Source organism: Salvelinus sp. IW2-2015, linkage group LG9, assembly GCF_002910315.2.
Source record: "Salvelinus sp. IW2-2015 linkage group LG9, ASM291031v2, whole genome shotgun sequence".
Lineage (NCBI taxonomy): Eukaryota > Metazoa > Chordata > Actinopteri > Salmoniformes > Salmonidae > Salvelinus > Salvelinus sp. IW2-2015.
This window is the reverse complement of record NC_036849.1, coordinates 1-271586: the sequence shown is the minus strand read 5'-3', so window position 1 is coordinate 271586 and position 271586 is coordinate 1. Positions and strand designations below refer to the sequence as shown.

Genomic DNA, 271586 nt, shown 5'->3' with positions numbered 1-271586 from the left:
GGGTCCAGTGCCAAGCTCATCAGAACTATTACCATATTGCTCACTCTACAAATCCTTCAGATCTTTATGAGTGCATAGAGGGTTAAAGATCATGGACCAAGCCATATTGCAATAGGTAGGAACTACCAACCCATGATGACTATAACCAGGGTAATGTTAAATTAGGGAACACTGAAGCAAAACGTTTCAAAATCCCCCGTTTGAAAAAGGGAATGACGTCGCTCTGGATAAGCGAGTCTGCTAAATTACTCAAATGTAAAACATACAAACAAAAACAAGCATTTCTTATAAGACAAACAGATAGTACCCCTACTACCAACCTGTTTAACTCAATTTCAGACTGTTTTCTTCCATTTCATGACAAATTAACACAACCCAACAAAAGGTAGGATGAGCCAGTGTTGTCAAGGCCCTCCACTGGTACTGACCTGTGGATGAGCACCAGGCCCACCTGGCCTCTCAGCCTCCAGGCTAGAGTTTGGGCAGTGACCCGGTCAAGGGCCACCGTGTGGGGCTGAGAGAAGAGGAAGAGCAGGGGCACCTGGAGGTGGCTGTGGACCATGTTCACCTCTGAGGGCTCCACTGAGGCCTCACTCTGATAGGGAGAGAAATTGTAAACTTTTTTAATCCCAGACATGAACAATAACGACAAAAAGACGGAGCAAAAATCACTAGAGTTCCAACAACAAGGGATATATGTATTCTGCCTGTAGCCTAAGAATCACTAATCAAACTGTTGTCTTAGCATGAAGGCTGTTTTATTTGCTTGTTTTGAATTTTGAAGTTATCTTTGAAGTGAATATATTGTTGATAAGGGACGCATAGACACTGTGGCAGGGACTGCCAGAAGTAGGGTGGCTCCAGTATTCACTCTGTCTGAAATCATCCACCAGCTAGGGAGTAGAGACTGATTTGAGACTGGGCAACCTGGCTTCTCACCACCAGTGGGGCTTCCATCAGCTGGAGGAAAGTGTAGATGTGGAGGGTGGTGAGGGCTCTCCTTAGGGCCGTGTGTGGACAGGGGTCTGAGTGCTGGGACTGGGACGCACCCTTACAGTGCAGGAACCACAGACCTGCTGTCAGAGATGAAATATCCTCCACCCTGCAATGTAGCACAAGAGGAAGATGACACCAATAGTCGTAATATGCCGAATTGTAAATTGTGCACAGGCACCTACCCTTTTGTGTGATCTGAAAGAAAGAGATGAGTGTAAGCAATATTGGAATAAGTATATTTAGGCTATCAATGACTCGGGTATCCAAACTTTCAGATCTACACAAAATGTCTAGGGGTCATTTGGGAGTTGAGCAAAAGTCTAAGCCATATACACTGCTCAAAAAAATAAAGGGAACACTTAAACAACACAATGTAACTCCAAGTCAATCACACTTCTGTGAAATCAAACTCTCCACTTAGGAAGCAACACTGATTGACAATAAATTTCACATGCTGTTGTGCAAATGGAATAGACAACAGGTGGAAATTATAGGCAATTAGCAAGACACCCCCAATAAAGGAGTGGTTCTGCAGGTGGTGACCACAGACCACTTCTCAGTTCCTATGCTTCCTGGCTTGATTTTGGTCACTTTTGAATGCTGGCGGTGCTTTCACTCTAGTGGTAGCATGAGACGTGGTCTACAACCCACACCCAAGTGGCTTCAGGTAGTGCAGCTCTCATCCAGGATGGCACACAATGCGAGCTGTGGCAAGAAGGTTTGCTGTGTCTGTCAGCGTAGTGTCCAGGCATGGAGGCGTACCAGGAGACAGGCCAGTACATCAGGAGACGTGGAGGGGCCGTAGGAGGGCAACAACCCAGCCAGGACCGCTACCTCCACCTTTGTGCAAGGAGGAGCACTGCCAGAGCCCTGCAAAATGACCTCCAGCAGGCCACAAATGTGCATGTCTCTGCTCAAAACGGTCAGAAACAGACTCTATGAGGGTGGTATGAGGGCCCGACGTCCACAGGTGGTGGTTGTGCTTACAGCCCAACACCGTGCAGGACGTTTGGCATTTTGCCAGAGACACCAAGATTGGCAAATTCGCCACTGGCGCCCTGTGCTCTTCACAGATGAAAGCAGGTTCACACTGAGCAATGTGACAGACGTGACAATCTGGAGACGCCGTGGGAGAACGTTCTGCTGCCTGCACATCCTCCAGCATGACTGGTTTTGGCGGTGGGTCAGTCGTGGTGTGGGGTGGCATTTCTTGGGGGGCGCGCACAGCCCTCCATGGGCTCGCCAGAGGTAGCCTGACTGCCATTAGGTACTGAGATGAGATCCTCAGACCCTTGTGAGACCATATGCTGGTGCGGTTGGCCCTGGGTTCCTCCTAATGCAAGACAATGCTAGACTCAGTGGGCTGGAGTGTGTAAGCAATTCCTGCAAGAGGAAGGCATTGATGCTATGGACTGGCCCGCCGTTCCCCAGACCTGAATCCAATTGAGCACATCTGGGACATCATGTCTCGCTCCATCCACCAACGCCACGTTGCACCACAGTGGAGTTTGGGGATGCTTTAGTCCAGGTCTGGGAGGAGATCCCTCAGGAGACCATCCGCCACCTCATCAGGAGCATCCCAGGTGTTGTAGGGAGTCATACAGGCACGTGGAGGCCACACAACACTACTGAGCCTCATTTTGACTTGTTTTAAGGACATTACATCAAAGTTGGATCAGCCTGTAGTGTGGTTTTCCACTTTAATTTTGAGTGTGACTCCAAATCCAGACCTCCATGGGTTGATAAATTTGATTTCCATTGATMATTTTTGTGTGATTTTGTTGTCAGCACATTCAACTATGTAAAGAAAAAAGTATTTAATAAGAATATTTCATTCATTCAGATCTAGGATGTGTTATTTTAGTGTTCCCTTTATTTTTTTGAGCAGTGTATATAGAAAGAGGATTCTAGTTACCTTGTCTTGGTGCAGACCCATTTGGTCATACATTCCATGCATACCACATAGGCATCTACATATATCATCCAGGGTTATTAGACATCTGACTTTCACACAGAAGAGGGAACGATGTTTCAATAGCATATTCTTTCATACACCGTTTCATCACGGTCATGTTCAGTAGAGAGAAAACAGTTTGAAACAAGAATGAAAGGGGATGTACATCCTGTATTTGACCAATATTTCTCTCTTCTTTTTCGTTAGACTTGGGCGGTATCCAGATTTTCATACCTTCATAAAGACCTTGTGCCATCCCTGGATATTTGGTAATACAGACACTGAACACAAGGGGCACTATTTTCAAACCCCACTGAGGCTCTGTAATCTGAAGGTTAGCAATGCTAACAAGTATACGTAAATGTCCATAGCTAAATGCTACTGAGCGCATTGAGAGCATCTTATACAGTCTCAAACTATTTGCAGGTTAGACATCCCAGCTCATCAAGTTATACAAGTAACTAAAAAACTGCAGATTTTAGACAGTTAACCCTTGTAGTTATAAGATATCTAGTTGGCAAACGGTTGTGAACAGACTGCAACTATATACAGTGGTTGCTCCACTAAAAGTCTAGCAATTATGCTGCGGGGTTTAGAGGTAATTTGTGGTTTAGTACGGTACCCTGCGTCACCACTTCATTGCTCCAGACCGAAAAGCATAATCAGTGCTCTTACTGTGTCTGACAATGACTGGGCGACAAACCTAAATAGAAACTGATAATTGTGCACGACTTCAGAATTACTGACTAAAACTGTTGTTACTAAGGTTATTTTACCCTTACTGTAGTACTTTTGCCCACTTCCGACCAGTCACATTGTACAGTGTCTGAGTGGCGCAACGGTCTAAGACACTGCATACCGTGCAAGCTGTGCATACCCGTGCCGGCCTTAACTTTCCTCGCTCAATTTACGTTATTTGAAAAAATATTGGATTTTTTTTAAACAAAGCAATTATTATTATTATAAAAGCCCATTGGATATTCTCACAGATATTTAATAGCCCTGTTATTAGCAGGACAATATATATTGGTCATGGTTCCCGAGTGGAGCACAATGGGATTGCCTTGCAGTTCTCCAGCTGTATCCACTGAAAGCGCGCAAGGTTCAAGGCACAAGAGCAGGGGACACGGGACGGGCAGCAGAGCTACGCACAGAAGACCGACCTAGCCCATAGGGAAGGGAGGAGGAGGGTGGGGTGGACCCCCACCCCGGGTAGCACAGAGTAACAGGCTGACTACACCGCTCGCATCGAGGGTGTTGCAAAATAAATTTTGAAATCTATATTATTCAATTATTGAGCCAACAAGCATCTGCGTTGCGAAGAGCTGAAGTTAGTTCTATTTCTGACGCAGATCGCACTGCAAGTCCTGCCTCTCCCATTTCCTCATTGGGTTATAGAAGCAGGTACCCACGTGCCATCTCCTCATTGGTTATACCCACATGGGTGACTGAAAGACAAAATAGGTCAGTGGCGGATACCTAATTTATGAAAGTTGCCAATCGCAATATAAAGTCAAGAGAAGAGAAAGCTTGGAAGGAGGAGAGATGACTAGAAACGATTCGGTTGACCATTTAATGTGTGGATTAATTGGTGGAGTAGAGGACCTTGTGCATTTCAGGTAAAATAACAACTCAATGTTTATATCCCAGGACAAATTAACTAGCTAAATAGGACAAATTAGCTAGCAAGTGCAAGCTAGCTAGCTAAATTGCCATACATGTTTAATGCTTTTCGACCTGTCCCCAAATTAATATAATTGGTTCAGAGTTTGTTTTGATATTTTAACCTGCGTTTTGTGATCGCGTTTGTTGTGGGGTGACAAAATACATTTATGCACGATGGCGCATGCACACAGTCGGTTTGGTTTCCGTGTAACACTTTAAGGGGCATTGCACTAATAATGGCGCTGACTAGGGAAACGTTCCCCCTGTTCTGTTCTTAGTGCTAGTTCAAACTAAAACAATGTAAATCAATTTTATTTTCCACTGAATCTCTGTTTGGATATTGATTAGACTACAATTATACAGTAGCAATGTTATGCTCTTAGTGTCACCTTTATTTAAATAGCCCAGTACTGTACTCCCGACCGTCACATTGTACAGCGCCATATTTTCCTTTCCATCCTAACGGAAAGGAAGAGTTTTTTTTGTTTTTTTCTTGGAATAGAAACACCATAATATTAATTTAGCAAAATTTCTTAAAGTCAATCCCAAATACTATGTGCTTATAAAAAAAATAAGTTTTAATGAGCAATGCGAGCATAGGCGAGGGAGCTGAACAGGGCGGGATTAAAGTTTATTTAAATCCTCTGTAATGTGACGCGAGTGACCAATCAAAGCGCACCATAGTTTCCAACCTCTACTGGATTGGCTGACAATGGCTGTTAATAAACTCAGCAAAAAAAGAAATGTACCTTTTTCAGGACCCTGTCCTTCAAAGATAATTTGTAAAAATCCAAGTAACTTCACAGATCTTCATTGTAAATGGTTTAAACACCGTTTCCCATGCTTGTTCAATGAACCATAAACAATTAATGAACATGCACCTGTGGAACGGTCGTTAAGACACGTTATGCAATGAAGGTCACAGTTATGAAAAATTAGGACACTAAAGAGGCTTTTCTACTGACTGAAAAACACCAAAAGAAAGATGCCCAGGGTCCCTCATCTGCGTGAACGTGCCTTAGGCATGCTGAAAGGAGGCATGAGGACTGCAGATGTGGCCAGGGCAATAAATTGCCATGTCCGTACTGTGAGACGCCTAAGACAGCGCTACAGGGAGACAGGACGGACAGCTCATCGTCCTCACAGTGGCAGAGCACGTGTAAGAACACCTACACAGGATCGGTACATTCGAACATCACACCTGCAGAACAGGTACAGGATGGCAACAACAACTGCCCGAGTTACACCAGGAACGCACAATCCCTCCATCAGTGCTCAGACTGTCCACAATCGGCTGAGAGAGGCTGGACTGAGGGCTTGTAGGCCTGTTGTAAGGCAGGTCCTCACCAGAGATCACCGGCAACAACGTTGCCTATGGGCACAAACCCACCGTCGCTGGACCAGAGAGGACTGGCAAAAAGTGCTCGCCACTGACAAGTGCTCACCCCTTTGTCTCACCAGGGGTGATGGTTGGATTTTCGTTTATCGTCAAAGGAAAGAACGTTACACCGAGGCCTGTACTCTGGAGCGAGATCGATTTGGAGGTGGAGGGTTCGCCATGGTCCGGGGCGGTGTGTCACAGCATCATCGGACTGAGCTTGTTGTCATTGCAGGCAATCTCAACGCTGTGTGTTACAGGGAAGACATCCTCCTCCCTCATGTGGTACCCTTCCTGCAGGCTCATCCTGACATGACCCTCCAGCATGACAATGCCACCAGCCATACTGCTTGTTCTGTGTGTGATTTCCTGCTAGACAGGAATGTCAGTGTTCTGCCATGGCCAGCGAAGAGTCCGGATCTCAATCCCATTGAGCACGTCTGGGACCTGTTGGATCAGAGGGTGAGGGACATTTCCCCCCCAGAAACATCCGGGAACTTGCAGGTGCCTTGGTGGAAGAGTGGTGTAACATCTCCCTGCAAGAACTGGCAAATCTGGTGGAGTCCATGAGGAGTGCAGTACTTAATGTAGCTGGTGGCCACACCAGATACTGACTTATTGTTGATTTTGACCCCCCCCCCCTTGGTTCAGGGACACATTATTCTATTTCTGTTAGTCACATGTCTGTGTTACTTATTCAGTTTGTCTCAGTTGTTGAATCTTATGTTCATACAAATATTTACACGTTAAGTTTACTGAAAATAAACGCAGTTGACTGAGAGGGCGTTTCTTTCTTTGCCGAGTTTACGTAGCACTACCTAGCACCCACATTAGGAGGAGTGACACTTGTATAGTATAAACGGACAGTAAGTGACTCAGGTCTCTTGTCGTTGTGTGCTTGTAAACAAACACCACGTGACTGGGGATTACCGTCATAATGAAAAAAAAAAAATATATATATATATATACACACTGCAAGAGTTGACTGCAGGTGTTTCCTTAAAAATATTCACATTTATAAAAACACTTTTCCAAATAACTCCCGTATACACGTCTACTCTACTGCCCAAACCTATTTTCCTTTGAAAATTGTTTTGCCACGCTGTTCCCTACTGAACACAGCCCAGCTTTATCTTGTGACTGGGGAGAGGTGGCCTCTTTAGCTTAGATGGGGTTCCCGAGGGGACTATGGATGGAAGAACACTAACCCCATGTTCGTCAGCACTGGGCCTCCTGTGGTCAGCACAAACTGGTACTTGACTCCGTACACAAACGCTGTCTCCATCAACGCTCGGTGCTCTGGATAGAATGACAGGGACGTGAAGGTTACACCGAATGACAAAAATCAAAGAAGTTGGTACAAAGTGTTAGGCTGCACTAAAATGGAACCAAGGGGTTGAATAGCTAAATCATTTTCTATAGCTTTGGATATAAAGAAATGTATGATATATGAAAACTACTTTCATCCTCGGCAACAAGTCGATAGTCAAATGGATTTCTCTTAAATCTGAAAACCCATGCTGGGTGAAAGCAATATGCCCTTTGAGATGAGGAAACAGACTAATTGAGATGCACCCCTTGTGGTTTCCTTCCTTATTATTAACCTTTTGAGGTAGTGTGGGAGACTGGACCTTACCTGGTAAGCCCAAGACCTGGACATGGCCTAGCACAATGTCAGCCTTGCCTTTAGCTGCCCTCTCCACTGACTGTAGCTCAGCAATTGTATGGACGTACCTCACCTCGTCAAAAAGCACAGTGCTGCGAGAGGGACAAGTCACATGCATACCATTACATTACATATATATGGCCATTCAAATAAATAAATTCCCTCGCCTAGCAGGTTACTGTACACAAATTAGTGAAATGCATTCGTACATGTTCATGTTCCATTGTGCAACAGCACTCAAGATTTACTCAACCCTACAATACTTCAAATGAATAAAAAGTCATACAGTGCTTTCAAAGGGTATAATTTATTGACTGTGCGTCACAAAATAGCACAATCAATAATAGAGACTCTGCAAGCAAAGTGTGTGGGAGTTTCTATTCATTATGTACACACAAATTAAAAATGGTATGTCATTTGTCAGTGTACTCTATATCGTACATGTTGAATTAAAGAGCAACTGCCCCTAAAAACCAACGTATATATATTTTTTTTAAACAGCCTATGAGTCAGAAGCATTTATTATACTGTCAAAATTGACTACAAAGTGTAAATAGGTTAATATTGGTCATAAAGTCAGTCTCGTCCAAAACAGTTTTGTGAGACTTGTGGTCGTCATTGCATCACAACGTAAATGAAGGTTGGGTTTGTTTCAATCCTGCCCACAGCTGTCAGCACACAAGTAAACATCAATTCGGATGACCCAATCATAATGTGTTTGGTAAATTTGGGTTACCTTTGGTTAAATGAACCAAATCTAAAATGAGGCCAAATACAGAAGTGCAGTCACCCTTTAAAGTGACCGGTAATTTCTTGATACACTAATTTTATTTATTTAACTTCGATCTAACAACCAAGTCAGTTAAGAACAAATTCTTATTAACAATGATGGCCTAGGAACAGTGGGTTAACTGCCTTGTTCAGGGGCAGAACTACAGATTTTTACCTTGTCAGCTCAGGGATTCCATCTAACAACCTTTCGGTTACTGGCCCAACGCTCTAACCACTAGGTTACCTGCCGCCACGGGTCTGTCAAAGCCTATTCCTAACAGTGAGGCTACAGCGCATCCGCTGAAGCGAGAAGCTGCCTAAAGCCAAGCTCAAAGTATGGATTAGCTCAAATAACCCATCAGTTGTCTCCATTATTTGTTACTTGGAGACACCATCTACAAAGACACTGACTCGGCAGGCACCGACTTACTGAGTTGCCAGAGTTCCAAAGGTGAGAGTTATACATCGATTGACCCCTAGGTGAGCTACTGTACTCCCAGCTTAAGTTAGAAGTCGCCCCTAACCATAGATCTAGGATCAGATTACCCTACCCTTAAAGGGCCAACCTTTAAGCGTTATCCCCGCCACTGTTTCAGTAAAAAGCTGAGGGATGGGTCTGGAGAAATGTAGTCACTGAAATTCATAGTCATGATATCACAATTATAGTTTTAACCATATTTTGAAGCTATACAGCATTTTATTTATTATATTTACAAACATTGGAATAGAAGCTTATCTGAATTCTTATGGGTACGACAGTTAAACTAAGCTCATGAGGCATTTATAAGTCACATTCTTCAAGAATATAAGAATCAAATGGGTACATACTGTATCATAAATGTTTACAAGTGTCCAAAAATGGATGTAGCAAGCAACTGCTGATTGCCCCTTCAACCACTATAGAGGTTTTACAATATCTAACCCTGTATCAGTGTTTAGGGGAAATGTTTACAAACTCTTTACTCACAAGAGAACGTGAGAGACTATGGCGTTCACGTCGAAGACGGTGTCTGTGTCGAAACTCTTCAGGACATTGCCACCCCTGTAAGACAACAAATAATATAGTAGTTATTTGTTCATTTTTGTGAGAAACATCTGTTCATCTTAAACCATAAGGTGCGTTCTAAAATTACATTGTATAGGTGTAATATGCATGTACTGTTAGCACAATATTTAATTAAGCTGCTTAAGATCCACAATGGATATACAATACACACCTGAACAAATAAACTTTTTTCATCAGCTTCTCTCCAGTGCAGTACTTTTCTATGTGTTCATTAGTACAATTTACCTGCAAACATGCATAGACATTGAAAACAATTCATTTCAAACAGATGTTTCGTTTAGTTTGCTCTTCACATAAGTGTACTTGTAGTGCAAAACTGATCAAAGTGGTCAAAGAGAATACCTGGACTCCGGGTCTCTAACAGGAGGCCTTTGGCAGCCAGCAATGCATACTACAGCTGACAACTATACAGTCCTTTCAAAAACCCATACCATTTCTTATAGTAACAATATGCCAGTGAGGATTTGTCTTACTTGTTGTGGAATGAACAAAAGTTGCTCCAATTTGCAAGTAGAATCAACAACATGCTGTGTTCTCAAACAATCCAGCACTCCAGTGATGTCAAAATAAAATTATTTTATATGACAGATATGAAAATATATCTAAACAATACCACTACAACCTCCCAAGGTTCCCATCAATATCTAATTTCTCCTTGTGCAACATTGACTCAGCAAAAGCCAGTGGTGCTTGAGTAAATCAAGGGATAAAGATTTGTGTTGGTTACCATAGCAACTGAAATACCATAATCTTCTAGAGCATCTGCAGACTTCTCCAGCTGTTCAATGAAGAGACCTATGGTTGGATTGACTTGTAATCAAAAATAAAAATAAATGGAATTATAAACTGTGGGGTTAGAATAGTAAACAATTGTGTTAAATACATTATTCAACTGCACTACAAAAGGCAAACATACTGTAATGAAACAAGGAAATAGCACGAGGTAACTAGCGAGCAGTGAACCCAATGACAAATGCCCTAACCAATAACCACAACAACAATTATGATATAATCCCCATGGGGAAGGTAGTATGGCAATTATTAACTAGGGTCATTACAATACAATTTAGTATTTTATTAACCCATACCTAGGTAGGCTCATTACAATCTCAGAGTGAGTTAACCCTATTAGAGCAGTGGCTAGCGAGTTTGCCTGCAGGCTGAGAGACCCTGGTTTGAGACACGCAAGTGTGTTGCACTATCGTCGTTCGTTACATACTAAATCCCTCCTCGCGTGCGCCTCTCCGAGGGCCTCAAGGGTCCCATCCAACTCCTGACACCAATTTAGCAAATGGTGCTAGTGCAACGCCCCTTGCAAGTCTTGAACCCGGGCCTTCCAGACACTTTGGGGAGATTAATGTCCCTACCTGAGCAAGGGTCGTGAACTGCAATTGTTAGAGTATTCAGTGCAATATGTCCACCAGCAAGTCTACAGGGCATCTTGGGGGCTCATATTTTTCTCGCCTGTTAATGTCACTTACCTTGTTTTCCAAAGTATATAAAATACATCTTTCCTGATTGCATTTTCTCGAAAAAATGGTCAGCTGTGTGTTCAATGAGTTTTGAGGCATTTCCAGTGGTGCACTGCTCACTTTTCGAGCAGAGCAAAAGTATGACGACACATATGAACCATGCCATGGTCGATGAAGGCTCGAACCTAACAGATCAATTGAACCGACACAATCTAGTAGAAATGAATGGAATTAAGTTACATTCTACGATGCAAGCTGTCTATGTCTGTTATGGCATAACGCCTTGGCTCCGCTATTCAGCTAACGTTACCTAGCTAAAGTAGCCAGACAAGGGCCATTTAAATTCCATGACCACGATATGGGCACTCTTAATACATTGCAGAAGCATTTTATATAACTAGCTTTTAGACAACTTACACGACCTGGTAACGAGCAGTTTTTTTCACTTGCTTTTTGTGAAATTATATAGCTAAACTACCCAAGTGAAAGAGGGATTCTAGAACATTTTTGCTGTTTCATCTTCCTGTGTCCCACCTAACTAGCCAATCAGAGTGATGGATTTTTAAAAGCAGTTGACAGCCAATCCAAAATTAAGAGACCTGCACCTTCAGAGCTGACATCATTGCAAGCCAATCACAAAGAAGGATTCTGGAGGCTGGGTACCATACTGACCAATGTTGAAATAGTGGGTGGAGAGAAAACTCTACATGGTGATATGGACTGAAAATGGACACCATTATGGTTCTATTGCGAGGCATTTCAGTGATTTCAACGCAATGTGTGATGGAAAGGGAGCCAAGATGGCGTTGATTGATAGCTAGTTCAAGGCTGCAGCTTATTGGTCAGTAGGCGGGCTCTAAACTGCAGCTTCACTCAGCTGATCTCTCCCTACTTCACGTCCCCTTTTTTTCCGGAGTTGTTTTTTTGCACAGATGAGCTGCTTTGCAGAGACTGGAGGGTTTTCTTGTTTGTCTGTTTTATAGCTATAGCTGTTAAGTCATCCGTTCTGTCGCTAACCCTCGGATTTATGTCGGTAGGTGGTTAGTTAGTTAGTGTAGTTTTATCAAGCTCGTGCTTTTGTTTTTGAGTGGACATTAAAAAAATTATACCAAATTCGTGGAAAATACATCAAAAACTGGACCTTCTACTATTTTAGAATAAAACATTAGATATGCTTATTTAAGTCGTTGTTGTTACACTTATCCGTTCGCTATGTTGTTGAAAGAAAACCAGGTCAGCCTAAGTGTTTTCACGTCTGTAACGGACTCAAGTGATGAACCGATTCGAGCTGCGGTTCCTCCGTCTGTGGAGCTCGGACTCACCATTGTGTATACCATCCTATATTCGCTACTTTTTGTGTTTGTTTACTTGCAACTTTGGCTCATTTTGCGTTATGGACACAAGCGCTTCAGCTACCAGAGTGTCTTTCTTTTTCTCTGTTTGCTGTGGTCAGCGCTAAGGACTACATTATTTTCATTCTACTTCAAGAACGTTGTCCAAGCAAACCAGTTGCAGCCTTTGCCTTACTGGCTGTTGTACTGTTTTCCAGTATGCCTCCAATTTTTCACTCTGTGTCTGCTCAATCTTTATTTTGCACAGGTAAGTGCATGTTGATACATTTTCTGATGTTGTAAAGTCATGTTTTTCATGTACACACAATCAGACGTCTGTCATACGTCATCTTTATTATAGGCCTATCAACTAAACATGTTTATCATATTTTTTTGTACATGTAATTTATCATGCTAAATTTATGAGTAAAGAGTATGTCTCCAGACAATATGCCTATAGGGCCATTTCCATGTAAAAGGACCCATGAGCACCAACATGTAAAGTTCACAGGCGCACGACAAATTGGGTGTCAAATGAAAGCTGAGTCTGTATTTTTGAGAAATTAAGACAAATATATATTTTTTTACTGTTTTCCATCCCCAAAAAATTACAAATAAGAAACGGTTTTGAATTCTTGTCAGACAGATTGAAAAGGGGTCTTGTATTTTTTTTTTTTAAGATATTAGAAATACATCAAAACACAATAATGTGGAAGTTAAGACCCCAGCCAACTAATATCAACATATATTTAGTTTAGGGGGGGAAATTCTGCCTTTAAGAAACATTGCCCTGTGCCTTTAAATTCCGTTACCAAAAACACACATATCTTGAAGATATTGTCTCATTTATCTCCCTCATGAGGAGGGAGGATAATGAAAGTTCACAGAAGTAAAACGTAAAGGTAGAACTATGAATCAGTTCGAGTGTTTTTACTAATATCGACTTTGTTATTAATTATTAAGTGATTAAAATCGGTAACACAATTTCCGAAAAATTGCTAGCTACAATGGGAAATCATAGTAGTCACAAGCCACAGTTGGGTCATCTCCTTTCCACTGGCATAGTACTGTTATGTTCAGCTGATAACTGTTTTCTTTCTCTTTCTGTCATCTGATGGTCAAAGCAAGAGTGTGAACAGTCTAGACAACCCCTCTCTCTAATTAATGCCACCTCTCCCGGATCTTACTAACACCTTTTAAAAAATATAAAAAATATTTCACCTTTGTTTAACCAGGTAGGCCAGTTGAGAACAAGTTCTCATTTACAACTTCGATCTGGCCAAAATAAAGCAAAGCAGTGTGACAAAAACAACAACACAGAGTTACACATAAACAAACGTACAGTCAATAACACAATAGAAAAGAAAAATAGAAAATCTATGTACAGTGTGTGCAAATGTAGAAGAGTTAGGAGGTAGGCACCTACCCATGAGCCCCCTCTCTTTCCATTTACTGTAAGCAGCATCCTCACCCACTGAGCACCGACCAACACCGGATGTCCATGCATTTTGAAAAGTAGTTGACATTTGGTCAGTCCGTCCTGCCCTTGATTCCAACATCCAAGGAATGTCTGGACCGGCCTTCATTTGGCCCAAACATAGACGTTCAGATTTGGTCTGAACCAAACATAGACGTCTATGTTTCACAAGTATGGACAGTACAGTAGAGTAGAGCGCAGTACAGCACATTAAAGAAAAGTATAGTTCAGTACTGTACCGTAAAGAAAAGTAGAATATAGTTCAGTACTGTAGTGTAGAATATAGTGGAGTAGAGTTCAGTACAGTACACAGTAGAGTTCAGTATACTGTACTGTACTGAACTATACTTTACTTGACCTTCCTGTACTGAACTCTACTGTGCTTTACTCTACTCTACTGAGCTCTACTGTGCTGTACTTTTTTAGTGGTGGAGCTCATTAAAATAATAGTAAGTGTGTAGAATAATACCCAAATATGCAAAGGAGGATATTGCATATTTCTACCTTTGTCTACCTATTTAGGATACATCACTATCAACTGGAAAAATAGTCTCAAAACTAACCTATAGTCATTTACAGGAAAATCCAGTTCAAAAGAGTAGATCTCCTTTGCATACTAAAGCCAACCCTGGTATCATGACTATTCACCTGGTTCCCACAGCCTCAAAACCTATCTTGTTTGTCTAAATTTGACTCTTATCACATCTGAAAATATTTTGATGCTTGCTTCCAATCAGCTCTTCTTCACACTGTAGGCTACAGCAGTCACTCTCACGCACCCTTTCTCTTGTCTTTGTTCCACTGTGGACTGACTCACTGCGCACAGCAGCAACAACAACCCTCAAACCTGTAAGACAATCCCTACTGTGTCCCAGAGCAGTACTGGCAGCCTCTGTGTGGCATATGTCCATCGCTTGGAGAGGAGCAAAGAGAGGGGTGTGTGAATGTTTTTCTCTCCCCAAGTCTCAGCAAAGCGAAGCTTCTCTTGCTCGAGCGAAAGGCTGCAAGTGCACTGATACCGCCACTAGGTGGCATTTAAACACGGTAGCCAATCAGAAGCATAACATCACCCCTTTCTTTGTCCTGTACTATTCCAGTCACACAAAAAGAGGTTTGTAGGCAGCGAGCAGTATAGGAGTAAAGCGCTCTAGCACTCTGCCTCACATATAGCATAAATCATCTGAAGTCTCCAAATATCTGCCAAATCTGCCAAATATAGACCCTTTCTTGTGAAGATGGATAAGGATGGTCATAGTGTATTGGAGGGGTTGTTGTGTGAGGGAGATGGGGGGGTCGCACCTGGAAGCATCCCATTACCGTTGGCAGTGACCTTCATCATCTGTTCAATGTATGTTCGTCATGAGTTTATGAGGACAATCAGTGGAATATCCCTTGGTACCTGCTGTTGCAATTTTCAAATAACACATGCCCCAATTAGTTGATGATTTGTGTTGACAGTCCGTATGGTGCATCATGATGACAGTTCTGATTGAAATAGGTCATCTGTGGGTAACACTATAATATACCTAGGTAATTGTGGTAATCCAGTCAAGTTGGTGATTTGCTCATTTTTTTCTTTGTTCTGACATTAGGGCCGGGAAGATATCAGTATCGCGATACTCGTTGTTATCGCGACAAGGAAACAAAACACGAAGCATATTTAACTTCTTTAGGAAAACAGCCCCTAATGTTGGAAACACACTTCATTATGTTCTCATCCAGAGTCACAGTTATTTATTTTCCTGGTTTTAAAGGACCAAAGAGTTAGGTCTGCTTCGTGTTTTCATTTTTGCCATGGGAAAGATATTGCAGTACTGGTATCGTCACAGCCCTATCTGACATGGCATTCCATCAAAGGGAGGCTAGGTCTGGAGTTGTTGCCATAAGGTGTGTGTGTTGACTGTTTCACAGACAAGTCAGGTGTCAAGGCCTTTTTGTCCTCTTTTCCGATGACACAGCCATGCATGAGGTGTCATGTGCTTTTATATTCCCCTTGTAAAAGTCTACCTCTATCCATCCTCCCTCTCCCCCCTCTCCTCCTCCCCTCCCACCTCATCCCAGGAGATGGGGGCGAAGTGATAACCAATTCATTTGTCAGATTACACTTTCAGCAACTCTCCTGGTTGCGTGGCAGAAACACATTATGGCTTGCTGTGCCTTGAATACCAACTGTTTACATTAAACAACCATTCCCCGGTGCATGTGATCTGTACAAATTGCTGTCTGGCCTAATGCATGCATTGCCGGAGCCCGGCTGGCTGCTGTGTGCTGTTACAGTTAAACTGACATGTGACTTATGCAACAGTGAAAAGAGCAGAGAGAAAAAGCGAGGGGGGGAGGCGAGAAAGAGACAGCAAAATGGTACCATCTTGACTAAAGACTCTTTGTCATCAAAAGGCGTGTCATTCTCTGCCCAAACTGGGAAATATTGATTCCAACTTTTAGGGGATTCACTCTATTTCAAACACCTGAGAATAAACAAGTGTGTAACAAGTTAGCTGGTGTGTCCTTGCAAAGATAATGAGTTCCGACTGGATATCGCTATGCAAGCACTGACGATATAAATGATCTGAGAGCGGAAGATTGAAGAAAAACAGGAGACTACCCGAACTCCAACACAGACAAGTGGTCTCGTGAAGATTTCTTCACCACTATTGACTGATTGGAGCGGTGTTGAACGTAGTACTGTGTAGTAATGTTTAACTATCTAGGCCAGAGTTGCCACTATGACACAGTATTGGCAGCCAAAGCCCTATGAATTCTACAGACCTGGCTGTGGGATACAGATACCCTACATTTTAGGATCAGCTTTCCCTCCCCTAATCCAAATCTGGGGAAAATGCAAAACTGACCCAAGATCTGCGTATTGGTGCAATTTCACCCTACATACACAGTGGAAGTAGGTAACCAGACCAGTCCAACAGAGCTCTTATTCACCGGTATCGTTTGTTTCGTTTCGGAATACCAGGATTCAGGAATGTTGTTTTGTTTCTCCCCCTGGACTTGCCTGAATGTGGTTATCAATGAAATCAAGAAATTGTCCGTCCTTCGGTTTTTCTTCCGTCGTGATTGCAAATGAAAAGCATAGCCCATTGATTACAGTTTTTGAGGATGTGGATAGGATAGTTAGTCTAGCTACATCGGCCATATAGGTGCATGTCTCTGCTACCTCTGTGGTAGCTTCTGCTTATGCTCCTGAGAGTGGCATGAATGTGACTGCCCGGCCGCAGGTGTTGCACAAACGTTTGTGTAACATTACACCAGTCATTTACATGTGACCTGTGACTCAGACAGTATGGGCCATGTGTGGAGTGTCATCTGCATCTGACTCAACAACATTTCCACCATGAGTTTCCTGTTCCTCACAACCAAAATCTCCTTTCTTTCTTTCGAATGTCTATCTCTGTTGTTCTCTCTCCCAGTCTCGCTCTCGGTTTTTCGATCCGAGTCCCTCTGTTGTTTTCTCCCTCCCAGTCTCTATCTCTTTCTCTTGCTCCCTCTCTTAGTCGCTCACTCTCTCTCTCTCTCATTTGCTTTTTCTCTCCCAGTGTCTCTATTTTTCTCTCTCTCCCCTCTGTGAGTGATGGAGAGAAGGCTGGGAACCGGGGCCTGTCTCTGTTTGTCTACCTCCGGTTGGACAAACAGGTTTTTCTTCGTAGCAAGAGGACCATGCATTGAAAACAGAGGCCCTTGCAGGTCTCAGTGTTTTTGTCTGTCAGATTATCGTGTTCAAGTTCCAGTCAAATGGTTTTTACAGCCTGTCCACAAGTCATGAATGAAACTGGGTTAAGGCCAGTCGTGACGTTGTCAAAGCCAGCGCTAGACCCTGAGGACACAATAGAATCTTGCATTCCTCTGACTTGAAGTCATGACCCTGCATATCTTCACAATACTGAAGTCATATAACCTACGGTTCGATCTCTCCCATATAAACATCTGTCTGCTGAAATCTGCATCGTGTTCATTAGGGACAAAAATTTTATGAAACATAGTCAAATGGGGAGGTGCCTGAACTTCTCCAATAAGAACAATGCTTTTTTGTTTGTTTTATTGCAAAGTGTTGTGTGACAGTGTGCGCTACTGAACACAACCCAGATGTATTAACCCAATGGGCTTCCTTTCCTATTGCATCAGTGCAATAGTATCCTTCCTTATGCTCAAAATACGTTTTTCTCATCTACTACTCTCAGCTTTAGCCCTCAACTGAAAGCTTCTAAAGTTTAGATGTGTTCCTCTGTGGCTTAATTAGTAGAGCATGGCGCTTGCAACTTCAGGATTGTGGGTTTGATTCCCGCTGGGGCCACTCATACAGAAAATGTATGCACGCATAACTGTAAGTCACTTTGGATAAAAGTGTCAGCTAAATGGCATATATTAATCGATATTATTTATAAAGCTGTTACTACAATCATAATAACTTTTTTTTTAATAACATACGTTTTTGAGAAATCTGCGTAGACACATCTCCCAGATTTGATACCTCAGTATACATTGATCTTTACCTTAGAGTCAGTCCACTGTGATTGACTGAAGGATTACATTACATTAACCCTTTACACTCATGGAAATTGGCATATAAGGCAAAATGTAAATGTTTCTAACAGAATAAATATAAAATGCATTTTGGAGATTATGGGGAAATTTATTAGACCTAAGATTACTGTTGATTTTATGTGCATTTTACACTGTACTTATTGAAGCATTTTTCAAATAACAAAATCTGAAAATACTCTGGATACATTCAGTAATATAAAGAAGAATATTCCTTGAATTTGTGGGGTAGTTGCAACATAAGAAAAAAAACTATTACAAGGGTTTGAGTGAGAGGACTAACTGGTTTCTCCAAGTGGCTACACATCTCTCCAAACGGCACAGTTCCTACGTCATTTTAATGCACTTTATGACTCGAGGAAAGAAAGAACCTTCAAATATAAGGGCCTTTTTCTTTGTTGCTCTACTAGCTTTGCTGTTGAGGAACAGAAACAAGCACATTGCCGTTTTTTGGGGTTTGGAACACAGCTCTGTATCCCCACCATAACACAATTACTGTTGTTGTTTACTCAATGCAAAAACATTCCATTATAAGTCTTGATCTGGGTCAGGTGGGCAGAATTTGAACTATTGCCAACATGACTAGCTAAATTATAGAATATGATCTTTTTTTATGGTATTTTACAGATCTTACAGTGTTAGGCTTTCACAAGGCACTTAATTGAGTCATGAGGGCATTCGAGTGCGTGTTCCGCAACTAACTTTCTTCACAATACGGCTCATTCTGTTCAGGACAACCCGGGGTATGACGCGTGTCATTCTACTGACTGTACATCATTCATAGCGATCATAAATGTTTCTACTATAAATGAAATGAGTTTACATTTTGAAATGTGAAATGCACATTTGTACTCACCCGTGTGTGGGTTTACTTGCATGACATCAAAGCGGTATTTATTATAATCCTCAACGTCTCATCTTTCAGAACACATCAACTCCTCTCGAATTTACTGCATTGCCCTCACTCAGATAGCAACAATGGGGATGGGGGCATCTTTTTGTTGCGCTTGGTACACACATTTAGAATGGCTCAGTTGAAACCCATACAGCACGGTAAAGCGAACAGACTGAGCTCTGACATCATATATAGTATGTTACTGTACAGCCACTGCGTTCCAATTGAGGCACATTTCAATGACCAAATCTACCAATTTTAACCCGTGTACACGATGACAGGGGCTGTGAGTGTAAAGGGCTACGGGATGCTTCTGCAGTTCTGAATGGGTTGTTCATCCTCATAGAGAGGGAAAAGGTCAACAGGAAATGATGTGTTAAGCCCCTGTAAATCTGCCAGAGAACCACAGAGACAGCCAGGGATAAAGAGGGTAATTTAGTTGAAGAAGCTTATTATTTTTTTTAGCTGAGTCATCAGACAGACGCATTACCAAGAGTGTGTCTGTGGGCTTCCTCACAGTTAACCCATAGTTATATAAAAGCTATGCCAAGACTCCCTGCCTAGTGACACAATAGAAGATAGGGCAAAGCTTGATAATTAGTTGAATATTTGAATCAGCTGTGTAGTGCTAGGGCAAAAAACTAAATGTGCATCCCTTTGGGTCCCGAGAATCGAGTTTGGGATACCCTGAGAGAAGGCATTTTTCTGCCGAGGTGTAGGTAACTGTTTTGTGTTTGTATTACTATGCAGTATATACATTTTTATATAATATATATTTTTGGCTTTTTACAGCTTTATCTCCCCAATTTTGTGATATCCAATTGGTAGTTACAGTCTTGTCCCATCGCTGCAACTCCCGTACAGACTCGGGCCAATTGTGCGAAGTCTCATGGGTCTCCCGGTCGCGGCCGGCTGCGATACCGCCCGGGATCAAACCCGGATCTGTAGTGACGCCTCAAGCACTGCAGTGCCTTAGACTGCTGCGCCACCTGGGACGCCTTTTACTATGCAATATTGATCTAAGATTATTTTATCTCAGTAGATATGGGCCATTCTACAGAAGTGATGCAGTGATGCACATTTTTATCCTATTTTTCCCCCCCAAAAATCAGCACACATATCTTCCATCATATGTCAGGTAGACATAAATACCACTCACACACTTATTTTGTGTTGCATATTTGAAATATTTACCTGAATTCCTTACCACCCCACTAAATTTGTCAATATCAAAACAACATAGTGAAAAAGTTGCAATAAAGGGAGAACCATGCACAGTAGTGAAAATTTTTATGCCCAATGCAGCCATTTTTATCTCAATATCAAATCATTTCTGGGTAACAATTAAGTACCTTACTGATTGTTTTCAATCAAAATGGTGAAAAAGAAACAAATAATTTTTTGCTAGGTACTTAATTGAGAGAAAACAAATGCCTGCATTGGACATTCAAGAGTGGTCAACTGGGTTGTCAGTGAATATTGTCTTCTTCTTCAAATTGGATTGCCTATGGTTTATAAACCAAATACTAAGTTAATATTCAGTATCATGCCAAGACCAAGATTTATACCATGACATTGATCCCATGATCCAGACCCAGTGAGTTGAGACCATGACAAGTTAAAGACCGAATGTATGTGGTTGTAAGAAACTTAAGTAGAGTAAACTTGAGTAAGGTACAGTAGATCACAGTACAGTAGGGTACAGTAGAGCACAGTAGAGTACATTACAGTAGAGTATAGCACATTATAGACATCTATGTTTTGGCCAAATATATCTCAACGTTTGGGCTCTTGGAGGGTTGGAGTGCTCCTGCTGGCTATGCATCTCAATATTCTACACTTTTTCCTAAAGTGTGTACTTGTCCTCTACCCACATGGTGCTTCTCTGTGACTCAGTTGGTAGAGCATGGCGTAGGCACATTTAAAAGAAGAGATGGCTTCAATGGTGCTGCCTGTGCAGTCACAGACGCCATAATGGCACAAATACAAAGATGAGCTCTCTTAGCTGTCAATTATTTTGTTTGTGATTGTTTTGTTTATTTTGTACTTCAAAGAATCCCTGTAGCTAGCATATGGCTGGCTATCTTCCATTTGGACAGATGTATACTGAACAAAAATATAAACGCAACATGCTACAATTTCAAAGATTTTGCTAAATTACAGTTCATATAAGGAAATCAGTCAATTGAAATAAATGAATTAGGCCCTAATCTATGAATTCCAGTCTTTCCCCACAAAATGGCGGTTGGACGAACTACCAAATTTTCTAAAACGACATTGGAGGCAGATTATGGTAGAGAAATTAACATAAAATGATCTGGCAACAGCTCCCGTGGGCATTCCTGCAAGTCAGCATGCCAATTGCAGGCTCCCTCAAAACTTGAGGCATCTTTGGCATTGTGTTGTGTGACAAAACTGCACTTTTTACAGTGGCCTTTTGTTTTCTCCAGCACAAGGTGCACCTGTGTAATGATCATGCTGTTTAATCAACTTCTTGATATGTTAGACTTTCTGGTGTGTGGATTATCTTTGCAAAAGACAAATCTTCACTAACAGGGATATAAACAAATGTGTGCAAGATTTGAGAGAAATATGGGGGGGGGGTTCTCATGAAAGATGGAACCAACACTTTACATGTTGCATTTATATTTTTGAGATAAAAATAAGCTTTTTTATTTCTGCTCATGAAACATGCGACCAACACTTTACATGTTGCGTTTTTATATATTTATTTCCCAGCAAACATATGTTTTAGTCCCAAGACCGTACTTCACATATTTCTTGAAATATTAGATCAGGGATGGGCAGCTGGCTTGGCACAGGCCACCCACTTTTGTATGCCCCGCAGATCAATTTCCACATTTATAATTGTTTTGGAGCTCAGTCGAGGTCTTAACTTAAAGTTGAGAGTTAGTGTAGCAGAATACTCAAGGTGCAATTTAGAAATTTGGTTGTGCTCAGCACTTTTTCTCTTGTCACTGACATTCACTCAATTAACCCATGTCAGGAATTATTTTTACATTGGTAAGTTAGTCTAGCCAGCTATCTAAACTAGAGGTCGACCGATTAATCGGAATGGCCGATTTAATTAGGGCCGATTTCAAGTTTTGGACACCGATTTATTTTCTTTATTTTTTTTACACCTTTATTTAATCTTTATTTAACTAGGCAAGTCAGTTAAGAACAAATTCTTATTTTCAATGACGGCCTAGGAACGGTGTGTTAACTTCCTCGTTCAGGGGCAGAACGACAGATTTTTACCTTGTCAGCTCGGGGGATTCAATCTTGCAACTTTACAGTTAACTAGTCCAACGCTCTAACCACCTGATTACATTGCACTCCACGAGGAGCCTGCCTGATATGCGAATGCAGTAGAAGCCAAGGTAAGTTGCTAGCTAGCATTAAACTTATCTTATAAAAAATAATCAATCAATCATAATCACTAGTTAACTACACATGGTTGATGATATTACTAGTTTATTTAGTGTCTCCTGCGTTGCGTATAATCGATGTGGTGCGTATCGTTGCTCCAATGTGTACCTAACCATAAACATCAATGCCATTCTTAAAATCAATACACAGAAGTATATATTTTTAAACCTGCATATTTAGCTAAAAGAAATCCAGGTTAGCGGGCAATATTAACCAGGTGAAATTGTGTCACTTCTCTTGCGTTCATTGCACGCAGAGTCAGTGTATATGCAACAGTTTGGGCTGACTAATTTGCCAGAATTTTACGTAATTATGACATAACATTGAACGTTGTGCAATGTAACAGGAATATTTAGACTTATGGATCCCACCCGTTAGATAAAATACGGAACGGTTCCGTATTTCACTGAAAGAATAAACGTCTTGTTTTCGAGATGATAGTTTCCGGATTCGACCATATTAATGACCTATGGCTCGTATTTCTGTGTGTTATTATGTTATAACTAAGTCTATGATTTGATAGAGCAGTCTGACTGAGCGGTGGTAGGCAGCAGCAGGCTCGTAAGCATTCATTCAAACAGCACTTTTGTGCGTTTTGCCAGAAGCTCTTCGCTGTGCTTCAAGCCTATCAACTCCCGAGATTAGGCTGGTGTAACCGATGTGAAATGGCTAGCTAGTTAGCGGGGTGCGCACTAATAGCGTTTCAAACGTCACTCGCTCTGAGACTTGGAGTAGTTGTTCCCCTTGCTCTGCATGGGTAACGCTGCTTCGAGGGTGGCTGTTGTCGTTGTGTTCCTGGTTCGAGCCCAGGTAGGAGCGAGGAGAGGGATGGAAGCTATACTGTTACACTGGCAATACTAAAGTGCCTATAAGAACATCCAATAGTCAAAGGTTAATGAAATACAAATGGTATAGAGAGAGATAGTCCTATAATTCCTATAATAACTACAACCTAAAACATCTTACCTGGGAATATTGAAGACTCTTGTTAAAAGGAACCACCAGCTTTCTCAAGTTCTGAGCAAGGAACTTAAACGTTAGCTTTCTTACATGGCACATATTGCACTTTTACTTTCTTCTCCAACACTTTGTTTTTGCATTATTTAAACCAAAATGTTTCATTATTTATTTGAGGCTAAATTGATTTTATTTATGTATTATATTAAGTTAAAATAAGTGGTCATTCAGTATTGTTGTAATTGTCATTATTACAAATAAATAAAATAAAAATCGCCCGATTAATCGGTATCGGCTTTTTTGGTCCTCCAATAATCGGTATCGGCGTTGAAAAATCATAATCGGTCGACCTCTAATCTAAACTTGTAGTAATCATGGTCAAATTATGACTGGGGGGTCCTACATTGATTTTGTTTGTCACTCTCACTCAGATATCATATTTAAAGCTGCAAATATTTCTTTCCACCCTATGTCAACATTTCTAAAATTGCAGGGCCGATTAAAATTATTTGCTCAAAACAACATTTCACCTAGTGCCCCCAAATGGCTAGGGCCAGCTCTGACTACATGTGTGGGTATGGATGTGGATACTCACCCCCATCAAAGTTGCCCATCCCTGTATTAGATGTTCGGTAGTGACACAAATACATTCAGATTTACCAACTTGCTCATTCATTTTCTCCCAAATGTTTGCAGACATACTCACGATAAGGCCATGCTAAGACGAGGAGACAGGTGCAATTCCGTCGACTGGGGATATTTGTAGGATTGTGGTTTAAGGCACATTCATTCTACTGTCTTTCAATGTGTGTTTCGATAGTGACATCAAAAAGGTGGGACAGCGTTCTTTAGAGAAAGTACTAATTAGATAAGTCAAATCAAATTTTATTGGTTACATACACATGGTTAGCAGATGTTATTGTGAGTGTAGAGAAATGCTTATGCTTCTAGATCCGACAGTGCAGCAATATCTAACGGGTAATATCTAACAATTCCACAACAAAACCTAATATCTGAAAAATTCCACAACAAAACCTAATACACACAATCTAGTAAAGGAATGGGCTGAGAATATATAAGTATAAAATATATGTAAGTCGCTCTGGATAAGAGCGTCTGCTAAATGACTTAAATGTAAATGTAAATGTAAATATGAATGAGCAGTGACAGAGCGGCTAAGATGCAATAGATAGTGAAGAATAGATAGTGAAGTACAGTATATACATATGAGATGAGTAAAGCGAGATATGTAAACATTCTTAAAGTGGCATTATTAAAATGACTAGTGTTCCATTTATTAAAGTGGCCAATGATATCAAGTATGTAGGTAGGCAGCCGCCTCTCTGTGCTAGTGGTGGCTGCTGTTTAACAATCTGATGGCCTTGAGATTGAAAAACAGCGTCTATCTCTGTCCCAGCTCTGATGCACCTGTACTGACCTCGCCTTCTGGATGGAAGCGGGGTGAACAGGTAGTGGCTCGGGTGGTTATTGTTCTTGATGTTCTTTTTTGCCTTCCTGTGACATCGCGTGTTGTCCTGGAGGGCAGGTAGTTTGCCCCCGGTGATGCGTTGTGCAGACAGCACCACCCTCTGAAGAGCCCTGTGGTTGTGGGCGGTGCAGTTGCCGTACAAGGCGGTGATACAGCCCGACAGGGTGCTCTCAATTGTACACCTGTAAAAGTTGGTGAGGGTTTTAGGTGACAAGCCACATTTTTTCAGCCTCCTGAGGTTGAAGAGGCGCTGTTGCGCCTTCTTCACCACACTGTCTGTGTGCGTGGACCATTTCAGTTTGTTGGTGATATGTACACCGAGGAACTTAAAACTTTCCACCTTTTCCACTGCTGTCCCGTCAATGTGGATAGGGGGGTGCTCCCTTTGCTGTTTCCTGAGTACTGTATCTTTCAATATATTATGCAACAGGTGGGTCTAATACTAGATTCTGATTGGTTAAAACCGCGTTCCAGACGGTGTCTATTCCACAAGTTACCACCGGCTAAGGCTATGACATTAAAATGCCTGTTCACTGTTCCATCTCACTGTCTCATTAGCCCAGCTAGGCAATTTATAAACGTGATCTCCACTGTAAAAAGCATCTAGACATTTGTATTAACCTTGCTGTCTGTCTGACATTTGCAACATTGTGTCAAACACTGATTCAACCACAAAGACCAGGGAGGATTTCCAATGCCCCTATTGGTAGAAGGATAAAAAAAGCAGATATTGAATATCCCTTTGAGCATGGTGGAGTTATTAATTACACTTTGGATGGTGTATCAATACACCCAGTCACTACAAAGATACAGGCATCCTTCCTAAATCAGTTGCCAGAGAGGAAGGAAACGGCTCAGGGATTTCACCATGAGGCCAGTGGTGACTTTAAAACAGTTACAGAGTTTAATGGCTGTTTAATGGCTTTCCAGACAGATTACCAGTACTCAGAGCATGCGCGGACAAACTGGCAAGTGTCATCACTGAAATGTTCAACGTCGACCGAGTCTGTAATACCTACACTACCGGTCAAAGGTTTTAGAACGCCTACTCATTCATTGGTTTTTCTATATTTTTACTATTTTCTACATTGTAGAATAATAGTGAAGACATCACAACTATGAAATAACACATATGGAATCATGTAGTAACCAAAAAAAAGTGTTAAACAAATCAAAATATATGTAATATTTGAGATTCTTCAAAATCCACCCTTTGCCTTGATGACTGCCAAGAATGTGCAAAGCTTTCTCTCAACCAGCTTCACCTGGAATGCTTTTCAAGCAGTCTTGAAGGAGTTCCCACATTTGCTGAGCAATGGTTGGCTGCTTTTCAATTTGGTTGAGGTTGGGGGATTGTGGAAGCCAGGTCATCTAATGCAGCACTCCATCACTCTCCTTCTTGGTAAAATAGCACTTTCACAGCCTGGAGGTGTGTTGGGTTATTGTCCTGTTGACACAGCTGACATAACTTGTCATAACCTGTGATAATATAGTCATAACACTGTCATTACACGACTGTTTACACCTGTAGTGACATATATTGCGTTATTTTATGGATGGTTATGACACCTGGACAATGGCAATTTTAGCATGTACATTTTGGTGGGGCAAGCAACAACAAAAAAATTGGGGGATGCATGCCAGCAAAGCCACTACACAACACTAAGCAATACATTAATTGCACTATAACGGTGACAAACGGTGCCCACAAACCTTTAGGGTCTACATAAAGCTGTCCCAACAGCAGAGTCGCAACAGCAGTCCCAACACATCATCGGAGCCTTGTCTGGCAGCGAAACCGTTCATTCAGCCTCATTTACTGCCTTTAAAAAAACATAGCTGATATGGCTGACTTGCTTAAACAAATGTGGTTTCTACTAACAATTGAGATATACAAACTATGGCATAAGGGGACGATTAATTTCGATTAAGACATTAATGAGCGAGCTAGGATGGACGTAGTCAATATAACTTTGTTCAGCACGTTTGAAATGTATAATGACTGAATTCAGAAAATGAGCCATTCTTACAGTATTCTCCCTGTACACCAAGTCAGAACCGTAGAATAAATAAAGGGCATATAAGCAGACAATGAAACTTTTACAATATTTGATCATTACATTTCTCTAAAACAGGTTAAAGACTACATGTGCATCGACCAAATTATTACAAATCATATCAATTACAAATCATATCTCGCTTTACTCATCTCATATGTATATACTGTACTGTACATGGGCTACTAACAGCTTACTACACAACATACACTTAGTATTACTTTCTTAGCTACAGTATTCATGTCTCCCTGGCATATTATATAATTTATGCAGCAGCATACAATTCATTTTTGGACTCACCTTGTTGTGCTGTACTCACTTGAACAGGAAGGTGGTGCGGCGGTCCTTCGTGGGCAAATTTTGCCATCAAACCTTGTCATCAATGTCTGGCATTCTCTTGATTTATTGTGCTTTCAAGACAACTGGGAACTCGTTAAAAAAAAATCATTACTGACGTTAGTAATCTTCAGGTCGTAATTCTAGAAAGAGGCCCAGTTCCCGACTTACAATTCGAGTTGGATGACCGTTCAAAGGTATTTTCCCAGTCTGAGTTTTTTTTTCCTCCTGAGTTCCCAGTTGTATTGAACTCACTGAAGTCAGATTTCCCAGTTCTGAGTTAACAGTTTTGAGCGCGGCAGAAATCATGCCTCATTGATGGCATGGCCAATGTTGAATGTTAATCATGTTAAGTTTGGAAAAGAGACTTGAACCGGGAATTGGGACCACACACCCACTCCACTGAATAGCAGGCTAGTGATTGCTTTGCTTTGCAATGCCGATACGTTTTATCTCCAATTTCTCTTAATTATTTATCTTCAGATGACAAGAATTGAAAAGGATTTGCCAGTAGATTGTCGACTTGATTCATGACTGCTAGCTAAGATTTTGAAAGTATGATGTTGACATGATCAGTCCAATCTAAGCTACTGTAGATATAACTTGATTTGACATCATTTTATCTGTGGCCAATGACCTTGAGCCTTCTTGGATGGGCACTTCTAATGTAACTCTTTGGCAGCACCCAAGGGGCTTGAATTTTCGAGCTCTACTTTTAGATTTGGCAGTGACGTAGTGTCCCCATGAGTGACCCAACACTGAGCCAATCACGGCGCAACTAGAGAACATTACCAAACCCTACACTCTGTATTTTCCGCTTGCTGCCCCACCACCACAGAAAGCACTGAGCTAGGCTGAAACTCCTGCATTTTGGAACTGCCTTAAGAAAGCAAAAAAGAGACCATGTTTGGAGGCTTTATTAACTCAATTATTATTATTATATATTTTTTTACATTGCTTGCAAACTGATATGTGACACGTATTAATGCCAAAATAAGATGCAAAACAGGCAAACCCCCTCAAAAAATATATATATATCATTATGTAATTTTTTTTAAATTGCAAAAAATGTGGGGCTCAAAACAGGTGGGGCTCCTGTGTCACTTTACTTGGACTAAAACATAGTTTTTAAATCATATAAGCCAGATAAGCCTATTACGTGCATGCCCTTATGTCAGTCATCAGTCCTGCTCCTAAAATCTGCTCCTGTATTCATCCAAGTCATCAGCAACAGAGCTTTGCGGTAGGTGTGTGTCTGAAGTCAATGTCTGTGCAATTACAATGATCTTATATGATCAATTTCAGAAAATGTTATATAACATAAACATACTGTTGACAAGTACGCTTTGGTGTAATGGAATGTTTTGCCTTGTGTGGTAGGTTTTGTGGGTTTTGACGCTCTTGTGTAGGTGTCATAACCAGCCATAAAATAATGCAATATATGTCACAACAGGTCTAAATATATGTCATGACAGTGTTATGACCATATTATGACAAGTTATGTCAGCTGTTATGACATATTATGGCATGGTTATGAACATGTCAAAATGTGTTATGATTCTGGGTGTCAATAAATGTCCTACATTTTGTAACTTTTTTTGTGGGGTGGGACTGCAATTTGTAACACTTCTGTAGAATCACCCATATACAGATGCTACCTGAGTTTCACACTAGAGAAAAGTGCCTCTTATCTGTGGTGGTTGGAAGTGCTTGAGTGCGATAGAAAGAAGAACAGAAAGCAGGAGAGATTAATGCTGCATTCATAACCAAGTGGGAAGGTGGAAATGACCAGTTGTGAAGTGGTAAATACCAGTTGGATGCATTCACGGGCTTTGAACTTAGCTAATGGCCAACAAGCTGCTTCAACCATAAACTAAAAGTACAGCTACAGTATCGTGCTTGTAACCAAATGATAGTGTTCAAAAATCATATTCATAGATTGCTTTTTTTGTTGTTGCATTTAACTGCTGAAAATGTTGATATCAAGGTAATTTCCTTAGTATGTGATGTCAGAGGTCAGCATGTGGAAGAAGTCAGAGCTCAGGGTTAAATATATGAGTTTCCCACTAGTAATTACTAGTTGGAGGGATGTTCAAGTGGATTTTTCCCAGTTGTATGAGATAAATACCACCTTCCCACTTGGTTATGAAAGCAGGGTAAGAGGAAGAGACGTTCGTACGGTGGAGGGGACAGGAGGTCAAGGTAACCTTGAGGTACTGCAGGGTGGACGTCTTGATATTGGATTCTTGGTTAATAGGGAAATGTGAGGGTGAGAATACAACAAACACATCTTTGGAGAGGAAAGGGTAAGCTAACCCTGAGGTACTACAGGGGTGACCACACACACACACACACAGTGACAAAGTGCTGTTCAGGAAAATAAAGAAATATGTCCTTTGTGGCAAAGGAGAGAGGAAGAGGAAGGATAAACCAAGATAGCGTGCAAAGCAAACCACAAGAACCATATACATACAGTGATTTTCAGAACAGGTTCTCAGTAATATGACACATTTCTGAAAAAGTTCACATATTCAGGGCTATATCTTAACAAACCTAAAGCAATGGTACATCTAAGCAATGGCGGTAGTGTTATTAGGTCGGGGGGTGAGTCAGAAATATTTTTGCTATTTTCACAACCGGAATTATGAGCACAGTAGGAGGCGGTGGCGTGAAAGGGCTGGGGTTTGATGAATAAACAAGTCGTAGGCGTGATGAGGGCTTGGCCACTTATCAGCCAATCAACGTGTTCCATGGCTTAATACTGAATGTGTTTGTCTCGAGTTCTGTAGGTTATTGAAGGTCTTTGCGTTGTCATCAACTCCAATTCGGCTGGGGGACGGAATATTCTCCTCCTTGTCCATTGTGGCTGATGCTACAGTTTATTAAATAGCATAGGCCACAGTAAAATAATATGATCCAGTGTTTGTTCAATAGCCTATGTTTGGAGTGTTGGCAGTAGACATTGTTGTAATTGTTTTCAATGAGCCTAGCCTAGCCAACATGTCTTTATGCATCGCACTTCTCCTAAAATAGAAAATACTTGGCTTCCGTAAATTGTATTGTATGTGTGATACATGTTTTATAAGCAATATATAGCCTAGGCCTACTTTTGATACTGCAATATAGGACTGAATAATTTAAATAAGTTTGGAGGTGCGCGTCTTTGGTAACCGCATGAGTCTCTCTCTTTTAAAATGGGGATGGATACTTGAACAAGCGAAATGACGTATGCAGGTGGGCATATGTGTGTATGTTTTAGGATGTGCAGTATATTTTCAATTCAAGCCACTCTAACATATAGACCATTTAAACACCTTTTATGGTTAGGCTACTTTTCAAGGCCAAGATTTCTTTTTTAAAGGCATGACGCATTGCTGTTGAACCAGCCTTCGTTATAGTAGCCGAGGCCAAGGGTAAGGGTAGCCTATGAACAGGGTTGGGGGAGTAACAGATTACATCATTGACACTTCTCTGTTTTCTAAATGACATTCAAATCAGCATTGAAAAAGGCACAAGTTTATGTTTGTTCCACCTGAGTGTGTCGGACCACAAGCCACTATGATGACACACCAAATGTGTTTGATCAATCGCGGGAAAAGAGCAGGAAAAGGCTTTTGGAAGGCTACAGTCCAAGCTATGTCTTCCAATGGTGCGATTGCTATCGGCATCCAAAGATTTTCCAACTTGAATAAACGCTTGGAGGTAAGGATGAGAGGAGTGGTATAGTCTACTTCAATACGGATATCACTTATTATTGATATCTGCATAGCGCATTGATGTGAATCACACTGCTGCTCTCTCATTTAGCTATTTGCGCCTTGTGGATTGTGATTGTTGTGGATGGCTGTTCAGAAATATAGATGTGTATTTGAACCCAATAATGATTGAATTCAAGAAGTTTAAGCTGCCTGTCAATCATTGTTATTGAAACCAGTGGACAGCCAGTGAAAAATGAGCTCTTGCAACAGCTGCTGATCCCAGCCTATGGAATAAAAGTGGGGCTTTTATTGCTCAATCTAATTCATGGTGATAATTTTTTTTATCCATAGGCCTAATGGACATATGCTCAAACTCGCACACTTTTGATAGACTTATTGTCACGGATACCCCCGGTACTGCTGCTCATTCTTTTCACCAGTTCCGGAGGTCTAGGTCACCGGTTTTCTAGGCTTCACTGAACGGGATTCATTATCATCAACCCCGGACTGTCTTGTCTGATTACACACACCTGGTTCCCATTTCCCCTGATTAGTATGTTATATATGTGCCCTCTGTTCCCTCTGTCTTTGTCGGTTATTGTTCCCATGTTTGTTGGTGGTGTGAGTACCTATGCGTTTGTGCAGCTGTTATGCTGCGTGCTTTATATATTGTGTATTACGGGTATCGTCCCATGTCGTTCAACAAGGTTTACCCTCGGTCTTTTGTTTGGGTACAGCCCATTGTTTTGTATACGTGCTTGTTTTGGGTGTATTAAAAAACCCTATTGTGTTTTCCTGCACCTGTCTTCAAATCCTTTATACCGGCATGACACTTATAGGGGCACTCTGTAGTTGTTACATCCATTTTTTGACTTATAAATTATATTAATGTAAAGATTAGTGGTGGATTTTAACAGTCTGATGGCCTTGAGATAGAAGCTGTTTTTCAGTCTCTCGGTCCCTGCTTTGATGCACCTGTACTGACCTCGCCTTCTGGATGAAAGCGGGGTGAACAGGCAGTGGCTCGGGTGGTTGTTGTCCTTGATGATCTTTATGGCCTTCCTGTGACATCGGGTGGTGTAGGTGTCCTGCAGGGCAGGTAGTGTGCTCCGGTGATGCGTTGTGCAGACCTCACTACCCTCTGGAGAGCCTTACGGTTGTGGGCGGAGCAGTTGCCGTACCAGGCGGTGATACAGCCCGACAGGATGCTCTCGATTGTGCATCTGTAGAAGTTTGTGAGTGCTTTTGGTGACAAGCCGATATTCTTCAGCCTCCTGAGGTTGTGGTCCCGTGTGGCTCAGTTGGTAGAGCATGGCGCTTGCAACGCCAGGGTTGTGGGTTCATTCCCCACGGGGGACAGGATGAATATGTATGACCTTTCCAATTTGTAAGTCGCTCTGGATAAGAGCGTCAGCTAAATGACTTAAATGTAAATGTAAATGTAAGAGGCACTGCTGCGCCTTCTTCACAACGCTGTCTGTGTGGGTGGACCAATTCAGTTTGTCCGTGATGTGTACACCGAGGAACTTAAAACTTACTACCCTCTCCACTACTGTCCCGTCGATGTGGATAGGGGGGTGCTCCCTCTGCTGTTTCCTGAAGTCCACAATCATCTCCTTTGTTTTGTTGAGTGTGAGGTTATTTTCCTGACACACACTCCTAGGGCCCTCGCCTCCTCCCTGTAGGCCGTCTCGTCGTTGTTGGTAATCAAGCCTACCACTGTAGTGTCGTCCGCAAACTTGATGATTGAGTTGGAGCGTGCATGGCCACGCAGTCGTGGGTGAACAGGGAGTACAGGAGAGGGCCTAGAACGCACCCTTGTGGGGCCCCAGTGTTGAGGATCAGCGGGGTGGAGATGTTGTTACCTACCCTCACCACCTGGTGGCAGCCCGTCAGGAAGTCCAGTACCCAGTTGCACAGGGCGGGGTCGAGACCCAGGGTCTCGAGCTTGATGACGAGTTTGGAGGGTACTATGGTGTTAAATGCTGAGCTGTAGTCGATGAACACGCATTCTCACATAAGTATTCCTCTTGTCCAGATGGGTTAGGGCAGTGTGCAGTGTGGTTGCGATTGCGTCGTCTGTGGACCTATTGGTCGGTAAGCAAATTGGAGTGGGTCTAGGGTGTCAGGTAGGGTGGAGGTGATATGGTCCTTGACTAGTCTCTCAAAGCACTTCATGATGACGGAAGTGAGTGCACGGGGCGGTAGCGTTTAGCTCAGTTACCTTAGCTTTCTTGGGAACAGGAACAATGGTGGCCCTCTTGAAGCATGTGGGAACAGCAGACTGGGATAGGGATTGATTGAATATGTCCGTAAACACACCAGCCAGCTGGTCTGCGCATGCTCTGAGGACGCGGCTGGGAATGCCGTCTGGGCCTGCAGCCTTGCGAGGGTTAACACGTTTAAATGTTTTCCTCACCTCGGCTGCAGTGAAGGAGAGCCTGCAGGTTTTGGTAGCGGGCTGTGTCAGTGGCACTGTATTGTCCTCAAAGCGAGCAAAAAAGTTATTTAGTCTGTCTGGGAGCAAGACATCCTGGTCCGCGACGGGGCTGGTTTTCTTTTTGTAATCCATGATTGACTGTAGACCCTGCCACATACCTCTTGTGGCTGAGCTGTTTGTAAGGACACACCTCAAATGGTGCCACCCCTCCCACCTCAGCGCAACGAGGTGATGTTAGACAGGAAAATTGTCGAACCTGGCATTAGGGCTGGGAAACGCAAGTGTGACATTTTTTACGTGACGAAATTGCAAACTAACGTGCCTTTGACGCTTGTGCCGCCATAGCCTCAGCAGAAAATAGAGCCCTCAGTCTTAGGAATAACTTAAGAGGAAGAGATATGAGGAGAGAGGGGGATCCAAACTTTGGTATGCTGGTGGCGAGTCTTCTCACATGCATTGCCTGACACCTAATAGTGAAAATGTCTGTATGGACATCAGAGAGGACGATAATTGTTTTCATCGGCATGGCCTTATTTCTATTACAGCATATTGGATGACTGTCATTCATATTCCATTCACCCAGCTCAATGTAACATTGATATATTTAGGCTACTACATGATACTCGAATGTCTCTACTCATCATGAGGTTGCTACAACCTAGCCTATGAATGAAGGTTTACAAAGTAGGTGCACAGGTCAAGATCTTTTTTAGTAATCAAGGTGAGAGACAGTGACATTCATTACCGCCTTGCACACACTTGCCTGCATTTAGCTGATCTAGGGTGTAATCATTAGTCCAACAGTTGCAAACGAGTATCTATTGGTTAAATTCAGGTATGTTTATCCCGGTTTTGTTCCGTTTGCTTCCATTTCAAAAAAAAAATAATTCAATAGAATCGATGGAATCAATACACCCCTGATTACACGCAAACACAGTTCACTTTCATAGCAGCCAAATACAAACAGCATGATCACTTTTCTCATTGTAATTCGTTCTCGCATCTACGCTCTCGCCTCCTCTCTCACTTCAGTTCACAACACATCAGCTGTCTGTGACCAGGCGAAAAAACCTTTCCAAGCCAAACCTTCATATGATAACCGCTAACGGCTACACACAGCCTACATCGTTGTCACCATATTATCTAACGTCATAGTCATCATAGATGATAGAACTAACGTATTAGTAAACCCACTACAATCATGCAGTACAGTCAGCAAGCACTTTAGCAGTTACATCGGTGGGCCCCGGTGGCAATAAAATAGTAAAACCAAAAGCTTACATTGACTTGGAAGAGTTCCAGTGTTGAATAGCCATAGCCAACTAGCTAACATAGCATCTCTCTCTGTTTGAGCCTGGTGTTCGAGTAGGCTAAACTAGCTAAGTAAGTGAAAAAATAACTATGAAATACAACTAGCACTCTCCCTCTCTTTCTTGTCCTTCATCTTTGAAGAAATGTTTGTTAATTAAAAATGAACTATTGCCTTTCTCTCTGTTTTAGTCAACTACTCACCACATTGTATGTACTGCAGTGCTATCTAGCTGTAGCTTATGCTTTCAGTACTAGATTCATTCTCTGATCCTTTGATTGGGTGGAAAAAATGTTAGTTCATGCTGCAAGAGCTATGATAGGTAGGAGGAAGTTGTCATAATTAATGTGTAAGTCTATGGGGGTGAGAACCATGAGCTTCCTAGGTTTTATATTGTCAATATAAGTCAATGTACCCAGAGGACGGAAACTAGCTGTCCTCCGGCTACACCATGGCGCTACCCTACAGAGTGCTGTTGAGGCTACTGTAGACCTTAATTGCAAAACAGTGTTTTAATAAATTATTTGGTGACGTGAATATATTTATTATAGTTGTTGTTATTATTATAAAAATATATATTTATTTTGTGATATGCTGTTGGTAGTACACAGTCTTGTCCCATCGCTGCAACTCCCGTAACGGACTTGGGAGAGCCGTGCGTACTCCAAAGCACGACTCCGCCAAGCCGCACTGCTCCTTGGCACAATGCTCGCTTAACTCAGAAGCCAGCCGCACCAGTGTGTCGGAGGAAATACCGTACACCTGGCGACCGTGTCAGCGTTCATTGCGCCCAGCCCGCCACAGGAGTCACTAGCGCGTGATGGGACAAGGACAACCCAGCCGGCCAAACCCTCCCCTAACCCGGATGAAGCTTGGCCAATAATTGTGTGCCGCCTCATGGGTCTCCCGGTTGCGGTCGGCTGCAAATGTTTATTATAGTTTTATCAAGAAGTATAGCTTTTTCAATGTTTCACCTTTTTTTTATGATAAAAAAATATATATATGAACTTCACTGAGGATGACGGTCCTCCCCTTCCTCTGAGGAGCCTCCAGAGACATTGCCTAAGCTACATTTATATTCACTGTTGACAGTCAGATCTACTATAGTAAACAACACATTTGCCCAATCCTGGGTCCTCTGACTCAGTGTTGTTTCTCACTGACCTACTTATGGGAGTCATGTTTACATGTTGTGCTCACGAATACACTCCTGTCTGTCACTCTCAAGATAGGGTGTTTACTCACACACACACACACACAGCTTATTTATTTCTTATTTCTTATTTCTTACTTATTTCTCTCAAGTGTAGGTAACAGGTAAATACATTGCTCTTTATTCTGACTCAGCACACGCACAAACGGTGTGTGTGTGTGTGTGTGTGTGTGTGTGTTTCCATGTTCATGGGTCGATTACATATCATATTGAGATGCAAGGGAAAGCTGTCCTTCCTTCTGTTTCCATAGAGGTGTTTGGATGTTAGTGGGCTTTCAGTGCACTGCACAGGGGATAGCTGGAGGCAAGGGGAGCATGGCACACACAAACACAGACACACACGCACACATAAACTGGTATACATCCTCTGTACCAGGTTGTTTTTCCTATACGTCATTGTACACACACACCCTCTGGTCATCTCCAGGGACATTAAACACAAGTGCAGTTTCACTGTTTATTTGGGTCTGATTTCCTCCACGTTAATACTTCATGTCACAGGAGAAGGTCTGTGTGGGTCAGAGTGATATCAACAGCTCGACCTACCTAGATAACTGGGCTCTCTACTGAACAGTGGTTGTTGTTGGGATACTGTTTTGTGGTACACACACAGTATCTTCTATACATTGTTCTTACTGTCAGTCCTCATAGTCTAGCTTCCAGGGAAGTCTATAAACAAGTCAACCCTTGGTCCAATGAAGTGGGTAGTCCTCTGGTTCTCTGAAGCAGTGGTTCCCAACTGGTGTGCCTTGATGAACTCACAGGTGTGCCACAACATTTTTCCTAATCTTGATATAAAAATGACAACAAACTCACCACATGTGACCTGTGGAATGCACATTACATTTTTACTTGGGAGCACTAGTGCTGGTCAGATAACACATTAAATGGCACATGGTTACATCTGTATCATTGTATCATTGTATCTGTATCAAGTCCAGTGCACTCAGGCAGTTTTTACATCTGTATCATTTGAGGGCCAATGAAAAGTAATTTGTATCATTATACTTAATCTGTGTAATCCATTAGCACAGACAAGTCTGATTAGGCTTAGCCAGAGTCATTTATTTCTTAATTCTAGGGCTAGGCGTCCCGCTAGAGGGGCAACTTCTGGTGAAACTGGAGGGCGCACAATTCAAGTAAATAATCATAAAAATTATGGATATTAAACATTTGGGTGTGTATATATATATCTAAGTGTATTATCTGGTGAAAGCTTAAGTTCTTGTTAATCTAACTGCACTGTCCGATTTACAGTAGCTGTTACAGCGAAAGCATGCCATGCGATTGTTTGAGGACGGCGCCCCACATCAAAATATTTTTCCACAGGTTTCATAAATTCACAAATAGCAATTAAATATTCACTTACTTTTTGAAAATCTTCCTCTGATTTGTCATCCAAAGGGTCCCAGTTATAACAACATGTAGTGTCGTTTTGTTAGATAAAATCCTTCTTTATATCCCAAAAAGTCTGTTTAGTTGGCGCCATCGATTTGAGTATCTACCCCTAAACTAATCTACCACTAAACTTTGTTTCAACAAGTCAAAATACGTTTCTTTTTACTCCTCAGATACCCTAAAATGTAATCAAACTATAATATTTCTTACGGAAAGAAGTATGTTCAATAGGAAACCGATTTTAGCATGTGCGTCCTGTCTTCATGGCGCGCGCAAACATGAATTTCCAAGACTGTGTCCCTGTACTAAAACTGATATTTCTTATTCATTTTGTAAGTTACATGCCTGAAACCTTGAACATAGACTGCTGACACCCTGTGGAAGCCATAGGAATTGCATTCTGGGAGATCATTTCCAGTATGCCCTTATACTTGTCATTGTAAGAGCATGGTCTCTCTCAGAAGAAAAAAATTCCGGTTGGTTTTTCTTTGGAAACAACAGGCAATTTACTTTGGGCACGTCATTCAGGCGGAAATTGAGAAAAAAGGGGCCTAGCCCTAAGAAGTTAATAAATGGCTCTGGGCATAGCTATACCACATCCTCTGCCATAGAAACAAACAGAGCATGGCTTTGTGTCCATGGTTGCACCTTTACAATACAAAACCTAGGAGGCTTGTGGTTCTCACCACCTTCCATAATTATGACAACTTCCAGAGAACATCCTCCAACCTATCAGAGCTCTTGCAGCATGAACTGACATGTTGTCCACTCAATCAAAGGATCAGAGAATGAATCTAGTACTGAAAGAATAAGCTACAGCTAGCTAGCACTGCAGTGCATATAATGTGGTGGGTAGTTGACTCAAAGAGAAAGACAATAGATGAACAGTTTTGAACAAATTAATTTATTCTAAAATAAAGGAGAAGCAAGAGAAAGAGCTAGCTATATATTGTGGTAATTTCACATTCTCTTACCTAGCTAGTGAATTCAGCTGGGTAGTTTAGCCTACCCATCACCCGGCTCAAACGGAGAGGGATGCTAGATAGCTGTCTATGGCTATGGCTATTCAACACTGGAACTCTTCCATGTCAAGGTAAGCTTTTGGTTTTATAAATGTATTGCCATAGGGCCTGCCGATGTAACTGCTGAAGTGCTTGCTGACTGTACACTGTACTGCATGATTGTAGTGGGTTTACTAATGCGTTAGTTCTATTAGCTATGTTGACTATGACGTTAGATAATATCGTGACAATGATGTAGGCTGTGTAGAGGTTATCATATGAAGGTTTGGCTTGGAAAGGTTTTTTCGCCTGGTCAAAGACAGCTGATGTGTTGTGCACTGAAGTCCACAAGCAAAGGGAAAAGTTGAGAGAGGAGGAGAGCGCGTAGATGCGAGAACAAATTACAACAAGAAAAGTGATCATGCTGTTTGTATTTGGCTGCTATGAAAGTGAACTGTGTTTGCGTGTCGATTCTATTGAAAAACTTTTTAAATGGAAGCAAACAGAACAAAATGGGGATTAACATACCTGAATTTGTCCATTTGTCCACTAATTTGCAACTGGGGTACTAATGATTACACCCTAGATCAGCTAAATGCAAGCAAGAGTGTGCAAGGCGGTATTGAATGTGTCAATGTCTGTCACTTTGATTACAAAAATGTATCTCGACCTGTGTACCTACGTTATAAACCTTCATTCATAGGCTAGGTTGTAGCAACCTCATGATGGGTATATGGAACATTTGAGAATCATGTATTAGCCGAAACAGATCAATGTTACATTGAGCTGGGTGAATGGAATATGAATGACAGTCATCCAATATGCTGTAATAGAAATAAGGCCATGCCAATAAAAACTATGAAAATATTTCAAATAAACCCTATTTAATCTATTTTAAAAATTCTGTCAGAAAAAACACTTGACAAAAATATAAATGCAACATGCAACAATTTCCAAGAATTTACTGAGTTACAGTTATAATACAATTCATTTTTCTGGTTGAAAGTACTACCAAATTCTCTAAAACGGCATAGGCGGTTTATGGTAGAGAAATTAACATTAAATTATTTGGCAACAGCTCTGGTGGACATTCCAGCATGCCAATTGCACGCTCCCTCTTGAGACATCTGTGTCATTGTGTTGTGTGACAAAACTGCACATTTTAGAGTGGCCTTTTATTGTCCCCAGCACAAGGTGCACCTGTGTAATGATCATGCTGTTTAATCAGCTTGATATGCCACACCTGTCAGGTGTATGGATTATCTTGGCAAAGGAGAAATGCTCACTAACAGGGATGTAAACAAATATGTGCACAAAATTTAGCAAAATAAGCTTTTTGTGCATATGGCAAATTTCTAGGATCTTTTATTTTAGCTCATAAAACATGGGACCAACACTTTACATATTACATTCATATTTGTGACTGACCGGCTCAAATCGGTCTTATGTAGCAAAATTTTTAATTGGTAAAAAGTAGAGACTCAGAGCTACAAAATGGGATATCATACAGTGCATTTTTGAGGAACAATGGGAAAGTAATTCTGCTTTGAAAGTAGATCCACTTGTAAACTCACTTTTGAGAAAAGGGACTTTGATTGTTTTGGTACCTACTGCAGAGCTTTCCTTTGTCTACACCCCTTCAGCATTGTTCACACCCTCTTAAGCCAGCCCACCCATCTCTTTTAAGGATTCACATGTCAGGTCATGTGCTAAACAGTGAGTAGTGTAGTAAAGATTAAAACTAAAAGTTTTAGTAGCCTACAATAAGGAAAAATTCCAGGTAAACAGAAAGTGTCCAGATGAAAATATTTGATAAATATTAGATGACACTCAGACACACTTGTCTAAATTGATGGGTCATGTGAAAGAAATGCTATAACCCCCAGCCACATCCAGTGGTGGAAAAAGTACTACATTGTCATACTTGAGTCATTTTCTATTAAGATATCTTTACATTTACTCAAGTAAAAGTAAAATTCCCCCAGTAAAATGCTACTTGAGGTAAAGTCTAAAAGTATTTGGTTTTAAAAAATACTTAAGAATCAAAAGTAAAAGTAAAAAGTTCCTTATATTAAATCAGACAGCCCAATTATTTGTAATATTTTTTTATTGACGGATAGCCAGGGACACACTCAAACACATAATTTACAAACAAAGCATTTGTGTTTAGTGAGTCTGCCAGATCAAATGCAGTAGGGATGACCAGGGATGTTCTCTTAGAAAGTGTGTGAATTGGACAATTTTCCTGTCAAAATGTAATGAGTACTTTTGGGTGTCAGGGAAAATGTATGGAATAAAAAGTACATTATTTTCTTTCGGGAATATAGTGAAGTAAAAGTATCCAAAAATAAAAATAGTAAAGTAATGAACAGATGCCCCCCCCCCCCCCCCCCACAAAACACTAAAATAGAGAGCTCTTTACACCACTGCCAAAATGCCACACAACACAAAAATAAAAATAATCTATATACTGTTACACACACACTTTTCACATAGTATTCCTTATATAAGTTAAGGCCATGCAACATGAGTTAACCTGAGTGAGGTGCACATGTACAGTATATGAACAGATGGATGCACCATATACACTGCTCAAAAAAATAAAGGGAACACTCCAAGTCAAACACACTTCTGTGAAATCAAACTGTCCACTTAGGAAGCAACACTGATTGACAATAAATGTCACATGCTGTTGTGCAAATGGAATAGACAAAAGGTGGAAATTATAGGCAATTAGCAAGACACCCCCAATAAAGGAGTGGTTCTGCAGGTGGTGACCACCACTTCTCAGTTCCTATGCTTCCTGGCTGATGTTTTGGTCACTTTTGAATGCTGGCGGTGCTTTCACTCTAGTGGTAGCATGAGACGGAGTCTACAACCCACACAAGTGGCTCAGGTAGTGCAGCTCATCCAGGATGGCACATCAATGCGAGCTGTTGCAAGAAGGTTTGCTGTGTCTGTCAGCGTAGTGTCCAGAGCATGGAGGCGCTACAGGAGACAGGCCAGTACATCAGGAGACATGGAGGGAGCCGTAGGAGGGCAACAACCCAGCAGCAGGACCGCTACCTCCGCCTTTGTGCAAGGAGGAGCAGGTGGAGCACTGCCAGAGCCCTGCAAAATGACCTCCAGCAGGCCACAAATGTGCATGTGTCTCCTCACACGGTCAGAAACAGACTCCATGAGGGTGGTATGAGGGCCCGACAGGTGGGGGTTGTGCTTACAGCCCAACACCGTGCAGGACGTTTTGCATTTGCCAGAGAACACCAAGATGCAAATTCGCCACTGGCGCCCTGTGCTCTTCACAGAGCTGTCACAGCACATGTGACAGTCTGGAGACGCCGTGGAGAACATTCTGCTGCCTGCACATCCTCCAGCATGACCGGTTTGGCGGGGGTCAGTCATGGTGTGGGGTGGCATTTCTTTGGGGGGCCGCACAGCCCTCCATGTGCTCGCCAGAGGTAGCCTGACTGCCATTAGGTACCGAGATGAGATCCTCAGACCCCTTGTGAGACCATATGCTGGTGCGGTTGGCCCTGGGTTCCTCCTAATGCAAGACAATGCTAGACCTCATGTGGCTGGAGTGTGTCAGCAGTTCCTGCAAGAGGAAGGCATTGATGCTATGGACTGGCCTGCCCGTTCCCCAGACCTGAATCCAATTGAGTACATCTGGGACATCATGTCTCGCTCCATCCACCAACGCCACGTTGCACCACAGACTGTCCAGGAGTTGGCGGATGCTTTAGTCCAGGTCTTGGAGGAGATCCCTCAGGAGACCATCCGCCACCTCATCAGGAGCATGCCCAGGCGTTGTAGGGAGGTCATACAGGCACGTGGAGGCCACACACACTACTGAGCCTCATTTTGACTTGTTTTAAGGACATTACATCCAAAGTTGGATCAGCCTGTAGTGTGGTTTTCCACTTTAATTTTGAGTGTGACTCCAAATCCAGACCTCCATGGGTTGATAAATTTGATTTCCATTGATCATTTTTGTGTGATTTTGTTGTCAGCACATTCAACTATGTAAAGAAAAAAGTATATAATAAGTATATTTCATTCATTCAGATCTAGGATGTGTTATTTTAGTGTTCCCTTTATTTTTTTGAGCAGTGTATTTATGTGGTGGGCATTTGATACGGTCACATGATATTGTTGTGGTATGTCACAAAATCATGTTATGGCCACAAATATTAATTTTATATATCAATATTTTGCTAAGTCTTGCTAAGTGGATGGGTCTCTACAGAAGGTGTAAATGGTACAGCCAAATGGTTACTTGCATAGTAGCAATATCAGAAATAGATAGTGTCAATATAAATAAAATATACATTATGTACACAAACAATATCAATAACAATAGGGATAGACGAGGTAGTTACAGTTGAAGTCAGAAGTTTACATACAATTAGGTTGGAGTCATTAAAATTAATTTTAAACCACTCCACAAATGTCTTGTTAACAAACTATAGTTTTGGAAAGTCGGTCATTTGAGTCAATTGGAGGTGTACCTGGGGATGTATTTCAAGGCCTACCTTGAAACTCAGTGACTCTTTGCTTGACATCATGGGAAAATCAAAAGAAATCAGCCAAGACCTCAGAAAAAAAATTGTAGACCTCCACAAGTCTGGTTCATCCTTGGAGCAATTTCCAAACGCCTGAAGATACCACGTTCATCTGTACAAACAATAGTCCGCAAGTATAAACACCATTGGACCATGCAGCCATCATACCGCTCAGGAAGGAGGCACGTTCTGTCTCCTAGAGATGAACGTACCTTGTTGTGAAAAGTGCAAATCAATCCCAGAACAACAGCAAAGGACCTTGTGAAGATGCTGGAGGAAGCAACAGTTACAAAGTATCTATATCCACAGTAAAAAGAGTCCTATATCGACATAACCTGAAAGGCAGCTCAGCAAGGAAGAAGCCACTGCTCCAAAACTGCCATAAAAAACCCAGACTACGGTTTGCACATGGGGACAAAGATCGTACTTTTTGGAGAAATGTCCTCTGGTCTGATGAAACAAAAATAGAACTGGCCATAATGACCATTGTTATGTTTGGAGGAAAAATGGGGAGGCTTGCAAACCGAAGAACACCATCCCAACCGTGAAGCATGGGGGTGGCAGCATCATGTTGTGGGGGTGCTTTGCTGCAGGAGGAACAGATGCACTTCACAAAATAGATGGCATCATGAGGAATTAAAATTCAGATAGTGCTGATGACCGGTCCGTCTGAACCACGCATGAACAAGGGAATCTATTTTTGGAGAGCCGATTTAAAAAAAAAAAAAAAAAAAAAAAGTAAGACATTACAACCTTGCACAACGTCAATTCACCTCCCAAGTTTAGATGAATAACCTCATACAATGCAATGAAAATGATATTCACCTGAAGTCCTGATACTGCTTGATCTGTGGCAGCGGCCTGAAGTACGGAGTCAGGTGTTGTTGCCAGCCATAGCTTTCCACCAGCACTGTACCATCCTCCAGTCCAACCAGCTGTGGTATGTGAGATCAATAAAAGTAGTGCCAATCATGTTGGAGGTCAGGAAGACATGTCTGGAGCCGGTGATCAAGGCACCTCCTTGCCATCCCCAGACTCTATGTAGGGTCTGTGGTAAACTATTCCTCCAACATCATGTAGCACCCAACTGGGTGATGCCAGATAAGCGCCGCTAGGGCGCCAAAGGATCACTGCACTACTGGAAAAGTCTTGGAGTAACCACTTTGGAGATCCGCACAATTTCAACAAGATTTTACAATCTCCAAGCCAATTCTTCTGTTTTTCAAATTAAAACAATGGCTAAGTAGCTAGTTAGCTGGCCTCTCAGTTATCTTAGCACACCAACTGACTAGCCAGTCTTAAAACTGTGGATCGATTATATTTATAATCAATACTAAATAAGCTAACAAAATAAATGAATAAAAAAATACGTAAAAATAATACTTAAAAACAATACACATTTACAGGAGCTCTCTGCCTAGGCAGCTACTATGGCGCCATGGCAACTATCAAACTCATAGATCCATCAAGGTGTTCCACGGTTCAAAAAAAGCTTGGGTACCACTGCTCTAGAGTCAGAACACTTTCCTGAATCCTGACATCTCTCTAACCTCCCTGCTGTCTGCTTTCTATTGAACTTCTGTTTATCTGAGTTAGCCTCATTGAGAAAAAAAATCTGTTTTTCACTACCATCGTAGAACCTTAGCGGTACTTTCTCATGGATCTTCGCAGGATGTTTTAGTTTCCGATGAGACACCCAAGAAAAAAAAACATACCACCAATATTCCCTCTAATCTTTTTTGGCATTGAGCAAATTTCAGGTCCCGCTTTGTTACAATTTTAACATTTGCCAAGTAGAATACTGTGGCTGTTTGATCATAATGTAGGCCTACCAGAGTGGCCTACCATCAAAAACAGTGGAGAAAATGCACCCCATAACATTTTAACATGGAAATAGCTATTCTATCATTCAGCCTACAGTAGCAGCCAATGTGAATCCTGACTCGCTTTTCAAAGATGTCTAGAAATTAAAGTTTTTTTTCTCTTGTAGAAAGCAATCACTCCCATATTGGTGACTGCAAATTATCTGTAACTGGGCTAATACATCTTTAACTAGCAAAGGATATGAACAAAATGTGCACAGGTGGCTACATGCAAATGTTGCTTTGATCTCTAAACAAGTGTATCTACTCACGGCCACAGCTGTAAACACAGTCCAGTTCAAAGTAAAAGGCACAGATCCATATATGGAAATGCAATTTGCATATAGGCTTACTACAGCTCTGATTGGTTATGCCGAACCGATCTACGGGCAGTCATACACAATAGAATCCTACTCCGATGCGTTAAGCCTTTTGTTTCGGTATGTTGCATTGAAAGTGGCTAATATTGCATTGATTTGATCACAATGTCCACGGTTAAGGGAAATGTTGATAGTGTTAACTAACATGGAAAACTCGAAAGTTGAGTGAAGTTCAATCTCATGCTTCTCTCCATGGGCTGATATTTCCTCTGCGCACACGCGCAGCTTAGTGGGGACATTGCCTACCATTTATGCTAAGAATCAGGTGACTTAGATTGACTGACAGACATTAACAAACCAATACTCAGTGTTGTAGACAAGTAATCCTAGCCCAGGAGTCTGAGAATTTAGTATCAGGCTGAAATACAAACAAAATGTTGCTCATTTTCGCAAATGTTTCACTCTCAAAATGGAATGGTGAACAAAATTCAGTGTGGATTCCCGGGTAGCTAGTCGAATAGGGGACAAGCAGGAATTACTAACAAAGGTGTCATGCCATAGGGGGCATGTTTAAAAAATGTGTCCTGTTAAAAAAAAAAAAAAAAGGATATACATTTTTGGGTTTCTCTGTAATACCACAAGCCACCTAGCAATTTTATGAAGATGACTTTAGCTTGCCCACATAGGTTCCCAATCTCCCAACCTCATAACTAGCTACCAATAAGCCATTTCAGGTCATCAATGATGTTAGTGGCTAGCTTGTCTAACTATCTTAGCTAGCATGCCTGCTGGCAAGGTTGGTAGACATGGTAGATGCAAGCCATTGTTTAATGTACTGAATAAGACTCACATTCCTTTCAATCTTTCACCCAGAGTTTAGCAGAGTTGTAGAGCAGCATATTTAGTTTCATTTTTTTTTTAAAGAACCACCAGTCAGGAGGATACAAACAGCTCAAGAGGTATGCTTAGATATGCAGAAAAATCAACATTTTTGACATGGAATTAAGCATAATGATTATGGCTCTAGCGTGCAGGGAAAGGGTGTTTACATTTTACTTTTTCAATTTAAGGACACGGACCTAGCCCCGCCGAATCATCCTCACGTACTTTGTGCCCCCACAGATTTTTAGGGTGCATGACGCCCTGATTACTAACCCTCCTTTCCCAGCTTTGTTGTCTGCCTTCCACCTCAGCCCTCTCTCTATCTGGCCCAGTCCAGCCTTCGTCTGCAATCAGATTAGCTTCAGGCTTTCTGCCTGGTTGGTTGACTGGCTGGCAGGCTGGAGAGACTGGGAAACCTTCACTACACAGGTGTTAATCCTTTCCCAAACCCCCTCAACACACTGACACAAGCACTCTGACACAGACATGAAGAGGAAAATTCAGATGCACACATAGACACACACACACACACACACACACACACACTTTTACACAGACATGTACAGGAACATTCAGATACAGACCCATAAACTAGTACACGTTCTCTGAACTGGGTAGTATTTCAACACATTATTACATTGCACACACACACACAACACACAATGCATGCTCATGAACTCTGAACCTGGTCATTTGCAAGGTATGTATTTTAGAGCACACAACATTTTAGGCCCACACACACACAGACACACACACACAAACACGTCCTCTCCAATAAATAACTGTCAGCATCAGGTGATGTGTAGAGTTCAGTGTCATGGAATCCGAACCCTCTCGTTCTCTCCCAAAGGTGTCAGGGAATTTCGACACAGACTCTGAATTTCACAGTTGTTCCCTAAGTGGACTAGGTCAGCACGTACCCACTCTTCTACCCTTTCCACATTTTGGAACTTCCTTCAGCCCTGGTCCTAGCTTCCATTTTTAGGGAATTCTGTTGAGGATACTGATGTTTTGTGCCCCTATTTGACTATTTTCACACTATTGTGCTGATCCGAGTTCGCACTATTGTGCTGACTCTGTTTTTGCTTCACATTATACTTTCCAGCATGGTTCCAGTAACTATGGTGGATGTGTGCAAGCCAGCGAAGTACAGCTTGGCTCGGCTTAGTATTGTGAAAAGAGTATTTTAGGTTCCTTTGCGAGAAGAGTTCAGTTTCTGGTGGTGCTGACCATTCCCATAACAAATCGGGACAGTAATGTAGACACTGGACACCCCTATAAGTGTTAGAATATAAATGCCAGACAAACTATTTTTGTGCACTTTTTTGTGCAGGAGTCAGTTTGTAGATTCTAATTAGAATCCCGGGCCATGAGGATGAGTATCTAGAGAAACACAAACGTATACACAATGAAGAGAGCTGAGTGCTTGCAAAGCTGTCAACAAGAGTACAGATGGACTATCCAAATAAAGTGTTACCTGTTTGTTTTATACTTAGTGTGTGAATATTGAAGCCTTCAAGGTGTTTGTGTGTGTGGCTTGCTATAATTCTTGATTCGCAGTGGCTGTTGATTCACTCAAAATGTGTTAAATATCTAGTAAGGTGTGTCACTCAACTGTCCATAGTGTCAATTTATTTTATTTATTTTTATTTAACCTTTATTTAACCAGGTAGGCAAATTGAGAACACGTTCTCATTTACAATTGCGACCTGGCCAAGATAAAGCAAAGCAGTTCGGCAAATACAACAACACATAGTTACACATGGAGTAAAACAAACATATAGTCAATAATACAGTGAAAAAAATAAGTCTATATACAATGTGAGCAAGTGAGGTGAGATAAGGGAGGTGAAGGCAAACAAATATATGTATAAATAAATAAAAATATAAAAAAGGCCATGGTGGCGAAGTAAATACAACACAGCAAGTAAAATAAAAAATAAAAACACTGGAATGGTTGGTTTGCAGTGGAAGAAAGCGCAAAGTAGAGACAGAAATAATGGGGTGCAAAGGAGCAAAATAAATAAATAAATACAGTAGGTAAAGAGGTAGTTGTTTGGGCTAAATTATAGATGGGCTATGTACAGGTGCAGTAATCTATGAGCTGCTCTGACAGCTGGTGCTTAAAGCTAGTGAGGGAGATAAGTGTTTCCAGTTTCAGAGATTTTTGTAGTTCGTTCCAGTCATTGGCAGCAGAGAACTGGAAGGAGAGGCGTCCAAAGGAAGAATTGGTTTTGGGGGTGACTAGAGAGATATACCTGCTGGAGCGCGTGCTACAGGTAGGTGCTGCTATGGTGACCAGCGAGCTGAGATAAGGGGGGACTTTACCTAGCAGGGTCTTGTAGATGACCTGGAACCAGTGGGTTTGGCGACGAGTATGRAGCGAGGGCCAGCCAACGAGAGTGTACAGGTCGCAGTGGTGGGTAGTATATGGGGCTTTGGTGACAAAACGGATGGCACTGTGATAGACTGCATTCAATTTATTGAGTAGGGTTTTGGAGGCTATTTTGTAAATGACATCACCGAAGTCGAGGATTGGTAGGATGGTCAGTTTTACAAGGGTATGTTTGGCAGCATGAGTAAAGGATGCTTTGTTGCGGAATAGGAAGCCAATTCTAGATTTAACTTTGGATTGGAGATGTTTGATGTGAGTCTGGAAGGAGAGTTTACGGTCTAACCAGACACCTAGGTATTTGTAGTTGTCCACATATTCTAAGTCAGAGCCGTCCAGAGTAGTGATGTTGGACAGGCGGGCAGGTGCAGGCAGCGATCGGTTGAAGAGCATGCTCTTATACACATCTAGATGTGTATAAGAGACAGGTCCAGAGTAGTGATGTTGGACAGGCGGGCAGGTGCAGGCAGCGATCGGTTGAAGAGCATGCATTTAGTTTTCCTTGTATTTAAGAGCAATTGGAGGCCACGGAAGGAGAGTTGTATGGCATTGAAGCTCGCCTGGAGGGTTGTTAACACAGTGTCAAAAGAAGGGCCAGAAGTATACAGAATAGTGTCGTCTGCGTAGAGGTGGATCAGAGAATCACCAGCAGCAAGAGCGACATCATTGATGTATACAGAGAAGAGAGTCGGTCCAAGAATTGAACCCTGTGGCACCCCCATAGAGACTGCCAGAGGCCCGGACAACAGACCCTCCGATTTGACACACTGAACTCGATCAGAGAAGTAGTTGGTGAACCAGGCGAGGCAATCATTAGAGAAACCAAGGCTGTCGAGTCTGCCGATGAGGATGTGGTGATTGACAGAGTCAAAAGCCTTGGCCAGGTCAATGAATACGGCTGCACAGTATTGTTTCCTATCGATGGCGGTTAAGATATCRTTTATGACCTTGAGCGTGGCTGAGGTGCACCCATGACCAGCTCTGAAACCAGATTGCATAGCGGAGAAGGTATGGTGGGATTCGAAATGGTCGGTAATCTGTTTGTTGACTTGGCTTTCGAAGACCTTAGAAAGGCAGGGTAGGATAGATATGATATGCTTGTCAATGACAAGCACTCTCTCTCTTCTTTGCTCACACATTATTTTTCTCTCTCATTCTCTCTATATTGCTCTCGCACACACACACACACACACACACACACAGAGAGATATAGCTCTGCCAGGGGAACAAGTGTTGGGAACCCATTGTACAGGCACTTCACCACAAAGTCAGATATCAAAGATCCCCCAGACAGAGCTCTGCTAGGGTGACCAGTGATACTGATAATAACAGCGTGAAATGGCCTGCTTTGAAGACCATTGATATATGGGAGAAGCATCTGTGAGAGAATGTTTTCTGGATCTCTTTCATCATGATGGCTGCCTTTTTTGTGTCAGTGTCTTTTTTGATGATGTTTTGTTAGAATCTCTGTTAGAGATTCAGGGCAACATTGCCATAATGCAAAATAATTGTGCAAAGTGCAAAAATGATGAAGCTATAAAAATGTCACCCTCAGAATTTTAAAGGCCGCTATTTTGTCCCATGGCACAGTCCGAGACAATCACATTCGACATGAAATACAAATAGAGGACAGTTTCCTTGCCTTGTTAACATTATCCTCATGTTGTGTAAACTGCTGTATCGAGGAATGTGTTTATAGGCCCCATGATGGCTCTGTGCTCTACTCTTTTTGCTCTGGGACTGCTTCATCAGTGAAGATTAGAAAGAAGGGAAGGGACACAGCGGTTCAGAGGTGGAGGAGAGTAAAGAGCAGAGGGAAGAGGAGAAGAGTCTGTCTCCCCCGCTGCTCCCCCTCTCTTCATCTGGCTTCCAGCCAGCCCCACAAATTTAGCCAAGATTTTAGGCCTATCTGGGCACAGCCTCAGTTATAGACGCTGACTGATAATTTCTCAACAAGCCTCTGTGGCAGAATGCCAAGGCACTGTCACTAGAGATCGTAACCCCATCGGTGTCTGCGTCCCCCGACGGTCAGTCCGCAGATGTTGCAGAGCGGTTGGGGTCTCCTTTGTCCCCAGAATTGTACCCTTTTCACACTATTGTGCTGTCCCAAACTGTACTGGCTTGGATCTTTTCTTTTCACATTGTCAGCAACTATGGTGGACCGTGGATGTGTAATCAGGGCAGCTCAGTACAGCTTGGTTGGGCTCGGCTCTGTTCAGCTCAGTAGTGTGAAAAGTACTTTGAAGACCTAATACTGATTGCATGTATTCAATGCTTTACCCCCTTTCGTAGCCCACCAGCCCGGCACCCACCTTTGTGATTCATGTTGGTGTCTATTTCTATCTGTTGTGAGTGCCACTGCTGCCACCACATGCTTTTCTGTGCTCCTCAGCAATATCAATGTGTGAATGTTTAATGATGAGTAAACTGTTAATAACAATGTGTCCCTTCTCTGTCTCCCCAGGTAATGTTTAAAGCCAAAGCAAAATATTCTCCGGAGCTCAACAAATACAAGTTAGTGGAATATTTGCTGACTCTGTGTCTGGGTTCGTCTAACTGAGTTTATACTGATTGGGGTGAGGCGAGGGACAATGCAGGGGAGAGGATGTTGGGCAGGAGGGAATCAAATGGCCAATAACCCAAATGAAAGCTTGTGTATGGGAATGGACAGTGTTTTCTTAAAACGATGCCATGAGAGTTGAAATGCCATGGCTGTTTGAAAAGACACACAATATCAAATAAAATCATATTTATTTATATAGCCCTTCTTACATCAGCTGATATCTCAAAGTGCTGTACAGAAACCCACCCTAAAACCCCAAACAGCAAGCAATGCAGGTGTAGAAGCACGGTGGCTAGGAAAAACTCCCTAGAAAGGCCAAAACCTAGGAAGAAACCTAGAGAGGAACCAGGCTGTGAGGGGTGGCCAGTCCACTTCTGGCTGTGGACTGGAGATGGTGGAGATTATAACAGAACATGGCCAAGATGTTCAAATGTTCATAAATGACCAGCATGGTCAAATAATAATAATCACAGTAGTTGTCGAGGGTGCAGCAAGTCAGCACCTCAGGAGTAAATGTCAGTTGGCTTTTCATAGCCGATCATTCAGAGTATCTCTACCGCTCCTGCTGTTCTCTCTAGAGAGTTGAAAACAGCAGGTCTGGGACAGGTAGCACGTCCGGTGAACAGGTCAGGGTTCCATAGCCGCAGGCAGAACAGTTGAAACTGGAGCAGCAGCACGGCCAGGTGGACTGGGGACAGCAAGGAGTCATCATGCCAGGTAGTCCTGAGGCATGGTCCTATGGCTCAGGTTCTCCGAGAGAGAGAAAGAGAATTAGAGAGAGCATACTTAAATTCACACAGGACACAGGACACGAGAGCCATGTTGCCACCAAAGGTTTGAATGATCCCATTCTAGTAAGAACGTACTAGAGTGTCATTTTCATGTTATGTTATTCCCTTAAAGTGATTTGTAATTGGAATAAATGGTAGCAATTCGTTCAGATACTCAAGAGCCCAAAACCAAGTTGGCCAAGCTCTGTACAGTATCAATGATTGACTTTCACTGAATGCCTAGAGTGTGTTATTGTAGATACAGTGGAATGGACTGATGAAGTAACCTTGATGAAGTCTAATAATGCCTCTGAGCTTCGTCTCAGCTGTCTCCACCCTTGGCTGTTTGATGTGGACTGGGGAAGGTGGTGTCTGAATTTCTGGACTAATAAACACTTTGATCACCCAGCCGATTAATGTCTGATGCGAAATGAAAAGCTGCAAACTCAAATCCCCGAATCCACCACACCCTCCTCCCCCCTTTCCATCCCAGTCCTCTACAATCCCCAGCACCACACACGTAGGCACACACACATGCACAAATGCACACGCATATTCACAAACACAACCCATACACACATCCTGCAAGGGGGGGGGGGGGTAAAGGAGAAGAGCAGGTGGAGAAGGCAAAAGGGGGAACTGGGAAGATTGACTGAGCCAATGCAGTAGAATGAAATGGGGTTTTGGGTGTTTTAAGCTTTATTAATTTATTGTTGTGTAGAATTATTGTAATGTTGTGTATTGTAAGCTAGTTCTTGTACCACCTATAATTGTGTTTTTTTTCCGCAGGTTTCCCATGCATCTGGCGTTCATCTCTGCCAGCCTTTTCTTCCTCGTGGTAAACCTGACATGCGCAATGCTGGTGCAGGGGGGCATAGGGGGTGGCATGGGGGGCGAGGCGGGCGAGGCAGAGGTGCGGCAGGTGGTGCTGGCCCGGGTGCTGGTCAACGACAGCCTCTTCGTACTCTGCGCTATCTCGCTGGCCGTGTGCATTTTCAAGATTGCCAAGATGTCCTCGTCCAACGTCTACCTCGAATCCAAGGTACTGGACGGTCCATCAATCAAGCATTAAATCAATCAATTAGCCAATAAGTCACTTAACCAATTAACCAACTAACCAATCAGTTACTTAATCAATCAATTCATTGATTAATCATCTTTATCATCCCTTAGTGCTCTAGAGGTGCACCATACGGCAGGTAGCCTAGTGGGTAAGAGCATTGGGCTAGTAACTGAAAGGTCGCTGTTTCGAATCCTGAGCCGACTAGATGAAAAATCTGTTTGTGCCCTTGTGCAAGGCACTTTACCCTAATTGCTCCTGTAAGGCGCTCTGGACAAGTGTCTGCTAAATGACTAAAATCCCAAAAATGTAATACAATATCTCTCTCTCACCCTCTCCCTACCTACGCTGTAGGGTACGTCAGTGTGCCAAGCTACTGTCATAGGTGCTGCAGTCATCCTGCTCTACACGTCCAGGGCCGGCTATAACCTGGTGGTGGTGGCTCTCTCTCCAGAGAACCGTCCCAGCGCCTTTAACTACAGCTGGTACAACGTCTCTGACCAGGTAGGATAGCCGTGGTTAGGAATACACACACACGCGTAAAATGTTGACGATGATCATGAAGATTGTTAGTGTTAAGTCGCTGTGAGAGGACTAGGGGCGTGTGTGTGAATGTGTGTCCGGCCTGTTCACCTTCAGTGAACCCTGCTGTCCTAGATATTCAAAGCTTGCTGTTCTGCCAGCCAAACAGTCACCCTGGGTGACTGACATAATTAATCATCTATTATAGGGCTGATCAGTCTGCAAACACTGTGTGTGTGTGTGTGTGTCGGTGTCGGTGTGTGTGTCGGTGTGTGTGTGTGTGTCGGTGTCTGTATGATTAGGCTATGTCTGCAACTAATCGGCAGTCACATCCATTCTGCGTTAGTTGCATAGATGAAAGTTCAAACACATTTTTGGGGGGTTTTCTCTGTTTCTCAACAGTGCACACGTGTATGCCCAATTTAAGTGTCAATGTGTGTACAATGTGGATATGTCTGTGCCAGTCTGTGTGTGTTCTGCTTTTACATGACTCTGTGTGTGTGTGTGTGTCTGTGCGCACGTACGCTCCGATGAGCGTTTGTGTTTGTGTGCGTGCATGTGTTTGTGCCTGTGAACACTAAGCTCTTTTATATGACTCTATATTTAAGCGTTTATCCCACTTATACAACAGTTGCCAAAGAAAACAACACTAAAGCACACATGTACTGGTAGAAATAACATGTTTTCAATTATAATTTCATTTTGATAACTGAATTCATACTTTCTCATCTATCAACAAAATCCGGTTGTTAGATCTTTAAGGACGAGCACTATATGTACCATATGTGTGGATGAGTCCCTCTGTGTGTATCTGTGCATACATCTCATGTTTACGACCATTCTCCATAGTCTCCCTTCTAAGTTGACACTTGGCTTGAGTTCAATCTGTCCAGAAGACATTGATGACAGAGCCATTCTATCCAGATCTGTTTGCTGAGTGGCTGAGAGCTCTGTGGCTTCTGCAGCTATAATCCATTTGAGGGGAGTTGGGAGGATAAGGGCTCTGTGGGGGAAAGGTCTTCATTTGTCTATAAATAACCCAGCTAGGCCAGGCGAGGAGAGGGGGGGATCACAGCAAAGGACTGCCTGGTGCTAGTGACCTAGATCTGGTCTCAAACCCTGAGACAGACGGCCCTGTACTGGAGGTTTTCCTAGTTCCCTAGGCCAGTCTTGGGCCACTGCGTGTGTTTGGGTGACTGTCTGTCTTGGTTCATTGGTTTAAATGTGTCTTGTGGAGGTAAGTGTGTCACAATTACATACACTCACAGACACAGACACACACACACACTCACACTCACGTGTCTTTATTTCTGTTTCTATGTCTACAATCTTATCTATCCACGTCGGTTTGTGTCTGTATTTGGGATTATCTGAGAAATTATCTTAAAGTATGTTTCTGTCTCAGTTGAGGGCTGACCCCATTTTGTCGAATGGTCGATTGTTTGGTTGATAGGTTGTTGGTTGGCCAAGATTTTTTTCTGTTGAGTAGTCACAAACAATACTGTGCAAAAATATAAATGCAACATGCAACAATTTGAATGATTTTACTGAGTTACAGTTCATATAAGGAAATCAGTCAATTAAAATCAATTAATTAGGCCCTAATCTATGGATTTCACATGACTGGGCAGGGGTGCAGCCATGGGGAGCCAGGCCCAGCCAATCAGAATGAGTTTTTCCCCACAAAAGGGCTTTAATACAGACAGAAGTACTCGTCAGTTTCATCAGCTGTCCGGATCGCTGGTCTCAGACGATCTCACAGGTGAAGAAGCCGGATGTGGAGGGCCTTGGCTGGCATGGTTACATGTGATCTGCGGTTGTGAGGCTCGTTGGACATACTGCCAAATTCTGTAATTATGGCTTAGGGTAGAGAAATTCGCAGGCAACAGCAGTGGTGGACATTCCTGCAGTCAGCATGCCAATTGCACACTCTCTCAAAACTTGAGACATCTGTGGCATTGTGTTGTGTGGCAAAACTGCACATTTTCTTTTCCCCAGCACAAGGTGCACCTGTGTAATGATCGTGGTGTTGAATCAACTTCTTGATATACCACACCTGTCAGGTGGATGGATTATCTTGGCAAAGGAGAAATGCTCACTAAAAGTGATGTAAACAAATTTGTGCACAAAATTTGAGAGAAACATTTCTGGGAAATTTTATTTCAGCTCATGAAACATGGGACCAACACTTTATATGTTGAGTTTATATCTTTGTTCAGTATATATACAGAGCATTCGGAAAGTATTCAGACACCTTGACTTTTACCACATTTTGTTACGTTACAGCCTTATTCAAAAATGTTTACAATAATTTTTTCCCCCTTATCAATCTACAGTCGTGGCTAAAAGTTTTGAGAATGACACAAATATTAATTTCCACAAAGTTTGCTGCTTCAGTGTCTTTAGATATTTTTGTCAGATGTTACTATGGAATACTGAAGTATAATTACAAGCATTTCATAAGTGTCAAAGGCTTTTATTGACAATTACATGAAGTTGATGCAAAGAGTCAATATTTGCAGTGTTGACCCTTCTTTTTCAAGACCTCTGCAATCCTCCCTGGCATGCTGTCAGTTAACTTCTGGGCCACATCCTGACTGATGGCAGCCCATTCTTGCATAATCAATGGTTGGAGTTTGTCAGCATTTGTGTGTTTTTGTTTGTCCACCCGCCTTGAGGATTGACCACAAGTTCTCAATGGGATTAAGGTCTGGGGAGTTTCCTGGCCATGGACCCAAAATATCGATATTTTGTTCCCCAAGCCACTTAGTTATTACTTTTGACTTATGGCAAGGTGCTCCATCATGCTGGAAAGGGCATTGTTCGTCACCGAACTGTTCCTGGATGGTTGGGAGAAGTTGCTCTCAGAGGATGTGTTGGTACCGTTCTTTATTCATGGCTGTGTTCTTAGGCAAAATTGTGAGTGAGCCCACTCCCTTGGCTGAAAAGCAACCCCACACATGAATGGTCTCAGGATGCTTTACTGTTGGCATGACACAGGACTGATGGTAGAGCTCACCTTGTCTTCTCCGGACAAGCTTTTTTCCGGATGCCCCAAACAGTCGGAAAGGGGATTCATCAGAGAAAATTACTTTACCCCAGTCCTCAGCAGTCAAATCCCTGTACCTTTTGCAGTATATCAGTCTGTCCCTGATGTTTTTCCTGGAGAGAAGTGGCTTCTTTGCTACCCTTGTCACCAGGCCATCCTCCAAAAGTCTTCGCCTCACTGTACGTGCAGATGCACTCACGCCTGCCTGCTGCCATTCCTGAGCAAGCTCTGTACTGGTGGTGCCCCGATCCCGCAGCTGAATCAACTTTAGGAGACGGTCCTGGCGCTTGCTGGACTTTCTTGGGCGCCCTGAAAGCCTTCTTCACAACAATTGAACCGCTCTCCTTGAAGTTCTTGATGATCCGATAAATGGTTGATTTAGGTACAATCTTACTGGCAGCAATATCCTTGCCTGTGAAGCCCTTTTTGTGCAAAGCAATGATGACGACACGTGTTTCCTTGCAGGTAACCATGAATGACAGAGGAAGAACAATGATTCCAAGCACCACCCTCCTTTTGAAGCTTCCAGTCTGTTATTCGAACTCAATCAGCATGACAGAGTGATCTCCAGCCTTGTCCTCATCAACACTCACACCTGTGTTAACGAGAGAGTTACTGATATGATGTCAGCTGGTCCTTTTATGGCAGGGCTGAAATGCAGTGGACATTTTGGGGGGGGGATTCAGTTAATTTGCATGGCAAAGAGGGACTTTGCAATTAATTGCAATTCATCTGATTACTCTTCATAACATTCTGGAGTATATGCAAATTGCCATCATACAAACTGAGCCAGCAGACTTTGTGAAAATTAATATTTGTGTCTTTCTCAAAACTTTGGGCCACGACTGTATATACAGTACCAGTCAAAAGTTTGAACAGACCTAATCATCCCAAATAGGGCTATCTTCTGTATACCACCCCTACTGTACCTTGTCACAACACAACTGATTGGCTCAAACAAATGAAGAAGGAAATAAATTCCACAAATTAACAAGGCATACCTGTTAATTGAAATGCAATACAGGTGACTAGCTCATGAAGCTGGTTGAGAGAATACCAAGCGTGTGCAAAGCTGTCATCAAGGCAAAGAGTGGTTACTTTGAAGAATCCAAAATCTAGAATATATTTTGATTTGTTAAACACTTTTTTGTTTACTACATGATTCCATATGTGTTATTTCATAGTTTTGATGTCTTCACTATTATTATACAATGTAAAAAAGAAAAACCCTTGAATGAGTAGATGTGTCCAAACTTTTGACTGGCACTGTATATGTATAGTTTAAGCTAGAGATGTGTTTTTTGCATTAGAATGCATCTCAATCCACCACATCCAACGATCGTCTGTAGCTTCCGAACTGTTTGGCCTACAAACTATTATGTGCGCTTGTGTGTGTATTTTTTCTGTGTTTCATTTCTCTAATTGTTGGATCTGTGTGTGTTTTCCCTCCAGGCAGACATAGAGAAGATCAGTGGAGAGGCCTACATCATCTTTGGGATCATCCTCTTTTTCTGGGAGCTGCTACCCACCAGTCTGGTCGTGGTCTTCTTCAGGGTACAGAGGCCCAATCAGAACCTAGTAAGACCATTTACTTCATGTATACTATCCAATCAGTACCTAGTAAGACAATTGACTTCCTGACGGTATACCAGTCAATCAAGGAGCTAAGGCTAGGCGATATGGCCTAAAACTAATATCTAAAAAGATGTCAAACTTATGGGCGATTCACGATATATGCTGTATCTCGATTTGTTTTACGTTTTCTCTAAATAAGCTTTGTTGTACAATTGAACGTAAAATACACTTAATTTAAAACAGTCAGCAATAATCTAATGAATTCAGAGCTTGTGAGATTATACCTAGGCTGAATATATGCGGGGTTGGCAGGTAGCCTAGGTCACAGCATTGGGCCAGTAACCGAAAGGTTGCTAGACCGAATCCATGAGCTGACAAGGTAAAAATCTGTCGTACTGCCCCTGAACAGTTAACCCACTGTTCCTAGGCCGTCATTGTAAATAAGAATGTGTTATTAACTGACTTGCCTAGTTAAAAAAATAATAATAATAAAGAAAGTATGCCTTCCATAACCATAAGACCCAATAATAATGTCATTATTTGATCAATGTAGTTGTACCTGCTTTTTTTGTTGTTGCAATAATCACTGATCTGGCTTTCAGGTCTGTCTATAAAAATGCCCTTTATGTTACACATTTAATCAGAACCATGCATAATGCACATTCACTAATAATGTAGCAGGCATTATAGAAAATGAACACCGGTCTCATTAACAATCTCTCAAGCACAAGCCCACATGCTGGTGAGTAGCCAGCTAATATTTATATTTCAAGTTTAGCCAACTTGGATCTAGGTTTAGTTACACAAGCTCTGAATTCAGGTAACAAGGCAAAACAGTTGAACTGTTGTGAACAACCTTCTGTCCGTCTCCAACTGTTTGAACAGCATGCTAGCCTGTCCTCTGTGTTCACATGTTGAAATCACTACCTTATTTCTCAGAATGAGAACAAGTTGACAATTCCTTATATCATTGTTTTATGCTTGTTGCGCATTTATAAAACACAGACTAAACAGCCAGTATATCTTTATCTGACTAAAATGCCGCTAGTGATACGTCGTACTGTAATGCGCGTGCGACAAACTGAGCATTCATTTTCCAGAATGAATTTTCATTGTACATCTGTTTTAGTATGTCTGCTCTGCTCGAAATTTGAGGCGTTGGTATGGTTCGAAAGGTTACCTTCTCCTCTATTACAGTAAAATAATGTCACCATGCGTTTCGGTGTCCATATGACCGATTCTGTTGGACCAAACCTCAAATGCAAATAGCGAGTGAAAACCGTTTGTCGAGGCCTCCCGAGTTGCGCAGTGGTCTAAGGCACTGCTAGCTGTGCCACTGGAGATCCTGGTTCGAGTCCAGGCTCTATTGCAGCCGCCCGCGACCGGGAGACCCATGGGGCGGCGCACAATTGGCCCAGCGTCGTCCGGGTTAGGGGAGGGTTTGGCCGGCAGGGATGTTCTTGTCCCATCGCGCACTAGCGACTCCTGTGGCGGGCCGGGCGCAATGCACGCTGACACGGTAGCCAGGTGTACAGTGTTTCCTCCGACACATTGGTGCGGCTGGGTTCCGGGTAAAGCGAGCAGTGTGTCAAGAAGCAGTGCGACTTGGCTGAGTTGTGTTTTGGAGGACACGCGGCTCTCGAACTGTCCCTCTCCCGAGTCCGTACGGGAGTTGCAGCGATGGGACAAGACTGCAACTACCAATTGGATACCACGAAAAAATATTATACAAAAAAAACTTTTGTCAGAGAGGTAGAAGTGATCTCTCATTTTTGTTGTTGTGGGTGGGGGTGGGGTGGGGGGGGGGGGCTTAGGAAAAAGATGCGAAGCGAGAGGTTTCGCTCGCAAAATTCTGTCAAAAATAAGCCCTATGCGCTCATTTTGAATTGTCCCAAAGGTCTGCCTTTGGGACAACGACTCCCATTGTTAGGGCAGAGATATGAGCATCTCATCATTACATACAGATGTCTGGTGTAAATGGGAAGGTGCACAGTACAGAAGGAGCGAATGAGACGAGACCAAAAAGACAATGTGAACAAGCTGACATAAACGCTCATAAAACTGAAAAATATCTTTAAAAACTTGATTCTGCGAGACAGGCATTTGGAATATCGCTCAAAAACATACATTCAAATTAATTGGATATATTGCCCAGCCCTACAAGGAGCTCACATTAATCATATGTGTTTCAATGCACATTAGTCAAATATTTGCCTACCTCGGTACAGGGTAGCTTAACACAGCATTAGGTTCTATGTGGCCTTTATTTTAATCTTGTTCTCAGTTTCTCTCATCTATACTGAGCAAATACATAAACGCAACATGTAAAGTGTTGGTCCCATGTTTCATGTGCTGAAATAAAAGATCCCAGAAATTACTCTCAAATGTACAAATTTGTTTTACATCCCTGTTAGTGAGCATCTCATTTGCCAAAATAATCCATCTACCTGACAGGTGTTGAATATCAAGAAGCTGATTAAACATCATGATCATTACACAGGTGCACCTTGTGCTGAGAACAATTAAAGGCCACTCTAAAATGTGCAGTTTTGTCACACAACACAATGCCATAGATGTCTCAAGTTTTGAGTGAGTGTGCAATTGACATGGTGACTGCAGGAGTGTCCACCAGAGCTGTTGCCAGAGAATGTAATGTTAATTTCTCTGCAATAAGCCAACCCCAACGCCGTTTTAGAGAAATTGGCAGTCCGTCCAACAGGCCTCACAACCGCCGACCACATTTAATCACACTAGCCCAGGACCTTCACATTCAGCTTCTTCACCTGCGGGATCGTCTGAGACCAGCCACCCAAACAGCTGATAAAACTGTGGGTTTGCACAACCAAATAATTTCTGCACAAACTGTCAGAAAACATCCTAGGGAAGCTCATCTGTGTGCTCGTCATCCTCTCCAGGGTCTTGACCTGACTGCAGTTCGGTGTTCTTTGGGTAAATGCTCACCTTCAATGGCCACTGGCATGCTGGAAAAGTGTGCTCTTAATGGATGAATCCCGGTTTCAACTGTACCGGACAGATGGCAGACGTATGGTGTCATGTGGGCGAGCGGTTTGCTGATGTCAGAGTGCCCCATGGCAATTTGAATGCACAGAGCTACCGTGACGAGATCCTGAGGGCAATTGTCGTGCCATTCATCACCTCATGTTTCAGTATGATAATGCACAAATATGCCCCATGTCGCAAGGATCTGTATGCAATTGCTGGATGCTGAAAATGTCCCAGTTCTTCCATGGCCTGCATACTCATCAGACATGTCACCCACTGAGCATGTTTAGGATGCTCTGGATCAACGTGTACAACAGCATGTTCCAATTGCTGCCAATATCCAGCAACTTCACACAGCCATTGAAGAGGAGTGGGACAACATTCCACAGGCCACAATCAACAGCCTGATCAACTCTATGTGAAGGGCTGTGTGAAATGGTGGTCACACCAGATACTGACTGGTTTTCTGATCCACGCCCCTAACTTTTTTTTTAAGGTATCTGTGACCAGTCATATGAAATCCATAGATTAGAGCCTAATGAATTCATTTAAATTGACTGATGTCCTTATATGAACTGTTACACAGTACAATCTTTGAAATTGTTGCGTTTATGTTTTTGTTCATTGTAAATTGACATTCTGTCACAATTGTTGGAATAAATGGACCAAGGTGCAGCGTGCGTAGAGTTCCACATGTTTTAATAAATGAAACTCACCAAAACAAATACAGAAACAAACGAAACGTGAAGTAATGGAATGCTCACATGCACTACACAAAAACAAGATCCCACAAACAACAGGTGGAAAAGGCTGCCTAAATATGATCCCCAATCAGAGACAACGATAGACAGCTGCCTCTGATTGGGAACCATACCAGGCCAACATAGAAATGCAAAAACTAGAGTACCCACCCTAGTCACACCCTTACCTAACCAAATTAGAGAATAAAAAGGATCTCTAAGGTCAGGGCGTGACACATTAATTTATCAGACAGGTGCAAGGTACAACCACACTGACTTTGAAACGCAAAGAATGACCGTTTAGTCATTTAGCAGTGCTACTTTTTCATACTGGTCCCCCGTGTGAATCGAACCCACAACCCTGGCATTGCAAGCGCCATGTTCTACCAACTGAGCCACATGAGACCCATAGGAAATGATTTGGTCCCACATACATGTACCTAAAACTATGTACTTACAAGAATATTTCCAGTCTTATTACTATGGTATAAGTTCATGTAAATTCTTTCAGAATGTTTTTCTTGTCATATATTACTTATTAAGTTGTGAGTGTGTCCTTTTCCCCAGGCACCAGGAGGAATGATCAACAGTCACAGCTTCAGTTCCAAGGCCTATTTTTTTGATAACCCCCGGAGGTACGACAGCGATGATGACCTGTCCAAGAGCAACAACTCCAGAGCAGATCGACCGAGGTGGGTAACAGGCTACTCTATCACCTATAACATCCTATATCGCTCAACTAAATTTCCCTGTAACATCCTAAATATCGCTGGTGAAAATTTGCCTGTTACATCTTTTACCCCCCACAGTCACCTATATCATCCTGTATCCCGCGTACACAATGCTAACATCCTACATTTCAGCTATACAGTTGCTTATAGCATCATATTTCCCTTGTACACAGTCATCTATAACAACCTACAGTGCCTTCAGAAAGTATTCCTACCCCTTGACTTATTCCACATGTTTGTTGTGTTACAGCCTGAATTCAAAATTGATTAAATCAATTTCTCTCAGCCATCTACGCACAATACACCCTAATGACAAAGTCAAAACATGTTTTTAGAATTTACACAGTATTCATACCTGAGTCAATATATTTAATACATTTTTAGCACACAATCTTATTCAGAGCGAGTTACAGTAGTGAGTGCATACATTTTCATATTTGTTCGTACAATACATGTTAGAATCATATTTGGCAGTGATTACAGCTAAGAGCTTTGCACACCTGGATTGTACAATATTTGCACATTATTCTTTGAAAAACTCTTCAAGCTCTGTCAAATTGGTTGTTGATCATTGCTAGACAGCCATTTTCAAGTCTTGCAATAGATTTTCAAGCCAAATTAATTCAAAACTGTAACTAGGCCACTCAGTAACATTCAATGTCATCTTGGTAAGCAACTCCAGTGTATATCTGGCCTTGTCCTGCTGAAAGGTGAATTTGTTTCCCAGTGTCTGTTGGAAAGCAGAACCAGGGTTTCCTCTAGGATTTTGCCTGTACTTAACTCTATTCCATTTCATTTGATCAGCAACAACAAAATACCTAGTCCTCCCTGATGACAAGCATACCCATAACATGATGCATCCACCACCATGCTTGAAAATGTGAAGAGTGGTACTCTGTGATTTGTTGAATTTTGTCCCAAACATAACGCTTTGTATTCAGGACATAAATGTAATTTATTTGCCATTAAAAAAAAAAAAAAAATTCTGCTTTATTGCAAACAAGATGCATGTTCACTCTGTCATTTAGGTAAGTATTGTGGAGTAACTACAATGTTGTTGGTCCATCCTCAGTTATCACCACCATTAAACTCCGTAACTGTTTTAAAGTCCCCATTGGCCTCATGGTGAAATCCATGAGCGGTATACTTCCTCTTCGGCAACTGAGTTAGAAAGGATGCCTGTATCTTTGTAGTGACTGGGTCTATTGATACACCATCCAAAGTGTAATTAATAACTTCACCATGCTCAAAGGGATATTCAATATCTGCTTTTCTTTTACCCATCTACCAATAGGGGCATTGGAAAACCTTCCTGGTCTTTGTGATTGAATCTGTGTTTCAAATTCATTGCTCGACTGAGGGACCTTAAATAGAATTGTATGTGTGGGGTAGAGAGATGAGGTAGTCATTCAAAAATCATGTTAAACACTATTATTGTCAATACAACTTATTTTGTGACTTGTTAAGCAATTTTTTTCCTCCTGAACTTATTTAGGCTTGCCTAAATGGTTGAGTGGTTGAATACTTATTGACTTAAAACATTTCAGCTTTTCATTGTTTGTTCATTTGTAAATATTTCTAGAAACATAATTCCACTATTTTGTGTAAGCCAGTGACACAGAACCTCATTTTAAAACATTTTAAATTATGCCTGTAACACAACAAAATCTGGAAAAAGTCAAGGGGTGTGAATACTTTCTCAAAGCACTGTATATGCACCACAGTCACCAATAACTTCCCATAGTCCCTTAACACAGTCGCCCATACAGTCACATATAACATTCTACATCCCCCAGGCAACCTAACGTCTTATATCCCCCATACAGATACAATGCTGAGTTAAGCCTGTCCCTTCCATTCCACAGTAGTTTCCTGTCCTCGACGCCCCAGTTGGACCCCAGCTGGTACAGCTCCACCCAGAGGAACGGCAGCCTTACGGGGATCCCCCATCTCCCCACCGGCCCCCAGACCTCCACTGCACCCCTTCTCCTAGCCTACGGCAACATCCAGACCAACCAGCACCATAACTACTATTCCACCCCCCAGAACTACTATTCTACCCCCCAGAATCACTACTGCACCCCTCAGAACTAACCACCCCTGCCGTCCCCAGTAGATACCCCTGAAAGTAACCCGGAAAACACTCAGGAAGGGGCGCTCCTGACTTTCAGCTCCATGGCTACGACCCTCTGGGTTACCCTGGCGATCCTGTGACTGGCGCTGTGTGGCCACGCCTCCCTCATTCCAGCTTTCGACCCGGTCCCACCCCACCAGGGCTACTTAACTACCCGTCTTGTTGTAGGCATGGTGACGACCTTTGGGATTTCTGGGGCCAGACGAAGGGGAGATCATTTGAGGTCAGTGGTGGTTAGGGAGTGGTCAGCTGAGTGATATTCCTTTTATTAAAAAAGCTTTCCAACATGTCTATTACCATAGTCCTGGAACAGAGGTCTGCTACCCGACCCGAGCCAAACGGGCCCCGACATTATACATCAGGTTAGGGCCAGGTAGGATCTATTTTTTTCATCAATAACTAGAGAACGGGCAGGGCTCGGGTATCACTAGATTGATCACTAACATTTTGAAGCTGAACCATTTGTGCGTGCTCTGCTGCGCAGTACAGTCATATTTAACTAAGTTCTTCAACCACATTACATATAAGACAGGAGAGATGATTTCACAGAAAATAATAATGTTCCTGGAGTTTTTAGGAGTTTAGAGTGACGAAAAGTAGCCCAAGCAGAGCCATTACTATGGATACTCAGACTCAGAGCCACCATGAGCTGAGCGGATGCAGAGCGAGTGACAGACAGGGAGGAGCAGCTAATGGATTTACAAACTGAGGAAGTTATTTCTGATTTTGGGTTTTTGGCAGGGCCTTAAATTTGGCAGAAGCAATCGGGCCTGGGTAGTGTAGGGCCTGAACGTTGTGGGCATGGGTAGGGCTCGGGCTTTGCATTCATGTCCGTGCAGGGCTCTTTCTGGAACATTGTACTATTCCTAAGAAATGTTTGTATGGAAAGGATTGTGCTTCTCAGCTTTTCCACACACACATACTGTATGTTTGTCGGACATCAAACAGAAAAGTTAGTCCTCTATCTCTTTCAAGGACCAGACAAGTACATGGACCAGCACTTTTGTTTTTGCACCCCAAATTTCCTATTTTGCTTTGGTCCAGTGGGCAGTTCTCCCCGCTGCCCCTTGCACACAGACTCCCCTCCATGAGTCGGGAGGTGACATTTGTACTTGAAAAAATCCCCGCACTTCACATTCTGAGGACAAGACCCTGGCTTTAATGTAGACTTGGATCTTTATACAATCTCAGACTTTGTGTTCCTTCCCTGGACCATGTCTCATTTCCCTGTAAAGACCAGTTGTTATCTGAGCAATGAGACATCCATGGCCATGTCCTTCTAAACCAACACCAAACGGGGCTAGAATCATGGGCAATGCTCTCGGTATTCGAGCCCAATGTGCACTGGGACACCGTGGGAAGGGTTAATACTTTGTGTGTTTGAATCTTTCACACGGTTAAAGACTGTGTGAAAGAGGAAGGCCACTTTTGCCAAAGAGCGCACAGATCGAGAGTCGGGCCTAAAATGTAGTCTCGAGCCTCCAGCTTTCCTAGCTGCTTGGGAACTCCGTTTCGACGAGAGGCCCCTAATGGAGAATAGACTGTGGGGAAACAATATGTTTCTGAATGAATTTTCTGATCTGGACCCAGTAAAGTGAATGTACGGACTAAGTGTGGATCGGCGGAGTGATCAGATCAAAGTGTTGTGGTCCAGTTTCACAGTACACTAGGCTACTCCCTGCAAAGCCCTAGCAAGGTCCCAGGTCAGTTTGTGCTGTCTTTACAACTCTAATGGTCATTGTCGCCAGACAGCACAAAGATATCTGGGACCAGGTTAACCGGTGACAGAGAGGGATAGATGGGCTTAAAGACGCCCTCCCTCTCTTTCTATATCCTGACTATAATAGTAGATGTATTCATGTGGTAGTTTACAGCATCAAGATCACCATCATTAGCCTGGACCCAGATTGGTTTGTGTTGTCTTGCCAGCTACTCTGGTCATAGTCACCCCATTGGCCATAAGAGTACAGACAGATCTGAGACCAGGCTACACCACCATACAGAGACACCTGAAAATGTGCCATTACATGTTACTGTTTGTTTATTTTCCTTGTGGAAAACGTCTTGCACAAAATATCGAAAGTTATTAATACGCTTTATGACCTCCTACTTATTTCAATTTTAACTGGATTCTATGTTTGTTTTTTATACTCCATGGCTACTAATTTGGACTTTTCCATGTCGAGATAGTGGTACGGCCCAGGTGTACAGGGCGAGTATGTGTGTGAATGTGTTTGCTAAACATGCTTATATGCACAGAAAGTGTTTAGGTAGGAGGTAAGAAAACTGTTGATTGTCTTTCCTTTCCTGTTACGATGAGCGAAGGGAGGGAACCCAAGAGCGGACTCAGAAGAGGAAGCCGGGATGAATGCATAAAAAGGTTTATTGATCACAGAGAAATGGGGAGTGCAGAACCGGGGTAGCTCAGATGAGTTGCAGAAACCAGGAGTGTAGAGTGAGGTTGGAGTTGGTTGAGTAGAACAGGGCCTGAGGGGAATCCAAGGTAATAGTGGTGAGTGATATCCAGAGCAAGGTGGTTGGTGGTGAGATGTGGAACAGGAGCCAGAGACAGAGACAAAGCGGTAACTGCAAGGAGAGGACAAAAATGGTGTAAGGCAGGAAAACGAGCAAAGCAGAGCAACAGGATCTTGAGAATAGACAAAAGGCTAGAGTGATAACTGACTGAGCAGAGATTACGATCTGGCAGGGATGAGTATATGTAGAGGTCTTGATTATGGGATGATTTGCAGCTGGTAGGGACCAGCTCTGACTCCAGCACACCTGTCTCCAATCACACCAAGGGAGAGAGAGAGAGTGTATACAGGGGGAGAACTGAAGGTTAGGAAGACACCGGATGAACACGAGAGGGTGTAGTGGGCGCAATGTGACACTTTCCTTTGTTTGTTACTGTTGAACAGAGTTTTGTGTTTGCAAAAACATGTTCAGAGAGGGCAAGAGGAATTGCTCTCTACACACTTGATATGCCTTCTAGTCATATTTTATTTTGTTTTATTTTGCCATTCTTTTCTTGTTCCCTTGCCTTCCTTCCATGAATGTCTGAGATCAAGTGTTGTCGTTGTTGACGTTATACGAGTTGTGTAAATTAATATCTGCTGACAAACACAATCAGTGGGCGAATGCAATCATATTTTAAGTATATATATATATTTTTTTAAATGGACCCCCTTTTCTCCCCAATTTCGCTCCAACTACCCAACGGTATCCTCCGAAACATGACCCGCCAAACCGCGCTTCTTAACACCTGCCCGCTTAACCCAGTATCTAGCTGCACCAATGTGTCGGAGGAAACACCGTTCAACTGACGACCGAAGTCCGCTTGCAGACTCCCAGCCCACCACAAGGAGCCGCTAGTGCACGATGAGCCAAGTAAAGCCCCCCCGGCCAAACCCGGACGATGCTGGGCCAATTGTGCGCCGCCCTGTGGGACTCCCGATCACAGCCGGTTGTGACACAGTTCTGGATCGAACCTGGGTCTGTAGTGACACCTCAAGCACTGCGATGCAGTGCCTTAGACCGCTGTGCCACTCGGGAGTCTTTTTAAATATATTCTATGCTATTTTTTAAAGTATATTCTATGCTATTTTCTCCCAACATCTCTGTGTTTGGGACTGATGTCATTGTATCATATGGCTGATGTCACCTTTTGACCTTTGGTGCTGTGGAGGTCATACAGGAAACGTCCAGTTGGACAGGAAGTGAAAAAGTACAACCCACAGAGAATGATAGAGGCCTCTAATGGCCAAAAGGCTGTTTTAGCATGGGCATCGCCATTGAGGGCTTCCACCATTTTAATGTAGGCAACTGGGTGGGACTTCCATCTTCATTAGCTGATCCCTCCTGATGACCCGGTTGGAGTCATGTCCAACTGGGTCATTAGGAGGGATTAGCCAATTTAAAATGTACTATTTTAGAATGGAGATAGCCTTAATGGAGCTGCTGTCTAAGACCCTAGAATGGCACAGATACAAATATGAGTCCTCTATCTATCTCTATAGTATAACCGCAGGTTGAACTTCCTCTCACCCTCCCAGGGCCATAAGCCAATTCCGGCCAGCCAGGAGAACTGCTTTTAAAGATTTGTATTGTATTTTATTCCCCCTTTTTGGATTCTGCAGGGTAATGGATTTGGGTGTAGGAACAAACAGATGGTTGTCTTTCCCTTAATTTGCTTTGGAGTCTCAAACTAAGTTGCATACATGTGTGATGGTTGCAACAAATCTCTGTCAGTAAGCAAAAGCGAGCAGACAGCTATAATCAATGGGAAAAGACTGGCAAATGTTTATATTTTCACCCTTATATCCAAGAACATACAACATTCTATCTGGCATGATTGCAAATTATCCTTACTTAAAGAGATAATCAGATGAAATCCTGGATAACATTTGTATGTCTCTGCGTCCAGTATGAAGGGAGTTAGAGGTATTTTCGTGAGCCAATGCTAGCTAGCGTTAGTTCAATAGACTATTGCTATAAGACAGTTCACAGACAGTTCACAGTTAGCTATAACGCTAGTTAGCAATTACGCTATCGCTAGTCGGCAACTTCCTTCAAACTGAACACAGAGACATAAAAATGGTATCCATGGGTTCATCTGACTCTGGGGATGTAGATAAAGGGCTTCTTTGCAAAAATATGAAACTATCTGTTTAACAGCAACTAATGTTCAAATGTATGTGTTAAAGTATTGTATTTTTTTGCTGATTTTGTTTCTGTGAAATCTATTGCTATATAAGCTCTTGTGTCTCGCAAAGAGCAGGTTTAGCCTTTTTATAATAATTATAATTTGTCTCAAATTCTTTATTGGTGGCCAATGAATGTAACACGTTTACCCATCTTTCATAGATCACTAAAGATGTTTGCAAGCACTACCATGTTAAAATAAAGCTTTTCAACTGAACACACAAGGTATAACAAGAGTCCTCTGCAGAACTAGAGGCTGCATTCAAGGGCATGATAGAGCCCCACTGTGGAGGTGTCATAATACCCCAAAAACCTAGGGGTCAAACAGGGAAATGGTTCCAATCGTTTTCCACCATTCATTTTTCCCATGGGGGATTTTAGAAACACTTAAAATAAGGGCTGTGTTTCATGTAGGCTTACCCTGGCGTAGCGTTTTTATAACCATGTAAATCTCTCGGACAAGGTGACTTTCGTCAATATATTTGGCTCTATTTACTCTGATTTGAAAATGATAATTAGTATCAAAGTAGACATCATGAAAAACTACAAATCCCTGCAAACTCCTACACGTCATCTCTAGCTGACACCTTTGCTAACAGGTATTGTGTTAATTTAAAATGTGCATAAGACAGTTCACAGAATTGTCCATTTAAAGAAATTTAGCCAATTTATTCATTACTACATTTAGCTAACATTAGATAGTGTCACGTCTACTCCCGTTATAGATAGTTCATCCAGATATTCTTGCCTTTGTCTCGATTTTGGCAATCTCATCCAGATCATGGCATTTGTAGTTTTTTTTAGGATAGCCACATTAGCAGCTAATTAGTATTTCTATTTTGGGAGGTAAATACAGGTGAATCTATTGATAAATGTCACCTTGTTCTAAAGAGATTTACACAGTTATCAAAACATAATGCCAGGGTAAGCCTACAAGAAACACAGACTTTATTTTAAGTGTTTCTAAAATGGTGGAAAATGATTGGAACCATTTCCTTGTTTGACCCCTAGGTTTTATGGGTATTATGACTCATATTGTGGTACTCTATACATAGCAAAATAACAAAGAGGGGGCGTGTTTATCAAAACATGCAATGGACACCGTTTTAAATTGTTTTGCAACAGAAAATGGACATTTGCATATCTTATTTGATGTCCAGGTAGTTTGAACACAATGAACACAGCCCAGTTCTCTGAAGGCTCAAGAACCCTCTGGTTATCAATGTGACTGCAATTGACAAATCAATCATAAATATGAATCGCCCACTTTCTTTGATGGTGCAAACCATAACCAGTGTGTTAAGAGTTGGTTTGCATTCCTAAGTCCTGACCAACATGATCAGCTCAGAGGTTTCTCTTGTCTGTGAACGACTGGATGTCGAAATTGGGTTTTGTGTCTTGGCCGAACCCTCGACTACAATTCAATTACACGTGTTTTAAAGCAGATCAGGTTTGAGCTCCTGTGTGTTTTGACACGACTTTTCATTCCACTGTATTCCCACTCATCTCTGATTTAAGAAGATTTATGAGCCAGATTTGGCTTCACAGATTCGCATCTGATCATGCAACTGATGTTGATTCACAGTCCATGGGGTGTACTTGTACATTAATCTGCCTCATGCTACAGGAATAGGTGATAGGCTCTTGCCCTATGGGCCTTTCTGGCTCAGACAAAGCTATTTACTCTTACAGCAAGAAGAGATGAGTGTGCGACTTTATTTTTTATTTGTATAGTATCTTTCGCTAGTCACCACCTCGCCAAAAGGGTGTGTGTTCTTTGTGTTTTTACTTAACAGATTGTGTACAGACCAATATTTATTTCAGTCATAGAAAACAATCTCTACATCACATTACATTCAGTTACCTTACAGCCAATCTGCCATTGAGAAAGAGTGGATAAGCACTTCGAAAGGCCCTGAGAAGTGTACACATTCTATCAATGATTGGTCAACACGTTTGACATGTGTATACAAAATATTTCCTGTGAGTAACATTCACCAATAAATTCATTATGAAAAGCTATTGCAAGAAAAATGGTGCAAAGTATTAATTTTTTTACCCTGATACAGTATCAAAGTGCCATTTAGCCGAAAGGGTATTGGTTACGGTCCATGTTCCTTTATTTGTTTTGTTAGATCCCTTGTAAGTCACTTGTCAGGACTTTCACATTTCAATGTACCCAGTGGAGGACGGAAACTAGTTGTCCTCCGGCTACACCATGGTGCTACCCTACCGTGCTGTGGAGGTTACTGTAGGCCTTCATTGCAAAACAGTGAGTTTTAATCAATGATTTGGTGACTTGAATATATTTATTATAGTTTTATTTTGTTTGAGGAGAATGGTCCTCCCCTTCCTCATCTGAGAAGTCTCCACTGACCTGTCACCTACAATGGTCACAGTATAACAACACTATTACCTCACTAACTAAAATAGATCTTTGTATCAGAACAATATGTTTCTGAGCAGTCAAATATCCCTCCCCCAACACACCCCACACAGGACACCAACACACACACACACACACACACACACACACACACACACACACACAACACACACAGAGTGAAGGGAACTTTGCGGTTCACTCACCTGCAGTTTGCCCCAGAGCCTGCACTTAACACAGCCCATGCAGCCCATTATCCTGGATATGTTGCGGAAAGTCATCCTAAAGTCCTGACGATAATTTAATTTATTTTGGGTAACCAGACATAAACAACAATGTACAATGTGGACCCAGAGGATATCACTTGAAAGCATTAAACCGCTTGTTTCCAAAGTGGTCCTCGATGGTAAAAACAATAACACATCTAATGATTAAAAGGCAGACAAAATTACAAACAATCATAAATGCATTAATTTATATTGACTACCTAAAAAGTGGCACTATTCACTGCACTTCTCCCTAACCTTAAAAATCCATCATGTTCATTTTCACATTAAAACAATCTTTAATTGCACATCATACCGATCCTTCAAATAAATACACCTGCCAGCAGTAGGGGCACAAGGGGCAGTGGAGTGATTCTCTTAGACAACCTTGTCAAATAAACCCTTTGCGTTGCTTTTTGAAGCAATTTTTACTTTTCCATAGACAATGCCTGTATAGAAAAACACGTTTCTCGCAGTACTGTTTACTCTTGGGATTTCACTATCTTAACACTAGCTCCGGTATTGTAGCTGTGTTGGTTATAGGCCATATCAATGTGGCTTTTCATGTAACCTGGGGCACGATCATTTAAGATGTCAAACATATGATTAAGTTTAAGTTGGTCCACTCTGGACTCCAAAGGCAACAAGCCCACCTCCTGGAACTCCTGTACCCCTAATGCCCCCCTAGGACTCCCCTCCTGGAGTCCTAGAGGGGCATTCAGCATATACCTGATAACATTATTTTGCATGCCCTGCATTCTCTTTTTCAGCTTTTTTGATAGCCCACTATACCAAGCAGAGCAGGCGTAATCAAAATGACACTGAATCAAGGTTGAGACAGGCAGTTTCTTAACTTTAATGTTAAAATATCTAGTGTTTTACGATATGAACATTTCAATTTGTTCACCATTTTAGAAATAATTTTAGCAGCATTCAGGTCTCCAGAAAGGGATTGATCTATGGACAAACCAAGATAAAATGCACTTGTTTTAGATTCAATCTCCTTGCCTGCACAGTTCACCGTTATCTTGTCACCCCTAAGCAATCTAGGTTTTGTTCCAAACAAAATCGATTCAGTTTTTCCCAAATGTAGTGACAATTTGTTGTCAGACAACCAATCTCTAACAAAATACATTCCTTACTCAGGGTCTCCTCTATGTAAACTGTATCCTTCCCTGATACCTGTATAACATTTTATTAGTCACATACACGTGATTAGCAGATGTTATTGCGGGTGTAGCGAAATGCTTGTGCTTCTAGCTCCGACAGTGCAGTAATATCGAACAAATTACACAACATATACCCAATACACACAAATCTAAGTAGGAATGAATTAAGACTACATAGACATGGACGAGCGATGTCAGAGCGGAACGGACTAAGATACCGTAGAATAGTATAAAATACAGTATATACATATGAGATGAGTAATGCAAGATATGTAAACATTATTAAGTGAATTAGATACCGTAGAATAATATAGAATACAGTATATACATATGAGATGAGTAATGCAAGATATGTAAACATTATTAAAGTGATTAGTGTTCCATTCCTTAAAGTGACCAGTGATTCCTAGTCTATGCTCATAGGCAACAGCCTCTAATGTGCTAGTGATAGCTGTTTAACAGTCTGATGGCCTTCAGATAGAAGCTGTTTTTCAGTCTCTCGGTCCCTACTTTGATGCACCTGTAATGACCTCGCTTTCTGGATGATAGCGGGGTGAACCACCAGTGGCTCGGGTGGTTGATGTCCTCTTATCTTTTTGGCCTTCCTTTGACATCGGGTGCTGTAGGTGTACTGGAGGGCGGGTAGTTTGCCCCCAGTAATGCGTTTGGCAGACCGCACCACCCTCTGGAGAGCCCTGTGTGTTTGCAGGTGGTGCCGTTGCCGTACCAGGCGGTGATACAGCCCTACAGGATGCTTTCAATTGTGCATATGTAAAAGTTTGTGAGGGTTTTAGGTGACAAGCCAAATTTCTTTAGCTTCCTAAGGTCTGCGTGGGTGGTCCAATTCAGTTAGTCAGTGATGTGTACGCCAAGGAACTTGAAGCTTTCCACCTTCTCCACTGCGGTCCCGTCGATGTAGATAGGGGGCGCACCCTCTGCTGTTTCCTGAAGTCCACGATCATCTCCTTTGTTTTGTTGAAATTTAGTGAGAGGTTGTTTTCCAGGCACCACACTCCCAGAGCCCTCACCTCCTCCCTGTATGCTGTCTCATCATTGTTGGTAATCAATCTACTACTGTTGTGTTGTCTGCAAACTTGATGATTGAGTTGGTGTGGTTGGCCACGCAGTCATGGGTGAACACGGAGTACACGAGGGGGCTGAGCATGCACCCTTGTGGGGCCCCAGTGTTGAGGATCAGCAGAGTGGAGGGGATGTTTCCTACCCTCACCACCTGGGGGTGGCCCGTCAGGAAGTCCAGGAACCAGTTGCACAGGGCAGGGTTCAGACCCAGGGCCTCGAGCTTAATGATGAGCTTGGAGGGTACTATGGTGTTGAATGCTTAGCTATAGTCAATGAACAGCATTCTTACATAGGTTTTCCTCTTGTCCAGATGGGATAGGGCAGTGTGCAATCATCAGCATAAAGCAAGAGTTTGCACTTTACCCTATCTGGCATACACTTTCCCCCCTCTGATAACCAGGTGGTGAATCGCATCTCTGTATGTCTGGCAGACATATCAGTGTGGATGACGGATCACCACCTCAAGCTGAACCTCGGCAAGACGGAGCTGCTCTTCCTCCCGGGGAAGGACTGCCCGTTCCATGATCTCGCATCGACGGTTGACAACTCCATTGTGTCCTCCTCCCAGAGTGCTAAGAACTTGGCGTGATCCTGGACAACACCTGTCGTTCTCAACTAACATCAAGGCGTGACCCGTTCCTGTAGGTTCATGCTCTACAACATTCGCAGAGTCGACCTGCTCACGCAGGAAGCGGCAGGTCCTATCCAGGCACTTGTCATCTCCGTCTGATTACTGCAACTCGGCTGTTGGCTGGGCTCCCTGCCTGTGCATTAACCCCTACAACTCATCCAGAACGCGCGAGCCGTCTGGTGTTCAACTTTCCCAAGTTTCTCTCACGTACCACCGCTCCTCCGCTCTCTCCACTGGCTTCCAGTTGAAGTTCGCATCCGCTACAGACCATGGTGCTTGCCTACGGAGCTGTGAGGGGAACGGCACCTCCGTACTTCGGTCTGATCAGGCCTACACCCAAACAAGGCACTGCGTTCATCCACCTCTGGCCTGCTCGCCTCCTACCTCTGAGGAAGTACAGTTCCCGCTCAGCAGTCAAAACTGTCGCTGCTCTGGCACCCAATGGTGGAACAACCCTCAGACGCCAGGTCAGCGGAGTCATCACCACCTTCGGAGACACTGAAACCCACCTCTTTAAGGAATACTAGGATAGGATAAAGTAATCCTTCTAACCCCCCTTAAAGAGTTAGATGCACTATTGTAAAGTGGTTGTTCCACTGATATCATAAGGTGAATGCACCAATTTGTAAGTCGCTCTGGATAAGAGCGTCTGCTAAATGACTTAAATGTAAAAATGTAAATACACTACCGTTCAACAGTTTGGGGTCACAAAAAAATTCCTTGTTTTTGAAAGAAAGCACATTTGAGTCAATTAATAATAACATCAAATTGATCAGAAAACAGTGTAGACATTGTTAATGTTGTAAATTACTATTGTAGCTGGAAACTGCTTTTATGGAATATCTACAAAGGCGTAGAGGCCCATTATCAGCAATCATCACTCTGTGTTCCAATGCCAGTTGTGTTAGCTATCCAAGTTTATCTTTTAAAGGCTATATTGATTTTAGAAACCTTTTTGCAATTATGTTAGCACAGCTGAAACTGTTGTTCTGATTAAAGAAGCAATTACAACTGGCCGCCTTTGACTAGTTGAGTATCTGGAGCATCAGATTTGTGGGTTTGATTACAGGCTCAAAGCGGCACAAACAAATAATTTTTTTTCTGAAACTATCAGTCTGTTCTTGTTCTGAGAATTAAAGGTATTCATGTTAGAAATTGTCAAGAAACTGAAGATCTTGTACAACACTGTGTACTATCCCCTTCACAGAACAGCCGCAAACTGGCTTAACTAGAATAAGAAGAGGAGTGGGAGGCCCGGTGCACAATTAAGCAAAAGGACAAGTACATTAGAGTGTCTAGTTTAAGAAACAGACGCCTCACAAGTCCTCAACTGGCAGCTTCATTAAATAGTACCCACAAAACACCAGTCTCAACGTCAACAGTGAAGAGGTGACTCCTGATTCTGGCCTTCTAGGCAGAGTTCCTCTGTCCAGTGTCTGTTTTCTTTTGCCCATCTTAATCTTTTATTTTTATTGGCCAGTCTGAGATATGGCTTTTTCTTTGCAGCTCTGCCTTGAAGGCCAGCATCCCGGAGTCGCCTCTTCACTGTTGACGTTGAGACTGGTGTTTTGCCACTCCGCTGATCTGAGAGGATTTGATAGGTTTAAGCAGTATAGCTCCACCTAGGCCTCTTGTGCCCTCTGATAGGCTTGTTTACATCTGTCCAATCCTCTCAGATCTCCACAAGTGTCTAGTGAGTAGCAGGTATGGGCAACGGTTGTTTCTGGACAGGGCCTTTGATACTCTCCTCAGCAATAGACGTATTCCAATATATTCCCACGGAATATTTGCATTGCAGAAATAAAGAGGTGAAAGATAAATAATGGTACAGTATGTGCATAACAGTTCATCTGGGCAACAAGCTGAAACATGACGAAATGTGGATGAACGATTCAGTAGCTGGATTAGGTATTTAACAAAAATGTAAAACAATCCATCACAAGTTTCCACAAGTTTCCCCCTAAAATCCACATAGCGGTTCTGATTGAATAAAGTCATAGGGAGAAAGAAAGTACTTCCTCTCTCTGGAGGTAGTCCTAGACGTGTGTGTGCGTGCGTGCGTGCGTGCGTGCGTGCGTGCGTGCGTGCGTGCGTGCGCGCGTCTCACCATCCAGGAGGTATCTGGAAATGTCTTCCTTGAGATTCTAGATTTTATGGGATTTGCTCAATTTAGCTCATTGAACAAACATTTCATGGTCCAATAGATTTATAATTGTAAGGAACATGATACTTACCATCAGTTTCTGCGAGTGGAAAGAAACAATAAAGATAAATGAAAATTGTTGGTTGCAATGTATATATAATCTTGACACTTAGATCAATTTGAATTTATTCTTAACAGCAAATTACTGCATTTGTAGAATATGGCATTACAGTGGTAAATTAACGTGAGTAGGATACCATAGGATTTAAAGGCTGCTTCACAGTGTATGGTCTGAGGAAATTCTCACATTGTAGCCTACAGTAAAAATCCAACATATAACCTACACTACAGCTTCATGGATTAAGAGAAAACGGATTCATATTCAAGGGAAGCATTTATGAACATTCATAAGCTTTACAACTTACAAGAAGGTATTACATTTATAGAGCATTAACAAACATTTATGTTTTAAAAAGTGTAACCAAGTCTTACTTTTAGCAGTTCTCCTCATAGATGCTGTTCCAGATTTACCAGGCTTCTGGCCCTTTTGTATCCATTGAAGTGCACTGGATTCAACAGTAGATCCATGGACAGTGAATCAGGATATTCCTCATCCTCATCTAACCTTAATTAAGAGGATGTGTCTGTTTAATTTATTCTACAATACTGTAGCCTACAGCACATGAGGTTGCTAAGAAGGTGAAAGATTTGACATCCTCTTGAGTGGAAAAAGCTATTGCCACGCACAAATAGTCCAGCTGTCTTTCACAGGTATTTGGACAAGTGTGATTTAAAAAAAAATATTATTTTTACTTCACTGAGAAGACAACATGGTTAGCTTACCATCAATCACAGAAGCGTTCTGCCTCGTCATCGTGCTTGTTCCATTCCAGGAGGGACTGTCTGGTCTCCTCACTGCACAGAGAAACAGCCACAGGGGCATAGAGCTCATGATTTACCTGAGGAAGCTGTCCACCGCTCAAAACTTCTCAGTCTTCTCACAATCCTGGTTGTTCGCTTCTGCTAAGTACTGCTTCCGTACACACACACACCTAATTCAACAATTTTAGCCCATCTAAATTGCCAAAGTCAACTACAGTAGCTATGTGATATGACCCTCTTAATCATTTCAAATACTTCCCGTTATGAAGTTCCCAATCATATTACCATATTGCCTTACTCCCTATTTGTTTTGACTCCCTCTGGAACCTCATTCTGTGGCACAGGAGTACAATCTTAACCCAACTTGAGTCAATATGTTTGAAAGATACTCACTGGCCTGCACGGTATTACAGCACAGTTCCTATGTCCACGGAGGCTTTTGTCTGTCCAGAATGAATAAGTCTTATTCAGGTTCACTTAGTAAAGAAAGACAGAGCTATATGATCAAGGATGACATAGTTGGGACACATGAAATGACAAGTGTCACAAATCTGACTCATCTTATAAAACCTGAGCTAGTCGAACTCAAGCAGCTTCTGAAGTTTGGGCAAGAGTCGCTCATCGTTGAAGGCATCAATCGTCTCCACATCACAAGCACAGTCATCCAAGCTACCAATCACCTGTGGTAACAAAACTGTACTTCAACTGTATCATTTATAGACTATGAGATTAACATAATAGTTGTAAACCTATTGTAGTGAATCCTGGGAGGAGCCCCGACCAGGACTTGAACCCAGGTCCAGCAACTGTCAAACGAACACCTTAACTGCAATGCCAAGAGGTACAAACCCCTTGATGAGGTCACTAGGTGTTGGGTTAAGGTCACTACATTACCCCCTTCCTGCGGAAGTGTGCCCACACTTCTCTATACCAAGTCCCTCATGTGTACACGCCTCTCTGATGGGGTCACGGCCGCCATCCCACATCTGACACCAGTGTAGCAAATTCTGGGGGTAGCCCTGACCTGGACTTCTAAGTTATACATTGTTTACAGTGACTCAAAGAACAACAAAACATACACAATGGAGTCATGCTTTATACTTTAAGTTATTATAGATTAAGACAGTAGTTGTACAAGGTCATATACTATATATATACAGTGATCCCTCGCCACTTCGCGGTTCACTTATCGCGGATTCGCTATTTCGCGGATTTTCATAATGCATTTTTTTTTTTTTTTTGGTGCATTGTGCTCTGCATTCTGATTCGCTAAAAACTCACTCCCGCTTCTTGTATCAAAACATGCACGAATTGTGCTATCATTTGTCGTCTCGTGCAGTTATGTGTACGTACATAAAACAGCTTGGCAAATTTACATTAAGTTGGCCAGGAAGGAAGGAAGGACTAACGCTTGGTCGCTTAGCAACCATGGTGCGAATGGCCACTGAACTTAAGCGAGTAGCTGAGGAATGGGACCCTTTGATGAGCCGTTCATTACAGTTCTCCAACGTAATCGATGGTGGCATGTCGGTGTACAAGGATCTTTTTGCAAAGAAGAAAAAAGAGCGACAAACAGCTGCCTATCACTATGTTCTTCTCCGAACAAACACACCTGCCACGCGGGCTTCAGAAGAAGAGAACACTGCAGAGCGCAGTCAGGATGCAGGGGGCCAGTCTGAAGAGCAGTGAAACGGCCTACACGTGAGTCACTGTATTTGTATACATGTAATAGTTGCTAATTGTAAAAAAAAAAAAAGTTTTCTATTTCGCGGATTTCACTTATCGCGGGTCATTTTCGGAACGTAACCCCCGCGATAAACGAGGGATTACTGTATTCAAAAACATTTGGATACCCCTTCAAATTAGTGGATTTTCTGACAGGTGTATAAAATCGAGCACACAGCCATGCAATCTCCATAGACAAACAGGCAGTAGAATGCCCTTAATGAAGAGCTCAGTGACTTTCAACGTGGCACCATCATAAGATGCCACCATTCCAACAAGTCAGTTCATAAAATGTCTGCCCTGCTAGAGCTGCTCTGGTCAACTGTAAGCTGTTATTGTGAAGTGGAAACGTCTAGGAGCAACAACGGCTCTGCCGTGAAGTGGTGGGCCACAGAGGCACACAGAACGGGACCACCGAGTGCTGAGGTGCGCAGTGCAGAAAAATCGTCTGTTCTCAGTTGCAACATTCACTACCGAGTTCCAAACTGCCTCTGGGAGTAACGTCAGCACAATAATTGTTTGTTGGGAGTTTCATAAAATGGGTTTCCATGGCCGAGCAGCCGCACACAAGCCTAAGATCACCATGCTCAATGCCAAGCGTCGGCTGGAGTGGTGTAAAGCTCCCCACCATTCGACTCTGGAGTAGTGGAAATGCGTTCTCTGCTGTGATGAATCACGCACGGACGAATCTGGGTTTGGCGGATGCCAGGAGAACGCCACCTGCCCCAATGCATAGGTTTGTTGGAGGAGGAATAAGGGTCTGGGTCTGTTTTTCATGGTTTGGGCTAGGCCCCTTAGTTCCAGTGAAGGGAAATCTTATTTGTTTCTTTCTTTCTTTGTAGGACTTAGCAACCAATGGCCTGTAAGGTCCGTAAAGATATGTCCATATTTTGTTTGTTATGTTTTGACATCTCCTTTTGTCTTGGTATTCAGCCCAACTAAGAAGCTTCAATCGCTGGATAACACTGAATCCAGAAAATATCTATTTGAGGATCAACCATCCATCCATCAGTTGAGTAAGAAGTATCCTCACTGTATAATGCTGAATAGTCTTGTTGATACATTTCAATGTTAAACAAATTACTTTAAAAATGAACACTACAATTAAAATGGCTGCTGTAGTTGTGGCTATTTCCAGTAATGGAAAAACTGATGTCAAGGAAAATTAGACCTGGAGCAAGGTTGTGGGATGAAATGCCCAAAAGGAGAATGTTTTACCTATTTTTATCATGGACAGAGAAATCCTGACAAAAGAGGAGGTCATAGCCAATCCCATTAAGGAGGAGAAGCTCTACCACAGTCTCATAGATGAAATTCATCCAAACCACTTGAGGTCAGTACAGAAAGTAAGTGCACTCTGGCGTATATATCTTCTCAGCAAGGAAGCAAGGGCAAAGCTTCTGATCAGAGGAAAACATGTTGTGTTCAAAGAGAATAATCCTTTCAGTTTGAAGTCACGCATGGCTGACCAGAAATCAATTCAAGTTACAAATAAAGAACTACCTGAATCAACAGATGATAGTGTTGACTGAGTTTCTGGCTAAAGCTCGATGTAGGGTGGTGGGGAGATTGTTGAGGCACATGATAAGATACAAAAGTCAACTTTACAAACTGCTCCAATGGAGATCGTTTTGTATATGTTGTAGCAGCACCCATCACTCCCATAACATAGTCGGTAAAGATAGGCCCTCACCGGATCAAAGTATTTTATGATGGACAAGGCCCAAGGTAGAGTACAGTCCTACTACACTGGACAACATAAGGTGCACAGAGGAAACTTTTTCACACTATGTGCAGGACAACAATTCTGTCCCCATGACAAGGACAGACGTATCACATATCTCAGCTGAAATGGCAGAAAGTGAGATGGAGGTTGAAGAGCAGAATTTCTCGGCTCCCAAGGACCTGGTGAGCCATAGTCTACAACAATAACCTCTCATTCCAAGAAAAATAAGAAGAATATGAGGAAAAATACAAAAAATTAAGTTGGGAAAGTGGCTACTTAGACCAGTGACAATCATAACATAATATAAAACTCTGAGGATAATAAGGGACCACGAAGGCGGTGCAACTCTTTGCGGAATACAAAAGAAGGCAGCCAAACATCAATGCTGGCCTTCATTCAAACAATCCGGAATCAACAAACACCCAAGCGGCCCAGGGTACCAAGCTTCCCCATCAGAGTCTGGAGTTAGGCCACCTGCAGAAAAAAGGCTGATATGGAGAATGTAATTCTGGGAGAAGTGGAGAAAAGTCCCCCTAATTAGCCATCCAGTCCAAAATCATTGATTAATGGTGGAACATGATTGAAATAATCTATTGTGGCGTACAGCAGATCAGCCACCAGGGGGAGACTTGTTGAGGCCTGGTGACAGACGAGGTCTACATCACAAGGCGATGGCTCTCTCTGCTGGACGTGCCAGGTCTCGACGGGCTCTCTGGCCAGGACTACTTGGGGCTGATTGTGGTTGGTGAGTAATCAAAGGGCTGATTGCTCACCATCTGGACTAGTCCCATAAAGCTGCCAGAAGCTGCCAGACACATGGGAGAGCTGCCAGACACATGGGAGAGGGACTGAGGGAAGAGAGAATACTCCCGTATAGTCGTGCTCAGTCCCAGGGATAACGGAGGGAGCTCAGTTTTGTTCCCCACAGGACACAGCAAGACCCGGAGCCCAGAAGACGGTATCCCGGAGAGGGTCTCCCGGGGGAGACCTATTCTTTTCTTTTTGTTTGATATTTAAATAAACATCCGTGAAACCGAGCTAATCCAACTCTGTCCGTATCTGATCTGTGTAAGCGTCTTGACCTAAACCCCTGGTCTGCCACAAGTGGTAGAGAATCCAGGCATTCTGATAACGTGGTCAAATCAGAGTTGACGTTTACGCAGCGTCAGCATGGACGAGTTGATAGCTCAGTTCATCCGGGCCCAACAAGCACAACAGGCGGTTCAGGAACGAACGCTGGAGGAACAGCGGCTACAAAATATCCGCCTCGTTGAGGAAATCAGGAAGGAGGAGTTTTTAAATCAAGGTAACGGAAGACAGCGAAATCGAAACCTACCTCTGTACGTTTGAATGGACAGCACTACGGGAAGGATGGCCAAGGCCGAAGTGGGTAAGTCTGCTGGCCCCGTTCCTCTCTGGGAACGCCCAAAAGGCATATTGGGACCTTAACAACAGGCGGCTAACTATGACGGACTCAAACGGGAGATACTCAGCCGCTACGGGTACAGCCTGGCCCATCGGGCCCAACTGTTCCACAACTGGAGGTTCGTGGCCAACGCATCCCCCCGAGCCCAAATGAGCGACCTACTACGCGTCACCAAGGCATGGCTCCTAACCGACGTATCCACCCTCTCCATCCTAGACAAAGTGGTCCTGGATCGCTTCTTATGGGCTCTACCCCACGACATGAAGAGGGTAGCAAGTCTATGTGCACCCCAGACCTTGGAGGGCCTCCTGGGAGCAGTGGAGACGCATCAGAACACTGAGGCACTGCTGAGTGGGAGCATGACTGAGTCGGGACCCGGAAGGGGGATGGAAGGACAGCCCCATCACTGTGTACCCCGAACCGACAGTCGGCAGGGCCAAAGGTTTGCATACCTGTGGAGAGACGGCTGGGAGGTGTTTTGATTGTGGCGCCTGGGGGCACCTTGCCTGGAATTGCCCTTCTCGAGAGAAGTCGATGCCATCAGCAAGCCCCGGAGGCGAGGTGGGCCACGCAGCGAACTACGTCACCTCCTGTTGGGCGCACCACAAATCAACGGCACCCATGGTCCCGGTGAAGGTTGACGGACACGACACGGAAGCTTTATTAGACTCCGGAAGTAACGCTAATAACCACGAGCCTGTTGAACCAGGGGACCAAACGTGGTAGGGAGATGTCCATTTCCTGTGTCCACAGTGACACAAAGCGGTATCCAACCGTATGGGCCAATATCGTGACGCCACAAGGGTGCCAGATGGTGGTGGGTGCCGTACCAGAGTTGCCGGTACCACTCCTCGTGGGACGAGATTGTCCGCTGTTCGCGGCACTGTGGAGGCCTGATCTGAGGAAAAAGGTATGAGTCGGCCGAAGACGGCCTGTCGCCTGCACGGCCCGGAAGCAAGCGGTTGACAAACCTGTATCTATGCGTCCGGAGTATGAGTCTCAAGGGGCCCGGAACCCAACCCCCCTGGTGAACCACTGGTGGAGGAACCCATCCTCCCCCGCCTCAATTTCGAGGGACCAGTCAAGACACCCGAACTTAAAAGCCGCCGCAGCCCAAGTGATAGCGGTGGATGGACAGCTACTTCCGAGGGTGAATGACTGGCGATAAACCCATTTCCAAATCAAGAATAACCTTTTTTTATCAGGTGTCACACCAACAGGGGGAACTTCAAGAGGTAGTGTTGCTGCCCCGACGGTACTTGGGAAACGTTCTTCAGCTGGCCCACACCCACCTGTTGGGGGCGCACCTGGGAATGGTGAAGACCCAGGAACAGATTGCAGCCCGGTTCCACTAGCCCGGGATGAGTAGGGCCGTGGAAGACTATTGTCGCAGCTGCCCGGAGTGTCAAATCACTGCTCCAAAAGCACACTTCCAAAACCCACTGGTCCCCCAATCATCGGGGTGCCGGAGAGGGTCTCCTAGGGGAGACCTTTTGTTTTTGTGTGGTATTTAAATAAACATTCTTGAAACCGAGTTATTCCAACTCTGTCAGTGTCTGATCTGTGTAAATGTCTTGACCAAACCCTCTGGTCTGCCACACTATATTTGTGTAGCCTATATTATCTGGTTCAGAAAAGGACATTCTGTGTATGTGAGCATAACCTCTGTCACTAACATGGCTTTGCAAGACAATGAGCAATCTGCAGATAATCTTATTTTAATGCAAACTCTTGATATGTCCCAAACAAAAGCCACCTTCGAGACAGAAACTCAGTTCCTGTTACGAGAATTATGTTCTCAATGTTCATAAACTGAACCTCAATTAACTACTCAGTCTGCAACCCAGAATTTATAAGATACTGGTTGAAATGAAAACAGACAGAGGCCCAGCCAACAAAAATCAAATGTTTATTCACGAGGACGTCCTAGTCCGTTGTACAAAACCATTCATTTTATACTGGCTCCTTACTCACATACCTTCACACACAAACAGCAGGTATCCTACGCACATACTGTATCACTACCCAGCCGACAAAGATTAGGGAGACCGTGAGAAGTACTCCCTGTCCCCCCCCAAAAAAAAATCTCAAGAAACTAACAAGGAGAGGAGCTGAAAATCCCCAAAACACCCTGAATTAAAGGTTATTGGGATTCCAAATCAAGACTCTAATTTCATATCCACCACCTTTAAAATGTTTTGTTGTTGACTCTGTCAGAGAAATGGCTAAAAGATTTTAAAACAAGACCACATTTCTCACTCCCAGAGATTATAATAAACCAATATTCAGAATTCCTGAAATCTCCGCTTCTTCAGGAGCTCTAGACACTGTATTCCTGAAGAGACACAAATATTCTCTGATTGCCCCTATTGTACATCTAGTTAACCTCTCTAGGGTACGTGAGACGGTAACGTCCCACCTCTTCAACAGCCAGTGAAACTGCAGGGCGCCAAATTCAAAACAACAGAAATCCCATAATTAAAATTCCTCAAACATACATGTATTTTACACCATTTTAAAGATACACTTGTAAATCCAGCCACAGTGTCCAATTTCAAAAAGGCTTTACGACGAAAGCAAACCAAACGATTATGTTAGGTGAGTGCCTATTCACAGAATAACACAGCCATTTTTCCAGCCAAAGAGAGGATTCACAAAAATCAGAAATATAGATAAAATTAATCACTAACCTTTGATGATCTTCATCAGATGACAATCATAGGACTTCATGTTACACAATACATGTATGTTTTGTTCGGTAAAGTTCATATTTATATCAAAATCTGAGTTTACATTGGCGCGTTACGTTCAGAAGTTCCAAAACATCCTTTGATTTTGCAGAGAGCCACATCAATTTACAGGAATACTCATAATAAACATTGCTAAAAGATACAACTGTTATAAATGGAATTTTAGATGCACTTCTCCTTAATGCAACCGCTGTGTCAGATTTCAAAAAAGCTTTACGGAAAAAGCAAACCATGCAATAATCTGAGTCGGCGCTCAGAGCCCAATCAAGACACGAATATATCCGCCATATTGTGCAGTCAACATAAGTCAGAAATAACATTATAAACATTCACTTACCTTTGATGGTCTTCATCAGAATGCACTCCCAGGAATCCCAGTTCCAAATAAATGTTTGTTTTGTTCGATAATGTCCATAATTTATGTCCAAATTACTCCTTGTTATTCTAGCGTTCAGTACACTTACCAAACTCACGACGCACGGGCAAGTCCAGCGGAAAGTACGGACGAAAAGTTAAAAAAGTTATATTACAGTCCGTAAAAACATGACAAATGAAGTATTGAATCAATCTTTAGGATGTTTTTAACATAATTCTTCAATAATGTTCCAACCGAAGAATTCCTTTGTCTTCAGAAGTGCGATGGAACAAAGCTCGCTCTCACATGAACGCGCATGGTCAGCGCATGTTCAGGTCATGGTAGACCTTACTCAATCCCCTCTCATTCAGCCCCACCTCACAGTAGAAGCATCAGACAAGGTTCTAAAGACTGTTGACATCTAGTGGAAGCCTTAGGAAGTTACCAATATCCCACTGTATCTTCAATAGGAGCTGAGTTGAAAATCGACCAACCTCAGATTTCCCACCTCCTGGTTGGATTTTTTCTCAGGTTTTTGCCTGCCATATGAGTTCTGTTATACTCACAGACATTATTCAAACAGTTTTAGAAACTTCATAGTGTTTTCTATCCAAATCTACTAATAGTATGCATATTCCAGCTTTTATGGCTTTGTAGCAGGCTGTTCACTCTGGGCATGCTTTTCATCCGGACGTGAAAATACTGCCCCCTACCCCAAAGAAGTTAATCTGTCCATCAAATATGGGTTCTTCCCCAATGCTTGGAAGTCTGCTGCAGTGATACCTGTTTTAAAATCTGGTGACCCAACACGGGTGGAAAATTACAGACCTATAAGCATGCATCCACTGCTATCAAAAGTAGCTGAAAGATGGGTGGCTGATCATCTGACTGATCACCTCAGTCAGGGCAACTCCATACATCAAATGCAATTTGGATTCAGAACTAACCATTCCACCGAAACAGCCAATTGCTATTTTCTGGAGTGGTTTAAATCTAAACTGGACATAGGTGGGGAGGTCGGCACAGTATTTTTGGATCTTAAAAAGGCCTTTGATACCGTGAATCATGAGGTCCTCCTATCCAAACTATCCTCCCTAATGTGTCCACTGAAGCCATTAGTTGGATGTATTCCCATCTGACAAACAGAAGTCAAAGGGTTAATTTGGGGGACACTCAGTCGGACTCTCTTTACTATAACATTGGGGTCCCACAAGGGTAAATATTAGGCCCCCTTCTGTTTACCATCTATTTAAATGATCTCCCACAAGTTAACACGCAAACATAATTCATTCAGTCTGGATAGCTTTAAGCAGTATGTAGATGCAAGCCTTGTCTTTAAGATTCTGCACGGTCTTGCCCCTCCACCCCTATGCCAGCATAGCATGCTCAAGGAAAGCAACTCCAGGACAACAAGGGCAGTAACTAGAGGGAATTGCTTTGTCACTTTGCCACAGTAAATTTTATCAATCGGTCTTCTCTGTTAGAAATACAATATACTGGAATGAAATATCCAAACTTGTACATGAGTCATCTATGGTTCCTCATGTGTAAGACGACAGTTGATGATAGTGTTTTTATTACAAATAAGTTGTTGTTGTTAGAAATATATCTTATTCAATGTAATGTATTTGTATTTTGTATTGTTGTGTAATTGCCCTTACTTGCCCTGGGACTAAGGGTGCAAATTAGCTTTTGGCTAACCCCGGCACATTTACATGGATTTTGCATTATTGTAATATTGATGTTGATTAATGTAAATTGCCCCCTATAAATAAATTCCTAAAATAAACATGTAGTGTATATAAATTACAGAGGAGCTACACCTGATTTATGCATGCACAACCGTGAGCAGGACGCCAGTACTGTTTCTATTACTATGAAGCTGAGTGAGTATGTTTTAATTGTCAAAAAATGATTTATACCAATTATTTCAGGCACTTTGTATGGTGTTTACGTGGGTGGATCCGAGAAAAATAGTCTCCATGCACCAGTGTAGAAGGTAGCCTAACATTGACAGCAGTAGGACTCTTATTAGCGGCGTACCGTAGTTTTGCGGGCCCGTAAGGTCTGACCCTCAAAAAATGATATACAGTTGAAGACGGAAGTTTACATACACCTAAGACAAATACATTTAAACACAGTTTTTCACAATTCCTGACATTTAATCCTAGTAAAAATTCCCTGTCTTAGGTCAGTTAGGATCACCACTTTATTTTAAGAATGTGAAATGTCAAAATAATAGTAGAGAGAATTATTTATTTCAGCTTTTATTTCTTTCATCACATTCCCAGTGGGTCAGAAGTTTACATACACTCAATTAGTATTTGGTAGGATTGCCTTTAAATTGTTTAACTTAGGTCAAACATTTCAGGTAGCCCTCCACAAGCTTCCCACAATAAGTTGGGTGAATTTTGGCCCATTCCTCCTGACAGAGCTGGTGTAACTGAGTCAGGTTTGTAGGCCTCCTTGCTCGCACACGTTTTTTCAGTTCTGCACTAGGATTGAGGTCAGGACTTTGTGATGGCCACTTCAATACCTTGACTTTGTTGTCCTTAAGCCATAACTTTGGAAGTATGCTTGGGGTTGTCCATTTGGAAGACCGATTTGCAACCAAGCTTTAACTTCCTGACTGGTCTTGAGATGTTGCTTCAATATATCCACATCATTTTCCTTTCTCATGATGCCATCTATTTTGTGAAGTTCACCAGTCCCTCCTGCAGCAAAGCACCCCCACAACATGATGCTGCCACCCCCATGCTTCACGGTTGGGATGGTGTTCTTCGGCTTGCAAGCCACCCCCTTTTTCCTCCAAACATAACGATGGACATTATGGCAGTTCTATTTTTGTTTCATCAGATTAGAGGACAATTCTCTAAAAAGTACGATCTTTGTCCACATGTGCAGTTGTAAACCGTAGTCTGGCTTTTTTATGGCGGTTTTGGAGCAGCGGCTTCTTCTTTGTTGAGCTGCCTTTCAGGTTATGTCAATATAGGACTCGTTTTACTGTGGATATAGATACTTTTGTAACTGTTTCCTCCAGCATCTTCACAAGGTCTTTTGCTGTTGTTCTGGGATTGATTTGCACTTTTCGCACCAAAGTATGTTCATCTCTAGGAGACAGAACGCGTCTCCTTCCTGAGCGGTATGACGGCTGCGTGGTCCCATGGTGTTTATACTTGCGTACTATTGTTTGTGCAGATGAACGTGGTACCTTCAGACGTTTGGAAATTGCTCCCAAGGATATTGTGGAGGTCTACAATTTTGTTTCTGAGGTCTTGGCTGATTTCTTTTGATTTTCCCATGATGTCAAGCAAAGAGGCACTGAGTTTGGAGTAGTCCTTGAAACCAGGACAGGTAGGCCTTGAAATACATCCACAGATACACCTCCAATTCAAATAAAATTGAATGTATTCATAAAGCCCTTCTTACATCAGCTGATATGTCAAAGTGCTGTACAGAATTGACTCAAATGATGTCAATTAGCCTATCAGAAGCTTCTTAAGCCATGACATCATTTTCTGGAATTTTCCAAATTGTTTAAATGCACAGTCAACTTAGTGTATGTAAACTTCTGACCTACTGGAATTGTGATACAGTGAGTTATAAGTGAGATAATCTGTCTGTAAACAATTGATGGAAAAATGACTTGTGTCATGCACAAAGCAGATGTCGTAACAGACTTGCCAAAACTATAGTTTGTTAACAAGAAATTTGTGGAGTGGTTGAAAAACAAGTTTTAATGACTCCAACCTAAGTGTATGTAAACTTCTGACTTCAACTGTACAATTCTACACATTTTGCCATTTGCCATTTTGCCAAATTATTTCTTTGCAGTTGTATAGCTAATCTCATGCTATTCTACACATTTTGCCATGTGGCTGAGCGAAAATGTTGCTCTTTTAAAGCTAATTTCCTACAATTCTACACATATTGCCATGGGGCAGAGGGAAAATTAGCAGTTATATAGGTAATCCCATGCTATTCTACACATCTTTCAATGAATCTGAGAGAATGTTCAATTTTTAAAGTAAATTTGCTGCAATTCTATACATTCTGCCATGAGGCTGAATTTTTTTCTTCAGTTTTACAGCTAATTTCCTGTAATTCTATTTTTGTTATGCAATGTCTTTTGATGTGTTCATATCCTACCTGGGGAGAGGGGGGGGGGCGACCTCCAGGGGTGAGTCCCCTACCTCCATATCACGCAAGTCTCACCGACGTCGATTTTACGCGTGGTGTATCTGGGCCATTATATTCCTCAATAATTAATAGTTAGGCTATAAATTTAAAAGCAGAAAATATTATAGAATGTATTCTAAAACTAAAGTTTCAGACCCACTCATCACACCACAAATAGGTATTTGTAACCAACTAAACTTCTGTTTCACTTGCCAGGTAAAGAGGACTTTGATAAGTTCTATACCCACAAGATGGCGTCCAAACCTCAGAGGCCTTTTGGAGTTTTCATCCATTGAGGTAAATTAACACTGAGGTAGGCCTGTGTCCACTGCATACTAGTATACTGTCACTATTTCAATTAAGAAGTACAATTTTACTGGATATTATAAACATGCTTGTTTGGAGGTTGGAAGAAATGTGCACCAAAAATATCTTCCAAAATGAACTGCACTGGAAAAATCACAGAACATAGGCCCAGGCCTGATATTGGCCTGATCAAGAATTGTTTTTGTAATTGTATTATTCAGAACCAACATACTTTTCAGCAACCAATATCCAGTGTTGGGGAGTAGTGAACTATTATAATAATAATAATAATAAATGCCATTTAGCAGACGCTTTTATCCAAAACGACTTAAATTCTACGTATTGGTGGTCCCGGGAATCGAACCATAAAATATTCACACCTTTTGAATTTTCCACATTTTGTTGTGTTACAAAATGTGATTCCAATTGATTTAATTGTTTTTAAATATTCTGGGATCTACACAAAATACTCTGTAATGCCAGAGTGGAAGAAAATTAAGCAACTCCAGTGTATATTTGGCCTTGTATTTTAGGTTATTGTCCTGCTGAAAGGTGAATTCCTCTCCCAGTGTCTGGTGGAAAGCAGACTGAACCAGGTTTTTCTCTAGGATTTTGCCTGTGCTTAGCTCTGTTCTGTTTACTTTTATCCTAAACCTCCCTAATCCTTGCCGATAACAAGCATACCCATAACATGCAGCCACCACCACAAATATGAAGAATGGTACTTAGTGATTTGTTGGGTTGGATTTGCCCCAAATATAACGCTTTTTTATTCAGGACAAAAAGTTACTTTCTTTGCACACATTCTTTTTTTGCAGTATTAATTTAGTGCCTTATCGCAAACAGGATGCATGTTTTGGAATATTTTTATTCTTTACAGGCTTCCTTCTTTTCACTCTGTGATTTATGTTAGTATTGTGGAGTAACTACAATGTTGTGATCCATCCTAAGTTCTCTGTAACTGTTTTAAAATCACCACTGGCCTCATGGTGAAATCCCTGAGCAGTGTTCTTCCTCTCTGGCAGATGAGTTAGGAAGGGTGCCTGTATCTTTGTAGTGACAAAGTACAATTAATAACTTCACTATGCTCAAAGAAATATTCAATGCCTGCTTTTTTATCCATCTACCAAAAGGTCCTCTTGCGGAAAACCTTCCTGGTCTTTGTGTTTTAATCTTTTTGATATTCATTGCTTGACTGAAGAATCTTAGAGATAATTGTATGTGTGGGGTACAGAAATGAGGTAGTCATTCAAAAATCATGTTTAACACTATTATTGCACATAGAGTGAGTGCAACTTATTATGTGACTTGTTAAGCAAATGTTTACTCCCGAGTGGCGCAGCGGTCTAAGGCACTGCATCTAAGTGCAAGAGGTGTCACTACAGTCCCTGGTTCGAATCCAGGCTGTATCACATCCGGCTGTGATTGGGAGTCCCATAGGGCGGCGCACAATTGGCCCAGCATCATCTGTTTTTTTTATGTATTTAGGCTTGCTATAACAAAAGGGTTGAATATTTATTAACTCAATACATTTCAGCTTTTAATTTTTGTATGAATTTGTAAATATTTCGAAAAATATTTTCCCACTTTGACATTATGGGGTATTGTGTGTAGGCCAGCGACACAAAATCTCAGGCTGTAACAAAGCAACATGTAGAAAAGTCAAGGGGTGTAAATACAGTACTTTCTGAAGACACTGTATAGGTAGTTCAACTAGTAATTTAACGACATTTTAGAGTAGCTTGGTGGAAGTTCAACTAAATTCAAATCTAGGTAGTGTTTTTAGTGTTTTAGTGTTTTTAGTGGGGGGGTTTTGCCCTCTAGTTGTGTAGCTAGATATTGGAACAACACACTACAATAAAATATGGGTGAAGTAGGCAATCATTTTCTTTATTTTTCGGCTTCAGGCCTGCCTCATTCTCACTTGAAACATAGATTTTGTTATTAATAGGCTAAATTACACATTCTGTTAACATATGACCTGATCTGCTCTTGCAATATGTAGTCTGACATTTCAGATTTACATACAGTTGAAGTCGGAAGTTTACATACTTAGGTTGGTTTTTCAACCACTCCACAAATGTATTGTTAACAAACTATAGTTTTGGCAAGTTGGTTAGGACATCTGCTTTGTACATGACAACAATTGTTTACAGACATTATTTCACTTATAATTCACTGTATCACAATTCCAGTGGGTCAGAACCTTACATACACTAAGTTGATTGTGTCATTAAACAGCTTGGAAAATTCCAGAAAATGATGACATGGCTTTAGAAGCTTCTGAAAGGCTAATTGACATCATTTGAGTCAATTGGCGGTGTGCCTGTGGATTTATTTCAAGGCCTACCTTCAAACTCAGTGCCTCTTTGCTTGACATCATGGGAAAATCAAAATAAATCAGCCAAGACCTCAGAAACAAAATTGTAGACCTCCGCAAGTCTGGTTCATCCTTGGGAGCAAGTTGCAAACGCCTGAAGGTACCACGCTCATCTGTACAAACAACAGTACGCAAGTATAAACACCATGGGACCACGCAAACGTCATACCGCTCAGGAAGGAGACACATTATGTCTCCTAGAGATGAACGTACTTTGGTGCGAAAGGTGCAAATCAATCCCAGAACAACAGCAAAGGACCTTGTGAAGATGCTGGAGGAAACAGGTACAAAAGTATCTATATCCACAGTAAAACAAGTCTTATATCGACATAACCTGAAAGGCAGTTCAGCAAGGAAGAAGCCACTGCTCCAAAACCGCCATAAAAAAGCCAGACTACGGTTTACAACTGCACATGGGGACAAAGATCATACTTTTTGGAGAAATGTCCTCTGGTCTGATGAAACAAAAATAGAACTGTTTGGCCATAATGACCATTGTTATGTTTGTAGGGAAAAGGGGGAGGCTTGCAAGCCGAAGAACACCATCCCAACCATGAAGCACGGGGGAGGCAGCATCATGTTGTGGGAGTGCTTTGCTGCAGGAGGGACTGATGCACTTCACAAAATAGATGGCATCATGAGGCAGGAAAATTATGTGGATATATTGAAGCAACATCTCAAGACATCAGTCAGGAAGTTAAAGCTTGGTCTTCCAAATGAACAATGACCCCAAGTATACTTCCAATGTTGTGGTAAAATGGCTTAAGGATAACAAAAGTCAAGGTATTGGGGTGGCCATCACAAGTTCTGACCTCAATCCTATAGAAAATTTGTGGGCAGAACTGAAAAAGCATGTGCGAGCAAGCAGGCCTACAAACCTGACTCAGTTATACCAGCTCTGTCAGGAGAAATGGCCCAAAATTGACCCAACTTATTGTGGGAAGTTTGTGGAAGGCTACCCGAAACGTTTGACCCAAGTTAAACAATTTAAAGGCAATGCTACCAAATACTAATTGAGTGTATCACATCCACTGGGAATGTGATGAAATAAATAAAAGCTGAAATAAATCATTCTCTCTACTATTATTCTGACACATTCTTAAAATAAAGTGGTGATCCTAAATGACCTAAGACAGGGAATTTTTACGAGGATTAAATGTCAGGAATTGTGAAAAACTGAGTTTAAATGTATTTGGACAAGGTGTATGCAAACTTCCGACTTCAACTGTATGATACTTTTTCACAAAGTAGTTTGGATGTAGTGAACTACTTTTTCACAGTAACTTTAGTTTACTTAACTTTAGTAGCTTAACTTATTTTGTTGTGAAGTAATTGGTAGCTTGGTATGCTATCTTTTTATAGTGGCTTCCTCAAAACTGTCAATACATCATTGTTCTGCCACCTGCAACAATTACCTTGATATAGAAACCAGAACAAATGCATTCCATGATCCTATAAGTATTAAATACAAATGAATCTGGTCATTTATGACCTAAGTGCCCCTAAAAAGTTTATATATACGTTGCATTCAGAACGTATTCAAACCCCTTCCCTTTTTCCACATTTTATTACGTTTGCAAACCTTATTCTGAAATGTGTTAAATAATTGTTCCCCCTCATCAATCTACACACAATACCCCATAATGACAAAGCAAAACAGGTTTTTAGATTTTTTTTGCAAATGAATTAAAAAATAAAAACAGAAATACCTTATTTTCATAAGTATTCAGACCCTTTGCTCTGATACTCTAACTTGAGCTCAGGTGCATCCTGTTTCCATTGATCATCCTTGAGATGTTTCTACAACTTGATTGGAGTCAACCAGTGGTAAATTCAATTGATTGGACATGATTTGGAAAGGCACACATCTGTCTATATAAAGTCCCACAGTTGACAGTGCATGTCAGATCCCAAAGCAAGCCATGAGGTCGAAGAAATTGTCCGTAGAGCTCCGAGATAGGATTGTGTCGAGGCACAGATCTGGGGAAGGGTACCAATTTTTTTTCCGCAGCATTGAAGGTCCCCAAGAACACAGTGGCCTGCATCATTCTTAAATGGAAGAAGTTTGGAACCACCAAGACTCTTCCTAGAGCTGGCAGCCCTGCCAAACTGAGAAATCAGTGGAGAAGGGCCTTGGTCAGAGAGGTGACCAAGAACCCGATGGTCTCTCTGACAGAGCTCCAGAGTTCCTCTTTGGAGATGGGAGAACCTTCCAGAAGGACAACCATCTCTGCAGCACTCCACCAGTCAGGCCTTTATGGTAGAGTTGCCAGACTGAAGCCACTCCTCAGTAAAATTCACATGACAGCCTGCTGGGAGTTTGCCAAAAGGCACCTAAAGGACTCTCAGACCATGAGAAACAAGACAACGCAGGAGTGGCTTCGGGACAAGTCTCTGAATGCCCTTGAATGGCCCAGCCAGAGCCCGGACTTGAACCCGATTTGAATATCTCTGGAGAGACCTGAAAATAGCTGTGCAGCGACGCTCGCCATCCAACTGACAGAGCTTGAGAGGGTCTGCAGAGGAGAATGGGAGAAACTCCCCAAATACAAGTGTGCGAAGCTTGTAGCATCATACCCAAGAAGACTCGAGGCAGTAATCGCTGCCAAATGTGCATCAACAAAGTACTGAGTAAAGGGTCTGAATACCTAAGTAAATGTGATATTTCAGTTAGATTTTTTTAAATTTGCAAACATTTCTAAAAACCTGTTTTTGCTTTGTCATTATGGGGTATTGTGTGTAGATTGATAAAACATTTAAATTAAAATATCAATTTTAGAATAAGGGGTCTGAATTCTTTCCGAATGCACTGTAGTTCTCATGCTTTAATACCTCAACGCAGAGGTCAACTGTAATTGTTGTTCTTTCAATCCAATTTGCGATGGCTTGAGCTTTTGACTGATTCAAGAGAACTGTCCACTTTCCAACAAACCCAATAGACCAATCTTTCCTCTGTTTCAACACATGAGCTAATTACCATTGGACAGCATCTAGAATCTAAGCATCAGTCTGTGGATTATGAGTCCTTGTCACAACCCCTGTTCTTTAATATGCTTCCTTTCAGATGCCACCCCTCTCAAGAAGCTGAAGTTCTCTCATTCATTGTTATCCCACTGTGGTTGGATGTCTATCCCTTCCCCCTCCTTCCACTTATAGTCAATATTGAGCACACTCGGCTGAAGGCAAAGGTGCATTGTGTGACAGAAAAGGACACTGCTGTTAAACAATGGCCCTAGAATGCATTTGAGGTCCTACTGAGGTTTCAGTGGTGTGCCTTGCCAGTCAGCATTCCCTAAAGAGGCCCAATTAAGGATATATTTTTCCCAATCATTCTTTTTTTAATGCAACTATTCTTTTACTTTTGTTCTAACGTAACATCTGTGCACATTTAGATGCATTAATGGATGTATTAGACAATACAAAACTGTCAATGCTAAAAAACATCAAGGTTTTTCACATAAAACATAAGATACCAATTGTATCAAATTTAAATATCAAATTGTATTTCCGGAGATTGGTAACATCACGCATTCAATTCTTATTTTGCCAACTGATACTGTAACTCGAAACATTGTATCAGCTGCTGTATTGCTATAACATGATACAATGTATCACTGTTTCTGTTACCATCATTGAAACAATGTTAATAATATCTATTTTGCTTTGAATTGAACCAGACCAGACGGTAGGGTGTTTGAGGCCCTCTGCTGTATGGAACGCACACATTGGAGCTAAATGTACAATAAATAACTCCAGGAACATGGAGGCACACTGGTTTCGTTGATAGAATCTTTCTCTTCATCCTGTATTTGTAATGTAAACACTGCCAAATGATCAACTCCGACAAAGGTATCTTTCGCCACGTATTCATCTTTTATCAACTTGCTTTTTGCATATGTAGGTGAAAGTATTGTACAGATAAGTGAACGGGACAAACTGAGGCAACTCCCGCCCCTGTTGCATATTCACACATAACTTCACTCTTCTTTTGATTTTGTCCTCTTCGCTATGGAAAACTGTTTTCCCCTTTCTAAAACATGCTAATCCCTCTGTCGTCTCGGTTGCTGGTAGGCTATGTGATCTGTCCCTAACCCCATTATCTATTTTTGTGCTTCCTTGTGCTGCCAAGCCCCTGACGTAATGCTTCGGGTTAATTATTCGCATGTGGAAAGCAATGCCGAGTCTCTCCTCTGGTACAACACGAGTAACCTAACTGCAGGAGAAAAAGTTAAGTCAAGATGGCAAAACACACAGATGCAGAGTGAAGGGGCACCGCTGCCCACAATTTAAAACTTTGTTGCGCCCCGTCTTGCGATCAACACCACCGATGCAGTTGTGCATGGAAGTGAGTAACGTTTTAAACATTTTCTTTGCCATTTTTTTACCAAAGTTCTGGAATATATTTGTCGACTATCTTGTCTGAACTGCTCTCGCCGAGTTGGCTGTCCAGTAGGCTACATCGGTAATAAATATGCTAACTTAAAAAACGGTGATACAGTAGGCTAACTTTTTAATAGGGGGAATACAATGTGTCCAGCTGGACGTTTTAATTTGCGAGGAAATGCTTAACGCTTGGGTCTGGCTCTCAGGAGTTTATGGAAACTAGACTGAATATGTATTGCATTACAGTGTAACATAGCTAAGCATTGGGCACATTTTTGGGAATGTTCTAGATTGCGCATTTGAAACTCCTCAATTATTTAATGTAGATCCCTATTCATTTTCCTCGCGCCGAATCGCATCACCTCCACATTTTTACAAAAGATCTAGCCTATCCTCGGTGCTCGTGTAGGGCAATGATTGCGACATGATTGCCCCAGTGCTGATGAAGCAAAGTGACCGTTTGAGACCTGTTAGTGCTGACATGGACCTATTTGTAAGGTAATATTTTGAAAAAAATGCGGTCTTTTCATTCAGGGTACTTTCAGTTTCGCCTAGTTGGCAGTCTACCGAGTATACAGTCTACAGGCTATTTTCGAGGCAATGTGTGGTGGAAAGCAATCATTTATGCTTTATCATATAGCTTACAGCAGGGACCCTTTGAACATAGCTGTCTGTAACATTATAATGTAAGGGACCGGCGCTTTTCTCTTTGGAAATAGCCTACCAGTCGGGATGTTGCGCCAATTACTACTGAGAGAGGGCTACTTTTAAATGAGAAGTATGACGCATACAGGCTTTGTTTCAGTAGGCAATGGGTGTCACTAATCTCCTGGTTTCAATGTGAAATGGTTTTTAAATAACAGCCTATTTCAAGTCTGCAGAGAGCAGTGTTGGCTGTCACATTTCCTCTGCATTTGGAGTTCACAGTCGGTAAAGACTTTACTAGATGGGTTTTGGATGCCAAGCTGTGTGTGTGTGTTACTGACAGACCATGTGTGACAGTGTCTCCCAACCAGTTATTTCCATCATTTCAGATCTAAATGGGATCCCTGTGGAAAATGCCAACAAAAGTAATGCTGGTGTGACAGCGCAGAGTGCAGGAGGAAAGCCGACTCTCCTGTCTGAATGTTAATACCCCCTGGTGCAGATGCACCTAGGAGAGCACCTTGCCACCACTCCCCTCAAGCTGAAACTTCAGTACACCTGCTTTTCTAAAAGCCTGGATGATGCTACGCCACTTGAACTGAGCACAACAGCTCAAACCCCTCCTGCTCAAAGTACATATTTCTGCTCCACTCAACATCAACAACAAAAACAGGCAAAAAGAAGAGCACATCCATCACAAGCTTTGACCAAAGTTTAACCACCAGAGCACCAAGTTAACTCAATTCTCCCGTGACACCAGGAAGGTCGCTAACTGGTTTCCCTGTTCGGCCTGGTGCCTGTGCCCCAGACCATGATGTTTCGCGACCAGGTGGGCATCCTGGGAAGCTGGTTTAAGGGGTGGAACGAGTGTGAGCAGACGGTGGCTCTGCTGTCGCTGCTGAAGCGGGTGTCGCAGACCCAGGCCCGTTTCCTTCAGCTGTGTCTGGAGCACAGCCTGGCTGATTGCACCGAGCTTCACGTGTTGGAGGGAGAGGCCAATAACCCAGGTAGGCACACCGACACACACACTATCTCCATCTTGACTGTCCATTTTTAAGTGGATAATGGCGATGCTCCGTTGAAGTTGGCCGGGAGAGGATTAGTGATTTTGGCACTGGTGCCACTTCACACATACACACATTTGAAGGTATTGCTCATGTCATTACCTTACGTCCTTCCACAGACAGCGAAGGGTTAACCGTGCCCATTGCCAGAGTCGGTGTAATGTGCCATGGCAACGATGAAGTCATAGCATTAGCTGGCCTGGCATCTTTGAATAGGACACCAGATCACACACGATTCCAGTGTTCTACTGTGGGGTTAAATCGGTTAGGGGTGGTGGTGGTCTGGTTTGTTGCATCAGGTTGGTATGTGGTCATGGAAACAAACACCCTGGCAACCAAACCGGCTCATGAAAAATAGAGTGGAGCGCTGGCTAGTGTGGTGTGATGATGAGAATAAACACTGTGTCTGTGTGTGTACTGATCCAATGTCTACAGCTGTATAGCCAGGACCACATCTGTCGGTCGGCACTGCCTTAATACACATTGAGAAACCGTCTGTAAAGATGGATATGTTATCATTTCCCCCTACACAACACGCATACACACACCGCAACATGTGATTCCCATCAGAGTTTCTAGTGGGCAGTGGCTGACTCTCTCTCAGCCTCTCTTTGCACTGTGTTCTATATGAGGACGTTTTAATGCAGTACAGCCCCTGTTATTGTCCAATATAAATTTGGAAACATTATTGACGGACTGTATGAAGTTCTCAGGTGGGTCACTCCCAAGCCCTAGTTGGATGTAGACTGTACACTGAGATCAAAGGATGCTTTTTTAAATCCAAAGTGATTTATAGTCGTGCTTACATTTTATGTGTGGGTTGCCCTGGGAATTAAGCCCACAATCCTGGTGTTTCTTTCTGTCTACACTGATATCAAGTGTATGGTTGTCTGAATCACATTGTTATGTTCATTGTAATGTCTTCAGACACAGAAGTGTGGATGGCGGGTTAAATGAATTCAAAAAAGTCTCAGGCAGATTTAAGATGTATAAATCCAAGTCTTTGATGTCTATTTTATTGTTGTGAGAAGGTTGGAAAAATATGCATATTTGTGGTAGAAATTGATGTATGTGGCCCTCGCGGGGTTAATTTGTAGCTGGAAGATCTATGTTGAGTGGAAAGGTTCAACTATTTGGAATGTACTGTACTAATGAAAGGAATCCAGAATGTACCTACTTATTTCACTGCATGAAGAGACTGCTTTGTTCCCCGGACGAAGTGATGCAACTTATTTGCTGCTTGTCACAGCAAGTCAAGAGCCAAAAGACTGATGATCAGTGTGTGACTGTGTGTGTGACTAGGTTAAGGGAGAGGGGGATTCATTTTAGTCACTGGATGAGGTCACACTTTATTTGGATAAACCATTTGTAGATGCTCTAAAGATGGTCATACTCTCTGTTGCTAAGCAACTGCTTGCTAAGATAACGGTTCGTTTTACAACAAGAGTTAGGGTAAGGGTTAAAGTTAGGACAGGGTTTTTCCAAACTCTGTCCTCGGGACCCCAATGCGTGCATATTTAGATTTTTTGCCCTAGCTCTACACAGCTGATTCAAATAAGCAACTTATCATCAAGCTTCGATCATTTGAATCAGCTGTGTAGTGTTTGGGCAGAAACCAAAACGCGCACCCCTTGGGGTCCTGAGGACAGAGTTTGGAAACCCCTGGGTAAGGTTTAAGGTTAGGGCTAGCAGATAGATGCTCTACAGACTAACAATCCAAATAAAGTTTTACCGACATTTAATTTCATTGCGATTTCACCATTGCATTTCTACGGAAGATTATCAGACCTATTGTTGTGCTGATCGAATCTGGAAGTTACCTCTGTTCAAGTCATTTTACCTAATTGTTTTTTGTTGTGCTGTGGCACTGCTCTGTCCTGACGTGTTTTTCTATTCTTTTCTAGTTCTACTAACCCTCTCTCTTCCCTCCCTCCTTCATGCTCAGAATCTTTTTTCTCAATCTCCCTCCCGGTGTGATAAGCACAGCAGACGTATTTTTCTTATTGAAAAAGAGAATGCAACGCTTACACGTTCCATTATCCTATTATCCTCCGCTGTCATGTTCAGCCTATTACTATCTAGGCTAATATCAGTATCTATATGTCCAGGAATATCCACTTAAAAATGAACAGGTGCTCTGTTGGTCAGTACTAAGAAGCAATGCTAAGAACACCGTAGTCCTCTTCTATGGGCAAAATGGAGGGCTGTCGTATTTGAGATTGTCTGCAGTGTCATTTCACCATTCTAGTACCGCAGGGGACGAGCAGCTGGATTGGTTCAGAGTTGGTAGCGCCGCTTGCTCATTCAAAAGTTGGTGAGACGAGGATGATGATTCAGTGTGGCACAGACATGATGGCATAGCCACCTCAGGGAGCTGTCAAGTAGCATTAGGAGGACCATAGTGTCTTTACTTGTAAGGACCACACTGTCCATATCATGAGGACTTGTCAGGAACTGGTTTTGTCTGATCTTATTCTAGCCTGGTTCCAGATCTGTATGTGCTGTCTTGTTAACTCCTATGCAATGGTCATTGTGATTCCGACGACAGAATGGCAAGACAGCACAAACAGACCTGGGACCAGGCTCCTCTTGGCACCTTTCTCAATAGATTGGTTCACTGCATGTTGTAGCCTAATGATAATCTGCTGCTGGTCACCTCATTTCAGATGTCATGGAGGGTTGGGCGATTTTATCAAATTCATTTGAATGTAAGTTTTAGCGCGATTTTCCAAATGCCTGTATCGCAAGAATGAAGGTTTTTATGCGTGTTTAACTTTTTGGCCTCATCTCCTTCGCTCCTTCTGTGCTGTGTGCACTGTGCACCTTACCACTCGCACACAGACACCAAGCCCCTCCCTCTGCCACTCACAACAAAGACAAAATAATCACTTCTTCCTCTGACAATAAGCAGTTTAAACTCACTATTTGCATTTGAGCCAACAGAATCGGTCATATGGACGCCAAAACGCTTTGAGACATTCTTGTACTGTAATAGTAGAGAACATAACCTTTCTAATGATACACTTTATGTTTGAACTCCCAAAATGTAGAACAGAGCAGACCCTACTAAAACGGGAGTAATAATAAACATGATTGTGGAAAATGTATGCTCCGTTTCCGTCGCAAGCGTCATTGCGTACCACATACCTCTAGCAGCAATTTAGCCACAGACTTATGCACTAGCTGTCTGTTTTATACATTTGCAATGAGCATAAAAATACACATTTAGATAAGGAATTGGCAACCTGTTCTCAATATGAGAAATTAGCATCTTTTCCACGTAGGCCACATGATTTCCACATTTTAAACAAAGTTCACATGCTATGTTGTTCAAATGGACTGGAGGATGTATTCATAACAGTTCTACCTTGTTAGCAAGCAAATAGATCCAATTTGGCTAGACTTGAAAATAAAGATCAGCTGGCTACATACTAGCAGGTGGGCTTGAGATTGTTTGTGAGACCTGTGTTAATGTTCTATAATATCTGCTACAAGGAATTTGGTCTTTAGTGGATGTGCATGGTTCTGGTTAAATTTGTAACAAAAATGGCTTTTTATAGACCGACTTATTGCAAAAAAGCAGAAAATATTTGGTTTATATTTAGCCTAGGTATAATTATATAAGCCCTGATTTCTGTTTTAGATGCAGTGTATTGACCTTTAGTTATGCAACAAAGCTTATTTAGAGAATTAAAAAAATATAGCTATCATGAATCACCCATGTTTGAATTTTTTAAAGATTTTTAGGCCATATCGCCCAGGCCTAACGTCATGCTTCCCTGCGTTCACCGCTGATGAAAAACCATGGACGGAAAACGGCATTCCTTGCTGAAGTCGTGAATGGGTTCCGATGATGGGGATATTGTCTAGGAACGTGGGCATGGAACATAGTTGGGAAGTAACAGCAGAGGATATAATAGGGCTTTCCAATGGAAGAATGAAGCCATGGTGAAGGGAAATAATATGAAGTTATGTTAGGACCTCTTTAATGTCTTGTATTTTAGGGGTGCCCTTTTTGTCTACCTGGGACAACCAGGGTAATAGTGTATTGTACTGCACTAGTGAACAGCTTGAAATCATTTCTACTGCAAACCCCTGAAGTTCCAGTGGCCAAACAGTATATTGTTTGTTTAATAAAAGTAATTTTGATACAAGCTACATGTCATCCAAGATAGACATATATGGGATAGATTAGTAGAAAACATAGTAACTATAGAGTGAAAGGTAGTAGTGGCTGAAGTGGAATTTGAAGCTGAACCTCCAACTTCACCACCCCTGCTCAGAAACTACTACCACCACTCCTTCCCAGACACCCCCATTCTTCAGTGACCAACACTCCAGATTTGCTCAGGTCTCCCCAGCCTCAACCCTCCTCTTCGTCGTCTTCCAGCTGTTTTTCTGAAGAGGAAAAGTCCTAGTCCCCTGTCCTGTCTAGCAGAAGAGAAAAGAGCCCTTGTCTCGCGTTTGGGTGTTGAACTATTTCATTGCACCCACGCATGAGCAAACAGTTTATTTCTGGCCACTCGGCTCCGTGTTCCGTGAACTCATACGGAACCACAGGAATGGTGGGACGGAGGACCTGCCAAAAAAAAATCCCTCCTAGTCTCCCTCGGAGCAGTCGGAATCAAACGCCACTTTTTCCCCCTTCCCAACACTAACGGCAACACAAAGTCTTGACTTGACTGAAAGAAAGAAACAGTGACTGAAGAAGCTTTTCTTAGTAACTCCTCTGAATGACTTCAGTAGGGACCATACTTCCACTATGTAGTAAGTTGAGCTTGAATTAAAGTACTTGTACCGACGTCAAGTCAGACATTTTGAATGAGCGTCATAGTTTCTAATTCTAGTACAAAATCGGTAATTGTGATTTTAATTAATCTGCCTACACACGCATCACTATTTTGTTTTCAAGATAAGGCTTGCGCAAGGCTAGTTCTTTATTCCAGCTTTAAGCAGGGGTTGGAACCAGTTCAGTAAACAGAACGGAACTTGTAACGAAAGTAATTCATACTGTTCCGGAACAGAACCGTTATTTTAAAAGCAGGGGAACCGGTTAATAGCATTATTTTACGTTCCAGGCATTTTTTTCTAGTCCCACAACAAAATGCAAGACAGCGCCTATGCAAAGCCTTCACTCTGTCACTCAAACATATTCCAGTGTCTAACCTGCAAGCTGAAAATCTTTGCCTGTGCGTGTTTAGGCAACACCCCCCCCCCCCCCCCCCCCCCCCCCCCCTCCCCCGACATTACAGGCTTGACTCAGAAGATGGGGAGAGATTTTTAATTGGCTAGAGAAGAATGGATTAACTTTTTCAATGCTAGTTAAGGATACTATAGCTCAGTTATCAAATTTCATGTTGGATTTATTAACTACAAAAAGGTAAGACGTGTTTTTCATTCTGGTGCCGCTCTGCACACAAGCTTGCTAGCTCAAAGAACATAAAGTTCCTCAATGGAAGCCGTTCCTCCTACTGTAGGTATAATTCTGTGGGCCTAATTCAGGTAATGCATGTACATAACAAGATGCCCAGCACTTCAAGCCTCCTCCTGAACCCTCTCTCTCTTCCCCACATGCAAAATTTCAGTCACATCTTGCGCCATAGGCTACACTTCTCTGTCCATCATGCATGTAAACTAGCCTGCCTGCTCTAGCCACACTGGTGGTGAAGTCATTTAATGAGCTAAATGTAAAAACCTGTTGTCACGGGTTAAAAAAATAACAATATACACCGGTAGTCTTTTGGGCTTCGAACCGGTTAAGAATTTATTTTGCTGGTCGGAACAGTGGAACGAAACAATTAATTTTTTGGATTGGAAAATTGTTGGTTCCAACCCCTGGCTTTGAGTGCCCTGTAGAGTGTTGTTATTTTTTTTGTATTGCATGGTTTATGCAGTCAAGTGTTTTAACTGAAGCAGTGCTGTGGACTAATTTGATGAGTTACCACCAGTGGACAAGTATGGATTTCGAGAGACCTAATTCCTTGAGGATTCAACACAGCATTCTGCACTGAGTGATGTGTTAAGAGCCCACAATCCAACACAGACCGTCTCTGACAATCTGCTGCAAAATGGAGCTATGTGATTCTCCCTCCCACTATATTTCAGCCCCAAACCCTTTCGATTCTAACCTTGAGCTGCTGACGCGAAGCTTCTAGGTTGAGACTAATGGAACAACTGAGGGGTACCCCGCCTAAATTACGATTGCGGAAACCTTCCTCCTACAAGTCGCTCTAACCCCTTTTTAGCAGCTGTGTGGTTTGACCAAAGGTGTGAATGGATGCTTCGTCAGCACTTGGTGCCTGAGACTGCGGCATGTAATATTCAGGCTCCACCCTCTGTCTGGACAGGTGAAACACATGGGCAAACCTCATTGATGAATAGGCAGCAGACGCAGACCACAAACCATTTGGTGTTTCCCTATATAGTTTCTACCCTCCCTTCCTCCTGAGGCAGCTGGCCATTTTGGTGGCATTAAACAGTGCATTTCATTGTATACAGAGGCTTGGGCCCCATCCAGTCCCAACTGTGTGTGCACTCACTGCAGGCACTGCTGAGGCATCAAGAAGACAAGGGAGCACTAGGCACCGCACACATGACATGGGGTTGGCCAGGGACAGGACTGCCTGGCCACTACAGGCTTGTATAACAGCCTTATGGGGCCCACTGTACAGTATGTGATGGAGACATTAGTGCCATTTGATGTAGTTGGACAAACTGGGAGGGACTATTTTAGTGGAGGATTTAGCACTTGGAAAGACGTGCTTGTCACAGACTACACTGCATCGCTGCCAGCCACATCCTTCTCCCCTCACTGAAAGGTGTCAGCCTAGACCAAGCGCCCCGATAGTCCTTGACAGAGCTCATTGGCCGACACAGGGTCACTGTTGTGCTGAGCCAGGATGACAGCAGCAGGCGAGTCCGAGCCCACGGCAACTGTTTCCCGTGAGATGAGCACAAGAGGGGACTTTGACTCTGGTAGCTTGGTAGTGACCTCACTGGTTCCTTCCAGAGACTGGTGGAAGAGTAAGTGTTGCTTCCTTCCCTCTCATAGCCCGAGCCTGGGTTTGAACCAGGTCCCCTCTGAACACGTCAACAGTCAACCTCAAAGCATCGTTACTCATCGCTCCACAAAAGCTGCAACCCTTGAAGAGCAAAGGAAACAACTACTTCAAGGTCTGAGCGAGTGATGTCACCAATTGAAACGCTACTAGCGCGCACCGCTAACTAGCTAGCCATTTCACACCAGTTCCACTCACTCCCTTTGTCCCCAGCAACCATTGATGCTGTTGACCCGGATCAATGTAACAATATTGCTTCTGTCCCTTTCCTTGCCGCAACCTGGGCTGGAACCAGGGACCCTCTCCACACAACAGTTTCTCGCTGGGGACACACTTTCTATTTGTCACTCAAAAAGGTGGACCTAACCAGAGTCGCTGACCACAACCAAAACGAAACGGGTCAAGTTTTAAGAGGGGTTCTGAAAGACATTCATGGGGGTGTCCACTACAAGTTGAATGGCAACAACAGCTGGGATCTAAAAGACACCCACCATGAGAGCCCACTAAATTTGCCAAGAGGCAAACAGAAGAAAAACCCACACCGAACTTGAAGAGCAAATCCAAAACGGGGAACGATTGTTTTTCTAGAAATCAAATGGGGAGAGCCAACTAAAGGTGTTAACCCTCCACATCTCTCAAGACAACTGGAGCACTGTGCCAGCCGCTCTTAAATATCACCTGGGCCAGCACAGGTGAAACACCTTCTGACTAACGCGATGGACAAGCCAGCACAGGTGTAACACATACTTACTAACGAGGTGACGCTAATCGGTGCACCCCATGTGCTAACGTGCTCCAACAGATTTGTTTTTGTTTTTAAGGTGGTGTCCTGCAGCAAGCTCAAAGGAACTCTGACATTATATCCAAACATGAGCTCATTCGAACTAAAACCAAGAGATTCTTGAACAACTTCCCGCGCTGCAAACAGCACAAAAGGGACCCCTTCATCCCAGTCTTTCTCAAACCCAAAGCGGTAAGCTCTCAACATGACTTTAAAGTCTGATAAAATCTCTCAAGCACCTTGACACTCTGGGTGGTAGGCACTAGAGGGGCGATGGGTAACACCCAATTGCTGTAGCACTTGCTGGAAGACTTTTGACATGAAATTCAAACCTTGGTCTGATTGCACTACGTCGGCGTACAGAGGCCCATTATCAGCAACCATCACTCCTGCGTTCCAATGGCATGTTGTGTGCCGTGTCTTTGGCTATGCCGGATTAAGTGATATGACATGGTATTCTATAAAATCCTTTCTCCGTAATTAATATTACCTGATTGAGCTAATCATGTAAATGTAATTAACTAGAAAGTCGGGGCACCACAAAATAATATTTATAGAGCTGTTATCTTCCGAATAAACTCTTAAAGACCTAGTAATATTTTACATCAATAGCAGTCAATATTAATCGTCACCTTATTTCAGTCTCATCCGAGAGTCTTCACGAACCCTGGCTAACAAGTTGAATCAGCAATACAAAATTGGGTTTAATTATTTATTTACTAAATACCTAACTAATCACACAATTACATATACACAGAATGAATCATACCTTGATTACAAATTACGTCATAAAGGAAAACGTCCCTAGCGGGCGGAACAGATATGACAGCTGGTTACACAAAAGAAAAGGGGGCTGGGTTTGAGTGAAAGCTCAGTAAGACTGAGGAACAAAGGGAGAAGCGATGTCTCTATCGTAAATACAGTATCTTATGCATCTAAATTACCGCCCATTTGGAAAATGAAAATGCAATAAATATTTACTCTGATCTGCGCTTCGGTAGGTTGGTGGTAGATGGAAGGCCGTGTTGCCCAACCGAGTCCTTTGAAGAAATCTCTGGTGATAAATTGGATACGTTGTAGTAACGTCGTTGTGTGGTAGACGGGATACTCTGTCTCTTCTTTCCTAGCCCACGTTTCCAGCTGCTGTTGCTAACTCAACGGCTAGGAGGTATCACTTCTGTAGTGAATAAGAGTTCAAAGTTCATACCATTCGCAACCAAAGCTCACGCTGAGGTTGGCTTAGTTCTGTAGTTGACATCTGAACCATTCTGATATCGGATCGTCATCCTAACATCCTCGGAACAGTTAGTTATTTGTCCTTTTAACGCAGAGGCTGCAGACCTCACGTACTTGGAACAGGAGGTTACATATTCGTCAAGGCTTTATATTGTGGAGGGAGAGGAGGGCGTGTTTTGAAAAGTTTTATAACCCATGTCTCTTCACAGGGGCGGGCCACTGATTGAGCAGAGCCCTAACATTATGAAAACCCAAATCTCTCATTTGGAAGCTAAAATTACATTTCACCTCTTCACCAATCATTTTCTATTCAAACATTTAAATTGAACAACAATTCCATGTGACTCCGATAACTACAATGTGCAGACTTTCCATTGTAGAGTTTGTCATCCTATCAACCGAACTGACATCATATTCATTAAGTACCACCGCATATGTTCCATTGGTCGGATTACCAGAATATAGTTAATTTCCCCCCACCTTCTGATGTTCCCAGAATCTCTATGTTAACCAAAGGATTTTCAAATGTCACATCAGCAGGGTAGAAAGAGGAAAAAGGGGGGGAGAGGTATTTATGACTGTCATAAACCTACCCCCAGGCCAATGTCATGACATGTGTTAGCTAATCCAAGTTTATCATTTTAAAAGGCTAATTGATCATTAGAAACCCATTTTGCAATTATGTTAGCACAGCTGAAAACTGTTGTGCTGATTTTAAAGAAGCAATAAAACTTGTGGGTTTGTGGGTTCGATTACAGGCTCAAAATGGCCAGAAACAAAGCCCTTTCTTCTGAAATTACCAAGAAACTGAAGGGGTGACTCCGGGATGCTGGCCCTCTAGGCAGAGTTGCAAAGAAAAAGCCATATCTCAGACTGGCCAATAAAAAGAAAAGATTAAGATGGGCAAAAGAACACAGACACAGGACAGAGGAACTCTGCCTAGAAAGCCAGCAACCCGGAGTCGCCTCTTCACTGTTGATGTTGAGACTGGTGTTTTGCGGGTACTATTTAATGAAGGTGCCAGTTGAGGACTTGTGAGGCGTCTGTTTCTCAAACTAGACACTCTAATGTACTTGTCATCTTGCTCAGTTGTGCACCGGGGCCTCCCACTCCTCTTTCTATCCTGGTTAGGGCCAGTTTGCGCTGTTCTGTGAAGGGAGTAGTACACAGCGTTGTACGAGATCTTCATATACAACATTTAACCATGTCTACACTGTATTTCTGTTCAATTTTATGTTATTTTAAATGATAAAATTCTTTCAAAAACAAGGACATTTCTAAGTGACCCAACTTTTGAACGGTTGTGTATGCGTTGTGATAATTCCGTTGTTTTCTGTTAATTCATATGCCTTGCGACCTTGAGATATATATTACACACACACATATGTATGTATATATATATATGTGTGTATATATATATGCATATATGCATGCGCCTAAAGGCTGAGACAATAAGAAGACCGTGTCAGAATCATTTCAACCACACCTTTGTTTTATCACAAAGTCGGATAGCAACCTCTGTCTGGTGAAGTCCACCATACTGCTTAGTCTAATACAGTGACAATTAAAATATACCAAAAACAATTTAGTCCAATCAAACTAAATATGCTGTGGCTGTCCATGGTTCTGATTACTGTTTGCGTCCTATGCTACCTGGCTAAAATGCTTGCTTGCCTAACTTCCATTTAATGGGCAATGTTATCTAGTTTACTTTAGCCTTCTACATCTAGCTACTGTACATATTCAACTTCCATCCTCTTAGGCCAGGGGCACAACAATGTATGAATTAATGGTTGGATCAGAATTGCCATTATAATCATAGGCCAGTACGGAGAATTAAGTAAAACCACAAGTCCAAAGGAGGACAACAACACAACGAGATGCAACAATTAAAGTTGTTTCTGTTAATGACGTATGCTCTCAAAGCAATTTGATATGAGAGATGCCAAATCCAAGTTGGCTTCCCTTCCCTTCCCTTTTTTTTTTTTTTTTTTTTAATGCTGATTGGCAATTTCTTTAACTTTTTTTGTTGTCAAATGAGGCCAAATGCTTGCTGGCTTCCCTTGCATTCAATGCTATTTTCCTCAGTGGAACAATTGGCAGTGCACATGATGGTCAAGAGAAACTGGTTACCACTCTTTGCTTTGTGTAAAGGACCAACACAATCTACCAGAACCCTGCTTGTCAAAAGCAGGAATAGGCTGTAAAGGTGCAACCGGTACAGCTTGGTTCGGTTTATCTGTCCGCTGGCAAACGCAACAGGATTTACAGTAAGCCATCACCACAACATCTTGTTTCAGACCAGGCCAGAAGAAGTTAATCACGATACGATCATACGTCTTCTTGACCCCAAGATGGCCTGCCATACTACCATCGTAAGCCAGCTTCGGTATTTCTTGTTGAAATGAAACTGGAACAACAATTTGAGATAAACTGGGCCAATCGTCTTGCCCAAACGCCATTTTCTCATTAGAGCACCATCTCGGTCAAAGTAACCCCCACGAACTTTGTCAAACTCTGTTCCTTCAGCGGTCCTACAAACTCAAAGGAGAGGTGAACTCAGGGGGTTTACCGAATCAGAGCCGGAGTTGTGCTGAAATGTGACATTTGTTAAGGTCTGATTGTCTAGTGCAGGGATGGGCAACTGGCCAGTTCAATGCATGTGGGTACGCAGACCCACGAGCCACTGCGGCCCCTCATGATGAGTTCAGATTTTGTGGCCCCCACTCATATCAAAGTTGCATAGCCCTGGACTAGTGACTAGTCTATTTGAGGTGTTCAAACAAAGTTTAAAAACAAGGTACTCTTTTTTTCTGTTTTGATGTGTTCTCAACAGCAACTAGCACTGCTGCAAAGACTTCAAATACTGTTTACTTACCATCTGCAACTGGATGTGTATTACCTTTCCCAAATTTGACTAATTAAACGTGGCTTGCTCTTGGTTATGCTACTAATATTTAGCTTTGCCAAATATAATCATTGTGTGCAATAATAGTGTTACATGGTTTTTGAATGACTACCTCATCTCTGACATGAAATATCTATTTGAGCATGGTGAAGTTAATAATTACGCTTTGGATGGTGTATCAATACACCCAGTCACTACAAATATACAGGCATCCTTCCCCAGCACAGGGATTTCACCATGAGGCCAATGGTGAGTTTAAAACAGAGTTTTATGGCTGTGATAAGAGAACTGAGGATTTGTAGTTACCCCACAAATCTAATGTAAATGACAGAGTGAAAGAAGGAAGCCTGTACATAATAAAAATATTCCAAAACATGTATCCTGTTTGCAATAAGGCACTAAAGTAATACTGCAAAAATGTGGCAAAGCAATTCACTTTTTGTCCTGAATAGAAATTGTTTGGGACATTTTGAATACAACACACTACTGAGTACCACTCCATATTTTCAAGCATGGTGGTGGCTGCATCATGTTATGGGTATGCTTGTAATCGTTAAGAACTGGGGAGTTTTTCAGGATAAAAAAGAAACGGAATGGAGCTAAGCGCAGGCAAAATCCTAGAGGAAAACCTGGTTTAGTCTACTTTCCACCAGACGCTGGGAGATGATGATGATTGAACCTTTCAGCAGGACAATAACCTAAAACACAGGCCAAATATACACTGTAGTTGCTTACCAAGAAGACAGTGAATGTTCCTGAGTGGCCTAGTTAGTTTTGAAAATGGTTGTGTAGCAGTAATCAACAACCAATTTGACAGAGCTTGAAGAATTTTTAAAAGAATAATGGGCAAATATTGTACAATCCAGGTGTGCAAAGCTCTTCGAGACTTACCCAGAAAGACTCACAGTTGTAATCTCTGCCAAAGGTGATTCTAACATGTAATTGACTCAGAGGTGTGAATACTTACGTAATCAGATATTCCTGTATTTCATTTTCAATAAAGTTTTCTGTCATTATGGGGTATTGTCTGTATATGATTATTTATATATACATATACAGTATCAGTCAACATTTTGGACACCTACTCATTCAAGGGTTTTTATTTTTACTATTTTCTACATTGTATAATAATAGTGAAGAGAGAAACTATGAAATAACACATATGGAATCATGTAGTATTTCGATTCTTCAAAGTAGCCACCCTTTGCCTTGATGACAGCTTTGCACACTTTTGGCATTCTCTCATCTAGCTTCATGAGGAATGCTTTTCCAACAGTCTTGAAGGAGTTCCCACATATGCTGAGCACTTGTTGGATGCTTTTCCTTCACTCTGCGGTCCAACTCATCCCAAACCATCTCAGTTGGGTTGAGGTCGAGTGATTATGGAGGCCAGGTCATCTGATGCAGCACTCCATCACTCTCCTTGGTCAAATAGCCCTTACACAGCCTGTAGGTTTGTTTTGACTCATTGTCCTGTTGAAAAACAAATAATAGTCCAACTAAGCACAAACCAGATGGGATGGCGTATCGCTGCTGAATGCTGTGGTAGCCATGCTGGTTGTGCGCCTTGAATTCTAAAGAAATCACAGACCTTATCACGAGTAAAGCCCCCCCCCACACACACCACCTCCTCCATGCTTCACGGTGGGAACTACACATGCCGAGATTATCCATTCACCTACTCTGCATCTCACATCTCAAGGTCATACGGTAGGAACCAAAAATCGCAAATTTGGACAGATTTCCACCGGTCTAATGTCCGTTGCTCGTGTTTCTTGGCCCAAGCAAGGCTCTTATTATTGGTGTCCTTTTTAGTAGTGATTTCTATGCAGCAATTTGACCATGAAGGCCTGATTCACGAGTCTCCTCTGAACAGTTGATGTTGAGATGTCTGTTACTTGAACTCTAAAGCATTTTATTTGGGCTGCAATTTCTGAGGCTGGTAACTCTAATGAACTCTGCAGCAGAGGTAACTCTGTCTTCCTTTCCTGTGGCGGTCCTCATGAGAGCCAGTTTCATCATGGTGCTTGATGGTTTTTGCGACTGCACGTGAAGAAACTTTCAAAGTTCTTGACATTTTCTGGATTGACTGACCTTCATGTCTTACCTTCATGGCTTGGTCTTTTCCCAAATAGGGCTATCTTCTGTATACCACCCCTACCTTGTCACAATACAACTGATGTACTCAAACGCATTAAGGAAAGAAATTCCACAAATTAACTTTTAACAAGGCACACCTGTTAATTGAAATGCATTCCAGGTGACTACCTCATGAGGCTGGTTGGAGAGAATGCCAAGAGTGTGCAAAGCTGTCATTTCATCAAGGCAAAGGGTGGCTACTTTGCAGAATTTAAAATATAAATTTAGATTTGTTTTAGTTTTTTTTTTAGTTACTACATGATTCCTTATGTGTTATGTCTTCACTATTATTCTACAATGTAGAAAATAATAAAAAATACAGAAAAACCCTTGAATGATTAAGTGTCCAGTGGTGGAAAAAGTACCACATTTTCATTCTTGAGTAAAAGTAAAGATCACTTAATAGAAAATTACTCAAGTGAATGTCACCCAGTACAATACTACTTGAGTTAAAGTCAAAGTATTTGGTTTGAAATGTACTTAAGTATCAAAAGTATAAATCATTAAACATTTCTTATATTAAGCAAATTAGACTTGATTTTCTTGTTTTTTTATTTACAGATCGCCAGGGGCACTGTTCAACACCCAGACATAATTTACAAAGAAAGCATTTGTGTTTAGTGAGTCTGTTAGATCAGAGGCAGTAGGGATGACCAGGGATGTTCTCTTGATAAGTGTGTGAATTAGACCATTTTCCTGTCCTGCTAAGCATTCAAAATGTATCGAGTACTTTTGGGTGTCAAGGAAAATGTAAGGAGTAAAAAGTACATTATTATTTTTTGGAGTTAAAGTAAAAGTTGTCAAAAATATATAAATAGTAATGTACAGATACCCCCAAAAAACGACTTAAGTTGTACTTTAACCAATTTTCTTTTTTTTCCTACTGAATTTCATGGTATCCAATTTGGTAGTATTGTCTCATCGCTGCAACTCCCAAACAGAATCGGGAGAGGTGAATGTCGAAACACAACTCAGCCAAGCCACACTGCTTCTTGACACAATGCCCGCTTAACCCGGAAGCCAGCCGCACCAATGTGTCGGAGGAAGCACTGTGCAACTGGTGACCATGTCAGCATGCATTGCACCTGGCCCGCCGCAGGAGTCGCTTGTGCGCGATGTGACAAGAACATCCTTGCCGGCCAAACCCTCCCCTAACCCAGATGACGCTGGGCTAATTGTGCCCGATGGGTCTGCCAGTCGCGGCCGGCTGCGACAGAGCCTGGACTCGAACCAGGATCTCTAGTGGCACAGCTAGCACCGCTGCGATACAGTGCCTTAGACCACTGCGCCACTTGGGAGGCCCGGACTTCAAAGTATTTTTTACTTTGGTACTTTACACCACTGAGTGTGTCCAAACTTTTGACTGGTACTGTAATCCGCTGTATAAGGCACAAGGGGGTGTGGTATATGGCTAAGGGCTGTTCTTATGCACGACGGATACAGCCGTTAGCCGTGGTATATTGGCCATATACCACAAACCCCCGAGGTGCCTTAATGCTATTGTAAACTTGTTACCAACGTAATTAGAGCAGTAAAAATGAATGCTTTGTCATACCTGTGGTATATGGTGTGATATACCACAGCTGTCAGCCAAATTGCATTCAGGGCTTGAACCACCCAGTTTATAATTAAAAATCTACCAGCCACGCAGATTTTTTTACCAGCCCAATGACTGGGAGTCTTTGGGTATCTGCTAGCATGCTTCACACTAGATACAGAGACATAAAAATGGTATCCACAAGTTCATTGGACTCTGGAGAACTTGTCATTTGATTTTTCTATAGGCTATTAATATTGTTTGTTCTCTCTCATTGTTAGTCCTCAGGTTATGTTTTTAGTCTATTCAAATAACGTTTTGATAAGGAACTCTGTTGAGCTGCTTTTGAAAGAAAGTCGAAATGGAAACATGATTGCCATTGTTGAATTCGATTTTCATAATAGCAAGCTAGGACTGATGGTTTGGTTATCAAGGCAACCACTGTAGCTATCTAGTAAACTTACTAGCTACTTCAGTGGACTTTGAGCACATTTCTAGTGGTAAATGGGTTAAATTATAGCCATGGTATAAAAGGGATAATCAATTCGGGGCTCTATGCGATCTATAAAATAAGGTAACTCTGTGAAATGTTAGTTCCATTCCTGTTGATTATCCCTTACATAAGATATCCAGCTGGCAAACATTTAGTGATTGTTTCTTCTCAAATATGATACTGTAACTAGATCACCTGATACGTGCTGCAAAACAAACAGTAAGTGACTCGCAAGGCTCCGGTCTGGTCTCTCGTCGTTGTGTGATTAAGTGATAATGCCCTCGAAGCCGGTGTTTGGAGGATATATTGGCACGGCGGTTGTTAGGCCCGAGATGAAGTTGGCCCGCCAGCAAACCGTGCCAATATATCCTCTAAACACTGGCTTGATGGGCATTATCACTTTTACACAACAGGTTACCAACATTCAAATAATTATTTACATATTTTCATTAAAAAATAATAATAATCTGAATTTATTCATACTATTTCATCCTTCCACAAGATATAGTCCCAACATGAATCTAGTGTTGCTACCTTAGCCGGCTGGTCATTCGTTCTATTGGTTCGGTTGACAGAGATGCGACCCAGTCGTTCAGTCTTTTTGTTCTGGATCTATGGATGCGACCCAAATCAAATTTCATTGGTCACATACACATATTTAGCAGATGTTATTGCGGGTGTAGCGAAAAGCTAGTGTTTCTAGCTCCAACAGTGCAGTAGTATCTAACAATTCACACATCTAAAAGTAAAATAATGTAATTAAGAAATATACAAACATTAGATTGAGCAATGTAGGAGTGGCATTGACTAAAATACAGTAGAATATAATACAGTATATACATATGGGATGAGTAAAGCAGTATGTAAACAAATTGACTAGTGTTCCATTATTATACTGGCCAGTAATTCTAAGTCTCAGGAGGGGGCTGAGCACGCACCCTTGTGGGGCCCCTGTGTTGAGGATCAGTGAAGTGGAGGTGTTGTTTCCTACCTTCACCACCTGGTCCTGGACCCAGTTGCACAGGGTGGGGTTCAGACCCAGCGCCCCGAGCTTAATGATGAGCTTCAGGGGACTATGATGTTGAATGCTGAGCTGTAGTAAAAAAAAACTGCGTTCTTCAATCGGTATTCTTCTTGTCCAGATGGGATAGGGCAGTGTGAAGTGTTATGGCGATTTGCATCATCTGTGGATCTATTGGGGCGGTAAGCAAATTGAAGTGGGTTTAGGGTGTCAGGTAAGGTGGAAGTGATATGATCCTGAACTAGCCTCTCAAAGCAGTTCATGATGACAGAAGTGAGTGCTATGGGGCAATAGTCATTTAGTTCAGTTACATTTGCTTTCTTGGGTACAGGAACAATGGTGGACATCCTGAAGCAAGTGGGTGACAGCAGAAGATTGAATGTGTCCGTAAACACTCCAGTCAGCTGGTCTGTGCATGCTCTAAGGACGCGGCTAGGGATGCCGTCTGGGCCGGCAGCCTTGCGAGGGGTAACGCACTTAAATGTTACATGTTTTACTCACGGCGGCCGCGGAGACGGAGAGCCTACAGTCCTTGCTAGTGGGCCGCTTCGGTGGCACTGTGTTCTCCTCAAAGCGGGTGAAGAAGGGATTTAGCTTGTCCTGAAGCAAAATTTTAGATTTTCCATGACTGTCTAGCTCTAATTGGTGATTGTTTGTTCACAAAGATGATCTCATAAAAAAATATATACAGCTCCATAAAATGTTCTACATACTGTATATCTGGTTTTAGTCGTTTAAGTTTACACTGAAATTGTGTTCATTTTTTTGGAGTGGCGGCAACAATTTTTCAGCCGCTGCTAAATGAATATAGGGGAAACACTGGGTAATGCCACAGTAGCCAGCCCTTGAAAGGGAACATCTGTCAAAGACTGCTCATAATAATGTCTGGAACGGAGCGATTGGAATGGCATCAAACCATGTGTTTAACGTATTTGATACCGTTCCGCTCCAGCTGTTACCATGAGCCCATCCTCCCCAATTAAGGTACCACCAACCTCCTGTGGTGAGCACACACACACACAGACCGACCTGCGTGGTTATCTAACCTCAGCGGAGGAATCCGACTACTTTAACTTTCTCTGGTCTCAGCAGGTACGGAAATCAAGCTTTCTTCCAGAGAGGAAAATAATGATAATTCTTCTCCAAATGATTGAGAAAGGGAGCTAGTCGAGGTACAGAGTGTAGGCGGAATGGGCCCCAGCCATTTCCTTAAATAGAGCTCTGGGGCTTCTCCAATCGGACCAGACTTCAGGCTCACATTCCGGGCATAGCTGCGACTATGACATTTTGAGCCACACAAGTACGTAGTACGCCAAAGGGGCAGCTTCCAACAGGTACTGTAGACTAGAATTGCAGTCAGGGAGTGCGTCTCCCCCCTATCTTATTGATTTTACAGTCACCGCACAGACTTGTTTGGTTACTACGGCTCAGCTCTAGACCCTCCTCCACATTGCCAGGGGTTTAATTTTTTTTATTTAACTGTATTTTTCAGGGGAACCCATTGAGACCACGGTCTCATTCACAATTGTGCCCTTTGGACAGCAATACAACAATTTGAAATGATCACTAAAAATCGAATATAATAAACTACAAATTACAGAATCAACACTACAGCTTCAATCACCACAAATACAACTATACAACACATTCGACATTAAAGTCCTAAACTACCCTAGATCCACCAGAGAGTCAAGATCTAGTTTTGTAGTCTATTCCAAAAAATGGGGGACACTAAAACTGAAGGCAGATTTACCTAGATTGGTTCGGACTAGTGCAACCGTGAGAGTTAACAATCCCTGTGAACGGGCTTGGTGTGTCATATTTTTACATTTTAACAGTGAAGTCAGGTAGGTTGGATGTTTTTTTCAGCAGAGCTTTGTAAACAAAATGGAGTAATGAAGTGATCTATGTGAATTTTAGTGGTGACGGTGGACAGGAGTGGGGAGAGCAGAGGATATGATACCCCACAAGACATGCCACAAGTCTCTTCACAGTTCCAAAGTCCAGAATGGACTATGGAAGGCACACAGTACTACATAGAGCCATGACTACATGGAACTCTATTCCACATCAAGTAACTGACTCGAGCAGTAAAATTTGATTTAAAAAAACAGATTAAAAAAACACCTTATGTAACAGCGGGGACTGTGAAGCAACACAAACATTGGCACACACACACGATAACATATGCACTATACATACACATGGATTTGGTAGATATGTGATAGTGGGGGCCTGAGTAGGGGCGTGAGGACACACAGTGTGTTGTGAAATCTGTGAATGTAATGTTTTAAAATTGTCTTAATTTTGCTGTCTTAATTTAATTAAACTGTCTTAATTTTGCTGGACCCCAGGAAGAGTAGCTTCTGCTTTGCCAGCAGCTAATGGGGATCCATAATACATACAAATGAGTTGACTTTGGCTCTTTCTCATTGTTTCTTGATTCCTTACATCCTCTCGCCGCCTTTCTGAAAACGCACTGGAGAAGAAGTCGTTGCCCTTTACACTTGTACCCCTATACGGGTTGAAAATGTACAGAAACATGCTATAAATTACAGAGCTCAGGCTCTTTGCTTCACAGCACTGTATGGGTTTTGACTGAAAGCCGTTCTGAATTTGAGCACGTGAAAAGAGGTTGCCTCCATCCCTCCCGCTAAGTGGGCAACTTGCAATTTTTTTGTTTGTCTGAGTGGGAAATTATGTAAATTAAGAGGACTCTATCTGTTGTGAAAGATGAGACGTTGAGGATTCTAATGAATACCGCTTTGATGTCATACATGCAAGCCAAATTTCCATATCATGAAACTCATGTTATATACGGTGTCAGCGTTTATCACGGTTTGATTTACAGTTCCAAGATGACATGGCGTCATACCCTGTGTTGTTCTGAAAACAATGAGCTTATTTTTGTCTATTGTGAAGAAAATTCGCTGAGGAGAATGCACCCGAATGCACGGCCTTTCTATGCGCACCAAAATTACGATCTGTTTCATTGAATTGCCCTGTGAAAGCCTAACCCAATAAGATCATATTTTATAATGTAGCTGGTCATGATGCCCACCTGACCCAGATTGCGATTTTCTAATGGGCTGTTTTTGGATTGTGTGAACAGTAATTGTGTGATGGTGGGGATGCAGGGCTGTGTTCCAAACAAAACGACTACAGGTGTGCTTGCTATAGCTAGGTGAGCTAAAAGAAACACCGTTATAGCAGAGGCGCAGGTAGAAATTAGTACGTGGCTGTGCCTGAGTAAAAGTGACTGGGGCAACATTTAGTACCCAGACATCAGTGGTGTAGTTGTGTAGCATGGAGAAGTGGGTAATACTCTACATTGGGCAAAGATTTCCCAAACGGCCTGTCTGGCAAATGAAAGTCACCGTGTGTGAAAAATGTAGTTACCTAAAATAATGTAAATGCGAAATACATCCGCCATGGTATCCAGAATGAAATAACAGGCCTAGCCCTTATGGCTGATATGTTAGGCAGATAAGCGCAGAGGTAAGAAAAGGAACCGCTTTTTTTGTGGTGGTGCAATACATGAGAACAGGATACTCGGAGTTCCTAACTTCACAGCAGCTGAAGGCTTGGATGCTAGTCGTTGCTGATTCATCTCTGTATTGTGCGTTATGCTAGAGGATATTTATGGTTTACAAAAAAAGGTTTAGGCTATATTAAATTCCATACACCACGGTTTCCACATATTACTATTGTTGTAGGACTTTACTAGGCTAAAGTCTTTGCCACATGATTTCTGCAGGCCTAGGCTATTTTGCCTATAGGGGAAATGGTGATCGCTACCGGATCGAGTCAGGGCCCTGGCCTAAACCTCATAGCACGTCCCTAAAGCTCTTCTATTGAGAAGCAAAATAAAGCGGCTAGGCTAAAACTGTAGAACTCATGAGACTTGGGAATAAATGTACAATTCTCGTTATGAATTCAGGAGTCCGAGAACAGAGTGGAGTGCGGAGCTGTCCGGTGCTGAAATCTTTGATCCGACTTTGATGTGCTCAGCCAGCACCGGCCAAGCCGCATTACCTGCCTGTGTGGTGCTGAATAATATACGCATATGCTATGGTTTCACTCGCACTTTTCAAACCCATACTGACAAATATTTCATGGGAATTGTGTAGGCTACTTTGTACATGATTTCTCTTGTACTACATAATTGATATGGCGTATACCTCCAATATACTACTTTGATAAGATTCGGTGAGAAGTGAGTAAATGCAATGTGCACGGAAAGAAAGTGGGTATACAGTGTATACCTGCATATAACCTTTGCTATACCAATGCCCAACATATTTAAGTGAATTAGTGTACGTTGCATAATTTAACACACAACACAGGGTAAATGTGAACTTTATGTTAAATGTATGTATATGTCATAAAGAAGCTGTAAAAACAAAAAAGCTGTCTAGAACTTTAAGTGATGGGAATTCCTGACCTCCCCCTCCCCCGCTTTTGACACATGATCACATGGGGCAAGCAGTGATTATGTTAGTGCAAAAGTCTTAGACCCTGGCAAACAGGCCGCTGCTGCTCTCATCATTCCATATTGATCCTCCTGGAACCGAGTGTGCAACTCAGTCAGCTGTCTGTCCAGGATGAGGAGTCTAGTGTTTTTGGGCAGCTGCTTTACACGATTTCGATTTTTGGGGGGATACATACATACACACACACAGTACCAGTCAAAAGTTTGGACACCTCGTCATTTAAGGGTTTTTCTTTATTTTTACTATTTTCTACATTGTAAAATAATAGTGAAGACATCAAAACTATGAAATAACACATATGGAATGATGTAATAACCACAAAAAGTGAAACAAATCAAAATATTTTATATTTGAGATTCTTCAAAGTAGCCAAGCTTTGCCTTGATGAAAGCTTTGCACACTCTTGGCATTCTCTCCAACCAGCTTCATGAGGTAGTCACCTGGAATGCTTTTCAATCAACAGGTGTGCCTTGTTAAAAGTTTAATTTGTGGAATTTCTTTAATGCGTTTGAGCCAATCAGTTGTGTTGTGACAAGGTAGGGGTGGTACACAGAAGATGGCCCTATTTGGTAAAAGACCAAGCCCATATTATGGCAAGAACAGCTCAAATAAGCTAATGGAAATGACAGTCCATCATTACTTTAAGTCATGAAGGTCAGTCAGTCTGGAACATTTTCTTCAAGTGCAGTCGCAAAGACCATCAAGCACTATGATGACACTGGCTCGCATGAGGACCGCCACAGGAAAGGAAGACCCAGAGTTACCTCTGCTGCAGAGGATAAGTTCATTAGAGTTACCAGTAGTGATGCACCGATATGAATTTGTTGGCTGAAACCGATATCCAATATTTTCCTTGCCAAATATACCGATTATTTACAATTTTAGCAGCCTTTTAAAATTAAATAAAATTTGATTTGTCACATACACATGGTTAGCAGATGTTAATGCGAGGGTAGCGAAATGCTTGTGCTTCTAGTTCCAGCCATGCAGTAATATCTAACAAGTAATCTAACCTAACAATTTCACAACTACCTTATATACACACACAAGTGTAAAGGAAGGAATATGTACATAAAAATATATGAATGAGTGATGGCCGAACGGCATAGGCAAGATACAGTAGATGCATATGAGATGAGTAATGTAGGGTATGTAACCATTATATAAATTGAAATTGTTTAAAGTAGCTAGTGATACATTTATTACATCAATTTTTCCATTATTGAAGTGAGCTGGAGTTGAGTCAGTATGTTGGCAGCAGCCACTCAATGTTAGTGGTGGCTGTTTAACAGTCTGATGGCCTTGAGATAGAAGCTGTTTTTCAGTCTCTCGGTCCTCCCTTTGATGCACCTGTACTGACCTCGCCTTATGGATGATAGCGGGGTGAACAGGCAGTGGCTCGGGTAGTTGTTGTCATTGATGATCTTTTTGGCCTTCCTGTGACATCGGGTGGTGTAGGTGTCCTGGAGGGCAGGTAGTTTGCCCCCGGTGATGCGTTGTGCAGACCTCACTACCCTCTGGAGAGCCTTACGGTTATAGGCAGAGCAGTTGCTGTACCAGCCAGTGATACAGCCCGACAGGATGCTCTCGATTATGCATCTGTAAAAGTTTGAGTGTTTTTGGTGACAAGCCGAATTTCTTCAGCCTCCTGAGGTTGAAGAAGCGCTGCTGCGCCTTCTTCACCACGCTGTCTGTGTGGGTGGACCATTTCAGTTTGTCCGTGATGTGTACACAGAGGAACTTAACTTTCCACCCTCTGCACTACTGTCCCGTCGATGTGGATAGGGGGCTGCTCCCTCTGCTGTTTCCTGAAGTCCACGATCATCTCCTTTGTTTTGTTGACATTGAGTGTGAGGTTATTTTCCTGACACCACACTCCTAGGGCCCTCGCCTCCTCCATGTAGGCCGTCTCGTCGTTGTTGGTAATCAAGCCTACCACTATAGTGTTGTCTGCAAACTTGATGATTGAGTTGGAGGCGTGCATGGCCACGCAGTCGTGGGTGAACAGGGAGTACAGGAGAGGGCTGAGAACGCACTCTTGTGGTGCCCCAGTGTTGAGGATCAGCGGGGTGGAGATGTTGTTACCTACCCTCACCACCTGGGGGCGGCCCGTCAGGAAGTCCAGGACCCAGTTGCACAGGGTGGGGTCGAGACCCAGGGTCTCGAGCTTAATGACGAGTTTGGAGGGTACTATGGTGTTAAATGCTGAGCTGTAATTGATGAACAGCATTCTTACATAGGTATTCCTCTTGTCCAAATTTGTTAGGGCAGTGTGATTGCGTCGTCTGTGGACCTATTGGGGCGGTAAGCAAATTGGAGTGGGTCTAGGGTGTCAGGTAGTGTGGAGGTGATATGGTCCTTGACTAGTCTCTCAAAGCACTTCATGATGACGGAAGTGAGTGCTACGGGGCGATAGTCATTTAGCTCAGTTACCTTAGTTTTCTTGGGAACAGGAACAATGGTGGCCCTCTTGAAGCATGTGGGAACAGCAGACTGGGATAGGGATTGATTGAATATGTCCGTAAACACACCAGCCAGCTGGTCTGCGCATGCTCTGAGGACACGGTTGGGGATGCCGTCTGGGCCTGCAGCCTTGCAGGGGGTTAACACGTTTAAATGTTTTACTCACGTTGGCTGCAGTGAAGGAGAAGCCCGCAGGTTTTGGTAGCGGGCCTTGTCAGTGGCACTGTATTGTCCTCAAAGCGAGCAAAGAAGTTGTTAGTCTGTCTGGGAGCAAGACATCGTGGTCCTCGATGGGGCTGGTTTTTCTTTTGTAGTCCGTGATTGACTGTAGACCCTGCCACATACCTCTCGTGTCTGAGCTGTTGAATTGCGACTTTTAAGCATTCTAGTACAGTTAAATAGTTAACACACACACACATGGACGCAGCGGTCTAAGGCACTGCAGCTCAGTGCAAGAGGTGTCACTACAGTCCCTGGTTCAAAGCCAGGCTGTATAACTTCCGGCCGTGATTGGGAGTCCCATAGTGTGGCGCACAATTAGTCCAGTGTCGTCCGGGCCGTCATTGTAAATGAGAATTTGTTCTTAACTGACTTGCCTAGTTAAATGAAGGTTACACACACACTACACTTCATTCTCAACCAGGATTTCTATGGAACGTCGTTTGGGTCTTTGCGTGTCAGAGCAGATACACATCAAATAACACGACATCTGTTTCAGTAGCTATAGTTAGCTAGCTAACTATATAGCTAGGTGTCATCTAAAATAACCCTAATTTATAAGACGGTTCTTATTTGGTTAATGGTGGTCGGACCCATCTATGTGAAGCTAGCCACAATAAGGGTTAGCCATAATAGTGGACGTTGCTGTAAGCCTTCAAAACAAAAGTATGGCATAATTATATTTGTATTCATTTGCATTACTGTCAATGACATACTTTTATTTTGAAGGCAAACCGCAAATTCCACGATTGTGCCTAATCCTTATTGTGGCTAGCTTCACAACACACAACCCGGTGTGGTCGAGCCTCACTAGCCAGATGAAGCTAGCTGGCTGCTTATAACGTTAGCTTTGGGCAACAGGGTTAAGTTGCTGACTCGCTATTTATTTTAATGAACTGAAGTTCAATTTCAATAGGTGAACAACAAGTGACAACCTAGCTAATACTTACTCACAAGGATTCCTAAATCATTGCTAAGAATAATGAAAATGACTGCAGGTTCTACTGGTCATTGCTTTCAGGTTGGTTGTATTGGTGCCAGCTAGGTACCAAGCTAAAGCTAGCTTCCCCAGAAGTTGCGGTTGAACAAATATGCTTTATTACCAACGCGGTATTGTAAACACATCGTTCGTGGCCGGTGCTTCCTTGTTTGCAAACTTTTTTGGGACAGCTTTGACAGTGCTACTGCATCTTTTTTGACACGCAAAGACCCAAATGACGTTCCATAGTATGTATGTTGTGAAGCTAATAGCAGTGATACTATTTCAGATGTTTCCGGTAGGGAAACATCTGAAAAATAGCGCACTTGGCAGTGTGTACCGGTGCTCGACCTGTTGCGAAAGCTAACATCACCCACGAAAGAGAACGGTTGACTGTCAAGGGCAATGAATACCATTATCTTGGCTTTAATGGATTTCGCCTTTGAGTTGTCTCGCTGAAGTTTTGTTACTCTTTCAAATGACTGCTCGACTTGTTGACTTCTCGATCCGCACAGCAGATGGGCTAGTGGGCTAGTTTAGGAATGCTGTGTTGCACATAGTGTATATTTTTATGTGGCGTCATTGCGTCATATCCAGTTGAAGTGGGAAGTTACATACATGCATACATACATACACTTAGGTTGGAGTCATTAAAACTTGTTTTTCAACCACTCCATACATTTCTTATTAACAAACTATAGTTTTGGCAAGTCAGTGAGGACATCTACTTTGCAAGACACAAGTAATTTTTCCAACAATTGTTTACAGACAGATTATTTCACTTATATTTCACTGTATCACAATTCCAGTGGGTCAGAAGTTTACATACACTAAGTTGCCTGTGCCTTTAAACAACTTGGAAAATTCCAGAAAATTATGTCATGGCTTTGAAGCTTCTGATAGGCTAATTGACATCATTTGAGTCAATTGGAGGTGTACCTGTGGATGTTTTTCAAGGCCTTCCTTCAAACTCAATGCCTCTTTGCTTGACATCATGGAAAAATCAAAAGTAATCAGCCAAGACCTCAGAAAAAGAATTGTAGACCTCCACAAGTCTGGTTCATCCTTGGGAGCAATTTCCAAACATCTGAATGTACCACATTCATCTTTACAAACAGTAGTACCCAAGTATAAACACCATGGGACCACGCAGCCATCATACCGCTCAGGAAGGTGACGCATTCTGTCCCACTCAGCAAGGAAGAAGCCACTGCTCCAAAACCGCCATAAAAAAAGCCGTTTGCAACTGCACATGGGGACAAAGATTGTAATTTTGGGAGAAATGTTCTTTGGTCTGATGAAACCAAAATAGAACTGTTTGGCCATAATGCCCATTTATGTTTGGAGGAAAAAGGGGGATGCTTGCAAGCCGAATTACACCATCTCAACCGTGAAGCACAGGGGTGGGCAGCATCATGTTGTGGGGGTGCTTTGCTGCAGGAGGGGCTGGTGCACTTCACAAAATAGATGGCATCATGAGACAGGAAAAGTATGTGGATATATTGAAGCAACATCTCAAGACATCAGTCAGGAAGTTAAAGCTTGGTCTTCCAAATGGACAATGACACCAAGTATACTTCCAAAGTTGTGGCAAAATGGCTTAAGGACAACAAAGTCAAGGAATTGGAGTGGCCATCACAAAGCCCTGACCTCAATCCTATCTCAAATTTGTGGGCAGAACTGAAAAAGCATGTGCGAGCAAGGAGGCCTACAAACCTGACTCAGTTACACCAGCTCTGTCAGGAGGAATTGGCCAAAATCCACCCAACTTATTGTGGGAAGCTTGTGGAATGTTTGACCCAAGTTAAACAATTTAAAGGCAATGCTACCAAATACTAATTGAGTGTATGTAAACTTCTGTCCCACTGGACTGTGATGAAAGAAATGAAAGCTGAAATAAATCATTCTCTCTACTATTATTCTGACATTTCACATTTTTTAAATAAAGTGGTGATCCTAACTGACCTAAGACAGGGAATTTTTACTAGGATTAAATGTCAGGAATTGTGAAAAACTGAGTTTAAATGTATTTGTCTAAGGTGTATGTAAACTTCCGACTTCAACTGTACCTACGTTATATAGATATGCACGTCAGCTTTGACATCGGTTTTGCACATCGGGGCGTTAAACTAGATATCGGCCGATTCCGATATGTTCACCGATATATCGTGCTTCCCTCGTTACGAGCCTCAGAAATTGCAGCCCAAAGAAATGCTTCACAGAGTTCAAGTAAGACACATCTGTTCAGAGGAGACTGCGTGAATCAGGCTTTCATGGTTCAAGTGCTGCAAAGAAACCACTACTTAAGGACACCATTAACAAGAAGAGACTTGTTTGGGCCCAGAAACATGAGCAATTGACATTAGACCGGTGGGAATCTGTCCTTTGGTCTGTTGAGTCCAAATTGGAGAATTTAGGTTCCAACCTCCATGTGGGGGTGCTTTGCTGGTGATACTGTCAGTGATTCTTTAGAATTCAAGGCACACTTTATTTTTTTTAATTTTTTTTAACTAGGCAAGTCAGTTAAGAACAAATTCTTATTTACAATGACGGCCTACCCTGGCCAAACCTGGACGACGCTGGGCCAATTGTGCGCCGCCCTATGGGACATCCAATCACGGCCGGGTGTGATACAGCCTGGTTTCGAGCCAGGGACTGTAGTGACACCTCTTGCACTGAGATGCAGTGCCTTAGACCGCTCGGGAGTCCTTAACCAGCATTGCTACCACAGCATTCTGCAGAGATACGCCATTCCATCTGGTTTGCGCTTAGTGGGACTACCTTTTTGTTTTTCAACAGGACAATGACCCAACTGTGTAAAGGCTATTTGACCAAGAAGGAGAGTGATGGAGTGCTGCATCAGATGATCTGTCCTCCACAATCACCCGACCTCAACCCAATTGTGACCGACCACCTTAATTCGGTCTTGTGTAGCAAGTTGTGTTTTTTACATTGTATAAAAGCAGAGAGACAGCGCTATAAAATGGTATATCATACACTCCATTTGAGGAACAGTGGGAAAATAATTCTGCTTTGAAAGTTGATTAACTTGCAAACTCACTTTTGAGAAAGTGACCATTGAATGTTTTGGTATCTACTGGAAAGCTCTTCTTTGTCTACCCCTATTCAGCATCGTTCATACCCTCTTAAGCTTTAGCCCCCACCCAAACTCTGACCATTTTACTCGCCCAAGCAAGACTGGTTAGTCTGTTTTCAAGTTATCCAGAGTGTTGGTGATTGTAACTGTGCTACTGGCAACAATTTAATTATGCTTCTTTGCTGAAGTTTACTGACACTGTCCATATTCAACGGGTGTTGAGCATTTGTAAATTCATCAGTTATTCTGCGCTCTGGCACACTCAGACGAGTGCTCTGAAATCGGAGTAGATGGCCAGACTGAATTTACGAACGCACCCGAAATGGTAACTTGCATAGTGGAGTCTTTTGTTAAGACAGGTAGCTAGGTAAACAATGCACCATAATCCCAACTCATGGAACATTTTTGGCAAAATTTGAGTTGACCCACTTCTCCAGGCACCACTACGCTAATGGACACATGCATAGCATCATGTGCGTTGTCACTCTCTGGAAAAGCACTCCAGTCAGAAATGTGACGGGGGAAAAGGATGTAGCACACTTTTACGTACATGGATACTACTTTTAGGTAGCAATGACGCGTTTCCGTTTCCTGTGTGGGAAGCGTGTCGTGAAAGTTTGTAGATCGTGACTGTATGAACAATAGAAGACCACACACACACGGAGACACAAACCCAGAGAACGCACTCACTCACTTGCACACAGAGAGCAAGAGAGAGGACGCAGGCCTGCCGGCTCAAGGGCTACTGACAGAAGCAGGTGTTTCCCACTTTGTTGTAAGTCCAGCTGAACTAAATAGATAGCCCGACGCTACTACTTCCGACACCCGGAACAGGATTAGAGGTCATAAATATAAATGGAACTTCAAGAAGGGAAACACACACACACACACACACACTTGCAGTGACGGTGCCAACACACGTACACTCTTAATTTGGCTCGACTGTTCTCTTAACAAGAGGCGGATAAGAGTTAAGTTACTTCACTTATTCCTTTTAGCTCCCAGTGGAACAAAGAGAGCCTCAACAGTGATGCATATATGAGAATAACTTTTTAGCGTGTTCATTTGAGCACCCTAATTTTTTATTCTGTTATGCGGATGCAGCCAACATATAGAAGGTTATAATGCTGTGGAAAGGTATGCGTCCCGTCCCCATTGTGTGACTAAGGTAGCTATGCCTTATGGCTTCCTGCTCGGCTTATGAGCTCTTCCACACAGCCAAGCACGTATTGTCAATGTGCCTGTTTCCGTTGTTGAATGATTGAATGACACCTGCGTCTTGCTGCAAGGCAGTGCTTGAAGAGCTGTCATGTTTCTCTCTCACTCTCTCTCTTGGTCTCCCTCTTTGCTCCCCTTTCTCACAATCTCTACCTCTATTTCGCAAATGGTCGGCCTCTCTCGCTTCTCGCTCTCTCTCTCTCTGTGTGTGTTACATAGAAAGGGCCCTGTCCGGCTAATCATAACCTTTGTGACAGATGGGTTTGGCAGGGCTGAGGCCTTCAGCCTGGCTGCCTGGGCCAGGGCTGCAAGTCTTCTCTCTGTTCTCCTCCTCTCTTGGTCTTCCTCACTTCCTTTCTCTCCCTTTTTTGTTCACTCTTTCTCGTTTCTACCATAGTCTTTCCGTCCCTCCAGCTCCATCTTGTTCTCTCTCTCCTGTCCCTTTTTAACCTCTTTCATTCTGTCTTCTTCCCCTTTCCCATGTCTTCTCGCTCTCCATCACCTTTTCCCACCCCCTCCTTCCTCACCTTTCACCCGGATGTGAGGCCCTGGTTTTGGACCGGGGTGGGTGGGGGATGAGCACACACACACATATATATATATATATACAGTTGAAAGTTTACATACACTTAGGTTGGAGTCATTAAAACTCGTTTTTCAACCACTCAACACGTTTCTTGTTAACAAACTATAGTTTTGGCAAGTCGGTTAGGACATCTACTTTGTACATGACACAAGTAATTTTTCCAACATTACTGTTTACGGACATTATTTCACTTATGATTCACTGTATCCCAATTCCAGTGGCTCAGAAGTTTACATGCACTAAGTTGACTGTGCCTCTGCTTGACATCGTGAGAAAATCAAAAGAAATCAGCCAAGGCGTCAGAAACATTTTTTGTAGACCTCCACAAGTCTGGTTCATCCTTGGGAGCAGTTTCCAAACGCCTGAAGGTACCACGTTCATCTGTACAAACAATAGTACGCAAGTATAAACACCATGGGAGCACGCAGCCATCATACCGCTCAGGAAGGAGACGCGTTCTGTCTCGTAGAGATGAACGTACTTTGGTGCGAAAAGTGCAAATCAATCCCAGAACAACAGCAAAGGGCCTTGTGAAGATGCTGGAGGAAACAACAGGTACAAAGTATCTATATCCACAGTCAAACGAGTCCTATATCGACATAACCTGAAAGGCCGCTCAGCAAGGAAGAAGCCACTTCTCCAAAACCGCCATAAAAAAGCCAGACTACAGTTTGCAACTGCACATGGGGACAAAGATCATACTTTTTGGAGAAATGTTCTCTGGTCTGATGAAACAAAAATAGAACTGTTTGGCCATAATGACCATTGTTATGTTTGGAGGAAAAGGGGGAGGCTTGCAAGCCAAACAACACCATCCCAACCGTGAAGCACAGGGATGGCAGCATCATGTTGTGGGGGTGCTTTGCTGCAGGATGGCCTGGTGCACTTCACAAAATAGGTGGCATCATGAGGAGGAAAATGATGTGGATATATTGAAGCAACATCTTCAGACATCAGTCAGGAAGTTAAAGCTTGGTCGCAAATTGGTCTTCCAAATGGACAATGACCCCAAGCATACTTCCAAAGTTGTGGCAAAATGGCCTAAAGGACAACAAAGTCAAGGTATTGGAATCGCCATCACAAACCCTGACCTCAATCCTATAGAAAATTTGTGGGCAGAAACTGAAAAAGCGTTGCGAGCAAGGAGGCCTACAAACCTGACTCAGTTACACCAGCTCTGTCAGGAGGAATGGCCAAAATTCACCCAACTTATTGTGGGAAGCTTGTGGACGGCTAGCCTGAACGTTTGACCCAAGTTAAACAATTTAAAGGCAATGCTAGTAAATAAATTGAGTGATGTAAACTTCTGACCCACTGGGAATGTGATGAAAGAAATAAAAGGTGAAATAAATCATTCTCTCTACTATTATTCTGCATTTCACATTCTTAACATAAAGGGGTATCCTAACTGACCTAAGACAGGAATTCTTACTATGATTAAATGTCAGGAATTTGTGAAAAACTGAGTTTAAATATATGTGGCTAAGGTGTATGTAAACGTTCGACTTCAACTGTGTGTATGTATGTTTTATATATATACAGTGGGAGAACAAGTATTTGATACACTGCCGATTTTGCAGGTTTTCCTACTACTACAAAGCATGTAGAGGTCTGTAATTTTTATCATAGGTACACTTCAACTGTGAGAGACGGAATGTAAAACAAAAATCCAGAAAATCACATTGTATGATTTTTAAGTAATGAATTTGCATTTTATTGCATGACATAAGTATTTGATCACCTACCAACCAGTAAAATTCCGGCTCTCACAGACCTGTTAGTTTTTCTTTAAGAAGCCCTCCTGTTCTCCACTCATTACCTGTATTAACTGCACCAGTTTGAACTCGTTACCTGTATAAAAGACACCTGTCCACACACTCAATCCAACAGACTCCAACCTCTCCACAATGGCCAAGACCAGAGAGCTGTGTAAGGACATCAGGGATACAATTGTAGACCTGCACAAGCTGGGATGTGCTACAGGACAATAGGCAAGCAGCTTGGTGAGAAGGCAACAACTGTTGGCGCAATTATTAGAAAATGGAAGAAGTTCAAGATGACGGTCAATCACCCTCGGTCTGGGGCTCCATGCAAGATCTCACCTCGTGGGCATCAATGATCATGAGGAAGGTGAGGGATGAGCCCAGAACTACACGGAGGACCTGGTCAATGACCTGAAGAGAGCTGGGACCACAGTCTCAAAGAAATTCATTAGTAACACACTACGCCGTCATGGATTAAATCCTGCAGCGCACGCAAGGTCCCCTGCTCAAGCCAGCGCATGTCCAGGCCCGTCTGAAGTTTGCCAATGACTATCTGGATGATCCAGAGGAGGAATGGGAGAAGGCATGTGGTCTAATGAGACAAATAGAGCTTTTTGGTCTAAACTCCACTCGCCGTGTTTGGAGGAAGAAGAGGATGAGTAACACCCCAAGAACACCATACCAACCGTGAAGCATGGAGGTGGAAACATCATTCTTTGGGGATGCTTTTCTGCAAAGGGGACAGGACGACTGCACCGTATTGAGGGGAGGATGGATGGGCCATGTATCGCGAGATCTTGGCCAACAACCTCCTCCCTCAGTAAGAGCATTGAAGATGGGTGTGGCTGGGTCCTCCAGCATGACAACGACCCGAAACACACAGCCAGGGCAACTAAGGAGTGGCTCCGTAAGAAGCATCTCAAGGTCCTGGAGTGGCCTAGCCAGTCTCCAGACCTGAACCCAATAGAAAATCTTTGGAGGGAGCTGAAAGTCCGTATTGCCCAGCGACAGCCCCAAAACCTGAAGGATCTGGAGAAGGTCTGTATAGAGGAGTGGGCCAAAATCCCTGCTGCAGTGTGTGCAAACCTGGTCAAGAACTACAGGAAAGGTATGATCTCTGTAATTGCAAACAAAGGTTTCTGTACCAAATATTAAGTTCTGCTTTTCTGATGTATCAAATACTTATGTCATGCAATAAAATGCAAATTCATTACTTAAAAATCATACAATGTGATTTTCTGGATTTTTGTTTTAGATTCCGTCTCTCACAGTTGAAGTGTACCTATGATAAAAATTACAGACCTCTATATGCTTTGTAAGTAGGAAAACCTGCAAAATCGGCAGTGTATCAAATACTTGTTCTCCCCACTGTATATATATATATATATATCACACACACACACACACGTACACACACAAAAGTGAAGGCACACGTGTGCATACCTACCCACACACACTCACTCACTCACTTAGGATATTTTCGGGAGGACAGTCCTGGCTGCTGCTTAGGAACTGATTCAGCCCACTCGCTTGCTCTCGTTCCCTCGCGCTCGCTCTCCCTCACACACTTTCAATATTCTTTAATTGCATACATAACAACATTTTGCCAAAGCAATATTAGGAAAGTGTTCTTAATGTTTTGTACACTCAGTTGTATATCTAATGCGAGCATGTAATAATGGTCAACTTTCAGAATCTAATTCATAGAAATAAAATGTTAAAGTGAAATTGATAGGTGGTATTTACAGTGCATTCGGAAAGTATTCAGTCCCCTTTTTCCACATTTTGTTACGTTACCGCCTTATTCTAAAAACATTTTTTCCCCTCAATCCCCATAATGAGGAAGCAAAAACAGGTTTTTAGAAATGTTAAAAAATGTATTGCATAAATGAGGTATGTATTTTTTTATTTGTAAGTGTTCAGTCCACCTTTGCTATGAGACTCGAAATGGAGTGCCGGTGCATCTTGTTTTCATTGATCATCCTTGAGATGTTTCTACAAGTAGATGGGAGTCCACCTGTGCTAAATTGTGGTACTGTGGTAAAAATTGATTGGATATGGTTTGGAAAAGGCACACACCTGTCTATCTAAGGTCCCACAGTTGATAGCTTGGTTTTTGCTCTAACATGCACTATGAGATCAAAGGAATTGTCTGTTAAGCTCAGAGACAGGATTGTGTCGAGGCACAGATCTTTTCTCCAGCATTGAAGGTCCCCAAGAACACAGTGGCCTCCATCATTCTTAAATGGAAGAAGTTTGGAACCACCAAGACACTTCCTACAGCTGGCCACCTGGCCCAACTGATCGAGGAAGAAGGGCCTTGGTCAGGGTAGTGACCAAGAACCTGATGGTCACTCTGACAGAGTTCCTCTGTGGAGATGAGAGAACCTTCCAGAAGGACAACCATCTCTGCACCACTCCACCAATTAGGCCTTCATGGTAGAGTGGCCAGACGGAAGCCACTCCTCAGTAAAAGGCACATGTCAGCCCGCTTGGAGTTTGCCAAAAGGCACCTAAAGGACTCAGTCCATAAGAAACAAGATTTTTTGGTCTGATGAAACGAAGACTGAACGCTTTGGCCTGAATGCCAAGTTTCAACTTTGTAGTGAACCTGGCACCATCCCGACGGTGAAGCATGGTGGTGGCATCATGCTGTGGGGATGTTTTTCCAGGGGCAGGGACTGGGATACTAGTCAGGATCGAGGGAAAGATGAACGGATCAAAGTACAGAGATCCTTGATGAAAACCTGCTCCAGTGCACTCAAGACCTCAGACTGGGGTGAAGGTTCACCTTCCAACAGGACACAAAGGCCCTAAGCACACAGCCAAGACAATGCAGGAGTGGTTTCGGGACAAGGCTCTGAATGTACTTGAGTGGCCCAGCCAGAGCCTGACCTTGAACCCGATTTGAACATCACTGTAGAGACCTGAAAATAGCTGTGCAGTGAATGGGATAAATTCACCAAATACAGGTGTGCCAAGCTTGTAGCATCATACCCAAGAGGATTCGAGGCTGTAATCGCTGCCCAATGGTGCTTCAACAAAGTATGAAGTAAAGGGTCTGAATACTTATGTAAATGTGTTTTATTTTTCCCCATAACCAGTTTTTGCTTTGTCTTTCTGGGGTATTGTGTGTAGATTGATGAGGAAAAAATGTGATCCATTTTAGAATAAGGCTGTACCAAAATATGGAAAAAGTCAAGGGATCTGATTACTTTCCGAATGCACTGTATATTGTCTATATACTGTAATGTTAATACATGAAGAAACTTGTGGCAAGTTGTGACATTGTGCTGCCAAGTCTATCACAACAAACCTTTCCCCCAAAAGTATACATTTTCTTTGTTTGATTGTTCTTAAAATGTGAATTTGGGGAAGAAGAATATAAAGTGTTCTTCACTTTCTATCTCTCCTGACCCTCAGTTATGACATAGTGTGTGTTCTCTCTGGCCAGCTGTGTTTTTTGAAGGCGTCCTGTTTCAATTGCCAGACAATGATGACTAATTCTGTATAAGGTTTTCCTTTTTGTTTTGGGGTCTTTTACACAAGTATTCCGCTAAAGTGAAGTCTCTTTCCAATGTTCGATAGCATTCCGTTTTTCTCTGACCTTCAACCTCACTCTGCCAATCGTCGATGTATGCATTCTTATTACTCAGTTCCAGCTGTCTAAGTTTTGCCCTTGGGGCCAGATAGTTCATGTTAATGTCAATCTAGTGTTTTTGGGCCAGTTTTGTTAAGGGGTCACTCTCTGGGCAGAGACTTTTGACCAAAATGCTCTGTGCTTGTATGACCCTTCATTTAATTGGGCAGGTACACCCATAATTTGCATGCCCTTTTTCATTGGGCAGTAGAAGAGGAACCCTTCCAAGTTCTGTAGAATTTCTTTGTACATTTACAATGTTTTTGCAAAATTCCAGGTGGAGTTTTTCTGTGGGTGTTTTGTCCCGTGATGTATATTTTGACTGTAATAGTGGACCCGATATTTCACTGCCATACAGAAGGATTGGTTGGATAATGGAGTCAATTATTTTAAGCCAGATTTTAATAGGGGGGTTAAATGTGCATATTGTAGACCTGCCAACCTGCACGTATTTTGCCTACCATGCACGCAATTTGAGATCAAATTACACTGGTACAAAAAACGACCCTAAAATGCACCAACATAGACTTCTAGTTGGCACATTGTAGTTTTTGAATCAACTGTTTGAAGCTGGAGCTGAGCCAAAACACTCTAGATCTCCACTTCCTCGTCCGTCAGTTGACACCACTGATGTGTGACAAGGAACCCAAACCGGATGTGCGTGTGCGGCCCATCGTGCATAAATGTATTTTGTCCCCCCACACCAAACGTGAAAACGACACGAAGATTAAAGTATCAAAAAAAACTGAACCAATTATATTAATTTGGGGACAGGTCGAAAGCATTAAACGTTTATGGCAATTTAGCTAGCTAGCTTGCACTTGCTAGCTAATTTGTCCTATTTAGCTAGCTTGCTGTTGCTAGCATGCTTTTGCGGCACAGTCGATAGCGCGCAATTGTCTTGGCTCCACTGATGGGAAACGTGTAGTAATCCAGGCTCCACCGTGCTCAGGTTCGCAATTCTACAACTACAAGGGTACATATTCAGTTGTACTCTTGGCTGTAGTAGATGCCATCTATTTCCATGTTGTCGATGTTGGTGCTTACGGCAAGGGAAGTGATGGCGGGACCCTCCGGACTCTGCCTTCGGTCAGGCACTTCAGGATAGCACCCTGGAGATTCCACCACCTGCATCACTCCCTGGGGCTGAAGACCTGGGACCTGTTCCCCACGTCTTCGTCAGCGACGAGGCCTTCCCTTTGAGACCCAACCTCATGAGGCCCTAGGCTGGACACCAGCTGCCATTGCCAAAGCCTGTAAGGATCTTTAACAAACGACTGTCCAGGGCAAGGTTAGTTGTTGAATGCGCCTTTGGGATTCAGGCAGCCCGGTGGAGAATGTATCGGAGAGTGCTTGGTCTTAGCCCCTCAAATGTCGATGCCTGCGTGAAGGCCACGTGTTCTCCACAACTACCTGCGGAGGTCATTCCAGGAGCCGCTCCGGATGGAGATGGGCACGCCAAATTGTCACCTACCTGATGTCACCAGGGCAGGTGCCAACAACGCCACCAGACAGGCACTCCAAGTGATGGAGAAGCTGACCACCTACTTCTCATCGCCAGCAGGTGAAGTCCCATGGCACTATGCCATGGAGTGAAACTGCTCTTTTAAGAGCCCCGTAACACAAAGGTTATTTTAAGAACAATCCACCGTTGTCCATAAAATTGAATTTTTTCCCCAGATTACTTTATGTATCATTGTCTCTTCATTTGAAAGTTATATTTAAGTGAAATTTGGGAGTAAAGACCACACCTTAAAAACCACTTCCCTCTCCCATTAACGTCAGTATTATACACACCTGGCATGGTACATCAGGTGAGCGGAAGCACTAATTAAGGTTATACGACATACAGTTAGTATGATAAAAGGGAAAGGGTAACCTAGGGTCCATATAAATAGTACAGTTTACCACCATGTTCACTGGCCTGACAAAATACAGGTGGAAAAAAAACTAATTCGGAAGAGAATGTGTTTTTACTTTCATCTTGTCTTAGATCTGCAAAGGTGTAGGGAAGAAATAATCAGATTAAGTCTAAATGAGATATTAATAAACAACTGACTATGAAAACATAATTGAATAAGTATTTAAGTACAGGAAAGATCATGACAGGTATGTGTGTTGTAAAAAAGTTTAAAAAGAATGTAACTATTGAAAGAGGTGTGTGTAAAAAATTAAATAATGTGTAGCCTGTAATCTGTAAGAGAACAACAAGAGCGTGTATTTTTGGCACAACTGCAGACAGATACAGGGACTACTCATAAAGCCTAGACGTAGTAGGGGAACTTCAGACATGGCCATAGAGAGAGAGCGGGCAGGGCACTGGAGATCTGAAGTACAGAGAGGAGTGGTGTGTGTGTGTGTCTGTCTCTGAAAAAAAAGAAAATACTGTGTAGCCATAACACAGCTAAACAAACACATGGCCCCTGGACTTCATGGACCAGTCGATGGAACATAACTTCACAAACAGTTTCAACACCCTGATTTTCAATGAAATAAATATATTCACCTTTAGTCTTGTGAGAGACCAACAAGAGAATCTGTGAATTCTCCGGTGTATGAGTTTCAATTCTGTCAATTCAGAAATCTATGTAACACTAATAATGAATGCTATCCTAAGACTTTAGAAACAAATGACTTTATGAATTGACTGAATTTAAACAGAACTGACGCGTGTGAAAAGAAAATTACAATGAGAGGTCAAAACAACAACCAGACAACTCCTCTCCTCTTCCTGTCCTTCCTCTCCTCTTCCTGTCCTTCCTGTGAGCTGGTTGGCTAAATTGACTCAATCTCTGAAAGGGAAGAGAAAAACAACACATACAAGCTTAACATAACATAAATCTCACCTTTTTATGGTGTTATATTAACTAAATACTGCTTGTATAGTGTAGTTAGTGGCATAAATATTGGAACAGTGTGGTAAAGTTGGTAATACTTGCTGTTTACTCATGGAATGTGTATTTCAGATCAAAAGATGAATATGACAGGCAAATATTTAGACAGCAAACTGTTTTAGGATATTTTCTAACCCAGAAACAACAGCTATACATTTGCCTCATATTAATACTTTGATCTGAAATACCAATTAGCCTACATGTAAAAATGACCTACTTTATATCACTGCCGCAACACTTATGACACTACCTGTTATGTGGAGAGAGAAAAAACTTACCATTGAACTCGGCTTTGAAAAGCAGCTGATACATTTTATCCTTGACTGCTGCTTTTCTTTGCTGAGGCAGCCTCTTCAGTGTTGGCACCAGGCTCATAGCAAAGAGGGTCTCTTCATCCTCCCTGTGAGCATCAGGTTGGGCTGCATCCCTCTCGACGGCTTGGAGGAGCCTCTGCTGAAATTAGTTGAGTGGATCTGGGGGCTGGTACCTCCGATGACGCCTGGTGTGACGTTGTTTCTCTCTCTGTTTCTCTCCTCGTTTGTCTCCACGGCCACATCCTGTTCAACGAGGTCCTCAGTGGTCACTTCCGTGAGGTTCATAATAATCTCAGGTGGTCCTAGATCCAGAGGTGCTTCCTCCATTTCATCTTCCATGGCTGCACCGGTGGTGGTCATACTCGTGGATGATGTAGAGGGTCTCGCTGCACCGGTGGCGACAACACTTGTAGATGACGTAGTAAAGGGTCTGGCTGTAAAATTGCCACTCGTTGCCCTAGGCACAATAAATGGATCCAGAAAATAAAATGTGGCAGAAGCGCCAAGGCTGCTGGCCTGAAGCTGCTGACCCAGACCTCTTCTTCTCTCTCTCGGATACCTGTCCCTGAGTCCTCTCCACTTCCTCCTACAGTCTTCTTCCATATAGACATGAACATGATAAGCCAAACCATTACCTAGCATAACTATAGTTATTAGATAGCTATCATGGACATGTCAGCGTTTAGTCTACTATAACTTGCGCCTCGATCACACCTACAGTATCATTTCTCAAAATGGTACGCATCATCATCTGGATATGTGTGCAATAAAAGTTCAGTATTCACCTTCTGCTACCATTTTCGGTCAAGCCGTCTATTCATACAATATGATGCTTATGTTTGGCAAATCTGACACATACAGAACACACTGTAACTGCCTCTGCAACCCAATGCTGCAATGCAAAGGCAGCATTCCATTGGAAATGAATGTACTTCTGGTGTACCAAAATTCATTAAAGCTGTCGGTGTTGATCAAGGCATAAGCGATAACACATGCTATGATCTAGGCAATGGTAGTAGTAGGCGATAGCGCTTTGACGAGCAAGGAAACATGCTGTGTTACAGTAGGTCAGTGCGTACAGCTGAGGGGATGGAATAGGGGGCTGTTCCGCTAATACTGTCCTTCACAGAAAGTTATGTTAAACTGTTAAAGAGTAGTAGGCCTATGTTAATCAATCAGTTCCTGATCTGTCCGCTTGATATAGCTGTATGTCAACAGTAGGCTGCTAATGATGTGATAATAGTCAGTTCACCAATGGCAACAAGGCATGTTGAATGAATGGTACCCTAGTAGTCAGACCTAACTTGATGGATTAGGTCGGGATGGAGATCTGCAATAAGATCGTATAGGCCTAGTTCAGTCAGTTGATTCAGATTCCAAATAGCCTACAGTAAACTGGACTACTACATTGCACCCATTTACTTAATTATTCAACATTTTCACACCAAATAAAATTAAGAATCCAGTTGACGTTTTCACTAGACTATCCAAAATAAGATGAATTAGAATAATCTTTACCCCTAAATTTAACCTAGAAGAATGTGTCATTGAGTCCACCTCAATTTTATTTAGGATCAAACACAATACTTCTGTGTTGGCTTACTTGGCTACATTGTTTGATATCATTTAAGACACTAGGTTACAGGAAATGGCAGTTAGAGATTTTTCAAAATCTTCCTGACAGGGAAGTTGACTGACCCCCTCGAACTCCCACCGACCCAACCTTAGGCCTACATCAGCACCACCTTGTCAGAAAATCTTAGGGAGGCCCTGAGTGTACATTTTAAATGTGTTTCTAGTTAGCTACTATTACCAACTACCTAAAACAGTCTATAGCCTACAATTTCTACTGAGTCAGTCTTCTGCCAACATGATTTTTAGGCTAAAAAAAGGTGCATTTGCCTATGATTTAAGCCGTGTGGGTGTCGTACACGCACCGTCGTGGGGCCGGTGCAGCCGCGCTGAAGTGGTACTCATACAAATTCTTTAAGGTTGGCAGGTCTGCAATGGGCTTTTAGCAATGCTTTCACTGCCGCCGCATTTGAGGAAAAACAGTCTGCCTGCACTGTCCAAAGCTGCAAAGTAGCTAGCTAGCTACCATCTACCAAAATGGTTATCTCACAGAAGTAGACTTGTACAGCAACGACACAGAACGTACCTGAATTTGAATTTCGCTCAACTTTACTAGAGTTTTCCTAGTTAGTTTACACTATCAACATTTCCCTCTACTGTGGGAATTGTGATCAAATCAACATATTAGTCCCTTTCAGTGCAACATACCGAAACAAATCTATCTATGCAAAACTTACCGATAGTCTGTGATTTTGTTTTACACAGAGAGCATCGGAGGAGGACTCTTGCATTGACATGCATGAGCGGTCGAGAGTAGATGTGCTTGTTTTGAGATCAAAGCACAGAGATGCATAATAAAGCCCTTTTTATGGGGGGGGAAATCATTCTGATTGGCTGGGCCTATGCCCTCCCAGGCCCTCCCATGGCTCCGCCCCTGCCCAGTCATGTGAAATCCATAGATTAGGGCCCAATGGGATGCATTTATAAATGTTTTGATGGTAGGCCACTCTGGTAGGCCATCATTATGATCAAATAGCCACAGTAGCCTACTTAGCCACTGTTAAAACTGTAACTTAAAGCGGGTACAGCCTCAGTGTTCACAGTAAACATTTGACAGAAGTTGCATCGTATTTCCGCTCAGCAGACCTGAAATTTGCTCGGTGACCAAAAAAATTGAGGGAACATTGACCCTGAGGTGTATTCATTCTACCGATCTGTTACATTTTTTCTTAAACAGAAGCAAACGGAACAAAACAGGGAGGGACTTACCTGAATTTGTATGTCTAGAGTTTTAACTGTTGGGACTGATGATTAGACCCCTAATTTGTACATTTTAAATATATTTCTAGTTAGCTATTGAGGGGCAGCCAATTACCAAGTACCCACAACAGTCTATAGCATGGGTGTCTAAACTCATTCCACGGAGGGCCAACTGTTTGGAGATTTTTGGTTTTTCTTTAAAATTAAGACCTAGGTAACTAGGTGAGGGGTGTTCAATACTAATTAGTGACCTTAATTCATCAATGAAGTACAAGGGTGGAGCGAAAAACCCGCAGACACTCGGCCCTCCGTGGAATGAGTTTGACACGTGATCTATAGTCAACCATTTCTACTGAGTCAGTCTTCTGCCAACATCATTATTAGGTTAAAAAAGGTGCATTTGTCTATGATTTGAGCAATGGTGGTGTCGCACACGTGTTGTCGGCGGTTCCGCGGGGCCGGGGGTGCTGCTGCCACGCTGAAGTCGTACTTATAAAAAATCGTACTTATAAAAAACGGCTAAAAGTTTGGCAGGTCCGGTTTTGTTTTCTTTATTGCTCTCCATGCTTTCTCTGTCAGTGTTTTGATAGTGACGTCGAACCACACTCATGCACTGATGTTAAGAGCAGGGTATGTATAATTAGTGGTGTGCTCAATTTTGACCTCTCCAATGTTGAAGCGGTATTTATTTCCTTGTCATGCGACTTTCTTTTGGAAAATCATAATTTTTGTTTTGCTCATTTTCACTGTCAGTGCCCAGTGTTGGCAGTCAACAAAAACAGGTCATCTGTTGTTAAGGAGGAGCCCAGGAGCTGTAGATTGTTTCGGAAGCTCATCGGTATAGATATTAAAAAGTGTTTGCTGCTCAGTGTGACATCTCGCCACTGTATGAAAAAAATCATATATTTTTTTTAACCAATTTTAACACATTAATTTTGATTGTACATTGATTTAATAACTTTGTAGGTTCTTCCTTTTGGATGAGTTCGAGGAAGATTCCTTTATGGAATTGAATTGAAGTCAATAAAGCAGGCAAACATTTTACTCTTGGTGGATTTGATAAACATGATTTTTGATAAGGGTGTAGATGTGATCAGATGTTCTTTGTTTTGGTAGGAAGCCAATTTGACATGGACCTAATACACTGTTTTTGTTAAGGAAGGTCTGTATCCTCGAATGAATTATGCTTCAAAAAACCTTCGCTCGTTTACTAGTCACGCAGATACCAAAATAATTATTAGGGTTGAATTTGTCTCCAGTTTCCTACATTCAGCACTAGGTTGAAAAGCTTGAGTATGGCTTCCTGCAGCTTAGGGCTGCTTTTCGTCACCATCTCAGTGCAGATACTGTCTGGCCCACAGACGTTACCACACTTTAGGGCTTTGATTTTCTCTTTCAGCTCTGTTATAGTGATGGTATACCCAATGGATGTTGTTGGTCTTTTTAATGGTTGTTTCTACCTTTAAAAAAAAAAATATTAATCAACTAATTTGCTCTGTCTCTGTACATTTCTGACATTCTGGATTTTCATAAACATTTCAAATGTTTTTCCAGGTGTTGCCGGTTTTGTTTTTCTTATTATGTGAGGCATTACATTTTCCCCGTAGTTCCCAAAACAAGTTTGAGTTCATTTCCTCTTCAATTTCCTCAAGCTGATTAGACAAGTAGATGGCGTAAACATTTTTTTTTATCTTGTAGCAACTTTTACATTTTTGGGGGGCCAGGTGATATTTTACACGCCCATCCTGGTCTGTGGGGTTTTTGATTTGACAGTTGCCTCAGGTTTTTCCTGACAGTGTTACATTCACTGTCAAACCATTTTTGAAAATATTTTTTGTTTTTTTCCACCCACATTAGTATTTTTTTTAAATATAATTGTGTTGCCAGTTTGTGAAATGTTTGAATTCATATGTTGCCAAATTAATATTTTCTTTGCTAAAGCTAAATTTGATGTGCTGAAAGAGGTTCAGCATGTTATACATTTCTTCGCTGTTTAATCAAATCAAATGTATTTATATAGCCCTTCTTACATCAGCTGATGTCACAAAGTACTGTACAGAAACCCAGCCTAAAACCCCAAACAGCAAGCAATGCAGGTGTAGAAGCATGGGGGTTAGGAAAAACTCCCTAAAAAGGCCGAAACCTAGAGAGGAACCAGGCTATGAGGGGTGGCCAGTCCTCTTCTGGCTGTGCCGGGTGGAGATTATAACAGAACATGGCCAAGATGTTCAAATGTTCATAAATGACCAGCATGGTCAAATAATGCTGTTTAATGCTGTCTCATGCGCTTTGTCACTGGTCTTTTTTGTATATATACAAATATGGAAGATTGAATACATACGGTTCCTGATTTAATCTGACAGGGCAAGTTGTGGAATGACTGTAAATGCATTAATATGTTCAGATGGAATGTCAGTTATGGAGCAGTACAGCACACTGTCGCTTAGCACAGAGCTGTATGTGAATCTCCCCAATGAATCACCCCTTGTCATACCATTAACAATATATAGACCTAAGGCCTTTGCAGAACTGAAGTACCTCTCTCCAACTTTTGTTAACCACGCTATCATAACTCTTTCTGTGAATGGGGATTTTTGAATTGTAGAGAGGTCTTTCCAAATATATATGCGTTTCCTTCTGTCTTTGTAGTCCACCTCAACGCCAGTCCAACGCCAGCGGGCACATTGTCTCCGCTCGCAGATCACTACTTAAACCAGACAAAGTAAATATTCTGACATTTTTACATTTCAATCTCAAGTGAACAAAGATGCATACATACAGGATGTTAGGCCAGCAGCACCTTATTCGTTATGAAGGAGAGAACGGACACACAATCAGCGTTGTTCATTTGATTTGTTTACATATGGTTGTATTGTTCTTACATGCACATTGCTTTACTTGTGTTGCTTTCGTATGCACATTTGATTTGCTTAAGGTTGTGTTCATTAAAACCTGCACGAGGGAAACTTTCACCTCATGGCCACATGGTGCCATCTTTAATGTTAATGTTATTATTTGAATGTTTATGCACACAAAAGTGCATAGTGCTGCTAATTTTATTTGTTTGTTGGTTTTCAATATAAAACTTGGTGAAATGATTTCAGTGTATCAGTACTTTTTGAACAATTTCCAGCACATTTGAACAATAACGCGATAATACTGATAACCGTGATAATTTTGGTCACTATAATCGTGATATGACATTTTCACACCGTTTCATCTGTATATGCATACATGGGTAGTTTACGATGGATGTCACCTGTAGTGCGTGACTGTTTTTAGTCCAGTAGTTTAGAGCATATGATCTCAACGAGGAACTATGTGTCTAACCGGCGGTGGTTTGGGGATGCAGCAGTGGCTCGGTCCCGGCTCGGAAACTGCGCATTCTTGAGCTAGGACCAGTGGTATGCTAGCGCATTCCTCTCTGCTGAGCTAGAGAGTCCACTCGGGAAGGAAGGGATATGGGTGTGTGGGCTTTTTTCTGTTTTTCTTTCCTTTTTATTTCTCCCCCATCACTTGTCGTTCTTCGCTTTCCTTACATTTGTTTCCAAATTGCCTTTTCCGAACTGGACGTTTTGGATGTTTTTCCCTCCCTCAGCCCGTTGCTTTTCCTCTCCTGGAAAATGGTGTGTTCGTGTGTAGGTGCGCGCACTGTGCATTGTTTCTCCCGCCATGGCCCAGTTAAGTGTTGTTTTTTTCTCTGTCTGTGGTTGATGGGGGGGGGGGGAGTACATGAAAAGTACAGACAAATCCCTTTCTCTTTGGGTCAATTTTCCCTCTAAATTGTGTGCATGCATGGGTGCACAGCTCCCTTCAGAATGCTGCGCAGATGAAATATCAGCCCGCTTAGAGAAACATGAGATTGAACTTCACTCAACTTTCTAGAGTTTTCCCCTTTAGTTAAGACAATCAACGTTTCGCTCTACTGTGGGAATTATGCTCAAATCAATGCAATATTAGCCACTTTCAATGGAACATACCGAAACAAAACAAACTATGCAAGACTTAGTATGCAAAAGTAACTGCCAGCGATTTTCTTGTAGGCAGAGCACATGGGCTCCCGAGTGGCGCAGCAGTCTAAGGCACTGCATCTCAGTGCAAGAGGCATCACTACATTCCCTGGTTCGAATCCAGGCTGTATCACATCCGGACGTGATTGGGAGTCCCATAGTGTGGCGCACAATTGGTCCAGCGTCGTCCGGGCCGTCATTGTAAATGGGAATTTGTTCTTAACTGACTTACCTAGTTAAATAAAAAATATAGGCCTACATTGAACACCACACGTGCTGCTACTGTAGACTGAATGACAGAACAGCTATTTCCATGTTAAAGTGTTATGGGATGCATTTTCTCCATTGTTTTTTATGGGAGGCAACTCTGGTAGGCCCACATTATGATCAAATAGCCACAGTAGCCTACTTGGCCACTGTTAAAACTTTAACTTAAAGCTGGTACAGTCTCACTGTTCACAGGAAACACGCGCCGGAAGTTGCACAGAATTTTCAATGTTCAAGTTTGCGCTCAGCAGACCTGAAATTTGCTCAGTGTTTAATTTTTTTTTGAGGGAACATTTGCTCTGGGCTACTTTTCATTGCCTTTCCCCCCTTCTCTCAGTCCATCGGCTAGATTTAAACTCCTCCTGTTGCTCTTTTGAGCAAGCTTTTCTGAGGGAGCTGGCGTTAGCCACCACTAACTCTTCCCGTGGCGCTTTTCTACAAGCTGGGCCATCATCGTAACTGGTCACTGCCATTCATTCAGTAACATTAGCATAACCCTCCAGGGGGCTAACTGCACCTAACGGCTAACCCTCACTTTGTGAAGTCAAGCGTTACAAAAACCCACTGTGTAGAACGGAACGAGTCGCCTGTTGACTCAACACACTATAAAAAAGGCCCCCGGTAGCGCCTGGGCCCTGTTTGTTTCGCTAACAGGATAAATACAGGACAGTAGGCTTAGGCCCCATAAACCCGGCTCTTTGCTCTGTCATGAGGTAAACTTCAGACGGGAAACAGGCAGAGCTGAGTGGATGGGGCCCGAGACTGGGGACAGGGGACGGGGGTGTCTGTCTCTCATCTCAGCCAGTTAGAGAAATCACTTTTTGTAATTCATTTCCCACAATGACTCAACATTATTCTGAGACTATTTTGGTTGGATGGACATGAAGAAGTGGTTGTCTGTCTTCGGTCTGTATGGAAGTCGTGCTTCCCAAGCTGCTGAATTGGCATCCAAGCCCATCTGTCATTTGGTGTCTCAAAGTTTGATTTAATTAAAAGGAGGCACTTGGCTAGTCCAGAATGGGCCTGGTGCGCACGCCCAGTGACCACCTCATCTCTCTCTCGCTCTCCTCCAACAAGTCAGTTGTCAAATTTCTGCCCTGCTAGAGCTGCCCCAGTCAACTGTGCTGTTATTGTTATTGCGAAGTGGAAATGTCTAGGAGCAACAACGGATCAGCCGCAAAGTGGAAGGCCACACAGGCTCACAGAACGGGCCGCCGAGTGATGAAGTGCGTAGCGCGTAAAAATCGTCTTTCCTCGGTTGCAACACTCACTACAGAGTTCCAAACTGCCTTTTGGAAGCAACGTCAGCACAACTGTTTGTCAGGAGCTTCATGAAATGGGAAATCTTAACGCTACAGCATACAATGAGATTCCGGACTATTCTGTGCTTCCAACTTTGTGGCAACAGTTTGGGGAAGGCCCTTTCCTGTTTCAGCATGACAATGCCCCCGTGCACAAAGCGAGATCCATACAGAAATGGTTTGTCGATCGGTGTGGAAGAACTTGACAGGCCTGCACAGAGCCTTGATCTCATCCCGATCATTGAATATTCCCTGTTTGTCTGTTGTATTTGGTTGTCACCCACTCTCATTTTGTCTGATATTGCACAGATTTGCAGCTGATCTCCTTGAACATTGGTGTGGGAGTAACAATCCCTGTATGGCTGACCTGGGATGCAACCCCTGTCCACAACAGCACTTCATACCCAGAAAGCAGCGTCCAATATCCTACCAAAAACATGGTCTAGGTTGGGCTCGGAAAACAGTACTTTAGGTCTCAGGGCGGGTGACATCATCACAAGATGGCTACTAGAGCTTTGTCTCACTTATTCTTTCCTTGAATACTTGCATCCTATCTTCTCCTCCTCCTTTCTCCTGTATTGTATCACAACTGTATTGGAGAAGGCACAAGGGCCCTCCCCTCTGACCTTCTTCTCCAATGGGTTTTTAGGAGAGGAATTGAGGAAGGATGACTTAGAGCCTAGCACTCACCTGTCAACTAGTTCACATGTGCTACTACACTCATTGACTTCCTCTTTCTCCGCATCAACCTCGGCAGCCAGCAAAGCAGACTGTAAACTGAGTCAATCTAGCACCGACAGAATTTATTTTGTGGGTATTTAATTCTGCTACATTGACTCAGATTATACAGTCGTTGGCCGAGTAATACTGTGGGCGGCGTAGGAGGTGAAAGGGGTGTGACTAGGGCGGAGGTGAGCTGCAGGTGAGTACTAGTAGCCACTGTGATGACGTCATCAATACCGTAAGCGTCTCCGCTGCGGGAGGATCTTCTCCTACAATTGTGTGCTGATTTGCCTCATTCTGCTACACCCCACTGGCCTCCTAATTAGTATGGCTCAGCTATTCCACATTGTGCCACTGAATTGAAGGTGAACATTGCCAAATGCGTCAGTTTAATTAGGCCAATATGTGCCTATAGCTTATTTAATTAAACCCTGGCTGTTGATACAGTAGTTTACCTAGGCAATAGATAGCAAAGCAGGGCATCCCCGATTCCCAATGGCAAGTTCACTTTCTCATCCATAAACGCATCTCAAGTGCAAATACTGTTCAGCAGCTCAAATCAGCAGGACGGGGGGCATTTTTATTAGGAGGGACGTCTACCATGGATCGCTAAGATAAGGATTATGATCCCACTTTCTCAATTTAAATATTATGGTGACACCTATACATTTGTCAGCAAAGCACGCGTTATTTGTGTAGCCTATTATCGTTTTTAGACATGACGTTGAAATCAAAACCTCCACTCCAGGCTTCCGTCATTAGCCATGAGTAAAAAATTAAGTTTGGAAAAAACGAATCCCGTGTGAATTGTCCTCTGGAAAAACGCTGATGCTTGGATAATAATGACATAACCAACGTCTCTAGTATTACTAGTCCTGTCCGAATAGGGCTAGATAATACGGCAAAGAATAGGTTTATCAGAGTAGAGTGCGCTGCATCATCTCATGGGATGTCAAGGCCGAGCACAGCAGAAATACACTGAAAAATTCTAGTTCCTACACATCACCTTCTATATGTAACAGTATAACTTTAGTCCATCCCCTCGCCCATACCCGGGCTCGAACCAGGGACCCTCTGCACACATCAACAACAGTCACCCACGAAGCGTCGTTACCCATCGCTCCACAAAGGCCGCGGCCCTTGCAGAGCAAGGTGCAACACTACTTCTAGGTTTCAGAGCAAGTGACGTAACTGATTGAAACGCTAGTAGCGCGTACCCGCTAACTAGCTAGCCATTTCACATCCGTTACATATATTCAAACAAAATAAGCCTTTTGTAAATTGACAAGCAAATGGGCAGCATCATACTCATGCCAGTCCTCTCTAGAAAACACAATTAGTATTCCTAGTAGGACTCTGCAATAATGAGGTGGTGTGTATGTGAATGCGCAGCCATTTCAGCGTGTTTTGGGAGTCGACAAGAGTCAGGGTCAAAAATTCTGGAGTCGATCACCCCTAGTATGAGGGCTTGGTATCATAGAAATATAATCTATAGAAAGGACTTGGTACCTTTTAACCCTGATTTTATTGTTATGGTTGGTATACTGTCTCTAGTCTCTGCTGTACTGTCCATGGGGGTTGTGGCACAAGACCCGCTGGGAGACAGTTGGGCTGAGCTCAGGGAGTGAGAGAACCAACCACACATGCCTTTGAAAAGTGGCCCCCATGTGAAAAACACGTGTTTATTCTCAGAGCAAAGGAAACACCCTTTTTGATGAGCGACATAACTATGGTGGTTGATCAAGTCACACTAAGGCATTGAGTAAAAATTGTCATTTTGTCTGTCTGCTGCTCTGTGTCTTTCTGTCTGTCGCTCTCACTCTGTCCATCTGCCTGCCTGCCTGCCTGTGTCCTGACCCATACCTTTCTTCACTCTGTGCTCAATCATAATCAATTGTTGAGGGGAAAAAATATATATTTTAGGCAAAATGGAAGGCTGTAGGCAGGGGAGGGGTTGTTTGTGTGTGTGAAGAGAAATAAACCAAACTATGGCCCAATGCAGGACCTTAGAAAGCTACACCCTTGGCAGTGGCAACAGTGTTTTTTTGCTGGGCAGGGGTGCCGTGCAAAGTTCACCAGGCAGGCAGCACAACATTGTTTCACCTAGAACAGGCCAGAGGAGGAGAGAGACTGGGAGGACAGAGGAAGCTATTAGAGAGTGAAAAAGGCAGAGACTGACACCTTTCAGTGGGAGAGACAAAAATGAGGAGGAACAAGGGAGTTTGAGAGAGACTGATGGAGTGAGAGAGCATCAGAGAGAAGCAGTGGGAGTGGGTGGGTGGTAAAAGAAAGGGAGAGGGGGGATTACACTGGAAGGAGCAGCTACTCACTGTTTCCATACCTCTTTCACAGCCCCTCCACTGTGTCTGCTCTGCTTTTCTTATTATTTTTTCCCCCCCTCTTATCTCTCCTTTTTCTGCTGGAGTTGGATGAGTTTAGCACTTCTACCCTGAAGGGTCAGCACGGGTCGGGATAGAAGGAGGGGGGAAGAGTGAGAGAGAGGGAGGGAAGAGGAAGAGACACAGACTTCAGAACTCTCCCAACTCCTCCTTCATTGCTGCATTCCTCTGGGTTCACTAGCGTCGTGTTTCCCAAGCCTAGCGGCCCCACTTTGACCTCTGAACTCTGAACGCTATGAACTGACATCTTGACAGGCAAAGTCTGGGCATTTTGTTGTTCTTCCAAACCCCCAGGGTGTGTCTCAATAGTATTTTGTTGAGTCTCCTTGTCTTACAGTTGTACTCCAACTGTAATGATGTGTTAACAAATTCCCACAAGTGGGGCATATGCAGGAGTGGATACCACTTTAGAGTGAAATGCCTTTCTTGCAAACTCAAACTCCAACAATGAAATAATCAATAACAATCTATTACTAGAAAAAACACTATGAAATACACAATAAAGTTAGCATACTATATACAGAAAAAAAAAAGTAAGTTCCAATACCATATTTACAATGTGCAGGGATACTGGAGTGATGGAGGTAGATATGTATAGGGGTAAGGGGAATATGCTAAATGAAAAACAGAGTATCAGCAGCTTGCACAGTGGCTTGCGAAAGTATTCACCCCACTTGGCATTTTCCCTATTTTGTTGCCTTACAACCTGGAATTAAAATAGATTTTTGGGGGGTTTGTATAATTTGATTTACACAACATGCCTACCACTTTGAAGATGCAAACAAGAAATAAGACAAAAAAACAACTTGAGCGTGCATAACTATTCACCCCCCCAAAATCAATATTTTGTAGAGCCACCTTTTGCAGCAATTACTGCTGCAAGTCTCTTGGAGTATGTCTCTATAAGCTTAGCACATCTAGCCACTGGAATTCTTGCCCATTCTTCAAAGGAAAACTGCTCCAGCTCCTTCAAGTTGGATGGGTTCCGCTGATGTACCGCAATCTTTAAGTCATACCACAGATTCTCAATTGGATTGAGGTCTGGGCTTTGACTAGGCCATTCCAAGACATTTAAATTAAACCACTCGAGTGTTGCTTTAGCAGTATGCTTAGTGTCATTGTCCTGCTGGAAGGTGAACCTTCGTCCCAGTCTCAAATCTCTGGAAGACTGAAACAGGTTTTCCTTAAGAATTTCCCTGTATTTAACGCCATCCATCATTCCTTCAATTCTAACCAGTTTCCCAGTCCCTGCCAATGGAAAAACATCCCCACAGCATGATGCTGCTGCCACCACCATGCTTCACTGGATGGTGTTCTCGGGGTGATGAGAGGTGTTGGGTTTGCGCCAGACATAGCGTTTTCCTTGATGGCCAAAAAGCTCAATTTTAGTCTCATCTGACCAGAGTATCTTCTTCCATATGTTTGGGGAGTCTCCCACATGCCTTTTGGCAAACACCAAACGTGTTTGCTTATTTTTTTTCTTTAAGCAATGGCTTTTTTCTGGCCACTTTTCTGTAAAGCCCAGCTCTGTGGAGTGTATGGCTTAAAGTGGTCCTATGGACCTCTGCTGTGGAGCTATGCAGCTCCTTCAGGGTTATCTTTGGTCTCTTTGTTGCCTCCGATGAATGCCCTCCTTGCCTGGTGGGCGGCCCTCTGTTGGTTTGTTGTGGTGCCATATTCTTTAACATATGTAATAACATATCTCCCGGGTGGTGCAGTGGTCTAGGGCACTGCATCGCAGTGCTAGCTGCGCCACCAGAGTCTCTGGGTTCGCGCCCAGGCTGGGCTGGGTTCGCGCCCAGGCTCTGTCGCAGCCGGCCGCAACCGGGAGATCCGTGGGGCGACGCACAATTGGCATAGCGTCGTCCGGGTTAGGGAGGGTTTGGCCGGTAGGGATATCCTTGTCTCAGTATGTAATAGTATGCAATAAAATGTATGCACTCTACTGTAAGTCGCTCTGGATAAGAGCGTCTGCTCTTGGCCGGTAGGGATATCCTTGTCTCAGTATGTAAAAAAAAATTATAATAATGTAATAAAATCTACTGTAAGTCGCTCTGGATAAGAGCGTCTGCTAAATGACTAAAATGTAAAAATGTAAATGTAATAATGGATTTAATGGTGCTCCGTGGGATGTTCAAAGTTTCTGATATTTTTTTTATAACCCAACCCTGATCTGTACTTCTCCACAACTTTGTCCCTGACCTGTTTGGAGAGCTCCTTGGTCTTCATGGTGCCACTTGCTTGGTGGTGCCCCTTGCTTAGTGGTGTTTCAGAACAGGTGTACTGTGTATATATACTGAGATCATGTGACACTTAGATTGCACACAGGTGGACTTTATTTAACTAATTATGTGACTTCTGAAGGTAATTGGTTGCACCAGATCTTATTTAGGGGCTTCATAGCAAAGGGGGTGAATACATATGCACGCACCACTTTTCCATTTAGAATTTTTTTGAAGCAAGTTATTTTTTTCACTTCACCGATTTGGACTATTTTGTGTATGTCCATTACATGAAATCCAAATAAAAATCCATTTACATTACAGGTTGTAATGCAAAAAATAAGAAAAACGCCAAGGGGGATGAATTATTTTGCAAGGCACTGTATGTGAGCGTGTGTGTGGAGTCAGTATAAATGTATGTGTATATTATGTGTGAGTTAGCAAATGATGGAGGGACAGTGTGTGTATAGAGAGAGAGTGCAAACATTTATATAGAAGGTAAATCAAGATAGTCTGTGTAGCTACTGTATTTTGTTAGCTATTTATCAGTCATATTGGTTGGGGATAAAAGCTGTTCAAGAGCCTGTTGGTGTCAGACTTGATGCGCCGGTATCTCTTGCCGTGCGGCAGGGGAGAAAATAGTCAATTACTTGGGTGGTTGGAGTCTTTAATGATTTTCCGGGCCTTCTTTTCACACCGCCTGATATAGAGGTCCTGGATGGCAGGGAGCTTGGCCCCAGTGATGAATTGGGCTGTCCGCACAACTCTCTGTAGCGCCATGCGATTGAGGGTGGTGCTATTGCCATACCAAGCAGTGATGTAGCCAGCCAATATGCTCTCAATGGTACAGCTGTAGAACTTTTTGAGGATTTTAAGGGCCCATGCCAAACTTGATCAAACTCCTGAGGGGGAAGAGGCACTGTCGAGTCTTCATGACTGTGCTTGTGTGTTTGAACCATTTTAAGTCTTGGACACCGAGGAACTGGAAGCTGTCTACCTGCTTCACTGCTACCCTGTCGATGTGGTCCACGATCAGCTCCTTGGTCTTGCTGATGTTGAGGGAGCGGTTGTTGCTCCGGCACCACACTGCCAGGTCATCGTCGCTGGTAATCAGGCCTACCACCGTTGTACCGACGGTGAATTTGATGATGGTGTTGGAGGTGTGTGTGTGTGTGCGCACGCGCTTTCACAACTTTTGCATTCTAGGTTATTGGTGTGTGTCTCAGAGCACAAGGTGAATGGATACCCTTTTAAAAAGCACTGAACATAATCCCATGTTAATAAAGCTTGATCAACGTCACTCTCCCTCCCGGCTAGACAAGGAATGGATGAATGGCACTGACACTCGGAGACAGAGGGTGGAAGACTTGCCACCTCCAAACTGTTTTTGTCTGTCATCTATATTTGAAAGTAGGGAGGACGTGAAGGGGGATAGAGCAGGGGGAGGGAGGCAAGAGGAACGTGGAAGGAGGAAGAGAGAGTCCCAAAGATGACTAGGCTATTGTATAAGCTGCCAATTCAAAACTGAACCTTGGGGGAGGGGTGAGAAGGAGGAGAGAGTGAAAAGCAGGCTAAAGGGAGTCAAGAGGGAAGAAAAGAGTGTGTGGAGCATTGTAGACAGTAGGACAGCCATAGGAGTTTGGGGGGAATAGTGAAAGCAAGAGCGAGGGAAAGAGAGCAGGCCTCGGTCCAAGTCAAATGGAGGGCTCTAAATTTAGGAGAAAGGTGTTACTGGAGGTCATGAGAATAAACTGGGCCTTTAGCCCAGAGCCATAGGAAGTAGGCACAGCTCTGAGGCGGGCACCACTATATTTGTATTTATTAAGGATCCCCATTAGCTGCTTCACTACACATAAAACAAAAGATCAAACAGTACATCATATAACATTGTTACACCACTACATCAAATCACATTTTATTAGTCACATACGCCGAATACAACAGGTGCAGACCTTACAGTGAAATGCTTACTTACAAGCCCCTAACCAAAAGTGCAGTTTAAAAAAATATATAAAAAATATGGATAAGAGATAAAAGTAACAAGTAATTAAAGAGCAGCAGTAAAAAATTACAATATATACATGGGGGTGCCGGTACAGAGTCGATGTGCAGGGGCACCGGTTATTCGAGGTAGTATGTACATGTAGGTAGAGTTATTAAAGTGACTATGCATAGATGACAACAGAGAGTGGCAGTGGTGTGGAGGGGGAAGGGGGGCAATGCAAATAGTCTGGGTAGCCATTTGCTAGATGTTCAGGAGTTTTATGGCTTGAGGGTAGAAGCTGTTTGGAAGCCTCTTGGACCTAGACTTTGCGCTACGGTACCACTTGTTGTGCGGTAGCAGAGAGAACAGTCTATGACTAGGGTGGCTGGAGCCTTTGACAATTTTTAGGGCCTTCCTCTGACACTGCCTGGTATAGAGGTCCTGGATGGCAGGAAGCTTGGCCCCAGTGATGTGTACTGGGACGTTCGCACTACCCTCTGTAGTGCCTTGCGGTCGGAGGCCGAGCAGTTGCCATATCAGGCAGTGATGCAACCAGTCAGGATGCTCTCGATGGTGCAGCTGTAGAACCTTTTGAGGATCTGAGGACATACATACAGTACCAGTCAAAAGTGTATTATTATTCGGGGCATTGTACAAGGTGTCAGATGCGATGGCATCACACAGTTGCTGCAGATTGGACGGCGGTACATTCATGATGCGAACATTCAACGTTCCATCTCATCCCAAAGATGCTCTATTGGATTGAGGTCTGGGACAGCGTAGGCCACTCAAGTAAACTGAGCTCATGTTCCAGGTGATATTTTTCCACTCCTCAATTGTCCAGTGTTGCTGATCATGTGCTTCTTTCTTGTTTTTGGCTGATAGTAGTGGTACCTCCAATGTGGTCGTCTGTTGCAACAGCCCGTCCGTGACAAGGTTCAACGAGTTGTGCATTTCGTGTTGCCATTCTGCACACCGCTGTTGTACTGCACCTTTATTTGTCTGTTTGTGGCCCGCCTATTAGCTTGCATGATTCTTCCTGATAAACTCAGTCACTCAGTGTAGTCGTTGACATTATTCTCGAAAGTTACCCGTAACATATCCCAGTCCTCGTGATCAAAATCTTGAAGCGTGGTTTCTGATTGGTCAGACCACCGTTGAATAGTCCTTAGCACGGGTGCTTCCTGTTTTGAGTTTCTGCCTGTAGGAAGGGAGGAGCAAAATGGAGTCGTGATCAGATTTGCGGAAAGGAGGGCAGGGGAGGGCCCTGTAGGCATCCTGGAAGTTGGAGTAGCAGTGGTCGAGTGTTTTTAGCAGCGCGAGTACTACAGTCGGTGTTGATAGAACTTCAGCAGATTTTGTTCTCAAATTTGCTTTGTTAAAATCCCCAGTTACAATAAATGCGGCCTCAGGATATGTGGTTTTTGCATAAAGTCCAGTGAAGTTCTTTGAGGGCCGTCGTGGTATCGGCTTGAGGGGGGGATATACATGGCTGTGACTATGACTGAAGATAATTCTCTTGGGAGATAATACGGTCGGCATTTTAGGTATTCTAGGTCGAGTGAACATACAGGAACTCATGTCGCACATTTGCTATCTGTAAATTCAAAAAGTCACACCATTCTGAATAAGCCATTGTTATGTGTTACTGTATTAACCGTTCCTCTCTTTTTCTCTTCCTTCTCTCTCTTCCTCCCCCAGTGGTGATCAGCCAGTGGCAGGGTGAGCCCAAGGAGCGCGTCATCTCCCTCGTCCTCACCCACCTGCCCCTGCTCAAGCCGGGCAACGTCGAAGCCAAGGGCGAGTACATGCGCCTCCTCCCCCGCATCCTGGCACACACCATCGAGCACGGCCGCCATCTGGAAGAGTCGCGCCAGCTCCTCTCCTACGCCCTCATCCACCCGGCCACCTCACTGGATGACCGAGCCGCCCTCGCCCTCTGGCTCAATCACCTGGAGGAACGCGCTGCTGCCCGGGCCGACTCGTTGGAACGGCTGCCCCCCTCCCCAGCCTCGCACCATCAGACGCCCCCCTCAACGCTCTCAACGTCGGGTTCCAGTTTGGGTTCCTCTGTGGGCCACCTGGGTCACCTGTATCACCACCAGCGCTACGGCTCAGACGATCGGCTCAACGGCTGGCAGGGATCGAGGGACTCGGGGTTGGGCAGCGGATGGCAGCAGCAGGGGCAGGGAGGGTGTGAGAATGGTGGGCACCTGGCTCTCTACCCGTCCTCATCGGTACCTGGGAGTATCAACACGGTGGGCACGGGCGGCAGCAGCAACACCAGTGAGTGGCTCTTCTTTTTCGACTTCCTGCTTTTTATAGCGAAGTCCCAATTGTCTGACATGGCTTCCTTTCTTCCTTTCCTCTCCTGGTTTACTTTCTATCTGGAGCAGCACTGATCTGAAAGGAGTCCAATCAATCAATCAAATGTATTAATTAAGCTCTGTTTACATCAACAGTTGTCCCAATGTTGTCATAGTAGTAACTAACATAAAATGGGCATAACATAAACGCCTGAGCGGAGTCCCCACATCCGGTTTTCAGGGAAAAAGGAAGCTAGGTTGAAGGTAATGTATCCCTGAAAACCAAATACATCTGGTTGTCGGGGACCCCGCTGAGGGTGTCACAGTATTAACCTGGCCTAGACCAAGTAAAGAGTTAGGTTAGGTTTGAAGACCTACCCAGGCTTTTTACCGTCAGTTGTGGTGTTATGATGTGGCCTCCTCCACTTCTTGTTGTTGTTTTGGATTGGAAGACTCACTCTTAGCAGCTCACTCAGCAGTTTGCATGTGCTTCATCAGGGTTCCTGATGCTGATGAGAGTGCAGTCTTTATTAAACGGACTCGTCAGGACACTCTGAAATTATAGTTTACAATGTCACTTTCACACCTCCTTTAGTTGTGTTAGTAACCTTTTCAAATAAAGTGGCGTCAAAGTCTCAAGAGTCTAGATGACCCCCCCCCCCCCCCMCACWCACACACACACACACACAGTTTTCCTGTTGTCATTGCAGACCTTGGAGAGCTATTTATAACTTTTAAGGAATGTCCAGATCAACTAGCCCATGTCAGCTAATGTTTTTTAGCTAGGTTTTTTAGCCCATAGGTTTTGTTGTAATGTTTGAGTCACTCAAATATCACATATAAGATATGGCAAAATCGAATTGTAGGAAATTAGCTTTAAAATGAGGGGTGTGAACAGTTTGTGTCATGAACAGTTTGTGCTTATACCCGTAGAAATAGACACGAGGGGGGGGCTCTGGGATGTTCTCCAGTGCTGGAAGGGGGGGTCTGAGTGAAAATGTTTTGGAACCCCTGTTCTAGAGCACCCTCAGCCGGAACCAATGCTATAAGGCCCGCCACACAGGTAAACTCCAAAGAAACCCAAGTGAGCCAGCCACTAGCCACCTCTGACAAATGGCCGGAAAATGTCTACCCGCTGCGTTGAAGTCTAAAGTGGTAGGTGGGTGTGTGTAGGCCCTATGGCCCAGCACTCCAAAGCTATTCAGATTGAACATATCTGTGGTTAGTGCAGGATATTTCCAGTTGAAGAATGCAAGGGTCTTTTTTTTCTCAGATGGAGACAGCTGGAGATATAAATAAGGACACATTTAAAGCTCCGGGCCCTGCGCAAGATCCTCTTATTAATTTTTTTACTGTGCTTGGGAGTTTCAAAAGTCCATCAGTCCATAGCACAAATTAGCGATTTTACAACTCTAATCTAGAGTTGCCCTCCTTTAGCCAATGGTCAGTCACCACAGGATTAAAGACACTTAATGGTCAATTCAACGTCTGCATTGGCCGTGCAGCATTTACGGGGATACGGAAGTCGGGGATTTCCTACTTCTTACGCTTTGCGGAGCAGCGCAGAGCTGTTGTGAAGGAAGTTGTCAAGGGAGAGAGTTTGTGTTTATACAGGACCTCCCACCCCCATCTACCATCAACCAATCATGTCAAGGCGGAGCTATACAGAGCCCTCCGCATTGTTGCAAAATTTCGGAGGCGCACGGCCATGTGGTACTGAGCTCAATTTGGCCTCTGCGTGACTCTGGAGGCTCCGAATTGCGTCACACCCTCCAAACGGAGCCTCCGACCACATTTTCAGAATCAAGCATAAATTGTCTCAATGTGTTTGAATTGGGGTTGCATTCAGCAGTGCACAACTTTCTGGAATGTTCAGATAGAGATATGTTATGTAGAACAAACATGCCTCTCTGATATGTAGAATAAGGAATCATGTCAGCTCTATTCACGACATTTCTATCTGCAACCTCCCTCAATGTTTGCTTACTGAGTGTGGCCCTAGTAATCATCAAATTAATTGACTGTCAGCCAGGGCAGTTTATTATGGTGGTTAGGTTAGAAGAGATTTAGTGGCTAAATGAGCTAGCTAAGGTTTTTCATCTTATGCCCAAATTAAGTAATTCTCTCTATTTTGATTGTATATTTATATCAGTTAAGTCATAGGGCTGTTATAGGCTCCTCAGGAAGTGTTTAGGAATGAGATTTTATTGTTCAATATAGTTTATAAACAAAGGAATTGTTGATTATGGCTAAATGGAAATTGTGTGTTGAAAAATATGGAAATTTGACCCATAGAATGATCATTCTCTATTTTTATGACTGGACCATAGTACTCTATGATTGGCATATTCATAGAGTCTGCAAACCATAGAGTACTATGGTCCAGTCATAAAAATAGAGAATGATCTTTCAATGGGTCAAGTTTCCATATTTTTCAACAATGCAATATTTCTACACACAATCCCCCCCCCAGTCTGTCTCTGTCTCTGCCTCACCCCACCACACCCCACATGCGTACCTCCCTATCGCCATCCCAGGCACCACGTCCCATCCCTTACCCATGTAAGGTAGCCTTTGTGGAGAGTCTGTATTTAAGGAAAATGGCTAATATTTAGGGACTGGAATTGTAATGTTAGCTGGCCACCTATTTTAAACCAGCCCGTGAAGTCCTATACATAGCCAGGCTAACACAGTTAGTGGTGCCACATATAGGGGGAGAAAGAGACTGACAGGCGACACACACACACACACACACACACACACACACACACACACACACACACACAGAGAGAGACACACAGAGAGAGACACCGGCCGGACAGTGGGCACATTAAGCCCTCTCCAGTACATCTTATTTTTTTGCCTACGAAGCCAGCGTCCCCGCTCTGTCTACTGGGCATTTCCATCTAAATTGGAGTTCATAGGAGCATGTGACTTTTTATACATTTTCTTGTTACAAAGTGGGATTAAAATTGATTTAATTGTCTTTTTTTTTGTCAACGATTTACACAAGTGGAACAAAAGTGGTAAAATTGGTATAAAAAAAAAAATATGAATAGCGAAATGGGTCTATTATGATTGTTTCAGATTTGGTCTGTTCTGGACTAACCATATAATGGTCTTGTTTGGGGGTGGAACTCATTACCATAATAGCCACTGTGTAGAATAGTACCCAATTATGCAAAAGAAGGGTATTGCATATTTCTACATGTGTGTACCTATTCAGCATACATCACCATGAATATAATTATATTAATATCCATAATTATACATTTCTGTATAGATCAGGGACGCATGATGTAATTCCATTACCGTCATTCCTTCACTGGAAGTAAATCCACTTCAGCAACTGTAGTTCGATATCCAAAATACATGTTTTCATCCTTGAGCATGCAGCATGCTTTTACCTCTCACTAGAACCCCATCACTACTAGCCTACTTGCCTCATGTCATAGCTGACACTCCATTCTTTCTGCAGACATATTTTGATTCTTAATTCGGAGCAGATATTTAACAGAAATGTAGGAAAACGTGGTTGAATTCAAAACGGAGGGAGTTTTTTCCGTAATTCTTTAACCAAGCATTGCATCTGCACAGTTCTTCCAGTACATGTGTTTTTGTGAAGTTTTCTGTGTAAATTGTTCAAAGTAGTCATTGTGCATAGAGTTGGAAATCAATGGTTTTTGTTTGGCATACATTTTAAAGTGAAATATCTGAATCTGCATAATTCCGTTACTGTGGAATTGTCCTACTCCAGCTACTTCTGGAATGTTCTGTGACGCCATACAAGGTTTACCTGTTGTGTAGGTGTAATAGCAGGGGAAAAGGTCTCCGTCTCTCCCCTTCTCTTGCTCGCTTGTTTTTCAGACAAATAAAATAAATAGGACTAGTTGTGTTTTCTGTGACCCAACTGTGCTCAGCGGCCTCTTCAATCTAGCGACCTTTCGGTTACTGGCCCAGCGCTCTAACCACTAGGCTACCTGCCACCCCTACTTCCCTCTGTTACAGAAAGACAGAAACCTCTGGCTGGGAGAACAGTGTGTTGTGAATGGACATTATAATCATCAGTAAATTTGTGACAGTAGTAAAGTTGAGCTGGGGGCTAAGACTCAGGTCTGGTCTGGGCCTCACCGTGCCTGTCTGTCCATGTCCCTACTAGCTCTCAAACTAACACAGTGTGTTATCATGGTAGTATCCTAGCAGAACTGAGCCCCTTTCTAACTGTCTGGGCCTCCCCACCCCCACCCCCCTGTCTCTTGTGTGTGTCTTGCAGTCCTGTTTGGCGGAGGCGGCGGGCAGCACAGTCCCCTGAAGCGTTCGGTGTCCCTTACCCCCCCGATGAGTGACGGCTCCTTGGCCGGTTCGTCCTCCTTGGGTTTGGGTCATGGCTGGCTCTCCCAGGAGGACCTGCGCGGGCCCCGGGGAGGAGGAGGAGGGCTGGGGCTGGCCCCCACCGATCCCCACCACGCACCCCTCTCCCCCCAGAGCAGCGTAGCGTCTTCGGGCAGTGGCGGCAGCGAGCACCTGGAGGACGCAGGTCTAGGAGGAGGAGGTTGCTGTGGAGGAGGCTTGTACCGCAGCAGCACATTTCATAAGGAGGGCAGCGGCATGAGTGGTGAGTTCAGTACTCCACCGCTCTCATGCGTAGCGGACAGAGTAGCATGGAGGAGGCAGCCATGGGGGCTAGGGGGGTGGAGGGTGTTCATTTCAGGATGTCCCTCATCAATTGTTTGTTTTGAGGTGACCGCGTCTGCACCCCAAATGCGTTTGATAGTTAGTTAGATTTTTAGTGTAGTGATCCAGTCATTGATAAAAAAAATAAGTTAAAAAAATTCCACAATCTCAGTTGGAACAGAGCTTTGTGTCCTGGTCTGAGACGGTTAAAGTGTTTTCTAGAATTTCCTCTCCAGCAGTGGTGGTCAGTGCCGTTTAAGATTAAGGAGGACATTATTTGTTAATGAGCATGGCCTTTTTTATATTATAGCATATTGGATGACTGTCATTCATATTCCATTCACCCAGCTCAATGAAACATCGATAGGTTTAGACTACTAAACTCAGCAAAAAAATAAATGTCCTCTCACTGTCAACTGCGTTTATTTTCAGTAAACTTAACATGTGTAAATATTTGTATGAACATAACCAGATTCAACAACAGACATAAACTGAACAAGTTCCACATACATGTGACTAACAGAAATGGAATAATGTGTCCCTGAACAAAGGGGGGATCAAAATCAAAGTAACTGTATCTGGTGTCAGTATCTGGTGTGGCCACCAGCTGCATTAAGTACTGCAGTGCATCTCCTCCTCATGGACTGCAGCAGATTTGCCAGTTCTTGCTGTGAGATGTTACCCCACTCCTTCACCAAGGCACCTGCAAGTTCCCGGACATTTCTGGGGGGAATGGCCCTCATCCTCCGACCGAACAGGTCCCAGGCGTGCTCAATGGGATTGAAATTCAGGCTCTTCGCTGGCCATGGCAGAACACTGATATTCCTGTCTTGCAGGAAATCACACGCAGAACGAGCAGTATGGCTGTTGGCATTGTCATGCTAGAGGGTCATGTCAGGATGAGTATGCAGGAAGGGTACCACATGAGGGAGGAGGATGTCTTCCCTGTAAAGCACAGCGTTGAGATTGCCTGCAATGACAACAAGCTCAGTCCGATGATGCTGTGACACACCGCCCCAGACCATGACGGACCCTCCACCCCCCAATCGATCCCGCTCCAGAGTACAGGCCTCGGTGTAACGCTCATTCCTTCAACGATAAACGTGAATCCGACCATGACCCCCGGTGAGACAAAACCGCGACTCGTCAGTGAAGAGCACTTTTTGCCAGTCCTGTCTGGTCCTGCGATGGTGGGTTTGTGCCCAACGTTGTTACCGGTGATGTCTGTTGAGGACCTGCCTTAAAACCTGTTATGGCTGCAAGCCCGACGCCGGTACACCTATGACAACATCCAGCTCAAGTGCAGGGCGCGAAATTCAAAATCATTTTTTTTTTAAATATTTAACTTTCACACATTAACAAGTCCAATACAGCATTTGAAAGATAAACATCTTGTGAATCCAGCCAACATGTCCGATTTTTAAAATGTTTTACAGAGAAAACACCACATATATTTATGTTAGTTCACCACCAAATAAAAAAGAGGACAGACATTTTTCACAGCACAAGTAGGATGCAGGTAGCATGCACAAGCCAACCTAACTAACCTAGAACCAACCTAAATAACCTAGAAAAAACTCCCTCAGATGACAGTCCTATAACATGTTACACAATAAATCTATGTTTTGTTCAAATACTTATGTCATGCAATAAAATGCAAATGAATTACTTAAAAATCATACAATGTGATTTTCTGGATTTTGGTTTAGATTCCGTCTCTCACAGTTGAAGTGTACCTATGATAAAAAATTACAGACCTCTACATGCTTTGTAAGTAGGAAAACCTGCAAAATCGGCAGCGTATCAAATACTTGTTCTCCCCACTATAGTTGCACAGGTTCGAGAGACCTTGATTATTACAATTTGTGACAGACAGTGACACATTCAATACTGCCTTGCATCTGATCTGGTGTGCAATCATTAGTCCAAACAGTTTCAGTTCTGTTTTCCAACTTAAACAAGAGTTTCTGGTATTGGGACAAATTCAGATAGGTCCCTGCCCGTTTTCTTCCGTGTTAAGAAATGTTTTGCAACAGAATTGGCGGAATGAATACACCCCTGATCACCGGCACACACAGTTCACAGCGAGGCTATATACAGGGGGTACCGGTACAGAGTCAATGTGCGGGGGAACTGGCTAGTCGAGGTAATTTAGGTAATATGTACATGTACAGTAGGTAGAGGTAAAGTGACAATGCATAGGTAATAAACAAAGAGTAGCAGCAGCGTAAACATGGGGGTGAGGGGGACAATGCAAATAGTCCGGGTAGCCATTAATTTAGCTGTTGGTTAGCTGTTTAGGAGTCTTATGGCTTGGGGGTAGAAGCTGTGAAGAAGCCTTTTGGACCTAGACATGGCGCTCCGGTACCGCTTGCTGTGCGGTAGCAGAGAGAACAGTCTGACTACGGTGGCTGGAATCTTTGGCAATTTTTGGGGGCCTTCCTCTGACACCACCTGGTATAGAGGTCCTGGATAGCAGGAAGCTTGGCCCAAGTGATGTACTGGGCCGTATGCACTACACTCGGTCCCCCTTTTCCTGTAGTCCACAATCATCTCTGTTGTCTTGATCACGTTGAGGGAGAGGTTGTTATCCTGCCACCACACTGCCAGGTCTCTGACCTCCCTATAGGCTGTCTCATCGTTGTCGGTGATCAGGCCTACCACTGTTGTGTTGTCGGCAAACTTAATGATGGTGTTGGAGTCGTGCGTTGGCCATGCAGTCATGGGTGAACAGCAGTACAGGAGGGGACTGAGCACGCACCCCCTAATCTATGGATTTCACAACTGAGAATGCAGATATTAATCTGTTGGTCACAGATACCTTAAAAAAAAGGTAGGCGCGCGGATCAGAACCAGTCAGTATCTGGTGTGACCACCATTGTCTCATGCAGCGCGACACATTTCCATCACATAGAGTTGATTAAGCTGTTGATTTTGGCCTGTGAATGTTGCCCACTCATTAATGCTATGCAAAGTTGCTGAATTTTGGCGGGAACTGTAACACGCTGCGTCGTACACGTAGATCCAGAACATCCCATACATGCTCAATGGGTGACATGTCTAGTGAGGATGCAGGCCATGGAAGAACTGGGAAATGTTCAGCTTCCAAGCCGTGGGACTGTGCATTATCATGCTGAAACATGAGGTGATGCGGCGGATGAATGGCACGACAATAGACCTCAGGATCTCATCACGGTATCTCTGTGCATTGAAATTGCAATCGATGAAATGCAATTGTGTTTGTTGTCCGTAGCTTATGCCTTTCCATACCATAACCCCACTGCCACCATGGGTCACTCTGTTCACAACGTTGACATCAGGAAACCGCTCGCCCATACGACACAATACACGTGGTCTGCTGTTGTGAGGCTGGTTGGACGTATGCCAAATTCTCTAAAACAAAGTTGGAGGCGGCTTATGGTAGAGAAATTTAAATTCTCTGGCAACAGCCTCTGGTGGACATTTTCTAGTCAGCATGCCAAAGCATGAACATTTCTGTGGCATTGTGTGACACAACTGCACATTTTAGTGGCCTTTTATTGTCCCCAGCACAAGGTGCACCTGTGTAATGATCATGCTGTTTAATCAGCTTCTTGATATGCCTCACCTGTCAGGTGGATGGATTATATTGTCAAAGGAGAAATGCTCACTAACAGGGATATAAACAAATTTATGCCACAAATTTGAAAGAAATAAGCTTTTTGTGCATATGGAACATTTCTGGGATATTTTTTTTATTTCAGCTCATGAAACAGGGACTAACACTTTACATGTTGCGTTCATATTTTTGTTCAGTGGAGATGATTTATCAATAATGTTTTGTTCCATTTAACTGCCAAAAAATACTGTTATAGAAGCCATTTCCTTATGTGACTTCAGAGGTCATGTCGGCGACGTGGGTGCTCAGGATGATAGTTCTCACTAGTAATTACCAGTTTGAGGGCCGTTCAAGTGGATTTTTCCCAGTCATGTGGGCTGTCCCTGTTAAGTAAGCGCAACACAGGGTGCATTGGCTAATTAATTGAAAGCTTTGGCTTGCTTATATAAAGTGGGTACTACTTGTTTGCTGAAATGGATGCAAGAGGAAAGTTCATAACGTGGCTCGGGCACTTTCACGAGGTACTGAAAACCCTATTCTCACCCACTGAGAATGGCGCATTTCCGCGGCTATAAAAAGACTTACAAAAAATATAAACATAGTAGAGGTCGACCGATTTTATGATTTTTCAACGTCAATGCCGATTATTGGAGGACCAAAAAAGCCGATACCGATTAATCGGCCGATTTTTATTTATTTATTTGTAATAATGACAATTACAACAATACTGAATGAACACTTATTTTTTACTTAATATAATACATCAATAAAATCAATTTAGCCTCAAATAAATAATGAAACATGTTCAATTTGGTTTAAATAATGCAAAAACAAAGTGTTGGAGAAGAAAGTAAAAGTGCAATATGTGCCATGTAAGAAAGCTAACGTTTAAGTTCCGTGCTCAGAACATGAAAACATATGAAAGCTGGTGGTTCCTTTATACATGAGTTTTCAATATTCCCAGGTAAGAAGTTTTAGGTTGTAGTATATTATAGGACTATTTCTCTCTATACAATTTGTATTTCATATACCTTTGACTATTGGATGTTCTTATAGGCACTTTAGTATTCGCAGTGTAACAGTATAGCTTTCATCCTCTCCTCGCCGCTACCTGGGCTCGAACCAGGAACACATCGACAACAGCCACCCGAAGCAGCGTTACCCATGCAGAGCAAGGGGAACAACTACTCCAAGTCTCAGAGCGAGTACGTTTGAAACGCTATTAGCGCGCACCCCGCTAACTAGCTAGCCATTTACACATCCGTTACACCAGCCTCATCTCGGAGTTGATAGGCTTGAAGTCATAAGCAGCGCAATGCTTGAAGCATTGCGAAGAGCTGCTGGCAAAACGCACAAAAGTGCTGTTTGAATGAATGCTTACGAGCTTGCTGGTGCCTACCATCGCTCAGTCAGACTACTCTATCAAATCATAGGCTTAATTATAACATAATAACACACAGAAATACGGGCCTTAGGTCATTAATTCAGACCATACAAACGCTTCACACCGCGTGGCCGCTGCTACTCTAACCTGTGGTCCCAGCGCGCACGACCCACGTGGAGTTCCAGGTCTCAGGCAGCCTCTGGAACTGCCGATCTGCGGCCAACAAGGCAGAGTTCATCTCAGCCTATGCTTCCCTCCAGTCCCTCGACTTCTTGGCACTGACGGAACATGGATTACCACTGATAACACTGCTACTCCTACTGCTCTCTCCTCGTCTGCCCACGTGTTCTCGCACACCCCGAGAGCTTCTGGTCAGCGGTGGTGGCACTGGGATCCTCATCTCTCCCAATGGGACATTCTCTCTTTCTCCCCTGACCCATCTGTCTATCGCCTCCTTTGAATTCCATGCTGTCACAGTTACCAGCCCTTTCAAGCTTAACATCCTTATCATTTACGCCCTCCAGGTTCCCTTGGAGAGTTCATCAATGAGCTTGACGCCCTTATAAGTTCCTTTCCTGAGGATGGCTCACTCTCACAGTTCTGGGTGACTTTAACCTCCCCACGTCTACTTTGACTCATTCCTCTCTGCCTCCTTCTTTCCACTCCTCTCCTCTTTTGACCTCACCCTCTCACCTTCCCCCCTACTCACAAGGCAGGCAATACGCTTGACCTCATCTTTACTAGATGCTGTTCTTCCACTAATCTCATTGCAACTCCCCTCCAAGTCTCCGACCACTACCTTATTCCCTCTCGCTCTCATCCAACACTTCCCACACTGCCCCTACTCGGATGGTATCGCGCCCTCCAACCTTCGCTCTCTCTCCCCGCTACTCTCTCCTCTTCCATCCTATTATCTCTTCCTCTGCTCAAACCTTCTCCAACCTATCTCCTGATTCTGCCTCCTCAACCTCTCTCCTCCCTTTCTGCATCCTTTGACTCTCTATGTCCCCTATCCTCCAGGCCGGTCGGTCCTCCCCTCCTGCTCCGTGGCTCGACGACTCATTGCGAGCTCACAGAACAGGGCTCCGGGCAGCCGAGCGGAAATGGAGGAAAACTCGCCTCCCTGCGGACCTGGCATCCTTTCACTCCCTCCTCTCTACATTCTCCTCTTCTGTCTCTGCTGCTAAAGCCAATTTCTACCACTCTAAATTCCAAGCATCTGCCTCTAACCCTAGGAAGCTCTTTGCCACCTTCTCCTCCCTCCTGAATCCTCCTCCCTCCTCCCCTCCTCCCTCTCTGCTGATGACTTCGTCAACCATTTTGAAAAGAAGGTCGACGACATCCGATCCTCGTTTGCTAAGTCAAACGACACCGCTGGTTCTGCTCACACTGCCCTACCCTGTGCTTTGACCTCTTTCTCCCCTCTCTCCCAGATGAAATCTCGCGTCTTGTGACGGCGGCCGCCCAACAACCTGCCCGCTGACCCTATCCCTCCTCTCTTCTCCAGACCATTTCCGGAGACCTTCTCCCTTACCTCACCTCGCTCATCAACTCATCCTTGACCGCTGGCTACGTCCCTTCCGTCTTCAAGAGAGCGAGAGTTGCACCCCTTCTGAAAAAACCTACACTCGATCCCTCCGATGTCAACAACTACAGACCAGTATCCCTTCTTTCTTTTCTCTCCAAAACTCTTGAACGTGCCGTCCTTGCCAGCTCTCCTGCTCATCTCTCTCAGAATGACCTTCTTGATCCAAATCAGTCAGGTTTCAAGACTAGTCATCAACTGAGACTGCTCTTCTCTGTGTCACGGAGGCGCTCCGCACTGCTAAAGCTAACTCTCTCTCCTCTGCTCTCATCTTCTAGACCTATCGGCTGCCTTTGATACTGTGAACCATCAGATCCTCCTCTCCACCCTCTCCGAGCTGGGCATCTCCGGCGCGGCCCATGCTTGGATTGCGTCCTACCTGACAGGTCGCTCCTACCAGTGCTCGGCGAGAATCTGTCTCCGCACCACGTGCTCTCACCACTGGTGTCCCCCAGGGCTCTGTTCTAGGCCCTCTCCTATTCTCGCTATACACCAAGTCACTTGGCTCTGTCATATCCTCACATGGTCTCTCCTATCATTGCTATGCAGACGACACACAATTAATCTTCTCCTTTCCCCCCTTGATAACCAGGTGGTGAATCGCATCTCTGCATGTTCTGCAGACATATCAGTGTGGATGACGGATCACCACCTCAAGCTGAACCTCGGCAAGACGGAGCTGCTCTTCCTCCCGGGAAGGACTGCCCTTCCATGATCTCGCCATCACGGTTGACAACTCCATTGTGTCCTCCTCCCAGAGTGCTAAGACCTTGGCTGATCCTGGACAACACCCTGTCGTTCTCAACTAACATCAAGGCGGTGACCCGTTCCTGTAGGTTCATGCTCTACAACATTCGCAAGTACGACCCTGCCTCACGCAGGAAGCGGCGCAGGTCCTAATCCAGGCACTTGTCATCTCCCGTCTGGATTACTGCAACTCGCTGTTGGCTGGGCTCCCTGCCTTGCCATTAAACCCCTACAACTCATCCAGAACGCCGCAGCCCGTCTTGGTTCAACTTTCCCAAGTTCTCTCACGTCACCCCGCTCCTCCGCTCTCTCCACTGGCTTCCAGTTAAGCTCGCATCCGCTACAAGACATGGTGCTTGCCTACGGAGCTGTGAGGGAACGGCACCTCCGTACCTTTCAGGCTCTGATCAGGCCCTACACCCAAACAAGGCACTGCGTTCATCCACCTCTGGCCTGCTCGCCTCCCTACCTCTGAGGAAGTACAGTTCCCGCTCAGCCCAGTCAAAAACTGTTCGCTGCTCTGGCACCCCAATGTGGAACAAACTCCCTCACGACGCCAGGTCAGCGGAGTCAATCACCACCTTCCGGAGACACCTGAAACCCCACCTCTTTAAGGAATACCTAGGATAGGATAAAGTAATCCTTCTAACCCCCCCCCCCCTTAAAAGAGTTAGATGCACTATGTAAAGTGGTTGTTCTCACTGGATATCATAAGGTGAATGCACCAATTTGTAAGTCGCTCTGGATAAGAGCGTCTGCTAAATGACTTAAATGTAAAATGTAAAATTAATATAGTCGAATCCAGAAACTATCATCTCGAAAACAAGACGTTTATTCTTTCAGTGAAAAGGAACCGTTCCGTATTTTATCTAACGGGTGCATCCATAATCTAAATATTCCTGTTACATTGCACAACCTTCAATGTTATGTCATAATTACGTAAAATTCTGGCAAATTAGTTCGCAATGAGCCATGCGGCCCAAACTGTTGTATATACCCTGACTCTGCGTGCAATTACGCAAGAAAGTGACACAATTTCACCTTGTTAATATTGCCTGCTAACCTGGATTTATTTCAGCTAAATATGCAGTTTAAAAATATATACTTCTGTGTATTGATTTTAAGAAAGCATTGATGTTTATCGTTAGGTACACGTTGGAGTAACGACAGTCCTTTTTCGCGCATGCGCACCGCATCGATATATACAACGCAGGACACGCTAGATAAACTAGTAATATCATCAACCAGTATGTTATAACTAGTGATTATGATTGATTGATTGTTTTTTATAAGATAAGTTTAATGCTAGCTAGCAACTTACCTTGGCTTCTTACTGCATTCGCGTAACAGGCGGGCTCCTCGTGAGGCAGGTGGTTAGAGCGTTGGACTAGTTAACCGTAAGGTTGCATGATGAATCCCTGAGCTGACGAGGTAAAAGTCTGTCGTTCTGCCCCTGAACAAGGCAGTTAACCCACCGTTCCTAGGCCGTCATTGAAAATAAGAATGTGTTCTTAACTGACTTGCCTAGTTAAATAAAGGTGTAAAAAAATGGACGCAAAATTGGCGTCCAAAATACAGATTTCCAATTGTTATGAAAACTTGAAATTGGCCCTAATTAATCGGCCATTCCGATTAATCGGTCGACCTCTAAAACATAGCCTTCCTATCGCTCTTGTAATTTCTTTAGAACGGTCAGAATCTACTGCCAATGGTTGCTTGAATGTAGAGGGGAGACGTTGTTGTGGTGTTTCTTTGCGTTTCCGTCTTGCGCTTGCATACTGGGGTGACGGCAGCGTAAATGTGTCAACATACACGGAGTGTTCAAAACATCTTTCCATGACTTTCACCTGGTCAGTATATGATTCCGTATTGATGTCACTTGTTAAATCCATCCAGGAGACCGGTTAAAGAAGGATTTGCCTTGAGACTATTACCATTCAGAGGGTGAATGGGCAAGACAAAAGACTTGTCTTTTGGAAGGGGGATTTACATTTTAGTCATTTAGCTTATCCAGAGCGACTTGCAGTAATGAGTGGATACATTTTTGTACTTGGTAGTAGGTGCGCACCGGTTTGAGTGTGTCAAGAACTGCAATGCTGCTTGGGTTTTCACGCTCAACAGTTTCCCATGTGTATCAAGAATGGTCCATCACCCAAAGGACATCCAGCCAACTTGACACAACTGTGGGAAGCAATGGAGTCAACATCCCTGTGGAACGCTTTCATCACCTTGTGGAGTGCATGCCACGACGAATTGAGGCTGTTCTGAGGGCAAAAGGGCAACTCAATTTTAGGAAGATGTTCCTAATGTTTTGTACAGGTGTTGGCAACTGCAAAGACTATTCTCGTTGAGCGTGGCGACATACTGTTAACGTTTTATTCACAACTCTTTGTCCATCGCCGTTGTAATCTACTGGGAAGCCAAAATGTTCCCGTACTGGAGATTTAACGATGATGGAGATCCTCCAATTCTGGTTTATCGACCCCACCAATCGCCATCGGACAGAACTAAGTTCCCTGCTGCGCCTCACACATGGACAGTTTGAAATGTGCCAATTCAGATTTTAACTTTGATTATAACGTGAGCGAGCATTGGCTCTAGTTGTTTTAACGGAATATTCTGAAATGTTTTTTCAGTTCAGATTTACTCAACAAACATAGGCCTACAATGCAGCGTCGGCATGCATAGCCTATAGACCTAGTGTTTATATATACACTGCTCAAAAAAATAAAGGGAACACTTAAACAACACAATGTAACTTCAAGACAATCACACTTCTGTGAAATCAAACTGTCCACTTAGGAAGCAACACTGATTGACAATAAATTTCACATGCTGTTGTGCAAATGGAATAGAAAAAGGGGAAATTATAGGCAATTAGCAAGACACCCCAATAAAGGAGTGATTCTGCAGGTGGTGACCACAGACCACTTCTCAGTTTCCTATGCTTCCTGGCTGATGTTTGGTCACTTTTGAATGCTGGTGTGCTTTCACTCTAGTGGTAGCATGAGACGGAGTCTACAACCCACACAAGTGGCTCAGGTATGCAGCTCATCCAGGATGGCACATCAAGCGAGCTGTGGCAAGAAGGTTTGCTGTGTCTGTCACGTAGTGTCCAGAGCATGGTGGCGCTACCAGGAGACAGGCCAGTACATCAGGAGACGTGGGAGAGCCGTAGGAGGGCAACAACCCAGCACAGAACCGCTACCTCCGCCTTTGTGCAAGGAGAAGCACTGCCAGAGCCCTGCAAAATGACCTCCAGCAGGCCACAAATGTACATGTGTCTGCTCAAACGGTCAGAAACAGACTCCATGAGGGTGGTATGAGGGCCCGACGTCCACAGGTGGGGTTGTGCTTACAGCCCAACACCGTGCAGGACGTTTGGCATTTGCCAGAGAACACAAAGTTGGCAAATTTGCCACTGGCGCCCTGTGCTCTTTACAGATGAAAGCAGGTTCACACTGAGCACATGAGCACATGTGACAGACGTGACAGAGTCTGGAGATGCCGTGGAGAATGTTCTGCTGCCTGCAACATCCTCCAGCATGACCGGTTTGGCAGTGGGTCAGTCATGGTGTGGGTGGCATTTCTTTGTGGGGCCGCACAGCCTCCATGTGCTCGCCAGAGGTAGCCTGACTGCCATTAGGTACCGAGATGAGATCCTCAGAGCCCTTGTGAGACCATATGCTGACACATGCACAGCTGCACTACCTGAGCCACTTGTGTGGGTTGTAGACTCCGTCTCATGCTACCACTAGAGTGAAAGCACCTCCAGCATTCAAAAGTGACCAAAACATCAGCCAGGAAGCATAGGAACTGAGAAGTGGTCTGTGGTCACCACCCTGCAGAATCACTCCTTTATTGGGGGTGTCTTGCTAATTGCCTATAATTTCCACCTTTTGTCTATTCCATTTGCACAAACAGCATGTGAAATTTATTGTCAATCAGTGTTGCTTCCTAAGTGGACAGTTTGATTTCACAGAAGTGTGATTGACTTGGAGTTACATTGTGTTGTTTAAGTGTTCCCTTTATTTTTTTGAGCAGTGTATATATATATATATATTTTAATGTATTCATTCGGGTTCACAGTGCAGACCGAACCGAGGTCCCCATACCTAACAGTTCGGTACGAATACGTGTACCGTTACACCCCTACTGGTGACTTCTGGGTCAAGTTTTGATTGGTTGGTTTGGTTGGCCCCCGCCACAATTGTGTCCTCGGCTTAAGGAAGCAACATGCTCCTTTCCAGGTGTTCACAAGCCACCCCCTTTTCCCAGCTTCCCTTTCTTTGAAATGAACATCCCATCTGTTGTGACATAATACTGAATTTAGCCTATGGAATAGCAACACATTGGTCACATTAATTGTGATTTGTGGATGATTGTGTTTGTTTTTATTTAACATAGTCCTGTCTTGTCTGTGCAAGCACTTGAGTGAATGGGGCAATAGGAAACAAGACCCTCGTTGCTTGGTATTTTAAGTTGTTATGCGCCACCACCGCTCATGTTAAGGGCTCCAATATGGCTTGACTAGCGACGACAGAGTACTGTCAGGACAGGAGCGTCTTATCGGTCTCTGATGTTGCCTTTCTAGGGTGGCTTTCTATAAGACCCTGTTGCATGCACAGTCTCAGGACACAGATACAGTGACATCTGGTTCCTAGTGTACCCCGTATAACCTTGAACGATTACCAATATACACAAGTTTGCATAAGCAGTCCTAAGCATCTGGGCTCCTATTCAGAATGTATCTCTGACTAGGAGTGCTGATCTAATCCATATACTCTTATTCGTTACAGTCTAAAAGGCTAAACTGATCCTATATCAGCACTCCTACTCCGAAACGTTGTGAACACGAGCATGATTGGTACAACCAGCTAACAGTGGAGGTTAGCTGGTTTGACCCCATTTGCTTGGGGTCAATGTTTTTGCCCCTTTTCTAGTAGAAAGAAGGCTGTTTTAGGCTCGGTGTGACGCACACCGTTAAAGTACTGTGTTACCAATACATTATGATGTGACAATGAAATGTGATTTAAAGCAGTAAAATGAAATACTTCTCAGGTAATTGACATTCACACTCACCACATACAAGGCAAACGACAGAACCAGAACTCCTTAGCTAGCGACTGACACATGAGGCGGTCTAAAAAGGGCCATGGTCTCAGTGTTTTACATCACGGCTTTGACTGGAAAGACAAGAGTTGAAGGGATAAATCCTTATTGGCCCAGGTCCAAAGTAGTCCACTAAATAGGGAATAGGATGCCATTTGGGACGCAGTCTAAGTCTGAGACACTGGGAGAGTTTCAATGGTGAGAGGGAATGTCAGAAAGGACACTCATGTCAGTGTTATTACATTGACTTGCCACAGCTGTGCCTGAGACATTTGTCTGACGTGTGTGCCTACAGATGTGCCTGCCTGGCTGAAAAGCCTCCGTCTCCACAAGTACGCGGCTCTATTCTCCACCATGACGTACGACGAGATGATGTTACTGACCGAACAACAGCTGGAATCACAGGTCAGTAGCAACAAGGAATACCTAAGGAAACATACTAGGAACGTAAAGGCAATTTTAAGGAATTGTTACGGTAGTGAAACTCTGTCTCCAGTTTCTAGTGCTGTACTTTTGTTGTCTTCCTCAAAGAGCTGATAGACATGAATCGGTATTTTAAGTGTTGTAACGGGATGTTATAAAGGCTCATTCGTGCTTATAACAAGTTATAAAGTAGTGTTCTTTTTTTTTAATGGGAGGCTTTAAGTAAAGTGATTCAGAACACGGTGATTAATTACCCTTTTCATTATGTATTTCTTTAACTTGTCGTTGGTGTGTGTTTGTGGTGAAGGAATGTTGAAAGAGTGAAATGATATGTATTTTCTGCAGAATGTCACCAAAGGGGCGCGCCACAAGATAGTCATCAGCATCCAGAAACTGAAGGAGCGTCAGAACATGCTGCGCTGCCTAGAGAAGGTCAGTGGTGCAAGCTGTCAACTTCTTAGGTTAAGTAAGTTGTCACGAAGCTTCTACAATGTCTTGCTAAGTGAGGCCCAATCCCCAATCAACCCCTGAACACTACTCCCTATGCACTTATTGAAATCTAAGAACATTTGATAGGTATAAGTAATATGGTATTGCTTACACCTGTCAAATCCTCTCAGATCTGTGACAGTCGGGGTCAATTTGGGATTGGGCCTGAGTGAAATAGGCAGACAATTGGGGTCAGCGTTTCACTTCCTGTCTAAAGGATCGGTCAACTGAAGTTTGGGCAGTTGCTCTTTCTCTTTTTCCTCTCTTCGTCTGTGCTGAGTGGAAAAGACTTGACAGGTAAAAACAATACAGTATGTCTGAAAACCTGACTAGCTGTCTAGTCATGAGGAAGAGGTCCAAGTGAGAGACCTTGGATCCTTCCATTTCTCTTCGAGAGGGATTGAGGAAACGAGGCTGGAGGAAGCAAAGATTCGACTGCTAGTAATGTTTTTAGACACAGCCACGGTAGCTCATCATTTGATGGCTTGCTCACCTGTCAGTTATCTTAGATCAGTACAGATGAAGAGGACACAGGTAGAGAAAATACACTTTTTAGACTATTCTGAAAGAGGGTCCACTTATCCAGGAAGATAACGTCTGGGCCCTGTCTCTATAAGGGTCTCGGACAATGGCTGTCAAGGTCACAGCGGGGTGTCTTCTCTTATTGGGCCTTCTAATTTCAAGCCTGACCTTTTCACCAGGGGCTGTTCGTTCTAAAATGTGCTTCTGCGCCACATTTGGAGGGTTTGGGGGTGAAACAAGACACCTGTTGCTTGGTATTTCAAGTTTTTATGCGCTCGCTTGCCGCTCATGTTAAGGGCTCAGATATGGATTTGACTTCCGGCAGCAGTATTGGACAGGGGACACAGAGGATGCATACAAAATGGCACCCTATTCCCTATAGTGAACTACTTTTGACCAGAGTCAAAATTAGTGGAGCGCTGGTCAAAAGTAGTGCACTATATAGGGGATCGGATGTCATTTGGGATGCAGGCAGACCGGACAGGACAGAAGCGAAACGTGTGTATTTTTGCAATTGCTTTATTTTTCCTCGTCATCACATGACTGATGAGGTCGGCGAGCGCTTCCTCCCTTTCATGTCCAAAATATCCCGCCGCCTGACAGCCGCTGTTATAGAAAGGACTCTGACGGAGACTTCTAGAATGATCCTCCTCTGAATAGGGCTATGAGTATTTGTTTCCCTTACTGTAACGGTCCGGAACTGTTTGGTACCATATGTCTCTTTTGATGTTAAAGAAGCACCTTCATTATAGATCATGCTGACTAATTTCCTTTTTCCCTTCTCTCTGCTATACCTCCTCCTCCCCTGCTCTCCTCTCTTTCACTTAATCTTTACTGTACCCCTTTGTGACCTTCCCTCTCTTGCTCCCATTCCTTTTTCTCTCCTCCTCTCCCATTCCTTAATTCTCTCTCCTTCTATCTCTTTGTTTCCTCCCCCTTCCTTTTCTCTCTCTATCACATTCTCACATTCTCTTTCCCTTTAATTTTCTCTCTCCTTTCCCAGGACGTGTTGGAAGGTGGTAACCTGCGTGGCCCTCTTGCCGAACTCCACCAGATGATCCTGACTCCCATCAAGGCGGTGGCCAGCGACGAGTCGTTGCCCTCCTCGACCACACAGCAACCCCTGTTGAGCCTTGAGGGGAAGAGCAGCGCCGCCCCGGGGTCTCACCTGGCCCCCGGAGGAGGGGAAGGGGAGACAGGGGCTACCCTCATCGCCGAGGGGGACATCCCCGGCCAGTTCACCCGCGTCATGGGCAAAGGTAGAGGATCTAGTCCCATAGATTGGGAAGTTAAGTTGTCGTAACGTTGTCACACGCACGTCACATTTGTGTGACAGACTGCACAGAAAGAAACCAAACACCTGGGGTCACAATGTGGTCACTATTTAACTCCAAAACCATTTTCATATTTTTCATTAGTCCGCCATTGATATGGTCCCAAATATTATAATTTTGCCTAATAGGAAGCCTGTGTTGACTTAAGGAAAGGTTTCATGATGATGATACAAAACACAACTTCATAAGGCTTCTTGCGTTTACTTGTTTTTTGGGCATTAGGAGACTGAAAGCGATATAACTTGAAAACTGAATGTGGACATGCAACATTTTATTTGACTATCACAAACGGATTAATGAAAAACGTACTAAAATAAGACAGCCCTTAGCCGTTGTATATTGGCCATATACCATACCATCGGGCCTTATTGCTTAATTCCAGTATGTGGGCGTTTTGGTATCTTGACTTCCCATAGACTTCCCTTCCTCTCCCTAACCACCTCAGTGCTATGTACTGAGCAAACAGAGGACATTTTGGAAGAAATGTGGAATATGGAAATCAGTGTGGCCACGTTTCTCCTTGCTCAAACCCTGTGTCCTTAAATCCCCCTGCTTTGAGGAAACTAATTCACCCGCTCTCTTTTTCTTTCTTTTTCTACCCTCTTCTCTCTCTCCTCTCTCTTTTTTTTGTCCTCTCTTTCCCCCTTCTCTCTCTCTTCTCTCTCCTCTCTCTCTCCAGTTTGCACACAGCTCCTGGTGTCCAGGCCAGATGAAGAGAACATCAGCTCCTACCTGCAGCTCATTGACAAGTGCCTTCTGCACGAGGTACACACACACACACAGAGAGAGATAGAGAGAATACTTTTCTTTATACAGTTCTTCAGACCCTTATTTATATAATGGGTGAATGTATCACATTAGAGCAGCAGTTGCCATCTACATTTCAAGGGGAAACTGACTATGCCTTTGTGTGTGTGTGTTCATAACCTCACAGTATTTTAGACATATGTTACATTCTGTATCAGCTCAAGTGTGAAAGCTGGATATTGGAAAATGTAAAAAATACAAAGGTATATACTGAACAAAAATGTAAACGCAACACGCAACCATTTCAACGCTTTTACTGTGTTACAGTTCATATAAAGAAATCAGTCAATTGAAATAAATGCATTAGGCCCTAATCTATGGATTTCACATGACTGGGCAGGGGCACAGCCATGGGTGGGCCTGGGAGGGCATAGACCCACCCACTTGGGCGCCAGGCCCACCCACTGGGGAGCAAGCCCAGACAATCAGAATGTGTTTTTTTCCACAAAAGGGCTTTATTACAGACAGAAATACTCTTCAGTTTCATCAGCTGTCCGGGTGACTGGTCTCATACAATCCCGCAGGTGAAGAAGCTGGATGTGGAGGTCCTGGGCTGGCATGGTTACACATGGCCTGCGGTTATGAGGCCGGGTTGGACGTACTGTCAAATTCTCTAAAACGACGTATGGTAGAGAAATTAACATTCAAATCTCTGGCAACAGCTCTGGTGTACATTCCTGTAGTCAGCATGCCAATTGCATGCTCCCTCAACTTGAGACATCTGTGGCATTGTGTTGTGTGACAAAACTGCACATTTTAGAGTGGCCTTTTATTGTCACTATAAGTCGTTTGTACTGTGTAATGATCATGCTGTTTAATCAGCTTCTTGATATGTCACCTGTCAGGTGGATGGATTATCTTGGCAAAGGAGAAATGCTCACGAACAGGGATGTAAACAAATTTGTGCACACATTTTAGAGAAATAAACGTTTTGTGTGTATGGAAAATTTCTGGGATATTTTATTTCAGCTCATGGGACAAACACTACATGTTGCGTTTATATTTTTGTTCAGTATATTTCTAGTGTAGTTGGGCCATAAAAAATAAAAATAAACGAACAAAGCTGAACTGCAAAACCCGAAGTCATGGTCTTTCTCCTACTCTTTGGCCCTGCAACCTCTCCTTTTCCCTTTCCCCTCTCCTCCCTCAGGCGTTCACTGAGACACAGAAGAAACGGCTGTTGTCATGGAAACAGCAGGTGCAGAAGCTGTTCCGCTCGTTCCCCAGGAAGACTCTCCTGGACATGGCGGGCTACCGGGCGCAGAGGAGGTAGATTAGACCCTACACACACACACACACACACACAAATGGATACACATAGACAGAGATATGTATATACACTACCGTTCAAAAGTTTGGGATCATTGTTTTTGAAAGAGAACCATGTTTTTTTGTCCATTAAAATAACATCAAATTGATCAGAAATACATTGTTAATGTTGTAAATGACTATTGTAGCTGGATTTTTTATGGAATATCAACACCGGCGTACAGAGGCCCATTATCAGCAACCGCCACTCCTGTGTTCCAAATGGCACGGTGTGTTAGCTAATCCAAGTTTATAATTTTAAAAGGCTAATTGATCATTAGAAAACTATTTTGCAATTATGTTAGCACAGCTGAAAACTGTCGTCCTGATTTTAAAGAAGCATCTGGAGCATCAGCATTTATGGGTTCGATTACAGGCTCAAAACTTTCTCCTGAAACTCGTCAGTCTATTCTTGTTTTGAGAAATGAAGGCTATTCTATGCGAGACATTGCCAAGAAACTGAAGATCTGGTACAACGTTGTGTACTACTCCCTTCACAGAACAGTGCAAACTTGCTCTAACCAGAATAGAAAGAGGGGTAGGAGGCCCCAGTGCACAACTGAGCAAGAGGACAAGTACATTAGTGTCTAGTTTGAGACTGGCAACTTCATTAAATAGTACCCGCAAAACACCAGTCTCAATGTCAACAGTGAAGGGGCGACTCCGGGATGCTGGCCTTCTAGGCAGAGTTGCAAAGAAAAAGCCATATCTCAGGCTGGCCAATAAAAAGAAAAGATTAAGATGGGCAAAAGAACACAGACACTGGACAGAGGAACTCTGCCTAGAAAGCCAGCATCCCGGAGTCGCATCTTCACTTTTGAACGGTAATGTATATACAAAAAAAGTATGTGAACCCTTTGGAATTACCTGGATTTCTGCATAAATTGGTTTTCAAATGTTTCTTGTCTATATTGAATACATCATTTAAACATTCATAGTGTAGGTTGGAAAAAGTATGTGAACCCCTAGGTTAATGACTTCTCCAAAAGCTAATTGGAGTCAGGAGTTACCGAACCTGGATTTCAATCAATGAGACGAGATTTGAGTTGTTGGTTAGAGCCGCCCTGCCCTATTAAAAAACACTCACATAATTTGAGTTTTCTATTCACAAGAAGCATTGCCTGATGTGAGAATCATGCCTTGAACAAAAGAGATCTCAGAAGAATTGTTGACTTGCATAAAGCTGGAAAGGGTTACAGAATTATCTCGAAAAGCCTTGATGTTCATCAGTCCACGGTAAGACAAATGGTCTATAAATGGAGAAAGTTTAGCACTGTTGCTACTCTCCCTAGGAGTGGCTGTCCTACGAAGATGCCTGAAAGACCACAGCGCAGAATGTTCAATGAGGTTAAGAAATCCTAGAGTGTCAGCTAAAGACTTACAGAAATCTCTGAAACATGCTAACATCTGTCGACAAGTCTACGATACATAAAACACTAAACAAGAATGCTGTTCATGGGAAGACACCACGGAAGAAGCCACTGCTGTCAAAAAAATACATTGCTGCACGTATGAAGTTTGCAAAAGTGCACCTGGATGTTCCACAGCGCTACTGACAAAATATTCTGTGGACAGATTAAACTACAGTTGAGTTGTTTGGAAGGAACACACAACACTATGTGTGGAGAAAAAAGGCACAGCACACCAACATCAAAACCTCACCCAAACTGTAAAGTATGGTGGAGGGAGCATCATGGTTTGGGGCTGCTTTGCTGCCTCAGGGCCTGGACAGCTTGCTATCATCGACGGAAAAAATGAATTACCAAGTTTATCAAGACATTTTTCAGGAGAATGTAAGGCTCTCTGTCCTCCAATTGAAGCTCAACAGAAGTTGGGTGATGCAACAGGACAACGACCCAAAACACAGAAGTAAATCAACAAAAGAATGGATTCAAAATAAGAAAATATGCCTTCTGGAGTGGCCCAGTCAGAGTCCTGACCTAAACCCGATTTGAGATTCTGTGGCATGACCTTGAGAGTGGTTCACACCAGACATCCCATGATTATTGCTGAACTGAAACAGTTTTGTAAAGAGGAATTGTTCAAAAAAGGTTATTGCTGCCAAAGGAGGGTCAACCGGTTATAAATCCAAGGATTCACATACTTTCCCCAGCCTGCACTGTGAATGTTTACACGGTGTGTTCAATACAGTCATGAAAACGTAGGATTGTTTGTGTGTTATTAGTTTAAGCAGACTGTGTTTGTCTATTGTTGTGACTTTGATTGATGCAGAAATCCAGGTAATTCCAAAGGGTTCACATACTTTTTCTTGCCACTGTATAATGATATATATATCCACACACACACACACACACACACACACACACACACACANCACACACACACACACACACACACACACACACACACACACACACACACAGACGTACTAACCTCTCCTCCTGCTCTTGACACCATCTGTTCTGTCTCACCCACGTCTGACTTATTTTTTTCCTCTCTAGCCATTCTGGATGTTTGTGTATGTTTTCAGCGTCACTTTTTATTACCAACACTTATTATCACCACCACCAATTTGTACTCAACGACTTCCTCGGCGAAATGTTTAAAAGGTCAAATAATGTAGCTACAGAGCCTGTTCTCGAGTGGCAATACTCCCCCTGTTCTTGACACATATACAACTCCACTCCGGAGATCAGGGTTCCCTGCATCCGCTGCGACCTCGCTTTCTCCAACTTTCCCATCTCCTCAGTCAATCAAATGCGTTTTATAAAGCCCCTTTTAAACTAGCAGTTGTCACAAAGTGCTTTACCTCCTTTTATTTATAAAAAATAAATAAAAAAAATGATCATCCAAGTGCTATTTCTCTCTCCGTGCAGCAGCAGCAGCAGTAGCCGTGGCTTCGGCCAGTCCAACTCTCTCCCCACGGCGGGCTGCGTGGGGGGCAGCAGTAGCATGTCGGCCCGCCGGAGCCTGCGCCAGTTCCAGATGCCCTCACGGAGCCTGCCCGGCGCCAGGCTTGGCCTGCTGGGCACCGCCGGCCTCCTGGGACCCACGCCGCGCAGCGCCAGCAGCACCCCCACCGGTCTCAAGCAGGGACGACAGGTAGGGACACTTCTGACTGTAAATTTCTCCTAGGCACTTAGCCACTACCCCTAGCCGAAGTAATTGATGTAGAGTTCTTCTTTTGTGATGTTATATTGCAGAGTCTCCCTTTTAGGCAGGGACGGCATATGAGGACACCCCGATCTAACCTTATCTTAGCCCCTAGCATCTAGCCCCTGCCCACATCGGCGTCCTCAACTCAAATATTTTCTCAAGTCTCCGATTTAACATTAACGGGTAGTGTCTAAAGTATGAGTTAACCTCACATTTCCAGATTTTGGCCAATCATTTAGATCTGAAAGGATTTTTAAGGTGATGTTATATTGCTGAGTAAGCCTACCCTTTTAATGGGAGGACATCCCTATCAGCTTCAATCACAATTTGGTTCCCTACAGTAGTGGAAAATGGGTAGTGATACAAAGGGTACTGATACAAAGGGGACCTACATGGAGAAACAACAACGTTATTGTATTCTCACACTGAAGGGGTGCTGCGTATATGCCTATATACAGCGGGAGAAAGGAAAAAGGGAGAAAACCACTACTTGGTCAAGTGTCTGGAATCATCCCATCACGCAGAGAAATAATCAAACTCCTAACGATACCCTCTTTCGGATGTGTCCCGACCTATCCGTCTCTGTGAATTACATAGTTGTAAAGACAGTCATAGAAACAAATTCAACCATGAGGGGGAAAATGCAACATCGGAGGGAAAGAAAGGCAGCGTCAGTGGCGTGTCGGGTGAAGTGGCTGGAACTTGTCGGCGGATCATGCATTCCACAGACCCTACATCACTAGGGCTCATTGGAACAGTTCTCCACTCCACAGCAGGGATAACCTGGCACACGTCTGCTATGCTCCCATTCTGCATTTCTTTATGCAGCCTTACAATGGGAGGAAACTCCAAACCGCTTCCTCCACAGTCAGCACACTTTCTCCGTCCGACCATTTTTTGGGGGACGAAATCGAAAGGTGTGGAACGTGTGTATTGAAAGAAAGGAGGTAGGAAGGGGAGGAAGGGGAGAGAGAGAAACTGGGGTGAGTCATTGTTAGGGCGGTGGTGGTGTAGGGGGAGGGGTGACGGAGGGGAGAGGGGGAAAGGGAGGAGAAGGAGAGAGAGCAAGTGAGCTAGTCAGAGGCAGTGAGAACAGTGCACAGGCATTTCCTGTTTTTCCCTGGCTCTCTGTATGGGAGGGCCGGGAAAGGGGGACAGCGAGACAGAGAAGGAGTGGGGAGAGAGAGAGAGAGTGGTGGAGGGGAGTAGAGGGGGAGAGAAAGAGAAGGTTGAATGTATAATAGGCAGGTTACAGAGAGGAATCCGCACGGCTAAAGTGACAGTAGTTTGAGGTTAAACGGGGGGAAAGAAAAATAGAGGAGAGGAGAGAGGGAGAACAAGAAAAGGTTGACTTTATAATGTCTCAGTAGTTATAGGCTCGAGTGGAAACAACATCTGGTGTGCCCTCCCGTAGTTTTTACACACTTTTATAAAGCCACCCCTGGGTGTGCATTTAGTTATGTGATAGTCCTAATTCATACAATTTTGAGGAAATTAATGCGAGTCCATTTTGATCAGAGTGTAACCAAAATGTACATTGCTCATGATTTGAAATTGTCAACCAAAAGGTCGGACTATTGGCCTATAAGCCATGCTGAAGTATTGTGAAATGTCATTTTTAAATATAAATTAAATTGCACTTATTGAGTGAGGTGCTCTCAGTAGTTTGTCTAATGTAGGGGTCTCAAACTGCAATTTTTAGGGGGCCAAGGTGGGGGGTGGGTCTTTCAAGTATCGCCAACAATGTGCAGAACTGTATATTACTTTGGCGTCATAGGGACATTAATATATTTCCCAACATTGTCTGTTAGTGGTTAGATTTGTTGCACCCGTTATTGGAATTGTGCCAGTTTAGATGGTCTAATGAGCCAAAGATAGCCTCCTAGTGAGCACAAAACTTTGAAAAGTCGTGGTTTCAACATCTTTTCAACAAAAAAATAAGTATTTTCAACCAAGCACAACGTCATTTAAACGTCTTGTGCTCATAGGGCTATCAGTCTGTTGTGGCTGTCTGTGTGACTATCAGTTTGTCCAACAGGGCTTATGGTTTGCCAACCCCGGAGGCAGTAATAGCATGCCCAGCCGAACCCACAGCTCGGTGCAGAGGACCCGTTCCCTGCCTGTCCACACCACGCCACCCACCATGGTCATGTATCAGCAGTCTGGTAAGAAATCACGCACACACTCAGTTACACGATACATACACGTGCGCACACACACTTTGTCACACATTACTCTACTGTACAATGTAGCCCTTTATCTTTCTGTTCCTCTCTTTCTTTATCTTAGCCTTTCTTTCTCTTTTCCTCCTCTTTTTCTTTTTCTTTCCCTCTCTCCTTTTTGTATTGCCATCTCTCAATCTTTTATAAGCTCTCAGCAGCCTAGCATCCTCAGTACTGCCTTCCTCTCTTTGTTAGCCTGGAGACAGATGCTGTAATGCCACAGGGCACCACACACACTGCTCTCATCTGCATACCAATGCAGCACAACAGCCTTAGGTAAAGATCCCATTCAAGTCCAATGTTCTGCTCTGTAATGGCTGGATCCTTAATTCTATTTTCACGCTGTAGCCGCGGGATAAACTGGACATCAATGTGACAGCGGGGATTTCCTCCTCCGGCCTGTCTTTCATAGGGAACCAAAGTGTATTCCCCCTTTTTTAGAATGGAGAGGAAGGAGGAGGGAGGGCAGTTTCAGGGGGAAAGAGGGAATGCAGCCGTATGTGAGGAAGGGAAGGAGGGAAGAGTCAGTGGACTGTTACAATGAGCCTCTTTGTGCTGGGTGGCTGGGCAGCCCTGGCACCCTTTCCCTGCCTTTCTCTCTTTCCCTCCTTCGTTCTCTCCCTCCCTTCTACAGCTCTGCAGAGTCATACACACTGCACATGCACTCGGGGGTGGCTGGAGTTGGAGCCGGGCCAGAGTATGTAGCTGCCTGGAAAGCTAGGCCTGGACTCGCCCTCTCTCAATCTCTGTCTCTCTCTCGCTCCCCTATTTCTCAAACTGACGCTAGACAGATTAAATGATTGATTAAAACGGAGACTATACAGGGAGAATGTAAGGGGAGTGAGTGTGTGTGCGTGGAGGTGCCAGGATTTGAGGCCTAAAAATAGCCAGTGGCTGACTGTTCTGTCTGTCCAGCCAGTGCGACGGCAAGTGCATAACTCAGCTCTTCTCTCTACCCACAAGGGATTTTCACAGCCGCCCGGGCCGCGTTGACTCCGCTTAAGGCAGGCAGGAGCAGCTTAAGGCTAGCCGATGGCCTAGATATCCCCTCGTGACAGCTAGCTAAGGAGCTCACAGCTGAGCTGAGGGGGCTGCTAGGCTAACAAGTTAGCAAGTTTTTTTGAGGGGGTGGGTGAGTTTATGGGTCCCCCTTGTGGCGGAACGGGTGACTTTGAACTTGAGAAGTACACACACACACCTTACTCACACACACACACACGCAACAAACCACCCCCATTTCAGTAACCCAAGTGACTGGGTATTGTATTTAAGGGGTGTAATGTGGAGACAGTTGGTTAATTGGCGGTGTAGTGTAATCAGATTAAGCATGGCACACGCGGTGTGGTTGAATGGAGGTCATTGTTACGACGCCCGCCCCGCATGCACTGGGATTTGGAGCCCATGATAATTAATTCCTTTGTCTGCTGCCATTTCGGTGTGGTGATGTTAGGAAAGGTTAAAGTATTGGGATTGAGACAATTTGATGAACTTCATTTCAACTCTTTTTCGTGCTCAATGGGAATAGTAGACTCTGATGTCGTATTTTGTGGTTTGTAGAGGACTGTGAAGAAATGTATCATTCTTTTGATTGTAAAGTCTTTTAGCTATTTTCCCAGTGGTTGTGTTGATGTTGGAACATTCTGGGGTCTTTATCTGGCTTTTTATGTACTGGTATACACACATTTATCATTTTCTTTCAGTTGTTTGTTTAGCTTTTTATGTTAGCTGAGCTTTCACAGTGGTTGTGGGTACGTTGTTGTAACATTGGTGGTGTTCTCCAGGTAGTTGGTTGTGGGTACGTTGTTGTAACATTGGTGGTGTTCTCCAGGTAGTTGGTTGTGGGTACATTGTTGTAACATTGGTGTTCTCCAGGTAGTTGGTTGTGGGTACATTGTAATGTCGCAGTGCTGTCCTGGTAGTTAGTTGTGTGTACGTTGTTGTAACATTGTGGCGTTGGTCTCCAGGTAGTTGGTTGTGGGTACGTTGTTATGTTGCAGTGCTGTCCTGGTAGTTAGTTGTCTGTATGTTGTTTTAATGTTGCAGTGTTGTTCTCTGGGTAGTTGGTTGTGTGTATGTTGTTGTAACATTGTGGTGGTGTTCTCCAGGTAGTTGGTTGTGTGTACGTTGATGTAATGTTGCAGAGTTCTCCAGGTAGTTGGTTGTGTGTACGTTGATGTAATGTTGCAGAGTTCTCCAGGTAGTTGGTTGTGTGTACGTTGATGTAATGTTGCAGAGTTCTCCAGGTAGTTGATTGTGTGTACATTGTTGTTGTAACATTGTGGTGGTGTTCTCCAGATCTCCAAGTGCCAGTGACGGAACCAGACATCAACAACCGGCTGGAGTCTCTGTGTTTGAGTATGACAGAGCATGCCCTGGGAGGTAGGAGCACCACAACCATCCACGAACACACAGATACGAATTCACACACACCAGTTAATACTGGACTTCTTAGTCAATACACACATGCACACAGTACTGTATCTAATGTACCACTTGGTTTAATCACACGTGCGCACACGCACAGAGAAAGAAACTTGTACGCACGCTCGCTCTCTCTCTCTCACACACACACCCTTTGCCCTCAGAACAGCCGTAATTGGTCGGGGCATGGACTCTACAAGGTGTCAAAAGCATTCCACAGGGATGCGGTTCATTATGAGGCCAATGCTTCCCACAGTTGTCAAGTTGGCTGGATGTCCTTTAGGTGGTGGACAATTCTTGATACATACGGTAAACTGTTGAGCATGAAAAATCCAGCAGCGATGCAGTTCTTCTTACAAACACGCCTGGCACCTACTACCTACCATGCCTTGTGCAAAGGCACTTAAATCTTTTGTCTTGCCCATTCACCCTCTGAATCTCAAGGCTTAAACTCCTTATTTGACCTGTCTGCTTCCCTTCATCTGCACTGATTTGAAGTGGATTTAACAAGTGACATCAATAAGGGATCATACCTTTCACCTGGATTCACCTGGTCAGCCTATGTCATAGAAAGAGCAGGTGTTCTTAATGTTTTGTATACTCAGTGTATACATGCGCAAATAAACAGACAAAAGGTGTGTCAACTTTGGAATTCTCTCTATACACGCACAAACAAACAGACAAAAGGAGTGTCAACATTTGGAATTCCCTCTACCCAGAAACTGTTAAACCTCTTTTAAATTTTTGCCTAAAATGACATACCCAAATCGAACTGCCTGTAGCTCAGGCCCTTAAGCAAGGATATGCATATTCTTGATACCATTTGAAAGGGAACACTTTGAAGTTTGTGGAAATGTTAAATTAATGTAGGATAATATAACACATTAGATCTGGTAAAAGATAATACAAAGAAAGAAAACGTGTTTAAAAAAATTATTTGTACCATCTTTGAAATGCAAGAGAAAGGCCAATATATGACTTAGGAATCTAGGGGCAATTTAGATTTTGGCCACTAGATGGCAGCAGTGTATGCAAAGTTTTAGACTGAGCCAATGAACCATTGCATTTCTGTTAAATGTTGTATCAAGACTGCCCAAATGTGCCTAATTGGTTTATTAATAACTTTTCACGTTCATAACTGTGCACTCTCCTCAAACAACGTCATGCTGTTCTTTCACTGTAATAACTACTGTAAATTGGACAGTGCAGTTAGATTAACAAGAATTTAAGTTTCTGCAAATATCAGATATGTCTATGTCCTGGGAAATGTTCTTGTTACTTACAACCTCATGCTAATCGCATTAGTCTACGTTAGCTCAACCGTCGCGTGGGGGACCCACTGATTCTGTAGAGGTTTTAAAAGACGTTACGGGTGAGTCATTTGCCAAGTCATCGGGAACATTCATATTTCTTGTCAGAATGTGACCGTAATACTAATGAAGCCAGCAACATACAGTGAATACATCCAGAGTCTCAACTCCCCAAAGATGATGGCTTGCCTGTCGCCAGACCTGGGTTCATATACTATTCGAAATCATTTCAAATGCTTTAGCTGTGCTTGATTGAACCTGCAATAGAACAGGCCCTCCAGGAAGGCTAAAGCAATTGCTCAAATTATTTGAAATATTTCAAATAGTATTTGAGCCCATGTTTGGCTGTAGCCAGGGTGTGACTCCACAATTAATCCACGCGTAGTGTGAGGATAGAAGGGTGGAGTGGACAGGGAGAGGAAGGGAGATGGATAATCACAGTAACCATTCCCATGCGAAGTGGAGTTTAGTTTTAAATAAAGTGGCTGTTTTCTCTCTCCCCGGCCTCGCCAGCACAGAGGCAGAGACAGTGGCCCTCAGTGCTCGGCGCAGAGCTAGGGTGGACAAGCGCCGCTTTGTGTAGTTGGACAAACACACACACACACAGGCCCAGAGCAGAGGTGGTTAGCTGAGGAGTGCCAGTCCCAGACTGGACCCTTCCTCTCTACTGTACCCCTCTGCCCCTCCTTTCTCTCTCTCTATAACTTACTGAATCCACAGAATATAAATTAGAACGAAAGTACTGATTGTGAATGGAATACCCCCGTGCCCTTATTTACAAATCGAATAAATACTGTCCAATAGAAATCTGTCAGCTCTAAAAATGACCAAACTCTCTTTTCTTTTAACCAATTTGACAGAAAGCTGCCAAGTCATTTCCCTAATATTGACATGCTTCCAGACGTTACCCTGTTAGGCAGTTCTGTAGATCTGAAAGGATTGGATATCCATTATGGTGAACATTTCATCAAGCCTATGACAGGGAAAGGTGGCATTATTCGCATATTGCTAATTGCCTACTTCAGTCCTTTTTCCAGATCTCCGAAAGTGCCCCAGGGGGTAAGGGTTAGAGGTTGGTGCATTTTTAACATGGGCCTTCATAAGACTCTTATGGAACCCTATTACATTTATAGTCCACTACTTTTGACCAGTGCCGATAGAGCTCTGGTCAAAGGTATTGCACTATATAGGGAATAGGGTGCCATTTGGAATGTCATGAGACCCTCGACCACACATAGGAACTCCAATAATAGTAAATTGTTCTATGAAACACCTTGTATGTAATGCACCCTGGTCCATAGGATAGGCTCATTGTCCACCCTCCCTCCCAGAAGCCTGGAGGGGATGAGAGAGCCAAGCCTATGAGTTCGTAGCTTCAACCCCGCAGGACACACACCAATTGATTAATGGACTGCTGAATGTAGATTTTTTTTGTTTTGTTTGCTCTTCAGTATTATGTCTATCTCTAAGCTACCCAGGAAAGGGCTGAAAATAGCCCATAATAATATATGTAGCCTTAGAAATAAGGTTCATGAAATCAATAACTTGCTAACATCAGATAACATATATTCGCCTTTTCTGAGACTCACGTAGATAATTCATTTGATGATACAGCAGTGCAATACAAGGATATAACATCTATAGAAGAGACATAAATTCTTATGGGGGAGGTGTTGCTGTATATATTCAGAGCCATATCCCCGTCATACTTAGAGAAGATCTTATGTCAAGTGTTATTGAAGTGTTGTGGTTGCAGGTTCACTTGGCATATCTAAAGCCTTTTCTTTTGGGGTGTTGCTATAGGCCACCAAGTGATAACAGTCAGTATCTAAATAATAAACTCAGCAAAAAAAGAAACATCAATTTTTCTGGACCCTGTCTTTCAAAGATAATTTGTAAAAATCTAAATAACTTCACAGATCTTCATTGTAAAGGGTTAAACTCTGTTTCCCATGCTTGTTCAATGAACCATAAACAATTAATGAACTTGCACCTGTGGAACGGTCGTTAAGACACTAACAGCTTACAGACGGTACGCAATTAAGGTCACAGTTATGAAAACTTAGGACACTAAAGAGCCCTTTCTACTGACTGAAAAACACCAAAGGAAAGATGCCCAGGGTCCCTGCTCATCTGCGTGAACGTGCACGTGCCTTAGGCATGCTGCAAGGAGGCATGAGTACTGTAGATGTGGCCAGGGCAATAAATTGCAATGTCTGTACTGTGAGACGCCTAAGACAGCGCTACAGGGAGACTGGACAGGTTATCGTCCTCGCAGTGGCAGACCACATGTTACAACACCTGCACAGGATCGGTACATCCGAACATCACACCTGCGGGACAAGTACAGGATGGCAACACCAACTTTCTGAGTTACACCAGGAACGCACAATCCCTCCATCAGTGCTCAGACTGTCCGCAATAGGCTGAGAGAGGCTGGACTGAGGGCTTGTAGGCCTGTTGTAAGGCAGGTCCTCACCGGACATCACCGGCAACTACGTCGCCTATGGGCACAAACCCACCGTCGCAGGACCAGACAGGACTGGCAAAAAGTGCTCTTCACTGACGAGTCATGGTTTTGTCTCACCAGGGGTTATGGTCGGATTTGTGTTTATCGTCGAAGGAATGAGCGTTACACCGAGGCCTGTACTCTGGAGCGGGATCAATTTGGAGGTGGAGTGTCCGTCATGGTCTGGGGCGGTGTGTCACAGCATCATCGGACTGAGCTTGTTGTCATTGCTGGCAATCTCAACACTGTGCGTTACAGGGAAGACATCCTCCTCCCTCATGTGGTAACCTTCCTGCAGGCTCATCCTGACATGACCCTCCAGCATGACAATGCCACCAGCCATACTGCTCGGTCTATGCGTGATTTCCTGCAAGACAGGAATGTCAGTGTTCTGCCATGGCCAGCGAAGAGCCCAGATCTCAATCCCATTGAGCACATCTGGGACCTGTTGGATCGGAGGGTGAGGGCCATTCCCCCCAGAAATGTCCGGGAACTTGCAGGTGCCTTGGTGGAAGAGTGGGGTAACATCTCACAGCAAGAACTGGAAAATCTGGTGCAGTCCATGAGGAGATGCACTGCAGTACTTAATGCAGCTGGTGGCCACACCAGATACTGACTGTTACTTTTGATTTTGACCCCCTCTTTGTTCAGGGACACATTATTTCATTTCTGTTAGTCACATGTCTGTGGAACTTGTTCAGTTTATGTCTCAGTTGTTGAATCTTGTTATGTTCATACAAATATTTACACGTTAAGTTTGCTGAAAATAAATGCAGTTGACAGTGCGAGGACGTTTCTTGTTTTGCTGAGTATGTGTGAAATGCTAGATAGTGAATGTAATGTAAACAGAGAGGTCTGCTTTCTTGGGGACCGGAATATTGACTGGTTTTCATCAAGCTGTCCGCTCAAGAGAAAGCTTCTCACTGTAACCAGTGCCTGTAATCTGGTTCAGGTTATTAATCAACCCACCAGGATGTTTACAAACACTACAGGAACAAGATCATCCACATGTATCGATCACATTTTTACTAATACTGTAGAACTTTGTTCTAAAGCTGTATCCGTAGTGGCTATATCCAGGAAAGCCAAAGTTCCAATAGCTGGGCCTTAAAATAGTGTATAAGAGATCATACAAAAGATTTTGCAGTGACTCTTATGTGGATTATGTTAAAAATATTTGTTGGTCTGATGTGATTAATGAGGAGCATCCAGATGCTGCACTTGATGAATTTATGAAATTGCTTCTTCCAATTATTGTTAAACATGCACCTGTTAAGAAACTGCCTGTTAGAACTGTTAAGGCTCCATGGATTGATGAGGAATTGAAAAACTGTATGGTTGAAAGAGATGGGGCAAAAGGAGTGGCTAATAAGTCTGGCTGTACATCTGACTGGCTTACTTACTGCAAATTGAGAAAGTCTATTCCTATCTGATGGTTTGTCCTATGTCCCTCCCTTCTGTGTGTCTAGATGGAGTCGACCGCACATCCACCATCTGAGAGTAGGACCTGAAGGAGACCTGGGGACATCTGTTCCCACACACACACCCCCCCCCCACACACACACACACCCCACAGCCAATGGGAGAGGTCAACCGGGGTGGTTGCTGGGCTGCAAATCATGCCACGGCGAGGCAATCCGCAAAAACTGCTAACAAACGACTAACGCAGCAGCACATTGGCATGTTACCATCCACGGCTACGCCCCCAGCACACTCATAAGTGCCTGGGCTTCAGTGATGGATGAGACTCCTTTCCCCACCCAGTATAACTACCCACAACAGTGCCCTCTGCTGGGCTGGGTGAGATATAGCAGATATAGCAGCGCTGGGGGTCAGCATCGGCCAACAACCGATTGGTAGACCCTGGGCCCAGTTGAAGGGGGAGTGGTGCATTATGGGTACTGTAGTATATCATGCTATAAGACTGTAGACTTCCCTTCTCCGCCCCCAGTCCCCACACCAGTTTGCACCAGTCAGCATTTCTACCAGTCGTACCATATGACGTCTCACTGAGCCAAAAACAAACACAAGACAAGTAAGTAAATAAACAAAGTGGGACACATTGTGAGAGAAGCTTCGGCATTCATCTCACTGTTTGGGAGAGTTTTAGGGAGGAGGTTTTTCAAAAGTCCCCTATGCTCTGTATAGGTGACAGAAAAAAAAACATTTTTTACATGTATGTATTGTTTACATAAGATGCTACTATGGTACCGAAACATTTATAAATTTTGGCTATGAATGTTATCTCTTATATTTTATTTTTTTTAATAATTTTTGGGAAAATAGTAGCATACTACCGTACTAGTCGCTTAATAGACTAACGTCCCACAGTAGCTATCATAGTTTACAACCAACTTTATCGTTGTTTTTTTGCTTTTTGTTTCTTTCTTTTGCTTACCAGCAGCCAAGCTGTGTGAAAATGAGAACGGTAAAAGGAAAGGGGGATGCAGTGGAAGTGTGTAGAAGGAAAAACAGAGAAATGAGAAGAGATGGGAGGAGGGGAAATGAAAGTGAGGAGACACAGGATGGTCTGTTCCAAGTGATTTAGAAGGAGAAGAGGACGTCAGTGATGATGGATCCATGTCAGAGGCAGGGACTTTGATTTGAAACAAGAGAGGAAAATTGTGTAGTAGCATTGTGGTGAAGCTCTAGGTAAATGTTATAGACAGGCCAATATATATAATCTTTTAGAATTCTTTCATCTTTGTCCCTGCAGACTATGCATTGAACGGTTATGCTGTTAATTTGCTTGGGCTGTGTCTGGATTTGGGAGTGAGGTTTCCTTAACAGGTGCACAATGTTGTGTGAGCTATTCTCTAATTAGGGCTAGTCAGTGTGGGTCAGGAGTATTTTCAATGTGTCTCATTGTGAAATAGAGTGAGGATTACATGTGTTTTCAGTCCAGGGTAGGTACTATAGCGTTGTATGCTATATGCTCTCATTTTACTAGGAAGTAAGAGATGGTCAAAGATGTTCTGAATCAAGGAGAAAAGACGTACACAGAGGACAGGAGAATCAGGAAGTAGCTTTGGCGGATGTAAACGAGAAGGTTGCTGAGGTTTCCTTTCCCTCAAGCAGCATAGAAACATCAACCCATGAAGGGTTTAAAACTAGTTTAAATCCCTGAGATTACTCTCTTTTTAGTACTTAACTCCATCTAGTGGACAAAAGCAGTTAGACAGCCAGCCACTTGGAATTAGGCTTTTTGTACTTCAATTTCTTGTTCGTTTTTTTTGTCTTAATATTTATCCTTGATTCATTGTTGTCTGCACGACATGCTATAAGGGTAGGTTCATGGTAAAATAACCTCTTTTAGAGCTGAGTTAGGCTCTGTTGTTATTAGCCACTGTATCACTGTCATCCTGTAAGTGGGTGTTTTGTGCATGGAAGATCACGCTAATGTATTGTGCCTGAATGGGCATCCTGATTTGGTGTGGTGTTTTGTGAGGGTTATTGGGCAACTTTTTGGGTTAGTTTATTTTTGAATTCTTATGCGTCTCGTTTTCTTGTTCTGCACTTGGTGTTGTGATATTTTACTACAGCTAATCCATCAATAACAATGCCAATAGGTGCAGCAATAGAAATGGCAAGTATGTGCAATAAACGTTCATCAGTGGGGAGAGGCAAGTGGTTTGGAGAGGAAAGGTTAAGAGTTTTGTAGTTCAGAAAAAGGGACTTGACTTATTGTGGAGGTGAACTTGTAGTGAGATGAAACCAGCTTCATGCCAAATGCACCGTTGCTCGGCGATGGAGAACGAGAACACCCCTTCCTCTGCCAAAGTAACTACAGCCCACTCCTAAGTGTGCATTGAACTGAAGCTCTCAGACTGAGCCATCTTGTCATAAAGTAGGGGTGACCCCAGTCAAACCTTTAACCTGTTATTGTCAAAATGTAACTGATGCTTGTAGTGATGTTTCATAGTCAGTCAAACGTCACTGCTTCAGGAAGTGCTCTCACAAAAAACGCAAGGCCTTAACTGGGACGGTGACAGGAAAATTGCATAAAGCATGAATTGGCATGGACCCTTTTGTGGCATGGTTTGGAAAATATTTAGTGGCAGCATTACAGTATTGGTACACTGATGCAACACGCATCAGTGGATATACAGTACATGGTAGTTAGATCCACTTGTCACTGCCATATAAATTGATACTATTAGCAGATTCAAATAATTTATTCTTCTTTTTTTAATCTAATGTTGCAGAGGTGATTTATTGTATTCATTTAGATGTATTATTTAAAGTACCATATGTATTAACTTGCTATGGCTGGTGACCATAAGTACATCTCAAATATTAACATAGTTATTTTGGTTTTGAACTACAGTATAATCGCACATTTTTATATTTAATAGTGGAGTAGAGACACTCTGTCTTGTTTGGATTCGTTTTTTCTTCTGACTGACAGTTTGGGAACGCTTGTTATCCTGGTTGGCCAAATGTCTGAACGTGGCCACCAGCAGAACAAACAGGATAGGGGGCGACGACCCTTTTGAAACATTGCCAAATAGAACAGGCCACAGTAACCCTTGATAGACTGGGATGGAGAGTCATCTGGGGTTATTTCTGTGGGATAAGGCCCTTTACTACTTTGTTACACTTCGGCTATGCGCATCGGAGGTCCAGGGATAGCCCTTTGGGAATGGGCAACCAGTGCTTACCAAGCTAACCACCATCTGCATGGCTAGTGATGACATCACAGTAGATGGCTAAGATATATGTAGCCTATCCAAAAGACTGGCAACAACTGCAGAGCAGAGGGTAGTGCATTCTAGGGTGGGACTTACACACTCACTACTGCCCATGAGGTTATGTGTGTGTGAATGTAGTGTACACTACAGCATGTGCCTATGAGAGAGCGATGGAGCAGAGGCAGTAAACAGAAGAGTTGTGAATGTCATTGATATATTACTGCAACTGTGTGTGTGAAGTAGCCAGATGAGGAGTGGATCGGACTTTGACTCCTCCGGAAGCTGTTCATCTTGTGTAACACAAAAAATGTTTTTTTATTTGTATTTTCCAAAGCGCATCCAACCCCTATGTGGCTGGGATGAGAGAGATCCGCTGTACACACTGCAGTATTAACAGTTAGATGATAACCTTGATATTCCAAATATATTATTATTTAATTTAATGGGGGGTTTTTTAACTGACATTTTTGTTGGTCATAGACACTCTGCACATTAGTCAATTATCGCATCATTATTCGATGGCGAGCCTCTTTCTTTTTTTGTAAACTCGGAAGCATCCATACTGTAACAAAAGTTCTACAGCTTTACTGTGCTCTGTTTGTTTTGTTTTTGTTATCAAAAAGCCGATGTCCTGTATTGACTGCAGGCTTACAAATATATTTGAAAAAATAATATCCTATGTTTAAGAAAAAAACTCAAAAGCTCCCAAAAAAATGGTAATTTATATTATAGAAATGCACGAGGCTGGGAAGTCATATTTAAAATAACAAATGGCAGTGCCTTTTTTTTACTCGAGACATTTACCCAAAATGTAAATGACTGTAATAATATTACTAGAAGCACCCAGATAGAGGTGTGTTGACAGTCAAAATGGTGGCATCCTCCAAACTGCATACTAGGTCCTCTAGGACATTTTAAAATGTATCTTTTGGCGTCAAGTTGTAGACAAAAACAATATGGAACACTTCTTTCTGGCCTCGTGTTGTCAGTGTATTTTTTTGTTTCTGTAGGTACTTTTCAATGCTGATATGAAGTTAGGAATTATACCTGTCTGTACAACAAACAGATGTATATGCTTTGTGTGTGTTTGCACGTGTGTGTCTTGCTGTAACTGTAAAATACTTATTCTCAAATGTACCAGAAATGCTGCGACATCGCCCAATCAAAAGAAGGCTGTTGTTTTTCTTCCTTTGTTTAGTCATCAGAGGATGACTGCCTCTCAGCTGTATGTGTGTGTTATACAGTATCTAGGGATTGTATGGTCACTATGCCCACAGTTCAGCAACACATGAGGGCTGACGTTCAGAGAGACCTGAGGTCCACTGTACACTACATAGATCAGTATTACAACCAGTCTCTCTGTAGAGCCAGCCAATTAGAACTGGGCCAGTATTTACAAAGAATCTGAGTAGTAGTGCTTTTTACATGCCTTCTAGATCATAATGATTAAAATTATATGGACAGGGGGGACCTGATCCCAGAGTTACTTTTTTAATTCGGGGCCTGACGCCATGCCAAAAGCCTGTCTCAGGTTCTGTGTTCCTGTAGCTACTTGCCTCGGGCAGGGTTTGGCTTGTGAGAGGAAGTGTGGATGCTCATCTGTTCTAAATGGATCTACAGAGACTCCTCTGTGTAAATGTATGTATTTTCATTTTTGTCTGAGAGATTGTGGTTGCTATCTATTCAGAATGGGAGAGCTGCGAGTGAGTGAGTGAAAGATACTGAATGAATCGACTGAATGCTTTGTTTTGTGGGGTCTGTGTTCAAATGCTTGACATCTTTGTTATAACCACAGACAAAAAATGTATTAAAGAATAACTTGTAAAATTGTCTATGGATAAAAAAAGTTTTAAATTCTAATGAAAGGGTCATGTCTTGTATTCTGGGAGGCCACGCCATAGCAGGAGACGAGTCTACTGGCTACTCCTCCAAAAAGCACAACAATCAGAGAAGCTGAAGCACTTTCATAAAACCTGTTGCCAAGAGGCGGGCTCCAGTCAAGGAGGGTACCGCCTTGTTTCACACGACCAGCTAAAACAAAGCTGTCAACCCCCCCCAAAAATCCCTACACCCCCATTTTGTAACCCCAAAGCAAGTGTACACAATGTGAGGTCCGGCCACCCGACACCCTGCTCGCTCGACCCTCTCCTCCCTTGGACCATCTCTGGAGACCATCTCACTTCCCTCAACTCATCCCTGAGCACTGGCTGCGTTGCCTCTGACTTCAAAGTTGCCAGAGTCGCTCCCCTCAAGAAACCAACACTTGACGACTCTGACATCAGACAATACAGACCGGTATCCCTTTCTTTTCTTTCTGACCAACTCTCTCGCTATCTCTCAGAACGATCTTCTTGACCCTAACCAGTCAGGCTTCAAGACGTGTCACTGCTCTTCTCTGTGTCACGGAGGCTCTTCACACTGCCAAAGCTGACTCCTCTGTTCTCATCCTCCTAGATCAATCTGCTGCCTTCAACACTGTGAACCATCACATCCTCCTCTCCACCCTCTCAGGGCTGGGCGTCTCAGCCTCTGCACTCTTGGATTGCATCCTATCTGGCAGGCCGCTCCTGCCAGGCATTGTGAAGAGGATCTGTGTCTGCACCACGTACTGTACTCACAACTGGTGTCCCCCAGGGCTCGGTTCTAGGCCCTTCTCTCTATACACAAAGCTACTCTGCTCAGTCATATCCCCACCAGGTCTCGCTCATGATTGCTATGCGGATGAGACTCAACTACTTCTCTCCTTCCCCCATTCTGACACGCATCTGCTTGCCTGGCAGATATCTCAGCTTGGATGTCGACCCACCACCTCAAGCTCAGCCTCGACAAGATGGAGCTGCTCTTCCGCCAGGGCAAGGCCTGCCCGCTCAAAGACCTCTCCATCATTGTTGACAACTCCAGTGTCCCCCTCCCAGAGTACAAAGAACCTTGGCGTGACCCTGGACAACACCCACTCCGTTCTGCCACCTCTGGTCTCTTGGCAGCTTCCGCTCAGCCCAGTCCAAGCTCTTCTCTGTCCTGTCACCAGCTTCCCCCTGAAGCTAGGACAGCAGAGTCCCTGCCCATCATCCAAAAGCATCTGAAATAATCCCACAGCATCCCCTTCTCACCCTGACCCCTCCCTAAATAAATAATGCCTAACACTGCTTTTTTTAAAAAAAAATTACCCCTTACTAGCTCTGACTTTGATAGCTATTTTGAGGAAAATGTACTTACTATGACTGTGATATGTGGTTGTTCCACTTAACTATTTTAAGATGAATGCACGAAGTCACTCTGGATAAGAGTGTCTGCTAAATGACAAATGCCGATATGGGTGTCCTTAATAATAGGTTCATAACCCGGTGGGAAGGTGGTAATTACCAGTGTGAAGTCGTTTTGAACTGGGAAATACCATCAAACATGGAGGTCATAAGAAGGCAAGTGATTGTTTTGCTCTTTTGCCCATATCCAGAGCTGCTTTCACTTAAATCAAAACGAAGATGAACAGAATCAATTTTGTATCAATAATTTGTATTTTGTTCTTATCATAAACCACAACTGCTGAAGCTGCTGCCATCTGCTTTCTTTTTGTTGACAATTTAGAGGTGCAAGTGAGCATGGGGATGATAGACAAGTTCAGTTGGAGGTGCGTTCAAGTGGATTTTTCCCAGTTGTATGCTGGTATATGGTGCCAACATTCTGTGATCAATCAGGTATTTTAAATAATCTACACTTTAAATGTGGGCACAATCAGAAAGTAGAACAGGACATATGTTAGTGCCAGGTATAAACAGGCTTTACAAAGAAGAGCACAATAGCCAGGTTCATAGTTCTTACATACATATTTAATTTTCTTTATTTAAAACTTTCAAATGACCACAGTAAGAAGTGTAACCTAAATGACAGTGGTGAAGGAGCCCAAAGAACAGGTCCTCCTAAAAAAAGGCCACAGAGACAATGTAGGAGCTGTCTGACTATATAGCACGCACCTTCTCCCACCCCTGACATATACAACCCCAATGGCCAAATCAGATTGGTTAAAACCTACCCATTTCAGAGTATTATATATTTCCAATAAATGTACAACTATACCGCTTGCTACTATTCCTATTTATCGCAACGTTTCCATCGACAGTTTGAGAGTAAAGTCATACTGTATGAAAATAAATCACAATAGGTGTGATGGAAAGTATCGGTAGAAATGTCGAAAATTTGTTCATGGTGGGATAATTTTTGTCGGTAAAAAATAATTATGCGACAAATGCGGTGGAAAGCCTTTATGTGCAAATATTGATTTTAATAAACCATATCGAAGTAAATTTGAGAGTCATGCGATGACATCTGTTGTACTACGACATGGAAAAACATTTGCGTTTATAGGCAGATTAAATCATTTTGATGAACTTTCATGACGGTTAAGTGATGGACGGTGATGAGCTTCATGCACATGCCCATCAAGAGTTTTATTTGAATGCTGGCTACATGAACAAAACTTGTCTGCCAATTAACAAATAAAAATGCTATTGCTCTTATCCATATTGCATCATATAACCTACCCTGTCCACGTTGTCAGCGAACTGTTCTAGACTGGAGAGCATGCCAGTGTTGCCAACTCATTTACAGGGTAAATTGCTAGAGGCAGGTTGATTTGTTGTTAAATGACGTGATGTCATTGCGTGATAACGTAAAACTGCGTCATTACGTAGAATACACAATAACGTTACTCAAATTGCCTGGCCATCTCGGAAAAAAATATGATTTGACATTTGTTCAGTTACATTCTCCCACTATTTTCTGTACTTCTGGCTGTACAATTTTGATTGAGACATGTTGATTTATGTTGTAAGTTCTGTTCAAGATGAAACATTCGTGACCAACTATATTAATTGGGGTTGGCTCGTCGAACCCGTACTACTGCTGCTGCAGTCAGCCAACAATGATTTGCAATTTGCTGAAATTGCTGCTGCCTGTGCACGAGCTGAGCGTCTGCTGCTGACGTCACTCACAACGCACTTTTGCAGCCAGTCATGTGTGTTGTGACTAAGTGTGTGACAGAGAAAATCGTTTTTTGTGTCATTTAGAGGGAAAATGCGTGCATTTTAGCGTTTGAGTCACTTTTCAAAAGTTGCTAAAAGTTCCAAATACATTTTTAAAAGTAGCTAAATGTGTTGCTAGGTGCTGTTTGAAAAAAAAAGTTGCCAGGGTAGTCTGAAAAGTTGCTAAATCAAGCAACAAAATTGCTGAATTGGCATCACTGGAGCATGCGCCAAAACCAGATAGCGCACATTTGTTATTAACGCAACAGTTTGTGACAAAACCATCCGTAGAGTTACAAATGCAATGGTACATGGTAATTTAAACGCCAAAGTTATTTTCATGTGCACGGTCATCACACACAGCTTTTTATCTACAACAAGTCAATTTCTTGGAAACATCTCTGCTGTGATTTTTGAATATTCACATAAAAATCTTTCGCCAATTGGATGGATACCTAGCTACTGAACATTTTTCAAATGTTACTATATTTTAATATCCCGGCTGAAGAGAGAAGAGCCTACATAACATGTTAAATATCAAACATACAGTATACGTGACATTGCAAAGAGGATTGTACTGTACTCAAGTGCAGCATATTTTGACATTTAAAACGTTTAAAAGAAATCTGAAACATTTATACACTGACATACATAGATATATTCAGATTTGACAATAGAAGGTTAACAGAGTTGATGTGCTCCTTTACCAAGAGGTGAGACTCCTACCTCTAGTCTCTTCGAATTCATCGGTTGGAAGTGAATTCTCCATTCTCCTCCAAAAAAAAAGTAAGGCTGCTCAAGATAGAGGTCAGCGGAATATATACTGGGCTGGCCCACAACAATTTTTGAAAATACACTTGTAGATTACACACAAAAATTAAAAATGCATACAGACCTACACAACTTACATATACGAAGCTAGTGGTGCCCAATAGAGACCCTAACTGAATTCTGAAATGCACACTTGGGGGATACAGAGAAAGCCACATTTGTCAATCCGTACCTTTTTCACTATTGTGATACCTACAATAGTGTGACGAATAATGTACAGTGTATGTACGGTGTCCATATTAGGCCAGCCTCCTGACAACAACTCCTGACCGGCTTGTCCTATTATGGACACCGTTTAGTGCCATCTAAATCCTCCTTCATTGCACTATCCAGTTACCATCTAGTCATTGTAACTGCACCTTTTGGAAACTTTGATCACAGACAAATACAACAATCAAAACTAACAGCAACATTACATCACATCATTTGAACTCCAGTTAACATGTTCAGTAACCCATCATTGTTGGTTTCCTGAAGTTGAAGGGTGCAGTATACAATTAACTGGAGCAGTAGCTACCAAATTTGTATGAGTGTATGTTGCTCCCCCTTTGTGTATTAGTTAATGACAAGTACAGTAGATGGGGACTGATCCTTCTGATAGGCTGATAGACCTAAGTGTTAATTGTTTGACGAATGGGTTTGAAGCATTTGGCTTGAGCGGGAATATGATGCCATGCGAAAAGGGCACTTACCACACTTGAATAGGTTTGGCTCAAGGCAAGGTTAAATACATACGATTATAGTAATCCGTGAATTGAAATTTAAAGGCAATGTTCCTGCTTTAGCGGAGATGGCATTCACGGTAAACGCTGCATACAATGAGTGTAAAAAAACATTAAGAACACCTTCCTATTGAGTTTGAGTTTATTTTTACAGGGACAGTGCACATTAATCAACGTTTCTGTAAAAGTGCCGGTTCTAGCCAACCGGCTCATTTACAACCGCAGTCCCAGGGCAGGTTTTTAAAAACAATGACAATACAGACTACCCTAACCCTAACCCTAACCCCCCTCCCTCAGAACAGCCTTAATTCGTCAGGGCGTGGACTCTACAAGGTGTCGAAAGCGTTCCACAGGGATGCTGGCCCATGTTGACGCCAATGCTTCCCACAGTTGTGTCAAGTTGTCTGGATGTCCTTTGGGTGGTGGACCATTCTTGGAACTGTCGAGCGTGAAAAGCCGAGCAGCGTTTCCGTTCTTGACACAACAAAACCGGTGTGCCTGGCACCTACTGCCATACCCTGTTCAAAGGCACTTAAATCTTGTCTTGCCCATTCACTGTCTGAATGACACACATTCACAATTGTCTCAAGGCTTAAAAATAATTATTTAACCGGTCTTCTCCCCTTCACCTACACTGATTGAAGTAGATTTAACAAGTGACATCGATAAGGGATCATATCTTAACTGGATTCACCGGGTCAGTCTGTCATGGAAAAAGCAGTTCTTTAAGTTGTTTTTTTACACTCAGTGTATGTCGGCTCAAACGCAAAATTACCTTAATTTATATCGCGGAATCTATAATGCTTCAGCTTTACAAATATGTCAGTTTTTGAATTAAACCCTATGGTCCTAGCTTACATGGATAAAAATATATTGTAAAAATATATCAGGATAAAAGTAAAAAACAAGATTGATAAATTGTTTCGAATATTAGGATGTTGTAGGTGTAGGTGTATCTCTACTGTAATTGGTAGTTCAATCTGATTAAAACTGAATAAAAAAATAAAGGACAAAATTAAGCAACCATAAAACACTAATCATTGAGCCAGTATTTTTTTAGGTTAAGCCTGCCACCTGGCAGACAGCATTAAGTAAGACTGTCATGTACATACACGGCTATGTCATGTGACCATGTGATGATTTGGAAGGGGGTGGAGGGATGGAATAAAACGCACACACATAACGCACACACACCCACCAAGCCCGGACTCTAGGCTTTGTACAGAAATTGCTGTGTGCCGGCTGCTGCTCCAACCAGGCGACAGGGAGAGTGGATCCGAGTTGGGCTGTGCAGCAGGTTTGTGGACCGCTCGTCCCTCTCAGCTCCTGATGAGGGTGAGGAACTCATCTCGTGTCTTGGGGTCCTCCCGGAACACCCCCAGCATGGTGCTGGTCACAGTCTTGCTGTTCATCTTCTGCACCCCCCTCATCACCATGCACATGTGACTATGCAGGAAGAATGGAGGAGACAAAATGCATCATTATACATTGGTGTTATACAGTGGCAAGAAAAAGTATGTGAACCCTTTGGAAATACCTGGATTTTCTCAACACAGTGTTGTCTGTTCCTTCCAAACAATGCAACTGTAGTTTAATCTGTCCACAGAGAATTTTGCCAGTAGCGCTGTGGAACATCCAGATGCACTTTTGCAAACTTCAGATGTGCAGCAATTTTTTGACAGCTGTGGCTTCTTCCGTGGTGTCCTCCCATGAACACCATTCTTGTTTAGTGTTTTACGTATCGGAGACTCGTCAACAGAGATGTTAGCATGTTCCAGAGATTTCTGTAAGTCTTTAGCTGATACTCTAGGAATCTTCTTAACCACATTGAGCATTCTGCGCTGCTCTTGCAGTCATCTTTTCAGAATGGCCACTCCTAGGGAGAGTAGCAACAGTGCTGAACTTTCTCAATTTTTAGACAATTTGTCTTACCATGGACTGATGAACATCAAGGCTTTTAGAGATACTTTTGTAACGCTTTCTAGCATTATGCAAGTCAACAATTCTAAATCTTAGGTCTTCTGAGATCTTTTGTTCAAGGCATGGTTCACATCAGGCAACGCTTCCTGTGAATAGCAAACTCAAATTTTGTCAGTGTTTTTTATAGGACAAAGCAGCTCTAACCAACATCTCCAATCTCATCTCATTGATTGGACTCCAGGTTAGCCGACTCCTGACTCCAATTAGCTTTTGGAGAAGTTATTAGCCTAGGGGTTTACATACTTTTTCCAACCTACACTGTGCATGTTTAAATGATGTATTCAATATAGACAAGAAAAATACAATAATGTGTGTGCTATTAGTTTAAGCACACTGTTGGTCTATTGTTGTGACTTAGATCAGATCAAATTTGATAATCAATTTATGCAGAAATCCAGGTAATTTTAAAGGGTTAACGTACTTTTTCTTGCAGCTGTAGTTATTAGATGTGGGTGTATGAGAAATGTCCTGTTAGTGACCCATTGAAGATTGTCCAGATATGACCTTGCACAATATATTTGGTTTCATTTGTGTGTGTTTGTGTTTTGACTGACATTATTGCATTGGCAATAAGGTACTTTTTCCTCTGTGGATAGACTTGAACCAAATAGGGTCACCTTAAATGGACAGATATTGCCCAGAAACTACCTCTTTGGGAAGAGAAAGGGCATATTGTTTTCCTAAAACTAAGGATTTGTTAATATGAATGTGTATACACCATACAGCTAACATTCAAGCCACATTTTTCCATAGTGCATCTTTAATGTCTGTTTGTATGGGGCTCTTAATATCAGTCGGTGAGGGAAAAAGGAGAAAGAGACATACGTTGCCTCAATGACGACGCCCACCCCGGCAGGCTGCAGAGCTTCAGTGATCGCCACGGCGATTTGTTTGGTCAACCGCTCTTGAACTGAAAGAGAACAGACAGATAAACACGGTCCAAGTCAGAGAGCAAAGTCAAACATGATATCTGACATGATCGACCATGACATGGCAGGTTCATGGCAGGTTACCGTTTGTTCTAAGTAACAAAACTTACCAGGCTGTCAACCAACTGACCATCTCGAAAAAGGACAATGTGGGAATAGAAATAATGCACGATTTGAATTTTAATGCAATTAATAAATTGTTACTGTGGTAATTACAGTGTAAGTATACACAAATGACAAAGTGCAACTTTGATTAAGTCCTAAAAAAAAAAATACACAAATATTGTCTTTGAGACATAAAAACTCTAGGTGCAGTTCACTTTATTGTCCATCAACTCTCGAAAGTATAAATTGATTGTTATATGTCTGGAAATACCTTGCAGTCGACGGCTGTAGATTTCAACAATCCTGGGGAGAGATTAGGGGAAAAGGCATTGGGGAAAAAAACTTTCATTACATGAGAACACCCAAGTGGTAAGATTTACAGTGAGGCAAAGAGGCTTACATTGTCAAAGAGGGATTACACATTCTTCAGGGACAGAGTGGAAACTAGAAAGAGACATGAGAGCTCTTCACAACAGAGGTCACATTTTACAGTGTCAGTCATATAGGTTGATTTGTATTGGTTTGGACAGGGTGAAGTTGCTAAGAGCTGTTGTAATTTGTGTGTTTAAAAGAATAGACTCAATCAAATCCAACACAGCATTGATTATAAAGAATTTTTGCATACACAATAACTTTGGGAAATCTTTGGATGCATCTATCAGTAATAGGAATTTATCTGCTACATTGTTTCTTCAGGACCCGTAATAAATGTTGTGATTTGATATGAATATTGGGTAAAAAAAGTGCTATTTTTATTGTGTACATTCTGCAATGAGTCTTTGGTTTAAATAATCCCCAAGTCAACATACAGTTCCTTCAGAAAGTATTCATTGACTTATTCCACATGTTGTGTTACAGCCTGAATTCAAAATGGATAAATAAATGTTTTCCCCCTCAACCATCTACACACAGACAATACCCCATAATGACAAAGTGAAAACATGTTTGTAGATTTTTTCCCACAAATGTATTAGAAATGACATACAGAAATATCTCATAAGTATTCACAACCCTGAGTCAATACTTTGTAGAGGCACCTTTGGCAGTGATTACAGCTGTGTCTCTATGCCTAAGAACTTCCCACACCTGGATTGTGCAACATTTGCCCATTATCCTTTTCAAAATTATTCAAGCTCTGTCACATTGGTTGTTAATCATTGATAGATTTTGTCATAGATTTAATTCAAAACTAATTTGGCCACTACGTAACGTAGTGGCCAAATTACGTTGTAACGTTGTTAACCATTTTTCAGATTTTGTCATAGATTTAATTCAAAACTAATTTGGCCACTACGTAACGTTCACCATCTTCTTGGTAAGCAATTCCACTGTAGGTTTGGCCTTGTGTTTTAGGTTATTGTCCTGCTGAAAGATTAATTCATCTCCCAGTGTTTGGTGGAAAGCAGACAAAACCAGGTTTTAGCCTGTGCTTAGCTCCATTCCGTTTCTTTTTTTATCCTGAACAACTCCCTATTCCTTAAAGATTACAAGCATACGCATAACATGATGCAACCACCACTATGCTTGAAAATATGGAGAGTGGAACTCAGTAATGTGTTATATTGGATTTGCACCAAACATAACACTTTGTATTCAGGACAAAAAGTTAATTGCTTTGCCAATTTTTTTGCAGTATTTCTTTAGTGCCTTGTTGCAAACAGGACACGTTTTGGAATATTTATATTATGTCCAGGCTTCTTTCTTGTCATTGTCAATTAGGTTAGCATTGTGGAGTAACTACATTGTTGTTGATGCATCCTCAGTTCTCCCATCACAGCCATTAAAACGCTGTAACTGTTCTAAAGTCGCCATTGGCCTCATGGTGAAATCCCTGAGCGGTTGTAAACCAGTGTGAAATGGCTAGCTAGTTAGCGGGGTGCGCGCTAGTAGCGGTTCAAATCGGTGACGTCACTTGCTGAGACCTTGAAGTAGTTGTTCCCCTTGCTATGCAAGGGCCGTGGCTTTTGTGGCGCAATTAGGTAACAATGGGTGTCTGTTGTTGATGTGTGCAGAGGGTCCCTGGTTCGAGCCCAGGTAGGGGCGAGGAGAGGAACGGAAGCAATACTGTTACACAGCTATCTTCCTCTATGGCAACGGAGTTAGGAAAGACGCATGTGTCTTTGTAGTGACTGGGTGTAATTGATACCCCATCCAAAGTGTAATTGATAACATCACCATGCTCAAAGGGATATTCAATGTCTGCTATTAATTATTTATATCTACCAATAGGTGCCCTTATTTGTGAAGCATTGGAAAACCTCCCTGGTCTTTTAGATTAAATGTGTGTTTGAAATTCACTGATCAACTGAGGAACCTTACAGATAATTGTATGTGTGGGGAACAGAGATGAGGTAGTTATTCAAAAATCATGATAAACACTATTATTTCACACAGCATCAATCCTAGCAATGTATTATGTATCGGCTGTATCACATCCGGCCGTGATTGGGAGTCCCATAGGGTGGCGGACAATTGGCCCAGTGTCGTCTGGGTTTGGCCGGGGTACGCCGTCATTGTAAATAAGAATTTGTTCTTAACTGACTTGCCTAGTTAAACAAAAGGTTTTAAAAATGTGACTTGTTAAGCACATTTTTACTCCTGAACTTATTTAGGCTTGCCCAAACAAAGGGGTTAAATAGTTGACTCAAGACATTTCAGCTTTTCATTTTTAATTCATGTAATTTTGTATTTATTTTATTTTTTACTAAATGTAATAAATGTTAAATTCAGGCTGTAACAACAAAATGTGGAATAAGTCAAGGGGTGTGAATACTTTCTGAAGCCACTGTGCATACAGATGTAGGAACTTAATTTTAGCCAGTTTACTACAGCAGGAAATGTGAAATATAATTTAAACATTTTAAAGTAGAAATTACAAACTTTAGAAGCCTTTTTAAACATTCAATAGACTACAAGTTTTAATTTCCTGCTGAGAGATCAAATTCTGGTGCTTTTCTAGGGGAGTGTGTGGTATTCTGTGGCAGTCACACTGACAACCAGTTGCAAGTTCCAACCTCCAGTGAGTCAATCTGAGTAACAGAGAAGTGGATCACGCTAGCCTCATCATAGCCTGACATCCCTTCCCTTTTGACCCAATGCTCTTTTACAAACATGACCTCTCCTATCCCTGCAGTTCCATCACTTGGCTCAGCAAAATGCCACAGAACAAGAGGATTACGAAGACTTTCAAATGGGCGGATGCATCGATATGAAGGGATAAAACTGTTGCATCCATCTCAATGAAGCACATTTGAGGTTTTGGGTGCAACGCCTTTCAGAGCTCAATTCTTATAAAAATCGAATAAAATTGTATACGTCACATGCTTCGTTGACAAAATGTTTGACTAACAGTGAAATGCTTTCTTGCAGGTCCATATCCAACAATGCAGAGTTAAAGATATTTTTTATAAAAATAGAGTCACACGAGGAATAAATACAGTGAATAACGAATAAAAATAACATGGCTATACACTGAGTGTACAAAACATTAGGAAAATGTAATATTTCCATTCCAGACTGACCAGGTGAAAGCTATGATCCCTTATTGATGTCACTTGTTAAATCTACTTCAAACAGTGCAGATGAAGGGGAGGAGACAGGTTAAAGAAGGATTTTTAAACCTTGAGACATGGATTGTGTATGTATGTATGTATGTATGTATGTATGTATGTATGTATGTATGTATGTATGTATGCATGCATGCCATTCAGAGGGTGAATGTGCAAAAGGCCAGCATCCCGGAGTCGCCTCTTCATTGTTGACGTTGAGACTGGTGTTTTGCAGGTACTATTTAATGAAGCTGCCAGTTGAGGACTTGTGAGGCGTATGTTTCTCAAACTAGACACACTAATGTACTTGTCCTCCTGCTCAATTGTGCACCGGGGCCTCCCACTCCTCATTCTATTCTGGTTAGAGCCAGTTTGCACTGTTTTGTGAAGGGAGTAGTACACAGCGTTGTACGAGATCTTCAGTTTCTTGGCAATTCCTCGTATAGAATAGCCTTCATTTCTCAGAACAAGAATAGACTGACGAGTTTCAGAAGAAAGTTCTTTGTTTCTGGTCATTTTGAGCCTGTAAATCGAACCCACAAATGCTGATGCTCCAGATACTCAACTAATCTAAAAGGCCAGTTTTATTGCTTCTTTAATCAGAACAACAGTTTTCAGCTGTGCTAAGATAATTGCAAAAGGGTTTTCTAGTGATCAATTAGCCTTTTAAAATTATAAACTTGGATTAGCTAACACAACGTGCCATTGGAACACAGGTGTGATGGTTGCTGATAATGGGCCTCTGTACGCCTATGTAGATATCCCATTAAAAACCAGCCGTTTCCAGCTACAATAGTCATTTACAACATTAACCATGTCTACACTGTATTTCTGATCAATTTGATGTTATTTTAATGGGCAAACATTTAATTTTCTTTAACAAACAAGGACATTTCTAAGTGACCCCAAACTTTTGAACGGTAGTGTATGTGTTTGGGTGTCAGTATGTGTGAGTCAGTGGAGGCTGGTGGGGGGAACTATAGGATGGGCTCATTGTAATGCCTGGAATGGAATAAAGTGCAAAAGAGAGTTCGTGCAAAAAAAGGGCCAATGTAGGCAGTCCAGGGAGCCATTTGTTTAGCTATTTAGCAGTCTTGTTTAGAAGTCTTATGGCTTGGGGGAAGAAACGGTTCAGGGTCCTGTTGGTTCCAGACTTGGTGCATTGGTAACGCTTGCCATGCGGGAGGCGAAAGAACAGTCTGTGGCTTGTGTGGCTGGAGTCTGACCATTTTTTGGACCTGTAACACCTAAGCTAAGGCCCTAACAATTTTTTAAAAATAGTTTTTTTACCTGGCCTTATTTCTATTACAACATATTGGATGACTGATTCATATTCCATTCACACAGCTCAATGTAAAAGCGATAGGTTTAGGCTACTACACGATACTTGAATTTTCTCTATACCCATCATGAGGTTGCTACAACCTAGCTTACAAATGAAAGTTTACAACGTAGGTGCACCGGTCGAGAGAAAATCTTTTAGTAATCAAGGTGACATACAGCGACACATTCAATAATGCCTTGCACAAACTCACCTGCATTTAGCTGATCTAGGGTGTAATCATTAGTCCAAACAGTTGAAAATTCAGTTGTGTTTATCCCCGTTTCGTTTGCTTCATTTTAAGAAACGTTTTTCAAAATAATTAGCAGAATGAATACACCCCTAATAGTCTACTTTAAAAGCTGCCACATACAAACAGTATGATCACTTTGCTCGTTGTATAATTCCTTCTCACATCTATTCACTAGTCTGTGACCAGGCAAAAAATTTAAAATAATCCAAGCCAAACCTTCATGCCATAACCGCTAAATAGTTCACCATATTAGCTAACATCATAGTCAACATACAGTTTAAGTCAGAAGTTTACATACACTTAGGTTGGAGTCATTAGAAGAAAGAAATTCAGTGGGTCAGAAGTTTACATACACTAAGTTGACTGTGCCTTTAAACAGCTTGGAGAATTCCAGAAAATTATGTCATGGCTTTAGAAGCTTCTGATTGACATAATGAGTCAATTGGAGGTGTACCTCGATGTATTTCAAGGCCTACCTTCAAACTCAGTGCCTCTTTGCTTGACATGGGAAAATCTAAATAAAATCAGCCAAGACCTCATAAAAATGGGTAGACCTCCACAAATCTGGTTCATCATTGGGAGCAATTTCCAAACGCCTGAAGGTACCATGTTCATCTGTACAAACAATAGTACGCAAGTATAAACACCATGGGACCACGCAGCCGTCATACCGCTCAGGAAGGAGACGTGTTCTGTCTTCTAGAGATGAACATACTTTGGTGTGTTGAGGAAAAAGGGGACGTTTGCAAGATATAACTTTTTGGGCGACTCAACCAAATTCACATAGAAGTGTGTGTTATTCACTGAACAAAAATATTAACGCTAAATTACTTAGTTCATATAAAAAGGTAATCAGTCAATTGAAATATATTTATTAGGCCCTAATCTATGGATTTCACATGACTGGAAATACAGATATCCATCAGTTGGTCACAGATACTTAAAAAATAAAGTAGGGGTGTGGATGAGAAAACCAGTCAGTATCTGGTGTGACCACCATTTGGCTCATGCAGCGCGACATCTCCTTCACATAGAGTTGATCAGGCTGTCGATTGTGTCCCTTGAAATGTTGTCCCACTTCTCTTCAATGGCTATGCAAAGTTGCTGGATATTGGCGGGAACTGGAACACGCTGTCGTACACGTCAATCCAGAGCATCCCAAAATATGCTCAATGGTCGACATGTCTAGTGAGTATGCAGGCCATGGAAGAACTGGGACATTTTTAGCTTCCAGGAATTGTGTACAGATGGCGGCGGATGAATGGCACGACAATGAGACTCAGGATCTCGTCACGGTTTCTCTGTGCATTCAAATTCCCATCGATAAAATGCAATTGTGTTCGTTGTCCGTAGCTTATGCCTGCCCACACCATAACCCCACCGCCACCATGGGGCACTCTGTTCACAGCATTGACATCAGCAAACCACTCGCCCGCATGACGCCACATCTGCCATCTGTCCGGTACAGTTGAAACTGGGATTCATCCGTGAAGAGCACACTGCTCCAGCGTGCCAGTGCCCATTGAAGTCGGTTACGACGCTAAACTTCAGTCAGGTCAAGACGCTGGTGAGGACAAGCACGCAGATTACCTTCCCTGAGACGGTTTCTGAAAGTTTGTGTAAACCCACAGTTTCATCAGCTGACCAGGTGGCTGGTCTCAGACGATCCCTTAGGTGAAGCCGGATCTGGCGTGGTTACACGTGGTCTACGGTTGTGAGGCCCATTGGATGTACTGCCAAATTCTCTAAAACTATGTTTGAGGCGACTTATGGTAGAGAAATTAACATGTAATTATCTGGCAACAGCTCTGATGTACATTCCTGCAGTCAGCATGACAATTGCACACTCCCTCAAAACTTGAGACATCTGTGGCATTGTGTTGTGTGACAAAACAGTACATTTTAGCATTATCACACTGTTTAATCAGCTTCTTGATATGCCACACCTGTCAGGTGGATGGATTATCTTGGCCAAGTAGAGATAACAGGGATGTAAACATATTTGTGCACAAAATGAGAGAAAAAAGCTTTTTGTGCGTATGGAACATTTCGGGGATCGTTTATTTCAGCTCATGAAACATGGGACCAACACTTTACATGTTGCATTTATATTTTTGCCCTGTATAGATCTGTAATTATCATTGAAAGCAAGTCTAAGAAGGGGTAGAGCTGTTCTATGAGCGCCATTTCTATTGCTTCCCGTTCTGAAGTTTTTTGTTGTGTCTTTTACTTTCGTACACCGAAAGTAATTGCAATTGCGCACACATTGATGTCAGACATGCACCTACTGTACCCTAATGCTCTGTTGCCGATGACTGGGATGAATGCAGGAGTAGATTTAAGCAGCAGGACAAGACACCCTTATATCAGTCAAAAAGAGGGTATGTACGTCATAGGCCTATCTGGCTTATAATGATGATGGTCATAATACATTTTATGACACTGTCAAGAAGCATTATCTTAGTCCCAGTAAAGTGACACAGGATGGTCATAATGCTTCATGACAGTGTCATAAAGTGTATTTTCTACAAGTTATTTAAAAAAAAAAAAATGCTGAATATAACAAAGGATTATAACAAAGGATACTTCTTAGCAGGGGAAAAAAATATTTGAATAAATGTGGGTTATTTATGTAGGCGTCATAACCAGCCATACAATAACGCAAAATGTAAGAACAGGGATAAAAATGGGTCATGACCATATTATGACAGGTTATGACAAGTTGTCAGCTGTTATGGTATGGTTATGACTCCCGAGTGGCGCAGTGGTCTAAGGCACTGCATTGCAGTGGTAGAGGTGTCACTACAGACCCTGGTTCGATCCCGGGCTGTATCACAAGGGGTGGCTCACAATTGGCCCAGCGTCAACCGTTTGACCGGGGTAGGCCGTCATTGTAAATAAGAATTTGTTCTTAACTGACATGCCTAGTTAAATAAAAAAGGTTAAATAAAATAAAAATGACTCTGGGTGTCAAGTAAAGTGTTAATTAGAATTTTAGCAACCAGGAAAAGGCTGAGACATTTCTGCATAGTGCATCTAAGTGAAAAATACAACGAAATATAGCTAGCTCTCTTGCTCTCGCTTCTCCTTAAATTTGTTCAAAACTTTTCAACTATTGTCTTTCTCTTTGTGTCAACTACTCAACACATGTTATGCACTGCAGTGCTAGCTAGCTGTTGCTTTCAGTACTAGATTCTGATCCTTTGATAGGCTGGACAACATGTCATGTTCATGCTGCAAGAGCTCTGATAGGTTGGAGAACGTCCTCCGGAAGTTGTCATAATTACTGTGTATGTTTATGGAATGGAGTGAGAACCATGAGCCTCCTAAGGTTTTTGTATTGAAGTCAATCTACCCAGAGCAGGACAGAACTTTAATGTTTCACTATTTAACATTTTCAGAAATTGGTCTTGGATGAATTTGCTGATGTTATCCATGACCAGCCTTTCAAAGTATTTAATGGTATGGGGCGATTATGCTATGGGGCGATAGTTATTTAGACAGGTTACCTTGGCTTTCTTGGGCACAGGCACTATAGTGGTCTGCTTGAAACATGTCGGTATTACAGACTGGGTTAGGGAGAGGTTGAAAATGTCAGTTTAGCCACTTGCCAGCTGATCAGTGCATGCTCCGAGTACGCATCCTGGTAATCCGTCTGCAGCCTTGAGAATGTTAACCTGTTTAAAAGTCTTACTCATGTCGGTTGCGGTGAGCGTGATCACAGTCATCCGTAACAGGTGGTGCTCTCACGCATGGTTCAGTGTTGCTTGCCTCAAAGCGAGCATAGAAGACATTTAGCTCGTCTGGTAGGCGTGGGTCATTGGGCAGCGCATGGCTGGGTTTCCCTTAGTAATCCGTGCTAGTTTGCAAGCCCTGCCACATCAGACGAGTGTCAGTGCCGGTATAGTAGGATTGAATCTTCGTTGTGTATTGACGCTTTGCCTGTTTGATGGTTGGTCGGTGGGCGTAGTGGGATTTCTTATAAGCGTCCGTGTTAGTGTCCCACTCCTTGGAAGCGGCAGCTCTAGCCTTTAGCTCAGTGCGGATGTTGCCTGAAATCCATGGCTTCTGGTTGGGGGTATGTACGTATTGTCATTGTGGAGACGTCGTCGATGCACTTATTAATGTAGCCAGTGACTGATGTGGCGCTCTCCTCAATGCCATCGGATGAATCCCAGAACATATTCCAGTTTGTGCAAGCAAAACAGTCCTGAAGCTTAGCATTCACCTAATCGGACCACTTCCAAATTGAGCGTGTCACTGGTACTCCCTTTGAGTTTTTGTTTGTAAGCAGGAATCAGGATGATAGAGTTATGGTCAAATGGAAGGCGAGTTTTGTATGAGTCTCTGTTTGTGGAGTAAAGGTGATCTGGAGTTATTTTTTCCCCCTCTAGTTGCACAGGTGACATGATGGTAGAAATTACGTAAAATGGATTTGAGTTTTCCTGCATTAAAATAACTGGCCACTAGGAGCGCTGCCTCTGGATGAGCATTTTCGTGTTGACTTATGGCCCTATATAGCTCGTTGAGTGCGGTCTTAGTGCTAGCATCGGTTTGTGGTGGTAAATAGACAGCTACGAAAAATATTAATAAACTCTTTGTAAATAGTATGGTCGACAGCTTATCATGAGTTATTCTAACTCCTTAATATTAGATATCGCGAACCAGCTTTTGTTAACGGACCGTTGGGGAGTTGCAGTGATGAGACAAGATTGTAATTGGATCTCAATTGGATATCACGAAAAAAATAAAAAAGACACACACACCCCAACCTTGAGTTTCCGAGACACTGCCGTTCTGTCTTGGCGATGCATAGAAAAACTAGCTAGCTTTATAATAACCGTGTCCTCGTTCAGCCACAGTTCTTCAGGTCCAGTTGATAGGATATTTTTGAACAGAGCTCGTCTAGTGTGTTCTACAGTGATTCGCAGATAGAACAGACGGTAGGGGTGGTTTATTCACTCTGCTGTAGTTTCATCAGTGCCCCCACTTCGGCCTCTATATGGAACGTCTTTTCCTCTTTCGAGTGTCTGGGATTAGGGCCTGGTCCTGGTTGAGCAGTAGGTCATTGAAGTAGAATTCTTCATCCAAATCGGAGGTTAGTGATCACATTTCTGAAGTCCAGAAACTATTTTCGGTCATAGGAAACAATGGCGGAAACATTATGTACAAAAAAAAATTAAGATTAACACAATATTTTTGGTCAGGAGCCCGTAAAACAGTTTACCGCTATACATGCCAGTGCCATTACCTGAAGTGTACTCTCCAAAATAAAATGTACTCTTTCAAAAATAAAAGTATTGCTGGTATTGTGTTTTGTATGGTGAGCACTGGTGTATCAGCGTATGTGCGTAGCTGCGTGTGGCATAGACACCATGGCCACATGGGTGGGGAAGGGAAGTATGAGTATGTATTAGTGAAAGGGGCTAAGTCTCAGGTATTGGGGTCAGATGGGATCAGAATCCTCTCGTCACATACACACTCCTAATCAGCTTAAGGTTCCACCCTGAGTGGCCTCTCCACCTGAACAGGCTCACAGCAAACACTACCGCTATGCTACACGAACGCTACACTGTAGAAGCTAATGTATAGGTAACCCACTAAACCCAGGTCCAGCTCTCTGGGATACAACATGAGTCAGCCTCTTAGTTCATCACCGTGTTGTAGTTCCTATTATCTAATAGGTGACCATATTGTACTGTATTGCCTGAAGGACCGTCTAGGAACAGATTACATATTCGTACATGATACTGCACACATGGATTGAGTCTAGGTAATCCCAATCCCTCCAATTTCCCAATATCCAACCCTATTGTTAGGATTTTTTGTCATAGGAATTCCATACCTTGGTGCGTTTCCCTGGTATACCGGCAATAACTTCAATAGCTAACGATATCCACACTGAAGAAGGCTGTTAAGTCGAAAGTCTTAGTACACTATCCCCTTTGTTGAAAATAATTTTTACTGCAATCGAAAAATTAAGTAGCTTTTTGCGACATCCATTACATTTTTTTTCATATCACAATAGCAAATACACCATTACACTTTCCATACACTTACCTGGCCAGCTTGCTGAGGCCCAGAACCCTCTTATTGGGGAGGTAGCCTATATGGACCTGGGCGAGAGAAGAGAGACCAATTCTGCCATTAATGATGGCCAAGTTCCGCATTATACCATATTCACAACAACAGACAGTAAATCACGTTGTCCCAAAGTCTGCACTGCCAAACAGACCCAGCTGGCATGATAATGTACAGTATATCTCAGTGTTTGAAGTTGGCTGGATATGACTCAATGGATTCCACCCCATGTCTTCTGTGTATAATAAGACTGTTAGCCCGCTGAGCTAAAGCCTAGGCATTAGCTCAGTGAGCGAACACATTTCTTCTCAACAAGTTCTCATCACGTGATGAAGGGAAGCTGAACATTTGCTTTCCATTCCACCTTGATGGGCTGCTGCGTGGGAAAGATATGAATCATAAGAAGCAAAGACAAAAGGCAACATTTATCTAAAGGCCATCGGAGAAGTGAAGGGGAGGTAAGGGAGTCACGTCTGCACCATGGATAAATAAGCAGCAGATGAAAGCCCCGAAGAGGATTGAGCTCTAGACTCTCCTCCCCATCCAGCTGGTGAGCCTGCTACTGCGTATAACTGGAAGGCTGAATTCCCCCTCCACCCATTCCCCACCAACCCTCCACTCAAATGTCAGCAGCAATGTGCTGAAACGGGCAGAGAGAAAGGGCATGAATGCAAGGATTTCCCCTCCTACTCTTTTCTCCCTCTCTTTATGCTAGGTTGTGATAAAATGCATTTCTGAACAGGGTGTATAAAATAAAAAATAAGAAATAAGAAACGCAATTCACTTTGAAAAAAAAGGGATTCACGTTTGATTAAAAGTGGGGTTCAGATATGGGCATCATGGTTTTTCAAAGGTATATGGTGTAAAAGTAGGCCTAACAGCATAGCTCAACGAAAACAAATACCACCTTGTTGTGAGGTGATAAGAGACACTAAAAGCGTTAAAAGATGACTGACTGGACGCACAGAAATCGGTGAGTCATTATAGCGCTCGGCGATCGGCTCAGATAGATGCGCGGGGAAATATATAAGAGTGTGGATAAGAGGCGACTAGCACTTGTGATGACAACAGGGAGCCATCAGCGGGGGAATGAGGTGGACGCGAGTAATGTGGCCTTCTGACAGCCAACCGCTGACAAACAAACACACACCACAAAGACAAAAACGACCAGTGTGTGTATGTGTCCAGAGTGAGAGAGTGCATAACACTTGCTACCGCTATCATCACGGCACATTTGCACCGTGAAAAGGATATGAAAGGATCAATGGCCTCCCTCTTTGGTCTTAAATGGCAAACACCTGCAGGGTAAGATGAGGGGAGAATAGAGGGGAGGATGCTAGGTCTACAGTACTAAAATGTCAAAACAGACAGAATTTACCGTGTCTCACTTGAATCCCCACTGACAGGATTTCAGTTGATTTGGGATGCGTTCCAAATGGCATCCTATTGCCAATATAGTACAAGCAGTGTACTATACAGGGAATAGGGTGCCATTTGGAATGCCGCCTTGGTCAGTGCCGGTGGCCATTTTTCCTTACCAGTAGTTTAATCACAACTGGGCTCAATTACAGGCTCAGTGGACAAAGGCCTTATCAGTGCCCCTGAGGATGTCTCTACATGGGGCACTTGTTTGGGGTGTTTAGCAGTGGGGTATTACGCGTGAGAGTACAGTAGCTTACAAATTTTATTTCAAATTGTGGCATCACCTCAGCCACAGAATTAGGCCTACAACTTCAACCTCGCACACAAAAATGTATAAAAATCAACCATGCAAGCCAAGGTAATATAGAAAGTAGGCCTACTCCTTGTTGTGAACAAGATTGTCTGAGAAGCACTTTCGCTGAGTTAAACATGTGTATAAACCTTTTTTTAACATTTTTATTGTGTTGATTTATTACAGGATCCAACCTAGAAGAGATTCCCCATAATTGGAGATTGTGCATCGTGGACTGGTGTGGGTCTGGGGTGCAAATAGGTTACCCTTCCAAAGATGGGCACCAGGTGGTGCTCGCACATGGAGAACATGTCAATGTCCTTTACGATCACCATCTCGTCGTGGTCCTCGTCAAAGATTGCGTCGTTCAGCACGTCTGCGGAAGCAAAGAGAAAAAGAGAGTGAGACGGATGAGTGCGAGGCCCATCGAGTCGACGCCATACAGCTCCGAGACACTTAACAAGACGCGCAACAGACGAGACCAGACAGCCCTCGGCAACCTAATCATTCACTCTACCTCCATTCCATAAGCCTGCTGTTTCTATCTGGCAAACATTGTAATTATATCTCGACTCCCATATAGCCCTACCGCTCTTCCTGTTTGTCATTTTATTTCATTTTCTCTCCTAGCGGAGCTCATATCATTGTTCAAATAAATCCATGGGTTTTTATCTGTTTGTGGCGATGCGCCCTCCCTTCTCCCTGACGGAGGTTTTTAATTTCCTGGCCGCCTATCTACAGCGGTTGGGTTGGAATGGGAGGTAAAGTTTCCATGGTAACATGGTTGAGTGAGTGGACTGTTTGACTTGTTGCTTTAGGGTCCTGCCTTGTTGTTTTGCCACTTGTCTGTACAAGCAGCAGCCGGTTTGGGCGCTACGGCGATGAGATCACTGGTTAAACTAACAACAACAATAGTTTCACCATAGGCTTAGTGTTTGATAAGTCAGACAATGCATGTGTAGGCCTATATGCTTATTGTCACTCTGGATAAGAGCATCTGCTAAATTAATAACATTTTAATGTATAGCAGGGGTACTTACTATGAGAAAGTCCACATCACTAAGGACTTAAAAATGGTCCACACACCCCCACACAGTCTTTTCCCTCAGGAAGCTAAAAGAAAAGTTCTACAGCTGCACCATCGAGAGCATCTTGACTGGCTGAATCAATGCTTGGTATGGCAAATGCACCACCCTCAACCACAAAGCACTACAGAGGGTGTTGCGGACAACCCAGTACATCACGGGGGCCAAGCTCCCTGCCACCAAGGACCTCTATATCTGGTGGTGTCAGAAGGCCCGAAAAATTGCCAAAGACTCCAGCCACCAAAACCAGACTGCTCACTCTGCTCTGGTACTGTTTCCCGGACAGTAGCATCGGCTCTTGGACCAACATGCGCCGAGACAGCTTTTACCCCCAAGCCATAAGACTGCTAAATAGCCATAGGACTGCTAAATAGTTCATTAAATGGTTAGCCGGACTATCTGCATTTTGACCCCATCTTGCGGGCTTCTATGCCCACTCACAAGACTATATACAGTGTATACACACACACGCTGACACTCTCACCCAAAATACCCCACACACACACTGCTACTCAGTTTATTTATTATTATCTATCCTGCCTAGTCACTTTACCCTGCCTTCATGTACATATCTACCTCAAATACCTCATACATTGATCTGGTACTGATACTCCCTGTATATAGCTTCATTCTTGTGTACTTTATTCCTTGTGTTACTATTTTTCTTTGTATAATAATTATCACAGACAAACTGCAAAACCACAACAAGGCAGGACCCTAAAGCAACAAGTCAGACCGTCTGCTCACTCACCATGTTACCATGGAGACTTTACCTACCACTCCCACTCCAACCCAACCTCAGTAGATAGGCTGCCAGGAAATGAAAAACCTTGCTTTGCATCCATGGGAAGGGCTCGTAAGCAAGCATTTCATAGTAAAGTCTACACCCGTTGTATTCGGCGCATGTGACAAATTAAATGAGATTTGACTGAATTCCTAATAAAACAAATATATATATTTTTTTTTTTAACATTTTTTTATTTTATTATTATTTTGGGACCCGCAGTCTGTATTGACCCTGCTCTGGGTCCGGATCTGGACCACGGTCCATCAGTTGAGTATGGCTGATGTATAGGATAAGAATTATTAGAATATCAAGTGCAGTTTCACTAGACTGGTTAAAAGACTAAATGAACAAATGCTGATTTCACATCACTGTTAGAATATTATGATTTCTTTATTGACAAGTGAAGTTGAAGAGTAGGAGGTAACGGTCTTTCATAGATTCACTGCTCTCTGACACATTCAGTAGGTTAGAATGAAGTCACTAAGAACATTGTTATCTGTCCATTGATGATAATATTTGACCGTGCTTAAAGGAACAGTGCTACTGTTTGGGTTTCTCCACTCAAGCAGTACTCCAAATGTCTCTCTCCCAGCCCGGTATTTGTTTTTCCCGGTAAAGCTCTACTGATGAATTGAGCACCATCCCCAGTTCATCTCACCAACCTGAGGGCAGCAGATGTTCAGAGAGCAGTTGCCCCTCACCAGTCTGGTTCTCTACAAACACCCCCACCACACACACACACGTGACAGGGCCACAGCAAAAGAACAGGAAATCAAATCAGCATCAACTCATCTCAGACAAAAACCACAGTCACTATGGCTACATTACAAATTGTTAGGATGTCAAGCAGAGGGGTTGAGAGCGCTGGTGGCCAACCTGCTTTCTCTATCCCCCTCTCCCTTTTTCTCTCTCCCTTCCTCCCTCACTACCTTTCTCTCAATCCCCTGTAGCAGTGCTGTCCTCCCCCTGCCCCTTCGCATCAACACCTAAATGAGAAAGAAGCACCTTAATGATTGGTTGACACATAGTGCATCCCACAATGCAGGTGATGGCTGCATGGTGCACTTGGTGAGAAGCAACCGCACCAACTCGAAGGAGACTTCATCCAAAAACTGCAAGTCTGACAATTTTATACCTATAAAGCAACACTTTGAAAGGCGGTGACCAACGATGGACTTGACAAAAGTGATTCGCTCAAACGTGACATATGCATATTGCTTACTGCCTTCAAATGCAGCTATGAAGGATATGCCATTCAGGTTTTTCTTGGAATCTCATGTGTTGATAGCATTATACATATGCCATTCATGTTTCTCTTCCTATGAATACCTTCTTTCTAATGCATAATAAGCACACAGCATAATGCATAAACGAGAAGTAACATGAACCATCTTCATAATGCATTATATGCTAAATATAAATATAATAATGCATGACATAGGTGCTATTAACTGCTCATAAGCATCTAGATAAGCAATTAATAATCAACTAGATTATGAATTATACAGCCTAGTCATAATGCCCTATGAACTAAATTTTATAATGCACTATATTAAAATAATAAGGACAATGAGCCTCATAGGGCTAGACTTCCATTCCACTACGAACCCTTTTTTTAAACACACGCCGTCTTGCGCAACAAACACGAGTCATTATTTTTATTAGCACACAGAAATGACAAAGTCTGGGTCAGCATCGAGGGATTTTAGTGGAAATTCTGTGACTAAGTGAGAATGTGTAGAAACTAAGTGTGTGTGTGTGTGTGGGTGAGAGAGACTGTCCACTGTTGGAGTTAGAAGACCCTATAAAGTAAGACCTACCAGTTCAGCCCTGGATTATTCACACTGACATCCTGTACGCCCTGGGCACTCATAAAACTAGTTACTTATTTGCTCACACAAACAGACACACACATGCACACACACACGAAACACACATGGCATGTGCAAGCAACCACACAGTCTCACACTCACAAATACACAAACGTATGTGGACACCTGCTCGTCGAACATGTCATTCCAAAATCATGGGCATTAATATGGAGTTGGTCCCCCCTTTGCTGCTATAACAGCCTCCACTCTTCTGGGAAGGCTTTCCACTAGATGTTGGAACATTGGTGCGAGGACTTGCTTTCATTCAGCCACAAGAACATTAGTGAGGTCGGGCACTGATGTTGGGTGATTGGGTCTGGCTCGCCGTCGGCGTTCCAATTCAACCCAAAGGTGTTCGATGGGGTTGAGGTCTGGGCTGTGTGCAGGCCAGTCAAGTTCTTCCACACCGATCTCGACAAACCATTTCTGTATGGACCTCACTTTGTGCATGGGGGCATTGCAATGCTGAAACAGGAAAGGGCCTTACTCAAACTGCCACAAAGTTGGAAGCACAGAATTGTCTAGAATGTCATTGTATGCTGTGGCATTAATATTTCCCATCACAGAAACTAAGGGGCCTAGCCCGAACCATGAAAAACAGCCCCAGACCATTATTCCTCCTCCACCAAATGTTACAGTTGGCACTACGCATTGGGGCAGGTAGCCTTCTCCTGGCATCCGCCAAACCCAGATTTGTCCGTCGGACTGCCAAATGGTGAAGTGTGATTCATCACTCCAGAGAACACGTCTCCACTGCTCAACCCATTTCATGAAGCTCCCGACAAACAGTTATTGTGCTGACGCTGCTTCCAGAGGCAGTTTGGAACTCGGTGGTGAGTGTTGCAACCGTGGACTGACGATTTCTACATGCTACAGCACTCTGAGGTTCCGTTCTGTGAGCCTGTGTGGCCTACCACTTTGCGACTGAGCCGTTGTTGCTCCTAGAAGTTTACACTTCACAATAACAGCACTTTCAGTTGACCATGGCAGCTTTAGCAGGGAAGAAATTTGATAACCTGACTTGTTGGAAAGGTGGCAGTCAGCTCTTCAGTAAGGGCATTCTACTGCCAATGTTTCTCTATGGAGATCGCATGGTTGTGTGCTCGATGTCATACACCTGTCAGCAACAGGTATGGGTGAAATAGCCAAATCCACTTATTTGAAGGGGGTGTCCACATACTTTTGTAGTGTATATCCATATATCCACTGGCTCACTGTGACAAGGCGAATATGACACCTATTGCGGTTTTCCGCAATCTGATTAAACCTATTCCTGGACTAAAAAGCACTTGGAATGAAGATTCTCCTTTGAGATTCCCCTTTGTTTTTCATCCAGGCTTAATCTGGGTTTGTGAAACTGGCCACAGAAGTTATTCAGCTCTTCAAAATCTTCAATTCAATGACATTACACATTTAAACAAAGTGGTGGTGCAGAACAAGAGCCAATCCAAAAAGGGAGAGAATACCACTTGCTTCAGTGCTCCTGAACACACATTCGTGACTCATCGTGACTCTTCACTTTTTGCTGGATTTACTGTTTGGTTTGGCCCCTCACGTTTCCATACCACTCCCACAACACCTCAAACAGGGGGGGGAAGAGAATTGAATCCATATAGACCAGACAGGGTCCAAGCCTTCTCAAGTTATCTATTTTGCATGTTTTTCAGCTAGGGAGGACGAGTGTCACTAACACATTCTCCGTGTGTCTCCTCAAACATATTACACAGAACCTCAAAGTGCTCCCCGCGAAACCAACTCCAGATGGGTTTTTGGTGGGGGGAGGGCAGGGGTTAATAATACTGCGAGGGGCAGCTCCCCAGCTCCACCACTAAAACAGTCCCAACCGTGGAGAACAGAACCAATAAAGTCTGGTAAGGATGACCAGGGGACTTGTTGAGCCTGGATATGCACGTGAACCGTTTCATAAGGATGGACAGAAATAGCAGTATTGTGTAGAAAGAGGGATTTCAGACAGATGAGTGAAAAGTGCATCAACTGAGAATATTAGAAACAACATACTTATTGTAGGGTTACTTGTCTATGAATGTACGCTGAACATTGACTGTAAATCCTTCTTTCTTGATGTACTATTTTGTACTCAACTGCTCTAAATCACATACTATGGTCATTTGAGTGAAGCCTGTCTCCAGTGCCAATGATTTCAAATGTTGTACTGCACATCTCTAAACAAGAATCTGTAGCTCTTATACTGAACATTGTTTTACAAAAAGCAATCAAGTTAATTGAATGTGTAACTAAGCATCTTCTGAAATACCTGACCATAGGCTAAGGATGTAAGAAGTGTGTATATATACAGTATCCGTCAAAAGTTTGGACACACCTACACATTCAAGGGTTTTTGTCCATCTGGTTTGCGCTTAGTGGGACTCTCATTTGTTTTTCAACAGGACAACAACCCAACACACTTCCAGGCTGTGTAAGGGCTACTTGATCAAGAAGATGAGTAATTGAGTGCCGCATCAGATTACCTGGCCTCCACAATCCAATCACCCGACCACAACCCAATTGAGATGGTTTGGGATGAATTGGACCGCAGAGTGAAGGAAAAGCAGCCAACAAGTGCTCAGCATATGTGGGAACTCCTTCAAAACTGTTGGAAAATTAATTCCAGGTGAAGCTGGTTGAGAGAATGCCAAGAGTGTGCAAAGCTGTCATCAAGGCAAAGGATGGCCACTTTGTAGAATCTCAAATATAAAATATATTTTGATTTGTTTAAGACTTTTTTGGTTACTACATGATTCCATGTGTTATTTCATAGTTTTGATGTCTTCACTATTATTCTACAATGTATAAAATAGTAAAAAAATAAAAACACCCTTGAATGAGTAGGTGTGTCCAAACTTTTGACTGGTACAGTATATATATATATATATATATATATATAACAGCATAATAAATTACATATTTCTCCTCTCAAAACAGATTTCTTGATTGGAGTTCAGTAGCCTAAGTAAATGACATCTAAATGTCTATATTTCAGGTAAATTAAAAGGTTTCGTTTTAAGGTTATCCATGTCACTTTTTTTTTTACAACATAGGAAAGTGTTGACAACTTGGGAAAAGGGGCATTCCGACTGACTCACCTTTGATTTTCTCCTGGTAGCCCTTGGTGAAGAACTGCATGGCTGTCGCGGCTCTCCACGGAGTTTTTAGAAGTCCCTGTCTTTGCGGGTCCTCCCCGAGCCCCCGGAGAATAGTGGTGTAGGCAGCTGCAAGACTAGGCAAGTTCATCTCATTGTCTTCCATACTTCGGGTGCGCTCATGCTTCCAGACCTCTACCACTGAGGACCCTGTGTGCGAACTCGACTCACCGGCCGTCCCCGTCCCTTGAGATAGGCCTACCAAGATCCGGTTGTCTTTTTTTACCAAGTGTCCGTTAATAGAACTTTCGTTCGTAGTCGGTTTACTGTCAGCTTCACTGTCGTGACACTGTTTTGAGCGCTCCATAGTTCAGAATTGACGTAAGGTCTTTTCACTAATGGAGGATGCGCTTTCCAGTGTTTTCGCTTAATGGACACAGCTTTGTTTTTGAACGCACCACCTGCTGAGTACACTGCCGTCACCTGAATGTATCAAAGTACATGAAGCACTCTCAGACGTTGGTACCCCATGGCTTTATAAGCGATATAATCCTCGTGCATTTCTATTGGTCGAGCATTTTGTGAACGTCACGTTCTGTCAGTTGTATGTAAGCCAATGGAGAACATTGCTTACAATGGAGAACACCCAAACTCCTTTCTCCGGCCAAATGCTATGCCACGCCCACGGATGTTAGTTTCTTCTCTGGAATGAGTCTGGCTCTGAGTACCTCCCTGTTGGTTTTGAGAATGAAAATCTCTTCTAGACCGTCTGATTGGTCCCAGAAACCGATGGTTTGGGCGTTTTGAAAATTCGTCATTGGCTTTGGTACTCTGATTGGTTAGGGATGATCCAATCACTGATGACTGTTTTGGCCAATGCCTCTCATTTTGAGGTCACCATAAACCACTTCAATTATGGCAGTCTCTAACAAGGTTTCCATCCAACATTTTTATACTAGTAAAGTACATGTCAGGTAAAAAAATGTAGTGAAAGGCCTGATGTTAATAGAACATTTGTCAGTAAACTTTCCAAATGCGAGAAATGTCGGTGGAAACGCTTTTATGAGCAAATATGTATATAATAACAAAGTAAACTTGGAGTCATGTGATGACATGTTTTGTGTGGTCCTCCCACTATGACTTGTCAAGAGAGCATGCAGTTTATTAGGCTACAGATTAAATGCATTATGAACTTCACAGGGTGGTGAAAGTGCAAGGTGATGAGCTTGATGCTCCTTTCCAATAAATATCGAGGGTCTTATTCTGGTGACATGATCGTCAATGCTTTGCTTTCATTTGACAAATAAAAATAATCTACCGCTTTTGTCCATAATAATCTCCTTTAGGCTATATCCTCTGTATCTGTGAGCTGTTGGCAGGAGTGCACCTGCCAATACCAGAGTGTGTACACTCCCTGTATAACAAACATTTTCATGAGATGTTTAACTTGTATTTTTTATTCAGTACATGGTAATTTAACCACTAAAGGTATTTGTACGTGCACTAAATCATCCCGCACAGCCTTTTATCCGCAACAAGTCAATTTGATGTAAAAACATCTCTGGTGGAAAACACATGTTTTTATGCAGAATTTAGAATATTCGCATGAACATCTGTCACCAATCAGACTGAAGTATGTAGCAAATGAAAAAGCAGTGGAAGAATTCAGTTTGAGTCGTCAGGCAATCCAGAACACTCAAATTCTGTATGGATCTGAATATGCCACAGGTAGTTCACTTGGAGGATATACACTATTCAGTGAATTTACTACATAATATGCCATCATGTATTCATTTAATAAACCATGTCAAAAGTAGATTTAAGATTACTTGAGTTGATTCATATGTCAATCTTTGGAAAAGGTGTATATTTCCAGTGGTGGAAAAAGTAAGCAATTGTCATACTTGAGTAAAGGTAAAGAGGCCTTAATAGAAAATTACTGAAGTAAAAGTCTGAAAGTCTTTGGTTTTAAATATACTTAAGTATCAAAAGTAAAAGTATAAATGATTTCAAATTCCTTACTAAGCAAACCAGATAGCACCATTTTCTTGTTTTTTTATTCATGGATAGCCAGGGACACACTCCAACATCATTTAAAAACAAAACTTTTGTATTTAGTGAGTACACCGTATCAGAGGCAGTAGATGACCAGGGACGTTCTCTTGATAAGTGTGTGAATTGGACACTTTTCCTGTCCTGCTAAGCATTCAAAATGTAACAAGTACTTTGGGTTGTCAGGGGAAATGTTTGTAGTAAAAAGTACATTATTTTCTTCAGGAATGTAGTGAAGTTAAAGTAGTCAAAAATATAAATGGTAAAGTACAGATACCCCAAAAAACAACTTAAGTAAAAATACTTTAAAGTACTGAAGTACTTTACACCACTTCTATATTTCAGTGTTTTTCCTCAAGTTTTTCATAAAAAATAAAAAGTTTGGAAATCCCAGTGAATCACAGGCTACCACAATTTAGTTATTGCATTCTAACAAAAGACAGAGTAACACATCTGTTGTAGCCTACAATGGATAAATAACTTCAACTCATTATCAATGATGTTCAATGTGTTATGAAGGTTATTAATGACGCTGCAACACTCCAAGCTCTGTTATGACTTGTTTTATAAATGCCTTATGTTTTCCCCCTTCAAGTAAATTGTTACCGTTATATTCACAATCACAACTAGTGATTGTTATAGGTCTATTCAGTCTCAACATGTTAAAAAAAAATGTGTTAGGGTATTTTTAAACAGGTGTCGGTTTCCTTAATGAAACAGATACAGCAGCAGACCAAATTTGTATGTATGTTTTTCTATAAAAAGTTAGTTAAAAAATAATAATAATAATTTAAAGACTGGATGGATGGAAAATATCTATTTTTATTCAATAGTCGGATACAGTACAATAAAAAAAACAAGTAAATATGCTATATTGTTTTCAAAACAATACAAGCTAAGAGGAAATTGGTGAAAAGGACAAACCTAAATCATGATGCTGAACAGAATAACATTTACGTGTGCCCTTATCAGTTGCTCTCTTCATGTTCTATATTTGTCACAGCTATTTCAAGTGCTCAGGATATTTCGCTTTGATGCCATCTATGAAATTCCTCTAACCCCTAGTTACATATCGGAAAAGAAATTATTCATCGACAAGGTCTGCATCACGACCATACCAAACAGTGCTAATGAAACTGTCTGGAAACCTATGAGACAGACTCCATTTTCTGATGAAATGTTATACAAAAATAAATCTAAAAAGGTCTCACAATCAGCACCAATCCACAAATGAGCATTATATAATATTTAGTTGTGACCTATAACCCTAACTAAATAGACATATGGAGCAAGTTTATTTATTATAATTTTTTTTTTTTTTTAATCGGTCTATGATGTGATCTTATGTTTAATTTTTGTTGAAGGCAAATGCTGAGAGCTTGGCTGAGGTGTCTAAGGGCTTTTTCTTTTTGGCACTGGTCTCGTCTGCCTCACTCTGTCCGTTCTCGTCTCCCCTGCTCTCTTCTTCTCCTCTCTTTCGTTTTTTCATATCCGCCACATCTCCAGACTGTCCTTTTGCCCGCTCTGTCCAGGACTAAACAAAAAAAGAGAAAACAGGCTGAAAATCATAATAGTAATAGAAATTGTCAATATTTCTCTTCACAAGAGTCTTCAATTGGAATTCAATTGCGAACCAAATTCAAATGTGACATTTGTATCATACACAGCTTGACAACAAAGCACACGAACACACACATGGTCCCCGACTCAGCCATGCAGTTTTAAATTGCATCCTGTCATGTGCAATCACTACTGGCAGACAGGGACACTTCTTGTTCAGCAGCCCGGCAGCCTTTTCTCCTTGTGTTTCTCTCTGGGTAGAGACAAAAGGCCTGGGCAGCATCCCAAATGGCACCCTATTCCCTATATATAGTGTGATACTTTTGAACAGAGTGCAGTGTGCACTATATAGGGAATAGGGTGCCATCTGGAACGCAGCCCTAGACGTAAATGGAGCCGTGATGAGTCATGAAGCGGAGCGCGTGGCGGCGGGCAGGGCCCACTCTCCGCGTTCTCACAACCTCCCACTCCTATTCTTCACTCCCGACTCACTGAATAGTAAATACAAGCCTTAAATGTGCCCCCGGTCGCCTGCTGTATATTTACTGGCTAATTTACAACCATACACACCAACACACACCCTTTAGGAATCATTACCATAAGATCAATACACTGTGCCCACTACCCACAGACACACTGGGTTTCCAAGCAACAGGCATATAAAGCCTCCATCCCTCTCCGATCCCCTTTTCCCCTCCTTTAGGCTATGTGGAGTGTCATCCACCCCTCCGCTGAGTGGCTTGGTGTGTGCAGGGTCACGAACAGGTCCTCAACACAGGGGAACACAGATACAAATGCAGTGTGTGTTTTTGCAGGTTACTCTATCACAAAAGGTAAAAGGCAAGTAATAGCACTATAGAATAGACTGGGGTTTAAAAGAGGGCTAGATATGTGCACGGGGGGCGAGGGGAGGTCAGGATGGCTATAGGTGCCCAAGCACCTGCCTAAATATGTCCAACCATGACAGTGACCCTTCAGATCTGATTATATTGAAAACCTGTCTGTCTTTTAGAGAGGAGAGGGCAGGTGTGCAGGTCAGAGTCTAAATTGAGCACAAAACTGAGCAAAAGCCAGTCAGATCTACCACAAAATATATCCTAGTGAATTACATTCGAACCAAGACCTCGCACAGTGAGGTAGCAAATCAAATAAAACTTTGTCACATGCGCCGAATACAACAGGTATAGACCTCACCGTGAAATGTTTACTTACAAGCCCTTAACCAACAGTGCAGTTCAAGAAGAGTTAAGAATAGTTACCAAACAAGCTAAAGTAAAAAATAATAAAAAGTAACACAATGAAATAACAAAAACGAGGCTATATACAGGGGGTACCGAGAAAACAGTCTATGACTTGGGTGACTGGAGTCTGACAATTTTTTGGGCTACCCTCTGTAGCGCCTTATGTCAGATGCCGAGCAGTTGCCATACCAGGCAGTGATGCAAACGGTCAGGATGCTCTCGATGGTGCAGCTGTATAACTTTGAGGATTTGGGGACCCATGCCAAATCTTTTCAGTCTCCTCTTCACGATTGTCTTGGTGTGTTTGGACCATGATAGTTTGTTTGTGATGTGGACTCCAAGGAGCTTGAAACTCTCGACCCGCTCCACTACAGCCCCGTCGATGTTGATGGGAGGCCTGTTCGGCCCTCCTTTTCCTGTAGTCCACGATCAGCTCCTTTGTCTTGCTCACACTGAGGGGGAGGTTGTTGTCCTGGCACCACACTGCCAGGTCTCGGACCTCCTCCCTATAGGCTGTCACATCGTTGTCGGTGCTCAGGCCTATGATGGTGTTGGAGTCGTGTTTGGCCATGCAGTCGTGGGTGAACAGGGAGTACAGGAGCGGGCTAAGTACACATCCCTGAGGGGCCCCAGTGTTGAGGATCAGCGTGGCAGACGTGTTGTTGCCTACCCTTACCACCTGGTGGCGGTCCGTCAGGTAGATCAACAACTCAAGAGTTTTAGATGTAGAAAAGAGGAGCATCACAGCTTCCTAACAATACCAACTAAAATAGCACTGGTAGTCAGCGTTACTGAGGTCTCCAACTATAAACATTAACCCCTTTCTGATCGACTTTAATAATGGACTGCTCAAATCATCACCAAAACCTCGGCCACACCAGTTGTTAAAGCACACCGTCTGGAATGTAACCTAACCATTTAGGTATTCGGTTCCAAGCCAGTAGATTGAGGAGCACAGTTTGTTTGCAGCATGCAGTGTCTGCATTCTAGCACTGTTTCATATGCTTTCAACACTTTGGTTACCATTGGAACCCCATTCCATTTGACATATGTCGCAACGGACTAAATATATTGACAAATCTTGTGGAATATATGACGGATACGCCACAGTGAATAGTGTTGTTGTGTATGTATGTATAAGCCCACACCAACACAGACGGGCATAAGTCTGTATACAGCCTGGGGTTAAGGGAGCGTTAGCCTGGGAATGGTAATTATCACTCATTCCAACGCGTTAATGGAGGGGTTTTGGTGAGGACCACTGACAGCGACGAGGGTTCGACGAGGGTTTCATTCCATCACCTTCCAGGCAATTCTACATTTACAATATAAAACCACACCAATTTGACAGGTTGTCTTAAAGGCTTTATTTAATGGCATGGTCTTTTGGAAAAAATATTTCAATTATATTTGAGGAATCTCAATACTGTACATGCTGCAATAAAACATTTAATTGTGTTGTAGCCGGTTTAGCAGCTTCCAGGCTTCTAGCAATATTTTGGGAATTTCCTTTCAACTTAGACCTAGACAACCAAGTGAGAGGAGTTCCTTACTAATTAGTGACCTTAATTCAACAATCAAGTACAAGGGTGGAACAAAAACCCGCAGAGACTCGGCCCTCCATGGAATGAGTTTGACACGTGGTGTAGATGAAGGAGCAGAGACAATTGAGACGTGGATTGTGTGTGTGTGCTATTCAGAGGGTGAACGGGCAAGACAAAAGATTTAAGTGGCTTTGAACGTGGAATGGTAGTAGGTGCCAGGCGCACCGGAATGAGTATGTCAAGAACTGCAACGCTGCTGGGTTCTTCACGTGCAATAGTTTCCCGTGTGTATCAAGAATGGTTCACCACCAAAAGGACATCCAGCCAACTTGACATACCAGTGGGCCTTTGGAGTCAACATGGGCCAGCATTCCTGTGGAACGCTTTCGACACCTTGTAGAGTCCGTGCCCCAACGAATTGAGGGCAAAAGTGTGTGTGTGTGTGTGTGTGTGGGGGAGATGAGAGGAGTCTTCAATAGATACAGGGGGAATTTGGATTAACTGTATGGGTTTGATAAATAAGAGGTATCTAAAGGGGCATTTCTGCCTTGTCACATGGGAATAAGGGGTCTTTGTTGTGGGATAAAGATGCTTTCATTGCGTTTAAAGTGTGCTTGTTAAGTATTTGGGCAGTAAAAAAAGATGGGCTCTATACTTCAGCAATTTCGATTTGAGATCAAATATTGAATATTAAGCACAAAAACAGAATGTCACCAAATATTTGGGTGTATTTGAATTCATATGGTTTTCAACAGTGTGTTTTGGGTCATGTCTTGCTAAAAGTTGACGCTCCGCCATCACATAATGAGTCTGGAGGCATTTTCTTGTACGCGAGCAGAGGAGATGTTACTGAACACCAGGTCATTTGAATACACCACATTAATCAAGTAGATAAATAATCTCTCACAGACAAAGTGTCATAGCACCACGTGTTAATTAAGGAAGCACACACACACACACACACTTGTGTAAGGTGTCTTACCAGCCGGTCGTCTGCAGACAGGGTCCTGAAGCGGCCCATGGCCTCCTTGATGACATCCGTCTCCTCCAGATCTGGGTTGTCAGCCAGGATGATCCTCCTATTCTCCTCCAGCCACAGCTGGAAGCCTGTCTTGGGCCTGACATACACACGTCGTACACATACATTTATCGTCGTACACCTACGGTCTCATTCACTCTACACCAGTTTCCGTTACGGGCTCAATACGCTCTACGCACCAAAGTACCTCGAACTACATAGAGAGCGACGCAAACGGAGCGCCGTCGCTCCATTTAGAATGGAATGAAGGTGGCCTGCGTGGTCCAGCGGTTACAGCCGCTGACCCCGGCACACATGTAAGCCAGAGTGCATTAGTTCGAATCTGGCCTACTGCCCTTTGACTCACCCCATCTTTTCAACACTTTACTAATCTCTTCAATAAAGCAAAATAATTCAAGGAGTGGAACTGCCCCACTGCTTAAAAATGAATAATAATGTAAAGAAGACTTTTTCTTATCCCACCCATTATAATTTTCATACATCTTCTCCGGTGATTGTGATTTTGAACAGTACTCATTACTCACTTCTTGTTCTCAACATTTTCTGCTGGTGAGGCTGGAGGCGGTGCCTCCGTCTGTTTCAGCCTACACACTGCCGGCTCCCGCTCCTCCGCTGCTTTCTTATTGGCTGCTTTGGGAGCGTTCATGTGCAGCAGTGTAGACTGGGTCTGCAGAAGACAACAGCGTGTTTAAGTCACCAGCAGTCCAATGCGTTGCACCGTAATGCTTAGGTCAACACTGTCAAACATGTAAACGGCGTCATACCCAGAACCATTTATTCAGACTCGGATCCATTTATTCCCACACAACTAAAAGGTTGGTGGTATTTGATCATTCACTATCCTAACATTTCTTAAGCTTCTATCTGACTATTGTGTTGTACCTTGGTCTTGGGTCTGGGAGGAAGAGGCTTGAGCACAGGTGTTTTGTTCAGTTTCCCCGTGGAGCTGCTCAGCAGAGCAGTGGGCTTCCTGCTGGACGACATCATGCTGTCCAGGACGTTTGTCACCCTGTGCTGACCCCCCGCCGAACCCGGCCTCCCTAACCCGCTGCTCACCTGAGGTCAAAACCCAAGTATGATGGGTCACATGTTAGGTATTTAGCCAGAACTCCCACATTCAATAGATACTTTTAAGCAAGAAAAGGACACTTCCTTTCTAGTAAGGCGTCTCACTCGATATTGGTTTAACCCGCCCCGAAAGCATAAGTGACTGACCTTGAAAGGGTTCACACGTCCTTCTTTGCTTACTGTAAGGAAGGAAAGAAAGAAGGCTAATGTTTAACAACGTGTGATAACGTCACGTATAACAACAGTCATTGCCAAGTATATTCTTGGTGTTAACAAGCACTTCCCTTAGGTTTTTGTCTGAAAGCCCCAACATTTAAATGTTGATTAATAAGGATGGCAGTGGACCATTGACTAGTGTATCCAGGAGAACTGAATGTCATTCCATGAATGTGTGTGCTCACCAGGTTTGGGAGAAGGTTTCTCAGGTGATGCAGCAGTCCCTTTAGACAAGGGATTTAGACCTACAGGGTAAAGACGAGTCAACGGAGATTTTTACACAACAATGCACCTAAACTCTAGGGAAACAAGCCTGAGGTTCACTGCCTTAAATTGTGTTGTGTTTAAAACACGCAATGCAGACCTGCGAACCTTGAATAATTTTTATGAGTACCACTTCAGTGCGGCACCACTGGACCCCATGACAGAACGCGTGTGACACCCACACTGCTCATTTTTATGCTGATGATACTGTTATTTACTGTTGTGCCTCATCTCTTACAAAAGCTTTCCAGAACTTGCAGACTGCTTTTTATACTGTTCAACATACCTTGTGTCAATTGAAGCTTATCCTCAATACTGCCATAACTAAACTAATGGTGTTTTCTAAATCAATAAATAGACCTCTGAACCTTTCACCTATTATTACCTGTCAGGGCAATGAGATTGAGATTGTAACCTCATATAAATATCTTGGAATTTTAATTGATGATGGCCTCTCTTTTAAATTGCATATTCAACAACTTCAAAAAAAATTGAAGCTGAAATTGGGATTTTATTTTAGGAATAAGGCCTGTTTTTCTTTTGAAGCCAGAAAGAGGCTAGTATCAGCTAAATTTATGCCTTTACTAGACTATGGTGATATTTTATATATGAATGCTTCCGCTCAGAGTTTGAGATCAATTGACACCCTTTACCATGGCACTTTGAGATTTATTTTAAACGGCAAAACCCTTACACACCACTGCACTTTGTATACCAGGGTTGGCTGGCCTTCTCTAGTCACTCGTAGGCTCAGTCACTGGTATACTTCTATTTACAAAGCCATTTCAGGTTTACTACCTTTTTATTTGGGCATTTTTATTTTTCAGAAATGTGGTGGGTACTCTCTTCGTTCGCTGGACTTTATCTTGCTAGCTGTTCCAAATGTCCGAACTGAATTTGGTAAAAAGGGCTTTTATGTACTCTGCGCCATCGTCTTGGAACGCCTTACAAAATACTTTTAAACTTGAAGAACTTGTCCCGATTGGTATTTTTAAATCACTGATGAACGATCTTGAGACTGATTCCCTGACCTGTCAATGTTTTTGCTGTTTTATGATTTTGTTAAAATGATTTTATGATTCTATGGTTTAAATTAGATTACTTGTAGTTTTTCATGTTGTTTGATGGGATTTTGTAATGACTTGGTGCTGCCTATCTTGGCCAGGACGCTCTTGAAAAAGAGATTTCAAATCTCAATGAGCCCTTCCTGGTTAAATAAAGGATAAATATATATATATTTTTTTTAATAAATCCGACAAATGCACCTTTTTTTTGCCTAATAATGCTGTTGGCAGAACACTGACTCAGTAGAAGGCTATAGACTGTTGTGGGTACTTGGTAATTGGCTGCTCTTCAGTAGGTAACTAGAAATACGTTTAAAATGTACACGGGTGTGTAATCCTTAGTCCCAAAAATGCATCCCATAACATTATAACAAATAGCCAATAAAATAGCTATTATAGCCAAGATACTGCCTACAATAGCAGCCAATGTGTGGTGTTCAATGTAGGTCTACATTCCATGAGACTTCTAAAAAACATTATGCAGGGCTTGATATTGCAGGGTAGAGGTCTGCGATGGACTGATTTCCTCATCCCACCCGCAAGCGCAGCTTTTACGCATATGTGACGCAACTCACCTGCCATACATGGTCCCAACAATTTTGCATCCTATAGGCAATATCAAAATGCGTAATAATAACCTAAGAAATAGCTTCAATTACCAGAGATTCTCACACAGCCCATTATATTAGGCTATCGGTATTCCTGGGCTATATCAGCCAATATGCTCGAAGTAGTTTAAAGAGAGCAAAGTTGGAGAGACTTGCACTTTCTCTTGAGCTACGTTTTATAGCCTACCTTTAAGTTTCGAATTGGCTCATTCATCCACCCTCATCTCCCAATGTAACTATTCCCCGGGTCATTGCTGCAAATGAGAATGTGTTCTCAGTCAACTTACCTGGTAAAATAAGGGTTAAACATGATTATTATAATAATATTCAGACAAGACAAATATGGGTGATCAATATTTATTTCTAGACAATGTAGTAAACTATAGCCTAATCATATCTAGGAAGAACATTTCCTTGGAAAGATAACTGCCCCGTGCTTCTCCACACACGCATAGGCTATAGCCTACTCTATTTAATTGAGACCACATGTACACCCGATCTTGCACACGTGGCAACTGAACTTGAAGCAGCAAGAATGATGAAAGCGGACACGTGCACTTTCTCTTGCGCTACATTTTGCATTTAGGAAATAGCCTACCTTTTAGGAGGAAGATTTGCATGCAGAGACAAGTAAACGGGTAATCAATAATTTTTTTAAATGAAAGGCCGCAATGCTCGCTCCCCATGGTAGCCTGTGTGCGCGTTGTGCCTTTTCCTTTTCAATGATGATCTCATTTTTTGATTGTACCTCGACTCACATTGGTTGAGCGGCCTCCACTTCTTTCCATTATCAATATTTATTTAAAGACACTGTAATAAACTATAGTTGAATCATATTTAAGTTACTTTCCTTGGAAAGATGCTAACTTGGAGAGGAGAGGTGGAATACTGAAGTTGAAGCAGCAGATTTCTGAGTGTGTGTGAATAATGTGACAAAGACGTGCTTTTAATACAACAGGTAGCCTGACGCGTACAAAGCAGAAAGATGACCGTTTCCAAATAATGTGCAGGACAACTCAAATATTTTAATCTGAAAGTGTCTGTGTGACTGCCCGCATGAAAAATGCAGACCGCACCGCAATGATCCCTGTTGGGACCCGCAGGTCCCACAGGCATCCACAGGAATGCAGCCCTGATATAACCTGTTTAGTCACTTGTCCAACTGAAAATGTTGTATTGTTTGATGCAAGAAACCACATTTTTATTCCCATACCATTATTATTACAAAGAATCAAACAAAAATGTATGGTACCCTCTGCCTATTGGCTTCTTAGCTTATTCAAGCCCGTCTAAAAATACAACACGGCCCCTTTTAAAAAGCTCTTTACCTGACTCGCTTTTCAAAGAGGTCTAGAAATGTATGCCTACATGTTTTCTGTTCTTTTAGCAAGCAATCACTCCCCCATCGCTGACCGGATATTTGACATAATTTACATAATAACTCACTAACTAGCAAAAAACATGACCAAATGTGCACACGCAGCAACGTCTTTTATCACTCGTGCCTGTCAATGCAAGAGTCCTCCTCCAATGCACTCTGCCTAATCTTTAACAGTCGAACATAACTTTCTGTGAAGGACTGTATTAGCGGGACAACTCTCTTCGCCATGTCTGTTTCCATCCAGGCATCCACCGCAAATGTTTCCTGTCAATGCGTTTGCGACTACTACCGTTGCGTAGCTCTAAGCATGTGCAGGCAAGAAAGTGTTCTTGCTTAGTTATAGTGGACCAAACGCTGTAGCTAACTACCGTCGTAGTAATGATGCCTTAGCTAAGGAGACAACTAGGAAATAGTGGTTGTGCTTAACACATACAATTTTGGAAAATGTATTTGGCAAACAGTTTGTTCTCTATTTTCCCTACCCTTTTCCCTCACATCAGTGGTGTTAACGGACAAAGTGGTGACCTGCAATCCAGCTTGAGGGAGGAAAACAGTACTACGACTACGTGGGGCGAGCAGGAGTAGAGAGCTAGAGATTTTTTTGTCCTCTGATTGGCTCAACAACGTGTCAACTAGAAGCCATTTTTTTGCGTATTTTGAGGTAGTTTTTCGTACCCGTGTACTTTGACCTCAAATTGCATGCATGGTACGCAAAATGCGTGCAGGTTGGCAGGTCTGCAAATGGAAGAAACTGTGAAGGATGTTGATTGTTTTGACATGCAGGAGATGGCAGGGGTGGGAGAGGAAATGGAGAGGGATTCCCTCGACTTACCTCGTCTTTTGCTCTCCGCTACATCCCCTTCATCCATATGTTCTTCCTGACCCTCCTCTTCATCCACCTCTTCCTCCGGTGCTTGTCTGTGGCTGCTGTGTTGGCGATCCGCACCCATCTCACTGCTGCTCTGGCCGTACCTGGAGTAACAAACATATATTATCATGAATCCCAACATAATTCCTTATCTACACAGAATTTGATTTCAACTCATACAAGTGCCGCTAAAATGGCGCCGGAAGAAATGGCAGCAGTTTTACGGGCGCCCAACCAATTGTGCTATTATGTGTTTTTTTCCTCATTATTTGTAACTTATTTTGTACATAATGTTTCTGCAACCGCATCTTACGGCAATTTTTTTTTCTGGATATCAGGACAGCGATCACCCGGAAGCTTACAAGAAATCCTGCTATGCCCTGCGACGAACCATCAAACAGGCAAAGCGTCAATACAGGGCTAAGATTGAATCATACTACGCCGGCTCCGACGCTCGTCTTATGTGGCAGGGCTTTCAAAAAAGACAGACTACAAAGGGAAGCACAGCCGCAAGCTGCCCAGTGACACGAGCCTACCAGACGAGCTAAATCACTTCTATGCTCGCTTCGAGGCAAGCAACACTGAGGCATGCATGAGAGCATCAGCTGTTCCAGGCGACTGTGTGATCAGGCTCTCCGTAGCCAACGTGAGTAAGACCTTTAAGCAGGTCAATAGACACAAGGCTGCGGGGTCAGACGGATTACCAGGACGTGGTCTACACCTGTTGTATTCAGCGCACGTGACAAATAAACTTTGATTTTAAGTTAGCTTCAGAACAGATTTTTGGTGCTTCATGCAAATTATTAGGGCAGTGTTCAGATGGGAGAAAACATTTTTAAACACAAGGATACCAATGCAACCCTCACACACTGCTAAGCCAGTTTCAACCAACGCATCCCAACATCATCTTAAAACCAAAAATTATTTTGATTTATCATCACTTAATCTATCAACCATTTTATTTTGCCTTTTTCATTATATGACAATCACCAACATATGGTATGTATGTTTTCAAACATACAATAACACAAACAAACACAAATGTACTTACCCAGTGTTCCGTCTGGTGTACTGGAGTGGCTCCTCCTCTTCCTCCTCCTGGGGCTCCTCCCCCTGCAGCTGATTGGCCTTCTCCAGGGCCAGATCGCTGAGGCGCTGGGCCAGGGCCATGCGGCGGGACCGCGAGGCGTAGCGGATGGCCAGGGTCACTACGTTCTGGGTCATCAGCTCGGCCAGCTCCACGCAGCGGAACTCCCTCTCCAGTTTACACGACAGCTGCAGATTGAAACACGCAATGTATGGATAATTAATCATAGTTAGTAAAATACCTTGGTTAAATTACTGTATTAAGGTAACACATACATTTGGTATGCATTCCAAAATGTTGGTTTTAATTTGGAACCTTTATCACAATGCCTCACATCAAAATAAAAGCCCTTCGACGTTGCTTGCATGCACGCCTGTGTGTAAGGACTTATTTTGAGGTGAAGACCCAATGCTGAGGAAAAGTATTTTCAATAATCCTTTCCTGTGAATATGCCTGTAATTTTGTGCTGAAATGAAACCAAACCCACAAAGTCCCAACAAAATAAAACAAAATTGGATAATATTCTATTGCTCTGGAAAGGTTTATGAGATATCCAATGTAAACAATTCCAAATTCTAATCCCAAACTACGCTATGGATCTAAGGAGGGTTTCCAAGCTCGGTGGACCCATGAATTGCTGCTACTGTACTCACGGCAAACATCTTCATGAGCAGCTCCTGCTGTTCTTTCTGGGCCTGGCTCTGGCCTTCCTCGTCTATCTCGTAGCCGCTGGACGACAGGAAGCCGTAGTGGTTGTGGAGGAGCACTGAGCGCCAGTACTGCTCCTGGAAGGAGAGAGAGTACAGAGACAGTGAGTGGGGCTTTCCCATCTGTAGGGCCTATGTACAGGTACCTACAAAAATAAAGGAAACACTTGAGTAAATGAAGGTTCTGGCAGCTCTTATGGTGTGGGTTGCATTTCCCTTGGAGTGGTCTCTTCCAGGATGACAATGCCCCGATCCACAGGGTAAGGAATGGTTTGATGAGCACGGAAACAATGTAAACAATATGCCTTGGCCATCTCAGTAACCAGATCTCAACCCAATAGAACACTTATGGGAGATTCTGGAGTGGCGCCTGAGACAGCGTTTTCCACCACCATCAACAACACACAAAATGATAGAATTACTCAAGTAAGAATGGTGTCGCATCCCTCCAATAGAGTTCCAGACACTTGTAGAATCTATACCAGGGAGCATTGAACTAGTTCTGGTGGCCCAACAAGACACTACATTGGCGTTTCCTTTATTTTGTCAGTTACCCATATGTGTATGTATACAGGGTCATATATCAAAAGAGATATTCAAGGACATTTCTGTTGAAAGGCTATTTGCAGGTTCTAAATAGCTGCCATGGTAGCTCAAGCATTGACACTCAAGCAACCCAATAGATCAACTATAAAGCTCTAGGTAGGCAGTGTCTCTCCAAAGGCTGAGCTGACTGGAATAGCATAGCATGGACTGTATAGGTTGGCCTTACTGACCTCCATCTGGCCCTTAGCCTTACTGACCTCCATCTGGCCCTTAGCCTTACTGACCTCCATCTGGCCCTTAGCCTTACTGACCTCCATCTGGCCCTTAGCCTTACTGACCTCCATCTGGCCCTTAGCCTTACTGACCTCCATCTGGCCCTTAGCCTTACTGACCTCCATCTGGCCCTTAGCCTTACTGACCTCCATCTGGCCCTTAGCCTTACTGACCTCCATCTGGCCCTTAGCCTTACTGACCTCCATCTGGCCCTTCTCTGTGGTGGTCTGACAGAAGGGCAGCTTGAAGGGAAGGATGGCCACAGCAGGCCTGGGCAACGTGGGGGGGTACCGAGACCCTTTACATGGGATACACCTGGAGGAAAGAAGATGAAGAGATGGATTAACTATAGAATTTACACCTCTTAATTTTCTATTACCGGGTCTTCGAGGGCCAGAGTCCTGCTGTTTTTCATTATCTCTCCATCTCATCAGGGCAATCAGTGACATAAATTGATTAATTAGTTACCAGGTAAAAAAGAAAACATTGTATTATTTTCTACATTGTAGAATAATAGTGAAGACATCAAAACTATGAAACACATATGGGATCACGTAGTAACCAAAAATGTGCTAAACAAATCAAAATATATATTATATTCTTCAAAGTAGCCACCCTTTGCCTTGATGACAGCTTTGCACACTCTTGGCATTGTCTCAACCAGCTGCATGAGGTAGTCACCTGGAATGCATTTCAATTAACAGGTTTGCCTTGTTAAAAGTTCATCTGTGGAATTTCTTTCCTTCTTAATGCATTTGAGCCAATCAGTTGTGCTGTCACAAGGTAGGGGTGGTATACAGAAGATACCCCTATTTGGTAAAAGACCAAGTCCATATTATAGCAAGAACAGCTCAAATAAGCAAAGAGAAACAACTGCTTTACCTGAGCTGCTGGGGGTTCTCATGCACTCCCACCACCCAGTAGTGGTCTGACTTGCCCTTGCAGTTGTCCCTGGTGTTACACACAGGTGTCCACATGTTTCCCAAGGAGCGGTTTAGCAGGCGCACCACGCCCTCAGAGTCGATGAAGCATGGGGTTCCTGGAAAACAAGTGATGAATAAGTGATGTGCAAGAGTTTGGAGAATGAAGTTGGCTCTGTACAATGATCAGTTTGGCATTTTTCCCCACTGATGGTTAAGGTAAGGATCTGGGGAGAGCAGACTGTTCCTAGATCTGTGCCTAGGGCTGTTGCTGTGATCGTATTACCACCACACCGGCAGTCATGATTCATGGACATGCTTCGTCTTTGGTAATACCCAACTTTCAAACGACTCAGGTCTCTATTGTCCCTCTAACATCAATGCAAATGCAATCGAAAATCACAAACACTTATCATCAAAACAGTATCATGCTTTTAAAACGCGCCACACTGACGATCAATTTGAAGAAAGGAGTTCAACAGCAGGTTCAAACGGAGTGTAAAACATGGTCATTGTAGATGTTTCAAAGCCTAACAATGAAATGGACAGCTTTCTAAATTGATGATTAATTCAAAAACACCCATATGCATATTACAGCTTACAGTATGCATACACATAGGCTTATGAGCCCAAGTCCCAAAAAATTATCTGAATTAAAATGATGATTGAGCTGTTATACAGTACATAGACTACCACGTATTTTGAATGGTAGAAAAACAAAACAAAACTGATTTATGATGTCTTCGATAGATAATTGGTCTAGCCTTTGATTGTCGACTGTATTATTGTGCATACTGGATGGACTGGTTACCTTACGCTACGCTCCAAAATGTCTATCCATGAGTCTGGGAGAGAACGTTTAGCCCTAGGCCATGCTGTTGGTTCAGGGTTGGAGAGCCCGTGGCATACAGAGTTTGGGCAAAACGTCAACTGTCGCACAGCGAGAGCATGCTCCTCAAAAAGTGGTTGATGAGTAGAGTGAAATAAGCGTCCTTATATTTCTTAGCTGCTCATATTCATTTGATGATCCTCTGTCAAACCGAAGTAGCCTACCCATCATTGAAAAACGGACGCAAAAATACAAAATATGCATATGTGAATAGCTGCATGCATGAACCAGACATATCAATTCTGGCTTTATTCATAGCCTACATTAGACCAGTCATCACAACGTCAGCCACCTACCATATTTGGCCTACTCAACGTAAAGTCCCTAATAGAAAACGTACTTGCATGACTTCTATAAACTGCATTGCTGACCATCATATAGGCTATACGCGACCTCTCAATGCAGTTACTGTAGGCCACAGACACGCTTGAGGAACTAGAGACATTTGAAACACCATGGGACAATAATAAAAAGGAGGGCACAGGCTTGACTCGCCAGATTCCCCGGGGACTTGATCAACCGCGGTGCTATCCATGGTGCTATATCTCCGCTACTAGGCCTATTTGCTTGTCGGTTTGTTGAGCGGAGAATCGGATATGTTCCCCGTGACAAAGTCACCACAATAAGCGGTGAAGTAAAAACAGCCACAACCTTCCGAAATCCCCCTGATAGCCAGGTGCAAGGGGAGAGAAAAGGGCCAAAAAGGGTAAGCTAAATCAAATGTAATTTTCACTAGGCTGTAAGCTAATAACCTCGTAATATTTTAGGTCTACATTTAAACTAGGCTACATCAACAAATTGTGTGTCGACTTTGACAGAACTTTGAGTTGATTAAATTGTGACAAATACAACAAGAAATCATAAAGCAGATTCCTGTCCGTATTTCTCCATTTACAGTGGTATAATTATGTCCGATTTTCTTTGCTGGTATTTGCTTTTAAAAGCATTTCTGGTTTGAACAGGAATACCGGGATATTACCCCGATTGTTGCAATTTTCTCGGGAAGGAAAATGTGTAGACTTCTGGGAAAATATTACGCCCTAATCCTTACCTTAACCATCAGTGTGGAAAACGCCAAACTGATCTTAGGTCAATGTACAGAGTCAACTTCAATATACAATCTTTTGCACATTTTTCAAAGAGTCTCCCGTTTGGTGTCTACTGAACACGCCCCAACAGCAGCCAGCATTTGAGAGGAGGCGTGGCCTGACTCACCCTCGGCTGTGAAGCCTAACCATGATAGGTGAGATTTGCGGGAGAGGGGGAGGTTCTCCCCGTGGATGACCTGCCGTCTCTTGTGTCCAAACTGCAGCAGCTGGACCCCTAGGGCCTGTTCTCCGTCAAACCCTGTGCCTGAGGACAGAAAAACACAATAGCGGTTAGATACGCCTTATCAGAAGTAGAGCTACATTGCCCATCATTACCCGTCATTATGCTTCTAAGAGGATTGGGACTCTGTTTTGCATCTGATGCTTGTTTTATCTGTGCATTTGTATGTGAGGGTCCGTCTGTGTGTGACAGCAAACATGCACACGTGTCCTACCTCGGTGGTAGACGACGAGCAGTTGCTCCCCGTGTCCAGCCATGCAGACCACGGGTCCGGGCAGGCTGAACAGCTCCCTCTGCACCCCTCCGATGGAGAAGAGGCGCAGCATGAGGGCACTGGTGGCAGCCGCCGCCCAGCCCTGGCCCAGGCATAGGGCCCGCACGTCCTCCCCCTTGGGCAGATCCACCATCCACTCCTTGTTGGTATCCCACGATGAGAAGTGAAGGCACTGGAGCTTACTGTGGAGGGGAAGAAGGGAGGGGAGAGAGAGATACAGTGAAGCGGCTTAGGTTCCCGTTTGAAAAGAATGGGTAATCAATTTCAGTGTCTTCGCTAGATTGTGGTGCCAATAGGAAGGGGTCTTTCACGAGAGACTTGGGAACATCGAAATTGATTTCCCTTATTAATCCACCAGTTTGGCTAATAAAACTCAGGCAAGGCTCATGTGGGGAAATGTCCCCAGAAACATGAATAGCTAATATCTAAATGTCCCAGTTAAGACCATTAAAAACTTCACGCAAACATAACGTCGTATACAGTCCGTTCTAAAAAGTGAGCCACACAAAAGTACGTAGAAATACGTGTGGAAAAGGATGCCCTGTCTGTTTGAAGTGTGTAGCGACCTTTAGATATGTGGTCTACCTGGCGAGCTCGTCGGTGCCGGGGCAGGCAAGCAGCACGGCCTCCTGGGAGAGGTCTGCCACGGTGTGGCCCAGGGAGTTGGTGAGGTGCATGGCATGGTGCACGGCTGTGTCGTGGAACTCCACGTCAATGGCGTTGTCCTGGTCGTCATTGTAGCCGCGCACGATTCCCACCGAGTTCCACATCTGACAGAAGGAGTACAGAATACATTATCTCTGGGTTAGACGGCTTTGTGGATAACTCACTTAGACTACTTTTGAGGTCTGAAACCAGCCGACAAACAAGTTGATTTTTGGATTGCAATGTCCCTTTAATAGGGCATGTAAATACATCTCTAGTCAATTCATGAAACGTATTATTTCCTATATTTATACAAAACCATCAACTTTAAAAATAAGACAACCTGAAACATCATTAATATAAACCTTTCAGGCAAGACTAAAGCCTGAGTTGTGTGGGCTGGCTCTCACCATGAAGCGGTGCATGAGGTGTGCCGGGGTGGATCCTGGCTGGAAAGCCTTCTGTGGCTGGGTGGGCATTGGCCCGTCATAGACGGGCCGGAGGGGAGCAGCCACAGCAACGGGGGGCACTATGGCGCTGCCCGCGTCGTCGTCATCAACAAACTTATCCAGCCCCAGTTTGAGCGAGCCTGTGTCTGTGGTAAATGGGAACACATGCAATACAGCTCAGTGGCTTTGTTTAAGCAATCCCAGTCTTGAATTAGGATGACAAGGAAAGAGAAATGTATGTGCTTGTTAACAAGATTCAAGAGTACTTTGGTAAAATTAATGGGATGTATTGTTTCTCAGTGACTTTCTCACAATTAAAGCTGGAATCCTTAAGTGTGAAACTGCCACGTCCGTTTGGGATATTACAGCAAAAAAATAAAAGTTAATGCAAGGCCTTCTCTGCTGGCCTAAACATCATCAGAATATAATTATTTATTTTTTTTAAATATATTTTCCCACAAATATGTATTAAATTATTCCCCAGAGTAAGAGTTATACTCTTCATTTCATAGCTTTCCTCTTGGTTGCACTGCTTCCAGCCCCAGGTTGAGATTTGGAGGGCTGGTCTTTATGTTAGATCTTTTATCCAATCATATTCAGCCATCATGTGTTGCCAGGGGTCTAAAATCTGCCCTCAGGCCTTCAGAATCAACAGTGCGGGCGCTTGTAGCTTATAGTGAATGTAAATGAAAATTTAGTGTCAACCAATCAGCTTTAGAGTTGGCTATTGTACGCCTGCTGGCTGGCTCCAGTGTTACACAGAAGCCAGCTAGCAGGCGTAGTGCGTGCACGTCTTTTGATTGGATTACCAATATTGAGAGGCAGGTCCTATGGGCAGGTCTATGCAGATCTAGGAAACTGAATTTGATAAACGAATTAATTCACGTACTACTAAGCTGTTTTTTCAACCCACAATGGCGGGAGGAGGAGAAGATATCGATTTGGTCGAGGATATAATTATAACGCCATTCTCAAGACGAACTTTTCAAGAAAAGTTAGACATTGTAAGGAGAGGTCGCCCGACGCCACAAAGCCTGTCACAGGCGGGAAAGCCACTTTCAAAGTTTCAACTACGAGCTCTGTCAATGGCTCACAGGCTCCGAGAAGCACTGCAAACTGTACTGCTGGGAATGCCTATTATTTGCAAGTGATTGATTTGGTGTTTGGAGCCACACTGGCTTTGCAAACTTGAGTTGTCTAACCAAGGCAGCAACGAGACTCCAAAGTACGGCTGGGCACTTACAAGCAATTGTGCTTTTGAAAACTTTTGGGGACGCCGGAGTGGATCTACAGCTCAAAAAACAAGCGCACAGGGCAACGGAGCTGCACAATGAAAAGGTGAAGGGAAATATTGAAAAGACTCATTGATTGTGTCATGTTTTTGGGTAAACACTGTTTACCCAAAAATGTCAATTTGTCAATTTCAAGGTGACGCAACGCCTGGTTATACTGCGTTTCTGTCTAAATGTATAGTGTCTAGAGCCATGGCATCATAATAAGAGGTGGATTAATTCGGGCGGGACTGTGTTGTACCTCACTGAAGGCCCAGGCCCCAGGCCCACGGCACGCCACTGCAAACAACATTTTCCTTCCCCCTAAGACATAATTGCACTGCATTAGAACAACAGAATACATAGTGCAATATTTTTACCCTGCTGCTCAACTCAGTTTCGTCAACAAAACAATAACAAAAGTGCTGGGGGCGAACAGTGGTACCATTTCCACTAATGCGGATTCCATCTTTAAATTCTATGGCAAAGCCCTCATGGGATTGTTTCAATGTCACATGCACAAGTACAGTGAATATGCCTTTCTTGCCAACTCAAAACCCAACAATGCAATAACAATGTATTACTAGAAAGAAAAAAAAAGAAATATGAAATACGTAAAGTAAGTAAGCGCAATATATACAGGAAATATTTAAATTCAGCTCCAATACCATATTTACATGTGCAGTGATACTGGAGTGATGAGGTAGATATGTATAGGGTTAAGGGGACTAGGCAACAGGATATAAAATAATAAAGTAGCAGAAGCTTGCATGCGAGCGGCGGTGCAAAAGTGTAGTCAGTATAAATGTGCATATTATGTGTGAGTGAGCAAATGATGGAGTGAGTGTTGGATTAACAGTGTGTGTAGGGACCTGTGAGTGTGAATAGAGACAAGAGAAAAGAGTGCAAATATTGAAATAAAAGGTCAATGAAGATATGAAGTAAACTCTGTACGTGTAGCTATTTTGTTAACTATTTATCAGTCGTATTGCTTGGGGATAGAAGCTGTTCAACAGCTTCAATAGAGGGTTCTTACAACTCTATTGTATCTGTGTGAACTGAGTGGGCCTCGGAGATTTAACACTGACAGGAGATTTACGATGTCTTTGGGTGATACCACATTCCAGAGCATGAGTTAATGTTTATGTTCTATATGGTACCAGGGAGAGATGGTTCAGGGCCAGACTCTGGTTTCTACACAATGAGAACAATTTTTAAGACAGATACTGTCTGAATTATAAGCATCTTTCATACAAATCTTAACCTTGTGACCCATTCCATACATCTGTTGTTCGTCATGTAGACTGAAGGAAGTGTATCTTTGCTATAAAATACCTTTGTACCTTTGTCTCGGGACTCTTAACGAATCATCTGAGGGTGATTCGTCGACCTGCCATCACTCAATCGATTCACTTTGTGTGTGTTGTATTGACCTGCTCCCTTATTAATAAGTGAATAAAGATTTAGTTGAAATATGACTCTGACTTGTGTGATATGTTTGTCTCTCCTCATTTGATAGTAAAGAAATTAACCACCACAGAGAGGCACTGTGTCTCACTTTTTATTTTATTTTTTTATCTCTATGGCTTTTGATACAGTTGATCATGCTATACTGAGACAGAGATTGTCAAGCGTAGGTCTTTCGGAGCATGCAGTTGCATGGTTTGCTAACTATCTGTCTGATAGTGCACTCAATTTGATGGGCTTATTTCTGTTAAATTGTCTGTCTGTAAGGGCTTTGTACTTGGGCCCCTCTTATTCACTACTTATATAAATAATTTAGACAAATTGGCAAAATGCACAACCTTAATTTTATGCTGATGATACTGTTATTTATTGTTGTGCCTCGTCTCTCACAAAAGCTTTTCAGAACTTTCTAAATGCTTTTTGTACTGTTCAACATACCTTGTGTCAATTGAAGCTTATCCTCAATGCTGAAAAAACTAAATGGTGTTTTCTAAAGCAAAAAAAAGACCTAAACCTTTCACCTGTCAGGGCAATGAGATTGAGGCTGTAACGTCATAAATATCTTTGAATTTTAATTGATGACGGCCTCTTAAATTGCATATTCAATAAATTACAAAAATTTGGGATTTTATTTTATGAATAAGGCCTGTTTTTCCTTTTGAAGCCAGGAGGCTAGTATCAGCTACATTTATACCTAGACTATGGTGATATTTTCGCTCAGTGTTTGAGATCAATTGACACCCTTTACCATGGCGCATTGAGATTTATTTTAAACTGTAAAACCCTTACGCTCCACTGCACTTTATATACCAGGGTTGGCTGACCTTCTCTAGTCACTCGTAGGCTCAGTCACTGGTATACATTTATTTACAAAGCCATTTTGTGTTTACTACCATTTTAATTTGGCCATTTTTATTTTTCAGAAATGTGGTGGGTACTGTTTGCAGGAACTTATCCTGCTTACTGTTCCAAATGTCCAAAATGAATTTGGTAAAAGGGCTTTTATGTACTCTGCACCATCGGCTTGAAACGCCTTACAAAATAGTTTTAAACTTGAAGAACTAAAATCATTGATGAAGTTTTTTGAGGCGGATTCCTTGACCTGTCAATGTTTTTAATTAGCTGTTTTATGTTGTTATACTTCTGCGATTTCTATGTTTTTTACTAGATTACTTGTAGTTTTTCATGTCCGTCTAATTGTGTAATGACTTGGTGCTGCCCATCTTGGTCAGGACGCTCAATGAGCCCTTCCGGGTTAAATAAAAGATTAAATAAATAAATACAAATAAATCGTTGGGCAGAGCACGGTTGGGTCTTCCTTTGTAATCTGTAATGAACTGTAGCCCCTGCCACATGCGGTGGGTGTCGGAGCCTGTGTAATATGACTCCACCTTATTCCTATATTGTCCTTTTGGTCCTTTTGCTCATTTGATGACTCTGTGGAGGTCATAGCAGGCCTTCTTGTACTTATTCGATCGTAGCATCAGGGTGCTGTATGCGGTAGCCCTGCTCTTTAGTTTAGCGCCAACCTCCGTGTTAATCCAGGGCTTTTGAATGGGAAAGGCGCAAACCCTCACCGTGGGTACAACTTTGCCGATGCATTTTTTCAAATGTAGCCGGTGATAGAGGTGAAACATAGCAAAGCAGTCCTGTAGGATACTCTCTGATTCTGGTGACCATTTCTCAACGGAGCGAATCTCGTGTACTTTCTGTTTCAGCTTCTGCTTGTAAACAGGAAGCAAGAGTACGGAGTCATGATCTGATTTGCCAAATGGCGAACGAGGGAGGGCCTTGTATGCTTGCTTGTGTGTAGACTGGCAGTGGTCTAGGACTATCATCCCTAGTGGCATTGGAGATGTGTTGATGGTAGTTGGGCATCACGCCAGCAACCAGAAAGGTAGCCTCCGGGTGTAGGGTTTGCTGCTTGTTTATAGCCTTGTACAGTTCGTTAAGCGCCAGCTTGTTATTTTTATTGTCCTGAGGTGGAATGTATACAGCAGTCACAATAACAGCTGAAAACTCCCTTGGGGAGTAGAAGGGTCGGCAATCGCCTGTCTTCTTGACAGGCGAAGAGTGGGACGACACTTCCACCGCACTGGAATTAACACACCAGTTGGGAGTTCATGAAGAGGCAAACCCCTTGCAAGACATAGTTAGAAAGTCTACGGAAAGGGCCACATATCTGAAGAGAATTGTCTGTCTATTTAATTAATTAAATACTGTAGCCATGCATGGTTTACTGCAGTGTTTGGTTTTATCTAAATGAAACCCAGAGGTATTTATCAGCTCAAATAATTGCTGTTATAGAAGACGAGCCAGCTATGATACTTTGATCAGCTATGTACGACGCACATCGCTTTCTCACCCAGTGAGTTCTCGTCGTCGAGGAAGGCACTCCTGTTCCGTGCTCGACCCGTGGCAGGCATGAGGTCGTCGTCATCGTCCTCGTCCCCGGGTTTCTTGGCGGGTGAAAGGGCGCCCTCGCCGATACCCTCGTCCATGGGTCTGTCGTCGTCATCGTCGTCGAAAAGATCGTCGTAGCTGGCTGGAGCCTGCTAAAGTAGAATAAAGCTCACTCCCAAAGACAGCATGTTATCGGGAAAGACAACCTGTTCTCAATGACTTACTGACCTGGTTCAATCACGGTTTATAAATAACAGAACTGTGGAATGGACATCAAGATCTCTATTAAAATAGAAGTGAACGAAGCAAAGAAACATGGCAAATACTAATAGCATCAACGTTGACCCTAGCTCTGTAGACTAAGCAGATCGAGCACAACATGAACTGGTCCAAGAAGACCATGCTTGGGGTCAATTCTGCAAACAAACAGACAGTATTAAAGTGTACCGATCCCAATATTGGTTAGAAGTGAGTTAGCAGTGGCACATTTGGGTGGGATAGAGAAGCCTCCATGTAAGACCAGAGACTCACCTTGGTACTCTTTGCAGCAGTAGTGGAGGAAGAAGAGGATGAAGAAGAGAGCCCATCCAGCACGCCAAGACAGCCCTCTGTGTCGGTGTAGGCTATTTGACCGCCCGAGGGATGCCAAGCCAGTCCACACACGGTGTAGCCCTTCTCATGCGTCTGCCTACCGAATGGACAAAACAAATCCATGTCAGTGGATTCCACTTTCAATTACTTGAGCATCTGATTTAGTTCTACCTGGAGTGTCAGATGTGTGGTGTGGGGGGGGGGGGGGGATGATTGGTACTAGGGATGTTAACGGTTAACCATTAAATAGGAAAATACATTTGACCGAAAATGCTTATCGGTCTATAGATCATTTGCATAATTCAATTGGCGCTTGTGTATTTTTGTTAGTTGTCATGTATCTTATTTATCACACGCGCATAGCATACAGAGAACCTAGTTTGAGGAGCAGAATAGCCCATCACCGGTCAGACAGCACAAGAGCACCTCTTCAAAAACCTGGTACTGGAGTGAAACGTGCTTTTACAAGGCCAGTCATTGCCCGTTGTGCAACAATAGCTGCTTTATTACAGGAGAATGTTCAATAATTGGCTATATTCTTTTGACTGTAAGACGATAGAAACATGCAACAAGAGCAAGCCTATTAAAGTGGAACAGAGTTTTAGCAACATGAAATCTTATTAAAATATGTACATATTACCCCCAGGAAGAATTACATTATCCGACAAGTGAGCACTTAGATATATGGTCATCACTCACCCACTCCTCCAATGACAAGACTTCCGTGTTTTTTAGCTTGCTAAATAAATAACTAGCTACATAAATAGAAATGCTAGCCCATGTGTCAAACTCAAATCAGCGCACGGGCCATATAGAAAAAGCACAATGAATTCGTAAGCCAGACATAGCCTAGAAAAAAACATGCAACTGCAGCACAAACTAGAAGTTAAAATATTAAAACAAAAAGGAGATCATATTTGCAGATCTGTATAATATTCTGCTACCATAATCAAAAACTAATTTTATAACTCCAAATATCAAAAATGTAGCTATAGGTTGTTGTAACATTTAAACATATGTTGCATTGCATGGATCACCGACTGCTGAGGGGAGAACGGCTCATTAGGACAGAATGGAGTTAATGGAATGGTATCAAACACAGTCAGACAAATGCCACAGTCAGACTATGCTACTAAAATGTTGCAGTCCTTGCAACCATGTTTTCGATACCATTCCATTCCAGCTTTATTATGAGCAATTCTCCCCTCAGCAGCCTCCACTGCTCAAAATGTATTGTAGTTGAGCAGCCAGCCTTGGCTACTGCAAACGTTGCTGTAATAGGCCTACATGTTTCTTCTTTGCATGGTGTTTGGTTGCAGGTTTTGTTTTTTGGTTGTTCATTGTCACACTTTAAAAAACCAAAGCAGGACTGCAACATTTTAGTAGCATAGTCTGACTGTGGCATTTGTCTGTACACTTTCCCTCTGCTGCACGCTGTAAACGGCACACACGAAAGCAGCGCAATTGTAGTTGAATTCAAAGATGGGAGCGCATCAGACTGTAATTTCATGAAGTAGATGACTCAACTGTTGACTCATTTATACCACCTACTGGGGAGCCAGGGCCAGCCAATCAGAACAAGTTTTTCCCCATAAAAAAGCTTTATTACAGACAGAAATTCTCCTGAGTTTCATCAGCTGTCCGGGTAGCTGGTCTCAGACGATCCCGCAGGTGAAGAAGATGGATGTGGAGGTCCTGGGCTGGCATGATTATATGTGTTCTGCGGTTGTGAGGCTGGTTGGATGTACTGCCAAATTCGCTAAAATGACGTTGGTAGAGAAAAGAACATTCAAATCTCTGGCAACAGCTCTGGTGGACATTCCTGCAGTCAGCATGTCGATTGCACACTCCCTCAAAACCTGAGACATCTGTGGCATTGTGTTGTGTGACAAAACTGCACATTTTAGAGTGGCCTTTTATTGTCCCCAGCACAAAGTGCACCTGTGTAAAGATCATGCTGTTTAATCAGCTTCTCGATATTAAGGGCCTTGGTCAGGAATGTGACCAAGAACCGGATGGTCACACTAACAGAGCTCCAAAGTTCCTCTGTGGAGAAGGGAAAACCTTCCAGAAGGACAACCATCTCTGCAGCACTCCACCAATCAGGCCTTTATGGTACAGTGGCCAGATGGAAGCCACTCCTCAGTAAAAGGCACAACAGCCCACTTGGAATTTGCCAAAATGCACCTAAAGACTCTCAGACCACGATAAACAAGATGCTCTGGTCTGATGAAACCAAGATGAAACTATTTGGCCTGAATGCCAAGCGTCACGTCTGGAGGAAACCTGCCACCATCCCTACAGTGAAGCATGGTGGTGGCAGCATCATGCTGTGGGTATGTTTTTCAGCGGCAGGGACTGGGAGACTAGTCAGAATCGAGGGAAAGACAAATGGAGCAAAGTACAGAGAGATCCTTGATGAAAACCTGCTCCAGAGCGCTCAGGACCTCAGACTGGGGCAAAGGTTCACCTTCCAACAGGACAACAACCCCAAGCACACAGCCAAGACAACACAGGAGTGGCTTCGGGACAAGTCTCTGAATGTCCTTGAGTGGCCCAGCTGGAGACCGGACTTGAACTTGATCGAACATCTCTGGAGATCTGAAAATAGCTGTCCAGCGCTTCTCCCCATCTAACCTGACAGAGCTTGAGAGGATCTGCAGAGAAGAATGTGAGAAACTCCCTAAATACAGGTATGCCAAGCTTGCAGCATCATACCCAAGAAGACTTGAAGCTGTAATTGCTGCCAAAGGTGCTTAAACAAAGTACTGAGTAAAGGGTCTGAATACTTATGTAAACGTGATATGTTTTTTTATTTAACACATTTGCAAAAATTTCTAAAAACCTGTTTGGCTTTGTCATTATGGGGTATTGTGTGTAGATTGATGAGGGGGGAAAACGATTTTATCCACTTTAGAATAAGGCTGTAACGTAGCAAAACGTGGAAAAGTCAAGGGGTCTGAACACTTTCCGAATGCACTGTAAACAAATGTGTACACAAAAATTTTAAATTTCAGGGACATGAGATCAACACGTTACATGTTGCGTATCTATTTTTGTTCAGTATAAGTAACTGTCAGTTCCGCTTCAAACTCTTAATGAAAAATGCACTTTCCTTGTATGCATGCATGCACGTAATATTACTGTTTGGAAAAAGTTAACCGTTTGTTGACCGGTTAGTCGGCACCAAAATGAACCCAAATTTGCATTTCTAAATTGGGACTATTCCATTGTTTCCATTGTGCCAGGCAAGATCAGTCAAACCCAATCAAGTATTTGAAAAAAAATACACTATTGAACTTATATTGAGCCCAGCTCTGCACAGTTCCACTCAAATGCTTCAACCAAAGCAAGGAGAACACAGTCGAGTTGAAATATTAAATTAAATCAATTGAGCAAATCGAATATTGCTTTCAAGAAGTTTCAGTGTGATTCTGTCTCATACCTTTCCACACACAGCTTGCTCTCCACGTCCCAGACCGTCAGCAAACCCCCGATGCTCCCTGCAGCCAAGAACTTCCCACAGGGCGACCATGCGACGACGTTTATTGCCTGGTGGAAGGAGCAGGGAATGGAGAAAGATGGAGAGAGGAGGTGGAGGTGAGAAAATGACTCATTAAAGATGGAAAACCACCCTTTTAAATGGGAGCAACAGACCATTTTCCATATCGTTACCAATGTATACCAAGTGAAGTGTGGGTGAGGTGGTTTATAGGGCGTGCAATGCTTTTCTAATGAAATAACACATCAGTTTCCAATAACTGCTGTGAAATAAAGTTACAGTTCAATTAGTGCTACGGATGAACAAACCTTCAATATGTTTCATGCCAAACTTGCATTAAGTTAAAAATCAATGGTTCAGGTTATGGTGTTCCTGTAGGTTTACGGAGTGTAGGGCTAACCCTAATTAGTCGACTGGTCGATTGTTTGGCGTTAGGCTGTTGGTCGAACGAGATTGTTGTTTCAGTCGAGCAGTAACAGACACATACACAAAAGTTTGGACGCGCCTACTCATTCAAGGGTTTTTCTTTATTTTTTACTATTTTCTACATTGTCGAACAATAGTGAAGACATCCAAACTTTGAAATAACACATATGGAATCATGAAGTAACCACAAAAAGTGTTAAACAAGTCCAAATATATTTAATATTTGAGATTCTTCAAAGTAGCTACCCTTTGCTTTGCACACTCTTGGCATTCTCTCAACCAACAGGTGTGCCTTGTTAAAAGTTCATTTGTGGAATTTATTTCCTCATTCATAGGTTTGAGCCAATCAGTTGTGTTGTGACATGGTAGGGGTGGTATACAGAAGATAGCCCTATTTGGTAAAAGACCAAGTCCATATTATGGCAAGAACAGCTCAAATAAGCAAAGAGAAACGTAAGTAAATCATTACTTCAAGACATGAGGACCGCCACAGGAAAGGAAGACCCAGAGTTACCTCTGCTGCAGAGGATAAGTTCATTAGAGCTACCAGCCTCAGACACTGCAACTGAATGGGAACTTGCCTGCCCACCCATTTGATCGATGTCAAATACATTTGATTGACAACTACGAGATATGCTAACTGTGGATAACAGTTGTTCAAGTTCAGCATAGCTAGCAGCCCAAATAAATGCTTAACAGAGTTCAAGTAACAGACACATCTCAACAGCAACTGTTCAGAGGAGACTGCGTGAAATCAGGCCTTCATGGTCCAATTGCTGCAAAGAAACCACTACTAAAGGACACCAATAAGAAGAAAAGACTTGCTTGGGCCAAGAAACATGAGCAATGGACATTAGACCGGTGGAAATTGGTATTTTGGTCTAATGAGTCCAAATGGAAGATTATTGGTTCCAACCGCCGTGTCTTTGTGAGACGTAGAGAAGGTGAACGGGTGATCTCCGAATGTGTGTTTCCCCAACGTGAAGCATGGAGGTGCGATGGTGCTTTGCTGGTGACACTGTCAGTGATTCTACAACAATATGCCATCCCATCTGGTTTGCGCTTAGTGGGAGAATAATTTGTTTTTCAACAGGACAATGACGCAAAACACAGGCTGTGTAAGGGCTATTTGACCAAGAAGGAGTGATGAGTGCTGCATCAGATGACCTGGCCTCCACAATCACCCGACCTCAACCCAATTGAGATGGTTTGGAAAAGCAGCCAACAAGTGCTCAGCATATGTGGAAACTCCTTCAAGACTGTTGGTAAAGCATTCCAAGTGACTACCTCATGAAACTGGTTGAGAGAATGCCAAGACTGTGTAAAGCTGTCATCAGGCAAAGGTTGGCTACTTCGAAGAATCTCAAATATTAAAATATAATAGGATTTTTTAAACACTTTTTTGGTTACTGCATGTTTCCATATGTGTTATTTCATCGTTTTGATGTCTTCACTATTATTCTACAATGTAGAAAATAGTCAAAATAATGAAAAACCCTTGAATGAGTAGGTGTATCCAAACTTTTGACTGGTACTGTACGTACACACACAGAGTATATATTTGCGACCATCTCAGTGAACTAATCCATTGCGGAGGGCTAGACTAAAAGCCAATTCATGCTTGATTGGAAAATGTGGTAGAAGGCTCCATATGGAGGGTGTGACGCAATCGCAGACCCTCCAGAGGCCAAATCGAGCTCCGTACCGCAACGCCATGCGCCTCCCAAATTTTGTAACAATGCAGAAGGCTCTGTATAGCTCCGTATTGACATGATTTGTTGAATGTAGGTGTGGGTTGTACATGCTGTTTAAAACAGAAACTCACTTCCTTGACAACAGCTCTGCACTGCTCCGTGAAGCGCAAGAAGTATGAATGCCCTGACTTCTGCAGAAGCTGTATCACCATAAATACTGCATGGCCAATGTAGACGTCGGATTGACCAAGTGCCCAGATGCACAATGCACTTCCCTCTCCAGAATGCACATTCATTGTTTCATAACAATTGTGTGAATTGTTTGCGTTTGATTGTTAGTGTATATCAATTCCCCATTACATATATCACCAGTAATTCCTATAATTTCTAGTCTGTTTGTCACTTTGGTTACAGTAATTTATTTGAACGCATTCAATATTTTTATTCCAGTCTCCCCTCAATGTCAGACAGGACACATTGTTTGCAGAGTGCACAACCATTCCATTTACGAGTTTTGTCAATTTAGTCATCTGTCTTTTGTTTGGAGCGCTCCTGGCAATGTTGAGTAAGGACACGCATAGAAGTAGTCCTATTGGCTACCTGGCCTGCACACAAATGTAGGCATATAAATGTGCCCATTTGGGGATCTGATAGTATTTCTGATTGGCTTAACGCACCACCATTAATGACCTGTGGAGCTCCTCAAAGTAATGTTTTCTTCCCCTCAAACAGAAAGCAAACAAAGTCTGTTTTACATCCATTGAGAATTACAATACTTCCTCAATGTATTTGATCAAATCTTTCCAGCTCTCTCCATTTCGATAACCAGTCTGCGTGAAAGGGAAAGATGTCATGCTCTGATCCAATTGAAACGTAATGAAATAGGCCTACCTGATTACTTCTTATCAGTGCTTGACTTGGACTGAAATAGGCTCCGGTACCCATTTTGGGTGCTGCTACTGTTTATATTTAGGTCCAGGAGCTCCACAATACTTTTTAGCTAATATTCTATAAGAAGAACAGGAGCTCAAGCAGCAGAACATTTGAGGTGGCGGAACTCAGCTCCGGTGAGCTCGTTCCCAAGTCAAGCACTGCTTCTCATCCCTTGCGCAAATAGCCTACAACTGGGTCTGTCCCGAGCTCACTGGCTAAGGAAACTGAGAGCCTAGAATATTTTATACAATGTTGGAAGTTGGCTAGCACAAGCTTTGGTCCAGACCCAAGTTAAATAGTTTGTACAATGTTTCAAGTTCGTTGCAGCCATGTGTAGCCAATGTGATTTATAGGATATTTATTTTTATATTTTCTACCTGCATACTGCAATGTTTTTATTTGTTGGCTTTATGTAGGCTATTTTTACATAGTTGGCAATGGCAATAGAAGTTCCCTTTTAGGCTTTTTAAATTTAAATTTAGATTTGGATAGGATTTTGATTAACCACATGACAATGATTTTGAGATATGAAGACATGAAACTGTTTCACTAACATTTGCATATGAAAACCATAACTGGCATGCAGATTGGTACGTAGAAATGGTAAGATAAATTGGCATTCCACATGAGAAAAGTTGCCGACTCCTCGTGTAGCCTATTACCGGCAACTTCAGGAGTAGTGGCAGCATCTGCAAAAGCCAGCAGGAGCAGGAGAATAGTTGGGTCTCGTTTTTTCAAATCGAATCTAGCACACACAAATTAAAACACCTGGTTTTCTGAGTAATCTTTCAAATTATTAGCACATGTAAACACCCAAATCGTCATTCCAGCTGTGTATTTGGTCTGCACATATGCTAGCACCAGCCGAGCTAAACTCCCTCTATAGCCCGAGTGAAGTGAGTTAGGAACAACTGAATGCATGAGTCTTAGAAGTAAGTTTTACATCAACTTTATATGACCAAACTCAAATATGCTTCCCAAAAATATCACGGTAGAACATTTATTTTGATTGGTGATTTTCTGCATTTATCAGAGTGCCATCAGATAGCATGATTTCAGATGTGTCCATGTAATTAGGAATATAGGGGAAATAGTCATTCTTACAAAGCATGTAAACGTTTTGATCAAACGAATATATTAATCTATTCTATCCACAATAACCGCATTGTGTGCACGTAACCGTACTCATCGACAGATTGCAAAAAAGCATATCATTTCACAAGCCCTGAATTCATTAGATCATTGCTGTCCATTTGGAAATTAAATTTATTTGACCTTAAAAATTGTACAACATAGCTTATTTTGAGAAAAAAATATGTTTTCAAAATCTAGATATATTGTGAATCGCCTATAAATACAATCTGGATGTGATTTTTTGCCCATATCGCCCAGGCTTACAGTGGAGCTGTGCATGGTGGTGTTTAATAGGTAGAGGAGAAAACATTGTGAAACAGAGTAGGCCATCCATGAAGAACGCTTACTTTTGTTTTCCGTTTCAAACCCTTTTGTAACCTTACTGAACATGCCCCCCAGGTGTCCACTTTACCCATTGACCTCACCTGTGTGCCAAGGTCATCGGAGAGTGTGCCCACGTGGGCCCAGGAGTCTCTCTGGTACAGCTGCACCGTTGTCTCCACGGGAACGGCCAGGAGCTAGACACACACACACACTATGGAAACCACTGGGCGCTCTGACATAATGGATTAAGTGTCACCAAGTGGATTAGGATCTGTCTTGAAAAATATATCCTATCTCGATGAGACTAACCTGAATAAATAATAATGGTGCATAGAAGAGGTACTGAATACATGAAAGAGGTACTGAACAGGTAAAAACTATAGGTCAACTTAAAGCAGGGGTTCTTAAACTTTTTCGGCCTGGGACCCAAATTAGAAATTCTGTGTTTTCCTGAGACCCAAGCTAGGAAAAATATGCAACTATACATACATATCAGTACATTTCATTGCCCTTATGCCTAAAACAAATGCAGTATAGAGAAAAACAAAGAGGTTGCAATAGCATATTTCTTTTTAACAGTCTATAACCTGAAAGTAGAGGTAAGTGAGTTAGTACCTTAGCGGCCTTGGGCTGCCAGGCCAGTCGGCACAGGGACTTGGCATTGATGACATCATTGGACTTCTGCAGCAGCGGCCAGCTGGTCACCTGAGTCTGAATGAATCCAAAGCAGAGTTTCTCAGATCACTCTTAACGCAGGGTTTCCCAAACGCGGACCGAGTTTTCTACGGCAAAAACCAAAACGTGCACCCAGAAGGAGCCCCAGGACCGAGTTTGGGAAACCCTGCTCTAATGCAATAACACGGCCATGTTCATTAGGCAAGAAAACTGACTGAAACTGGGGAGGGACTACCTGGACTTGTTCAATAAGAAAGACACATTTTCATTTAACGTTGCAAAACGCTTTAGTGTTAAACGACCCAGATATAATTTTTAAATCTACTTTCAAATGGCAGTCGATAGAGCAAGAGCAGAAACAATATATTTTATAGTTGAGATGCTTCACAGTAGCCACCCTTTGCCTTGATGACAGCTTTGCCAACTCTTAGCATTCTCTCAACCAGCTTCATGAGGTAGTCACCTGGAATGCATTTCAATTAACAGGTTTGCCTTGTTAAAAGTTCATTTGTGGAATTTCTTTCATTCTTAATGTGTTTGAGCCAACAAGTTATGTTGTGACAAGGTAGGGGTGGTATACAGAAGATAGCTCTATTTGGTAAAAGACCAAGTACATATTATGGGAAGAACAGCTCAAATAAGCAAAGAGAAACGACAGTCCATTACTTTAAGACTTTGAAAGTTTCTTCAAGTGCAGTTGCAAAAACCATCAAGCTCTATGATGAAACTAGCTCTCATGAGGACCGCCACAGGAAAGGAAGACCCAGAGTTACCTCTGCTGCAGAGGATAAGTTCATTAGAGCTACCAGCCTGAGAAACTGCAGCCCAAATAAATGCTTCACAGAGTTCAAGTAACAGACACATCTCAACATCAACTGTTCAGAGGAGACTGCGTGAAATCAGGCCTTCATGGTCCAATTGCTGCAAAGAAACCACTACTAAAGGACACCAATAAGAAGAAAAGACTTGCTTGGGCCAAGAAACACGAGCAATGGACATTAGATCAGTGGAAATCTGTCATTTGGTCTGATGAGTTCAAATGTGAAACTTTTGGTTTTAACAGCTGTGTCTTTGTGAGACGCAGAGTAGATGAACGGATGATCGCCGCATGTGAAGCATGGTGTGTGATGGTGCTTTGCTGGTGACACTGTCCGTGATTTATTTAGAATTCAAGGCAGACTTAACCAGCATGGCTACCACAGCATTCTGCAGAGATACACCATCACATCTGGTTTGCGCTGAGTAGGACTAACATTTGTTTTTCAACAAGACAATGACCCAACACACCTCCAGGCTGTGTAAGGGCTATTTGACAAAGAAGGAGAGTGATGGAGTGCTGCATCAGATGACCCTACCTCCCCAATTGAGATGGTTTGGGATGAGTTGGACTGCAGAGTGAAGGAAAAGCAGCCAACAAGGGATCAGTATATGTGGGAACTCATTCAAGACTGTTGGAAAAGCATTCTAGGTGAAGCTGGTTGAGAGAATGCCAAGACTGTGCAAAGCTGTCATCAATGCAAAGGGTGGCTACTTTGAAGAATCTCAAATATAAAATATATATTTTTATTTGTTTAACTATTTTAGCTACTACATGATTCCATGTGTGTTATTCCATAGTGTTGATGTCTTCACTATTATTCTACAATGTAGAAAATAGTACAAATAAATAAAACCCTTGAATGAGTAGGTGTGTCCAAACTTTTGATTGGTACTGTATACATATATTGTTTACACTGTTTGGATGTAGGCATCCGGAAAAAACCCTTAGGCGGCCCACCCAAGGATTTCAATGACAATGAGCTAAACAAAAGAGTAGAATATGAGGTGGGGTGATGGCTTGTTACCTGCTCCTCAATCTTCCACACAGCTACAGTTCCATCACAGCTAGCAGAGGCCTGAGACGAGAAAGGTTTGACAACTACTTTTTTCTTGTAAGAATAAAGCATTCTAGTCTATTCCTAATGCACAATAACAGTATCTAGCTAATTAGTATCATGTCAAAATCTGTAAAATTAGTGGTGGTAAGGGTAACGTTGTAGAGGATTCCACCTACCAGGAACTCATCCTTGGGGTCAAAGGTGACACTGAGGACGGGGGCAACGTGTCCCCGCAGGGTCTTCTGCTGACTGCTGTCGGACATCTCCACTACCTTCACCATGAAGTCACTGAGGGAGGAACACACACACACACACACAACACACACACACACACACACACACACACACACACACACACACACACACACACACACAACACACAACACACACACACACACACACACACAACACAACACACACACACACACACACACACACACACACACACACACACACACACACACGTGATCAGAACAAAGGTAATCAAGGAAATCATTGTTTGGTCTAGGGTTTAATGATATATGAATGGATAATTTCATTAAAGCAAGAATTCTTGATTGGTCAGGAAAAACCTCATCTCTGGGGAGTGAGTGAATGAGTGTGGAAATAAAATGATTGAAGGCATGAATTAAGGAATGAATGAATAAATCATGCAAACAATCAATTGAGTAGTAAGTGCTCTGCTTCCAACTTTTACTTTGTATCACACACATACAGTATTACATATCTAGATCAGTTAGATCTGCAGAAGGAAATAGACGCAAGAAACTAATTTCCTCAAATCAGTGGTGGATGTCATACAGATGCCATAGTTTAATTTGATCACCCTATTACACAGCAGGAAATGCAAACTTGTAATGTACTCAAGGCTTAAAAACACTTCCAAAGTATATCATTTCCACTTTAAAATGTCAGACTTAATTGATCATCCCCTACAAAAATGTCCATTAACGATATTCCACATAATAATTCAACTTTTCCTGCTGTAGCAAGCTGGCTCAAATTAAGATCCTACATCTGTAACCCTCAACAGGCCTCAGATGCCTGTGTTGATCAAGTCAATATTCAAACGGATATTAGCCACGTGAAAATGGCCTAATCAATCCAGAGATATGGTCAGAGTCTTTATTTCTGTGATACACCTGTTTAGAGAATCAATGCGTACAGCAAACTGCTATTGACTTACAGTCTAGACTAATCAGAAAGGAATTGAAAGCTGTTTCGTGTCTATTTGGTCAAAAGTCATCCACGCACGCTGTGTTCAAGCAGTCATTCTACAGTGTAAAGATCCTATATTCAAAACCCTGCCCATTGATTCTTAAACCGGAATTATCCCACTAGAAGTCCAATGTCCTTCCAAATCCCCCAAAAAGCTTGATTGTTAATCTAATCTATGGTCTGGCACAATAACTATATTGGGATCATTAGTATAACCATCAAACCAGAAACACATTTTTATGACAAGGAAATAAATGTAGATATCTGCACTGCCGAACTGATTGTAAAGGAGGATAATGACATGCAGAATATCATTTATTCAGCTTCTAGCAATTTGCTCTGAGCTCTGTACATCGGCGTGGTAACACAGAAATGACATTATATTCTAGTCATTCTATTTCTATGGGTGTCCGTCTACAGTACCTGGATCCGGCAGCGACTCTGGAGCCGCTGCTGTTGTAGGTGACGTGGGTGGCGTTGGTGGTAAAGCGGGTGAGGATGCCATCTGGGTCACCCTCAGGGAACGTGTGGATTTGTACTGTGTTGTTGGAGGCTGCTGTGACCAGCTTCCCATTCTATTTATTATGGGAAGAATTGACAAAATTAGATAACAACCATATAAGAATTTCATTGTACAGTGCCATGAATATGACAAATAAACCTAGATTTGTAACGGGGAGCAGATATATCGAGCCATAGCACTGTTTGAATATTATCATACTCCATGTACAACTTGACTAAGTATGTAACCTTAGAAACAAGGTTCATGAAATCAATAACTTGCTAACATCAGATAACATTCATATACCGGCCATCTCTGAAACTCACTTAGATAATTCCTTTGATTATAAAGCAGTAGCAATAGAACGATATAACATCTACAGAAAAAACAGGAATGCCTATGGGAAGGTGTTGCGGTATACGTTCAGAGCCATATTCCTGTAAAGCTTATTGAGGATTTTAGCGATATTATTAGAGGGGTAAATATTTTTTTTTAAACATTGGGAGCACCAGGCAGGTTTTAACCCTGCCGAAATTGAAAAAAGTAGGCTAGATGGAATACCACTACCAGACACACACATCAGCAAAAGACACTGCCTAGAGTGTAGCCTGTTTGCCAGAGGAGAGAAAAGATAAGACACACCATATAATACAGTTCTGGTCAAAAGTTTTGAGAATGACACAAATATAAATTTTCACAAAGTTTGCTGCTTCAGTGTCTTTAGATATTTTTGTCATATGTTACTATGTAATACTGAAGTATAATTACAAGCATTTCATAATTGTCAAGGACTTTTATTGACAATTACATGAAGTTGATGCAAAGAGTCAATATTTGCTGTGTTGACCCTTCTTTTTCAAGACCTCTGCAATCCTCCCTGGCATGCTGTCAATTAACTTCTGGGCCACATCCTGACTGATGGAAGCCCATTCTTGCATAACCAATGCTTGGAGTTTGTCAGAATTTGTGGGTTTTTGTTTGTCCACCCGCCTCTTGAGGCTTGACCACAAGTTCTCAACGAGATTAAGGTCTGGGGAGTTTCCTGGCCATGGACCCAAAATATCGATGTTTTGTTCCCCGAGCCACTTAGTTATCACTTTTGCCTTATGGCAAGGTGCTCCATCATGCTGGAAAAGGCATTGTTCGTCACCAAACCGTTCCTTGATGGTTGGGAGAAGTTGCTCCCAGAGGATGTGTTGGTACCATTCTTTATTCATGGCTGTGTTCTTAGGCAAAATTGTGAGTGAGATCATACCACCCTTGGCTGTGAAGCAACCCCACACATGAATGGTCTCAGGATGCTTTACTGTTGGCATGACACAGGACTGATGGTAGAGCTCATCTTGTCTTCTCCGGACAAACTTTTTTCCAGATGCCCCAAACAATCAGAAAGGGGATTCATCAGAGAAAATTGTGGCTTCTTTGCTGCCCTTCTTGACACCAGGACATCCTCCAAAAGTCTTCGCCTCACTGTGCGTGCAGATGCACTCACACCTGCCTGCTGCCATTCCTGAGCAAGCTCTGTACTGGTGGTGCCGCGATCCCGCAGCTGAATCAACGTTAGGAGACGGTCCTGGCGTTTGCTGGACTTTCATCTGCGTGAACATGCATTAGGCATGCTGCAAAGAGGCATGAGGACTGCAGATGTGGCCAGGGCAATAAATTGCGATGTCCATACTGTGAAACGCCTAAGACAGCGCTACAGGGAGACAGGACGGACAGCTGATCGTCTTTGCAGTGGTAGACCACGTGTTACAACACCTGCACAGGATCGGTGCAACCGAACATCACACCTGCGGAACAGGTACAGGACGGCAACAACTGCCCGAGTTACACCAGGAACGCACAATCCCTCCATCAGTGCTCAGACTGTCCGCAATAGGCTGAGAGAGGCTGGACTGAGGGATTGTAGGCCTGTTGTAAGGCAGGTCCTCACCAGACATCACTGGCAACAACATCACCTATGGGCACAAACCCACCGTCGCTGGACCAGACAGGACTGGCAAAAGGTGCTCTTCACTGACGAGTCGCGGTTTTGTCTCACCAGGGGTGATGGTCAGATTCGCATTTATCGTCGAAGGAATGAGCGTTACACCGAGGCCTGTACTCTGGAGCTGGATCGACTTGGAGGTGGAGGGTCCGTCATGGTCTGGGGCGGTGTGTCACAGCATCATCAGACTGAGCTTGTTGTCATTGCAGGCAACCTCAACACTGTGCGATACAGGGAAGACATACTCCTCCCTCATGTGGTACCCTTCCTGCAGGCTCATCCTGACATGACCATCCAGCATGACAATACCACCAGCGATACTGCTCGTTCTGTGAGTGATTTCCTGCAAGACAGGAATGTGTTCTGCCATGGCCAGCAAAGAGCCCGGATCTCAATCCCATTGAGCACGTCTGGGACCTGATGGATCGGAGGGTGAGGGCTAGGGTCATTCCCCCCAGAAATATCCGGGAGCTTGCAGGTGCCTTGGTCAAAGAGTGGGGTAACATCTCACAGCAAGAACTGGAAAATCTGGTGCAGTCCATGAGGAGGAGATGCACTGCAGTACTTAATGCAGCTGGTGGCCACACCAGATACTGTTACTTTTGATTTTGACCTCCCCCCTTTGTTCAGGGACACATTATTCAATTTCTGTTAGTCACATGTCTGTGGAACTTGTTCAGTTTATGTCTCAGCTGTTGAATCTTGTTATGTTCATACAAATATTTACACATGTTAAGTTTGCTGAAAATAAACGCAGTTGACAGTGAGAGGACGTTTATTTTTTTGCTCAGTTTAGTTTATCAACATTAAGCTAAACATTCTGTTCTGTTGCATCATCAATAGAATTGGTCAACTTTTGTACTATGGCGGATAGTACATTGACATAGGCTAGTGTTTTTACTGTTCATTAGGCCTATTCATCTTGTTGGCTGACGAAAAGTAGGCTACATGTGGACAGTTCTGACATCTTTAATATGCGCCTCGGAATTCGATTAGAGGGATGCACACAGTTGCATCCCGATGTGTCTCTCTTCATTCACTTGTAGCCTACTTCTTAACTGAAATGCCTGTGAGAAGGACCCGATCATGTGACGGGCATCGGCTACATCTGAGAGTGAGTGAGATGTGCTTCGGAGCACGGCAATTATAATTATTATATTCAGCCCTAGGGCACAACGGCCACTTTGGCCGCAAAAGGCATGGATTTTTTAGGGGGCATTACGACCACACAAGGGGGATGCCGCATGGAAATTTGAGGCCTGGTGAGAATATTATCAAGTGCTTGTCAAATTGTGAATGAGAGAGTGATGAAGTGTGTGCAGCTTGAGGCTTTTTAAAAAATCATTAGAGTCCCATCATGCAGCCTTAGAATGTATAAAAAAATCTAAACATATAGCCCAACGTTTGTATCACATTGCATAAATAACTCTAAATTAAGAATATAGGAGGACCAGTATCTTTGTTAAACGGTCAAAACAGAATATTTATGAAGCTGTGTTCAATTGTATTCTTCATACTATAAAATATTTTTTTTAACAATTCAGCAGGGCCTCCCGAGTGTTGCAGCACCTCAAGCATCGCAGTGCTTGAGGCATCACTACAGACCTGGGTTTGATCCCAGGCTGTGTCACAACCGGCCGTGACCAGGAGTCCCATAGGGCGGCGCACAATTGGCCCAGTGTCGTCCGGGTTAGGGGAGGGTTTGGCCGGGGAGGCTTTACTTGGCTCATCACGCTCTAGTGACTCCTTGTGGCGTGCCGGGCGCCTGCAGGCTGACTCTGGTCATCAGTTGAACGGTGTTTCCTCCGACACATTGGTGCAGCTGGCTTCCAGGTTAAGCGGGAATTAAGGTGCGCGGTTTGGCGGGTCATGTTTCGGACGACGCATGACTCGACCTTCCCCTCTCCCGAGCTTCTTGGGGTGTTGCAGCGATGAGACAAGATCGTAATTGAAATTGGGAGAAAAAAGAAAAAATTATGCCACAGAATTCTGAGCAAATCTTTTCTGCTAAATGAACTAGTGTAGCCCACAGCCATATGGCATAGCCATATCAGGGCCTACATAAGGACAATGCAGAGTATGCTTTTCTGTTCCTCTGAAATGGACTAAATTTACTTCATATCATGTTTCTTTAGACCCGTCTAAAATAAATGATGGATTTATTGTGATGGTGTAGGCTATATTAAATGGATTTATTTGACTTTTTAAAATGTAGATGTTCAAAGGTCTGCATCAGTGGCTTGTAGCCTATGCATGGAAGCCAGGAGATGCTAAACGTGCTAATGTTCATGTTAATTACCGTCAATTACCGTGAGACCGGCAGTTATTTGCTTCACAATCACTTGCTGACAAAATTTCATGACTGCCACAGCCCTAGCCATGATTGCATGGAACTCCCATCTCAAATTACTCAAGCAAACAGCAAAATTATCTTTAAAAAAAAACAGATTAAACATCTCATGGAACAGCAGGGACAGTGAGGGGACATTGTGTACCCTCTCTCCTTGAATTTTCTTTGCGTCTCAGCCATATTTCTGTCGAAATCTGATTGTTTTTTGCAAATTCTTTTGATTCGACAGAATTGGCTGTAGAGCAAACTATTTTTCAAGGGAAGTGGGTGACAACTGTCAGCCCTCAACAAACTGTTACAATCAGTAGGTTTCCTGTAAAGATCAGTGTATAGAACCCTCCCTAGGAGAGGGGGTGACCTTGATAATTTATTGTTAAAACGAGAGGCTGCCTGGATCTTTAATTTAAAGACCCTTGCTCCCTTCAGTCTCAACGTAGACTTTGATCTGAAGCCATTCTTGTGATTATTGTGACTTTGCCATTGTAATTGTTTGTAAGCTTGTGTAGTCTAAAATTAATCTATGATCGTATGCTATCCATTTCTTTTTTGTACGCTGTTGTTTGTATGCCATTTTAATATCTGAGAATTAACCAATGATATTAGGCCACACTTGGCCATGATTACAGACACCTGTGTGTCTTTTGACACTATAAAAACGAGTCATCCTGCAGTGTTTGTGCTTATACCCTGATGAAGACAGCTTGGCTGTCGAAACGTTGGTAATTACATTTTTGCATCTGAGCTCCTAGAGTGTGCGGCTCTCTTTTTTTCTTCAAGTTTTCTACTCCGCTAGCCAGCACCTCGCCTTAATAGGTGTGCGTTTCTTTTTCTTCTATAGAATTGACATTAACCACATTGGTAGACCTGCGATATGGCTGTAGACTCCTATGGGATCTAAGAGTCTACAGCCATGTCTCAGGAGTACCTCATTGGCAACCACATTGAGTAGGCTTATTGCATATTTGCTATGCAACACATTTGTAACAATGGCAGACTGGTATGAGACTCACCTTCAAGGCTAAAGAATAGGCCTTCTCCCCCACGTTGATGGACTTGGGATCGTCATCATCCAGACTCTCCCATATTCTCACATCCCCATCACTTCCACAAGTGACTATATACCTGAGAGAATGTCAGGCAAGAATAATATCAGCGACTGCCTCTATACTTATATTACTACCTGGACAATATTTATTAGTGCTGAGAGATTAGCGCTTTTTGAGGTCAGTTCGATTATAAAAAAATTATGCTTTTGATTATTATTATTTTTAAACATTAAATGCACTATGCATGATGGGTTGAACGCTCTAACACAGCATAAAACAATAAATAAAAGTCCCATGATGGTAGTGACTGCCATTAGTGCTTATCACTTATTAATCATAATCAATTCACATTACTTTAAACAAATATTTCAGTTGTGTATATTACATTTGTTTTATGCCTATTTAATGACCAGGGCCTAACGTTTACTTTTTGGTCAACCAGACACTGTGGTAGGTTCAAGTAGATGGAAAAATCTACCAGCCACTCAGATTTCTTTACCAGACAAAATATTTTTGGGCCTGATGACCATGCTTAATGTTTTTAAAACAAAAAAATGTAGAAGTAAGAAGTAATGTGATATATTATTTTAACCTAAATATCAGATGAGACATGTTCAGCTGCCACTTTATGAGCGGGAGGTTACGCTGGTAGTGAATATGTTCCAGCTGTCAAGGCTGGTTCAGTTAAACTTACTTTCCAGTGTCATCGAAGCAAACATCAGTGTGTCCCTCCGAGTGGCCGTAGCGCATTGGCTTTCTTTCACAGGGCATTGCTCTACTGAAATGATAGGATTATCAGAGAATGAGAGGTGATGCAAATGTGGAAGTGGCATGACATGTTCCCATTTATGTTGTACATACACATGAACTAGCTAACATACTGAATTCTTCTCCTCGAGTGCCACTTCACTAAACAGTATTGATGCGCTGTTTATTTTATTGTTGTCTACTGTCCACTGTCGTGTAGCTAAGGCTATTGGCTGCCTTGGTGCCCGTTTGACTCACTTCTATTAACTAGTTACCTACCTACCTACCTAATTTCCCCTTGAGGATCAATAACACAGCTACAGTATCGTTCATCTTATTTAATAACGAACATTGCATTTCACTATCTATGACTTAGTCAAGTTATCTAGTTAGTTAACTACTTTTGCAGCCAGTCTATTTTTTTGTGCAATTCACTTTCTTTGAAAATGTATTCTATTGTGTAATATGTACGAAGACGTTTGAACCACGTAACTAGCTAGCGTTAGCTAAATGGGGCAGAATAACAGTTCAAAATAACAAACGGGCTAAAAACACATTACAAAATCACGTAATCCTTCAAAACGTTTGAAATCTTCTCTTTGAATATATCATGTTGCAGGAGATTTGTGAAACAGGAATCATAAAACCAAACTTACTGTAGAATCCTCTTTATGTGATGGCAGAAACTCCCGCGCTGTTGAAAACAAGGAACCAAAAGAGCTTCAGGATTCCCGCCAGCGACGTCAAGCCTCACCACTCCCTCGACTCCTCCTTTGCTCCTCCCATGTGCCCAAAAAAGATGAGCGCCAGCAAAAATCCATCTACCTAACTTCGTCATGTAGGCAGGCGGTAGCTAGCTATACAGTAGATATGCAGCTCTGTATGTTTTCAAATATAAATTATAAATGAATTTCAATCAAATCCATAATTTCATTCTGCTCAAAACTAATTCAACCTCTCAATCTAACTTCCAGTATAGGCTAAGCTCCTTGCATTAATTTTCAAAGAGTTGTATGTTTATTCACATCATTGTTAAGAGTTAAAATGATACAAAAAAGTATTGTATACACAAGAGACTGGGCAACGAAATAAAATGTGTATCAAACAACAATATGTGAGTACCACAGGACCACAGCACCTTAATTGGGGAGGACTGGCTCGTGGTAATGGCTGGAGCGGAATAGGGGGAACGGTATCAAATACATCAACCCCATGGTTTGATGCCATTCAATTGGCGCAGTTCCAGACATTATTATGAGCCATCCTCCCCTCAGCAGCCTCCACTGGTGAGTACCTGTCCTCTCTTTCCAAACCCATGTGGCCCAGATGATCTGATCTTGGTATACTTTCTATTGGCTGAGAGGTGTCTCGCTGGAGTAATTTCATAAGCACAACAGGAAATAGGCTGCTGCAGACAGCTGTGTCTAAATATTACTGCAATGAAATCCAATAGTCTCCAATAAAGCCTGTGTGTGTGTGCTTGTGTGTGTGTGTGTGTGAGTATGTGTGTGGGTGGGTGTCTGTGGGTGTGTAACCTGTGCAACGTGTGTGCTTGCTTGTGTGTGTGCCCATGTTGACTGATTACTGCAAATGAGCCTAAACCAAAGACATACAATCCCATCACAGAATCGTCTGTGATTTAATGAATTCTGTATATAATAAGATACCTTATACAGTGTTACAATGTTAAGCTCTGGATGGGGTCTGACTGCAATGATAACTGGATAATCTGAGACACATTCATATTTAATTTCTGTGGTATGGGCAGATCAATAAAAGTATGGCTCCTGCCTCTGTCCATTGAGAAACCGTATTTATTTTCCTCATCATCTAGACACATTGTCTGCGTCACGATTCTCCACACTTCACCCAAAGTGTGCACTTGCACCCTCCCCTCACAGGTTTAAAAGCAATAGATTGGTGTTATCATTGCCGGGGGGGGAGCTTTTGCCATTGTTAAATCCATGATGGGAATTGTGCTTATGGATAAGGGCGGAGAATAGGGACGCTGCCCATGACTGAATTTAAATGTTTTTCCATGATTTTCTATTGGTAGATGGTTAAAACATTTTAAAAAGAAGACACTGAATATCCCTTTGAGCATGGTGAAGTTATTAATTACACTTTAGATGGTGTACCAATACACCCAGTCACTACAAATATACAGGCGTTCTTCCTAACTCAGATGCTGAAGAGGAAGGAAAATTCTCAGGTTTAAAAGCATGGATTGGTGTTATCATTGCCGGGGGGAGCTTCCACCATTGTTAAATCCATGATGGGAATTGTGCTTATGGATAAGGGAGGAGAGTAGGGACGCTTGCCTTGACTGAATTTCAATGTGTCTTTCCATGATTTCTCGCATCCTATCTCCTTACCTCTTTTTCAACCATATTGGGTCCCTCCCCTCGCACTTTCTTCTCCAATGCGTTTTGAGAAGGTGGTGAGGATCAATCTAAACGCCAAATGGCAATAATTAAGGGTGTGTAAAATAAATGACTTGTAAATGAACAAATGACTTCAAAATCTGAATTAGTCTTGCATAGAGAGGAAGAAAGTGCCCTCTATTTCTTATCTCTCCCACTCTTTGGAAAGCAATAACATTCAAAGGTGCTCTTTGCAGAGAGCACTTTGAATTGTTTTCCCACATTTGAAAGGCAAATATTACCATACTATTAAGTTATTTTACAGAGCAGCGGTAAGGGCATGGTTAAGTGTAATGTGAACAGTGCTTTTCTACTAGAACAAGGATATTTGCTTTGTTGGTGCGATAGAAAACAAAGATAGTCAGTCGAAAATAAGATATTATATATTTCTTGACCATCTGTTCTGCATGGAAAATAATGTCACAGAAAAGAGGTATGACAATGGAGCATTTATTGGTTGTATTTGGAAGTAGCCTATAGTATCCATGTAGGGAAATTGGAATGAATGTTATTAAAGGTTGTTTGGGTGGTTGAGAATTTGAGCATTTTGAGGAATATTAAGAAGACCATAATTCAATATATCAGAATAATGAGGTATCTGGCCTCTCTAGAAAGTGCTAACATGAAACACTATTCATTTTACAGTGCCTTTCAGAAAGTATTCATACCCCTTGACTTTTTCCACATTTTGTTGTGTTACAGCCTGAATTTGAAATGGGTTATCTTGAGATTTTGTGCCACTGATCTACACACAATACCCCATAATGTCGAAGTGGAATTATGTTTTTTTTTAAATAAAAAGCTCAAATGTCTTGAGTCAATAAGTATTCAACCCTTTTGTTATGGTAAGCTTAAATAAGTTTGGGAGTAAAAAGTCACATAATAAGTTGCATGGATTCTTTGTGCAATAATAGTGTTTAACATAATTTTTTAATGAGTACCTAATTATTATATATTCTTTTAAACCTTTGTTTAACTAGGCAAGTCAGTTAAGGACAAATTCTTATTTACAATGACAGCCTACCAAAAGGCAAAAGACCTCCTGCGGGGACGGGGGCTGGGATTAAAAATGTAAATATAATGTACATATAAATATAGGACAAAACACACATCATGACAAGAGAGACAACACAACACTACATAAAGAGAGACCTAAGACAACAACATAGCAAGGCAGCAACACATGACAACACAGCATGTTAGCAACACAACATGACAACAACATGGTAGCAACACAACATGATAGCAGCACAAAACATGGTACAAACATTATTGGACATTATCTCTGTACCCTACACATGAAATTATCAGTCGAGTAGCAAATTTCACACACAGATTCAACCACAAAGACCAGGGAGGTTTTCCAATGCCTCGCAAAGAAGGGCACCTATTGGTAAATGGATCTGCCACTTTTTTTGTTAGTTTCTTTGCCTAAAATGACATACCCAAATCTAACTGCCCGTAGGTCAGGACGTGAAGCAAGGATATGCATATTCTTAATACCATTTGAAAGGAAACACTTTGAAGTTTGTGGAAATGTGAAATGAATGTAGGAGAATATAACACATTAGATATGGTAAAAGATAATACAAAGAA

At 42.8% G+C, this 271586-nt stretch overlaps 5 protein-coding genes across 11 annotated transcripts in view; 2 read left to right on the top strand and 3 right to left on the bottom strand.

The window, feature by feature from the left end:
- txndc16 (thioredoxin domain containing 16) overlaps nt 1-11506 on the bottom strand; it is a 58109-nt gene extending 46603 nt beyond the window's left edge. For both annotated transcript variants that reach the window (XM_070445075.1, XM_070445076.1), the window contains exons 1-8: nt 10978-11506; nt 10224-10306; nt 9648-9721; nt 9398-9472; nt 7630-7751; nt 7202-7292; nt 940-1102; nt 429-595 (exon numbers count right to left, since the gene is read on the bottom strand). In XM_070445075.1, the coding sequence (XP_070301176.1) occupies nt 429-595; nt 940-1102; nt 7202-7292; nt 7630-7751; nt 9398-9472; nt 9648-9721; nt 10224-10306; nt 10978-11134 (932 nt within the window). In that variant the 5' untranslated portion in view covers nt 11135-11506. The remainder of the gene's footprint in view (nt 1-428; nt 596-939; nt 1103-7201; nt 7293-7629; nt 7752-9397; nt 9473-9647; nt 9722-10223; nt 10307-10977) is intronic.
- Nucleotides 11507-11871: 365 nt separating this feature from the next.
- On the top strand, nt 11872-71512 carry gpr137c (G protein-coupled receptor 137c). The gene is made up of 7 exons (XM_023993895.2): nt 11872-12567; nt 51035-51084; nt 52693-52945; nt 53318-53467; nt 57987-58112; nt 62420-62544; nt 64449-71512. Exons 1-7 carry the CDS (start codon nt 12181-12183, stop codon nt 64675-64677), a joined length of 1320 nt encoding a protein of 439 aa, XP_023849663.1. The 5' UTR covers nt 11872-12180; the 3' UTR covers nt 64678-71512.
- A 25355-nt stretch (nt 71513-96867) lies between these two features.
- samd4a (sterile alpha motif domain containing 4A) lies at nt 96868-195912 on the top strand. Of its 4 annotated transcripts, none has more exons than XM_023993891.3 (13): nt 96873-97164; nt 98237-98854; nt 155190-155774; nt 160068-160409; nt 173190-173299; nt 173663-173749; nt 175332-175587; nt 176342-176427; nt 177620-177738; nt 180618-180840; nt 182933-183059; nt 185412-185495; nt 190826-195912. In XM_023993891.3, exons 2-13 carry the CDS (start codon nt 98659-98661, stop codon nt 190852-190854), a joined length of 2244 nt encoding a protein of 747 aa, XP_023849659.1. In that variant the 5' UTR covers nt 96873-97164; nt 98237-98658; the 3' UTR covers nt 190855-195912. The 4 variants fall into 4 exon arrangements, with proteins under 4 accessions (XP_070301178.1, XP_023849659.1, XP_023849658.1 ...); XM_023993890.3 differs by having other exon boundaries at nt 96875-97164; nt 180615-180840; XM_070445077.1 differs by lacking the exon at nt 185412-185495 and having other exon boundaries at nt 96868-97164; nt 180615-180840.
- Nucleotides 195913-197210: 1298 nt separating this feature from the next.
- LOC111968403 (GTP cyclohydrolase 1) lies at nt 197211-223934 on the bottom strand. The gene is made up of 6 exons (XM_023993889.2): nt 223397-223934; nt 216816-216925; nt 214815-214870; nt 203904-203935; nt 203424-203508; nt 197211-202064 (listed from the first exon to the last, which is right to left on the bottom strand). The coding sequence occupies exons 1-6, from the start codon at nt 223758-223760 to the stop codon at nt 201938-201940; spliced, it is 774 nt and encodes a 257-aa protein (XP_023849657.1). The 5' UTR covers nt 223761-223934; the 3' UTR covers nt 197211-201937.
- Nucleotides 223935-225432: 1498 nt separating this feature from the next.
- Nucleotides 225433-268314, bottom strand: wdhd1 (WD repeat and HMG-box DNA binding protein 1). Of its 3 annotated transcripts, none has more exons than XM_023993886.2 (26): nt 268224-268314; nt 267515-267598; nt 266785-266896; nt 261356-261507; nt 259891-260002; nt 259682-259732; nt 257778-257873; nt 257264-257356; nt 252595-252701; nt 249090-249246; nt 248521-248710; nt 243379-243563; nt 242909-243093; nt 242264-242505; nt 241936-242073; nt 239794-239950; nt 239112-239226; nt 238039-238170; nt 237350-237573; nt 236263-236402; nt 232299-232358; nt 232045-232076; nt 231712-231885; nt 231354-231496; nt 230773-230908; nt 225433-226979 (listed from the first exon to the last, which is right to left on the bottom strand). In XM_023993886.2, the coding sequence occupies exons 2-26, from the start codon at nt 267589-267591 to the stop codon at nt 226794-226796; spliced, it is 3396 nt and encodes a 1131-aa protein (XP_023849654.1). In that variant the 5' UTR covers nt 267592-267598; nt 268224-268314; the 3' UTR covers nt 225433-226793. The 3 variants fall into 3 exon arrangements, with proteins under 3 accessions (XP_023849654.1, XP_023849656.1, XP_023849655.1); XM_023993888.2 differs by having other exon boundaries at nt 248521-248707; XM_023993887.2 differs by having other exon boundaries at nt 267515-267595.
- Between the last annotated feature and the right edge of the window lie 3272 nt (nt 268315-271586).

Coding starts and splice junctions, on each gene's coding strand:
- wdhd1 (XM_023993886.2), bottom strand. CDS start 267,591: ATGCCCTGTGAAAGAAAGCCAATGCGCTACGGCCACTCGGAGGGACAC. Junction 243,564..248,520: donor CGACGACGAGAACTCACTGG/GTGAGAAAGCGA, acceptor CATTTACCACAG/ACACAGGCTCGCTCAAACTG. Junction 232,359..236,262: donor AGCGGAGAGCAAAAGACGAG/GTAAGTCGAGGG, acceptor TTTACCCTGTAG/GTCTAAATCCCTTGTCTAAA.
- LOC111968403 (XM_023993889.2), bottom strand. CDS start 223,760: ATGGAGCGCTCAAAACAGTGTCACGACAGTGAAGCTGACAGTAAACCG. Junction 214,871..216,815: donor TGGTGCCCATCTTTGGAAGG/GTAACCTATTTG, acceptor TCTCTCGCCCAG/GTCCATATAGGCTACCTCCC. Junction 203,509..203,903: donor CTACAGCCGTCGACTGCAAG/GTATTTCCAGAC, acceptor GTTCTCTTTCAG/TTCAAGAGCGGTTGACCAAA.
- samd4a (XM_023993890.3), top strand. CDS start 98,659: ATGATGTTTCGCGACCAGGTGGGCATCCTGGGAAGCTGGTTTAAGGGG. Junction 160,410..173,189: donor GGAGGGCAGCGGCATGAGTG/GTGAGTTCAGTA, acceptor GTGTGCCTACAG/ATGTGCCTGCCTGGCTGAAA. Junction 183,060..185,411: donor GGTCATGTATCAGCAGTCTG/GTAAGAAATCAC, acceptor GGTGTTCTCCAG/ATCTCCAAGTGCCAGTGACG.
- gpr137c (XM_023993895.2), top strand. CDS start 12,181: ATGTTGTTGAAAGAAAACCAGGTCAGCCTAAGTGTTTTCACGTCTGTA. Junction 12,568..51,034: donor TCAATCTTTATTTTGCACAG/GTAAGTGCATGT, acceptor CTGTCTCCCCAG/GTAATGTTTAAAGCCAAAGC. Junction 58,113..62,419: donor AGAGGCCCAATCAGAACCTA/GTAAGACCATTT, acceptor CCTTTTCCCCAG/GCACCAGGAGGAATGATCAA.